General features: G+C 44.2%; 8 protein-coding genes across 22 annotated transcripts in view; 4 read left to right on the top strand and 4 right to left on the bottom strand.

The window, feature by feature from the left end:
* RSRC2 (arginine and serine rich coiled-coil 2) overlaps positions 1–16,548 on the bottom strand; it is an 18,300-nt gene extending 1,752 nt beyond the window's left edge. Inside the window, exons 1-9 of one of the 5 annotated variants that reach the window (XM_043557471.1) lie at positions 16,394–16,548; positions 12,212–12,368; positions 10,820–10,863; positions 8,157–8,347; positions 6,913–7,116; positions 4,615–4,737; positions 2,270–2,349; positions 819–1,051; positions 278–367 (exon numbers count right to left, since the gene is read on the bottom strand). In XM_043557471.1, coding sequence (XP_043413406.1) covers positions 278–367; positions 819–1,051; positions 2,270–2,349; positions 4,615–4,737; positions 6,913–7,116; positions 8,157–8,347; positions 10,820–10,863; positions 12,212–12,368; positions 16,394–16,399 — 1,128 coding nt within the window. In that variant the 5' untranslated portion in view covers positions 16,400–16,548. Of the gene's footprint in view, positions 1–277; positions 368–818; positions 1,052–2,269; positions 2,350–4,614; positions 4,738–6,912; positions 7,117–8,156; positions 8,370–9,922; positions 10,001–10,819; positions 10,864–12,211; positions 12,369–16,393 lie in introns of those variants that run through there. The other 4 variants (XM_043557474.1, XM_043557475.1, XM_043557472.1 and 1 more) reach the window with 4 other exon arrangements.
* Positions 16,549–16,782: 234 nt separating this feature from the next.
* KNTC1 (kinetochore associated 1) lies at positions 16,783–91,769 on the top strand. The gene is made up of 64 exons (XM_043557470.1): positions 16,783–16,906; positions 18,382–18,552; positions 22,743–22,863; positions 24,610–24,725; positions 25,088–25,166; positions 25,761–25,838; positions 27,374–27,408; positions 28,437–28,547; positions 29,318–29,411; positions 30,039–30,091; positions 30,298–30,413; positions 30,740–30,791; positions 31,749–31,847; positions 33,351–33,394; positions 33,497–33,562; positions 33,661–33,736; positions 36,710–36,835; positions 36,926–37,015; positions 37,615–37,668; positions 38,243–38,304; positions 41,369–41,480; positions 42,281–42,424; positions 42,611–42,667; positions 42,760–42,861; positions 44,623–44,742; positions 44,838–44,981; positions 45,494–45,592; positions 46,707–46,810; positions 46,963–47,062; positions 47,604–47,738; positions 48,529–48,648; positions 50,557–50,629; positions 51,348–51,415; positions 55,000–55,280; positions 56,121–56,293; positions 56,736–56,833; positions 57,746–57,884; positions 58,407–58,463; positions 58,959–59,122; positions 60,186–60,290; positions 60,693–60,821; positions 61,442–61,558; positions 63,492–63,601; positions 67,783–67,990; positions 69,339–69,428; positions 71,541–71,712; positions 71,800–71,858; positions 72,212–72,428; positions 73,453–73,526; positions 73,799–74,009; positions 74,130–74,239; positions 76,793–76,839; positions 78,227–78,305; positions 79,664–79,782; positions 80,156–80,291; positions 80,978–81,073; positions 81,439–81,495; positions 85,024–85,078; positions 85,184–85,247; positions 85,795–85,924; positions 86,975–87,064; positions 87,529–87,674; positions 88,689–88,779; positions 90,810–91,769. The coding sequence occupies exons 2-64, from the start codon at positions 18,424–18,426 to the stop codon at positions 90,828–90,830; spliced, it is 6,624 nt and encodes a 2,207-aa protein (XP_043413405.1). The 5' UTR covers positions 16,783–16,906; positions 18,382–18,423; the 3' UTR covers positions 90,831–91,769.
* A 22,037-nt stretch (positions 91,770–113,806) lies between these two features.
* HCAR2 (hydroxycarboxylic acid receptor 2) lies at positions 113,807–115,986 on the bottom strand. The gene is given in 3 exon segments (XM_043557468.1): positions 113,807–114,708; positions 114,711–115,195; positions 115,198–115,986. Coding segments are annotated over 3 exon segments (1,224 nt in total). The 5' UTR covers positions 115,796–115,986; the 3' UTR covers positions 113,807–114,567.
* Positions 115,987–125,724: 9,738 nt separating this feature from the next.
* Positions 125,725–131,430, bottom strand: HCAR1 (hydroxycarboxylic acid receptor 1). The gene is made up of 2 exons (XM_043557469.1): positions 128,089–131,430; positions 125,725–126,014 (listed from the first exon to the last, which is right to left on the bottom strand). Exon 1 carries the CDS (start codon positions 129,870–129,872, stop codon positions 128,841–128,843), a length of 1,032 nt encoding a protein of 343 aa, XP_043413404.1. The 5' UTR covers positions 129,873–131,430; the 3' UTR covers positions 125,725–126,014; positions 128,089–128,840.
* Positions 131,431–151,069: 19,639 nt separating this feature from the next.
* DENR (density regulated re-initiation and release factor) lies at positions 151,070–163,369 on the top strand. 3 transcript variants are annotated; one of them, XM_043557466.1, is made up of 8 exons: positions 151,070–151,179; positions 152,009–152,123; positions 156,890–156,909; positions 157,612–157,696; positions 159,437–159,520; positions 161,809–161,925; positions 162,830–162,969; positions 163,077–163,369. In XM_043557466.1, the coding sequence occupies exons 2-8, from the start codon at positions 152,018–152,020 to the stop codon at positions 163,119–163,121; spliced, it is 597 nt and encodes a 198-aa protein (XP_043413401.1). In that variant the 5' UTR covers positions 151,070–151,179; positions 152,009–152,017; the 3' UTR covers positions 163,122–163,369. The 3 variants fall into 3 exon arrangements, with proteins under 3 accessions (XP_043413401.1, XP_043413400.1, XP_043413402.1); XM_043557465.1 differs by having other exon boundaries at positions 151,090–151,223; XM_043557467.1 differs by lacking the exon at positions 151,070–151,179 and adding an exon at positions 155,749–155,810 and having other exon boundaries at positions 152,016–152,123.
* Positions 163,370–166,928: 3,559 nt separating this feature from the next.
* CCDC62 (coiled-coil domain containing 62) lies at positions 166,929–211,301 on the top strand. Of its 6 annotated transcripts, none has more exons than XM_043557459.1 (13): positions 166,929–167,151; positions 168,985–169,177; positions 172,822–172,988; positions 175,227–175,328; positions 177,022–177,193; positions 180,268–180,369; positions 184,785–184,873; positions 185,182–185,297; positions 187,410–188,138; positions 191,490–191,646; positions 195,185–195,310; positions 209,393–209,486; positions 210,475–211,301. In XM_043557459.1, the coding sequence occupies exons 1-12, from the start codon at positions 167,116–167,118 to the stop codon at positions 209,444–209,446; spliced, it is 2,043 nt and encodes a 680-aa protein (XP_043413394.1). In that variant the 5' UTR covers positions 166,929–167,115; the 3' UTR covers positions 209,447–209,486; positions 210,475–211,301. The 6 variants fall into 6 exon arrangements, with proteins under 6 accessions (XP_043413394.1, XP_043413393.1, XP_043413395.1 ...); XM_043557458.1 differs by having other exon boundaries at positions 166,969–167,151; positions 168,985–169,243; XM_043557461.1 differs by lacking the exon at positions 166,929–167,151 and adding an exon at positions 167,196–167,732 and having other exon boundaries at positions 168,985–169,243.
* A 3,659-nt stretch (positions 211,302–214,960) lies between these two features.
* HIP1R (huntingtin interacting protein 1 related) lies at positions 214,961–243,917 on the top strand. Of its 3 annotated transcripts, none has more exons than XM_043557453.1 (32): positions 214,961–215,175; positions 229,555–229,618; positions 230,156–230,298; positions 230,538–230,594; positions 231,836–231,916; positions 232,318–232,394; positions 232,720–232,781; positions 234,527–234,667; positions 235,688–235,745; positions 235,843–235,918; positions 236,085–236,225; positions 236,326–236,387; positions 236,472–236,544; positions 236,639–236,822; positions 236,917–237,005; positions 237,093–237,209; positions 237,306–237,407; positions 237,681–237,875; positions 239,067–239,214; positions 239,331–239,417; positions 239,780–239,887; positions 240,039–240,175; positions 240,417–240,527; positions 240,740–240,798; positions 241,025–241,055; positions 241,139–241,201; positions 241,515–241,615; positions 241,737–241,842; positions 241,940–242,063; positions 242,139–242,200; positions 242,314–242,520; positions 242,729–243,917. In XM_043557453.1, the coding sequence occupies exons 1-32, from the start codon at positions 215,083–215,085 to the stop codon at positions 242,774–242,776; spliced, it is 3,207 nt and encodes a 1,068-aa protein (XP_043413388.1). In that variant the 5' UTR covers positions 214,961–215,082; the 3' UTR covers positions 242,777–243,917. The 3 variants fall into 3 exon arrangements, with proteins under 3 accessions (XP_043413388.1, XP_043413389.1, XP_043413390.1); XM_043557455.1 differs by lacking the exon at positions 214,961–215,175 and adding an exon at positions 221,638–222,742; XM_043557454.1 differs by lacking the exons at positions 242,139–242,200; positions 242,314–242,520; positions 242,729–243,917 and having other exon boundaries at positions 214,993–215,175; positions 241,515–241,629; positions 241,940–242,058.
* Positions 243,918–245,739: 1,822 nt separating this feature from the next.
* Positions 245,740–272,558, bottom strand: VPS37B (VPS37B subunit of ESCRT-I). Of its 2 annotated transcripts, none has more exons than XM_043557456.1 (4): positions 272,378–272,558; positions 250,695–250,866; positions 248,601–248,683; positions 245,740–247,779 (listed from the first exon to the last, which is right to left on the bottom strand). In XM_043557456.1, exons 1-4 carry the CDS (start codon positions 272,486–272,488, stop codon positions 247,282–247,284), a joined length of 864 nt encoding a protein of 287 aa, XP_043413391.1. In that variant the 5' UTR covers positions 272,489–272,558; the 3' UTR covers positions 245,740–247,281. The 2 variants fall into 2 exon arrangements, with proteins under 2 accessions (XP_043413391.1, XP_043413392.1); XM_043557457.1 differs by lacking the exon at positions 272,378–272,558 and adding an exon at positions 251,678–251,939.
* Between the last annotated feature and the right edge of the window lie 12,593 nt (positions 272,559–285,151).

The following is a 285,151-nucleotide window of genomic DNA, read 5'->3' as shown; positions in this document are numbered from 1 at the left end:
CCTGGAAACTTTATTTACTAAATAAAGCTTACAATCTTAAAAATGGTTCATCTAAGGTATAAGCAAGTTATAATCAACATGTTAATTTAAACTGAATAATTTGTATTGTCAACTAACTAGTGATAACATAATTCTGTGAAATTAATCTGAAGAACATTAACAAGAAAGCATCAGAAAGAACCCAAAGTTGACACATTACTGAAATAACTTTTAGATGGAGGAACAATGTTAACCTGAAAATGTTAGTATGTATTTTAATTCCAACCATGTAACTCACCTTAATACCCATTAGTTTCCTGAACTTGACATTTTGGTCCTTGTTTCCAAAATTCAATTTTTCCCATATTTCAGCAGACTGGGATTTGTCCTGTTAAGAAACACTCAACTTTTAGAATACATAAAATTTAGGTTCTCTTTTATCAGGTTACTAAATCTCTCTGTAAAAGAAACAACAGCATTTATGGCATTCTACCAATGGAGTTTATCATTATCATTATTTTAAGATTCCTGTTACAATGTAATGAAACAAAGAAATAGAAGTACTTCACAATATATCCTTCATGGAAAAAACTTAAGCTAAGAAGCAGCTTCTTCACCCATTATAAATTTACAGGAATACTGTGTTTTTTTGTTTTTGTTTTTTCCTAAAACTGGACTTAGATCATGCTTTTTCCAAAATTAAGTAACTGTGGTAAATTAAACTATTCCAATCAGGTTTGCAGGATAATAAACCCAAACCAATCCTTTCCAATCCACTGTTGCTCTAAACAACTACTTATTAGGTATAAATGACAATAAAGAGGAATTAAAGAACTTACCCCTTCTTTCTTGCCCTGCCAAAGCATTTTCCTTTTTTTCTCTTGTTCAGCAAATTTCATTGGATTCACAGCTGCTGGGTTGTAATAGCTAGGTACAGCTATTCCGGTCTCTGCCAAAGCTTTAGCCTGCAGGGCAGCCATCTGAGCTGCCATAGCTATCTGAGGGGTAACTTGCGTTCCTGATGCCAACAAGGCAGCAACATTGAGAACAGAACCTCCGGTGGCTGCAGCTGCTGAAGAGAAGGGAAGTACAGATTTCTAGACTAAGCAAAGCAAACCTCCTAATTTACAGCAGTGTGTTTACATGTAAGAACTAATCTACAAAAAGGCAGAATATTTTCACCAAAACAAGGAAATGCATGTTAGTTTATAAAGCAGTTAACAGTTTAGTAAAAATTTATTGGACGTACTTATAAGATTTCCTGGATCTGATCCTTTATACATACTTTACGTATCTGAAAATAGTAAGTATTCTACAAACAGTAAAAAGATTCATTATTTCAATGAAAATGAACTATGATGCTTGTAGCTAACTTGTAACACAATAAAAACAGCCCAACATGGGGCTCGAACTCAGGAACCGTGAGATGACCTGAGCTGAAGTCAGATGCTGAACTAAGCCACCCAGGCACCCCTAAAAACTTTCATTTTTACAGTCTTTAAGTTTACAAAAGGATTTAAGACATTTATTTGATCTTAAACGAGTATTTAAGATATTAAGGAAGACACACGTAAAACAAATACTAAGCCCAAGGCCTATAAAGGTTAAATGCCATGCCTGGTGTTTCCATTTTAAGTGGTTGAGTCAGGAACTGCATCAATTTTCTGTGAACAGACTGTTCTAAGTATTTTTCTGTCAGTCCAGGATATAAGCTTAAAAAGTTCTCTCCATTACTAATATTGTGGCAATCCAGTTATGAAAGTTTTGAGGAAAATAACAATTTGTACAATTTTAGATAATTTCAAGAAGCACCGATTAACTAGAAAGGTCAACAAAACAAAAAACACCTTCCAGATTACATTCCATACAATTCAACAAGCACTCTCTGATCATCTTCAATCAGGTAATGTTTGTGTTATGTCGAAAGTCTTGATTTCTTATCCAGGTTTAGCCATCATTTTATTAAACTGCATTTTCTCAAAAATCATGACTAAAAGACGTGTAGTACGGCTAAAGTTTAAACAAGAACAGTGACTATTCACTTGCCAAAATTACGTCCATCAACTAATTAAGAAACATATGCACGAAGAAATTATGAGGTATGAAAGTTAACATCAAAAAGTAAGTTGTCCACATTTCAGTAACATTAACCAAAACAAACAAAGAAAGGTTTACTGTGCACTGCTGGCTAGCAAAGATCACGGGTGATTTGCTTCCATTATTTTTCTGAATTTTTCAAATTTTCTATAGGGAAATGCCATACACTTCCATAATAAAGAAAATAAATTACCTGCAGCTATTTCTTGTTGTTTTTGTTTTTCAACCATTTCTTTTTCTCGCTGTTCTTGTAATTTCTTTGCCCTTTCCAACCTGTCAATAACAATTGCATTGAATTTAAAATAACGCTCAATATAAAAATATTATTTATCTTTGTACTTCTCCACATGTACAGACACGAGACAATACAGAATTTTAAATTAAATTTAACACATTGGTATCTGAATATGGGAAAAAAAAGCATTCGTTCTTAACATATCAGTCACAGTTAAAAGAACTATTTCAGTACTTGTTTTAAACATTTTTAAATTCACGAAATAACCAAAAACTGGAATACTTTTTTACACACAGTTCTCACGGAGAGTACTTTGAAAAAATAAAAATTATTCAGTCTTGAACTGGAAACATGAAACAAATTCATCTCCAAATGAAAGAAAAACAGGTTCTGGTTCACTCTAAATTCACTAATACATACACATACTAAACATGCTGTCAAGCCAATATCTACTTCTTATATAGTAAGTTGTAGTATCATCTTCGTGAGTTCCTGAAAGAGAAGCCTCTTTTCTTCAAAGGATTACTGATTTCCCAATCATAAGTTAAAAGCCACCCCTTCCTCCTTCAATTTGGTATAAAAGGACAAAAATTAGGGAAAAGATTTTGTTTTGGGGTACTACATGTAGTAAAATACAGTGATAGCAAACGGGCATTCACTTTAACAATTGCTAAAATTTACATTACATGAATATAACAATCTATAATTTTATTCCCATTTATTGATCACATATGCAACAAAGAAACAGTACAGACTTGATTTTGTCCTTGGGGATAAAAGTTTCTGATTAGGGATAACATTAAAATGTTGGTCCACATATGTGAAAAATATTTTCAAATGAGTTTAAAAATTTCGTCCTTATTTTTTAAAAAAGGCACAACGGGGGGCGCCTGGGTAGCGCAGTCGGTTAAGCGTCCGACTTCAGCCAGGTCACGATCTCAAGGTCCATGAGTTTGAGCCCCGCGTCAGGCTCTGGGCTGATGGCTCGGAGCCTGGAGCCTGTTTCCGATTCTGTGTCTCCTTCTCTCTCTGCCCCTCCCCTGTTCATGCTCTGTCTCTCTCTGTCCCAAAAATAAATAAACGTTGAAAAAAAAATTAAAAAAAAATTAAAAAAAAAATAAAAAAAAATAAAAAAGGCACAACGGTCTACATACTACAGTTTCTTATTAACCAAAGATTTCCCTTCAAACTCCAAATTAGCCAAAGCGCAATCTGGTATTCTGAAAAAAGTTATTTCATATAAATTTATCTGAAAATCACTAAGCAGATTATTTAAGTCAAAATAGTTTTAGATGCTAGAAACAGCTTCAAAAGTAATAAAAGCCCCAAATTAAAACACACCCAACTTAATAAGAATACAGGGCTTAAAAAAATACTGGCCAGGCTTAATCGGCTATTCTTTATAGATTAGTTCAATACTATTATAAATTACTTCTTAATTTCGTTGATTTTAGTTTCAGGAAGAAAATATAATGAACTATTATTGGTTGCATATTTAAAATGGCCATTGCAGGTTGGAATTAACACCATTCACTAAGGTGAATGGAATGAAGAAGGGGCGAGCTCACACCTTTGCTGCTGCTGCTGTTCAGCTGGAGTTTCTGCCAGGCTGGGTTCACAGGGCAGCAGCCCATCAGGTTACATTGTGATAACTGTATTTTTGTAATGAAAAAAAAAAATACAAACTCAATTTCATAAGGGAAAAAACCCCAAATCAAAAGTATAGTTTTCAGAATATGGGAAAACCTGCAAACAAGCACTTGGATTTTACTTTACTTCTTCCCTCTCTCTATAAGGCAGTTCTTTCAATGATTTTGCACGTTTTGGCCAGACAGCCCTACTGTGTGTCATCCCACAATTATCAGAACATCTTTGACATTATTTCAAAATTAAACCATACAACAATCTCATGCTATCAGCAGTAAAATTTACAAGATCAAATAAATCACCTTGCAACATTAAGCAATTTCAGAGGCGAAATTTAAGAGTTTTTAAGAGTTTCAATTGCAAACCAAAAGTATTTATAAGCCTAAATTTGAGAAAAATGAAACAGTTAATCATGAAGGGAAAAAAACAAACTGTTGCAGACACTGTAATCTCTCCAGTTGGACAAACTGGTAAATGTTTAAAATGAGAATTAACAAATTACTTACTTATTAGTTCTACATCACAGAGCTGGCACAATAGCATAGCTAGATTTAATCATTTAACTTATACTCTGAAACCATTCACTTTGTCCACACAATTGAGTATCTACTTCCAGTTGAAAAAATGAAAAACACATCAATAGAAAACATACGAACCTCCTAGCTAAAGCTTCTTGTGCATCCATTGCTGTGTTTCTGCCTCTGAAGGGAGGTGGACTGGGAGTTCGGCTTAAACTTCTGCTAAATCTTCTTGGTTTTTCAATTCTCTTCTTTCTATCTCTGTGATAAACCATATTTCACATGTTGCAATACAGCCAAGTAATAATAATTACCTCACTTAATCAAAACCAATTATATTTACATGGGTACCAAACAGTAGATAATATACTTCAAACCCTTTCCTCTCCACCTCTGCCCTACAGCTTCCACAAGGTATCAAGGTTCCTTGAACGTGCTGCTAGTTTTCTACAAGTTCATTTAACCATCCCAGTTACAGACATTTAGAATGTTTCCAGTCTTTTGCTCTTACAGTGTTACAAAGATAGACTTTATACTGTTATTTTATGCTGACATAGGTGAATATATAGGATAAATCCCTAGTAGCAAGATCCATAGTTTCAATGTTCCTAGTATTTTAATCTACAATGAATTAGTTCATAAATGTTAAAAATCCAAAGCACATTAAGAGAACAAAAGAATTAGGAAAATTAAAGATTAAAAATAAAACAAAAAACAGGCAGCGATCAGAGTGGAGTAACAGTGGCCAAAACTAGAACTGCCATAAAAAAAAAAAAAAAAAAAGCTAGAAATGCCATAAATAATGGCCTGTATTGTCCAAATGGAGAATAAAAATTATGGTAGTTAATGGTGAAATCCATTTACCCTAAATTCACTAAACCTCATAACTGGTAAAGTTCAAATTAGTAACCTATTACAAACTAAAACTACTGATATACTGGAATGCCTGGGTAGCTCAGTTGGTTAAGCATCCAACTTCAGCTCAGGTCTCACAGCTTGGGAATTTCAGCCCCATATCTGGCTCTGTGCTGACAGCTAGGAGCCTGGATCCTGCTTAGGGTTCTGTGTCTCCCTCTCTCTCCGCCCCTCCCTTGCTTGTGTTCTTTCTCTCTCTCTCAAAAATAAATAAACATTAAAAAAAAAAAAAGCTGATATAGTGATCAAAAGGGATAAACCAAGTTACTGTAATAAGCACAGTCTACTTTTACCTGTAGTTCAGTCTTTACAGACTAACTTGAGCACTAGGCTAACAAAAAAGCTTTTCTATTAAACATGAGGACCTCCGCATATACATACACTATTAATAACCGCCTTATGTAAATATAATTATAAATACATCCTCTGAATATTTACATTTTCTCTTGTGCTTCAAAAAAAATTTTTCTATTTTATTTTAGAGAAAATGGGGGGAGGGGCAGAGGGAGAGAATCCCAAGCAGGTTCTGTGCTCAGCATGGAGCTGATGCTGGGATCGATCCCAAGACCCTGGGATCATGACCTGAGCCAATATCAAGAGTCAGGATGCTCACGTGACTGAGCCACCCAGGTGGCCCTTCTCTTATTTCACTTCCTATCTCAACAAATTAAAGCCTCCCCTCAAACAAGTCAGGTTTGAATAAGCTCATCTTTCTGAATGTCTGAGATAGCATATAGAGTGTGGTGGGTTAAGCACTCGTATTCAGACACACTTGGGACTTGGTCCTGACAGTACTATTTAATAACTGTATCATTTGAGGCTTCCTAGACAAGTTACTTAAGGTTAAGTCCAATGGTCTGAATTCACAAAACGATTGTTTTGCTACTATGATTTTAATGGGACTATTCCTACCTACACTTCACAGACTATCTGATTAAATGAGTATACGTAAGAATGCTATGCAAATGTTCAGGTTTGTTCATTGGTCAGAATGTGATTAAAAAAATTTATTTTTTGGGGCGCCTGGGTGGCGCAGTCGGTTAAGCGTCCGACTTCAGCCAGGTCACGATCTCGCGGTCCGTGAGTTTGAGCCCCGCATCAGGCTCTGGGCTGATGGTTCAGAGCCTGGAGCCTGTTTCCGATTCTGTGTTTCCCTCTCTCTCTGCCCCTCCCCCGTTCATGCTCTGTCTCTCTCTCTCCCAAAAAATAAATAAACGTTGAAAAAAAAATTTTATTTTTTAAGTTTATTTATTTTCATAAAGAGAGATGGAGACAATCTCCCGCAGTAATGGTGGGGAGCCCAACATGGGGCTTGAACCCATGAACCACGAGATCATGACCTGAGCTGAAACCAAGACTCAGATGCTTAACCAAGTGAGCCATGCAGGCGCCCCATGATCAATATATTTTATAACTCTAAATAAAATTCTGATCCACAATTTTGATGTTTTCATAGTGAGAGAAGATGAACAGACCCTGTGAGGGACCTATCTAATTTTATTCATGATCATGACTACTTACCGACTTCTACTCCTTGTCCTACTCCTGCTTCTGCTTCTATGCCTGTGTCTTGATCTTGAACGGGATCGAGATCGGATCCGACGTTTTCTTTCCCGGCTTCTGGATCTTGATTTCTTCCTCTCTCTGCTTCTGGATCTTGACTTCTTCCGCTCCCTACTCCTGGATCGAGACTTCTTCCGCTCTCTGCTTCTACTACGATGACGCCTAAAAATAAAGCCCACAAATTTGTAGTTACTTAGAGATGTATCTTTTCAAACTACAGACATTATGAATTGTCTACCGTGTGTGCTGTCAAATCAGGCTATAAACTACTCTGTATTGTATATAGAAAGGATAATTGAAGCTTTTAATGAAGGAAGTTATAACAAATGGGCCTTTATTCTTGTTTGATGATGCCTCAGAGGGAACACAGTAAAGCTGTAACATGCCAAAAATGCAATGCATCCTACCCCAACTTAAGATTCTGTTTAATAGTTTAAAGTCTACTATTGCTTCATCGCAGTATTTATGCAACTTAAAGATGACAAGTTAATCTATTACTGAAAAATTTTGACCCAGTTTGATACCACCTATTTCCACAAACTCCAAACATGATGTTAAACACTGCTTCTTAAAGCAAAATTCCCACAAAATTCCAGCCATGACCCAGTCTCTAAAAAAAACCTTTTCACCTATACCACACAGTATCAGCAAATTCTACACCAACAATGTAAAAGGATCATTTTATTGGCTTAAACATAGTTCAGCTATGTAACTTTTTAACTACAAGAAACAGATAAATTACAAAGTTAAAAACAAACAAACAAAAAAAGCACTTCATTAACTGAATGTGTGAATCATCATCCTTTACCCCCCAGTCTTGGACACCATTTTTGCCTTTATCTGGTAACAATGTCCCAAAGATTTCGGCAACTAATGGACATCAGTAGGCAAGAGAATAGGTCAAGTTAGCACACACACGTATTTTCTTCTCCTTTCATATTTTGAGAAAGAGCACTCATACGTGTGAGAATCCCCAAGTAGCCTCTTCCCTGTCAGTGCAGAGCCTGACATGGGGTTCAAACTCACTAACCATGAGATCATGATCTGAGCTACAATCAAGAGTTGCTCAACTGACCAAGTCACCCAGATGCCCCACCAAATAGTATTTTCTAATTAAGACTGGGTATTGCTGGATTAATGAGAAGCTTTCCATAACATAGCTCTACGGATGGCAGTCACTTATAAATGCCCAAACTACTTACCTTTCACGAGACCTAGATCTTGAGTGACTTCTGCCTCTTGATGACTTTCTTTCTTTGCGTTTGTGTCTGTCCTCGCCATTTTCAGATGAATTTAGTCGTTCTCTTCCTTTATCAGAAGAATGTTCTTTGTCATTATGTTCCTCAGACTTGTGTTTCTTAGATGATTTATCTTTGGATTCATGTCTTCTTGCCTGTTTTAAGAAGAAGTTGGTTCTTTCAGGAAAATAGTGCAACAAAGAGAGTTAGTATGGGTATCAGTAGACAAAAATGTTGAGATGCAACATTAGTAACCTTAGGAGTGTGTGGCAAATAAAAAAAATGATCTAGTTTCACATCACCCAATGTTGCAGATGAATACTACTAATCTTTGTCTTTATAAATTCCCCAAATGCAGTTTCCTCCCCAAATTAACACAATTAAAACAATGATTTTCAATGTTGAAATAATACTGAAAAACCATCATTATCAGAAAAAAGGATTCCCTGATGTTTCTTTTTTTTTTATCTAAAAGAGTAAGGGAGATACACATCAAAGCTTTCAAAATTTTCCAATAAACCTTTTAGAGAAACAAACCACATACACATATATACATCAACTTCTAAAACCAGAGTACATATCATTTACGTTTAAAAACAGTAACAAAGATGATCAGGACACAAAGAAATGCACCAGAAAACGCATTTCAATTAGGTAGCTAAATAAGATTAATCTTACTAATTATTAGTATTTTCTGCAATTAAGTTACTTTACGCAGAGTTGAAGTGTCCTTTTTAAAGCTATACTGCCACATTCTCTCTAAAAGACGGCTCTTGATTTTTCTCCCAATGTCTAAACTGTGATGCAATCACTTTTCATCTTGCAATATCCCAACGGGCTTGGAGTTCTATTACATTTCATGTACCTAGGGTAGAAAATGGCAACCGTATCTGTTTTAATTTTTACAAAATCAAACTAGGCATAATATAATTAATCCCTACACCATTATACAATACCTACTTTCCCCATACTCTGAAAGATTTAAAACCAAGGCTTTTGCTTTCACAAAATACGCATTCAGAGACTGAGCTAAAATTAATTGCATGATCAAGTCTCCATCCTACACTCACACACCAAATTAGGAAGTGATAAACATTGGATCTCCTCACATTAAGTTGTCAAACCCATTTAGGAAGGCTTAAAATCCCAGACATCTCAGAATCACAATTTTAAAGGTGGAAGGAAATTCAGATGGTCTAAATTCCCCTTACTGTAAGTATGACTATACTAAGATCTAAAGTCACAAAGCTACAGGTAGCAGCTGAACCCAGACCCCATGTTCTTCTGATGCCCAGGACACTGCTTTTCTACCACAACAGGACACTTATCTCATGTTTCCCAAACAGGCCATAGCATGTTTCTTTCCACTCAAGATTAACTTTTCTTAAAAACAAAAAACTTGGCCAAACATTTTGGAACATGCATGATATATCTGAAAAGAATCATAGTAAGTTAATATTTTGCAGAAAAACAAGAGACCTGGAGACACACCTAAATTTTACTTTCATTGCCAGTTCTCTATAATATGAATTTATAAAAGTTATTTCCTTGATTTTGCCATATAGTGGCAAACTGGAAAAGCTTTAAATGGTTCAACTTCCAAAGGTTTTAGAGTTTATTTCAATCCAGGTTTCCAAACATAACATTACTATTAAAAAAAAAACATTAAAACCCTTAACTGATTTAAGATATACTTAAGGGAAATAGGAGTTTGAATGACTAATAGTTACCTTATCATGAAGTAGGCTTATTATTTTGCTATCTGAGTCTGCAGCGTCTTCAGTTCAGTCTCTTCGCGCATTAGCACGCTGAGTATGATTTATTATAGAAATGTTATCATGTGAGCTAAACAAAATAGTCATTTTCACAAAAACTCTCCTAAATTAAAAATTTAACAGAGCTTCCATTAGGGGAAGAGGTGAAGTCCCTGCCAACGTTTTTTTTTTTTTTTTAGGAGTCCCTTGCCCAGCCCCCGTAAGATTCTTCTCCTCCCTTTTTGGCTCCTACTTCTGTTCTTCCTTGTTGGCTCATCCCTTGTCTTCTCAGGTGGGCGAGCAAGTTAACTCCTCTGCAATACAGCTGCTGTCTTTTTTCCTCAAGTTTTGCTGTCACCGCCACCTTTCCAGCTGTCCCTCACATACCCTTTTACTTCAAAATTCAATACTACTCTTAGGGAAATTGAACTGGTTTGCTAATGAAAAGAGGACTCTTGTTACCTTCCATAAAGAAAAAGTAGCCCACGGATCTCTAGGATATTGCTACTTAAAGATGATTGCTATTTAAAAATCCTGAGCAGTCGTCAGGCATAAGGAGACTCGGGACCTCAGATTAATGGAAGCTCTGTGTGACAGGCCTAAAAAAACCAATTATAATCTTCATATGAAATTTTTATTGTGAATATTTTCACAACATAATAAAATTAATAATTTTTGAATGAACTTTTCATATAAACAACTATCTTCTTGAACAATGATGAATCCATATCATGCTTATTTTATAACCCAATTAACCTTTTAAATTTCAAGTTTTGGTACTTACCTTGATGAAATCATATATTCACACAAACATTTCTACCAGATATTTTACAAGAATTTTAAAGTGCCTATTCACTACAAAGTGTTAATTACCTCTTTGCTTCTGCTCCGGCTCCTGTGTTTTCTTCCTTCATTATCTGTAAACACATACAAAAGTTCACCATAAACAAAGATACAGAAATATCTCAAAAGCAAATTCTAATAGTTAGGTAAAAGACAATTTCCAGTCCTTCTTCCCCACCCTTTTTAAAGTAGGCTTAAACTCACCACCCTGAGATCAAGAGTCAGACCCTTAACAGACTCTAGCCCATTTTGCTTAATTAAAATTCTACTTACTAACTTTCAAAGACTATTTTTTTTTTTTGGCAAGGTGGGATTATTCTAGTTAAAACTGTATGTATTTGAAACAAATCAAGCCATCTGTACAAACCAGATATAACTGAGAGTAAGCAAAAAAAACCCAAAAAAAACCAAAAACAAAACAAAACAAAACAAAACAAAACAAAACCAACCCTCCATGACAAGTCAAAAACAGATACTGTCTTTCAGTTTGTCACAGACTCTTAATTTACAAAACATTCTGACTAGCCCATCTTGTTTTCCAGTCCACAGAAAATTTATAAAAGGGCTTAACAGAGGTACACAAGAAAAAACAAGAATGCAAAAAAAGAAACAGGTTGAACTATATTTGGCTTAAATGGTGAGAAGGGTGCTATAGTTTAGAATAATTTCCATTCAAAACTGATTTTAATACTGTACAGTTTCAAATATATATGTAAAAATATATATCTGAACTATCTTATAGGTAATTATCCGTGGGCACAAAGGATAAATAACTAGAGCTCAGGTCTTAAAATTCTCTTAACTCATTACCATTCTACTTTTCACTTAACCTCTTCATTATATAGCAGTACTAGTTAAAAAAAAATATATACAGCAAAACATCACGCTTCCTGTATCATATCAATTTATTCTTTTTCAGGTTAACGAGTAAGGAACATCTCAAAAAGCCAAAATCTCTTGCTTCAGAAATATTCTAACATTAAATTAATCAAAACACAAGGTTAAACACGTTCTCGTATTGTATATCAAAGCATGTTAAAGAACTCCAGAAAAACATACCACTGTCCAGACACAGCTTTCAAAAACATTTTCCCAATGTTGAAAAAATGAAATTTAAACATCTCAGGGTTGACAAATAATTACTGTGACACAAAAACACATTTTTGAAAAATATGTGTGTATATATATATATATACATATATATATTTGCCTTTGGAGAAGTTATAAGTTTCTCCATGAAGACATTTATGTTTTTCATAATTAAAAAATTCTCCAGAAAATCACCAATGTACTTTTATTCATTTCTCAATTGGGGGAAAAAAACATTAATTGTATCAAAAACTAAATGTATGTTTTACACACACATCTAAATGGATTATAACAAATGCGGATAGTGGTAGTTACAATTCCAACAACTCATACCTGACTTTCGTTTTCTTTCTCTTGACCTTGATCGTGATCTTGAGTAATGATGTTTTGAGGCTCTAGGAGAAATAGATACATCTGACTGCTCTTTTTTCTTATCTCTATCTGGGGATGTCTTTTCTGGGGCTAGTCCATCTCGCTCTGTGTCACTAGCCTAGAAGTTTAAAGAAAAATGATTATAAGTTCTTAATTACATTTAAAATGTTCCAATTTCTTAAAAGAAAGGGAGGGAAGAGAATGATCCTTGAGTTAAAAAAAAAAAAACTCAATAAATCAGAAGGCTAATTTCTAAGTACCTATTCGTTGTAGCTGATAAACCTAAATAAATTGAAATGACTAACCCAGTAACAAAAATATATATGATTAGACTGATGTCTTTAACTTAAAAAAATCCTTATTTTCATAACTTTAAAAACAACGGGGGACGAAGAGGGCTCCAAGTATTTTCAAAGAACATACATTCAAACAGAAAAAATACAGACCATTTCAGATTTGTGAAGTCATTTACCTGACTTTACCAATATGCTTATTTTAAAATAGCATACACTAAAAAAGCATTTAAAATAAGTTGGTAAAATTTAGCGACTCAAGTCTGTAAAATCTAAGAAAACAGCAGAGAGAATGCTTCTAGATTATAAAAGAATAAACAGAAAATTAACTTACCTATCTGAGAACCCAATCTTAATTTCATTAACCCTCTTTAATGAAAACAGCCCCCTGGCACAGTGCTGCTGCAAAATATGGTCTGCCTCTCCTCACATATGCTCTGGGCTATGGAAACATTAAGTTGTTTCTGCTTTAAAGCATTTTATAAATTTTCACAACGCAATTAAAAAAACATTAAATTGTACGTATACTTTCCACAGAGTCCTGACTTACTTAGATTTTTTCATCTAAATATCAGTTTTGTTTTCCAGTTTATAGAAGGCAGTTTCACCTGCCTTGCTCATCATAACAAACTACTCAGCACAGCAATCAAACAAATGAATTCTTGTTACTAATTTCCAGTTAAAAAAAAAAAAAGTACTTCTGTGGCTGTTTAACTGTGCAGTCCAAATTACAAACAGCAGCATCATACAAAAAAGACATTGATTTAAATGAGTCATAGAAAAAAGCTTCAAGAAGCTAAAACCTGAACTGTTCCCAAATCAGATTTTGATAAAAGGCAGGGGAAACCGTTTCAGTAGTATTCAGAAGGTGGACCACTTGGCCCTTGACCTAAGAATGGTTTTTACATTTTTATTTTATTTATTTATTTATTTATTTTTTTAAATGGTCTTTAATGTTTATTTATTTTTGAGACAGAGAGAGACAGAGCAAGAACAGGGGAGGGGCAGAGATAGAGGGAGACACAGAACCGGAAGCAGGCTCCAGGCTCTGAGCCATCAGCCCAGAGCCAGACGCGGGGCTCGAACTCACGGACCGTGAGATCGTGACCTGAGCGGAAGTCGGACGCCCAACCGACTGAGCCACCCAGGCGCCCCGGTTTTTACATTTTTAAAAAGATTAAGCAAGAAATGAGACAGAAAATGTATGTTGTCCACAATGTCTAGAATACTTACTACCATGGTCTTTACAGAAAAATCTGAATTGGATAAAAGGGAATCACTATAAATTTTCAGGAGGAGGAAAAAAAAAAAAATCACATGACAATGAATTTCTCCTTCCTTTAGGAAGATTAGTCCAGAAAACAAATGGCAAGTAAACTAAAAGGGGAGTAATTTAACAAATGAAGGGGGAGAAATTGCACTATTTCAACAACTATTTACTGAAGAGTCACAAATGTGCCAAACTCAACGCTAGACTCAAAGAATAAAATGCTAAAAGATTTACAAGCTTAGTTGGGATGAAAGACATAAATGTGTTAAGCCTCTGACAACGGTTTAAAAAAAAAAGCAAACAAAGGAAACAACTACTGGAGAGGTTCTTAGAATCATTCAAGGGTCTCGTCAGTTTTCTATGTATGGGTGATTTTTGGAATCATAAAATTTTTGTGGTGAAAGCTTTCATCGCATAGATTCGAGTTCAACTTTATCTTACAGCAAAGCTCCCCTAAGATGCTCTTTGTGCTCTACTTTCTAATAAATCAAGCTGTAACAATTAATCATGATTTTCACATTACCCATTTTCTTTTAATTCTCCTTCTCATCATTATCCTTATGGGCTACTTCAGAGATGTCTGTGATGTTAAGTGCTAGTAAAGCTTACACTTGGTAAAACTGCAAAAACTTAAGCACTGCTATCACTTCTCTTGGGGGCATGCTGCAGAACCACTGGCACGTCATTCACTTTTTCAGAGATCATGACTAGAACTATAAACGACCTTTCCACGGAAAAATCAGCATCTAGCCTAGGTAGTACAAGTTTTCAGTCAAGTTTATTTACGTGCATCACAGAAGCCTGGCAATAGGGAAGTCAAATGCCCATGGCATAAGGGAAGACATCCAGTAATAGAAGCTAATAACTTATACCAAAAAGCCATTTTCATCTGTAAAATATATAGAACAAAACCGTCCTAACACTAAACAGGTATGAATGATAGGTAGCCAGTTGGCCCTTATTTCCATGAGGCTATTTTATAGTAATAGCCTAATGAAAAGTATCCAAAAAAACCCCCAAAAAAACAAAAACAAAACCCAACTGAATAAAATTTCTCTGATAAGTTAACTTTATTTCGATTTAGCAGAGAGGTACATAAGAAATCTTAAATGCTAATTGCAAAGCCGTCTTCTACTCTAGCATTTGCTTTTTCAGAAGGCCACCAGTTACCCTAACATTTTTATCTTTTTTTAAACCCTAATAACGCTCAACACCAAGTACACAAATCTTTTTCCAGTGCAAAGAAGGTACACTGAATCTAATACTAGGCCACTTCTCCAGGGGACTGTGTCTTTTTATTGAACGAGGCACTGCAGGTCCAAATGTTTGAAATGGCTTCGTTTTTAAATTTGAGCCCAAGTAAAACAATGCTATTCTTTATTTAAAGTACCTTAAGGGGCCCAAAACACTAAACAAAGGAAAACATTACATCGATTAGTTGCACAAATATAAAAAAAGGCTTCCAATTGTTTGAAACCTTATCAAAAATCGGTTAATTCAATTAGGCATTGGAGGAGGGGAGTGCAGAAACCATCCTAATTCCAGAAACCCTAATTTTTATAAAAAAGCAAACAATAAATTTTTCGTTATTATAGCCCTACTTGTTTTCGAAAAGGAGTAAACAGAACTTTTCTTTCCAGTGGAAAGGAATACAAAATGCTTGCATTTTTTTTTTAACAGTTTCAGTAAAAATGAAGTAATCACAATAACGCGATCCACCAGAATTGGGCATCTTATACTCAAAAGCAGGCTTTTTTTTAAAGCACCATTGTTCTTATTTAAAATTAAACGGGTCAACGCAGGGTTCTTAAATTTAAAGAAACAACAGCAATGATAAGGCTTTATTATAATGCTTTTCAAAGACTTCAAAATGATTACATCACGAGCCTCTTCGGAAACAGAACAATCAAATCGTAGCTCCAAAGCCTTCCCGTAATTAAGCCGAATTTTTTTTTTTACTCCTTTTGAGCAGCATCTTCCTCAGGTCCTTACTAAAAACAAATTAAGGTTTTAACAGGAGAAACACTAATTGAAATTATGCAACTAGAATCTTACTGAGCGTAAGCAAAAAAACCCAAACTAAACCAAAATAAAACCCCAAAACCAAAAAAACCTGCTATGACTCTTTTCCCATTCTATCCACTACAGACAACGCCTTTTTGACCCAATACTTTTCCAAGACCCTCGCCCCCCCCCCCCGCATGCTTTTTCTCTCTTCCCCAGTCCTTCCCCAACACGGACATAAATTCCCAAGCCCTAATGGAACTCAATATAAACCACTAACAATGAGTAAGCTAAACTGGACGCCGGTCCGTGGGTCAGAAAGAATACAGGGCTGGAAAAAAGGTGAGGAAAGTTCTGGAAAAAAAAAAAGACACTCCCTGAGGCTCCCCACCCCCATCGACACCGCCTCATTTCCCCCTCCCTACAGCAGGCAGCCATGATGGCGGGCGCAGAAAAAGGCCGCGGCGCCATTTTGTCCACACACACGCGCGGACAACAGCTCTGGGAGCCGTTCACCCACTCTTTGGAGAGTAGCAGAAAAACATCCCCGGCTTTAAACCCAGAGTTGGCACCTACCGCCATAGTCCAGAGTCCTTGCCGCTAGTGCGGCGCCTCCACTTGCCGCTCTCAACAGTACCGGCCGACCCGACGCTTCGCCACAGACTAAATCGCTCGCGCGAGAGACCCGGATGGCACAAAGGGGGATGAGGCCCGGTGCCTCGCACAGCTTGCTGGGAAAAAAAAAAAAATGGGTGGTGATAAGAGTCTCTATAGCAACGTGTTTGGAAGAGGTGATTGGTTGTTCTTTTGAAGGGGGCGTGTAAGGCCAGGAGGAGGGCGGCGCCAAGAAGGTACCCTTAGAATGCGCTGCCTGGAAATCGAAACGGGTGGAATTTAGGGTGGGGCGACTTCCTATTTCGATTCTAAAGCAGTCTTGGCCTCCTCCGGCCGCCGTAAAAGGGGTTGGGTTTGTGTTCTCCCGCCAATTTAAACCTGTGGGCTAGAACCTGAAGAGATTAGGGACAGTTGTCGGGGGAAGGAAGCGGGGCGGTAAATTTGAGTGTTCTTCTTTAGTTTCTGCAGTTGCAGGTGAGGAGGGGGAAACGCGCTGCTGTAAAGACCCGGGGGTGGGTTCACGTCGAAGGAATAGCGGCCTCATCTCACCTCGGGGCGTTTTTCCCTCTAGACGCTGGCGGGAGAGAATTTGAAGCCGGTTCTTGCTGGTCTGTTGCCCAGCTGGGAGCACTTATGCATGGGGGCCTAATTGACACTTTCATTTCGTTTAATTTGCTAATCGGTTCTCCACCCGGAGTGACCTCAGATCGTTACTCGAATCAAGTCAGTCGTCTGCTTAGTATCTTTTACCCTGCGGCACTGAGCATAAAAATCCAATCTTGAAGTCGAGGATTCTTTAGCTCCCGCACTGTTTCATTTTTGCTGTGGCCTGGCACCTGCCCCAGACTCGTTCCAGGCTCTGAGCCTGTGCATTCGGCCTGCGTCACTTTTCCCTCCGAGCTTTGCATAATTGGCTTCTTGCTCTTGGCCTTACACTCTCGGTAAGAACTCTTTACCGTGTTTAGAAACGTCCTGTGACCGTAGCCTAAATCTTCCCTGTTTCCACCAATGAAAATAATAAGTCACCTAACACATAAGACTGAGTGCTTGCCGCGAACCAAGCCTTGTTCTGTGAATATTTAAAACTCCTCTAACAACCTTTGTGGGTAGGTACAACTATGTCTCTGTTAGAGAGAATTGAGGAACAAAATCCAGGACGAGTGTCGTAAACATGGAGGAGCACCAAGTCAAAAATCATTCCTTCCCTGTACTGTACATTCTGTAAATTTTAAAACATATTTCTGCTAGCACTTATCCAAACAGTTGTAATTATTTGGAGGTTGTTCCCCACCAGCGATCGATCCAGGGATTGTTTTCCATCTTTGTATTTGATCCCACACGCCATACATACAATGAGTTATATAGTCTTTGCTGATGAGATGTTCAAGCGACTGTCCCGGGGTTGTATGTATACTCTTTGGTGCAGTCAGAAACCCAATCCAATTTTTCCCTTATTTTCATTTACTGTAGTTACTGGAAACATTATAACAGACTTTTTTTTAAAGTTCAGCTGGAACCTTAACCATCCTTGGATATCCCAGATAGTCTGACTTCAGAGCTTCCACTGTTCATTGCTATCCTGCTTAAAGGTTTATTTCAAATGAACACTTGTTATAATTTCGAGCTAGGCACACAAAATACTAGAAGCTCTAGGATACATTGCTGAGATCAGATTTATGTTCCTAAACCAATACATTGTTCTCTAATGATAATCATAGGTGTAGTTCCATTTATCTTATTGGTCCAAAGTATCTAGTGACTGCAGAAATAACACAAAGAGGAGTTTTCATTGGATTTATATATATATGTATACGAATATATACGTATGCATCTATATTTATAGGGACATATATATCTCTATGTCCTTTTTGTTAAAACTTTTTGTTTCCCAAGGAACTGTGTTCTATGCAACAATATAATTTGTTCTCTTATTTTGCATATTGTCACAGGGAAAGTAGTGGCTCCTGACTCAGGAAGACAATCTCAGAAACATGTGGAATGATATTGAGTTGCTGACAAGTGATGATACAGGAAGCGGGTACCTAAGTGTTGGCTCAAGAAAAGAGCATGGAACCGCTTTATATCAGGTTGATTTGCTAGCGAAGATCTCCTCTGAAAAGGTAATGATTATGATGCTATTTTCACTCAAAACGTTTTTGCTAAATACTTAGTAAGCCTAGTAGCCACATGGTAAATGTTCTGTAAATGCTGACAGCACTTTCTCGAGGAATCAAGTTTCAGTCTCACGTTACTGGAAATTTCCATCTGAATTCTCCCACTATTGTCTTAAGTTCACTATTTCCAAAACTGAACATTTCCTAGCTCTTCTTGACGTTTGGACATACAGAATGTATATAAAGTGATAAAAAAGTACCCACCACCAGCTCAAGAAATAAAACATTACCAGTAGAGTTGAAGCCCCTGAGGTCTCTTCCTTTTCCCATGCTCTCCCATACTCCACCCATGAGTTAAGCACATTGCTGAGGTTACATTTATCCTTTTCATGCATTTCTTTCTACGTTTCATTTTCTTCATTTATTTATTTAAAGTTTTTTAAGTTTATTTTTATTTTTGAGACAGAACGAGTGTGCGCATGCAAGTGAGGGAGGGGGAAAGAGAGGGAGAGAGAATCGCAACCGGGCTGCGCACTGACACTGTATAACTTGATGGCAGGGTTCAAACCCACGAACCACGAGATCATGACCTGAGCCGAAGTCAGACGCGTAACCCACTGAACCACCCAGGCGCCCCTTTCCTCTTTTAATAATAATGCTACCATTCTCAGCCCAGGCTTGAAACCTTATTGTTTGAATCCTATAGAAAAACTTAGATTCTCCTTTTCAGTAATTTGCTTCTGATAAAGTATTTTTTTGTAAACAAAGGTTATTTTTTTGTAGAGAAAGTACATCTGATTTTTTTCTCAGAGTATTATAGCCCAAGTTCCCTCCACTTTCCTCAGTCAATGTAATATTTCATTCTCTAAGAAAGAAGGTTTAAATGAAATGAAGAAGAGACAAATTATTAGAAAGAAGAGTTGCATTTTTTAGGGCTTGAAAGGCAGGACCTCTTTCTGGGGACCTTACTCATAAACAGAGGAAATACTTCCTAACTCATTCTGTAAGTCCAGCATTACCCTAATATCCAAACTAGGCAAAGATATTATAAGAAAAGAAAACTGCAATATTTCTCTTGAATAGAAATGCAAAAATCCTCAACAAAATATTACCAAATTGAATTCAACAATATATAAAAAAAAGTTATATACTGTGACCAAATAGGATTTATCCCAGGTATGCAAGGTTGCTTAGACATTCAAAAATCAATTAATGTTTAGGTGATGGTTGTAGTAATTACCACCTTATTTTGGTAATCATTTCGTAATATGTATCTATATTAAATCATCACATTGTACACCTTAACCTTACACAGTGTTATAAATTGTATCTCAGTAAAGCTGGAAAAATCGGTGTAATGCTTCACATCAACAAACTATTCTTTGATAAAGAATATCTATAAAAAACTTACAGCTAACATCATACTTAGTGGTAAGAAACTAGAAACTTACCCAGTAAGATCAGACCAAGGCAAGGTATTCCTCTCACTACTTTCCAACATCATACTAGAAATGTCAGCTAATTCAATAAGACAAGAAAAAGAAAGAAGAGGCATACAGGAAGAAAGAAAGAAAGAAAGCTGTCTTGGTTTACACATGACTTGATTGTCTATGTAGAAAATCTGAAAAAACTCCTGAAACTAAAAAGCAATTATAGGGGTGCCTGGGTGGCTCAATCGGTTAGTTAAGCATCCGACTTCGGCTCAGGTGATGATATCACGGTTCGTGGGTTTGTGGGTTCCAGCCGTGTGTCAGGCTCTGTGCTGACAGCTCAGAGCCTGGAGCCTGCTTCAGATTCTGTGTCTCCCTCTCTCTCTGCCCCTTCCCTGTGCGTGCACGCTCTCTCTCTCTCTCTCTCAAAAATAAACATTAAAAAATAAATGAACAAAATAAAAATCAGTTATAGCAAGCTTGCAGGATATAAGGTTAATATCAAAAGTCAGCTGCTTTCCTATATACCAGCAATAAACAAGAAGAATTTGAAATTAAAAACAATCCAAAATAATCTTTGTGACCTCGGATCAGGCAAAGCTTTGTTAGATATGATGTCATAGGGCGCCTGGGTGGCTCAGTTGGTTGAACATCCGACTTCAGCTCAGGTCATGATCTCACAGTTTGTGAGTTCCGGCCCCATGTCAGGCTCTGCGCTAACAGCTCAGAGCCTGGAGCCTGCTTCAGATTCTGTGTTTCCCTCTCACTGTGCCCCTTCCCCACTCATGGCACAAGCTCTCTCTCTTTCACTCTCTCAAAAAATACATAAACCTTAAAAAAACAAAGCAATCATGGGATATCACTGCACACCTATCAGAATGGCCAGTATCAACAACACTGACAACACCCAATGCTGACAAGGATGTGGAACACCAGGAACTCTCATTCCATGCTGGTGGAAATGCAAAATGGTACAGCGCACTTTGGAAAACTTTGGGGCAGTTTCTTACAAAACAAAATTATTCTCATACCATACAATCCAGCAGTTGGACCCCATGGTATTTACCCAAAGGAGTTGAAACTAGTATCTATACAAAACCTGCACATGGGTGTTTATAGCAGCATTATTTAAAATTGGCAAAACTTGGAATCAACCAAGATATCCTTCAGTAGGTGAATAGATAAACTGGTACATCCAGACAATGAATTCTTATTCAGCACTAAAAGAAATGAGCTATAAAGCCACAGAAAGGAGGAAACTTAAGTATCTATTACTAAGTGAAAGAAGTCAACCAAAGTGACATACTGTGTGATTCCAGTGATATGACATTTTGGAAAAGGTAAAAGTATGGACATAGTGATAAGATCAGTAGTTATCAGGGGTTAGAGGTTGAGGGGAGGAGGGATGAACAGGCACAGCACAGGATATTTAGGGCACTGAAAATGTATAGTATAATAATGGTGGATATATGTCATTACACGTTTGTTTTGACCCACAGAATGTACAATAGGAAGAGTGGATTATAATATAAACTATGGACTCTGGGTGATGATGTGTCAGTATAGGTTTTTCAGTTGTAACTAATGTACCAAATGGTGGGAGATGCTGATAATGGAGGAAGCTGTGCATATGTGGAGGCTGGGGATTTTTGGGAATTCTCTGTACCTTCCCTCAATTGCCCTGTGAACCTAAAACTACTCTGAAAAAATAAAGTCCTAAAAAAAAGAAGAGGAGGAAGAAGAGCTATCCAAGCAGAGAGAATTGTATGGGTACGTCCCAGGAAGGTATTGCACGGTTCCTCCTTTGCAGTGCTTTGGGGTAACTTCTTGCTATCAGAAGAAGCAAGTTAACAGTATTAAGAAGCATCAGAATGTGGTGGCATTTTCAAGAATTTCACCTGGAAAAGGTGACTGTTGAAACAGGCCCAAAATGAACTGATTGGATGAAAACCCAGCCAGGGGAGATTAAGAACAGTTAACACTGATTGAGTGGATATTATATGCAGGGCTATCTTCTGAGCCTTTACGCAAATGCAGTCATTTAATGCTCATACAGGCCAGTGTTGTAGGTACAGGAGAGTACAGAGGGGTCAGTTGAGGCATTTGCCCAAGATTACTCAGCAAGTGATTGAGCACTGTCAACCACTGAGCTGTCCAACTGCTTCCAGAAACGTTTGTGTGCAGAGCTCCAAGTACCAGAAGCTGAAGACCAGAGACTCCTATTTGGCTTGCATAGTAATTTTTAAAATGTTGACTTGGCTGTCAATATTTAAAACTCAGAACATTTTGCACAAGGATCCAGTTTTCTGGCGTGGCCATACCAGAGTTGCATTTCCTCGGGGCTTTAATCTGACTGGTTCTGCTCTCTTTATTGTTGTCTGTGGGGGTGTGAGCCCTCCTGTTTGCATCCTTGGAGCCGTCATATCCCAGACACTGAGACCTTGCGCCTGTCATGGCTTGTTTGTTTATTTTCATGCCTGCTGACTCCTTCAGGCATAAGATCCATCCTTAGGAAACAAAGACTTGCTCATGAGAATCCCTTGCCCTTTCTTAGCAGTCTTGGACTGTTTCCCTATCTTGGACTCTGAATGGATTGATATACCATAGAAAGAAAAGCTTGACTAGTTAGATATATGGACTAAAAAAAAGAAAAAAAGTCTTTTCAAATTTTAAATGTAGGTGCTTGGGACTATGATGATACTCTTGGTAAGCATTGTTTAACTGTATAAAAACATTTTATTTTAGTCATGCTTTTCCCTCCCACAGGCCTCGTTAAATCCAAAGATACAAGCATGTAGCCTAAGTAACGGATTTATTATTGTAGTGGATCAATCAGTGATCCTGCTTGACAGTGTTTGTAGATTGCTTCAACTGCATCTTATATTTGGTAAGTCTAATGTAATGAAATAAAATAAATTGGAAGTCAGATATAGCTTTCTGCCAATTTCTATTGCATTGCCTTTTCTGTACTTCATTATTTCTAAGACTTGAAATTGGACTATTTCAAGAAATTAATCTTGAATGCCTTTTTGTACAAAGAGTACTAGATGCAAGGGATCCTGAGATTAGCCCCTTCCTCAGTAAATCTAAAGGGTACATGTGAAACAAAATTGACTTTACTTGCCTGGTTTTTAAAATTAGAATTACTGTAGAAACCAGTTGAGCTCATTTGTGTTCACATTCCTGAATCTTGTACATAATTTCAATATCAAAACAGGTATTTGAATAGTTTTAGAATATATATAGCTGTGTAAAAAGTTTTTAAATTACTTATAAATTATTCGTTGAGTTGAAGGACTTAAAGTATATGCAAATGTGGACGTAAGAATAAGGGACAAGTCAGTGAGTGTGCTGAAATATAGGTGAAAACACTGTGAATGCTTTTTCTGAAATTTTGAGTGGTGGTTGTTGAAGTGTTTGTTTAAGAACTTAGACAACAGAAAAAGTCAGGAGGTATGCACGTGAGAAGCCAATCCTGATCGCAGTATGGAGGCAAGGAACTCCTATTTTGTGGAATCTTAATGTATCTACCCTGAATGATCCACAAGATTGACAGTTTCATCATGGAGTAGTGGGCTGTGTTAACATGTAATACACGTGTAGAAAGTGTTTATGTCTCATCTTATCCACAAGGGCTATCCTGAGGGCTCCAGTCAGTGCTGCAACATGCATGGCTCTTCCAAACTATCTTTTCCTGCTCTACTTTTTCTTTTTTCCAGAAAATTTACCACCTTCTTACATATCATGTAATTTATTATGCTCTAATTGTTTACCATGTATTTCTGCCTTGGGATTTGAGCTCCATGAAGGTGGGACTCTTTTGTTACTATTCTTAGATATATGCAAAAGACCTAGGCCATTGCTTAGCATGCAGTAAGTGCTCAGTAAATCTTTGTTCACTGAATACAAGAGTAACATTCTTTTTAAAAATTTTTTTTAGTTTATTTATCTGAGAAAGTGAGAATGTACAAGCAGGGGAGGGGCAGAGGAAGAGAGAGGAGACAGAATCCCAAGCAAGCTCTGCACTGCCAGTGCGGAGCCCAATGCAGGGCTCAGACTCACAAACTGTGAGATCATGACCTGAGCCGAAGTCAAACACTTAACCAACTGAGCCACCCAGGTGCCTCACATTATTTTATTTTATTTTATTTTATTTTATTTTATTTTATTTTATTTTATTTTATTTTATTTTATTTTGTTTTATTTTATTTTATTTTATTCTTTTTTAAATAATTTATTCTCAAGTTAGCTTACATACAGATACAGTGTATACAGTGTAGTCTTGTCTTCAGTAATAGATTCCTGTGATTCATCTCTTACATAGAATACCCAGTGCTCATCCCAGCAAGTGCCCTCCTCAATGCCCATGCCCCATTTTCACTGCCTCCTCACCCTCAACCCCTCCCCTCCACATTCTTTTTTAATCACCACCTTTTGGAAGTATTTAAGAGAAACTTGAATAGTTGGCTTTTAATGACAAATTTCTTGCATTGGTTGAAAATAAACGTTTTTGAAGGAAGCTTACAACTTTTTGTTTTTTAGTGCAAAAAGATGGTTTTATTAAAGCAAGAGGACAGGACCTGTGGGCAGAAAGAGTTGTGGGAAGCTTGTAACTTTGATTTGAAATTTTCAGATACCGAAGTGGACGTAGTTGGCCTATGTCAAGAAGGAAAGTTTCTTTTGGTTGGGGAGAGAAGCGGCAACTTACATCTTATTCACGTAACATCGAAGCAAACATTACTCACTAATGTAAGACCCTGTTAATGTTTTTCTTTTTGTTACCTAAATTTGAAATTATCTCTTAGACAACGAAAACTAATAAACCGTTGCTTAATTTGTGCTTTAAATGGAAAAAATAATGTTCTTTACATGAAATTTTAAGAATCATACCTCAGAAACATGAAGTAAATGCAAAATTTAAAAATTAAGATTTGAAGATAGTATGCTTGTCCAAAATAGTTTTACACTTCAAAATTAAAATGTTTGGAACATAGGCAGAATTATTGCTAATAATAATTGATAACCCTGGGCTTTAGAGAATATAACCCTTATAACCCTATAATTGTGTTTTCTGAGTTTAATCTTATCATTTGAAATGAATTTGCAATTAGGCTTTTATTCAGAAAGCTAATGATGAAAATCAGCGTACTTACCGGAATCTTGTTATTGAGAAAGACGGTTCAAGTGAAGGTAAGTTTTTTGAATATTTTTTAATGCTCTCTGACTAATATCCAATCAAAAAATCAACTTTATAGTTAATAAATTACATGACTCTATTTTTATGCTTTTTATACAATGTTAAATTTTCTAGTGATTCAAGTAATATTATTGTAAGAAATAAGTTTTTTATTTTAGTCCTTTTCAGAGGTTTAAATGTTCTTCTCCTAAATATAATATTCTAAACTCATTTTTACCATTTTGAGAATTCTATAGATTACCAAGGAGAATTATATTCTTTTAAAATGCTTTTGTAGGTTTTAGCATATTTATCATATTTTTATTTCAACAAATGTTAACTATACTTAATTTATTTCAACATATCTAAGATTCTTTTTTCTTTTTTTTGGCAAATGAACTTTGATTTATAAAGTTTCAAGGAAGTTAACATTGTTTTTGCAAATAACAGTTCTTTGTAAATAAGCTTTATTTGTATCATTAGTATATTATTTGATGATTAGAATTTAAATGAGCAAATTGACATATTTTTAAGCTAGGTCCAAACACTGGCTTAAATTTCATATCCACACACCTTTTAGAGAAACTGGTTTGATTTTCCTTCAATAGGTACCTATTATATGCTGCTGCTTACAAACAATGGATTTTTTTGTATTACAAACCTTCAGCTTGCAAAAATTCAACAAGGTAAGTAATGGATTTTTCTTATTGATTTGCAGCAATATTTCTTATTAGTTTTGGGGTAAAATTTTATTTTTTTATTTTATTTTTTTTATTATTAAAAAAAATTTTTTTTTTTAACGTTTATTTATTTTTGAGACAGAGAGAGACAGAGCATGAACGGGGGAGGGGCAGAGAGAGAGGGAGACACAGAATTGGAAGCAGGCTCCAGGCTCTGAGCCATCAGCCCAGAGCCCGACGCGGGGCTCGAACTCACGGACCACAAGATCGTGACCTGAGCTGAAGTCGGATGCCCAACCGACTGAGCCACCCAGGCGCCCCTTGGGGTAAAATTTTAAATATTTTCTTTAAGAATATTATTTTAGGGGGCACCTGGATGGCTCCATCGGTTAAGTGTCCAACTCTTGATTTCAGTTCAGGTCATGATCTTACAGTTCATGAGTTCAAGGCCTGTATCAGGCTCTGTGCTAAGGATTCTCTCTCTGCCTCTCTCCCCTGTCTCTCTCTCACAAAATAAATAAATATTTTTTTTAAAAAAGAGAGAGGGTGCCTGGGTGGCTCAGTCGGTTAAGTGTCTGACTTCAGCACAGGTCCTGATCTCACAGTTTGTGAGTTTGAGCCCCAGGTTGGGCTCTCTGCTGTCAGTGTGGAGCCTGCTTTGGATCTTCTGTCTTCCTCTCTCTGCCCCTCCCCTGCTCTCTCTCTCAAAAATAAATAAACATTAAAAAAAAGAGAGAATATTATTTTAGTTTCATTAGATTCTATGATACTGCATATACTTTTTTTTTAAGTATTCATATTATGTTTCTCCATTATGAGGACTGCAACAGAATCTGAGGAAATGTACTTTGTTTATAGCCTTTAAGGGGTTTATAGCTTAGCTGGGGAGACAAGACACACACTAGCATAATAATAAATGCTCTTTGATGGAAAGAATGAACCTGGAAACTGAAGTGACGTAATATAAACATGTTAACAATAACAGACAATAATTCATAGTATGTGCTAAGTGAATGGACGGACCATACATTCCTGTGAGCTGGGAAAGGTTAAGGAATTAGTTCAGAGCATGTGTTCAGCAAGTTCCTTAAATAATCTGTGTTCCAAGAACATACAAGGTCCTGGGGATACTACAAGACATAGTTCTTCATAGTGTAATGAAGAAGCCAGACAAGTAAAAGAGCTCTACCAAAATGGTGTGCAAAGTGATGAAGACTTTACAGGTAGGACTTCAGAGCTTGGATAGAAGAGTTGGAGCAGGAAGAAGACCCTCTTAGGAGGGAGAAACATGATAAGGGAAGGTATGGAGAAGCATTCCAGGGACAAAAAGGCAGCCTGGCTGGTGTCCTGACTATGACATATTGTCACAGTTTATATCAGTGGTCAAGGGCAAAACTGAAAAGTCAACATTTCATTATTAGTTTCTGACCTGTGTTCTTCTCACTAGATTGTATGTAATTTTGACTTAACACACAAGGGTGACTTGTGTGTATTTCATAGGTTAATACTATAAATTTAGTCTGCTTTCTCCTTTCATACAGCAATTGAGAATGTAGACTTCAACACAGCAAAAAAGGTAAGAAAACAAAACCACATTGTCTTGTTGATTCTTATATTTAATATAAGTTTGGGGAGATTGTTTCTGGATATTGTCTAGTGGCTAATGTTTTAGGAATTAGTGTGATATAACATTTTAATAACATTTCCATTTTAAAATGCATTTATAGGAGCACCTGGCTGGCTCCTTTGATGGAATATGCAACTCTTGGTCTCCAGGGTTGTGAGTTCAAGCCCCATGTTGAGTATAGAAATTACTTAATAAAATCTTAGGGGTGCCAGAGTGGCTCAGTTGGTTAAGTGTCCGACTTCAGCTCAGGTCATGATCTTGCGGTTTGTGGGTTCAAGCCCCATATCAGGCTCTGTGCTGACAGCTCAGAGCCTGGAGTCTGCTTTGGATTCTGTGTCTCCTTCTCTTTCTGCTCCTCTTCCACTCGCTCTCTGTCTCTCAAAAATATAAATGTTAAAAAAAATTTTTTTTAATAAAATCTTAAAAAAATATCTTGGGCCCACTGGGTAGCTCAGTCAGTTGAGCATCCAGCTCTTGATTTCGGCTCAGGTATTCCCAAGGTCATAAGATCCCTGTGTTGGGCTCCATGCTAAGCATGGAGCCTGCTTAAGAATCTCCCTCTCCCTCTCTCTATGCACCCCCAACTTGTGTGCTCTCTCTCTCTCTCTCTCAAAATAAAAAAATAAAAATAAAGCCTTTCAAAAAAAAAAAAAAAGATATCTATTTAAAAAAAACAGGAGCTCCTGGGTGGCTCAGTTGGTTGGATATCTGGCTCTTGATTTCAGCTGGGTTCGAGCCCTGTGTCATGCTCTACGCTGACAGTGCAGAGCTTGATTGAGATTCTCTTTGTCTCTCTCTGCCCCTTCCCTGCTTGCACTGTCTCTCATTCCATCTTTCAAAATAAATAAACTTAGAAAATAAAACAAAAAAAGTAAAAATGCATTTATAACAGATGGATTGAATTCATTTTTATCTTTCCAAGGAATTTCGACGGTGGAGCATATATATAACGTTCTTATTTTTGTTTAATTTTGCAGTTACAAGGACAAATCAAGTCCAGTTTTATTTCTACTGAAAATTACCATACTCTTGGTTGTCTCAATCTTGTGGCTGGAGATTTAGCCAGTGAAATTCCTGTGATAATTGGGGTAATTCTTTCTATAAAATTTTAGTTTTTTGCTTCAGAAGTGTTTCTTCATTAACATAGTTTTGGTTAAATTACAAATTAATTTGTAATATATTAACAGAAGCAGGGAAATTATAAAATTAAGGTCATAAAATTAACTCAGTAAGTATACCTAAGTTTCTCTGTTGGAAAATATTGCATCTTTATTTTTACTAGTTTCTTCCTGAAATTTAGCATTTCTTTCAATTATGAGTCTAGATAAAAACAACAAAAATCTAATTATATTCAAGAAGTAGGCAAAAATTCAACATAATTATAGCATTTACAACGTTTTTACCTACCAAATTTGTATTTCATATTAAGAAGCAGGCACATTTGTCTATTCTGTGTATCTGGTTCAATATTTCATTAGGGTTTCAAATGATTTAATATTTATAAATATTAAAAAAAAAGTTGTGGTTACTTTAATGAAAATACTTAATCAGAAACTATATCTCATACTACTGGAGGTCTTAAAGTTTACCCCATGTCTTTGGAGTGAGTTGCCTGAATATGCCCACTCCTTATTAAATATTCACGTGATAACAGTGAACAGCAAACTTTGCTGTTCTTGCCATCCTCTTCTGTTGAAGGCAATCTAAAAGGGGAACTGGAAGATAAAAAGCTAGTTGGGCTTGAGCACATAAGTATATTCTGAAATATGTAATGTGTACAACTTGGGTGTTTCTGCTTTGAGGAGAATTCAGATCTAAGAACAAAATTTGCAATTGATGTGCTATTTTACCTCTGTAGGGAACTGGTAATTGTGCATTCTCAAAATGGGAACCAGACTCTTCCAAGAAAGGAATGACAGTTAAGAATGTTCTTGATGCAGAGATTATTAAAGGTAAAATAAGTTCATGAAACTACTGGGGTCAACACTAGCAAGTTTTAATTTTCAGGTCAGTATCATCCTGAGTCTGGCAAACAGGCCATTTTACCTTACTGCTCTTTGAATCATGCCAGGTTAGTTAGATAATTGTCCATGTATGCTTGACATGTTGTAGTTTTTACTCTTCATTTTAGGAGATTTTACATTTTAGTGGTCATCTAAAAATACATAGAGGCAGGAGCACCTGGGTGGCTCAGTCAGTTAAGCATCTCACTCCTGGTTTCAGCTCAGGTCACGATCCCGTGGTTTCATGACTTCAAGCCTGGCGTCAGGTTCTGGGCTGGAAGCCCAGAGCCTGCTTGGGATTCTTACTCTCCCTCTTTCTCTGCCCCTCCCCCACTCATGCTAGTTCCATCTCTCTCAAAATAAAGTTAAAATATATATACGTATACATGTAGACATATATGTATGTATATATATATATATATATATATATATATATATATAAAGAGGCGAATGTGAGAATGCAAACTTTAGTTGTAGTAGGTCTGCCTTTCCATAAACATGATAGTTTATTATTTAAATGTGGCTATCTGTAATACAGAAATGTAGTTCTTACACACCTTGCTTTCTCTTTTGTAGGTGCAAAGAAGTTCCAGTTGATAGACAATCTACTTTTTGTTCTTGATACTGATGTATGTTTCTGATATTTCTCCTTCAATGTTTTCACTTGGTATTATGTGATATTTGTCATACTTAACAAAGATGAGGACTTTAAGTGGGGTGGATTACTATCTGGTGTGCTATGCTTTATTTCAGTACATAAATCAAAAAGATCCTACAATGTAAGATCCTGAAATATCATTAAGAAGATGTATCCGTGAAATGTCTCCTTTTGCAGAATGTGCTGAGCTTGTGGGATATTTACACTCTGACTCCCATATGGAACTGGCCCTCTCTTCACATTGAAGAGTTTCTTCTTACCACAGAAGCAGAGTCTCCTTCATCAGTCACGTGGTACATTATGACGCTAGTAGTGTTTCCTTTTAGAATCAGGCTTCTTGATTGTTGATTATGTATTACATTCTAACTAACTCTGGACAGACTGACAGGGTAAGGATCATTCCATTGCTGGCCACATTCATTGAGAACAAATAGGTAGTTCAAACCTCCAAGTGGTTGTGTTAGAAAGAGTGTTAATCTGGGCTATAAATGTGAAGAAACCAGGTTCAGTGTCTTTGTGGCAATCAATTTTAACCTTTAAGAATACCCCTTTGACTTAGCTTCTATGTAGCGATTGGCAAAGCTTATTTTATTCACTTAAACCTTCTTTTCTCTCTTAGGCAAGGGATTACAAATCTCAAATTAGTAGCTCTGACAATTACTGCTGATAAGGTATTGGAAGATTTTATTTCACATTTGTCCATATTATGTGTTAGAAATAGCATTAACTAATATGAAAGTAGTTAAGTAGTGCCCACTTGACAAATCAGAAATAATCCTGCAGAGTTCTTTTTTCCTCATAAAAAAATGGATATGTCTCAGATCCCCAGTAAAAAAAATATTTTTTAATCTTTATTTATTTTTGAGAGAGAGAGAGAGAGAGAGACAGTGTGAGCAGGGGAGGAACAGAGAGAGACACACAGAATCCGAAGCAGGCTCCAGGCTCCAGGCTCCAGGCTCTAGGCTCTGAGCATGAGCACAAAGCCCAACACGGGGCTCGAACTCAGGAACCCTGAGATCATGACCTGAGCCGAAGTTGGATGCTGAACTGACTGAGCCATCCGGGCACCCCTCAGCTCCCTATTTTAAATGGAGCATTGCAGGATTAAAAATATCTACAAGGGGATGCTTTGGTGGCTCAGTCAGTTAAGTGTCCAACTCTTGATTTCGGCTCAGGGCATCATCTCACAGTTCGTGAGTTTGAGCCCCATGTTGGGCTCTGCACTGATGGTGTGGAGCCTGCTTGGGATTCTCTCTCTCCCTCTCTCTCCCACTCCCCTGCTCACTCTTCCTCAAAAATAAATAAACTTTAAAAATATATATCCACAAGAAAATGTTCATTAGAGGGACTCATACAGTTCTGGTACTGAGGAATTACATGCATCCTAAATACAAATTGTAGAATGAACACCAGATGTACAGTTTTTTATTCAACAGATTTGAAAGGTGGAATAGAGCATAATTTTATATGTAACATTTAAATAATACAGCAGTGGTCTTCATTATAAAATTGTTTTTGCATTTAGTTTTGTACTAAGTGTTTTAATCTAGCCACTTGATATAAAGTGCTATCTTATCCTTGTAGGTTTATATGAGCTACTAAATTAATTGCTCTTCTCTTTTTCTTAGATGAAAAATCTCGTGGTTTATTCATTACCTATGATGGAAATACTGTATTCTTTGGAAGTATCTAGCGTTTCATATCTGGTCCAGTCAGGAATTAGCACAGTAAGTTGATGTGTATTTTGTACTTTATAATAAAAAAAATTAAAAATAAGCTAAGGGGTGCCTGGCTGACTGAGAAGAGCATTCGACCCTTGATCTTCGGGTCGTAAGTTTGAGTTCCACACTGGGTGTAGAGATACTTAAATAAATAAAAACTTAAAACAAACTAAGCATGAGTGGAACTGGTGTAATACCTGAATAGAGCTCAGGTTTATAACTATATTTGTTGTTACCAGAGGTTCTCAAATATACTTGCCCAAACCAAGTCTTCATGTAAGAAAAAGAAAAGCATATTAATCAAATGAAACCTGAACCATCTGCTTATTCAGTTTTCTTGTGTCTCCACAGGAAATATGAATGATAAGCAATTTGGGCGGAGGGTCATTGCTTTTACTGATTTATCTTTTAATTTTAATCTTTCAAAAAACATTTTACTACATTTGTTTCGTGTCCACACACAGATGCACACATATGCACACACACAGACACACTATATTTTTCCAAACTATTTGGAATTTACTTGCAGACATCATGGCCTGTTACCCCTAAATGCGTCAGCAGGTCTCTCCTGAGAATAAGGGCATTTTTCTATAATACCGGTATTAAATTTAACATTAATACAATACTGTTCCGAAATACACCATCCAGATCCAAATTTTACCAATTGTGCCTATTACTTTAAAGCTGTTTTTTTGTTTTGTTTTATTTTTGTTTTTTCCTTAATCCAGGATCTAATCAAGCATCTTATATGGAATTTTGTTGTCATGGTCACATGGTCTACTATAATGTGCAATAGTTCCTTAGTCTTTTTTTTCAAGACATTGACATTTCCAAATCCTAGCCTGTTGTGTTGTACAGTGTCCCTCTATTTGGATTTGTCTGGTTATTGCATCATAATTAGACACATGCTGAGCTTTCTTGACAAGGATACCACATAGGTTATACTGTATTCAGCTGTGTCATGTTAAGGGGCTTATGTCCATTTGTCCTATTACTGATGATGATAAATGTGATTACTTGGTTAAGGCAGTTGTGCCAGATTTCTCCACTGTAGAGGTGCTTTATCTCCTTTGTAATTGCTAAGTAAATTCTCTGGTATTTTTTTGAAACTATGGAATATCCTTTTTTCCCAACAGTTTTTCACAGTGAGTTTAGAATCCATTGATGAATAATTCTCACCTAAACCAGTTGTTACCTTAGTAACCAAATGAATTATTTTTAAAAATTTTTTTTCAAAGTTTATTTATTTAGAGAGATACAGGGACAGCGTGAGTGGGAGAGAGGGGGAGAGAGAGAGAGAGAGAGAGAGAGAGAGAGAGAGAATCCCAATTAGGACCTGCGCTGTCATCACAGAGCCCCCTGTGGGGCCTGAACCCATGAAACCCTGAGATCATAACCTGAGCTGATACCAAGAGTCAGACGCTTAACTGACTGAGCCACCCAGGTGCCCCTAAAATGAATTATTTCTATGTTTCAGTTTTAAACTTTTTTTTTTTATTGTTGTAGGATACCATATACCTTTTGGAAGGAATTTGCAAAAATGATTCAAAGTAGGTCATATTTTGTTTTATTAAATAAGTCGTTAAATAGCAGCTAAGTTGCAATTTACTTATTAATACTATTAATTCATTCACCCTGAAAACTTTTTTCAGACTATCTGAAGATTCAGTCTCTGTTGTAGTACTCAGGTGTCTTACAGAAGCTTTACCAGAAAACAGGTAACTTCTCATATTCTTTTAAGCCTTACCCCTTAATGATAACCTTAAATTCCCTGATTAATAAAGATTTCACTGAAATTTGTTTTTCACTTCATCAGATTGAGTCGGTTACTTCACAAACACAGATTTGCTGAAGCCGAGAGCTTTGCTATTCAGTTTGGACTAGATGTTGAGGTAATCATGAATTCATTTGTTCATCAAACAAGCATTTCTTCATGTAGTAGAGACTGGGGAGACAGACATGTAAGGCGTAATTGCAATTTAGTATGATCAGTCCTATGATTAAGATATGACCGAAGTAGACTAGGAATTCAAAGGAGAGATGGAAATATACTGGGGCAGAAAGACTTCACAGAGATCATTTTATGTCAGATCTTGACGATGTTCCTGATAGTCCAGGGGAAGGTAGGGAATTCTAGGTGTAAGGACAGCATAAGTAAAGTGAGGGAGGCGTACAGGGCTTCCAGGAACTCCCAGTAATTAGGTAAGAGTAGAATGTAGGTTATACGCACCATGCAGTAAAAGGAACTGATAATGGAGAACTAGGTGATCAGAGCATGGGGAGCCTTGTGTGTGTTGCAGAGGATTTAGGTTGTGTTCCGCAGGTGATAGGGAGCTAATACAAGTGTCCTGATTAGATTGTCACTTTGTAAAGCTGGAGAATTGTTTGGAAAGGGGCAGACTAGGGGTGTGAAGACCAGTTGGGAGACTGAACAGCTTTCTGTGGGAGACCGAACTAGTGCAGTGAGGTGGAGATGTACAAGAGGGAGGTCTGACATGAGAGGTACAGGGAAGGTGGAATCAGTGGGACTAGTGATCAAACATAGGGAGGGACAGATGTAGGGATTGGACTGGTGGGACTCTGGCTCAGCATACTTGTGGGATGGGGACAGCACTCCCTAAAATGAGAAATATGTGTGGAAGAGCAGGTAGTGGTAAAAGATGAAGGATCTGCTTTGTAAAAACTGGAAACGAGCCTTTCTGGTAGGAGGTTGTGGAGTGATCTTAGCTGAATTTAGAGGTAGGTAACAACAGGGGATGCCTCAGACCACTTGGGAAGAATGTGTAGGGTAGAGAGATCTCATGTCAGGATGAGATCCAGGGGTACCAGCATGTGGGAAGTTGAGGAAGAAGGGCTGTATACATATTTGGGAAGAAATAAAGGAGGAAAACCACAAGAATGTATGATTATAGATAGAAGTCAAGGAAAGAGAAACTTTAGAGTCTAGTGCAAAGTGATCAACAGTTTCAAATACTGCAGATAAGTTCAAGTATTAAGGGGCGGGCTCCTGGGTGGTTCAGTCGATTAAGTGTCCAACTTCGGCTCAGGTTGTTGAACTACTACTGACTCTTGATTTCAGGTCAGGTCATGATCTTAGGGTCGTGGGATCAAACCTGTGTTGGGCTCCATGCTTACAATTCTCTCTTTCTCTCTCTGTCTCTGTCTTTCTCCCTCTACTCCTCTCCCCTGCTTGCACTCTCTCTCTCAAAAAATAATAAGTAAATATAAAAATAAAAGATGACCACACAATTATGTTGCATGTCTAGTTTTCTAAGTTTGTCAAAGGTTCTTTAGCAGCTAGAAATAGCATGAGTTAGAAATACCCAAAACTTCAGGTTCCTTTTTTATAAACCAAATACCAACTTTGATTCTCTAATTCCGAAAGCTAAAAATGATAATAAAGCATAGTTTCTCTACTTCTGTTTCTCCACTCCCTGAAAAACCTTCACTGATTTTTTATTCTGTTCACTTTTTAATTTTACTGTTATTTTTATTTATTTTTTTAATGTTTTATTTATTTTTGAGAGAGAGAAAGAGGCAGAATATGAGCAGGGGTGGGACAGAGAGAGAGGGAGACACAGAATCTGAAGAAGGCTCCAGGCTGTGAGCTGTCAGCACAGAGCCCGATGCGTGGCTCGAACTCGTGAACCGCGAGATCATGACCTGAACTGAAGTTGGACACTCAACTGACTGAGCCACCCAGATGCCCCAGATTTTTTTGTTATTTTTAAAGTAATCTCTGTGTCCAATGTGGGTCTCGAACTCACGACCCCAAGACTGAGTCACAGGCTCTACTGACTGAGCCAGCCAGGCACCCCCATTCGCTTTTTTAAAAAATAGTTATTGTAAAATTTTCAGATGTTCAAAAAGGTAATATAACACTCACATACTCATCACCCTACTTAAAAAAAAAAAAAAAGATATTACCAATATAGCTTAAGACCCCTTTCTTTTCTTCCCAAATACATCATTCTCCTTACCCCAACCAGAAGTATCCATTATTCTGATTTTGGTGCTTAATACTCCATTAATTTCTCTATCTCTTTGGTCATATAACTTTCTAAACAACTCACAAAATCGTTTTGCATGCTTTAAAATGTTACATTTTTAAAACAGAGGGGCGCCCTCCACCCTCTTAGGAAATATTAAGTCTTTACTACAATCAGGTTTTTCCTACATTACTCCCCGAGACTTTTCAAGACATGTCAATGACCTACCTAATCAACATATCCAACAGACATCTTCTAGTTTTTCTTGTTTTTTTGGGTTTTTTTGTTTTGTTTTGTTTTTTTGGGAGAGAGAGAGGAGAGGGATAGAGGGAGAGAGAATCCCAGGCAGGCTCCATGCTCAGTGCAGAGGCTGATACTCAGGGCTTGATCCCACAGCCCTGGGATCATGACTTGAATGGAAATCTAGAGTCAGTTGCTCAACCGACTGAGCCACCCAGACGCCCCTGTATCGTCCTCTTTTAAAAACCAGCTCCATCCCTTTGGAACTGCGTAACTTCAGGTGCATTCCTTACCCTTCCTGGAGTGTCAGTTTTCTTGACTGTATAATGGGAATATTAATATTCACCCTATAGAGTTAGGGTGAGGTATAAATGGTTGCTCAGGTTTTTATGAGAATTAAATGAGATAATTCACATAAGGCTACTAGTACCCTTAGTTAAGGACTCTGTGGTCTCCATAACTCTTAGTAATCTGGATTACCTTTTGGTCATCTAAGTGTTAGCTTCTTTACTGTTTACTCCTGGGCCAAATGAGACTTAACCCTTTTCAATAACAGTCTATTGCCTGCAGTCTAGAAAGTCATCCACAGGCATTATTTTGCTTCAAGTTGCTTAATGTAGCATTTCTAAATTACAGCTTGTTTACAAGGTGAAATCCAATGATATATTAGAGAGACTAGCCTTGAGTTCGGCGGACACCAGCGAGCAGACTAAATGGCAAAAACTCGTAGATGAAGCTAAGGAAAATCTACATAAAATCCAGGTGTGTTTTCCCTGTCATGTATGAGAGTATTCGGGTTGATGGATTGAATAACATTTGGTTGCCTCATTATGTCTGGTATTTCTGAACCAGGACGATGAATTTGTGGTGAATTACTGCTTGGAGGCTCAGTGGATAACCTATGAAACCACCCAGGAAATGCTAAATTATGCAAAAACAAGGGTAAGTTTTTATAACATTTGTACCTGATAGTTTGTCTCGTGCAAGATAAACCGTCTCAAAAAAAAAGAATTGTGTCTCTATCATAGACCTGTTTTTTTTTTTTTTTTTTTTTTTTTTGTTTATTTAATGTTTATTTGTTTTTGAGAGAGAGAGCCTGAGCGGGGGCAGAGAGAGAGAGACACACAGAATCCCAAGGAGGCTCCATGTTGTCAGCACAGAGCCCGATGTGGGGCTCGAACTCACAGACCTTGAGATCATGACCTGAGTCGAAGTCAGACACTCAACCAACTGAGCTACCCAGGCGCCCCATCATAGACCTGTTTTTAAAGTGCATTTTTATGCTGTAGCTTCCCCTCTGAACTTTGATCACCATTGCTAGTTTTATTCCTTAAAATTAAGGTGTAACACATGGGCAAAATGTTATGAGTTGTTTTCATAAAATGCATTATTTTTTAAAGTATGTCATTTCTTTATTGTTCACGGTTCATCTCAGAGTTCAGTGCAATTTGATAATTTGTTTCCTTTCACAGAAAATCCATCTTTCATGAAAAAACTAATATAGCAGATACTCTAACTGTGTTTCTTATTGTTCATCTTAGCTTTTGAAAAAAGAAGATAAAACTGTTCCTGTCTATTCTGATGGCTTAAAAGAGGTAATTACATTGGACTTAATTTGAGGGCAAATATGTACCTTTACAATATGTTTTTCAGTTCAAGATAGACCTATATTTTTTCAAGAGTGTTATTTTAACTCTTGTTTTCTTACTGAAAAATGGGAATAATAGTACTTATAGGGTTACTTTGGAATCAGATGAATTAATTTATATAAATCATTTTGTGTAGTGCCTGGCACCTGTTAAGCACACAAATAAATGTAAACTGTGATGGTGATTATCAGAGTAAAAAAGTATAATCCAGCTGGATTTTACCATAAGGCATTTATAAACCACTGGGAAAACTAATTAATTTTGAAGGGCACCTATAGTCAGTGTGCAAGTGCCTTCTCTTTTGCAGTTTTATTGCATTTAATGTGATTGGAAGTGTTTCCATTAGTCCACATTGTTTTTGTTTTGTGTTACATAAATGCAGTCCTATTTATGGGAATTGACCAACAATATGGGATGAAATGGGCATGTGTGTAAGACTTCTGAAACAGAATGCCTAATTTTTGGTGTTTTTAATTGTTATTGCTTGCAACTTTCAGATTATCAGATTATTTCTGTTTAGGTACTAAGGGCTCATGCAAAATTGACTACTTTTTATGGAGCATTTGGACCAGAAAAATTCAGGTGAAAAATTCCTCATTTTTCATTTTTAGATTATGAATTAGGTTTTAGTTTAGAGTGTCGTAAAAGATACAGTATTGCTTTGACTGAATGTGTTTCTGGGAATTGAGTGATGGAAAATACTATTTTCCTGATGAGTTTTAGATACTCTTCTGCACCATCTTTGGAAAACTGATAAATTTGAAAGGTGGGGCACCTGGGTGGCTCAGTTGGCTACGTATCTGACTTCGGCTCAGGTCATAATCTCACAGTTCATGAGTTCAAGCCCTGCGTTGGGCTCTGTGCTGACAGCTCAGAGCCTGGAGCCTGCTTCGGATTCTGTGCCTCCCTCTCTCTCTGCCCCACCCCTACTTGCACTCTGTCTCTCAAAAATGAATAAACGTTAAAAATTTTTTTAAAATTTGGAAGGCAAATTTAAATGCATATACCTTTGCCCTAGCAATTTCACTTCTGGCAATTGATTCTGTTAGATATACTAACACGTACACCAAGAGTAGCATTATTTACATGTATGAGGTGTACCTTAAAGATAAAACAAGTTACGGGGCGCCTGGGTGGCTCAGTTGGTTAAATGTAACTCAGTTTCGGCTCAGGTCATGATCTCACAGTTCGTGAGTTCAAGCCCTGCATTGGGCTCCCTTCTAACAATGCAGAGCCTGCTTGGGATTCTTTCTCTCCCCCTCTCTCAACCCTCCCCAGCTCAAGCTTGAGCTCTCTCTTAAAATAAATAAACTTTAAAAAATTTTTAAAAAAAGGTAAGACAACAACAAAGAAGTTTTATTGTTTTCCTTATGGCTAGTCAATCTACCTTTCCCTGCTAATTGCAATGTTATGCTAACAATCTGGCATGTATTTGTCTGTCTCTGGACTTTGTATTTGGTTGATTTTATATTCTTTATTCACCAGTATGAAATAGTCTTGATTAATGTAACTTTAGAATGTCCTATTATCTGGTAGACTAACCCTACTGTACTTTCCTTTTCAGAATTTGGAGGGGGGGCATTTTCTCATGTTTGTTTTTCTGTATGATGTTTGGAATGAGAATCAGCTTACCCAGTTTAAAGAAATCTTATTTTTGGGGCGCCTGCGTGGCGCAGTCGGTTAAGCGTCCGACTTCAGGCAGGTCACGATCTCGCGGTCCGTGAGTTCGAGCCCCGCATCGGGCTCTGGGCTGATGGCTCGGAGCCTGGAGCCTGTTTCTGATTCTGTGTCTCCCTCTCTCTCTGCCCCTCCCCCGTTCATGCTCTGTCTCTCTCTGTCCCAAAAATAAATAAATGTTGAAAAAAAAAAAATTTAAAAAAAAAAAGAAATCTTATTTTTATTGGGATTTTAAGTTTTTATTTATTTTTATCTTTTATTGGGAATGTGCTGAATCTAAGATCAATTTGGGGAGAACTAGCATCTTTACAGTATTGAATCTTCCTATTTAAGGACAGTATGTGTCTTCCTACTCATTCTGTTCTTTTTTTATGTCCACAGCAGTATCTATTCAGTTGCTTTCGTACAGATTTTATACACTTTTTGTTAATTTTATTTTAAATTGTTTTCTACTGTTATAAATGGGATGTTTCATCATATTTTTGAAAGACATGAAAAGCTGTTGATTTTTAAAATTGCTTTTTAACCAGATACTTTATCAAATTCCTTTATTATTCATAATGTTTCAGTTGATCTAATTTTTTCCAAGTATATAATTATATATTCAAATAATGATAATTTTGCCTCACTTTTTCTCTTTACCTAATCTCATCAGTGCATATAGAGCAGTATTAAATATAGTGGTAATAGGTATCCTTCTCTTGTAACTGGCATTTATGGGAATCCTTATTTTGCTTTACAATTAAGCATGATAAAGGCTTTTAGTGTGTTTCTCTTTTTATCATTTTAAGAATTTTAAGGAGGGGCGCATGGGTGGCTCAGTCGGTTAAGCGTCCGACTTTGGCTCAGGTCATGAGCTCGCGGTTCGTGTGTTCAAACCCCGCGTCATGCTCTGTGCTGATGGCTCAGAGCCTGGAGCCTATTACGGATTCTGTGTCTCCCTCTCTCTCTGACCCTCCCCGTTCATGCTCTGTCTCTCTCTGTCTCAAAAATAAATAAACGTTAAAAAAAAAAAAAAAGAATTTTAAGGAAACATTCATCATCTATTTCTGAGCCTTTTGAGAGATAGAATGCACATGAACAGGGAGGGGCAGAGACAGAGGGAGACCCAGAATCCCAAGCAGGCTCCATGTTGTCAGCACAGAGCCTGATGTGGGGCTTGAACTCATGAACCGTGAAATCATGACCTGAACCAAAATCAAGAGTCAGATACTCAACCAACTGAGCCACCCAGGCACCCATTTCTGAGCTTTAATCAGGACTGAGTTGGTCATACATTACTGGTTATAGCCAAAGACTAGAAATAACCTAAATGTTCAACTATGGGGGACTAGTTAAATAAAGAATAGTAAATCCATGTCATGGAATAATACATAGTCCTTAAAAAGAATAACATTTATGTGTGCTAATTTGGTATAAGCACCAACTTAATGTAAAATGAATTTTTCAAAGAACAGATAATATATAGAAAATTCTGATTTATTTTAAAATGTAAAATGGGGCACCTGGGTGGCTCAGTCGGTTAACCATTCAACTTTGGCTCAGGTCATGATCTCATGGCTTGTAGATTAGAGCCCTGCATCGGGCTCTGTGCTGACAGCTTGGAGCCTGGAGCCTACTTAGGATTCTGTGTTTCCCTCTCTCTCTGCCCCTCCCCTGCTCACTCTCCGTCCTTCTCTCTCAAAAACAAATAAACATTAAAAAAAATTTTTTTTAATACTTAAAATAATTGCTTGTTATGTAGTGATTATCTCAGGAAGGACCTAGAAGAAGACATATGGCTTTTGGAGAAGATAACAGGAGCTCTACAGGTCTGAGATAAGAAGAAAACATGCTTTTCACTGTATAATCTTTGGAACTTTTTTTAACTTTGAGGAAAAAACTAAAATGTCTAATGGTTTCTCCTTGCAATATATAACTTTAATTTTTTTTTTTAAACCACTAATTTTTTTCCTCTCTGACTTTGCAGTGGTAGTTCTTGGATTGAATTTCTGAATAATGAAGATGACCTTAAGGATATCTTTTTACAGCTAAGAGAAGGAAACCTTGTTTGTGCACAGTACCTTTGGCTTCGACATCGGGTAATATGTTTTGCGTTTTGTCCTTAGTGGCTTTATGGCTCCTGGGAGAGGTGATTGAATCCGTTGTCTTCACATGGATGAGAAGGGTCACAGGTGTGAGTGGGTAATGGAATGTTTGATGAAAGTATCCTGATGATATTAAATTAGAGGTAAAGATACCTTAGAAACATATTTTATCTCATCATTCAAATCTAATTAACTCCTAAACTTAGTTCAAAAGGCAACATTTTGGGGCATCTGGCTGGCTGTGTGGGTAGAGCATGTGACTCTTGATCCTTGGGTTTGTGAGTTCGAGCCCCATGTTGAGTATAGAGGTTACTTAACAAGATCTTTAAAAAAAAAAAAGGTAACGTTTTATTACATGATTTATTGATGGGCTTTCTTAAGTAGTGTTGGTGGAGAGGGTGTTCCTGTTGCAGCTCAGATTGTGGGAAAGGATTGCCCATTAATACTGCTGCTCTGAATCCCTTCAATGTTGACAGATATACTTAGGTGCCAAAAGTGGTATCTTGGTGTGACGTCAATAATGGACACGTTGCTTGTTAGGATTTGCACTTTGACCTGCTGCTAAATTTTCCTTTCCCTGCCAGTTTCTCTCCACTTAATTTGTTAGTTGGTACTTGTTGCCATGAAAGCTCGTGGAGTTTGTGGCTGCCGGTGACTCACTGGTATAGAGCAAATCACCCTTAGTGCTTATAATTAAGTCAGTACATTATTTCATAACAAGTCTTTTCCATTTTGGGAGGCTGTCACTTTAAATCTGTCTGAGAGGTCTTAATTTCTCACCCTGTATAATTTAGGCAAACTTTGAAAACAGATTTGATGTGAAAATGCTTGAGAACTTGCTCAACTCAATTTCTACACCAGTCTCTTTGCAAAAGCTTTGTCCATGGCTTAAAAATGATGTGATCCCATTTGTGAGAAGGGCTGTACCTGAAGGGCAGGTGAGTTACCTTTAGTATTTCCATTCTGGATCGTCCAAGTCCAGTCTTTGCCTTATGTCATAGTAAATTACACTAACACCAGTTAGTTCTTTACTGTCTCTGTTGAAAGATTACCAAGGGGGGTTTTAAATTATTCCAGTGATTGTCTGCCGAGTATTTTATTTTTAAGTAATGTGTCTGTTTCAGAAAATTCTGGCAAAATGGTTGGAACAAGCAGCCAGAAACCTTGAATTAACTGATAAGGTAATACCAGTATAATTTACACTGAACAGACATTTCAAACACTCCCAGTGGCTTACAACATCACGTTGCATGGCTTCTGTTACTCTTCACAGGCAAACTGGCCAGAAAATGGACTTCAACTGGCAGAAGTCTTTTTTACAGCAGAAAAACCAAATGAGTTGGTGTTGGTGTCCTGTTGGCAATGGATTTCCTTGGTATGATCTGGATAATGAATTTTTAGTAGTAAAGCACTCAATTTATATTAAAGAGTTTGTCTACGTGTACTTAGAAATACATCCATTTCTTAAATTTTCTGTTTATGAGTTTTTCTTTCATGTAGTTTTAAAATAAAAAAAGAAAATTTTTCTTTTTTTTCTTTCTGATTCTCCTGTCACAGCTTCAGCCTATTTTAATGCTCTGTTTTTCTCTGTTGATCAAACCAAATGGGAAAGAGTAGATAAACATACTCCTAAGTAGTATAATTGGGATTTTCTGCATTGGCAGCATTTCATAGTCCTTTAAAAGAATGAAATTTATTAATGCATTAGGATTAGTTTTCAAAGACTTACTTAAACCAACAAACCACTCCCTGTTCGGATTGCATTTCTTAGATTTCTAATAGCCATTATGGCTTAAGTACCAGTGAATTTTTTTAAAGATGAAACTGAAAAAAATTCTGGGTCTTTTTTGACTGAAAAAAATAGCAGTGCTAGAAAGGGAACTAAGCTCAGAAATGCTGATGTTATGTTTGATGTTAATTTGAGGTTCATGAACTGAATAATTTGGCTTCTGAATTTTTAATTTCTTTTTCCCCTTAAGTTTCTAAAAACTAGAAAGCATTCATAAGTTTGTTGGGGTACCATAAATTCATTTATAAACTAATATGTGAGACATCCCCTTACAATTTCAACTTGGAAGTATTAAGGACTTAAGTACCAGAAGGTATGACTTTATATAAGGTCATAATATGCATTATGAAATTGCATTGATTCCTTAAATTTCTAAATTTATCAAAATACATACTGAACTTCCTCCTTTCTGACACAGCAGATTCTTGCCAGTAATTGTACTTACTGATTATATACTGTTAAAAATTAAGTGGGAATTTTTTCTATGCATTTCAAGTATATTGATATATGTACATTTAATATATGATGTATATTGATCATTATAACAGATTTTTCCGTAGAAGAGATTTTTCTCTTGCTTATACTACTTTTGTCTTTTCTCTGTTGTCTTTTATCAATAGTGAAAATTGTGTTCTTGTATATAAGTTTAGGAAATGTTACAATTTTATATCTGATCTTGATCTGTATAGAGGGGATATTGAGGGCCATCTAAATGATGTTTTTATACTTAAGTATAAAAATATAACACTAACATTCAGGGGTGGCTCAGTCGGTGGAGCGTGTGCTCTTGATCTCTGGGTTGTAGGTTCAACCCCATGTTGAGTGTAGAGATTGCTTAAAAACTAAAATCTTAAAATAAAAATAAAACATTTTAAAAAATTACACTAACATTGAAGTTTTTCTGTGTATTTTTTTGAGAGGGAAAATTGCTTTTAGATTTCTGTTGGATTCTGATCTGTCAATTTGTACTAGTGTATGAGTTAAAATTCTACAAAATTTAAAGGTATTAGGTGCAGATTTCCTCTTAAGACCATAATCATGGCCAATTCTTATTTTATATGAAATAATTCTTTTTTTTTTAAGTTTATTTATTTATTTTGAGAGAGACAGAGACACCACAAGTGGGGAGGGGCAGAGAGAGAGAGAGAGAGAGAGGGAGAGAGAATCCCAAGCAGGCTCCACATGGCCAGTGCAGAGCCCAGTGTGGGGCTCAAACCACGAAGCCATAAGATTATGACCTGAGCCAAAACCAAGAGTCAGACACTTAACCGACTGAGGTACCCAGGCACTCCTTATCTGAAATAATTCTGACTTTTTGTATATTTCCTTCTCACACTTCTGTTTTAGAAGGATTATCAAAACACAGAGGAAGTATGTCAGTTAAGGACTTTGGTAAATAACTTGCAGGAGTTGATCACATTGCATAGGAAATACAACTGCAAACTGGCCCTCTCTGATTTTGAGAAGGTAAAAGTCTAGACTTATCAGAAGTATTATTAGTTTTTAATCACAGCCACTATGGCTAGAGCTTGCATCTATACCATCTTTCTTTTGGCATCCAGGAGAATGCAACCACCATTGTGTTCCGGATGTTTGATAAAGTGTTAGCCCCAGAGCTGATTCCTTCCATCTTAGAGAAGTTTATAAGAGTTTACATGAGGGAACATGGCTTGCAAGAGGAGGAACTTCTCCTGCTCTACATAGAGGTAACTTCTTTAGATCTAGTCTTTTTTCCTTGCCTCTGTGCAATGTGTCATTATATTAAACATTTAACCTTTAAGAAATGTCATACTTTACCATTAGGATTTATGCAGCATGTTGTATTGGCAAGGTTATGTGGGATAACTGCCACTGATTGATGGTAACCTTGGGCAAATGGGATAATTAATTATTCTTCCAAATTGTTATTGTGAAATAATAGGAGCATAAGCTCAACAAATGTTAGCAATTATTTTCACACATTAATAAGCTGCAATAATCTTATTTGTAAATTCTTCAAGAATGTTTCCTTCTTAAGTTTTCTGTACCATATAAAACTAAAGGCCAAGGCTTTGGCAATTTTGTCTTTCTCGAGTATTGTTTAACATTCATGGCTAAGTAGTTTTTGTTTTTGTTTTTGTTTTTTTTTTCATGTCCATAAAAGCTATTTATCTGTGTTTTACTTTTTGTGTATGTGAGAGTTTTAAATAAAAAAATATATATGTTTATCCCCTTTTAGGATTTATTGAAGAGATGTAGCTCAAAGTCCACCTCACTCTTTGAAACTGCATGGGAAGCAAAAGCCATGGCAGTAATAGGATGTTTATCTGACACAGATGTAAGTATGTCGTGACCGTGCAGATTTTCCTTTTGAGCGTTGCATCTTGTCTTAAAACTTTTACTCTAATCACAAAAGCAACACATATTTGTTTAAAAAATTTTTTTCAGGGCGCCTGGGTGTCTCAGTCGGTTAAGCGGCCAACTTTGGCTCAGGTCGTGATCTCGCGGTCCGTGAGTTCGAGCCCCGCGTTGGGCTCTGTGCTGACAGCTCAGAGCCTGGAGCCTGTTTCAGATTCTGTGTCTCCCTCTCCCTGACCCTCCCCCGTTCATGCCCTGTCTCTCTCTTGTCTCAAAAATAAATCAACGTTAAAAAAAAAAAATTTAAAAATAAATAAATAAATAAAAATAAAAAATTTTTTTCTTTAATGTGTATTTATTTTTGAGAGACAAAGACAGAGCATGAGTGGGGGAGGGGCAGAGAGAGGAAGACACAGAATCCGAAGCAGGTTCCAGGCTCTGAGCTGCCAGCATAGAGCCCAATGCAGGGCTCAAACTCACAAACCATGAGATCATGACCTGAGCCGAAGTTGGACGCTTAACCAACTGAGCCACCCAGGTGCCCTGCAACACAATATTTGCTAAGGAGAATTTGTGAGGTTTGGAAAAAGAATTTAAAAAAAAGAAAAAAAACCCCAAAATTCCATTTTCTTTAATTATAAAAAGTAAAAACTTTCTCATCCCGTTCTTAGAAGAACTATCGTGGATGATGGGATGCATATATTTCTAGGCTTTTCTATGATAATACAAACATGGAAACATTTTTTTTTTTGAAACATTTTTTATTTTGACTTCTCACTGTTACTGGACACCATCATAAAAATATGAATAAAATCCTGAAAAATATTTTTAAACAGAGACTAGAGTCTGTAGGAATAGAGGTATATGATTTAACTTTCAGCAGAGAAAATATTTTTCTGAGTTTTTCTAAATAATAAAATTGTACTTTATGTGTGAAAACTGAAAGAAATATGTATTTTTGCAATCAGAGGGCATATTCTCAGAGTACCGCACAGTGGATATAAGACATCTACTGTAGATTAGACAGTGTCATTAATTTGCATGAGACATAAATCTGAGGCCTCTTCATGATTGGTGTGTGTGTATCTTTGTAGCTCATATTTGATGCTGTGCTTAAGATCATGTACGCTGCGGTGGTTCCCTGGAGCGTGGCTGTGGAGCAGCTGGTGAGACAGCATTTAGAGATGGACCATCCCAAGTAAGATGACAGTCTCCCAAATAGTTGTTTTGGTGTTGGATAAACCTCATGTTTTCACTTGACATCTATTTATGATTTTCTTTCCTTTACTGTGTCCCTTATTATTAATTAAAAAAATACAATCCATGTTAATATCAACAATTTCCTTTTAGGGTCAAGTTATTGCAGGAAAGTTATAAACTAATGGAGATGAAAAAACTTTTACGAGGTTATGGAATAAGGGAGGTGAATCTCTTAAACAAGGAAATCATGGTAAGTACAATAGTTGAAGAGTCTTTTAACTCCTCTGTTCCATGTTGAAAGCAACTTGGAAAATGTAACGAGGACTTTATATTCTTAATAGCTCATAGGGCTAGGTTCCTCACTACTTTCCTTTTGTTAGACAGAATGTGAGTAGGATCTTCAGGGGTATCTGGCTGGCTCAGTCAGTGGAGCATGCGACTCTTGACCTAAGGGTTGTAAGTTTGAACCTCATGTTATGTGTAGAAATTACTTAAAAAAATAAAAGAAGACCTTTTCAAAAGGAGTGTATCAGATCATCAAGTTGTACACCTGAAGTATACGCAACGTTTATTTGTCACATATACCCCAATAAAGCTGGGCGATGGGGAAGAAGGTAGACAGGACTGTCATAAAATTCAGAATATAAATCATGTTTTAATTTTTCACACAGCTTTGTTTTTTGCTGCTTGATTTTAATTTGATGAGTACTTTGCCCTTACGAACAAAGGATTTCTGGGTTCTCTGAGATTTCATGATGAAGAAAGTATATATTATATATTGTCTGTTTCAGAGGGTGGTCAGATATATTCTCAAACAAGATGTTCCATCTTCTTTAGAAGATGCTTTGAAGGTGGCCCAAGCATATATGTTACCTGATGATGAAATTTATAGTCTAAAGATTATTGACCTGATGGATAGAGAACAGGTATGAGTTTTATATTATCCTTTCTTAGATTTCTTTGTCAACTAAATCTGTAAAAGCTCATATCAATCAAATTATCTGACTAGATTAGCACAAAAGAAAGTTACACCAAGATGAAAATACTGGATGTTAGATTGGCCGCATTTTTCATAACTGTAGGTTCTTTTTTTTTTTTTTTTTTTTCCAACGTTTTTTATTTTTATTTTTGGGACAGAGAGAGACAGAGCATGAACGGGGGAGGGGCAGAGAGAGAGGGATACACAGAATCAGAAACAGGCTCCAGGCTCTGAGCCATCAGCCTGACGCGGGGCTCGAACTCACGGACCGCGAGATCGTGACCTGGCTGAAGTCGGACGCTTAACCGACTGCGCCACCCAGGCGCCCCTTTAACTGTAGGTTCTTTAAAAAGTATTTAGTGACTGGCTCTTGGGCTTTCATACTATTTGGTTGTTATGAAACATAGACTCATGTTTTATATATGCTGTAGGACCCTTTGATTCCAGAGTAGGATGTTCTTTTTTTTTTTTTTTTTTTGTATTCTAAGTGTCTTTATTTTTATATAATTCGATAACCATGAGCATACTTAAGAGTCACAACATACAAAGGTTTGTATTTTAATTTTATCTTTTTGTTTGCTGTTGTCAAAACCAGAATTAGCAAATTTTTTAAAACATCAGACTATATTCTATTTTTGTAAATGACGTTGTTTCACCTTTAAGTAGAAAAGGAAGAGGTAAGTCCAAACTTTCCAAACTGTCCTTTACACTTTTCTTCCTTTCAAACACTGTTAAAGGGTGAAGACTGTGTGCTTCTGTTGAGGTCTTTGCCTCCTGCTCAAGCAGAGAAAACTGCAGAACGGGTAATCATATGGGCACGACTGGCATTACAAGAAGAACCGGATGATTCTAAAGAGGTGAGATTTTCGGGGGCGCCTGGGTGGCGCAGTCGGTTAAGCGTCCGACTTCAGCCAGGTCACGATCTCGCGGTCCGGGAGTTCGAGCCCCGCGTCGGGCTCTGGGCTGATGGCTCAGAGCCTGGAGCCTGTTTCCGATTCTGTGTCTCCCTCTCTCTCTGCCCCTCCCCCGTTCATGCTCTGTCTCTCTCTGTCCCAAAAATAAATAAAGGTTAAAGAGGTGAGATTTTCACTAAATAAAATATAGATAAATCCAATATTTATGGATATTAATCAACAGGATAGAAAAGATGGATAAGCAAAATATGAATATCTGCTCTTCTCATTGCTACAATGTTCTAATGTAAAAATCCCTGTGTAAATTCACTACATAGAAAAGAACCACATATGGCTGCCTCGGAGCAGTGGCTTGAGCCCACACTGAATAATCAAGGATCTACAAACCAGGATTAATTGAACTAGTTGTTGTACACAAAGGGTTTTCCATAAAGCCATGCAATATAAAGTATTTTGTGTTGTATAGGACGTAGTCATGACTATCAAATAATGTCAGCCACAGAACCCATGTAAATCTCAATAATCTTAGAATGTTGAATTTAGGAACAATTTTAAAAGAGCCACTTCACTTCTTGAGAGAGATGAGGAACCAAATACCTAATTTTTTCAGGACAGTTGAGGGTTTTTTTTACCGTTTATCCCCCATCCTGTGTCAGCAGTCCACTTTAGTAATTTTTTACCTTTAGGGAAATAAGTTTGGTTATTTTGGTATCTAATATTTGTTATACTGTTATAATGCTGGGGGCTTAGGTTAAATAGGTTAAATGAATTGTCCACTTTCCTCTTCACAACAACATTCTGAGATGAGTCCTGTTGTCAGCTCCTTATAGATTAAGTTCAGAAACTAACATTTTAAGATGAGTGACTTTCCCGGCGTTATTAGAGAGTGGCAGAACCTCACCTCAAACCATCTGATACCAAAGTCTGTGTTCTTACCCACCAGCTCGGACTGCGCCCCAGAGTGGAAATACTTGAGTACTTTTTGTGGATCTTGCACTTGCTAAGCATTTCACATACATCATGTCTTCAATTAAAGCTTTTCCTCCTTTGATTTTTCTTGTCTTTTTGTTTGTTTGCATCTTTTTCAGTCCTTTTTTTTTTTTTTAATGTTTATTTTCTTGAGAGAGAGAGTGCTAGTTGGGGAGGGGCAGAGAGAGAGGGAGACACAGAATCTGAAGCTGGCTCCAGGCTCCGGGCTGTCAGCACAGAACCCGACCAATGCGGGGCTCGAACTCACGAACTGTGAGATCATAGCCTGAGCCGAAGTCAGATGTTCAACCAACTGAGCCACCCAGGTGCCTCAAATCTTTTTCAGTCTTGAAGATAATGATTATTTCTTAGACTTCCATTCTCTGGGCTTAAACAAGTTCATTTCTTTTTAACTTTTCCAGAGAGCTTTTCCAAATGTTTTGTCAAATAAAAACTATTTAAAAAACAAAACCCAAGTGACGATTAATTACAGTGTAGCTGAGGGGTGCCTGAGTGGCTGTCTCTCTCTCTCTCTCTCAAAAATAAAAAAAACACATTACATATGTAAAAAAAAATAGTGTAGCTGAAAGGTGTGATTTGGGGATTTGCCTGCTCTATGGTATTTCTAAATCATATATCCAAGTGTTCATACCGGTGTTTTTCATGTTTACATTCTATGCGATTCAATTATCCATTTCTCAGCGGCTTGACTCCCTGTGATGACTGACTTCTCATTTTTTTTCAGCCATTTTACTGTTTTTTTTTTCCTGATTTCATGGCTTTTGTGTATTTGTTTGTATGTGTACTTCACTAGTAGTGAATAAAAGTGAATAAAAAGTACGAATAAAAGAAATATGTTTTGTTTTCTATTTTCCTTTTAAGGACAAGGCCTGGAGAATGTCTGTAGCGAAGACATCCGTAGACATTCTTAAAATACTATGTGACATCCAGAAAGGTACATTCTACGTTTGTGCCTTCATCTTTGTTTTGTGCCTAAGCTTGCCCTTTCCAGAAAGGAGCATCAGTGACAGCCCCCGTCCTTATCCTTGTTTTTTCTTGCTTTGTCTTCATAGACCCCACCCATTTTTCCTCATGAAAAGTCTTCCTTCCTTTATTCTTTTGATTAGTAGTGTAAAAACAGAAACCTCTAAAATCACCCGACCATTTGTTTATATGCTTCAGTAAGCTCTTTGAGGCTAGATTGGATTTCTTTGGTGCCTTGCACTTACTGCTCAGATTTCTCACTTATCGTTTGGTCATGGTCAGGCAAAAACCTGTTTAAACTTGAACTTAAGTAAAACATTAACAAAGTAACTCTTGGGGGGAAAAAGCTAAAATTTATTTCGGAATAACTGCCATTTCTCTTGTAACCCATAAGCTTCTCTTTTCTATCTTCAGAAAGAATAGATTTTTTGTACTTAGATTTTCTTACCTCAGCTTCTGAAAAGAACTACTGAAGACTTGAGATAAAAGACCCATAGCCAATTAAAACATTAGCTTTAAAAAAACCCTGATAAGGGGCACCTGGCTATCTCAGTTGGTGGAGCATGTGACTTTTGATCTCAGGGTCTTGAGTTCAAGCCCCACATTGGGCATGGAGCCTACTTAAAAAAAAAAAAAATCTAATAGGGGAATTTGGATGTCTACTATAACTTAAAAAAATTTAATTACAGACAATCTGCAGAAGAAGGATGAATGTGAAGAAATCCTGAAACTATTTAAAGCTGTTGCTAGCTTACAGGTAAAGATGTTAAGTTATGTTGAACATTATTACTTTACTGATTATGTTACTTATCACTGCATTTGACATGGATGATCAGTCCATCCTTCAAACTTTCTGTACTGGTCTTCAATAATTTTATTTTGTTATTTTTTTTTAATGTTCATTTATTTTTGAGAGAGAAAGTGCAAGTGAGGGAGAGGCAGAAAGAGAAGGGGACGGGGATCTGAAGCTGGCTCTGCACTGATAGCAGGGAGCCCGATGTGGGGCTCAAACCCACAAACCATGAGATTATGACCTGATCCCAAGTTGGATGCTCAACCAACTGAGCCACCCAGGTGCCCCAAGCCTTCGGGAATTTTAATTACAGCGTACTGGTTTTCCTTTTTTTCTCTCATTTGTGAAACAACCTGGGGTGCCTGGGTGGCTCAGTCGGTTAAGCATCGGACTCTTGATTTTGGCTCAGGTCATGGTCTCACCGTCACAGCTTGTGACATTGGTCACACAGTTTGAGATCTCGTGAGATTGAGCCCCAGGCTCTTCACTGACAGCAGGGAGCCTGCTTAGGACTCTCTCCCTCCCTCTCTACTCTACCCTTACAAACATATGCGTTTTCTCTGTCAAAAATAAATAAATAAAAATTTAAAAATAAAAGGAAAAAACAATTTTATGGAGATGTAATTCACATACCATACTGTTCATCTATTTAAAGTGTATAATTCAGTGCTTTTGGTATATTAATAATTTTTCATAATTGTGGTAACAATGTAAAATTTGCCATTTTACCCATTTTTCAATATATAGTTCAATGGCATTAATTACACTTACAACGTTGTGACCTTCACCACCATCTACTTTTCGTCACCTCAAGCAGAAACTTTTTATCCATTTTACCCATTTTTACCCATTAAGCAGTAACCCCCCGTTCCCCTCTCCCTCCAACCCCTGGAAACCTTTGATCTACTTTCTCTGAATTTGCCTTTCTATAGATTTCTTATAAGTGGAATCCTACAATATTTATCTCATTGTGTCTGGCTTCTCTCAGTCAGCATGTTTTCAAAGTTCCTCCATGTATCAGGTGTCAGTGCTTCATTCCTTTAACACCTGACTCAAGTTCCATTGTAGGAGTGGACCACATTTTGTTTATTCCTCTGTTGATAGACACTTAAGTTGTTTTTTCTTTTTGGCTATTGTGAGTAATGCTGCAGTGAACATGGTGAGCTCATCACCTGAACCCACTACTCGGACCCTATCTGTCTGACCTCAGTACCCTTGCTTATTCTACTTAGCACTGCCTCAGCAGCAATAAATAGTTAAAATAAGATTACTGAAAATAAAAAATATATATCCTTGGGGGCACCTGGGTGACTCAGTTGATTAAATGTTCGATTTTGGCTCAGGTCATGATGTCACAGTTTGTGAGTTCAAGCCCCACCTTGGGTTCTCTGCCCCTCCCCAGCTTGTGTTTTTTCAAAAATAAAACGTTAAAAACATATATATATCTTCTTGAAAAATCATGAGCTATATTGACTACACACAGAAGCTACATTCCTTGGGAAAAAGATGCACATTAAAAAGAGAAACTTCTTGGTTTAATCACTTGTATATTTATCTTTGACTAGATTATACATGGATGCTACATAATTCAAAAGGCTTTAAAAATGGTTAAAATGGTGAATTTTATGTATATTTTACCACAATAAAAAACTTACTAAAATTCTGTACTGCATGTTGTAAACAATAAGGAATTAACTCTTTGACAAAAAAAAAAAAAGTTTGAAAGAATATATAGTGAAAAACAAGTCTTCCTCCTATCCTGATATTCCAGCTATCCAGTTTCCCACATTAGATGCAACTGCTGTTGCCAGTTTCTTGCGTATTTTTCTAGAGATAGTCTGTGGTTATATAAGCATAAACATTTCTGTGGTTCCTAATAAAGAGGGAATTGTGACATATAATGAATAAAGTCTTCCACAACTCATCTGTAGTAAACATTCTATTTATTTATTTTTTTTTTAACGTTTTTATTTATTTTTGGGACAGAGAGAGACAGAGCAGGAACGGGGGAGGGGCAGAGAGAGAGGGAGACACAGAATCGGAAACAGGCTCCAGGCTCCGAGCCATCAGCCCAGAGCCTGACACGGGGCTCGAACTCACGGACCGCGAGATCATGACCTGGCTGAAGTCGGACGCTTAACTGACTGCGCCACCCAGGCGCCCCTCTACTTATTTTTACAAATAAGTATTTCTACATGATGCACCGCCTTTGGGAAAGATAACTAATATTTTTTGGGGAAAAGCCTCAGTTTCAAAATTTTACATTTTATAAATAACTGCACCATAGATTAAGTTATGCAGGCATCCAAAATAATATTTGTGAAGTCTGTAATGACAGGAGAAAGGAGAAATGCCATAGTGTTAACTGGAGAAGGTAACATGTGAAATTACCCATGTAGCCACAAAATGCTGGTGAAGAAAACTGAAAAGAAATACCAAGGAAATGGTCACTGCTTATTAGGATAACCAGTTCTCAGCTCACGTGTGTTTGCTCCCAGGGAGTACTTGGCACTGTGAAGGGAGTTTTGATAGTTTTTGATTGTCACAAGTGGTAGAAGGAGGGTGCTAGTGGCATCTAGCAGGTAGAGGCCAGGGATGCTGCTACAGTGCACAGGACAGCCCTCACAACAAAGGGTCTGGCAAGATTGAGAAGCCTTGCTGTAGAGCACTGCATCAAAACAGAAGGTCTAGGGGGCACCTGACTGGTTCAGTTAGAAGAGCACGTGACTTGATCTTGGGATCGTGAGTTTGAGCCCTATGTTAAGTGTAGAGATTACTTAAAAAAAAAATAGAAGAAGGGGAAAGAAAAGGAGAAGAGGAGGAGGGGAGGGAGGAGAGCCAGAAGAAGAGGGGGAGAAGAAGGTGATCTCACTGCCTCTTGGTATCCTTCCCTGGGCCTCAGTGGGATTTTTTTTAATCGGGTAAGAAAAATAAATTCTAAGTCTGGAGTTAGCAGCCAAAAGGAATTATTACAAAAAAGAGCAAAGCTGGTTTCTTCAGTCACCCAAACCTAATACTTAATTCTGTCACTTTTGCTATTCAAGGATTCCCCCACAATAAAGAATGATCTGACACCAAGAAATGGTGTCAATAGTGCTGACATTTAGAAAATCCTGGGTTAAGGGGCGTCTTGGTGACTCAGTTGGCTAAAGCGTCTGACTTCGGCTCAGGTCGTGATCTCGCGGTTTATGAGTTCAAGCCCCGCATCAGGCTGTCGGCTGTCAACGTGCAGCCCGCTTTGGATTATCTGTCTCCCTCTCTGCCCCTCCCTTGCTCTTGCTCACTCTCTCTCGCTCTCTCTCTCTCTCTCTTAAAAATAAACATTGAAAAAAAAAGGAAAAGAAAAAATCCTTGGGTTAAAATGTTTTTTCCTATTTTTCAAACTTATTATAGTATTTTTTCATAACTTGAAATATAAAGTCTTAAATTCTTAATTAACACGGGAGTTGTCTTTGAGGGAGAACAAGGAGAGATTTGAGACTCGCCAGTGGTTTTTAACAACAGATGAAGTGAGCAGATGTGGCACGCTGTCCTGTTTGCCTTCCTAGGAGAACTTCGAGGTCTTCCTGTCCTTTGGAGATTACAGCAACAGCGCCCTGGTCTCAGAGCTCCGTGAACAGTACATCAGAGCTCACGAAGTCACACAGACCAAACACAAATCCCAGAGCTCTGCAGAGCCTCCAGCTGCTGAGGACAAGAGCCCGAGCACCACGTCCAAGCTGCACAGACAGGCGCTGGCCCTGCACGTGTCCACACAAGAGCGGGAGGCCGAGCTGACCTTGAGAGCCTTAAACCATGGGAACCTGGAAGCAGCGCTGAGAAGATGCAGGTGAGCCCCGGCCCCGTGCACACGTAGCTTGTCTGAAAGGAACACATGCTTCCTTGACTTCTTTGGTAATAGGGTTAGGCCAGTGACCTTTTCATTTGCATGGATATCATTCTTGGTTTCTCGCCCTCAGAGCCTAGTTTAGGTCACAAAATGGTAGCATAGCAGGCAGGTAACTCACATGATGTGAGTCGTTAGGTAACCTAACCATGGAATTTAGGTTGCCTTGCCCTCTGACAGTTAATAATATCCCAAATAAGTTAAAAGACAAAGCACATTAGATGGCATAAAAACATTTTTAAAGAGATTTTATTTTTTATTTAAATTTTAGTGTTTATTTTCATTCTTTTTTAAGTTTATTTATTTACTTTGAGAGCAAGAGAGAGCACTAACAGCGGAGGGGCAGAGAAAGAGAGGGAAAGAGAGAATCCTAAGCAGGCTCCACACTGTCAACACAGAGTCCGATGCAGGGCTTGAACCCACCAACCGTGAGATCATGACCTAAGCTGAAACCAAGAGTCAGACCCTTAACCGACTGAGCCATCCAGCCACCCCAATGTATGTTTATTTTTGATAAAGAGAGACAGAGAGTGAGTCGGGGGCAGAGAGAGAGACACACACAATCTGAAGCAGGCTCAAGGCTCTGAGCTGTTATCACACAGCCCAATGCGGGGCTCAAACTCATGAGCCACAAGACCATGACTTGAGCCACAGTCAGACATGTAACTGAGCCAGCTAGGCGCCCCTTTTTAAAGAGGTAGTGTTCATATATTAATCCAAGAAAGGCAAATGCATTTGCTTTTGCTCCGAGTATTCTCACTTTTGACACTTCCTTTTTTCCAGAGACTTGTTTAAGTATCACCGCAATGCCGACACTGGGAAGTTGCTGTTTTTGACGTGTCAGAAGCTTTGTCACATGTTGGCTAATGACATTCCAATGGCAACACCCATGGGCCTCAATCTTCCTTCTGAAATACACGCTCTAGCTTGCCAAGCTGCCACCATCTGCAGCCCAGGTGACAGGGTGTATAATACAGTTTTGTGTTCTGTGTCTCATTTCACACGGATCTCCCACGTGTGCTGTCTCTTCACAATTGGACATTGCCATAAAGACAAAAGATCGTTCTCTCCATTTTACAAAGAGCCAGTCATAATTGATTCTCCATGGGGAATATTGTTTCAAAATATTTACAGATATTAACAATGTCATTTCCAACTGTTGATAGTAATCACTTTGATGGGATTGTGAAGTTCCTTGCCTCTCCACATACGAGGTTACATCTCAGCCAAGCTTATGTAAAAATTTAAACTGCATTATTTAGGGTAGTCAAAGCTATGTGGAAACCGTTCTATCTTGTGGCCTTCTTTAGAATTTGAATGATAATTATTAAAAGATTGTTTTCATTATTCCAAACACGTGGAATATTAGTGTAATGATTTTTCTCCATTTTCTTTCAGATTTTTTGCTAGATGCTTTAGAACTATGTAAATATACATTAACAGCAGTAGAGCTTTCCAGACAGTGCCAAATGGATGACTGTGGAATTCTAATGAAAGTAAATTGCCTTTAAATTTCTCTTTCTTAAACCAAATCCCTGCCCGCCCATTATGAACCACTTTTAAATCACTTGTATAGTTTATAAAAATATCAAATCTACCTCTTGTGGGTTTTTTTAATTTATTTTTTTTATTTTTTTAATGTTTATTTTTGAGAGAGAGAGAGCAGGATAGGGGCAGAGAGTGGGGCGCCTGGGTGGCGCAGTCGGTTAAGCGTCCGACTTCAGCCAGGTCACGATCTCGCGGTCTGTGAGTTCGAGCCCCGCGTCAGGCTCTGGGCTGATGGCTCAGAGCCTGGAGCCTGTTTCTGATTCTGTGTCTCCCTCTCTCTCTGCCCCTCCCCCGTTCATGCTCTGTCTCTCTCTGTCCCAAAAATAAAAAAAAAAAAAAAAAAAAAAAAAAAAAAAAAAAAAAGGATAGGGGCAGAGAGAGGGGGAAGACATAGAATCCGAAGCAGGCTCCAGGCTCTGAGCTGTCAGCATAGAGCAAGACGCAAGGCTCAAACTCATGGACCATGAGATCGTGACCTGAGCTGAAGTTAGACACTTAACTGTCTGAGCCACCCAGGTGCCCCTACCTCTTGTGTTTTCTTATTCTAGACCGGAAAACTCAAGGGCATGAAACCTCTTTTTCAGTGACATTTATTGGCTTTAAGTTGCCCTATCTTTTGAAATGTTGGGCCTCAAAAAAGGCATCTCTGGACATTGTCCTTATCTTAGAGTAACGGTTTAATTTAAAATGGCATTATCATAAGCCACAGACTACCCAGAGGAAGCAGACTACACAGTTGTATTTGACCATCCAAACTGCATTTGGCTCTAGTACATCTGATTCTGGGTTCTGCTTAGTGAAGATGGTATTTGTGTTTTGGAGTGTATTTACTTGGGTTTTTTCTGTGATTTGGTATTTAGACTTCCTTTGGAACTCAAAAAGATCCATATGAAGAGTGGTCTTACAGTGACTTCTTCAGTGAAGATGGGATAGTTCTGGAGTCACAGATGGTGCTGCCTGTTATTTATGAATTGATTGCATCACTTCTGCCTCTGGCTGGTAAATGTCACTTGTGTTGTTATTTTCTATGTATTTCTGCTTTATGCAAGTTTTAAAGTGTGGAGGTTTGGAACTAGGACCGCACATGGGAATATGGTGAATCTCGCAGGCACAATGCTGACCAAAAGAAGCCAAATACAAAAGAACACGTCATACTATATGATTTCATTCACGTAAAGTGCAAGGACAGGCTATAAAGAAGCCGTGCTGTCCGAAGTCAGGGGAATGGTTACTCCTGAGGGTGGATAATGACTGGAAAGGGGGAAGAGAGAGTTTTGGGTACTGGTAAGGTTCTATTTCTTGGTTTGGGTTCTGGGATGTGAATGTATTCACTTCATCAAGTTGTACATTTAACGTATGTATTTTTCTGTATATACTTAAGTGCTCTTTTTTTTTTTTTAAGTAGCAGATTATTTTAGAACATTATTTGTTAATAGCATAATATTTAAATATTTCTTGGAATATGTGGTCTACAAGCAAGTTGTTTTATTTACTGTTAACATATTTCACTCTTTTTTGTAGAAAGCAAGAGACATCCCTTGGATTCTACAAGTTTACCATACCGTTCTATTAGTGAAGGTACTTGACATTAGAAATATATATTATTGTATTACAATTTTTTAAATAACAGAAAAACAGAAATTCCTTGAAATCTTGAATATAAGTCTGACTTAATGTTCTTGATGTACTTAATTATGACTATTACAGTGTTACTCTTCCAGAAGGTCAAGAGACTGTCATTGGCTTGTAACATTAACTTATGAATCTGTTCATAAATTTTGGTTTTCCCCACGGAGAAGTGGTTTTTTGTTTTTTGTTTTTTTTCCAGCTAATGACTTAAGCATCTCAAAATAGATCAGTTATCATCAAACTTAGTTATTTTCTGGTTTAAATAAAGTCCGTGTTAATTCTCTCATTTACTAGCTTTAAGAACCAATTTTATGATAGTTATCTACATTGAAAACATTGGCTGTCCCTGAAAACAGTTTTTCAATAATTATGATCTTTATTTTTTTGAAAAATCTAAATATTAAAATACTTTTACTGAAATGAAGTACTTTTATCATTTCACAGGAGACAACCTCATTTTACCTATTATAAATTCCATCTCGGCATTGCTCCAGAACCTGCAAGAATCTAGCCAGTGGGAACTGGCCCTAAGATTTGTCATTGGTTCATTTGGTACCTGTCTTCAGCACTCTGTATCAAGCTTCATGGATGCCAGTCTGAGTGGAAAGGTATAGTTCTGAGAACAAATGCTTTCACTTTGGAGGAATATAGATACAAATACACCACCAAACAAAGGGATTTGGAGTCCACATTTTCTCATTTGGCTCTGGAACAAGGAAATTGATAATTTGTCAGATTTAGGAAACATGTGTTGAGCATCTGAGATTCAGGTGTGGTTCAAGGTACTTGCATACTTTTCATATTCGGTCTTGACAACAGCCCTGAGAGTCTCCATTTTGCAAATGAGGAGGCAGACTGAGGGAGGCGAAATCATTCAGTTGAGGTTTTAAGTTGCAGTGACATGTCTTTTTACTCCCAACCCAGTGAACACATTAGGTCAAAACTCTATCTGTTGTTTGTATTACTGTAGCCTAAATTATTATAATTATTACCTGACAGCATCATTGAAAAGATTCTAGAAGACAAAGTACCTGTTGATAACTTGCATATGAAGCTAATCACAGAGAGAATTGCATCACTTCTACTATTCTGTTTATATTTGTTAAATAACAATTTTTCACAAAATTAAATTTATCTTTATCTTTATATATATATATATATATATATATATATATATATATATATATATACATTTTTTTTTGAAAGAGAGGGAGTGTGCAAGTGTGGAGGGAGGGACAGAGAGAGGGAGAGAGAAAGAATCTTAAGCAGGCTCCGCATTCAGCACGGAACCTGATGTGGAGCTCAATCCCATGACCCTGATCTGAGCCGAATTTAAGAGTTAGATGCTTAACCAACCAAGCCACCCAGGTGCCCCCAAATTAACTTTAAGTAAAGTATTGCTTTCAAAATTGCACATTTTAAGTCTGTCAACAGTGTATTCACCATGTCACCAACAGCACAATCAAGGTATAGAATATTTGAAAAGGTTCCTTTTTGTGCCTTCCCAGTCAGTTCCCCCCTTAGCTGCAGCATTCTGTCATCATAGGTTAAATGCCAGCACATTTTGCATATAATGATGAATTTTCAAAGTTCCTTAATATTTAAGAAGAGTTTTCAAAATGACACATAGATAGAAGTAGACCTAACAATTCTTTTGTTCTTTTCTAAAAGTTGTTTGGAGAGGCCACATTAGTTAAATCAAGGCATGTTGTTATGGAACTGAAAGAGAAAGCTGTTACATTTATCAGGGGAAATGCTACAACACTGTTGCACAAAGTGAGTATCCGTTCTTGGTAAACTACTTTCTCTCCCTCTCTCTCTCTCTCTCTTTTTTTTTTCCCTTTTCTCTCTTCTAGTTGCTTCTGATATCTCAGGATAAGAATGAGGATGGGGAGGGCATATTGGGGCTTAAAGAGAAGTGATGGGATTGTCAGGGAGAAGAAGGTAAGGGTTCTGTGCTATATACAACCTGTCCAAGTTGTTTCCTTAAGTTTATGATAATGATAAAGGATGTTAAAACTAAGCAGACAAGTTGGAACCAAGTTACTCTAAATCACTTTTCACGAAACACTTATTCTTTCTTAGGGGTTATAATTAAATTTGGTAACAAATAAGCATTCAGAGACCAAATTCTATTTTGATTGCAAAGAATGTTCTCTTGATGCTTTCTTCCAATAGGTATTTAATTGTCGCCTGGTGGATCTTGACTTGGCATTGGGTTACTGCACTCTGTTACCCCAAAAAGAAGTGTTTGAAAATCTCTGGAAGCTCATAGATAAAGCGTGGCAGAATTACGACAAAATTTTGGTATGGCCTGAGCAAGCACAGCTTCATTTCTTAAAGTATGAAGAGATTTAGGGGAAAAAAATGAAGTTGGCTTTGCCACTTAATGATTTAGCAGAAGAAATGTGGAGCCAACTCTCTTGTTTTCTAACAGCTTTTCCTTGACTACTGACACACCAGTGAATGTATATGCGGGTCATAAGCACTGCTCAACCCAAAGAATTAGGGTATTTTTTATTTCTTAAATCTGTATGTGGACATAGACCTTCACTTCTTACATTTACTATCTGAAGTGTATTTGAAACCTTAGACCCACGAGCCAGGTCTTTTTTGTTGGACAAGGTTAGCAGATGCAGAATTTCTCTTTGATGTTTGTTTTAAAATTTGCCTTTTGTGGGGATTTTATTTTCAGGATAACCAAAATTTGGCCTTTTCTTTGAAGGAAAGCCAGACTACATTTATGGCATCATAATAAAAGCTGAATGACCTATTATATCAATAATGACTGTGTGTATGAAGCAATATGTAATATTCCACACTGTTATCACAAAGAAAGGTTATGATTTTTATTGTTGGGTTTCATCCAAAAGGTGTTAGAACATATTCTATTGTGATTGAATTTTAATTCTATTTTAATTTTTTAGGCAATATCTCTGGTGGGCTCTCAGCTGGCCAGCCTCTATCAGGAAATAGAAACAGAGCTTAAGTTCCGTGAACTCAGTACTGATGCTCAGTGGGGTATTCGTCTTGGCAAACTTGGTGTGAGTATTCTTGGTGTGAGTACCATCAAATTTGATCCATTCTGATGATTTCCCCAGGAAATCTTAAAGTCTTCTTCTTTGGGGAGAGGATATATGTTGTAGACTCATAAATTTTAGTTATATTAAATATACACATTAGTGTTTTCAAACAAATAAGGACCATTTGCTTCATTTCCTCTTTTCTGTATTTTTTTTTAAGAGACTTTTTTTTTTTCCAACGTTTTTTCAACGTTTATTTATTTTTGGGACAGAGAGAGACAGAGCATGAACGGGGGAGGGGCAGAGAGAGAGGGAGACACAGAATCGGAAACAGGCTCCAGGCTCTGAACCATCAGCCCAGAGCCCGACGCAGGGCTCGAACTCCCGGACTGCGAGATCGTGACCTGGCTGAAGTCGGACACTTAACCGACTGCGCCACCCAGGCGCCCCCTCTTTTCTGTATTTTTAAGAAAATTTAGAAGAGGCTTGACTTTTTTTTAACGTCTGTTTATTTTTGAGAGAGAGAGACAGAATGTGAGTGGGGGAGGGGATGAGAGAGAGGGAGACAGAATCCAAAGCAGGCTCCAGGATCTGAGCTGTCAGCACAGAGCCCGATGCAGGGCTCAGACTCACGAACTGTGAAATTATGATCTGAGCCAAACTCGGACACTTAACCGACTGAGCCACCCAGGTGCCCTTGACTTTTTTTTAATGTTTATTTTTGAGAGAGAACGCACACGAGAGAGCAGAGCAGGGACAGAGAGAGAAGGAGAGAGAATCCCAAACAGAGAGAGGGAGAGAGAATGCCAAGCAGGTTCTGCACTGAAAGGTGTGGGACTTGAACCATGAACCGTGAGATCATGACCGGAGCCGAAATCAAGAGTTGGACACTTAACTGACTGAGCTACCCAGATGCACCCCTGAGGCTTGACATTTTTTTCTACTTAGCTTTCCCACTGATAGAACTATATCTAGGATTAACATATAAGCTGTTTCAGACCTAGCCTTTAGCCTCATACTTTTCGTTGCTGTTTGGTGGAAGATAAGTCAACGTGAAGGTGCCTGGGTGGCTCAGTCGGTTAAGCATCTGACTTTGACTCAGGTCATGATCTCATGGTTTGTTAGTTCGAGCCCTTCATCAGGCTTTGCACTGACAGTGCAGAGCATGCTTGAGATTCTCTCCCTCCCTTTCTGCTCCCTCCCTGCTTGTGTGCTCTCTCTCTCGCTCACTCTCTCTCAAAATAAGTAAACTTAAATTTAAAAATTAAAAACATAACATCAGTGTGTACACAGGTATACTGAAGTTTATGAACTCCTAGGGAAAAGTCATTTTTCACTTTGTAAATACAAACAAAACTGTGTTCTTGACGCTATGTCTTTAAAACATTTTGGAGCGCCTGGGTGGCTCAGTCGGTTAAGCGTCCGACTTCGGCTCAGGTCGTGATCTCGCGGTCCGTGAGTTCGAGCCCAGCGTCGGGCTCTGTGCTGACAGCTCAGAGCCTGGAGCCTATTTCAGATTCTGTGTCTCCCTCGCTCTGACCCTCCCCCATTCATGCTCTGTCTCTCTCTGTCTCAAAAATAATAAATAAAAATTAAAAAAAAAACACAACATTTTATGTTACTCGCAAATAGGCTTATCAGGAATGTGATCACTACAGAAAGGATATGTGTTTTGAAGCCTAGTTCAAATGTAGAAATGGGACTGGTTATTGCTAACAACTAATTGATGAAGAACCAAAGGGTAACCTGACTAAGAGATTTGGGGCCCATAGCCAAATATACCTGAAATCTCAGAATGATGGTCAAGTTGGGTAGGGGGATAAAAAAGGGTTAGAGGAGTCTAGAAAAATGTTTCTCTATAAAAAAGGATAGTAAAAAGGCAAATCACCATGGTGTCCTTATTCTAATACCTTTCACTTTATTGGGGTTTTTGTTTTGCTCTTTTTATTTCTAGATTTCTTTCCAGCCGGTTTTCAGGCAACATTTTCTCACCAAGAAAGACCTCATTAAAGCTCTTGTGGAGAATATAGATATGGACACAAGCCTCATTCTGGAATACTGCTGGTAACTCTTTAAACTTTAGTGGTATTTTTACTATTAGGTTAACAAACTGGTACTCCTTACTGCAAGAACACAGTAATAAAGATGATTAGTCCATGCAGTCTATGGACTGTGGATGTTTTTTTTAATCTCCAAACTAAGTGAATCCAAAACCAGATTACATTCTCTTAGGTTATCACCTTTTAAATTCATGGTTAAGTGTTTCCCAGACTTGCCTCATGTTGAACATCACCTGGGGCTCCTGATGAAAAATAAAGATTCTTGGGCCCCTTCCTGGTGGTGCTGACTCAGCAGATCTGGGCCAAGCCCCAAACTCTGATCCGTAATAGGAGTTCCAGATGATTCCCATGATAGGAAAGTTTGGGAGTATTGTTATGAGCAATTGAACTTCTAAATCAGCTCAACATAGGGGCAAAGTAATCTTAAATGAAGATATAATGGAGAGAAAAAAAAAATGTAATGAAAAGTATGATTTAGAGGCACCTGGGTGGCTCAGTCAGTGAAGCATCCAAGTTCAGCTCAGGTCATGATCTTGCAATTCTTGAGTTCAAGCCTCACACTGGTGGTGCAGAGCCTGCTTGGGATTCTCTCTCTCTCTCTCTCTCTCTCTCTCTCTCTCTCTCCCCCTTCTCCACTTTTCTCTCTTCCTCTCTGAAAATAAATAAACTTAAAAACAGTTTATTTATTTTGAGACAGAGAGAGTGAGTAAGGTGGGGGCAGAGAGAGAAGGAGAGAGAATCAAGCAGGCTTAACACTGTCAGTGCAGAGCCCAATGTGGGGCTTGAACTCACAAACCGTGAGATCATGACCTGAGCCGAAATCGAGAGTCAGATGCTTAACCGACTGAGCCACCCAGGCGCCCTTATAAATAAACTCTTAAGTTAAAAAAGAAAAAAAAAAAAAAAGGATAATGATGTTTCTTATTGAAAGAAAAGTGTGGGGGGCACACCTGGGTGGCTCAGTCAGTTAAGCATCTGACTTATGCTCAGGTCATGATTTAACGGTTCATAGGTTTCAGCCCTGCATTGGGCTCTGGCTGACAGCTAGAGCTTGGAGCCTGCTTTGGATTCTGTCTCTCTCTCTCTCTCTCTCTCTCTCTGCTCCTCCCCTTCTTGTGCTCTGTCTCTCTCAAAAATAAATAAACATTAAAAAAAATTTTTTTTTAATATGATTTAGGGAGAATTTTTTAAAATAACAAGTAATTAAAATAAAACTAAAACTAAATGTTTATAAATAACAGTTATTGTGATAAGTAGGAGTAAATAATATCTCAGATGTTTATCTAATAAATAGGATGACCAGTTTGTTGTCACTTTATTAGTTTCAAAGTGCTTTCATGCACCATCATTTAATTTTTACATTTTTATTGCATATTAGCACCAATTTATATATGAGAAAACAAACCCATATTCAGTGACCCACTTAAGGTCAAATAATAAGTGACTGGTTTTATTTTTTTATTTTTTTTAAATTTTTTTAATGTTTGTTTATTTTTGAGACAGAGAGAGACAGAGCATGAATGGGGGAGGGTCAGAGAGAGGGAGACACAGAATCCGAAACAGGCTCCAGGCGCTGAGCTGTCAGCACAGAGCCCGACTCCGGGCTCAAACTCACGGACCATGAGATCATGACCTGAGCCGAAGTCGGCCGCTTAACCGACTGAGCCACCCAGGTGCCCCTAAGTGACTGGTTTTAAAATACTGTCTCTACCCCACTCATGCTCTCTCTCAAAAACAAATAAACAAAAACATTTTTTTAATGGTCCTACTTAAAGCTTTTCTTGATATTTGTTATTCTGTGTAGCAAATTAAGCTATCATCTTGTTAATAGGGCTTAAGGCATTTCAATTGTCTATAATTTCATTCTTCATTTTTTTCAAATTTTTATTTAAATTCAAGTTAACATACAGTGCACTATTGGTTTCAGAAGTAGAATTCAGTGATTCATCACTTACATACAACGCACAGTGCTCATCATAACAAGTGCCCTCCTTTATATTTGTTTTAATTTTTTTTTAATGTTTATTTATTTTTGAGAGAGACAGAGACAGAGCATGAGCAGGTGAGGGGCAGAGAGAGAGGGAATCACAGAATCTGAAGCAGACTCCAGGCTCTGAGCTGTCAGCACAGAGCCCGATGCGGGACTCCAACTCAAGAACCTTGAGATCATGACCTGAGCCGAAGTTGGACGCTTAAGTGACTGAGCCACCCAGGTGCCCTGTTTTAATATTTTTTAACGTTTATTTGAGACAGAGAGACAGAGTGCAAGTAGGGAGGGGCAGAGAGAGGGAGACAGAATCCGAAGCAGGCTCCAGGCTTTGAGCTGTCAGCACAGAGCCCGATGCGGGGCTCAAACTCTAACCATGAGATCGTGACCTGAGCCAAAGTCAGACGCTTAACCGACTGAGCCACCCAGGCACCCCAGCAAGTGCCCTCCTTAATATCCATCACCCATCTAGCCCATCTCCCACTCACATCTCTCCATCAACCATTTGTTCTCTATCTTTAAGAGTCTCTCATGGTTTGTTTCCCTCTCTCTTTTCTCCTCTTCCCATATGTTCATCTGTTTTGTTTCTTTTTTTTTTTTTTTAATTTTTTTTTTTTTCCAACGTTTATTTATTTTTGGGACAGAGAGAGACAGAGCATGAACGGGGGAGGGGCAGAGAGAGAGGGAGACACAGAATCGGAAACAGGCTCCAGGCTCTGAGCCATCAGCCCAGAGCCCGACGCGGGGCTCGAACTCCCGGACCGCGAGATCGTGACCTGGCTGAAGTCGGACGCTTAACCGACTGCGCCACCCAGGCGCCCCTGTTTTGTTTCTTAAATTCCACATGAGTTAAATCATATGGTATTTGTCTTTCTCTGAATTATTTCACTTAGCACAATACACATAATAGCTCCATTTCATTCTTATTTTTTAAATCTTTATTATTTTTCTAATAAGATAGAACATATTAAAATCAAAGTTCCATATAATCTTACCATTCAGGAATAATCATCGTTTAAAGAATTTCGCCTATATTGTTCCTTTATTTCCCCTATGCATATAAAAACGTGCATTCTTTAAGTTTATCACAAACAGAATCATATTTTACAAACTATTTTATAGCATGCATCATTCACTTAACAGTATATTTATAAGATTGGTACATATAGCTTTTCTTTGTATCTCTTGAACTCTGGTATTCCTTTGTATGAATAACTTATTTAGCCCCTTTTCAATGGATAATTGAATTGCTCTCAGTTTTTAAATATTACAAACAGTTGTTGCAGCAGACATCCTTGTATGTGTATCTTGGCTATTTTTTGTGAAGGGTGTGAAAGTGGAATTGCCCTATTAAATACTTTCAATTTTATTACAAATTTATCCCCAGTGTTATGCCATTACATGGCCATGATTTTTTTTTAAGTTTATTTTATTTTTATTTTGAGAGAGTGCAAGCAGAGAGGGACAGAGAGAGAGAGGAGAGAGAGAATCCCAGGCAGGCCCCATGGTGTCAGTGCAGAATCCAACGTGGGGCTCTAACTGGTGAGCTGTGAGATCATGACCTGAGCTGAGATCAAGAGTCAGATACTTAACTGACTGAGCCACCCCAGTCACCCCAAGATCTGATGATTTATTTATTCATTTATTTATTTAAATTTTTTAGTGTTTATTTTTGAGAGCGTGTGTGAGTGGGGAAGGGGCAGACAGAGAGGGAGACAGAGGAACTGAAGCAGGCTCTGCACTAACAGCACAGAACCCAACATGGGACTTGTACCCACCAACAATGAGATCATGACCTGAGCTAAAGTCAGGTGCTTAACCAACTGAGCTACCCAAAGGGCCCCAAGATGTGGGTGTTTTTTTTAAGTGTATTTAGTTTTTGAGAGAGGGAGAGAGTGAGAATCCCAAGCAGGCTCTGTCCACACTGCCAGCATGGAGCCTGATGCAGGACTGGAACCCATGAACTGCAAGATCATGACCTGAACTGAAACCAGGAGTCCTACGCTTTAACCGACTAAGCCACCCAGGTGCCCCCAAGATCTGATTTTTTAAAGACAGCAGTTAACTCTTGATGATGTGTATGTGAGCTGATAATGAGGCTGGACAATGAGAGGGTTCGATGGGAGTGTGTCAGTGAGAAATTGTATGGAAACACATGCATGGAGAGAAGTTAGCCTGTATTTGAATACTTCTTTTAGCACATTTCAGTTGGACTGTGATGCAGCTCTCCAGCTATTCATCGAAACACTGCTACACAACACCAATGCCAGCCAAGGCCAGGGAGACATGAGCACACAGTCTGCAAAGCAGCAGCACCCCAAGCTCCTGGCCAAAGCCCTGGAAATGGTTCCTCTACTGACGAGCACAAAAGATCTGGTCATCAGTCTTAGTGGAATACTGCATAAGGTAGATGAATGGGGAACTGAATGTATCGGGTCACTTCAAACATCCCTCCTACCCTTAGTTAATTTAGGTACATAGAGTAACAAGCTGGAAAAGTAAGTCCTGTATTTTTTATAAACTTATAATTTTGGTAATTTTAGATTTCTACCTTTTTAATATAGTTTAATGTAGCAGTTTTCCTCCCTTTTTCCCTGAAAATAGAAATAGCATTGTTTTTCAGGTTTTTGAAAATAGCACACATTCTTTGAAAAAGATCAAACTAGAGAGAAGTATTAATCAAAAAGCAAAATCTCTATAACCCCATTCCCATAGATAAAAACGTTAGTAGTTTGGTGACTGATTTAGACTAAATATTCTATTCTGTTATTCTCCTTTTTTCACTGAACATATTGTCATTATGTGTCAATAACATACATCTATCTCATTTTTGACAGGTACATATTACTCCACTGTGTGGATAAACATACTGTAACCAAGCCTTTAGGGATGGACACTTAAATTATTTGTATATTTTACTATTAAATATTGCTGCAATGAATATCTCCATACATACATATACCTATTTGGCCTCTAGTTACTGATTATTTTCTTAGGACATCTTCCTGAGAATTGAAACTTTTAAGTCAAGGAGAAGTTTGTTGGGGGAGCAAAGGTGGGTTGAAGGGCAAGGAAGATTGTAAGACTACAAGAAATACTTCAGTATTTCCTGAAATTCAGCCAAAATTAATAAAGACTTTCACAAAAGTTCTAGGTACTACGGAAATCATCTTCCCACTTAGTTCAGTGTTGTTATTCATGTGACTTGAGTTGGCATTTAAGAAATGAAAAAAAAGTAATGGTGTGTGGGCAGAAACAAAGAACAAAGAGAATACTTCCTTTCTTTTCATGAACATATATAGATGCCACCCAATTAATTTTTGCATTTTAGTATGTGGTTAGAGCCAGAATGGAATACTTGGAGAAACTTTTGCTTGGAGGCCCACACTTTTAGTTACATAATTTTCAAGAAAATGTCCATTTCCTCCTATTGTACTTTTCCCATCCTAAATGGAAGACATAGAATTTTCATTTAAAGATCTTACAAAATTATGAAGTCTTGATATATTTATTCTTTCTAGATTTTTAGTATCCTAGGAACAGCTTTCTTTTTAAAATCACTTCTGAGACATTTTAAGGTTTATTTATCCTGATACAACTAATTTTGGAGATAAGAGCATTTCAGTTCATTTGTAGAAGAATTATCTAACACTATGGCACACTGACATTTTACATTTTTGATCTGTACTGATGACCATAATAAAACCTGGCCTGGCACCATCTTAAGTTTTGACATATTTTTACTTTTATACAGTTGGATCCCTACAGCTACGAAATGATTGAAGTGGTCCTGAAGGTTATAGAAAGAGCTGATGAAAAGATAACCAACATTAATATCAATCAGGTATAACTAATGTATCGTAGATTTTAGAATTATGCTTCTTTTGGGATCATTTAACAAAATTGTGGTCCTATAGGACCTTTCTGGACTGTCCTTTGAGCTTCATTTTTCGTTTGGTTCCTCTTTATTTTTTTTATTCTTTTTTTTTTTTTTTTTAAGATTTTAAAAAATATTTTGTTTTGAGAGAGAGTGTGTGTGCGCAAGCGCGTGTGAGTGGGGGAGGGACAGAGGGAGAGACAATTCCAAGCAGGCTCTGCACTGTCAGCAGAGAGCCCTCCTCGGGGCTTAATCTCACAAACTGTGAGATCATGACCTAAGCCAGAATCAAGAGTCGGACACTTAACTGACTGAGCCACTCAGGTGCCCCTGGTTCTTTAAAAGGGATACAGAAGTAAAAAGACTTGTCACGCTCAGGGTGCCTGGGTGGCTCAGCCAGTTAAGTGTTTGACTTTGGCCCAGGTTATGATCTCACAGTTTGTGGGTTCGAGGCCCAGCATGGGGTTTGGCACTGACTGCTCAGAGCCTGCTTTGGATTCTCTGTCTCCCTCTCTCTCTGCCCCTCTGCCACTCATGCTTTCTGTAAATAAATACTTCTCATGCTCTTCATATTTTATTGTTTATCTTAATCCTATTTTGGCTTTACTGAGGCAGTTTAAATTTGTCTAAGATCATGAAGTCACTAAAGGACTAATTTAGAAGAATTTAAGCAAAATTTTTGTGATTCGACAACAACAACAACAAAAAAAAAAAAAGAAGAAGAAGAAGAAGAAGAAGTAGTATGTGGGACCCAGAGTTAGATTCCACTTTCTTTTTTTTTTTTTTTTTTTTTTGTTTTGTTTTTTTTTTTTCTGAAATTTATTGTCAAATTGGTTTCCATACAACACCCAGTGCTCATCCCAAAAGGTGCCCTCCTCAATACCCATCACCCACCCTCTCCTCCCTCCCACCCCCCATCAACCCTCAGTTTGTTCTCAGTTTTTAAGTCTCTTATGCTTTGGCTCTCTCCCATTCTAACCTCTTTTTTTTTTTTTTCCTTCCCCTCCCCCATGGGTTCCTGTTAAGTTTCTCAGGATCCACATAAGAGTGAGACCATATGGTATCTGTCTTTCTCTGTATGGCTTATTTCACTTAGCATCACACTCTCCAGTTCCATCCACGTTGCTACAAAAGGCCATATTTCATTTTTTCTCATTGCCATGTAATATTCCATTGTGTATATAAACCACAATTTCTTTATCCATTCATCAGTTGATGGACATTTAGGTTCTTTCCATAATTTGGCTATTGTTGAGAGTGCTGCTATGAACATTGGTGTACAAGTGGCCCTATGCATCAGTGCTCCTGTATCCCTTGGATAAATTCCTAGCAGTGCTATTGCTGGGTCATAGGGTAGGTCTATTTTTAATTTTCTGAGGAACCTCCACACGGCTTTCCAGAGCGGCTGCACCAATTTGCATTCCCACCAACAGTGCAAGAGGGTTCCCGTTTCTCCACATCCTCTCCAGCATCTATAGTCTCCTGATTTGTTCATTTTGGCCACTCTGACTGGAGTGAGGTGATACCTGAGTGTTCCACTTTCTATATTAGTAGGTAGGACTGACTCAGTTCTATTACTTGCAGTAACTTCTTAGTGTTTTATGAATTTTGGTCATAGTAGCTTTTGTATCTTTTTAAAATGGATTTAAACATTAAAAGAAAATGGGTTGATTCAAAAAATTATACAAGCACCCAAAATATCAGATATAAGCCTAAAGAGATGTAAGGGTATAGAGGATAAATTTTAGACCTACTGCCTACCTTTTTAAAATGAAATCCAGTATTTTTTGAGGTCTCCCTCAGACTGTTTGAAGAAGTTATGAGGAACTTTCAGACTCACTTACAAAAATCCCACCAATAACAGGGTTCCATTAGCTTCTCTGAGTATAATTTCTTTAATCATCATATAAATTGTGGTTTAGAAGGATAATCTTAGAGGTAAAACTACAAAAGGTTTTGGTTCTCTTAATGAAAACAAGACCATCTCAGGAATGGAATTCTATGACACGATCAAGTTAGAGAGTTAAGAAACAGGATTGGTTTAAGCTCACAAGAAAATACATTTATATTTTAATATAGGCATTGAGTCTTCTGAAACATTTGAAATCATACAGAAGAATATCTCCTCCGGTGGACCTAGAATATCAGTATATGTTGGAGCATGTGATAAGTTTGCCATCAGCTGCCCAAACTAGACTGCCTTTTCACCTAATATTCTTTGGCACAGCACAGAACTTCTGGAAAATTCTCTGTATGTTCCTTAACTTCTTACGAATTTTACTGAATAGCCCAAATTTGTTTTCTTAAGCAAATCATAATCTTCTTGTTTGTTTTTTAGCTACAGAACTCAGTGAAGAATCTTTCCCAACACTGCTCCTAATTTGTAAATTAATGAAGGTAATGGGTTGAGACTTGGTCAAACATACCTTTATACCCTCTAGTTAACTCAGACCCTTTGTAGAAGGATTTTGTACTACTTTCATGTAAAACCCTTGAAGGCGAGCATGTAAATCAACCTCAAGTTTTTTTCTTTTAAGTATATTTTTTTTAATGTTTATTTATTTGGGGGCAGGGGAGGGGTAGAGAGGGAGAGAATCCCAAGCAGGCTCTGCACTCCTAGCAAAGAGCCCTTTGCAGGACTTGATCTCACGACCATGAGATCATGATCTGAACCAAAATCAGTCCGATGTTTAACCGACTGAGCCACCCAGGTGCCCCCAGCCTTAACTTTTCTTTTCCTCTCTTTGAAGTTCTCTTTGGACACTCTGTATGTGTCTACAGCCAAACATGTTTTTGAAAAAAAACTGAAGCCAAAGCTTCTGAAGTCAACACAAGCTAAATCCTCAACACTGATTAACAAGGAAATAACTAAGATCACTCAAACCATCGAGTCCTACTTATTGTCTATAGTTAACCCAGAGTGGGCTGTAGCTATTGGCATCAGTCTTGCCCAGGATATCCCAGAAGGTATGGATTCTTCCTCTAAGTGGGCTTGAAATTGTCGGCTTATTTTGAACTTGCAATAAAAAAATTTACTCCTTACCTATCTTTGAGAAGAGGCATTTAAAACTATTGATGGTAGTTAAAAATGTTATGTGCCCTTTCTCTTCACTTGGTGCATTGCTGAAATGATTAAAATTTGCTAAATGTTGAAAGGCTCCAGTGAAGTCAGCAAGGCTCCTTGTAGCTTATCAGGGTGCAGGGATGTGGGTGTTCTCTACCTTGTCTGTAGGAATAGAAATTGCTTCCTAACAGGTACTCCTGCTTCTAGTAATGAATCCTTACATGTTCTTGCATAATCAAATAAGCACACAAACACAGGCACTTACTGCCATGTTTTCAGTTGTAACAGAAGTCAAAAATAACTACTTTTTAGTTATTTTTTAAATATTTATTTATTTTTGACACAGGGCACAAGCAGGGGAGGGGCAGAGAGAGAGAGAGGGAGACACAGAATCTGAAGCAGGCTCCAGGCTCTAGGCTCTGAGCTGTCAACACAAAGCCCAATGTAGGGCTTGAAACCACGAACCGTGAGATCATGACCTGAGCTGAGGTTGGATGCTTAACCAACTGAGCCACGCAGTCACCCCTAAAAAATAACTGTTTTTTTTAAATGCTCATTTGTCAGGAATTTGTTTTTAAAATAGAGCATATGCATAGAATAGAATACTATATAGTTGATTTGGAAAGATACCCAAGGTGTATATGAAGTCAGAACAGTGGACAATACCACATGTATGATCTTAGCCTGTTGGGGTTAAAATGTGTGCGTGTACACACAGACACACACAGGGGAAACTTCTGAAGGAATAGAAGCTGAAGAGGAGACTTTGGACTTTTACTTTTTACTTTGTATCCTTCTGTTTAAATTCTGTTTTTTCTCTGAGTATGCATTCTTGTATTAAAAAAAAAAACCTTGATAATTTGATTAAAATACATTTATCTTAAAAGGATTATGATTTACTTATAAATCTCTTTTTTATCTGTTCAGGTTCCTTCAAGATGTCCAGCTTGAAATTCTGCCTGTATTTAGCTGAGAGATGGCTACAGAATATCCCGTGTCAGGTGAGTCTGAACTGTACAATGGAAGGCTCCTCTCTTTTCATTTACATAGTGTGCTCCCTGGCCCACCTTCTCATCCCGCCCTGCCGATGGCGTCTTTAAGGGTTGGATGCCTAAAATGGATAAAGAAGATGAGAATTTGTGTAGCTATGTAAGGATGTAACTAAGGCAGGGAGGGACCTTGATTGATAAAGATGGCTTCTTCGCCTCACCTGAGGTTTTAGAATGTGACCTTTTCTTGGAATCCCTGCTTGGGATTTTTTTTTTTTTTTAAGGATGAAACGCGTGAAAAAGCAGAGGCTTTGTTGAAGAAGCTTCATATTCAGTACCGGCGATCAGGCACTGAAGCCGTGCTCATAGCCCACAAGCTAAACACCGCGGAATATCTAAGAGTGATAGGAAAGCCTGCACATCTCATCGTCAGTCTGTACGAGCATCCTAGCATAAGTCAAAGAATTCAGAATTCCTCCAGCAAAGAATATCCCGGTGAGGACAAAGCACCATTTATCTTTCTGCTCAGGGAGAACTGTCATTTTGATTCCCAGTTATCTTGCACTGAAAACTTGGGTTTCTCTTTTTTTAAACTCTTTATTTTGAATATCTTAGATATTCATGCAGCTGCCAAAGAAATTGCCGAAGTTAACGAAATTAATTTGGAGAAAGTCTGGGACATGTTGTTGGAGAAGTGGCTGTGCCCGTCCACAAAGCCTGGTGAGGTCAGTCCATCCTCTGAGAGGTTCTCTTGTCCTTTCTGCTGGCTCTGGATTGATAGAACCTTAGGATTAGGAGCTCAGACTTAACACAAGGAATGTTTGCTGCTTTTAATACCTTCTGTTATCAGATGAGTCTTCATGAGGTTATTTCCTTTTTCTTTCTATTTAAATATTGTTTTGCCACTATTTTACCTTTTAATTGGTGATTTCAGATGAACTCTTGTATAAAAGAAGTGGTCTGTGCTTAGATTCATGTGATTAACTTTTTATTTTTCTTAGATTCATGTGATAATTTTATTTTGAAATAATTTTAAACATACAGAAAAGTTGCAGTAGTGTGAATGAATTCCTGTACACCCTTCACCCAACTCTGCTGATGTTTAACATTTTGCCATATTTGCTTTGCCCTATAATATATATATTTATGGTATTTTTCTGGACCGTCTGAGAATTAATGGTATGTGGCATCCCCTTTCACCCCTTAACAAGTCTGTATATCCTAAGAACAAGGCTTTTCTCTTACTTCACCACAGTATAATTGTCAAAATTAGATAATTTTAAATTGGTACACTATTGATATAGTACAAACATAGGCTTGAATCTGTGGTCCACATTATAATTTAATGAATTGGCCCAATAGTGCTCTTTTAAGGAACTTTCTCCCCCTGGACCAGGGTCTAGTCTAAGACTATACATTGCATGTATTTGTCATATCTTTAATCTCTTTTATTTATTTATTTAAAAAATTTTTTTGATGTTTATGTATTTTTGACAGAGTGAGACAGAGCATGAGTGGGGGACGGGCAGAGAGAGGGAGACACAGAATCTGAAGCAGGCTCCAGGCTCTGAGCTGTCAGCACAGAGCCCGACACGGGGCTGGAACTCACAAACCATGAGATCATGACCTGAGCCAAAGTCAGACGCTCAAACAACTGAGCCACCCAGATGCCCCATCTTTAATCTCTTTTAATCTAGAATAGTTCCATAGCTTTTCCTTGTCTTTCATGACACCTGACTTTAAAAAAAAAATTTTTTTTTTTGATGTTTATTTACTTTTGAGAGAGAGACACAGAGAGCTGGGGAGAGGCAGAGAGGAGGGGAGACACAGAATCTGAAGCAGGCTCCAGGCTCTGAGCTGTCAGCACAGAGCCCGATGCAGGACTCAAACCCACAAACTGAGATCATGACCTGAGCTGAAGTCAGACGGTTAACCCAGTGAGCCACCCAGGCACCCCTGATATTCTTGGAGCGTACAGACCATTTGTTTTAGAAGCTATCCTTCAATTTGTGTTTGTCTGATATTTCCTCATGATAAGATTCTAATGATGCATTTTGGGCCAGAATCCTACTTAAGTGATATCGTGTGCTTCTCAGGGTATGACATTTGGAGGCACGTGATGTCCGTTTGCCAGAATAGGTGATGTGAGTTTAAATAACCTGGTTAAGATGTTGTCAGTGTCCATATTACATAGTTACTGTATTTCCTTTTGTAACTATTAGGGGAGGTGTTTTGAGACAGTTTAATAACTTGTTCCTCCTCAAAGTCCTTTCCCTACGACACATAATCCAATTTAGCATCTATTGATGATTCTTACTCTAGTCTATTTTACTGTGGTGGGATATTGATGTTTTTAAAGGGGGCCAGCCAGTTGGTTTGCAAAATGTCTCCTTGTGATGTTTCTCATGGTTAGATTCAGGTTATGTGTTTTGGGCAAGGATACCATATAGGTAATGTGTTTTTTTTTTCACTGTATCACATCAGGAGGCATATAGTGTTAGAAGTAGTATCACTGACATTTATGCTGGGATTCAGCAATCCCAACACAGAATTTTCTGCAGTACTTCTGCGTTTTCAGGCAGAACTCAATTAGGGAGCCTTCCTCTATCCACATAGGCAGATATGCTTGAAAAAAAATGTATGTGTCAACAAATACTATAACTGAAATGACATTAGGTTTTTAATTATTTTTTATATCCCTTAGCATCCAATTTAGCAAGTATTTATTAAATGTTTGCAAAGAACAAGGACTGTGCTTCAATGGAAACGGAAGCATATCTAGGCCTCATAGAATCTGTGGTTGACTCAGAAACCGATGTGTTTTAACTTATACATAAATTCGAGGAACTGAACAAAAGCACCCTGAAGCCAGGAACTGGGACTGTCCATAGCACCTTGCACATTGCTTTGTAAGTCCCAGTAAATCTGTACTGAATTACTCAAGGACTCATTTAAAATCCATGGAGTCCTTTGCTTTTAAAAATTATCCAGTGACTGTAAACGCCAGGAGGACAGGAACATCTGTTTCATTCACTCAGGCAACCCACGAGCCTGGGATTGTGCCTGGCACATAGTAAGTGCTCAGTAAATATTTGTTGACTGAATAATGTGAGGAAACTAATTTTGAAAGGAAAAGTTTTTTCATAAAGTAATGGGTTACACTCTAATGTCTTCTATGTAAACAATTCTGTGTATTGGGTTTTTCACCTAATAGGTTGTGTTAGCTTCTATAGTCCACAAAATTTTAGTTTTTTGACTTTGTTTTTCACTTTTTCAAGAAACCGTCAGAATTATTTGAACTTCAAGAAGATGAAGCACTCCGAAGGTACTCTTTCTTTACTTAGATGTGTCTGTATCTTGTTGCCCAGTAGGAGTCTTAAAACAAATCTGTCAGAGGTTGGTTTTGAAAAGACTTTTCTTCCTATAATTTGGGTCAGAGTCTCTGAGAAGAATCACTTCATTGATATATGGCCATGAATATGTACAACTATCTCCAGTGGAATAAACAACCAAGATCCAGAATTTCTGAACCTTCAGTGAGTCCCTACTGACGTTGAGGGTTCTTTAGCAGAGAATGCACCTCAAACAAAGGAGTATTCTTATTTGCTAGGCTAGGACTCTGGCCCCAGACCCCTATGTATTCTGTCCCCCACGTGAGCTGGGCTGGTTCAGGTATGGGCCACCAGCATTCCTTTCCCCTTCTAACCTAAGACTGAGACCAAGCAAGGCACGTTGGTTTCATTTAACATGCTAAATCTGATTGGTCATGGCTTGCTGACCATATCTGGGCCCAAATCTAAAAGGATATGGTAATCCATTAATGATGCTTGGCACAGGCACAGGAGAGGGAGTGGTGACATGCGTGCCAGCTTTTTGCCATTCCTGGTCTAGACCAAAAGTAGGTCAAGTCACTTGTGAAGCCTTACACCCTGCGTCCGCCCTGGATCTGATAGAGAGGATGTGAAAAGGCAAACCCAAGAGAAGAATTTCTCCTGGTTTGGGCAGAGGTGGCTTACCACCCCTTCTATGTCCTCTTTTCCTGTGGACCCCACCTTGTCCTTGCTTAGTCTTTGAAACACAGGGGTACCTTTGTCTAAGCAACAGGTAGATTCATCCTGCCGTGTCTAACTGAACCAGCCACGATGGAAAGCCTTACAGAGAAACGATTCAAAGAGAGAAAAAAAATCCCTAGGAGATCCCAAAGGGATACTTCATACTAATTTTGTAGCTTCCTGCCATTTCCCACTGAAAGCTCCACCCTCTCCTTTGCCTGGTACCCTGCCCACCCCATCCATCTTGCCCTTCTCTGGAGGGGGGCCAGTCAGGCCTGAGTCTAGAGGTTGAATTGTGCCACTTAACAAGGTCCTGTGAACTAAAATAGAATTTTCCATGTGTAGGATCCAATGTACTTTGCAGCTATAGTTTGTATTAATTTCTTAAATAGAATTTAAATTATCAGAGATTGGCTGTTTTATAGATGAGAAGACTGGGGCCTGGCATTTATTGTATTTATTTTCTTTAGCTATGCCTGCAACTCAAGAAAAGCACACCATCCATTCAGGGGAAAAGCAAAAATGTTCTTGACCCATAATCCTTCAGGCCCATGTTTGGGATGTCTGGTAACTTTTTCCATGGACAGCAAAAGGTCTGTTGTTTGGGTAACCGATCACTAAATTAAAATCCAAATGTAATTTAAAATATTTTTTCCCCAGAGTCCTGTATCTCCTTCTGTCTCGCCCGATTGATTACAGTTCAAGAATGCTGTTCGTGTTTGCAACATCAGCGACAACTGTAAGCCCTGGACACAGAGTCTCAGCTTACCCTTTTCTTCCTGCGTATTTACTGTGCTTGATACCATTAGGGGATGGTTACGATAATGCTCACTTACACATTAAGTACTCAAAGTACTGCGTATTTTACTTGGTAATCAGGACTATAGTATCTGCAGGCTCTATTAGGTGCTAGCTTCCGTAACATCCTGTTTGGCAAACTGAACCAATTGACAGTTCCCACAGTTATCTGCATTTAAAGTTATTAACTCCTTGGTTGGACAACATTCCTAATACCAGGGGCCAAACCAACTGGTCTCAACGCCCTGCAGGACCTACTTCACCCTCTGCTTGTGCCTCCCTCCCTCCCTCCCCACTAAATGTTAGCTGCACTAAACTTTCCCTTTTCCCTAAAGGCAACACTACTTCTTTGGCCTTCAGGCTTTTGCCCGTGGAAATGTTCTGAGACAGAAACGGAGAGAAAGAGCCAGGAGGCAAATAGGTCTTGGATAGAAGGAAGAAAAGAGGGAAATCTAAGATGCTTGATTATATGCTCTCAACAGCAAGGGGAGGGTTTCTTTCTTTCTTTCTTTCTTTCTTTCTTTCTTTCTTTCTTTCTTTCTTTCTTTCTTTCTTTCTTTCTTTCTTTCTTTCTTTCTTTCTTTCTTTCTTTCTTTCTTTCTTTCTTTCTTTCTTTCTTTCTTTCTTTCTTTCTTTCCTTCCTTCCTTCCTTCCTTCCTTCCTTTCTTTCTTTCTTTCTTCCTCATGTTAGTTTATCTGATAGTCATTGTTTCAAGTAAAAATGACGTTCCATTTAAAGTGGCTGTTTCAGCTCACAACTATTCATAAATCGTAAGACTGCAGTGTGCTTTACGTGTACTTCCCATTCGGTCACACACATTGATGAATACATTTTAATTAATTAATACGTATTCAAGTGTGAACTCAACGTATTCAAGAGGTAAGGTTTCGTAAAACTAATTTTTACCGCTCTGTCGAGAACCTTGTTAAGTGGAAGTCACCTTTGGTTTTCAATACTGTGCATGCATGGCTGTGATGCACACCACAGCTGCCCCAGCAACCGCGTGTTCCTGTGATTAGTGCCAACACTTTCACCCACCAGTGCAGGTATGAACACAGCCTAAAGGCAAATAATATCTTTGTGATGCTGTGAAAGTAACTTTGACCCTTTCCCACCTATAAGAGTTTGAGTAATGTCCGCCAAGGGTCTGTGGACCACGCTTTGAGAACCACTGGCTCCCTAAGGGCAGAGATTGACTTTAATTTTTGTTTTTCACGATGCTTATGCTACCTAAGTTGAAACTCATGTACCCAGCTACAACATGCATGTGTCTCTGCAAACTTGCATTGGTTTTACAGACGCTGGGTGTGCGCCAGTTAACTTTTGCCCACAGAGCTCGAGCTCTTCAGTGTCTCCTATATTTGGCCGACAAGGAAACTATAGAATCTCTCTTCAAAAAACCCATGCAAGAAGTGAAGTAAGTAGAAATTTTTAAATTGTATTAATAGGAAACAGATGGGTTCTTTGGAAATGTAACATTTAAACCCCTTAGTTTGTGAGAGTTCATTAGAATGCTATGCCTTGAGTGCCCTTGACCTTTTGGCAAAGGGGATGTAGGCCTCTGAGAACATCTTGTTTCCCTAGTTTTTTGAGGCATTTAGGAACTGAATGTTTTCTTGATCTTGCTCATATTGATTTATTTCTAATATTATATTCAGTGAATATATTTAGAAACCTAAAAAATAGACATTTAAAAACAAACAGGCTTAATAATTGCCCTCTGGTGGCTTTTATCTTAAATGTAAATGTGGCCTGTAAGAATGATTCCCATAAATGCCTCTGTTTTCCAGATCTTATTTGAAATGTATAACTTTTCTGGCATCGTTTGAGACTTTGAATATCCCCATCACATATGAATTATTTTGCAACAGTCCTAAAGAAGGAATGATTAAGGGTCTATGGAAAAACCACAGCCATGAATCCATGGTATGTACATAGAGTTGTCTGAGGGTGGGGTCCCCATCTTCTCAGATACCCTTGTTTTCACTCAAATGCCTAAAACCAGAGAAATTCTTCATTCTTGAACAAATTTGCTGCTCTGAGACTGTTTCTACTTTCCTATCCTGACAGGTGACAGGCAACTTGTAGGATCCCCTTACCTCTGCCCCTTAAAGCCTAGGGCCTAATATCCACCCACAAAGGGACACTTTTGTAATCCCTTCCCAAGGCCTGTGTGTCCTCATCCAGATGGGTAGGGACAGAGAGTGTCCCTATGTCAGGAGGGACGTCACTTCTCTTCTTCCTCATTGCCTGTGGGAATTTAGTCTCCGAGGCAGTTGGAGCCTAGGGCGTGAGGGTTATGAGGCCAACAGGCAAACTGATCTTGGATAGAAAAAAGACAGGGAAGCCCCAAGATGCTCTTTGAATCCATGACAGCAAGAAAGAAAGAGAATAATCTTAATCTTTTTTACTTTCATTAGAGAGATAGGAGGGGAGGGCTTCACTGAAATTAGGCAATAGACACATCTAGATTATAAACATTTTGTGTGTGGCCACCCTACCTTTTCCAAAGGTGCTTTGATTTCCTGGTATCTTGAAGCAGTATGGGTTTTTGTTGTTTGTTTGTTTTTGAAGCAGTATGATTTTTTTTTTTAATGTCTCTTCTGCTTTAGGCAGTAAGGTTGGTGACTGAACTTTGTTTGGAGTACAAAATCTATGACCTGCAGCTTTGGAATGGACTCTTGCAGAAGCTTCTTGGCTTCAATATGGTGAGACTCAGTGCCCTAGACTGCAGTGTGTTAAAGCTTTCTCATAGCATCTCTTAAGCATTCTGCACTGATGCTTGTATCGAACAGATGTACGCTGCAAACATGGACTTGTTGGGTTCGTGCCAAACTTAACTTGGTGTTAGGCCAGAGGAAGTGCTAACTCAAAACTGACATAAATTTCGCTGGAAAGAAATGGAAGCTTCCCTGCCCTTTTTTGATATTTGTGATTTAGGAAGTGAATTTCTTTGGTTCTCATGGTGGATACATTTTACTGATACCTCTTTTGAAAATTTAAGAATCTGATATTTCATGTTGAAGCTTTCCATTTTAGTGATACTCAGAACTGTATTTTGTTGTTTTCACAGATCCCTTATCTAAGGAAAGTTTTAACCGCCGTTTCTAGTGTCCATTCATTATGGCAGGTATGTAGTTTTCTAAAATAAATTTTATAGAACTTAATCTTTATACTTGACGGCCTGTGGCTGCTGAGTGCACTGGGTGAAGTCACCGGCTCAAGTGAAGAATGGACCTGATGTCTGGGCTGTGCAGTCACAGTGCAGAGCCTGCTTGGGATATTCTCTCTCTCTCTCTCTCTCACTCTCACTCTCACTCTCACTCTCTCATTGTCTCTCCCTCCCTCCCTCCCTCCCTCCCTCCCCTGCTCACATGCTCTCTCTGCATGTGTCTCTCTCTCAAAATAAATAAAGTTAAAAAAAAAATGTTTAAAAGAATGGACCTGGGGCACCTGGGTGGCTCAATCAGTTAAGCCTCTCACTTCGGCTCATGATCTGCACTCTGTGAGTTCGAGCCCCACGTTGGGCTCTTTGCTGACAGCTCAGAGCCTGGAGCCTGCTTCAGATTCTGTGTCTCCTTCTCTCTCTGCCCCTCCGCCTCTCATGCTCTCTCTCTCTCTCTCTCGCTCTTTCTCTCTCTCTTTCTTTCTCCCTCTCTCTCTCAAAACTAAATAAACGTTAAAAAAATTAAAAAAAAGAACAGACCTGATGTCCTGTTAAAATGGTGCCAGGGGGCGCTGTGTGGCTCAGTTACTTAAACATCTGACTCTTGATTTCAGCTCAGGTCATGATCATGTGGTTCGTGAGTCCGAGCCCCTCATCAGGCTCTGCACTAACAGAGCCTGCTTGGGATTCTCTCTCTCTCTCTCTCTCTCTCTCTCTCTCTCTCTCTCTTTGCCCCTCTGCTGCCTCCCCCTCCCCCACAAATACATAGACATTTAAAAAATAAAATGGTGCTGGGACCCAGAATATTTAGTTCAGAGGTCACTTGAGGACATCACTTGCCCGTGTTCTCCAGGCCTCCTGAGCTGCATCTTCATTTATGCTCTCAAAACACTGGTTCTGCTGTAACACCTGCCATGGTATAATTTGTTTTAAGCATATATTCCTGCCCCTCTTGAACTTAGAAGATCTTTAAATCAGACACAATGACTTATTCATCTTTTCTAAATTTCACAAGTTGTATACCACATAATTGTTATAATATGTAATGTAGAAATATATCATCTATTCGTAGCTTAATAAATTAGAACAACATTGAAACATGCTGAGTAAAACTTGAAAATTCTCCTTTACCATTTCCCTTCAAAATTATCTCCCCAGAAGTAACTACTGTTTATAGTTTCTTATGTTTTCTTCTAGAACTTTCCTAGTAGCATATAAGTGTGGGGGGAGGGATATATACATTTTTGTACATGTACATGCAATCACATGCTAGATAAAGAGTTTTTTTCCACATAACATTGGTGTTTTGGAGATAGTTCCATAGAGCTCAGAGACCCACCTTTTTTTTTTTTTTTTTAATTTTTTAAAATTATTATTTATTTATTTTGGGGAGAGCACAAGGTGGGGAGGGGCAGAGAGAAAGGGAGAGAGGATCTGAAGCAGCCTGTGCACTGACAGGCTGAGAGCAGTGAGCCCGATGGGGGATCGAACTCATGAACCGTGAGATCATGACCTGAGCTGAAGTCAGAAGCTCAACCAACTGGCCACCCAGGTGCCCCCCTACCTTTATTTTCTCAATTGAGATGTAATTCCCATGTAAAACTTACCCTTTTATTTGTTTTTTAATATTTATTTATTTTGAGAGAGAGCAAGTGTGTGAGCATAAGCAGGGTAAGGGCAGAGAGAGGGGGAAAGAGAGAATCTCAAGAGTTTCCATGCTGTCAGCACAGAGCCTGATATGGGGCTTGATCCCACGAACTGAGGTCATGACCTGAACAGAAATCAAGAGTCAAATGCTTAATCAACTGAGCCACCCAGGGGCCCCTAAAATGTACCCTTTTAAAGTGTACAGCTAAGGGGCCCCTGGCTGGCTCAGTCAGAAGACCATGTGACTCTTGATCTCAGGGTTGTGAGTTCGAGCCTCACGTTGGGGGTAGAGATTACTTAAAAAAAAAAACAAAAAAACCTTTCCCAAAAAAGTAAATAAAGTGTATAATTAAGTGGTTTTTAGTATATTCACGATGTTATGCAACCATCACCACTATCTAATTCTAGAACACTTTCTTCACCCCGGAAGTATGCCCCATATCCATTAACAGTCACTCACTATTCCTCCCTCTCCCACCCCTGGAAGTGTCTGTGCTGGACATGTCATATCAACAGAATCCTGCACCACGTGGCCTTCTGTTCTTTTATTCGGTGTCATGTTTTCAGGGTTCATCTGCATGGGAGTGGGTGTCAGGGCCTCATTCCTTTTTACTGCTGACTCATGTGCACTGTGTGGACACACCTGCATCTTATTTGTCTATTCATCAGTTGAAGGGTATTTGGGTTATTATGAATAATGGTGCCCCGTGAACATTTGTGTACAAGTTTTTATGTGGATGTGTGTTTTTCTCTCGAACATATGCGTAGGAGTGGAATTGTTGAATCTTATGAAACCTCTACATTTAGTCTTTTTGGTATCTCATGACTTTAAACTCTTTTTTTGTATGTGTTTGTTTATTTTTGAGAGAGAGAGAGAGACAGAGTGCGAGCAGAGGAGTGGCAGAGAGGGAGGGAGACACAGAATACAAAGTAGGCTCCAGGCTCTGAGCTGTCAACACAGAGCCTGAGACAGGGCCCATGAACTTCAAGATCATGACCTGAGCCAAAGTTGGACGCTTAACCAACTGAGCCACTCAGGTGCCCCATGACTTTGAACTCTTAATTATTCTCCATAATAATTAGGAGCAAAATATATCCTGAGTCATTTAACCCCTCTCCTGTGAGTGGAAACGTATGTTGTTGCCTTCTTCCTTTTTGAAATCCTTTCTCTTGTCTGGTTGCCCCTTTCCTGTGACTCACACAGCTTGTGGCACACAAGAGTGTGAGTTTTGTTTTCTGACACTTTTTTCCCCCACACAAAACCATAACAAATCAGCCAAGATTGTGTAATAAGATCCTGAACTATACACTTATGAAGAGAATTATCCAAGGACCCCTGGCTGGCTTAATCAGTAGAGCATGTGACTCTTGATCTCAGGATCATGAGATCAAGTTTGAGCCCCACATTGGGTACAGAGTTTACTTTAAAAAAGAGAGAGAAGGAGGGGCGCCTGGGTGGCGCAGTCGGTTAAGCGACCGACTTCAGCCAGGTCACGATCTCGCGCTCCGTGAGTTCGAGCCCCGCGTCGGGCTCTGGGCTGATGGCTCAGAGCCTGGAGCCTGTTTCCGATTCTGTGTCTCCCTCTCTCCCTGCCCCTCCCCCGTTCATGCTCTGTCTCTCTCTGTCCCAAAAATAAATAAACGTTGAAAAAAAAAAATTTTTAAAAAAAAAAAAAAAAGAGAGAGAAGGAAAGAATATTATCCGAAAATCTAACCATCTTGAATAAGGAGATACCAATTTACATTTTTGGTCTTAGGATCCAGAACATATGCTCTAAGTATATAATTTTGTGACCGCAAAACCGAGACTGTGGTGCAAATCCTATAACATGCTTGTTTCCCTAGGTTCCCTACTTCAGCAAAGCTTGGCAGCGTGTGGTTCAGATACCCCTACTTTCAGGTATTTTTCTCTCCCCTGAAACATTGACAGTGGCGTTTTATAGCTCTGTGTGTGTGTGTGTGTGTGTGTGTGTGTGTGTGTGTACACATTATTGTTTCTTTTCAGCATCTTGTCCTCTGAGCCCCAGTCAGTTATCAGATTGTCGAGAGAGTCTCATCGCTGTTCTAGAGTAAGTAAAATAATTGTTTTCCTACCCCCTCAAAATCATATGTGTTGTTTATGAAATTTCTTTTTAATAAACCTCTTTAAATGAGTAACTCATTTTTCTTGAGAAGTTAAACATACCACTTGTTTTTAAAATATCTCTCTTATTTTCACAATGTCTGCTTTCCACATGCAGTGCAACTCGTAAACTGATACTCGATAAGCATTCCCTAAAATTAGTTTTAATGTACATCAGGAGTATTTTTATCACTACGTGAAATCATGAAGTGTTGTCTCACAGATTTTGAGTCTTCTGAGAATGTGTCTTTAAGCATGTGTGGGCCTCAGACATGATCATAGCGGCAGTCAGTGCTCTGTGTTCCAGTGGGTGGGATATTTTGTTCCACGAAGAAGACTCAAGTTACTCATTAATAAGTGTATGTGATGCACCGGCACTGTAATGTTTAAAATCATTGAAAGCACAATCAGGTAACAGTTGTGGAAAGCTGGAAGACTCAACATAATATCGTGAATCTGACAAATTACTAATAAATTCATGTGCTCTCTTGAAGATGCCCAGTTTCAGATGATCTCGACATGATTGCGGTTGCCAGGCAGTATGTCCAGTTAGAGCTTCCGGCTTTTGCACTAGCCTGTCTGATGCTCATGCCTCACTCGGAAAAAAGACATCAGCAAATTAAGGTATCTCGCAAATTATTCCTCTGGGCCTGCCAGAGGAACAGAAAATCTCCCACTGCTTGTGCCCCCACAAAAGGGGTGGTGTTTTCTTTTTACCAGACTTGCAAAGCAGGAGTTCATCAGCCTGAGGGATGTGGGAGGTTTGTATGCAGGTTTAGCAGGAGGTGAGCCTAAAAGATAGATCAAGGTCCATCCAAGGGATGCCTTAAGAGGGGTTTGGACCTTGTTCTTTATCAGTGAGGAACTGTCAGGTTTCCTGGAAAAGTAAAGTAAAATGTTCAGGCACCGTTTTGGAGGGAACAATCCTTGGGCTTGGTGGGGAAGAGAGGAGGCAGGAGCGGAAGTGTGGGAAGCTGTTGCACTTGCCTGGACCAGCCTGTGAATGGGCAGGGAAGGCTCGAGGGGATATGTGCTGTAAGTGGGGTGGTGGCAGTGAGAATGAGCCAAATAGAGCAGCTTCACTTAGTGATTGGATGTGGGAGATAAGAGAGGGAATTGTCAGGTTTGTGTGTGGGTGTCTGACAAAGGGACGGACCCATGAACATTCTGAGGACAGAACTTTTAAAACGAACTCATTCCCTTTACAATACAGAACAAATAGAACAAAGCACTTGGGAATGTTTTGCAGTATTTCCCCATAGTTTAGCCAGTAGATAAAGATCTATATAAATGAACATGCATATTTTTTATCTGTCATTTGGTCTGTTCACTCCATTTTCTCACAGCCACCTGTGCTTGCCTTGGACTTTGGGGGTTTTTTGACTATTCATAAACTCATCCATTAATGCTTTTCAAAATTTTAGTATTTAAATAGAGTCCTTTCAGCACTTAGAATGACAAAATGCTTGTTAAACAGCCCTTGTTGTCACAATAGGTATTTATAAAATGTCTTTTTCCTTATTTCCTTAATTTTTTGTTATATGATAGAGTTGTTTTTTTCCTATAATAGAAATGGTTAAAGATATTCCAAATTTAAAAATGAAAACCTTTTAGATTTGACAGAAATTAGTAGTAATAATACTTTTCCACTGTGTTTGATTTTTTTTCCTGTAGAATTTTCTGGGCTCGTGCAATCCTCAGATCATTTTACAGCAATTAGAAGAGCATATGAATACTGGCCAATTGGCAGGATTTTCACATCAAGTAAGAGGCAATTTCATCTCCTTTTGCCATGAAAACTTTTATATTAGAAGGTAATAATTTTCCCTAAATCAAAAGTAGGCTGAATACTACTATCTCTGCCTATTTGGTAATATATAAAATTATTTTGCCTTTATTAAAACCTTAATAAATTTTTAAAAGGTAGAGACCTCATCTGTTTTATTTGCTGCTGTGCTCAGTGAAAAATCTGTAGCCTTAAATGCTTGTTGTTGTAAGCAGATCTTCCTCCTAAAAAGTCCCAAAGTGCTTCAGAGCAATTACCTCTTATTGATTTAATCTGTTACTGAAATGGGCCAAAACAGATCCCCTTCCCCACCCCCTTAAAAAAAGAGACTTAGTCACAACACAGTGCTAATTTAACTTCTGATAGTAAGGAATTTGGGGGTATTGAGTAAGAACTTGGAATTGCACACATTTTTAATTTAATGATACCTATCATTCTATAGATTAGAAACCTGATTCTGAATAATATCATAAGTAAGAAGGAGTTTGGGATTTTGGCAAAGACAAAATACTTTCAAGTGTTGAAATTGCATATGATGAATTCCAACAACATCACTGAGCTGGTAAACTATTTGGCAAATGAGTTAAGGTAAGTTAATTAACAAACAAACAAAAACAACTTACTGTAGAGTTTCCTTAAAATTTATCTTTATTTTGGAGGAAAATATCAAATAATTGTACAACTATTTGCTTGTAATGAAAGGCTCTGAATATTAAGCTATAGCATTACCACATATGCCCAGAGGTTAGTTGTCTTGTAACTGAGTCCCTTAGAACATGAACTTGGGGGGCGCCTGGGTGGCGCAGTCGGATAAGCGTCCGACTTCAGCCAGGTCACGATCTCGCAGTCCGTGAGTTCGAGCCCCGCGTCGGGCTCTGGGCTGATGGCTCAGAGCCTGGAGCCTGTTTCCGATTCTGTGTCTCCCTCTCTCTCTGCCCCTCCCCCGTTCATGCTCTGTCTCTCCCTGTCCCAAAAATAAATAAACGTTGAAAAAAAAAATTTTTTTTTTAAAAAATAAAAAATAAAAAAAAAAGAAAGAACATGAACTTGGAATCAGACAATCAAGAAACTTTCCAAACCCCCAAAATAGGTATCTCACAGTCCTGCTCTAAAACTTGAGTTACAACTTTATTCCTTAGACATTTGCTCAGAGAATTACTGGCTTTTATGTGACCTAATTTTTGCTAAGCTTGATTGTCTAATTTTCTGGCAGCCACAAGTTTGGAAATAAGCTTTCTGGGATAGGATTGGGAATGGATTTGGAACGCGAAAAGGAGAAGAGAGAAATGGCTGACACTAAGGAAGGGAAACCCTGTCAGGATAGAAGTCTTTCCTGGTCCCTACATTTAGTCTAACGGTGCTGGCCACTTGGGACATATCTCTCTCTCATTACCAAGCCATGGATTTCTTTCTCTTTGCTTACCACTTGTGATCCAACCATAGCTACACACACATATATAGGCTACACGTAATTCAAGTATGCAATATGATAAATTTGGACATACATGTACCCGTGAAGCCATCACCACAGTCAAGATAGCAAACATATTTATCATGCCCGAGGATTTCCTCCTGATGCTCTTTTTCTTTCTGATTCCATAGTTTAGATGAAGCTTCAGTGTTTATAACTGAATATTCAAAACATCGTGGGAAGCCTGTACCACCAGACGCCGCTCCCTGTGAAATTCTGAAGGTAAAGCTGGCCCACCGTTACTCAGGTTCTGACGTGACACCATTTATATCACTAGGGTGTTGACATTGACCCAACTTGTTCTTGTGTCCTGGAGATAAATGTATTTTTGTGTGTTAACTATGTATATTTTTATATTTTACTTTTTGTTTGAGGGGCTCTTAGCCTAGAAATCAAGAGGCCCTGGTTCTACTCTGCAGCAGTGTGGTCTCCAGCCATTCACTGACCCTGTGCAGTGCAGGCTTTAGTTTTCGCATCTGGACTGCGTGGTCTCCTGGGTGCTTTCCAGCATTATGATTCCTCATAAAGTCTTATTTTTCATATCAAAGCAAGTGAAAAACTAAATTTCAAAAAGTACTGATTGATTTTATCCTTGGGCATTAATTTCTTTTAATTCTCCTTTTTAATTACCAAAGACATATGTATTTTCACCATAGAAAAAACAAATTTGCAAGAGCCAAAAAACAAAAACAAAAAACCTTAATCTCTTGAAATCTCACTACACCGAAATAGGTTTACTGTTTAACATTTTAGTATACGTCCTTCCAAATGTTTTCATATATAAAATATGCATGTAAATCACTCTTACTCCTATTCTGAATTTAAATATAAGATAAGGGGCTCCTGGGGGTGCCTGGGTGGCTTAGTTGGTTAAGCGGCCGACTTTGGCTCAGGTCACAATCTCACGGTCCGTGAGTTCGAGCCCCGCGTCGGGCTCTGTGCTGACAGCTCGGAGCCTGGAGCCTGCTTCCGATTCTGTGTCTCCCTCTCTCTGACCCTCCCCCCTTTATGCTCTGTCTCTCTGTGTCTCCAAAATAAATAAACGTTAAAAAAAAATTTTTTTAAAAAAAAGGGGGGGCTCCTGGGTGGCTCAGTCGGTTGAGCGTCTGACTTTGGCTCAGGTCATGATCTCACGGGTTCGTGGGTTAGAGCCCTGCATTGGGCTCTGTGCTGACAGCTCAGAGCCTGGAGCCTGGTTTGGATTCTGTGTCTCCCTCCCTCTCTCTCTCTCTGCCCCTCCCCTGCTCGAGCTCTGTCTCTCTTTCAAAAATAAATAAACATTAAAAAAAATAATTATATATATATATGATACAATTTTTTACCTTTTTTTTTTTTTTTTTTTTTTTTTTTTTTTTTTTTTTTTGAGAAAGAGAGAGAGCACGAGTAGGGGCAAAGGAGAGAGAGAGAATCCCAAGCAGACTCCATGCTCAGCACAGAGCCAGATGTGGGGCTTGATCCTACAACCCTGGAATCATGACCTGAGTTGGACGCTCAACTGACTGAGCCACCCAGGTGCCCCTAAAGATTTTTTGAGTAATCTCTATACCCAGAGTAGGGCTTGAACTCACAACCCTGAGACCAAGAGTCACAAGCTCCACCGACTGAACCAGCCAGGTGCCCCTAAAATTTTTTAATCATGTTTAAGTAATTGTGGGTTTTTTCCCCTCCTTTGGTCCAGATCAGGCATGTTAAAATAAGCCTGCGTTTTGTTAACTTTCATTAATAACTTCCTTTGGCCACTTCCAATCTGTTGTGATCAATGGCATAGGTTACCTTTTTAAATTTTTTTTCTTTTTTTCAAAAAAAAGTTTTTTAATGTTTATTTGTGGGGGGAGGGGCAGAGAGAGAGAGGGAGACACAGAATCTGAAGCAGGCTCCAGACTGTGAGCTCTCAGCCCAGAGTCCAACTCTGTTTAAGCAGGGCTTAAACTCTGTTTAAGCAGTTTAAGCAGGGCTTAAACTCACAAACTGTAAGATCGTGACCTGAGCCAAAGTCAGACGCTTAACCAACTCAGTCACCCGGGTGCCCCTAGGTTACCTTTTTTTAAAAGGGAGATTATTGATTTAGGAGGCAAATCTTTGGCCCTTAAAATATATCTGTTTTTTTCTAGTACAGCTGTCTAAATGCCAAATAACTTTATGTGTAGATGTTTAGCAATACAGTTAAGTCATAAATTTTATAGTTTATCTGTTTTCTATTGAAAAAACTAAATGGCATTAATAAAAATGCTTCTGTGTTTCTTCCCATTTAGATGTTTCTTGGTGGATCATAGCCGATCAACCTCTTTTAAGAAGAACAAAGGGGACTTTGGAGTCTACTATTAACTAATCATATTTATTAGGGTTTTAAAGTTGTGCCGTCAATGTGTTATAACTTGTCAAATGTTGACCAACAAGTAACAACTGAGGCGCTTCGTAGTAGTTTGATTATTATCTTGTAAAGAACTCATGTCTTGAGTTAATCAATCTTCTTTACCAGTTACTTGTATAACTTATAGAGACCATCAGTCTTCTGCACCCCACAGGAAGGAAACTAAATGCACAAGTATTTTGCTCCGGCCACAAGAAAAACAACTACTTATATCCTATTTCTTCATATACAAATAAGAATAAGAATAATGTCACTCTTTCTAATGAATTCTAGTTAAATATGTATCTAAGTTTTGCCGCAGAGCGTATCAGGCCAGCCAGAAAAACAGAAACCACTCTAGGTATTTCAGGCAGAGAAGGAATGGACAGCAGGAATTGGTTACAAAGGTGTTAGAAGGACTGAAAAGCAAAGGGGAGAGTGAGGGGCCGCTGGAGAGGCGGAAGGGGAAAGGGCTGTTAGCTGACGCAAGGAGGTGGCTGCTGCGCCTTCCACTTCACCGCCGCGGCCTCCAGTGGCCCTCGGTCACCCTCAGCGATTGCTGCCGCTTCCAGGCCACCACCGAAAGAGAAAAGAAACAACTCCTTTTTCTTTGTCCAACCTTCTAATTCTCCTGCCGGTGCCAAGAATGACAGAACCAAACCGGAACCCATCTGGCCAGGTGTCTGGGAAAGCCGGCTGTAGGCTGTCAGCGCCAGCAGTACAGAGGCTGGCCTGCGGGGGCAGTGTGGAGCTGAAAGCCAGCAGCCGCCACCCAGCGTGCAGAAAAGGTCATCACAACTCTTATTCTGCCTCTGTAGTCTTTTTCTATTTGTGTGTATAAATTGAATTTCATAAATCAGAATGAGTTTGCCTTTGTTTTTCCAGTTGAGAACAACCTTATTTCTGGGGTGCCTGGGTTGCTCAGTCGGTTAAGCATCCGACTTCGGCTCAGGTATGAAATCATGACCAGTCGTGGGTTTGAGCCCCATGTTGGGCTCTGTGCTGACACCTCTGAGACTGTTTTGGATTCTGTCTCCCTCTCTCTCTGTCCCTCCCCTGCTTGCTCACTCTCTCTGTCTCTCTTTCTCTCTCAAAAATAAACATTAAAAAATTTTTAATGAGAAGAAAAAAAATTTTTCTATACATTATAGTCAAGGTATCATAGATTAAAAACTTGGGTTTGGGGGTAAAAATAGCCTAGATTTGAATCCTGGCTCTGTCACATACTAGCTGTGTGATACTGGACAAGTTATAGAACTTCTCAAAGCCTTAGTTCCCTTATTTGTAAAACCTCCTAAGGAGGTGTAAATGGGCCTCTACTTACTCTATTCTGGACATTTAGACCGCACCAGTATTTTTCATAAAACTTCTTCCATATTTGGAGTTATTTCCTTAAGATACATTCCCAGGAACAGATTGACCACATCAAAAGGAATGAAGAAGATCTTAAAAGCTCTAAATGTACGTTGCCAACCTGCATGCGTTTCAAAAGTTTTTGTTTTCTTTCCAAGATTTTATTTAAATTCAAGTTAGTTAACATATGGTGTAGTATTGGTTTCAGGAGTAGAATTTAGTGATTCATCACTTACGTATAACACCCAGTGCTCATCCCAACAAGTGCCCTCCTTAATACCCTTCACCTGTTTAGCCCACCCCCCACCCACCTCCCCTCAAAAGATCTTTTTCACAAACTCCTGTCCCTACCAGCAAGAGGCATGTCTGCTTTACTTCTTCCCAACATGGACCAATCTGACTTTTAAAAACTTTTGGCTAGGGGCGCCTGGGTGGCGCAGTCGGTTAAGCGTCCAACTTCAGCCAGGTCACGATCTCGCGGTCCGTGAGTTCGAGCCCCACGTCGGGCTCTGGGCTGATGGCTCTGGGCTGATGGCTCGGAGCCTGGAGCCTGTTTCCGATTCTGTGTCTCCCTCTCTCTCTGCCCCTCCCCCGTTCATGCTCTGTCTCTCTCTGTCCCAAAAATAAAAATAAACGTTGAAAAAAAAAATAATAAAAACTTTTGGCTAATATGATAGGTGAAAATAATATCTCACTACTTACATCTGTATTTCTTTGATATTTATGTAATTGAACCTTAAGAAAACCCTCTGGCTGCATCTGAAAGCGGAACCTGGAATGGTCTTGAGCATAAATGTGCAAGGAATGGAAGGGGTCAAGTGGTGGCACCAGAAGGTAACAAATGGGAAACGATTCTGCATGCCTGATGGAGTCACACTGAGCTGAAGGATTCTTTCCCAATCTCAACACTGGTTTCATTGTTCAGAATAAAGTCCTGACATGCAAAGGGTTAGCTTTAGGTATACCAGAGAAGTAATTTTTTAAAACATAAAATATATTTGAATTTACTTTTTTAAGTTTATTTGAAGTTCAAATATACAGTTAGCCAGGATCCTTGTTACATTTATTATATTTTTATTAGCCTTGATTGTTTTCCACTCTTGTCTCCATACAGCCATTCTCCATACTGTTTATCCCTAAAACAAGCCAGATCTTGACTTTGCCCTGCCTCACACTTTTCACTGGCTTCCAGTTTCACTTTAGCACAAGACCCAAGTTGCCAACTGAGGCACACAGGCATCTTTGTTCAAATTAGAAACAGAATCCATTCTGGGAGAACGGATTATAAAGGGCTCTCCTTTTGGTAGATCGACTGCAAAAAGGCAGTCCCTGGAGACAGTCACATTTGTAGGAAGCACTGGATTTAAAGCTGGATTTCAGTTACAACTCCACGCTACCTGCCCATCCATATAGTGGCTTACAAGGTCCTACATGATTTAGTCCCCATCCACCTTTCCAGCCTCCGTACCTACCACTTTCTCTTTTCACCAGCCTTCCCTGACAGCCCAACTCAAGTTGCCTCCCCGCTGACCTCCACCTCAGTCACTAGCTATTGCAAGCGCCTTCTCAATACAATCCAAAGCTGTCACGGCGTGTTTATTGATTGTCTCACTACTCCTGTTGTCCCCAAACCCTAGAACAGCATCTCATGTAATAGGCTCTTAAAAATTTATATATATATAGGGGGGCACCTGGGTGACTCAGTTGGTTAAGCATCCAACTCTTGATTTCAGCTCAGGTCGTGATCTCATGGTTCATGAGTTTGAGCCCCACATTGGGCTCTGTGCTGACAGTGCAGAGCCTACTTGGGATTCTCGCCCCCTCTTTCTCTCTGTCCCTCCCCTGCTCGCACTCTGTCAAAATAAACAAAAAATTTTTTTAAATACGTGTGAAATAAATTAGCCTTAGCTACCCATTTTCAGGGTAAAATTCCTTCTTTGAATGTGTCATGATCATGTGAACACATGACAGCACCTCATTACAATGGGGGAAGTTAGCAACAACTGAGTAAAGGCCCTACTGTATTTAATTCTCATGACTCATGCCCATTCTTTCACCATCTCCTGCCTTGAATGAGGTGGCTTAATTTTCATTACTTTGACAACTTGGAGTAGAGAATTTTATTAGTGGATTGCTTTCCTTCCACTGCCTTCTTTTTTTTTTTTTTAATTTTTTTTCAACGTTTTTACTTATTTTTGGGACAGAGAGAGACAGAGCATGAACAGGGGAGGGGCAGGGAGAGAGGGAGACACAGAATCGGAAACAGGCTCCAGGTTCCGAGCCATCAGCCCAGAGCCCGACGCGGGGCTCGAACTCACGGACCGCGAGATCGTGACCTGGCTGAAGTCGGACGCTTAACCAACTGCGCCACCCAGGCGCCCCTAGTTGATTTTAAAGTAAGGACATTTGTTGTTCTCTGATTGGGCATCCTTTGTCTGTCCTTTGGCGGGAAGGCTTTGTCCGTTACTTGTGGCGGGAGAAAAAGGGGGAAGGGGGAAGGGGAGGAATGTGTTAAGCAAGCAAGATTACAGAAGCGAGAAAATGCTGGTTAGTAAGTATTTTTATAATCTTAGGGTATAGCAAACTAAGTCTAGAAAAATTTAACGGTGCTCACATCGAACAATAGGCAAGACATACAAAATTTTAAATTCATTCTCTACATGCTGACAGCCCAGAGTCTGGAGTCTGCTTCAGATTCCGCGTCTCCCTCTCTCTGCCCTTATGCTGCTCACACGCTGTCTCTCAAAAATAAATAAACATTAAACAACAACAACAACCAGGAATTTATTCTCTCACAGTTCTGGAGGCCAAAAGTCTAAAATCAAGGCATCAGCAGGGCTGTGCTCCCTCCAAAGGCTCTAAGAGAAAATCTTTCCTTGTCTCTTCTGGCTTCTGGTGGCTCCAGATGTCCTTGGTTGGTGGCCATCTCACTCCAGCCTCTGCCTCCATCATCACATGGCTTTCTCCATGTGTCTCTATGTCCTTTTCTGTCTCTTATAAGGACACTTGTCATTGGATTCAGGACCCACCCTAACCCTGTGTGATCTCATCTTAATCTTTACCCTAATTATATATGCAGAGACACTATTCCAGATGGTCATGAATCTTGGAGTGGACACTGTTCAACCCACTACAAGCTTGTTCCTCAAAGTCTGCTTCTGCCTTTGGGTGAAGTATATTCTCCTTTAAATGACAGTGAGCTCTCTACCTAGCTATTGATCAGAAACAATCATCTTATAATAGTAAATTAACATACAGAAAAGTACAGAAATCATAATGGGATCTGCACAAAGTCTACATACCCATGTATGAAGCACCCAAATCAAGACACAGAACATTCCCCCTATAGATTAGGAGCCATATCCTCTCCTTTTTTCCATAAAATTTAAGGAGAATTTTTAATTGTGGTAAATGCACATAACAAAATTTACCATCTTAACCATTTGTAAGTAAACAGTTTAGTGGCATTAAGTACATTAACATTGTAGAGTAACCACTGATGTGGAGAACAATGGCAAAAGAAATGTGCATAAAATTAAATCTAACAACCTGTAGCCCATTGACAAATACTTTTGGCAGGTAGAGTGTGACATTCCTCAAAGAACTCACAACTGCCTTAAAGTTAATGCTTTGCTAGAGGCAAAAAGTATCCTTAGCCTGATGTTAGCTGGACATCCAGGATCTTGTAAGTCTTCTTTAACTATAAAAATCCCTTTGGAAACTTCCTTTATCTCTACCCCCCAAGATGTATGTTAGCAATCACCCATCAAACATATGGCCCACTGATATACATCTGAAGAGTCTCATTGATGTGGGGAACCGAGGGAGAGAGAAGGAAATGTTGATAAAATTAAATTTCCTTCTAACCTGCAGCCCATTGACAAATATTTGAGGCAGGCTGAGTGTCTTAATGTTAATGCTTTGCTAGAGGGAAAAACAACCTTAGTTTGACAATAGCTAGGCTTCTGGGATCTTGTGAGCCGCCTTCTTTAGCATGTGAAAGTCCTTCTGGAAACTTCCCTTTGTCTTTACCTCCCCCCAACTCCAAAGTATGTAAAGGTCACTCCTCACAATACTGGGGCAGCTCTTCCTGTCTATGGGCCCGGTCCCCAAGCTTTAATAAAATCTCCTTTTTGCACCAAAGACAGCTCAAGAATTCTTTCTTGGCCGTCGGCTCTGAACCGCACCACTTCAAACCACATCGTGATGACTAAGGTTTTACTAGACAGTAGTAAATGACATTATCTTAACAGCAGCTAGCCCCTCAAGGTCCTGGAAAACTTGCTTCCAAATTCCTTAGAGACTTACACTCTCCCTAACCCCCACTAACTAAAAAGTATATGATCAGTCATCCCTCACAACCCTAGTGCAGCTTTGTCTGCCCTTGGTTCCTGTTCCCGTGCTTTAATAAAACGATCATTTTTGCACCAAAGATGTCTCGAGAATTCTTTCTTGACTGTTTGCTCCTAGACTCCAACATTTCACATCAGGAGCCACCACTTTACTTTTTCTGTTTCAGTCAATTTGACTACACGAGGGACTTCATATAAGTGCAGTCATACTCTACGTGTCCTTTTGTGACTGGCTTCTTTGACTCAGCACAATGTCCTCCAGGCTCATCCATGTTGGGGCAGGTGTCAGAATCTCCTTCCTTTTTAGGGCTGAACAATACAGGAACCATATTCTTTTGAAAGGTGGTCACAACCTCCTTTGGATTTCTATGACTAAATCTTTCCTTATTTTCACCCCTGATTCTAATTAATCAACAATGCATGTTTCTTTAGTCTTTTCCTCCTTGATTACAGATTTTGGGTTTTCATTTTATCCCACCAGGTCTACAGGAAAGCTAAGGAATCAACAGGTTTCAAAAGTGGGTAAGAGTAGCCAGAAGGGCAATTCTCAAAGAACAATTTATTTCTCTATCCTCTTTTCTCTGAAGCTGGCTCCCAGGCTAATCCCCCAGGACGTCAGCAATAGTTTAGATTTAACTCAAAGTCCTCAGGCTGGCAGCCCACTGGAAGTCAGCAAGATTTTGTGTTTTGTTTCCTTTTATTTTAGCATACTTACCCATTGTTTTGTAAATACCTTGCATTCCAGGCAATTCAAGACTTCTTGAATAAATAACTCACCTCTTTATAGACCAGACCCATTGACTATCTGAATTCCTAGCTGAATAAACAAAACAAAACACCACAATGTGGAAACAGGGAGGAATGTAATTCCGTATCTGTATCAACTATTCTCAGAGGGATAACAATTCATTTTCATCGTGGCTAATTCCCTGCCACCTTTATATACAAATGTAGCACCATCATCGACACAGGCAAAGGACCTGTTTCCTTTAATCCATCAGCTGTGAAACAGGTTTTTATGGTCGGCAACTTAAGTCATTTATTTTCATAGTTTACACATTACACAATGACTTGGGACCGGGTGCCAAGAAATAGAGAAGAGCCGGATCAAATCCAACAACACTTCAAATATTAATCCCTAATATCAGCCCTTAAATGCCTTTAGAAGAACTTCCCCAACTACATTATCCTTTTTCTGAAATCTTCCTATGTGTGGAATACAGCAGGAAGCATCTAAGGTAGCAATGCCAGGACTTTCCAAAACCATGGGAAAGTGGGGGAAAGGAGGTGGAGAAAAGACTACTTATCTCCCTCTCTGTGCTTTCCCATCACAGCCTAGTGATGCAGAAAAGTCAACTTGCCTTTGAAAAGGGATGCGCTCACCTTCACCGCATAGATTTGACGGAGAAAGCCTGAGTTTTCTGTGTTTGGTCACATTTCAGTGTTGGATGCTGAGCTCTCAAATCCCAAGAGAAGCCACACAAACTCTGTGGCTAGAGATTCCACCTCGCCTGTAGGACTCAGAGCTGACAACTCCATAATTATTTCACGATCGCACCTGAAGCTAGTCTGCCCTGTTTTTGTAATACTAAAACAGGGAGGATGAGACCTGCGTTCATCTTGAGGAGTGCACACACACACACACACACACACACACACACACACTCAGTCTAACCCTGAGAATTAACTGTTCTCCAAAACTTGTCATCACTTTCTATTTACCTACAAGCTGAAGAGGTGTGTTTCTTTCACCTCAGGGAGCAATGCATTATGTAGTCTCCGGTCTCCCATGCGACACACCTAAAGTGGGTGAAGGTGGCTACTGTTGGCTTTGTGATTCTTGCTCCCATTTGGATAAAATTAATGGCTTGGCCTTGTTTTTTCAGAACCTTGACGTCTATACTGACTTTGGCTGCAAGTCATAGAAAACCCAGCTAGGGGTGGCTTTAAGCAAAGAGGGCATTTATATCTTGCATAATCAGAAGTCTAGAGACCGAGTTCCCCCAACTTGCCGATGACATAATCAAGGACCCAGATTCTTTCCATCTTTCCACTTGGCCACCCTTTACTGTGCTGGCTTGTCCTTAGTTTGTCTCCTTACAATGCAAAAGGGCTCAGCAGCTCCAAGCATTACATCCCTAGATAAGAATTTCCAAAAGTCCTTATTTTTATTTTTTACTTATTTACTTTTTAATTTTAGAGAGAGAGCACAAGCCAGGGAGAGGGGCAGAGAGGGAAAGAGAGAGAATCTTAAATTAAGCAGGCTCCATGTTCAGCACACAGTCCAAGGCAGGGCTCAGTCCCACGACCCTGGGATCATGACCTGAGCTAAAATCGAGAGTCGGCCGCTCAACTGACTGAGCCACCCAGGCGCCCCATCCTTTTTATGATATTCTATTGTATGGATTCAGCACACATAGTTTATCGATGCAACAATCGATGGATGTTTGGGTTGTTTCTGCTTTTTGGCTCTTAGGAATAATGTTGTCACGAACATGCTTGTGCTTGTATTTGTTTGAGTAACTGGTTTTCAATTCTTTAGGGGCACATACCTAGCAATGCCATTGCTGGGAAATTTTCTGAAAAGCGTCCCTAGAAGACTGCACCTCACATCGTACTAGTCAGAACTGTGTCCTAGCCCTGCTCCCACAGCAAGGTCTTGGCAAGGAGAGTAAGACCACCCACCACGATCGGCTTAAACTCACAAGATTCACACCCTGTGGCTGGTTTGAACCCCATCACCTCTGAAGGACACAGACACTCAGAGGAGAGCCATTTGCAGAAGGCAGTGACCGTGAGCACAAACACAGTGACGCAGGTAGGCAAATTCTCTGTCAACCAGCCCTCTCAATATTATTAGAGCAATATGTAACCTGTTCAAGGGTGTGAGCTGCTCAGTTCCAGCTACCAACCAACCTTCCCTTTAGGGATTGTCTATTCTATAAACATGTGTCTTAATGAAGAAGTGTGTGTGTGGGTACCAGAGTCACAACAAACAGCATGCCAGAGGAGGAAGGCCATATGAAGTAGAAGTCCTTAAAAAATAGAAGCCCTTAAAAAATAGTCCCTAAAAAATAGTCCTTAAAAAATAGAAGTCCTTAAAAAATAGTCCCTAAAAAATAGTGCTTAAAAAATAGAAGTCCTTAAAAAATAGTCCCTAAAAAATAGTCCTTAAAAAATAAAATCCACCTTGGTGGATCCTGGGGGTGCTCTCCCTCCAGCACTCTTACAGAGACCCTGGGAACGTGCTTCATTTATTTATTTGTCTTCCAGATTTTGGTTTGCAGACCCAGATTTCCCTTTGTCTCCACCACCAAGTGACATGCAAGTCATTCTTTCATTTTTTCTACAAACATTTGTTTTTTAATGTTTATTTATTTATTTATTTATTTTGAGAGAGAGAGAGAGAGAGAGAGCAGGGGAGGGGCAGAGAGAGAGGGAGACACAGAATCTGAAGCAGGCTCCAGGCTCTGAGCTGTCAGCACAGAGACCGACACGGGGCTTGATCCCATGAACCATGAGATCATGACCTGAGCCAAAGTTGGATGCTTAACTGACTGAGCCACGCAGGTGCCCCAGAAGTAATGAATTATTTAAAACCATTATTTATAGTAATTTTCTTTGGATGTGTGGGATTATAACTGTTTTGTTTTCTTTGTTTTGCTTGTTTTAATTTTATGGAATGAATATTTATTATTCTTTTTTTTTTAATGTTTATTTATTTTTGAGACAGAGACAGAGCATGAACAGGGGAGGGGCAGAGAGAGAGGGAGACACAGAATCAGAAGCAGGCTCCAGGCTCTGAGCTGTCAGCACAGAACCCGACACGGGGCTTGATCCCATGAACCATGAGATCATGACCTGAGCAGAGATCAGGAGTTTTACCCTTAACCCACTGAGCCACCCAGAGGCCCCTCCACAAGTACTTATTGTGAACCTGCTATGTATCAGCTATTGCGCCTGGGTGGCTCAGCCGGTTGAGCGTCCAACTTCGGCTCAGGTCATGATCTCACGGTCCGTGAGTTCGAGCCCTGTGTCAGGCTCTGTGCTGACAGCTCAGAGCCTGGAGCCTGCTTCGGATTCTATGTCTCCCTCTCTCTCTGACCCTCCCCTGTTCATGCTCTGTCTGTCTCTGTCTCAAAAATAAATAAACATTAAAAACAATTAAAAAAACAAAAAAACATATGTAATTGTGTCGATAATTATTTAATTCACATTGTGATAAATGCTGTGAAGAAGAAGCAGCCCAGTGAACTCTGAAAATGTAGAAGACGGGAAGGATTCTGATCAGACCCTCCCTGACAACAGCCGGGTTAGAGAGGTTACAAGTGATCCTCTAATGTGCAGGTTCTGGGAAAGTGGTTACAGCAAGGAAATGTCAAGGAACTCCCTCAATACGCCAGCAAGGCCAAGGGCAGACTCCAAGGATGCTACCTGGAGCATAACGGAGATCTATTTGTTTTCAACTTAATGTTCAAGAGAAAAATCAAACTAAGTTTGAAGACAAATTATTGTTTTATAAAGGCCAGAGCAGGGAAGTTTTTAAAAACTGAATTGTAGGGCACCTGGGTGACTCAGTTGGTTAAGCATCTGACTTCGGCTCAGGTCATGATCTCACATTTCGTGGGTTCGAGCCCCTCGTGGAGCTCTGTGCTGACAGCTCGGAGCCTGGAGCCTGCTTCGGCTTCTGTCTCCCTGTCTCTCTGCCCCTCCCCCACTAGCACTCTGTCTCTCTCTTCCTCAAAATAAATAAACATTAAAAAAAACAAACAAAATAAACAAAAAAACCCCCCCCAAAACCTGAATTGCCGTCCCTCATATCACTCTCCCTGTGCTATCCTGGAAGAGAAGTCTATGGCTCAAACGCCATGTGATGCCACATTCTGGCTTCAACTGACTAAAACAGGTATTGGTGCTCATGGCCCAGGGATCACCCATAGGCTGACCAGCTGCTGGTATGTAAGTTTTGCTCAAAAAAGGACTCTATTCTGGCATATTCCTTTCCTAGGGCTACTGTAAAAAATTATTATGCACTTGGTGGCTTAAAACAACACAATTCATTCTCTCACAGTTCTAGAAGTCAGAAATCTGAAATCCAGGTGTTGGCGGGTCATACTCCTTCCAAAGACTTGAAGGAAAATTCCTCCCCTGCCTCTTCCAGCTTCTGGTGGCTTCCAGCGTTCCTTGGCTTCCGGCCGACTCACTCTAGTCTCCGCCTCTGTCTTCACATGACCCTTTCTCTGTCTCTCCTCTCTGTGTGTTTCCTAGAAGGACCCTGTGATTAGATTGAGGACCCATCCAGAGAATCCAGCACGATTTCGTGTTGGTATCCTAAATTTAGTTACATCTGCAAAGACCCTCTTTCCAAATAGGTCACACTCATCAATAAAGTGCCTGGGGTTAGGCTGGGAACATATCTTTTTGGGGGTCACCATTCAACCCACTGCAATTGGATAGTGACTGTTAAACCCAACCATATCCTCTGCCCATTAGGGATGGTGCTGGACAGTGACAACAATCCAGTCAAGTCTTCCCTTTGTGGAAGTTTGAACACAAGACCAGCAAGATGTTGACACCTTCACAGGCGTCATGCAGAAGCAAAGAGATCCAGAAGGAGACAGTTGGCAGAGCTGACATGAGGTAGAAAGAAGAGCAACCAGAAGTCAGAGCCACAACTACGTGAAGCAGCCTCATGAGAATGGTGACATTCTAGAGCTTCTCTTTCCTGGCATACCATTGTCATCAAAGTAAGTGAAAATATATGTATTTCCCCCTGCCCCCACATTTTAATATCTTGGAGTATGTCTAACAATAGATGAGCTATTGCTTCTAGTGAAGTAGCGGTGTTGAAGTGATTGACATTGCCGACAATTGGGTGACCAGTTGAAACCAAGAGACACAGATTGGGTGTCAATGGTTGGAGAAGCCAGTGGTGTACTCATTTCACTCTTGAGAACCCAAAGGCTGGAGAGGCAGGGCAAGAATCGGACATGTTTAGCAACCTTCCCATAGAAGGAGTCAAAAGGAGGCTCCCTCACTGAGTTGGCATAAGAATTCAGTGCTTGTGGCTCTTAAGTCTTTCAAGAAAAGAGCACATGGGGCGTCTGGGTGGCTCAGTGGGTTGAGTGCCCGACTTCGGCTCAGGTTGTGATCTTGCGGTTCGTGGGTTTGAGCCCTGCATCGGGCTCTATGCTGACAGCATAGAGCGTGGAGCCTGCTTCGAATTCTGTGTCTCCCTCTCTCTCTGCTCCTCCCCAGCTCATGCTCTGTCTCTCTCTCCTTCAAAAATAAATTAAAAAACATTTAAAAAAATTAAAAAAAAAAAGGGCACAGAGGATGACAGTGGGTGAAAAACACAGATCGCGAGGTGAGTGTGTTGAAAAGTAATGAAAAGAGTCAGATTCGAAACACAAAGGCATCGTAGGATACCTTAATCAACTCATTTCAACTTACCTACTTTTTATACATGCACAAGAATGATACAGGAAATAAAAAATTAACACCTGAGACTAAAAGTATCAAATGAAGCGATAAGAAAGAAGGATGGCGTAATTTAACTGCACATCATTTCCCTTTGATCCTGGTCCATAAAATAAGCATACGCCTTCTAACAGATGGCATTTTGGACTGAAGACAGTATGTTCTAGTTCTCCGTGAGGCTTGACAGCTTCCAGAGCGTTCTCACTTTGCTCAGATTGCTTACATGCATTTTGTTACCTTAGGTAACCTGAGTGTGCACTTGATTTCTTACAGCCTAGAAGATCCCAAGAAGCACAGAGTCAGACACAAGTTGGACAGGAAACAGTGATTATACTCAAAGCTTTATGAGCTGTGAAAAAACACACCCCAAATCTTGGATTAGAAGAGAAAGGGGGGGGGTGGCCTATTTCAAGAACCACCATGAACCCTCACTGTTTAAAAAGATTATTTAGGGATGTGAGGGTGACCTGGCTCTGACCTGTCACCCCATCCATCACTAGGGCTGATCTGACCGATCTGGCTGGCTAGGCCGGTGTCCCCTTCCTCCCTTACCGCTCAGTGTGCATCCCTCCCTAGGCTGTGTCCTCAGTTCAAGAGGACTACCTTCCCTGTAAGAGAAGGACCATTCTTGGGTCAAGAGTACGGGAGTAGCTGCTCTCCAGTGCTAGAATGTCTCATCGTCCTTCTGCAGGAAGCTTAGGGTAGTCGTTTCCAAGACTCCAGACACATCCAAATGAGGCACTGCATGTATGTGGTAGTCTGCCTTTCTTTAAAGAAAACAAAATTAAATAAAAATAATTTATAAAAATAAAATAAAATAAGGGGCACCTGGGTGGTTCAGTCGGTTGAGCATCGGACTTCGGCTCAAGTCATGACCTCATGGTTCGTGAGTTTGAGCCCCGCATCGGGCTCTATGCTGACAGCTCAGAGCCTGGAGCCTGCTTCGGATTCTGTGTCTCCCTCTCTCTCTGCCCCTTCCCCGCTGTGTGCGCCCTCTCTCTCTCTCTCAAAAATAAACATTAAAAATTGTAAAAATAATAAAAATTAAAAAACAAAATAAAACAAAAATAACTTAGGTATTTGCTTTAAGGGTGACAATTTGTAACACGCTGAGATGCAGGGGCACCTGCGTGGCTCAGTCAGTTAAGCTTCTGACTCTTGATCTCAGCTCAGGTCATGATCTCACGGTTCAGAAGTTCAAGCCCCACCTCAGGCTACATGTTGGCAGTGTGGAGCGTGCTTGGGATTCTCTCTCTCTCTCTCTCTCTCTCTCTCTCTCTCTCTCTCTCCTGTCTCTCTGCCTCTGCCCTGCTCTCTCTCTCTCTCTCTCTCCCAAAATAAATAAACTTAAAAAAAAAGTCAAGATGCAGATTAGTCTTTATTCTGTTGTGTCTCAACCCTTTTTTCCCATTATCCCTCCTTCCCAAGTTGCCTTTTAGGCATTTTCTTTCCTAATTGTCCCCCTCCATGAATTTTTCTTATTGTAATAAAATACACGTAACATAAAATCCACCACGTTAGCCATTTTTAAGTGGTATCAAGCACATTCACCATGGTGTGCAGCATTGCACCCTCTCCGGTTCCAGAACGTTTTCGTCATCCCCACAGAAACTCTCTACCCACTGAGCAGTCACTCCCCTCGTGCCCTCCCCAAGCCTCTAGCGACCCCTAATTGGCTTTCTGTCTATATGGCTTTCCCTGTTCCAAACATTTCCTATAAATGGACCCATACGAAATGTATCCTTTTGTGTCTGGGCTCTTTCATCCAGCGTTGTGTTTTCCAGGTGCATCCACATTGTGGCAGGGGTCAGTGCCTCACTCCTTTTTATGGCTGAATTGTATCCCGTTGTGTGGATGCATCTCGGACATCTGTTTACCCATTCATCGTTTGATGGGAATTGGAGTTGTTTTCACCTTTTGGCTCTTGTGAATAGTAGTGGTGTGGATATTGTGTTCAAGTTTTTGTTTGAAAACCTGTTTTCAATTCTTTTGGATGTGTTCATAGAAGTGGCACTGCTGGGTCGTATGGTTCCTCTATGTTGAGCCCATTGAGGAATTCCCAAACCGTTTTCCACAGCGGCTGCACCATCGTTCATCCCGCTAGCAACACAGGAGAGCTCCAGTCTCTCCACATCCTTGCCAGCACTCCCCCACCATGAAATGCTAATACCACACGTACACCGTGTATTTGTTTATGTACCGTGGCCTCACGCAGGGCAGGCTCTGTGTCTAATGGAAATATTTGCAGGGGGTCACAGACTCAGAAGCCTGCAGGAATTTATGAAAACACTGCTGTCCCACGGAGAACACATCTGCCAGTCCTTTGGGCCAGCAGGGTGCCACGTGGAAGACCCTGATTGATTTTATTAAAATCTGTATAGAATCAAAGTAGAGTAATTCTTGCAATAGATCCCCTTTTCCTTTAAAAGAAAAAAAAATTTTAATGTTTATGTATTTTTGAAACAGAGAGAGATCATGAACAGGGGTGGGCAGAGAGAGAGAGAGAGAGAGAGGGAGACACAGAATCTGAAACAGGCTCCAGGCTCCTCGCCGTCAGCACAGAGCCTGACGCAGGGATTGAACTCACAAACCATGTGACCTGAGCTGAAGTCAGACGCTTAACCGACTGAGCCACTCAGGCACCCTGATCCCCTTTTCCTTTTGAATTTTTTTTTTTAACTATTATTCATTTTTGAGAGACAGAGAGAGACAGAGTGTGAATGGGGGAGGGGCAGAGAGAGAGGGAGACACAGAATCTGAAACAGGCTCCAGGCTCTGAGCTGTCAGCACAGAGCCCAATGTAGGGCTCGAACTCACAAACCATGAGATCATGACCTGAGCCGAAGTCGGTCACTCAACTGACTGAGCCTCCCAGGCGCCCCCCCCTTTTCCTTTTAATGGGGACTCACTTGGTGACAGGTTTTCTGCCACAAAAAATAATGCTCCAATAAACATCCTTGTCCTTAAGTATTAGTGGTTTTATTTCTTTGGGCCAGATTCCCAGGAGTGGAATTAATGGGTGAAAGGGTATGTTTAGTTTTAATTTTAACAGATGTTGCCAGAGAGCTTTCCCAAATGGCTGTAAGCTTCACATGTAGGACAGTGCCCTTTCCTCCACACTCCTGCCAGCGTTTGACAAGATCTTGCTTCTCGCTCTGCGTCATTCCGATGTCTTGTTGCCTCTTGAATTTTTATTTTTCTGACCACTGGTGAAGTTGAGCGTGTTTTTATACGTTCCCTGGCCATTTGGTTTTGCTCTTCTGTAAAGTCTATTTATAATCTAAGTCTGTTTCTGTAATGGTTGCTTGTCATATTCAAGTCAGTTTGTAAAGCTCTTTATATAACATCCATTTGGCCATTGTTCTCGGGGAGGGCTGCCAAGGGTCACATGTGAACTGGCCACGTGACCTCGGCAAGTTGTTCAACCTTGTTTTGCCTCAGTTTACTCATCAATAAAGTAGTGACCATCATTATCCTCATCATCCCTGCCTCATAGCATTGTTCTAGACACAGATGAGTCCACGCACGTAGAGTCAACAGAATGGTGCCAAGCACAAAATAAGTCAACACCAGTTTGGTGACAGTTATTTATAGTACAAATATTTTTCCAGCTCCATTTCTTGAACTGGCTGTATTTATGGTATCCTTTGTCATACAAAACATTTTAATGTTTGCAGAGTCAAATACATCCATCTTTTCTTTCCTCGCTTCTGTGTTCCCAGGCTGGGTTAAGATCTCCCTCTTTGTCTCGTGACGAATTTCCCTGCTCTGACAGTCAGAGGCACATAACTAACCACTTCCTTGATCTATTTCCTCCCTTTCTCCCTCACCAGGGGGATGAGACCTTTAGAACACTTTCATTTCTTCATCTTTCCTCCCCCTCGTTCCCTGCTGAGACCCATGAAAATTTTATTCCCCACCCGGCTCTCTGAGGTCTGGCTGAGAGCATCTAGTATTTGTTACAAGTCCCTTAGGGGATGTCTGGTTCCAAGAGTCCTTCCCTCTTCTACAAGTCCCAGTCTGTGCTGTGCCATTTAGATGTAAAATGTCACAGGCCTACCTTCTTAATGCTGTTTTCTCTCTCTCTCTTATTTCTCCCCCCTCAGTTTTCTTTGCAAGTTTCCTCGGGGTTTGTCTAGGCTTTCCTCAGCTGGTTTCCCCAGACGGAGCACTGGCGATTATATTCTCTGAATTCTTGCTTATCCTTGACTGTCTTCGTTTGCCTCAGTAGATGCAGATATTTGGGCAGCTGGAGAGAGTCTTGGGTTGCGATGTCAGCTGTCCTCTCTATAATACTACTCCACTGTCATTCACCACCGTCCGTGAACAACCAGGTGCACTTTGGATATTCCATTTCTTTGTGGGTGTTTTCTGCTTTCCACTTGACACTTGTTAAGATTGTTACAGAATATGCTAACATAGAATCTTCTCTCGTGGGGCCTGCCTAGAATTTAGCCAGCCCTTGGAGCTGCAATCTTCGGTGTTTATTACTTTCAGGGAACTCTGCTTCTATTATTTGTTTCATTATCTGGTGCATCCTCTCATTTTGGAACTCCTCCTATGTGAGTGTTTATTCTCCAGGAGCTCTCCTCCACCTTTCTAGCTTTCCCCACAGATTTCCATTTCTGCATCATTTTGCTCTGGGCTTTGAGACGTTTCTTGCTTTTGATCTCCCGGACTACTAACTTGGATCCGGGGAGAGACCCTGCTCACTTTTAAATCATACCACGAGTTTCTTAATTGCAAAAATCATGTATTTCAGGGGTGCCTGGGTGGCTCAGTCGGTTAAGGATCTGACTCTTGATTTGAGCTCAGGTCGTGATCTCACCATTTGTGAGATCTAGCCCCGCATCAGGATTGCTTGGGATTCTCTCTCTCTCCTTCCCCCATGCTCTCTGTCTCTCAAAATAGGTAAACTTAAAAAAAAAATGGTTCTCACCCGAAACAAACATCCTCATGCTCTATACTATGCCTGTCCCCCCTTCCCTAACTCCTTGCAACCACTGATCTACATTCTTCTTTATAATATTATCATTGCAAGAAGGTCGCAGAAATGAGTTGTACAATACGCAACTTTTTAAGATTGGCCCTTTTTTTTCCTCCTCAGTATAATGTCCTTGAGAGCCATCCAAATTGATGCACCAATAGTCTGTTCTTTTTATTGCTAAGTAACATTCCACGGCATGGATGTACCACACTTTGTTTAACCATTTACTCACTGAGGGACATTTGCAGATCCTTTTTTTTTTTTTTTTTTTTAGTTTATTTATTTATTTTGAGAGAGAGAGAGAGAGCACAAGCAGGGGAGGGGCAGAGAGAAGGAGAGACAGAATCCCAAGCAGGTTCTGCTCCATCAGCACAGAGCCCGATGCAGGGGTCCAACCAAGAACCTCAAGATCATGACCTGAGCTGAGATCAAGAGTTAGATGCTTAACAAACAGAACCACCCAGGCGCCTCAGATCCTGTTGAGAGAGAGAAGGAGAGAGAGAGAAGAGTGCATACAAGTGGGGGAGGGGCAGAGAGAGAGGGGGAGACAGAGAATCCTAAGCAGGCTCCATGCTGTCAGCACAGAGCTTGACCCAGGGCTCAATCTCATGACCTGCGAGATCATGACCTGAGCCGAAGTTGGATGCTTAACTGACTCAGTCACCCAGGCGCCCCTCCGGATCTTTCTTTTAAAATGAAGTAAAAGCAGGGCAACTGGGTGGCACCAGTCTGTTAGGTGTCTGACTCTTGATCTCAGCTCAGGTCTTGGTCTCAGGGTCATGAGTTCAAGTCCCGCATTGGGCATAAAGTCTACTTTAAAAAAGAAAATGAAATAAAGCATTACAGATATAGTTGAGGACTCCCTTCTATGCCATCTCCCTCCCTCCGCAAAGCGATCTCTATCCTGTAGTTACTGTGCTTCCTTCTCAGCTGCAATTTTTATTATATAGTGATGCTTCCGAAAGCCATGTTATATTGTTTAGCATGTTTTAAACATTTACATAAATGTTATCATATGGAATATATCTTTTGACAACTTGCTTTTTGCTCTAGATATCATGCTCAAGATTTGGTCCTATTGACACAATTAGCTTTGGTTCCTATAGTGTTCCATTGGGAGCCTGTGTCACTATGTATCCATTCTGTTACTAGTGGACACGGTTGTCTCCTGTTTTTCACTCTTAGAAAGAAAGACGAAAGGGGTCCATCACCAGTTAGCTTCAGAGGTGCCTGGGGGCCTAAATTGTTGGGCAGTCTGGAAAGTGCGGAGAACGTTGAGCCCACATGGATCAAAGTATTCGCCTACCTTTTTCATTGAGGTCGCTCATCTCTCACTTTGCATTTTTTCAGAACTTTAAAGGCAAAGTCTCTGGAGTCAGATTGCTTGCCTTTGATCCCCTGGTCCCTCCCTTTTTCATAAGTTTTTGGCCTCAGGAAAACTAATTACTCAAACTCTCTGGGCCTCATTTCTCTTATCTGTGAAATGGAAATAGCCCCTCCCCTATGAAGTTATTGAGAGGATAAGGTGAGATTGCCTGTATAAAACACTTAGCTCAGTGTCTGACAGGTAGCAGAGAGCAAATCTTAGCTATGATACTTGGTAGACGTTAAATGATGATGATGAAGAAAGTAGTGTCTCTGACTGTGAGTCTGTCTCTGTCTCATGTTGCATATTTATGAAAACCAAAAAGCAGGGGTGCCTGGCTGGCTCAGTCAGCAGACCATGAGACTCTTGATCTCAGGGTTGTGAGTTCGAGCCTCATGTTAGATGTAGAGGTTATATATTTTTTAAGACTCTTCTCTTTTTAATGTTTTAATTTATTTTTGAGAGACAGAGAGTGCCTGCGAGTGGGGGAGGTGGAGAGAGAGGGAGAGAGAGTATCTGAAGCAGGCTCTGTGCTGACAGCAAAGAGCCTGATGTGGGGCTCAAACTCACAAACGGGGAGATCATGACCTGAGCTGAAATCAAGAGTCAGATGCTTAACCTACTGAGCCACCCAGGTTCCCTGGGTGTGGAGATTACTTTTAACATTAAAAAAAAAAAAAGAAGAAGAAGCAGCAGCAGCAGATCATTAATACCATTTTCCTACTGAACTATCATAATCAAGAGAAAGGATATTTTGTAAGCATGCTGGAGAGAAACCCAGTTTTTCAACCTGATGACATCAGTGGATCGATTCATTTTCTCTCATTGTCGAAAGTCATGTACCCCGATTCCTGTTGATGGCCGTAAATCCCTCTGTGGGTGCGGCCCGAACACTGAGTTTATCAATATTTGCCAAGAGCCTAGAAGTGCTTGCTTTTCATTTGCCCGGGCCGTGGGATTGTGGACGATAGGTCAGCCCTGACGTTTGTGATGCCACACGCAAACCCCTTCTCTCTGAAGAGTCAAGGTGGCCAAATCTTAAATTTGAGCTCCAGGAGGATGACAACATTGCCACAGAAGACACAGAACCTCGTGAACACAGCGTCATGGCCAGGTGTTCCCTGGCCAAAGAGTATTTCTAAGCCCCGAGTTTATGAAGCAATACATAAAATAATGAAGAATTTAATTCTCCAGGAAGGTCTTCTGAGGGGCTCTAGAACTCACATCTGGAGGTCCCCATCTGAATGGAGATGGGTGTGTGAATTGTGTTGCTTCCAAAGGTTGACTGATTGCTTCTCCATTCTCTGGGACCACCATCTTAAAACATGGCAGACATTTGGGCAGCAAGAGAATTGAGATCTACCTAAAGTCCAAATGTGCTATGTATGAGTGACATGGAAGGTGATCTGGAATGTTATATGAGGAACACCTGGCAGAGAGCATGTCTTTACCCAAACAGTAATTTTAAAATACCCTTTGTGGGAGCGCCTGGGTGGCTCAGTAGGTTAAGCGACCAACTCCTGATTTCAACTCAAGTCATGATCTCAAGGTTTGTGAGTTCAAGCCCCACATCAGGCTCTGCACTGACAGAGCCTGCTTGGGATTCTCTCTCTCTGCCCCTCCTCGCTCATGCTCACTCTTGCTCTCTCGCTCTCTCTCAAAATAAATAAATAAACTTTAAAAAATAGATAAAATAAAATACCCTTTGCACAGCTGCTCTGTGACTTATTTTCATGACTCTTTTATAGAGAATGGTTTGGGACCAGTCAAATTCTCTCATGTGAGAATCTAACTGGAGAGACAGGGGTATGGAGGGGTTGAGTCAAGTTCATGGCTAAGAGTTGGGGCGAAGGGCTGTGAGCTGGTCTCCTGGAGCTGCCCAACCCTGGTTTAACTCTCTCTCTCTCAGTTTCTGTGAGATATGCTAGTACCTTTCCTCTCTTCTTATTTTTCATTTTTTACTTAAGCTAATTTGAAGTGTGATTCAGTTACTTGCATTTATGAGGTCCCTGAGTTACACAATTATAATAAGGCATCATCCCACTACAATGAGGAAAAAAAAAGGAATTTCCTTCTCAGGAGCTTAGCCGGTAATACAAACAGCCCAGCCTCAACCATCAAAGAATTTCATCAAAAGTTCAGTTCTAGGGATGGCTTGGTGGCTCAGTAGGTTAAGCATCTGACTATTTTTTTTTTTTTAATGTTTATTTCTTTTTTGAGAGAGAGAGAGAGAGAGAGAGAGAGAGAGCACATGTGTGAGCAGGGGAGGGGCAGAGAGAGAAGGGGACAGAGGATGCAAAGTGGGCTCTGCACTGACAGCAGAGATCCTGACACAGGGCTCGAACTCATGAACCTTGAGATCATGACCTGAGCCAAAACCAAGAGTTGGACACTTAACCAGCTGAGCCACCCAGGCGCCCCATATTTTTGTTGTTTTAAACTCCCAGATTGGTACTTTGCTATGGTGGCCCCAGGACACAAGTACATTCACACACACCAACTGAGTCTCACCTCGGGGCCTTTGTGGTTACCTTCACCGCTGGCTAGAATGTCCTTCCCCCAGAGTTTTGCACATTTTGCTGGTTTCTGCTCTGCCTTGTCATTTATGGCTCAGGTCAAGGTCGCTTCTTCATAGAGACCTTCCTGGTCATCCCAGACCCCTCCCTTTTAAGCCCGTCACCCTGCTTTGCTGTCTTCATAATACTCCCAACTGTCCCCAATTTCTTTTCCAGTCACTGTTTTACTTTTCTGTTGTCTCCTCATCCCGAAGGTGAGTTCTGTAAGAACAAGGTCTTGGGGGGGCGCCTGGGTGGCGCAGTCGGTTAGGCGTCCGACTTCAGCCAGGTCACGATCTCGCGGTCCATGAGTTCGAGCCCCGCGTCAGGCTCTGGGCTGATGGCTCAGAGCCTGGAGCCTGTTTCCGATTCTGTGTCTCCCTCTCTCTCTGCCCCTCCCCCGTTCATGCTCTGTCTCTCTCTGTCCCCCCCCCCAAAAAAAATAAATAAACGTTGAAAAAAAAAATTAAAAAAAAAGAACAAGGTCTTGGGTACCTTGTCCCTTGTACTATTTCCACCAACCACCCAGCACAGCATTGGGCACATAGTTGGTGCTGATACCTGAGAGCTGATGGAGGGGTGCCTGGCTGGCTCAGGCAGTAAAGCAGGCAGTCCTTAATCTCAGGGTCGTGAGTTCAAGCCCCACACTGGGCGTGGAGCCTATTTAAAAAAAAAAAAAAAAAAAAGCTGATGGAACTCATGAACAAATGAAACGAATGTGAATTAATTCTAAACAGGTCAGAGTTTCACAGCCGGGCTCCCTGCTGACTCATGCGGTTGAGGCCGGGGAACTACTCCTTCCCTCTGAGCTCATGTCTGCCAACACTTCTTCTTTATAAGAAGGTGATTTCTGCTTTAACTTTCTACTTCTAGGAATGGACTGGAGAACCGGGCAAGCAAAGTGCTCTCAAAACACTTCACCATGAGAACGTCTATGTCTATTCATTTACTGCCATCCAACTATGGCTAGGAGTCTGAGGATCTACCTTTCTTATCTGTTTCTGAGTCAGGATGTCAAAGCAAGCCTCGTCTTGCTAAAGAATCAAGGAGTGACAAGCTGGGAATGAAAGCGTAACAGAAACTTGGACGGATCACAGACTCAACCCTGTACGTCTCCTTTCCATCCAGAACTGGTAACTACAATAATTCCATAGGAAATTCTTTCTTCCCCCTCCTGTGCAAGCACCCCAGTCTGTCCCCATTCCTTTTTTTTTTTTCCAACACATCATTTTGTTTAACCACCATGCTTTATGATTTATTTATTTTAAAGTTTATTTATTTATTTATCTTGAGAGAGAGAGAAAGAGTACGTGAGAGCAGGGGAGGGGCAGAGACAGAGGGAGAGACAGAAAATCCCAAGCAGGCTCTGAGTCAGCACAGAGCCGACTGCGGGGCTCTATCTCGAACTGTGAAATGGTGACCGGAGCAGAAACCAAGTCAGACGCTTAACCAGCTGAGCCACCCAGGAGTCCCCGATTCCTTTTTTTTAACACACAGATAGTAACATCAATATTCACCAAACTCTAAGTAAAATGTGCAGTGCTCTTGCAACCCTGTCTGCACCTCCCTTCCCAATTAAATGGTTTTTTATTTATTCCCAGCCCTTTCTCGTCCTTGTCCTAATGCAGGTGTAATTTTCACTTAACTGTCTCTTGGTGCAGTTCAGCGTCCACATCCTTTTCTTACTTTACAGTAATCAGTATTTTTCTACTAGGACACAGTTGACAGCCCATAAAAGTCTCTGCTTAAGTAAGAAGTCCGTTTCTGTGAACCATCATCCAGACACATGCAACACCAGACAGTGTGTCTCACATCCAAGTTTATTGACATGGTAGATTTCCCATAAGGATAGAAACACGAGCAAACGAACCAGGAGGCACCTTCTCCCTCGGATTGCTGCACAGCATCTCCCTTTTAATGACAAAAGCAAACAGAGGTGGGAAGCGGTTATCTTCTCCAAAGTCTCTAACTGCTCAGCCTTCAAATTAGTGTCAACAAGAAAGGAACGGATTAGCCGAAGGTCGAAGGTCGTAGCATACACGCCTTTCCTTTTTCTTAGTAAGACTGTTTTGCTCCGTCCCTCCCTGGCTAATCCCTCTCTTCCCACTACTGGAAACTCAGATATTAACCAAAGCTGTGAGTCTCTTTGCCTAGTGCTTTTCTGCTAAAGCTTGGCTGAGAGATGAATCCATGGAACGTAAGTGACCTACTGGCTCGGCTAATGACGCCTGGCCTCCCTTCCGGGGCAATAACTTCCCTCCAGTCACTTAGCTCTGCTTGTCTCAGCTGGAGTCCACCAACAGGCTGGATACCCACTCCCTCCCCAGGAGCTGAGAACCATCCACATCTCAGGCAAGGGAGGGAAAGAGGTCAGTGAATCACAGGTGCTGATGGGCGTCTCTGTGGCTCCAACTCTACTCAGCAGAAGGTGAGGACAGTTTTGTCGTCTTCGGTCCTGTGAGTGTCAGAGATTGAGCAGAAGTTTCAGAGGCTTTACTCTCTGTTCCCCCCAAGATTCCTCTGCTGACGTTCTGCAACCAGGCAGCCCACTCTGCCACACCACTTCTCTAAGTCTGATTCTCTGAATCTGGAAGTTCCAGGAAACCACAGGCCGGGGCTAACGATGGTACTCTGTGCACCCAGCCAAACCGTTTCTCCAGAGACCTTGGTTCTCGGTAACAATCTCTCTTCTTGGCTCGATTATTTAGCGAGAAGCTGGGGCTGGATAAGGTGGGTTCCACGGCTCACTGGGGTTGGCCATTAAAGTGTCTGGAACACTCCTGGTTGTACTCAGATCCCCCGTGAGCTCCATGCTTGTGCTCTGGTTGTTATCTGGCCCTTGTGGTGTCTTCTTCCGCAGGCAGCGGTTGATCAGGGTGGAGAAGAAGTTGGGAAAAGATGGGCTGGAGAAGTAGTACACCAAAGGGTCCAGCATGCTGTTCATGTAGGTGAAGCTGAGGGTGATGAAAAACGCCAGGTCAACCGAGCGATAGACATCACAGTTCATCGTACCCGTGGTGTGCAAGAGCCAGAAAATGCGTATGCGCACAGCCACGCTGGGCAGGAAGCAGATGATGAAGACAATGGCCACCACCATGATGAAGTTGATGGCCCTCTTGATCTTGGCGTGTCTGTCCATTTGCCGCTGGCGCAGGCTGCAGATGATTCTGGCCGAGCAGAACAGGATGATGCCCAGGGCAGGATGAACTCCAGGAGGAACATGGCATCGTGCCACCTGAAGGTATGGCAGATGCTAAAGCTGCTGCACAAATTCGCATCTCGATTCCTGATCAACATCTTTTTGTGCAGGAGGTGACCCGTCAGGCCGATGGTGACACCCCACAAGAGGCAGGAGATGATGGCCGCCGTCCGATTGGAGATCTTGTTCAGTGCGTGGTGGGGATGGACCACCCGGAAATACCTGTCCACGGCCACCACGGTGAGGAAGATGATGCTGCCCTGGCGGTTCATGGCCAGCATAAAGAGCATCAGCCTGCAAGGGATGTCCCCAAACTTCCAGTCCCACTTCCTCACGTAGTTGTCCGTCAAGAATGGCAGGCAGATGATCAGGAGAAAGTCGGCCACGGCCAAGTTGAACAGGAAAATCCGGCTGGATTTCCAGGACTTGAGGTGGAAGCAGAAAATCCACAGGGCAAGGCCATTGCCCAGGAGGCCGAACACAAACTCCAGCCCCAGCACTGGTGGCAGCACATTGGCAATGAAGTCATCCCGGAACACACAGCAGTTCTTCTTGTCTATTTCCAGAAAATGATTCTGCTGCTGGTGCAGGTTCATGAGTGGAGCGAGTCAGTCCTAGGGAGCGCCTCACCTAGCGAATGCCCAAGGAAAGAGGTGTGTGTCTGAGTGGCGAATGTGAGGTTCAGCTCCCGCCTTTATGTCATGTCAGGGTGTTGAAATAGATGACTGAATGGTTACCAGGAAGCTACGAAATCGTTTAAAAAAAAAAAAAAAAAAAGCCAGCAAGGCTCTTATGCAATCTGCTGTTTGCATAAACAAGTAATAAAAATCCCCTGGGCAGACAGGAACCCACAGCTTCCTAAATGTAAAGGATAAGTTTAGGCAAGCCAACTGCCATTTGTGAATTACTGAAACGTGGAAGGCATCCCTTTGGAAGGCTGTGTGCCTACATACTGAGTGCTTAACATTAGAGGATTAACTCACTGGCAGCTTGTTGGCTTACATAATGAACAAAACAACAATGGCAATAATAATTTCCTGTGCTAAGCAGCATGGTTTTCCAGAAACATTAAGAATGAGTATGGGGGCGCCTGGGTGGCTCAGTCGGTTGGGCGTCCAACTTTGGCTCAGGTGATGATCTCTCAGTTTATGAGTTCGAGCCCCGTTTCAGGCTCTGTGCTGATAGCTCAGAGCCTGGAGCCTGCTTCAGATTCTGTGTCTCCCTCTCTCTCTGATTTGTGCTCTGTCTCTCTCTCTCAAAAATGAACATAAAAAAAAGAATGAGTATGAAGCTTTAGCATGTATATGATTTAAGAAACAGTATCATGCTGGGGTGCCTGGGTGGCTCAGTCGGTTAAGGGTCCAACTCTTGATTTTGGTTCAGGTGATGATCTCATGACTCGTGGGTTCAAGCCCCACATCAGGCTCTGTGCTCAGAGCCTGCTTGGGATGCTCTCTCTGCCCCTCCCCTGCTCCCCTGCTCCGTGTGTGTCTCTCTGTCTCTCAAAATAAATAGAGTAAAAAAGAAGAGAAAAGAAAAGAAAGGAAAGAGAAGAAAAGAAAAAAGAAAAGAAAGAAAAGAAAAAGGAAAGGAAAGAGAAGAAAAAAGAAAAGAAAGGAAAGAAAAGAAAAGAAAAGAGAAAAGAAAAGAAAAGAGAAAAGAAAAAGAAAAAGAAAAAGAAAAAGAAAAAAGAAAACAGTAGCATGCATATAATTTCTTTGGAAATACCAAGAAGACAGTAATTATCTATTTTACAAAGACAGATGTGTTGCTTTTCATGTTTCCCTGCCACCTTCTCTGCAGAAACACGGATTGCTTTTCCACACCAGAACTTTGCAATTAATCTCTAGTTGGGAAGTGAAGGGGGGGGGGGGAGGGGAAAGATACTTGAGAACAGCATACAATTTCATAAGATGTTTGAAAACTTGAACCTAGTTTGGATTGCCAGCGATATGTTACAATAAAGCTGGGGTTTTTGTTTGTGTTGGATTTTGATAGGCTTCTGTGCTCGAATAAGTGATTTATTTTTAAGTACATGATTTTTAAAAATCAGTAAGCTATCTTTTAGAGTTTTAGATTCACAGCAAAATTGAGCGGAAGGTACAGAGAGTTCCTGTGTCTCTCCGTCCCTACGCACTCACAGCCTCCCCCTACTAAGTGCATGATATTTGAAAAGCCTCCATTTTTGGACAATTAAGTGTAGAGCAATGGGACCTACGAGGACTTTGAACCCTGCCTCATAGCGGGTCACTATTTCACACATCATTTCTTTGCTTTTTAGTCTAATTGAGTGAAGCCCCGCAGAACATTTCTACCCTTTTTAAAAAAAAATGTCTACCCTTTAATATTTTAGTTATGATTCTTGCTGTGCAAGAGGTTCCAAACTGTGCTGCTTCTACTTTGAGTTAAAAATAGGAAATACACGGGGCGCCTGGGTGGCTCAGTCAGTTGAGTGTCCGACTTCAGCTCAAGTCATGATCTCGAGGTTCATGGGTTTGAACCTCGTGTCGGGCTCTGTGCTGACAGCTCAGAGCCTGGAGCCTGCTTCAGATTCTGCGTCTCCTTCTCTCTCCGCCCCTCTCCTGCTCATGATCTTTCTTTCTTTCTCTCTCTCAAAAATAAATAATCATTAAAAAATAGGAAATTTGCTTCTTTAGATGCATACCTAGTTTTAATAAAAGGGATCTGTGGACTCTTCACAGTAAATTGGAGTCAGGATGCTCTAATATTAGATTCCCATAGGAACCAGAGGACTTGATGATGATGATAATGATGAAGATGATGTTGGCTACACTAATAACGAACTATCCGAAAGAGAAGTTAAGAAAACAATCCTATTTACAATCATACTCAAAAAGAATAAAATACCCTAGGATAAATTTAACCAAGAAGGTGAAATACCTATACACCAAAAACTAAGACGTTGATGAAAGACATCGACAAAGACTCAAATAAATGGAAAGATATGTTGCATGTTCATGGACTGCAAGAATTAATATTGTTAAAATGTCTATACCCCCCAAGGAGATCTACCGATTTAATGCCATCCCTATCAAAATGCCAATAGCATTTTTTTGCAAAAATAGAACAGATAATTCCAAAATGTGTATCGAACCACAAAAGGCCCCAAATAGCCAAAACGATGTTTTTTAAAAAGTTTTTATTTATTTATTTTGAGAGAGACAAAGACAGTGCAAGTTCGGGGAGGGGCAGAGACAAAGAGAATCCCAAGTGGACTCTGCACTGCCAGCACGGACAGAGCCTGATGCGAGGCTCAAACCCACGAAACCATAAGATCGTGACCTAAGGCGAAACCAAGAGTCGGATGCTTAACTGACTGAGCCATCCAGGCTCCTCAGCAATCTTTTTTTTTTTTTTTTAAGTTTGTTTATTTATTTTGAGAGAGAGAGAGTGAGGAAGGGGCACAGAGGGAGAAAGAGAGAATCCGAAGCAGGTTCCACGCTGTCAGCACCGAGCCCAGTTCAGGGCTTGAACCCACAAACTGAAATAATGACTTGAGCTGAGATCAAAAGTCAGATGCTTGACTGACTAAGCCACCCAGGAGGCCCAAAACAATCTTGAGAAAAAGAACAAAGCTAGAGTGTTTTCACTCCTGATTTCAAACTATATAACAAAGCTAGAGTAATCAAAACTGTATGGTATTGGCATAAAAACAGACACATAAATCAGTGGAATAGAATAGAGAGCCCAGAAATAAACCCATGAAAATACGGTCAGTTTATTTATGACAAAGGAGCCAAGAATATATAATGCGGAAAGGACAACCTCTTCAATAAATGGTGTTGAGAAGACTGGACAGCCACATCAAAAGAATGAAACACACAAAAATTAACTTAAAATGGATTAAAGACTTGAATGTATGACCTGAAACTATAAAACTCCTGGGCACCTGGGTGCCTCAGTCAGTTGAGTGTTTGACTCTTGATTTTGGCTCAGATTGTGATCTCACAGTTGTGGGATTGAGCCCCGAGTCCAGTTCTGCACTGAGCATGAAGCCTACCTGAGATTCTCTCTCTCTCTGTCTCTCTCTCTCTCTGCCCCTCCCCACTTACTCTCTAAATGAATAAATGCATGAATGAATGAATAAATAGACGATAGAGCCTCTGAATAGACATTTTCCTAAAGAAGAACTACGAATGACAAACAGGTACATGAAAAGATGTTCAACATTACTAATTAGCAGGGAAACATAAATCCATACCATGATGAGATATCACCTCACACCTGTTAGAATGGCTATTATCAAGAGAAGAAGACAAGAAATGCAGAGAAAAGGGACCCCTTGTGCACTGTTGGTGGGATGTAGGTTGGTGCAGCCACCATGGAAAACAGTATGGAAGTTTCGTAAAAATTAGGAAAAAAAATACTATACAATCCAGCACTTCCACTTCTGGGTATTTATCCAAAGAAAATGAAAACACTAACTTGAAAAGATATCTGCATGCCCATATTCATTGTGGCGTTATTCACAATAGCCAACATATGGGAAAAAAACCCTGAGTGTTCATAGACGGATGAATGGATAAAAAAAAAAGCATGTGTGTAAAAATGGAATATTATTCACCCATAAAAGAGAAGGAAATCTTGGCGTTTGAGGCAACATAGATGGACGTGACAGTATTATGCTAAGGGAAATAAGACGGAAAAAGGCAAATACTGTATGATCTCTCTTGATGAGGAGTCATAAAAAAAAAAAAGCTCATAGATACAGAGAACAGATTGGTGTTTGCCGGAGGCGGGGCAAAATGGGTGAAGGGAACCAAAAAGTACAACCTCCTGTTATAAAATAAATAAGTCCTGGGATTATAATGTACATTATGGCAACTGTAGCTGATAATACTGTATTGCGTAGTTGAGAGTTGCTTAGAGAGTAAATCTTTTTTTTTAATTAAAAAAATTTTTAATGTTTATTTATTCTTGAGAGAGAAAGAGACAGAATGAGAGCAGGGAGGGGCAGAGAGATAGAGACAGAGGGAGACAGAATCCAAAGCAGGCTCCAGGCTCCAAGCTGTTAGCACAGAGCCCGACATGGAGTTTGAACTCACAAACCATGATATCATGACCTGAGTTGAAGTTGGACGCTTAACTGATTGGGCCACCCAAGCACCCCAGTAAATCTTCAAAAATATATATATATTTTTAAGTTTATTTACTTTGAGAGAGAGAGAGAGAAAGAGCAAGTAAGAGTGAGTGGGGGAGGGGCAGAGAGAGAGGAAGAGAAAATTCCAAGCAGGCTCCGTGCTGACACAGCACAGAGCCCGACGCAGGGCTCAAACTTGTGAAGTATGAGATCACGACCTGAGCCAAAGTCAAGAGATGGGCGCTCAACCAACTGAGCCACTCAGCCACCCCTAGATAGTAAATCTTAAAAGTCCTCATCACAAGAAAAAAATTCCATAACTACGTATGATGACAGGTTACTGGATTCCTCGTGGTGATCATTTTGCAATATACACAAGTATTGAATGATTATGTTGCATGCCTGAAGCCAATATAGGGTTTTATGTTATTTATTCCTCAATTTAAAAAGCAAGAACAAAAAAGGAAAGGTGATGATGTTGGTGTCTACATTACAGAGAGCTTCCAATATATACCGGATCCCACGTGCAATGCTTCAAATACATGATGGTGTTTTCCCATGACTGCAGTCCACAGAGTAGGGACCATTGCTGATCCTGATTTCCAAATGAGGACAGTGAAACTCACAGAGGTTGGAAATGTTTAAGGCTACCCCAGCTAATAAGAGCAGAGCTTTGGGTTTGAATCTGGCACTGGCTTCAAAGCCTGTGTCCCCAGCCATGAAACTACACTGCCTCTTATTATATGATTGCCTCGTTTGTAAGGCTGCATTGGATTGAGGTCATATTACGTGGGTGTGTTAAGGCTCCAGTGAAATGGCTGATACTTACTTCCTGTCCTTGCCGCCTGTGAGTCTCCTGCTTCCTTCTGGGATGAACGTAGATTTGTCGGTGATATTCATAAAGAACCTTGATTAACTTTCTTCACTAAAAGCCAGAAACACCAACTATTAACAATAGTTGTCTATTTCTGGGAGCTGAAATTTACTAGGTACCTTCTCTTCCTAAGTTTTACAATTGTACAATATTTGTGGTTTTGGGGACGACTGGGTGGTTCAGTCAGTTGAGCTTCTGGTTCTTGGTTTTGGCTCAGGGCATTGATCTCACTGTCGTGGGATCTGGCCCTATGGCAGGCTTTATGCTGACAGTGTGCAGCCTGCTTGGAATTCTCTCTCTCTCTCTCTCTCTCTCTCTCTCTCTTTCTGCCCCTCCTCCCTCTTTCTCTCTCAAAAATAAATAAACATTAAAAAAATAATAGTTATGTTTAAAAAAACCAATAGTCGGGACGCCTGGGTGGCTCGTCGGTTGAGCGTCCGACTTGGGCTCAGGTCATGATCTCACGGTCCGTGAGTTCGAGCCCCGCGTCGGGCTCTGTGCTGACCGCTCAGAGCCTGGAGCTTGTTTCAGATTCTGTGTCTCCCTCTCTCTCTGCCCCTCCCCTGTTCATGCTCTGTCTCTCTCTGTCTCAAAAATAAATAAACGTTAAAAAAAATTAAAAAAACAACAACAACCAATAGTCATGGATAAAATTATGAAAGAGCAATAAATATTGTTAAGTTTGAAAGAAGAGAAAAGCTGGAGGCCTGGATGCTTGGTCTGGCGTTATCATCAACTACCATGAACCCTCTTACCCTCTGAGTTTCTTCATGTATAAATTGAGGGATCAGACAATCTTCCAGCTCATTCTCTGATTGTAACACAAAGTTCACAACGACTCAGACTGAACATGAATTCCGGCCTCCCTGGATTCGGGTGGAATTTCCGGTCTTTCTGCTGTGCCGTGGGCATGTGTCGTCGTGTTTGTGTTCTTTTATGTATTTATGTTTTTTCTTACTGGCACATGAGTTGTACAGAAACTTGCTATAATGAATCACTTCACCAGCTAAGGCAGTGATTCCACTGAGTTTTGTGGAAACTCCACTTAAAATCTATGGCTTTCAGAATTGAATCTTTATTCCTAGTTGTCTTATCACAGCTTGGATGAGTGCCGTTGAGCTGGACTGAACTTTTTTTTTTTTAAGTGAAAATGATAATAGCGAGGGGCATCTTGATCTTGGGCTTGTAAATTCAAGCCCCATGTTGGGTGTAGAGATCGCTTAAAAATAAAATCTTTAAAAAAAATTGCTATCATTTATCAACTGCCTCCTCTGTGCCAGGCATAGTGCTAAGAGATTTGTGATCTCACTTAATCCTCATGAAAACCCTGTGAATGATGTGTTGTGATTGTCACCATCAGCTCCATATTACGGATTAGGAAACCAAGGCTTAGATTAAGTACCCCACTGTTTGTCTTCAGATTTAGCTGGCATTTCTGTTTTAGTTATCTACTGCTGTGTAGCAAACGACCACAAAATTCAGGGGCTTAAAGCAACCACTGTTGTATTATCTCTCTGGGTCCTGAGTTGACTGGACTCAGCTGGCTAGTTCTTGCGTGGGGGGCAGCTAGGCTCAAGCAGAGCCCTGGGACCCCTGGCCTTCCCTCCCTCTCCATCGAGTCTTGTATCTCCCTACTTGGCATCTCCACATGGCCTCTTCGCGTGTTCTTTCCACGGGGTAGGCTGGACTTCTTACGACGCTACTCAAGGCTTCCAAAGAGCAGACGTGCAGACCTTTCTATTGCCTGGCTCGGAAATCTCAGAACATCACCAACCCCACATTTTGGGGGTTAAAGCGTGTCACGGGGCCGGTCTATATTCCACTGAGAGGGGTCACATGCGGGTGGGACTACAGGAAGCATAGCTCATCGGGGACATTGTGGGAGATTTCCCCCCTCAGATGGTAAATAGCGCTGAGCTGGGACACTTGGCTGGTGGGAAACGAGAGATGCCTGGACCACTAAGGAAGATGAAGGCGAAATTGAGAAGTAGCAAAGAGATAGAGAGGAAGCTGGCCATACTGGCTGACAGAGACATATAAAAAGAAAAAAGAAGAATATTGCAGGGTTTTCAAACATGGTGTTCAAGTTCATGTAAAAAAAAAAAAAACCCTAAGGGCAAATCAGAATAATCAAATAATCTTGAAAAAGAAGACAAAAGTTGAACTCACACTTCCAATTCAAATACTTTACTGTCATCAAGACAATGGGCGCTTCTGGCGTAAGAATAGACATGTAGATCAGTGGGGCATGATTGAGGGTCCAGAGATAAGCTTTTGCAATTATGGTCAGCTGATTTTCAACAAGGGTTCTACGATAAATCAGCGGGGAAATGAATAGTCTTTTCAAGAGGTTCTGCTGGGACAACTGAAGAGCCACATGCAAAAGAATGAAGTCGGATCCCTTCTTTGCCCGGGACGCAAAAATTAACTCAAAATGGATGACAGACCGAAATGTAAGACAAAAATTCTTAGAAGAAAACTTAAGAGTGAGTCTTCATGATCTTGTCTTAGGCAAAGCCTTCCTCAGTGCAACACCAAACATACCAGCACCAACAACAACATTGATGATTAGACTTCATGGCTTTAAAAGAGCAAGCCTTGGGGCACCTGGGTGGCTCAGTTGGGTGCCTGGGAGACTTGGGGCTCAGGTCACGATCTCACGGTTCATGAGCCCCACATCCGGTTCTCTGAGCAGAGCCTGCTTCAGAGCCTCTGTCCCCCCACCTCTGCCCCTGCCACACTCACACAATCTCTCTCTCTTAAAAACAAATAAATAAACTTAAAAAAAAACAACAACAAAAATCAAAGAATGACTGGCATGCTCAACATTTGAAAAAAAATAATAAATAAAAGAGTAAGCCTTGGGATACCTGGGTGGGTTAATCACTACAGCTTGTGAGTCTTGATCTCTAGGTTGTGAGTTCAAGCTCCACACTGGGTATAGAGATTACTTAAAAATAATAACAGATAAAAATGAAAATAGTAAAAGATCGCTTGGGTGGCTCAGCCGGTTGAACATCTGACTTCGGCTCAGGTCATGATCCCAGGGCTCATGGGTTCGAGCCCCCCTGTTGGGCTCTATGCTGACAGCTGGGAGCCTGGAGCCTGTTTCAGATTCTGGGTCTCTCCCTCTCTCTCTGCCCCTCCCTCACTAGTGCTTTGTCTGTCTCTCAAAAATAAATAAACATTAAAAAAAATTTTTTTTAATAATAAAAGATCTTTAAAAAAAAAAGGCTTGGGGTACCCGGGTGGCTCAGTTGGTTAAGCGTCCGGCTTCGGCTCAGGTCATGATCTCATGGTTCATGGGTCCCAGCCCCGTGTTGGGCTCTGTGCTGACAGCTCAGAGCGTGGAGCCTGCTTCACATTCTGTGTCTCCCTCCCCTCCCCTGCTTGCGCTCTGTCTCTCTCTCTCAAAAATAAATAAACATTAAAACATTTTTAAATAAATAAATAAATTTTTAAAACGCTTACTCTTTCATCTTTTTCTTAAGATATTTTAATTTTTACTTTTAAGTAATCTCTGCACCCAACATGGGGCTGGAACTCACAACCCTGAGAAGAAGAGTCACATGCTAGGCGCCCCTGTTTGTGTTCCTTAGGAAACAAAAGGCTCTTTTTTTTTTTTTTAACAAGCAAAGATAAAAATGTTTATTAAACAAACAAAGGCCTGTTGGCAAGAATGTGGAGGAAGGCTTTGTCGGTGGGAATGCAATCTGGTTCAACTTTGTGTTGGGCAATCTGGTGATATCTATCAAGATTATAATGAAAACTCATATAAAAAGAGCTAATGCCAGATAATAGCCAAGAGCTAACGGACAGAGTGTTTGCTCTTCTGTCAGGCACTATTCTGCATGCATTATACATCAAACTCAGTATTCAAAACAACCCTACAGGGCAGGTACAACTCTTATCCCTATCTAATGGGCAAGGAAAGTAAAGCATTGAGACGTTAAGTAACTTGTCCGAGGCCACACAGCTAGTAAGTGAAGGAGTTAAGATCTGAACCCAGGTCGTCCAGCTCTAGGGTCTATGCTGTGAGCCACGATGTGCATTGTCTCACCCAGTATGCCTGTCCTCTGATCCAATACTTCCCCTGTCTCAGAATCTTCTTCCGAAAACTCTAGCACATGTGCCCAAAGATACATCATTCAGAATATTTACCATAGCATGGTGGCAATAGGGGAAAATTGGAAAGCACTTAAATGTCCATTAAGAGGCCATTGGTTAAATAATCCTTATGTGGTTTGTTTATACAATGAAATGGAGTTAAAAGTGAGATTGATCTCTGTTCTGATGTAGGAAGCTATTCATGACAAAAATAACTTGCAGATCTATTTGTGTATCATGCTTCAGCAAAACAAAACAAGATTTGTTATTTGTGGGCAAGTGTGTTTTTACCCCAAATATTAGTCATCACCTCTAGGAAACGAGATTAAGGGGAACAACAGAAGGAAGACTTTTATTTCTCACTTGATATATTTGTTTTGAATTTTGAACAAAAACATACGTACTTTCAATAATTGCAGAGATTTTAATTTTTTTTTTTTTTAAAAGAAAAGACTCTGAGAGGCTATTCAAGAATATGCCATCAGGAAAAGTTGTGAATGGGGGCTCCTGGGTGACTCCGTTGGTTAAGCGTCCGACTCTTGGTTTCCACTCAGGTCATGATCTCTCGGTTCGTGTTAATGAATTCGAACTCCATGTGGGGCTTTTTGCTGTCATTGTGGAGTCTGCTTGGGATTCTCTCTCTCTCTCCCTCTCTCTCTCTCTGCCCTTCCCCGGCTCGTGCTCTCCCGTTCTCTCTCTCTCTCTCTCTCTCTCTCTCAGATGAATAAATAAACTTAAGAAAAAAAAAAGAAGAAGAGTTATGAACAGACCTTCTTTCTCTCTCTCCGCAGTGGATCTCATGGCTTGATCTCTCCCAAGGGGCTGCAGTCCCGCCCCCCAACCCCCAGGACCTTTCATTCTGGTCCTGTGGACCTTTCCGAAGCTCCCTAACAAGCTGCTTCCTCACCATGCCCCTCTCGCTGGGATACCTTTTCCCACTGAGTCACCTGCCTGCCTCCTTTGCATCCTTCAGGGGTAAGTTCAGAGTCATTTTCTCTGAGACGCCCTCTCCAGCCCCCACGGCCAGGATGAAGGCCCCTGGGCTCTGCCGCAGGGCCCTGTGCTTACCACTTTCACACGGTTACCCCAAATGGTTGTTTGATTCTTTCCCCTGGATTCTACAATAGAACCCACAGGGGCAGGGGCTGTGTTTTCCATTCGTGTTTCTACTGTGCCTCGTCCGGAGCCAGTGCCTAAAAAATGTTCCTTGAAAGGGAATGAATGAGTGAGTGAGTGAATGAATGAGTGAATCTTTACAAGGGACAAAATATTAACTCCTTCCCACTCCTACCGTATCATCACTGGAAGGTGAGTATAGTTAGGTCCATGCGTGAGCCCATCTGTCTGTTCTACTCCATGTCAACCTGTGTATATGTTTATAAATGCATCTATAAAATTTAGGGCCCCAGCTTCATGGATGAGCTCAAAAGGGTCCTGTGTTTACTCAAACAAAGCTATACTCCTCTTCCTCACAATTGCTGAAGAACACCTGATAAGATTTCTTTTTCATCACATTCTGTGAATTTAAAAAGGGCAGTAAAATCCGAGTCTAGACTGTGTTTGGGTTTTTTCATTTTCCTTTCTTTTTGTTTGTTATTGCTGTTTTTTAGTGAGAACCTCTGCCTACCGTGAACTGGATTTTTTAGGCTTTTTTCCTGGGAAGGTAAAGTCTTACGAGTCTTTTAACTAATATAGGCTCACACCCAGGATGCGGACTTTCTTTTGGAACCGTTTTTATGGAGAGGAAGCAACAAAGGGGCAGTCCAGGAAAGAATTCTAAGTAGGGATAGAATTGAAAGCAGAAGTGTGGGCATTCCCAGATTTCTTTCAGGAGGATGTATGGTTCTCTGAAGATGGTAAGAATCCTGTTTTCACTCCCCCCACCCACCCACCCTCTGCCAGGCAGCTGGGGAGGGCGGGGGCGGGAATTCAGGTAGTGACAATACAGCAACTTAGGAGTTCTGAACCCCGTGGGAAATTGCTTTTGCGCCTCAATATCTTGGTGCGTAAAACGTGTTAATGTCGTAAGTCACAATATTGAGTACTCCCTGCCAGACACTGTTTAATGCTTCACAGGCACTTATTCATTCAAATATTTATTAAGCACCTACTATCTGCAGACACTCTCCTGAGCACTGGGGATATAACAGCGAATAAAATCTAGTGAGTGGTTGAGCTAGGATTCCAATTTAAGGTTCATCTGACTTTCCAGAGCCCTTACTTTTCGGCACTGAGCTGTGTAGTGTCTCTGCAGAAGGAAATAATAAAGACAGCCCATAGGAGTGTTTCGAGGCCAGAGAATGAAAAGCTGGAAAGGTCATCTAGTGCAGAGAGCACCCTGAACATTTGAGAAAGTGTAAATAAAAGAGGCAAGAATGACTTTCACCACTTTGTAGCTTGAGAACAGAGTTAAGGTTGGCTTTGAATCTTTCCCCCTAAGCCAGAGCAAGGACAGTCAGTCATTCCATAGAACCATCTAGTTTTGAGGGCTCCAGGTACATATGTGGGAAATTCATGTACATAAGGGACATCACCCTTTCCACCCTTCAGTGTTTGTTCAGAATCCCGCAATAGGAGGAATACATTGATGTTTGCACAGAACAGGTCTAGAAACTATATTCAGTGAGAGGGTGAGGGTATTAACCTCTCTGTTTGCTCCCCACCCCCAACCCCACCAAAATACTTTGCTGTCACACAGGAATCGACTAATGACCCTCCAGGTAAAAGAGATAGTAGCACAGTGCCTCGCACAAAATATGAATTCAGTAAGTACTTGCAGAAGGAATGAATAAATGATTTCAACTCACAGTCACATAACAAGCAGTCAAAAGCGATCACAATGCACGCAGCCCATCCCAAAGGCCAACCGAGTTTTTTCACGCACTCAGCTCCCACTGGAAAGATCAGGGGAGGCAAACCTATCCCTCAGCATCTTCTTTGAAATGCAACGACTTGCGGAAACATGTGGAGCTTCAAGAAGGTCAGAGCAGACTGTTTTGCTGTCCTTCTTCTTGGGCTACTGAGAAATCAGAAACATACCCAGGCACCCTGTGGAGATGAAAATCCTCAGGATCCGGACGTCCCCATAAAGATGTCACTCAGCCCGAAATAAAGGTATTGACTCACTCAGGTTTCTAGTTTCTAAAACGATGACTTAAGAGAGGATAGGAAATACTGCCAAGTCATGAAGTTCACGACCTCCCCCAGACAGGGAACGTGACTCCTTCAAACATCGGTGCCTGTTCACCCAGCCGATTAAAACTACGCAGGGGTCGAGCTCTTCTTAATTAACGTCCCTCCTTTTTAACACACACGTGCCCTTCTCCACGCACATATTGTCCCGTCATTGCAATCGGGGCGTAGAAAGGCAAGTGACTCACTTGTCAACCACAACCTTCCAAAAAGGCATAATAACGTGAATTTCGTTTCCAACAGAGTGAGGATCCAGTTAAGAAAGGGTGGCCTTTTCAATAGACTCTCACCCCTTAGCATGAACCATCCTAAGTCGCCAGTCTGTCTGTCCTCCTTGGCGTTGTCTGTCTGTCTGTTTCACTGCCATTCAACACATTTGGAGATCCCACTGCACGTCGGATTGGCTCTGGAAGCTGTTTGCCACACTGGCACAACTCTTGCGACACAGGTTGGAAACTGGCATCTCTTCTGACCTCTGGGTCTTGGAGCGTCCCGGATTCTTAGGTCTCAAACTGCGCATTTTGAGCTTGGTGTAGAATTTGGGGAACGAGGGACTCGAAAAATAATACACCAGCGGGTCCAGCATGCTGTTCATGTAGGTGAAGCTGAGGGTCACGTGCAGGGCTACGTGGACGGAGGGGTCACAGGCACTCGAGGGCACCGTCCAGAGGAAATACAGCCTGGCCGACACGCTGGGCAGATAGCACGTGACGAACACAACCGCCACCACCGTGATGAACCGGATGGCCTTCTTCATCCGAGTCTGCCTGGCCAGCTGCTGCCTCTGCTTCAGGCTCCAGATAATCTTGCAGGAGCAAAACAGGATGACACCGAGGGGCAGGAAGAACTCCAGCTGGAACATGATGTCGTGCCAGCCGTTGGCCGACTCCATGATGAAGCTCTCGCAAGATACGGTGTCTTCGTGCACACACAGATGGTTCTCCATCAAAAGGTAGAGGGTCCCCAGGATGACCACGGTCCAAAGGGCGGACACGATGCCGGCGGCAGCCCGGTTGGAGATGGCGTTCACCAGGTGGTGGGGGTGGACCACCTTGAAGTACCTGTCCACCGCCACCACCGTGAGGAAGACGATGCTCCCGGCCCTGTTCATGGCCAGCATGAAGAGGGCCACCCGACAGGGAATGTCCTCAAAGGCCCACTGCCTCTGTCTCCAGTAGTAGTCCGTCCGGAAGGGCAGGCAGATCATGAGAAGGAAGTCGGCCACGGCCAGGTTGAAAAGGTAAATGGTGCTCGGCTTCCAGGTCTTCATGCAGAAGCAGAAACCGCACAGGGCGACGCCGTTGCCCAGGGCGCCAAGCACGAAGGCCACGATCAGCAGCGGGGGCATCACCTGAGAGATGGGGTCCCCCTCGATGAGGCAGCACGACCCGTTGTCCATGGTGGACGGAGGACGGGGGTTCTGCGTGCTGGGCGGCCCCGGGAGTCCCCACAAAGACAGGTGCCGATGGGAACGCTACCACTCACCGGGCTGCTGGTTTTCTACCTTCTTCACCCCGGGATGCGGGCGGACGCGGCCGCCGCCAGGAGGCCAGGAATGTCAGCCTGGAAAGGAGAGGCTCGGGGAGGTCCGTTCTTCTCCGGCTGTCCCAGGCCGGGAGAAGCGGGTGGCACCGCGAGGCTTTGAGGCGCAGGCGGTCACTTCTGGGAAGCGGTGGGCAGGTCCAGAAGGATTCATGCTGCGGCGCCGGGCCCGACCCCGGCCCCGGCCCCGCGGTGATTTTTCTCTGCAGCCTCACTCTGCTCTTCAGACTCCTGTGCTGGAGAGCGTGCAGGGCCGCCCAGAAGGCACGAGAAAAGCTTGTTTGTCCTCCCTCCCGGTGGAGAAATACAAACATTTCCTGGAGCCGTTCTGGGCCTCTGCCTTTGCTTTCCTCCCCTAACCTTTGCCTGACTGCCCCGTCCGCCCCCCATCCCATGGGGCGCTCCCAGGCGGTGCCAGAGGGGGAGGCCTTGCTCCGCAGCTCCTCAGAGCCATTTCCTGTGCCCACACCCAAAAATAAGGCATGCAGAAGTCAGAAGCATCAGGGGAGGAAAAAAGCTCTAAAACCAGCACTCGCCGGCTGTCATTAGAAAAGCTCCCTGAAGCGTGACATCTTTCCTTCCCTCCGTCCGTACCTCCTGCCCTTTGCATCCTTCCCTGGACCCAAGTGACCTGTTGCACAATGAGCAGGACCACGCAATGGACGTGAAGCCACCTCTCATGTGCCTGTCCCCACGCAGCAGCCTCTCGGGGAGTCAGTTCCTCCCTCAGCCGTTTGCAAAAGAGGATTTGGCTCGGAGTTTCCCCGCTGGCCGAAAACCATGATAGATATGCTTTTAATTTTAACTGTCGGCTGCGCCCGTTGGTGGGGGGAGTGAGGGCCGGGCAGTTGGTCAGAGAGCCTATCTCTAAAATAATCACGGGTAAAATTAGACTGCACCCAAGACTGGAGTCTTTGCTAAAATTTCCTACCCTTTGGTCTTCTAGATGATCCACCTGCCCCTGTGCCTTTCAGCTCCCAGCTTAGGAAAGGGGTGCAGGGGAGGGAAATGCATTGAAAGGAGGCATATACGCCTTCTTCCAGATGCTGATTAAAGCGAAGCTCTTCCCACTGAACCCTGGATCCAGGTCAGTCCCACGACATCCCCCCCCAACCCCACCATGATCGCTGTCACCTCCCACCTGGGGGAAATATTGAGAGACTTTCCTGAGTGGTTTCCTTTCCTCTAACCTATTCCCTGTAATCCCCCGCCCCCCCCCACCACAGTGTGATTTTTCTAAAGCACAGATGTGATCACATCCTTTTTTTTTTTTCTTTTTAACTTAACCTTCATTTGCTCACTTCAAGCTGCCAAGGTGATCGCTATATGACTCGTGAGCTATATCTGGTTCTAAAGCCAGTTGGATTTGGGCCACATGTTTGTTTCTTTGTTTTTTTAGATTTTTTTTTTTTTAATTTGAAAGCGAGAGAGCAAGCAGGGGAGAGGGACAGAGGAGAGAGAGAGAGAGAGAGAGAGAGAGAATCTTAAGCAGGCTTAATGCTCAGCTCCGACGGGCCATATGTTTTATTTATTTTTTTTTTTTAATTTTTTTTTTCAACGTTTATTTTATTTTTTGGGACAGAGAGAGACAGAGCATGAACGGGGGAGGGGCAGAGAGAGAGGGAGACACAGAATCGGAAACAGGCTCCAGGCTCTGAGCCATCAGCCCAGAGCCCGACGCGGGGCTCGAACTCACGGACCGTGAGATCGTGACCTGGCTGAAGTCGGACGCTTAACCGACTGCGCCACCCAGGCGCCCCGGGCCATATGTTTTAAAGAGCTAGGACTGGGGCACCTGGGTGGCGCAGTCTGTTAAGCCTCTGACTTTGGCTCAGGTCACGATCTCGCAGTTTGGGAGTTCGAGCCCTGTACTGGGCTCTGTGCTGATAGCTCAGAGCCTGGAGCCTTGTTAGGATTTTGTGTCTCCCTCTATCTCTATCTCTCTGCCCCTCCCCTGCTCTCTCTCTCTCTCAAAAGTAAAATAAAAACATTTTTAAAAATTAAAAAAAAAAAATTTTTTTTTTAAATTTTTTTTAAAAAGCTAGGACTGTCCTATAAAAACCTGGATTTCCAGAGCGTCTCGGAAAACTGGAAGACCTGGCTGCTCTGGGCCAATAGTCCCACATCGTCACAATCAGCTGGAGCCAAGAGTAGCTGCTCCCCTGAGACAGAGTAAGACTTTCCCACTTTGCCCCAGTCCTCACCACTCCCTATTGCCTGGGCAGCTTCACTCATTCACATGCCTGGTATCTGTGGGATTTTAAGTTTGCACCTCTGCTCTGGGCTCAAGGTCACATTCCTCAGATTGGTACACAAGGCCCTTCACGGATGGTTCTCCGACTACCTTTCCAATGTTCTTCTCCTACTTTTTCTCCTCATACCTCACTTGTCCCATAACTTCTAATAAATAAGTGTCCATCAAACATGCCAATTTAGCTGCCCCACTCATCCAAGAGGCCCTTGGAGACAAAATCCATGTTCTTGGTGAATACCTTAATGTGGTCGGGCTGGAATTTTCAACAAATGGAAAATGGTCCTCATCTGTGTAAGCAGGTGCTGTCAAGGTTCTTGTAAACACGAGTGCTTCCCTTTTCTCAAATGACAAACACCTACCTTTCTTTTTCACATTGTTTGTCTTGCCAAATCACCTTCTCTTTCTCTTTGACTGCAGAATTCACTGGAAGGGAGAGAGGATTAGGAAGATATAGGTTTCCATTTCTCTGAAAGTCTGCTGTTGATAACAAGGGAGGCTGGGCCTATGTGGGGCTTGGGGTATATGGGAAGTCTCTGTATCTTCCCCTCAATTTTGCTGTGAATGTAAAACTGCTCTTGAAAAAAGAGTCTTTAAGGAAACACATAACAAATTAATTGCTTTGAGAAGAAACAAACAGGGCAAAGAAAAAAATTTAAAAAATAAAAAATAAATTTAAATAAATTTTAAAAAGAGCCTTAAAAAGTTTAAACCAAATTTTATTGCTGACCGTATTTTCGCTCCTAGCTACTAATCACAGTGCCTGGTGCAAAGCAGAGGCTTTATTGATGTCAGAATGCTTATTCAATGAACCTCTGAGGTGTTTTTGCTAGATGCTTCCCCCAGGTGAGAAAGGTATTATTCGCTGTCTGGAGCTGAATGTTTAGTAGGGGAAATGAGACGAGTCCATAAATGACAATTTAACAAAGCACATTGAATAAGCCTATTTTTCAAGTTGTAGTGGACACAGCACAGACGATATGTGAGATTATTGTGGATGATACAGAGTCATATTCATTTGTATTTTGACTTTGTAGCTACGACTTTAATATGTGTTTGAAAAAAAATACAACTGGTCCGTCGGAGTTTTGAGAATGAGGGGAGGGAAGGAGAGCTGTTAAAATTTCTCGGGGACAGAAATGGAAGGAACAGACATTCCAGACCAAACGAAGAGTGTGGAAGAAGTAAGGCTGGAGAGGCGTTTGAGGGCCTTGGAATCTGGAGTCTACGTCACAGAACCATGAGGGTAAAACAGGCCACGCTGAGTGGGGCTGTCTTCCGTGGGCGTTTGGACTCAGTAGGGGCGGGGAGCCACTTTGGAGTAGGCAGCATGGCGAGGGATGGGGGGAATAGTTGAAAGAGAGAAAAGGGAAGCAACGGGCTTTTGTTGCCCACCCCCTTCTCTTGTCTGCTCTGGAGTCACAGAGCTTCCTGTTTTTTGCCCCCAGGTATCCTGCAGACTCCAACCCACATGTCCTTTCTAGTGTGTTCTGTGGTAAGCCACAGAGCAGGTATTATTGAGGAACGAGGGCCTCCAGATAACTGAAGCCCCTTCCCTTAAGTACTAACGCTGAAAAAAAAAAAGTTTCTGGGGCGCCTGGGTGGCGCAGTCGGTTGAGCGTCCAACTTCAGCCAGGTCACGATCTCACGGTCCGTGAGTTCGAGCCCCGCGTCAGGCTCTGGGCTGATGGCTCGGAGCCTGGAGCCTGTTTCCGATTCTGTGTCTCCCTCTCTCTCTGCCCCTCCCCCGTTCATGCTCTGTCTCTCTCTGTCCCAAAAATAAATAAACGTTGAAAAAAAAAAAAAAGTTTCTTATCCTCTTCCTCAGATTCCACCTCAGACAAGGGGAACAGTTTGCACCATCCATTTAGCCACAAGCCATCAGCTTGGTTCCCTCTTCTCCACTCACCACAATCCCCAATCTGTCAACCACATGCCCCAAATGTCTCTCCACCCTATTGCTATCACTTTGACTAATCCAAGGTTCTGGAGGAACACGACCATCTCATCTCCTCCTGTCTTGTTCCTCCTTCAATCCATTTCCAAAACTCAAATCTGTTGACACGACTCATCTGGATGAATGTTCCAGCAGCTTCCCTGTTGTCCTTAGCAGGGAGTTCAAGATGGCTGACAAGGCACCGTAGGAACTGACCTGGGCACCTCCCATACTCTGTCTAGTATCCAAAAGCTGTCTTTTTTTTTCAAATGTTTATTTATTTTGAGAGGGGGCGGGGGGAGGGACAGAGAGAGAGAGAGAATCCCAAGCAGGTTCCACATCCAGCACAGAGCCTGATCTCAGGACCCTGAGATCACTACCTGAGCTGAAAGCAAGAGTCAGATGCTTAACTGACTGAGCCCCCCAGGCACCCCCCAAAGGCTGTCTTCTAGGAACTGCTGGGGACATACTTCCTTCCCTCTTAGTCTTGGATAACTCCTCCTTTGTCAGCCTCAGCCTAGACTAGCATCTTCCAACAGAAGATACCACAACGATGGACACGCTCCGTGAGGGTCACGTAACTATGAAGGAATTGAAACGGGGCTAGTAGAACCTGAATTTTCAATATTATTTAATTAATTTGCCGTTGAAAAGCCGCATGTGGTTTGTGGCGATCACACTTCCTACAACTGCCAGGCCGTCTGTGAATCTCGCTCTCCGGTCTGGATTAGGCTGTCTTCCTCGTGCTGCTTCTGGCCACACATTCTTGTAATGGTTTACTCGTGTGTCTCCCGCAGCCTCTGTCCCGAGGAGGACGAACACTGGATCTGATTCAGCTTTGCAAGCCCAGAACATAACCCCGTGCCTGACCCCCCAGGGACATTCGGTAAGTCAGTCCTGAATAAATGAACTAATGAACACATGATCCCAGACTTCTGGAGTTTACTTCTTTTTTTTTTTTTTTTTAAGTTTATTTATTCATTTGAGAGAGAGAGACAGCAGGGGAGAGGCAGAGAGAGAGAGAGAGAGAGAGAGAGAGAGAGAGGAAGAGAGAGAATCCCAAGCAGGCTCCACGCTGTCAGCACAGAGTCCAACACGGGGCTCGAACTCACAAACCATGATATCGTGACCTGAGCCAAAATCGAGAGTCAGATGCTTAACCGACCTAGCCACCCCCCCAGCCAGCCGCCAGCCCCCCCCCCCCCAGGTGCCTCTCTGCAGTTTATTCCCCTCCTCGCTGGGAGGAGACACCACCGAACAGGAAACGTGGGTTAAAAAACTTGAGAATACACCTGCCGGACTGATTTGGAGCTCTTGGGCCCTGCGTGCCCCCCTCCTCCAGTGTTTTCCAAGATGACATTTCACTTTATGGACATTCCTGTGGGTCTGCCTAGCAAGTGTCAGGAGGAGGAACTGGGTGGTAGTGTATTCGAAAGACATAGGCCCCGCCGTGCGTTCCTCCCTTACTCCCATACTCCTGCCACCTTCACTCTGCCAGACGTGTGCCATTTTGTTTCCACATCTAGCAAGGTTCTGTGTCACCAGCCGGGTGTCCTACGATTCAACTCAAGTGCAGACCCCACTGGTTAGAGGCTCACTGCCCCCCAGGGAGATGCCAATCACCAGTTGTAGGTTCCCAGGTTCCCCACAATTTTTGTCTGACTTGGGGACAACTTGAGGTTGCCATGACCCTCTCTCCGGATTCTGTCGTATACTGAAACAGCCACTGGAGCTCAGGAAACACACGTATGTGTGTTTACCAGTTTATTATGTAAGAAAGCACTTGGTAAACGATATAGATGAGCAGCCAGATGAAGAGGTATATAGGGTGAGGTCTGGAAGGGTCCCAAGTGCAGGAAGTTCTGTCCTCATGGAGTTGGGCTGTGTCACCCTCCTGGTTCATGGAAGCTCGCCAGCCCAGAAGCCCCCAAATCCCATTCAACTGGGATTTAAAAAAAAAATTTTTTTTTCAACGTTTTTATTTATTTTTGGGACAGAGAGAGACAGAGCATGAACGGGGGAGGGGCAGAGAGAGAGGGAGACACAGAATCGGAAACAGGCTCCAGGCTCCGAGCCATCAGCCCAGAGCCCGACGCGGGGCTCGAACTCACGGACCGCGAGATCGTGACCTGGCTGAAGTCGGACGCTCAACCGACTGCACCACCCAGGCGCCCCTCAACTGGGATTTTTATGGAGGCTTCATCATATGGACAGGATAGATTATTAACTCCATTTCCAATCTCTCTCCCCTCTCTAGAGGAATCAGGGCGGGTAGGGTTGAAAATTCCAAGCTTTTAATTGTGGCTTGATCTTTTTGGTGACCAGCCTTCAACGAGGAGCTCAGGCGCTCCCCAAGAATCACCTCATTAGAGCAAAAGACACTCCAGGAAATGCCAAGCGACATAGGAGCTCAGTGTCAGATGTTCCTACCACTCGGGAAATCCCAAGAGATTGAGGAGCTTTGTGTCAGGAATGAGGGGCAGAGAAGCCATATATATATTTCTTATTATTTCACAGGTAGAAATCCAGGGCCCCCGCTTCCCCCACAAGCCCAGAGTATGTGGCTGTATTAGCTTCCTGGGACGGCTGCAACAAATTATCCTAAGCTGGGAGGCTTCAAACAACAGAAATGTATTCCCCTACAGTTCTGGAGACTAGAAGGTATCAGCAGGCTGTGCTCCTACCAAAGGCTCTAGGGGGTAGCTGGCTCCTTGCCTCTTCCAGATGATGGTGGCTGTCTGTCTGCCCTCCTTGGCCTGTGGCCCCATGGCTCCACTCTCTGGCTCCAGGGTCATGTGGTCTTCTCTGTGTGCCTTTTTTTTTTTTTTTTTTTTAAATATAAAATTTAGTGTCGGGGCGCCTGGGTGGCGCAGTCGGTTAAGCGTCCGACTTCAGCCAGGTCATGATCTCGCGGTCCGGGAGTTCGAGCCCCGCGTCAGGCTCTGGGCTGATGGCTCGGAGCCTGGAGCCTGTTTCCGATTCTGTGTCTCCCTCTCTCTCTGCCCCTCCCCCGTTCATGCTCTGTCTCTCTCTGTCCCAAAAATAAATAAACGTTGAAAAAAAAAATTTAAAAAAAAAATTTAGTGTCAAATTGGTTTCCATACAACACCCAGTGTTCGTCCCAACAGGTGCCCTCCTCAGTGCCCATCACCCACTTTCCCCTCCCTCCCACCCCGCATCAGCCCTCAGTTTATTCTCAGTTTTTAAGTGTCTCTTATGGTTTGCCTCCTCCCTCTCTAACCTTTTTTTTCCCTTCCCCTCCCCCACGGTCTGCTGTTAAGTTTCTCAGGATCCACATAAGAGTGAAAACACATGGTATCTGTCTTTTTCTGTATGACTTATTTCACTTAGCATCACACTCTCCAGTTCCGTCCACGTTGCTACAAAGGGCCATATTTCGTTCTTTCTCATTGCCCTGTAGTACTCCATTGTGTATATAAACCACGATTTTTTAATCCATTCATCAGTTGATGGACATTTAGGCTCTTTCCATAATTTGGCTATTGTTGAGAGTGCTGCTATAAACACTGGGGTACAAGTGCCCCTATGCATCAGTACTCCTGTATCCCTTGGGTAAATTCCTAGCAGTGCTCCTGCTGGGTCATAGGGTAGGTCTATTTTTAATTTTTTGAGGAACCTCCACACTGTTTTCCAGAGCAGCTGCACCAGTTTGCATTCCCACCAACAGTGCAAGAGGGTTCCCGTTTCTCCACATCCTCGCCAGCATCTATAGCCTCCTGATTTGTTCAGTTTAGCTACTCTGACTGGCGTGAGGTGATATCTCAGTGTGCTTTTGATTTGTATTTCCCTGATAAGGAGTGACGTTGAGCATCTTTTCATGTGCCTTTTGGCCATCTGGGTGCCTCTTATAAGGACACTTGTCATTGGATTTAGGGCCCAGATAATCCAGAATGATCTCATCTCAGGGTCATTTGCTTAATTACATCTGCAAAACTCCTTTTCCAAATAAAGTCATGTTCACAGTTTTCAGGGGTGAGGATGCAGACATATCTTTCGTGGGGGTGGAAACCATTCAACCCACAGCTACAACCCACTGCCCAACCCACCACAACCCATTGACCTTTCCAGTGTAAATGTGTGCGTCCTTGAATTCCTGTCTCTACCCAACTATTTCAAAATGCCCTCTCTGGAAGGGAGAAGAAATTACTGACAGAATTTAAGGACCGAATGATTTACCATATGTTTTGTTTGTTGTGCTCTGCAGCCCTGCAGCCCAGGGGAAAACTGGGGGCCCAACAGTTAGGCAGAGGGGCAGTGTAATGGGTTGGTGAGGGGTTTACCCTGACCTGACACAAGGTCTAACAGGAACTTCCTTGCCGTTTCAAAATGAGTCTTAAAAATTGTGAGCAATGAGTTTTTTTCCAACATACAAAGTGTAAGAGAAATTAAAGAGAGAAGGAGAGGGGCGCCTGGGTGGCTCAGTCGGTTAAGCATCCAACTTCGTCTCAGGTCATGATCTCGCGGTTTGTGGGTTCGAGCCCCGCGTCAGGCTCTGTGCTGACAGCTCAGAGCCTGGAGCCTGCTTCGGATTCTGTGTCTCCCTCTCTCTTTGCCCTTCCTCTGCCTGTGCTCTGTGTTACTCTCTCTGTCTCTCAAAAATAAATAAACATTTAAAAATTTAAAAAGAGAGAGAGAAGGAGAAACTATAGATTCAAAGAGGTTTAAGAGATATATTAACCAAGTTTTTGGACTCTGGCTCAATTCCAAGGGTCAAAAAGTATGAGACGTTTGGGGAAATCTGAACACTGATTGGCTAATTCAAGAATGATTGCTTATTGTTGTCAGTATGATAATGGTATTTCAGTTGTGTTTAAAGAAATATTTCCTTATCTTTTAGAAATAATATGTGTAGATGAACTGATACGATATTTAGGATGTGCAGGAGAGGTGCAGAAATATAAAAAGAGAGGTTATGAGTTTTTCTATTGTTGTAGCTGGATTGAGGAGGCATGGACATTTGTTATCTATTCCCCCTGCTTGTATATATTTTCCATAACAAAAGGTAAAAAAAGTTGAAAGCAACTTAAATCTTTATCAATATGGAATGGGATAAATTATAGTGACTTCACTCAATATAGCACTGTGTACTTATTTAAAAAAAAAAAAAAGGTAGCATTCATTTGTATAACAATCCCTTGGGCCAGGCCCTGTTCTAAGCATCTCTGCTATCCATACAGAATGAGACTGAATTATAAGTACTGACCCAGAAAGATGCCCAAGATAGATTGTTAAGTGTAAAACAAAAACAAAACACACACAAAAATGCACCTGAATTTATGTAGCATACTCCCATTTTTGGATGTTAAAAACATAATAGACCAGCCCTTAGATGCTCCTGAAGGGCATGGAAAATGGTTCAGCGGCTGTGAAAAACAATTTAGCGATTCCTCAAAAAATTAACCATGGAGTTGGCGTATGACCCAGCAATTCCACTCCTAGGTATATACTCCAAAGAACTGAAAACAGGACTCAAAAACTACTTGTGCGTGGATGCTCATGGCAGCACCAATCACAATAGCCAAAAGGTGGTGTGATAGTTTCTTTTATATGCCAACTTGGGTGTACCCGAATATTTGGTCAAATATTTTAGATGTTCCTGTGAAGGTGTCTTTTGGATGAGATTAATACTTTATTTTATTTATAATAAAGTAAATAATAAAGTAAAATAATAAATATAATAAAGTAAATAAATAATTATAAATAAATATAATAAAGTAAAATAAAATAAATAAAATTTATAAATAAATTTTATTTATAATAAAATAAAATTTATTCCTTTATTTTAAATTTTTTTAAGTTTTTATTTATTTTAAGAGAAAGAGAGAGAGAGAGAGAACACATCTGGAAGACCAGAGACAGAGGGAAAGAAAGAGAATCCCAAGTTGGCTCTGCATTGTCAGTGCAGAGCCCAATATGGGGCTTGAACTCACAAACTATGAGCTCATGACCTGAGTCAGAGACAACCGACTGGGCCACCCACATGCCTGGATGAGGTTAACATTTGAATTGGTGAACTTAAAAAATATTTTTTTTAAATCTTGATTTATTTATTTTGAGGGGGAGGTGGGGCAGAGAGAGGGGGAGAGAGAATCCTAAGCCGTCTCCACACAGTCAGGGCAGAGCCCAATGTGGGGCTTGATGTGGGGCTCACTCCCACGAACTGTGAGAACATGACGTGAGCTAAAATCAAGAGTCAGATGCTCAACCGACTAAGCCATCCAGATGCCCCTAACCTGGTGAACTTCTTAAAAAAGCAGACTGCTGTCTATAATGTGGGTGAGCCTCATCCAATCAGTTGAAGGGCTTACTAGAACAAAGACTGACCTTCCCAAGCAAAAAGGAATTCTGCCAGCAGATGGCCTTCTTTGCAGAGTTGACTGCAATGTCAGCTCTTCCCTGGGTATCCAAACTGCCAGCCTATCCTGCAGATTTTGAACTTGCCAGTCTCCATAGCTCGCATAAGCCAATTCCTTAAAATAAACCTCTCCGAATATATACACATCCCATTTGTTCGGTTTCTCTGAAGAACAATGACTAATACAGGTGGAAACAATCCAAATGTTCATTAGCAGATGGGCAGATAAACAAATCGTGGTATATGCTTACAAAGGAATACATTCCACCATAAAAAGGAATAGAGTACTGATTCATGCTACAAAGTATGTGAACCTGGAAAACATTCTAAATGGAACAAGCCAGACACCAAAAGTAACATATGGGATGATTCCATTTATTTTATTATTATTTTTTTTAATGTTTATTTATTTTTGAAGGAGAGAGAGACAGAGTGTGAGTGGGGGAGGGGCAGAGAGAGAGGGAGACACAGAATCGGAAGCAGGCTCCGGGCTCTGAGCTGTCAGCACAGAGCCTGATGCGGGGCTCGAACCCACGAACCGCGAGATCATGACCTGAGCTGAAGTCGGACGCTCAACCAACTGAGCCACCCAGGTGCCCCGGATGATTCCATTTAAACAGAACATTCAGATTGGGTAAATCCTAGAGTCAAAAAGTAGATTAGTGTTTACTGGGGGCTGGGTATGGGGGAGAACGGGAAGTGACTGCTTCACGGGTGCAGAGATTTTTTTTGGTGGGGGTGTGGGGGGGTGATGAAAATGCTTTGGGACTAGATAGAGGTGATGTTTGCACAACGTACTAAATGCTACTGAATTGTACACTTTAAATGGTTAATTTTATTTGAACTGCAACTCAAAAAAATGTATCTACATTTTTAAAATCTGGAATAATACGTACTCTGATGTTAGACTGGCTGGGTTTAAAGTTGATTCTCTCACTATTTGGCTGTGACATCTTTAGGCAAGCTATTTCACTTTCTTTAAAGCTCAATTTCCTCCTTGTGTAAGATGGAAACAATGTTACCCACATCCTTCCCTCTCTCTCTCTTTTTTTTTTTTTTTTGCTCTTATTTATTTATTTTATTTAAAAAAATTTTTTAAATGTTTCTTTATTTTTGAGAGAGAAAGAGGGAGATACAGAATCAGAAGTGGGTTCCAGGCTCTGAGATGTCAGCACAGAGCCTGACACGGGGCTCGAACCCACGAACTGTGAGGTCATGTCCTGAGCCAAAGTCGGATGCTTAACCAGCTGAGCCCAACCAGGCGCCCGTCTTCCTTTCTTTCTTTCTTTCTTTCTTTCTTTCTTTCTTTCTTTCTTTCTTCTTTTTTTCTTTCAAGAGAGAGCATGCAAGCGGGGAGGGGGACAGAGGGAGGTAGAAAATCTTTTTTTAATGTTTATTTTTATTTTTGAGGGGGGGAGGGTTAGAGAGAGAGAGAGAGAGGGACAGAGGATCCTCTGTGCTGACAGCACAGAGCCGGGTGTGGAGCTTGAACCCAGGAGCCATGAGATCATGACATGAACAAAAGTGTGACTTGCAACCAACTGAGCCACTCAGGTGCCCTGAGAGATAGAAAATCTTAAGCTGGCTCCATGCTTCGTGTGGAGCTGATGCCACCACCATCATGGGATTATGACCTGGGATGAAATCAAGAGTCAGACCCTCGGGGCGCCTGGGTGGCTCAGTCGGTTAAGAGTCTGAGTTCAGCTCAGGTCATGATCTCACAGTTTGTGAGTTCAAGCCCTGCGGAGGGCTCTGAGTTGACAGCTCGAATCCTGGAACTTGCTCGGGATTCTGTGTCTCCCTTTCTCTCTGCCTCTCCCCTACTCGTGCTCTGTCTGTCTGTCTCTAAATAAATAAATAAATAAATAAATAAATGTCAGACACTCAACCAACTGAGCCACCTAGACCCCCCCATTGTTCTAATATGAAGGCAAAATGAGTTAATTTATGTAAAGCGCTTAAAACAGTGAACAACACAGTGTGTATGCTATTTATAGTTTAGCTAATATTCCTGGTATTTTTGTTAACTTAAAAAAATTTTGTTAATTAATTCATTTCTTTTGAGAGAGACAGATACAGAGTGAGTAGGGGAGGGGCAAGAGAGAGAGAGGGAGAGAGAGAGAATCCCGAGCAGGCTCCACATTGCCAGAGCAGAGCCCAATGCGGGGCTTGAACTCACGAAACCGTGATATCATGACCTGAGCTGAAACTGAGAGTCAGATGCTTAATTGACTGAATCACCCAGGCACCCCTTGTTATTATTATTATTATTATTATTATTATATGCACCAAACTGTTAATAGCACCCCGGAGAGGGGGAAACTTTCATTTTCCACTGTACGTACTTCTGTATTATTCAAATATTCTGTAGTATTTTTATAATCAAAGAGAGATATGTGTACATGTATTGTAACACAACTCTCAGCAAGTCAGGGAGATTTGGGCCCCTTACACGAGGGAGGGGGCGTCTCTGGTTAGACTAAGCAAAGACGGGTTTCACCACAAGTTGAAAGTGCCGCCCGTGGTGATAAAAGTGTATCATCTTTGTAAACTAGCCTTCCTCTCCGTTGAATATTTATGGATCTCTTGTGGCAGAACTGGTCGTGTTCCTTATCAGCCCTGCTTTGCAAGAAGAACAAATGAGCTTATGAAACGTCTGCTTTTTGGAGAAGCAGGACAGGTTGGTCTTCTTAACCTCTGTCATGCCTCCTCCTTGCCTATTACCCCAGTCCCCTGTCCCTCCTCCCTTTGAGCAGGGCTTCTGGGATCAAGAATTCATATGACGGGGTTCCTGTATGCTGCTTTTGTCTTCCCAGTATCTGCTCTCTTTTGGCATTATTATCCTCGTTTCCTTTGGTGACCCATCCATCCCTGAGATTTGACCATTTCTGGTGAGGTTCTGGAGGATTTGGTTCCATCCTTTGGCTCAAGGAATGGGCATGTGCCCTGGCCTGGCGAATCAGATCATTTCATCCCGGTGGGCACAGGACTTGAAAGGCTAATGTTTCACTGTCTTAGTCCTTTCGGGTTGTTGTAGCAAAATACCATAGACTGTGGTTTATGAACAACAGAAATTTATTTCTCACAGCTCTGGAGGCTGGGAAGTCCAAGATCAGTGTGCCAGGAGAGTCACTTTCGGGGGTGGGTCTGCTTCCTGGTTCACTGATGGCTGTCTTCCCTCTCTGTCCTCACAGGGAGAAGGAAGAAGGGAAACTCTCTGGGGTCTCTTTTATAAAAGCACTAATCTCATCATAAAGGCTCCCAGCCCTCATGACCTAGTCACCTCCCCAAAGGTCCTGCCTCCTGTTACCATCACACTGGGGCTAGGATTTCAACATACGAATTTGAATTTTCGGAGGACACAAACATTCAGTCTCTGGCGGATACTAACTTGAGTTATTTACTAGAACTATTGGAAAAGATGATCTCTCTTCGGGGATTGATAAACGAGTAGAAACGAACCTAAGTATTTAGGGAGCATGAAGAAAGTATAGGGAAGGAGCCAAGAGACGAAAAGAGACAGTTTCATTTTTAAAAACTTTTAAATTTGAAATAATTTCAAAGTTACAGAAAAGCTGCAAGCCTAGTACAAAGTAACTCCCGCACACATTTACCCAGAACTACCAAGCATAGGCACTTTACACATTTGCTTTTATTGTTCTCTGAGAGAAGAGGGATTCGTGAATATGTTCTTTTATCTCTAGGATCCAGCCATGCCTGAAATTGGACTCCATTCCTGGATTCTGAACCAGTTTGTGCCTCAAAGATCCAAGAGAAAGGCATCATCTTGCTCTTAAGAGAATAGTTCTTTTTTTTCTTTTTTCTTTTCAATTTTTAAAAGTTTGTTTATTTTAAGAGAGGGAGAGAGTGAGCAGGGCCAGAGTAGAGACAGATAGTTTCAAGCGGGCTCCGCATTGTCAATGCAGAGTGCTACATGGGGCTTGAACTCCTGAACTGTGAGATCATGACCTGAGCTGAACCCAAGAGCTGGACAGTTAACCGACTGAGCCACCCAGGAGCCCCGAGAGAGAACAATTCTTCTTTTTCTTTTTTTCGCTCTTTTTTTAAAAAAAAATTTTAATATTTATTTTTGAGAGAGAGATAGAGAGAGGGAGAAAGAGACACAGCACGAGCAGGGGAGGGGGAGAGAGACACACAGAATCTGAAGCAGGCGCCAGGCTCTGAGCTGTCAGTCAGCACAGAGCCTGACACAGGGCTCAAACTCACAAGTCTCAAGATCATGACCTGAGCCAAAGTCAGATGCTTAACTGACTGAGCCACCCAGGCACCCCTATTTTTTCTGAGAGAACAATTCTGGAAAGATATCCAACCTTTAGGGTGAGAAAGATGACAAAAACTCTCTTTTCCATATGACTTCAGTCATAGGAGGACTTTAAGACGCAGAACAGATGAACACAAGCGAAGAGAAGCAAAAATAATACAAAAACAGGGAGGGGAACAAAACAGAAGAGACTCTTAAATATGGAGAACAGAGGGTTACTGGAGGGGGTGTGGGAGGGGGGATGGGCTAAATGGGTAAGGGACACTAAGGAATCTACTCCTGAAATCATTGTTGTACTATATGCTAACTAATTTGGATGTAAATTAAAAAAATAAAATTAAAATTAAAAACAGGGGCACCTGGGTGGCTCAGTCGGTTGAGCGTCCGACTTTGGCTCAGGTCATGATCTCACGGTTCATGAGTTCAAGCCCCGTGTCGGGCTCTGTGCTGACAGCTCGGAACCTGGAGCCTGCTTTGGATTCTGTGTCTCCCTCTCTCTCTGCCCCTCCCCTGCTCATGCTCTGTCTCTCTCTGTCTCAAAAATAAATAAAAACATTAAAAACAAAATTAAAAAAAATTAAAATTAAAAACAAAACAAAAACAAACAAAAAACCCCAAAAACTCTCTTTTCAGGAAAAAAATGAATTTTTTTCAATTTAGATAGGGGCTAGCAGGTGAAGAATTTATTAGTTTTGAAGGTAGCTCATATGGCTTGAGAATAAACTAAGCCCGATTCACTAAGCAGCTCTCATCCATGGTCATCTCTATCTACTGAGATGTTGGATTCAGATGTATGTATGGCATGTGTCTGCTAATTTATTGCTAACAGGTGTGAAAGTATTAGAGTTTGAAACTTTATTTATCTAAATGAATGAGCCAGATTGAAGGTTAAGTCTACAGTGTTTCTCTGTGGGCCAGCCCTTGCTCTAAGAACTCTAAAATACCTTCTTGAGTAGAAGAGAAAAAAATCAAGTGACAGCTCATTGAATCTACCGTAGTTCATAGCATGTATCGTAAGTGATTGTGAAAGTTATAAATTATTTTATTTATTATTATTATTATAATGTTTATTTATTTATTTTGAGAGAGAGAGAGTGCACATGCATGTGAGCGGGAGCTGGGAAGGGCAGAAAGAGAGGGAGAGAGAGAATCTTAAGCAGGCTCCGTGCTGTCAGCGCACAGAAATCAAGAGTCAGAGACTCAGGGTCACCTGGGTGGCTCAGTCGGTGAAGCATCCAACTTCAGCTCAGGTCATGATCTCATGGTTCGTGGGTTGGAGCCCCACATTGGGCCCTGTGCTGACGGCTCAGAGCCTGGAACCTGCTTCGGATTCTGTGTCTCCCTCTCTCTCTGACCTTCCCCCGAGCATGAGCTCTATCTCTCTCTTTCTCTCTCTCTCTAAAAAATAAATAAACTTAGAAAAAAAAGAGTCAGATACTCAACCAACTGAGCCACCCAGGCGACCCAGTTATAAATTATTTTAATGCTTTACATCTTTGCAGTTATTTAGGGCTTTCATCAAAACGTAGATTTTTTTTTTTTTAACAAGATTATGCTCTGCAAGGGAATAAAATCTATTGTGTGTGTCAGAGCGGGAAAAAATGTTGGGAAACATTAAGCTAGAACAAGTCTTAATAAACCCTGTAAGGGCTGCCCTAGCCCCAAACCTATGTGTTCATCAGAACTAATTTGAAAGTGACACTCCAATTCGAACTGGCCCAAGCAGAAATGGGAATTTGTTAGCTTTTACAACTGGCAGGTCCAGGTTTAGAGCTGACCTCAAATGTGACCGGAATCAGGGGCCAAACATTTTCCATCTCTCAGCTCTGCTCTCCTTCATATGGACTTCAATTCTCAGGCCACATAGTGGCAAGATGGCTGCCAGTAACTCTACTGTGCATCTTCTGAGACTCAGGTCCAGTGGGAAGGAGAGAGATTCTTTTCTAGAAGCTTCCTCAAAAAGGTGCTGGAATTCACTCCAATCAGTCCACCTTTGAATTATTTAATCATCGTTTCTAACAGGATACCACGTGCTGATTGCCTTAGACCTGGGTCACATGCTCCATCTCTGGATGGGGGTTGTGAAGGTCTAGTTGGACCACATGGGTATAGTATGCAGGAGAGACAAACCCTTCCAAACTAAGGTGGGTCTATTACAGAGAGTGGATGCTAGAAAGACAATCAACAAATATCCACTCCACCCGAGGTGGAAAATGCCCAGAAGGAACCAAGTGGTAGTGAATGTCTGGCTAAGGGCCAAGCTAGCCCCAAGAAGGGAAAAATAGAACCCATGACTTCTTGAGAAAATTGGTGATCTCCTAAAAAGGTGTCACATATGGTAAGAAATCCCTCCTTCTTCAAGAAGCCCAGGGCAAACTCTTTCCTTTTCTTTGCTAGAGGAGTTCTCAGAAAGTTGAGTGTCAGAATGCCCCTCTGTCCATGGTTCCTCTGAATGACTGGTCTTGCAACAATATTATTTCCCCATCACCTTCAGTCAGGGCTCAGCTTTGTTCTTTTTTTCAGTCATGCTTTGCTTGACCACAGGTTTCCCTCTTGTGCTAAAGGAAGTATCTGGTCTGTCTTTCTTTCTTTCTTTCTTTCTTTCTTTCTTTCTTTCTTTCTTTCTTTCTTTCTTTCTTTCTTTCTTTCTTTCTTTCTCTTTCTTTCTTTCTTTCTTTCTTTCTTTCTTTCTTTCTTTCTTTCTTTCTTTCTTTCTTTCTTTCTTCATTCCTTCCCTTCTTTCCCTTCTTTATTTCCTGGGTTTCTGATAGTATAATTTAGGAATGCATTCTGCAATATAATAGAAAACCCTACTGCGTTGGTTTAAACACATGGGGGGGGTGGGGAGCAGGGAGTTTTCACAATAGAAAGCCCCAGAAGGGAGGCAGTCAAGGACTGATACCATGACTCAACAATGCTATCCGGAACATAGGCTTCTTATCTATTTCCAGTCCCAAATTCTTGATAGAGTACCTTCGTTCTCAAGCTAGACCCTCATGGTTGCAAGATGGCTCATGTTTCATGTTCTCATGGTCTGAATGAAGAGAGAAAGGTCAAGGCTTTGTTTTCTTTCTTTAAACATGAGGCCTTGCTTTTTTACTTGAGAAGCATTAAATGATGAATTTCTAAACGAATAAAAGCATGACTCTCATTTAATCATAAAATAAACATGTGCCAAATATTTTATTTCACTTGTTAACTAAGAAGGAAATCAGTATAAGATGTTAAAACCAATTCAAAGGAGAATTCTTGAAAATATTCCCACGTTGGCAATCAGGAATGAAGCAGTGACTTTACAAATAGATGGAAAACTAGCCAACAGAGAAATAATCCACTGCAGCTCCACCAGACACGACTCATTTGCATTTCTATGGACAAGAGCCAACTGTATTTTTATCAGTTTTCTACAACTTACAAAATTGTAAAATAGCTCAAAGATTGTGAAAGATGGTGATGACACCAAAGAGAATGCGATATTTCGGTCCATTTAGAAATCTTTCACAGAGTTTCCTGACAGAAGGGATGCCCCCCCTTACCAGCTGCTGTATCTCATTGACCGGAGCTGTGTCAGTGATAGATGGCCTCTTGGTTTTGGCTGAGGTCATGATATCAGGGTTTGAGGGATTGAGCCCAGTGTTGGGCTCTGTGCTGGCAGTGCAGAGTCTCCTTGGGATTTCTCTCTCTCTCTCTCTCTCTCTCTCTCTCTGCCCCTACCCCCCACTATAAACAAACAAACAAACAAACAAACAAACATTAACAAAAAAAGATTGCTGGGGCGCCTGGGTGGCTCAGTGGGTTAAACGTCCAAGTTCACTTCAGGTTGCGAACTCACAGTTTGCGAGTTCGAGCCCCGCGTTGGGCTCTGTGCTGACAGCTCAGAGCCTGGAACCTGCTTCGGATTGTCTCTTTCTCTCTCTGCCCCTCCCCCACTTGTGCGCGCTCTCAATCTCTCTCTCTCTCTCTCTCTCTCTCAAAAATAAATGTAAAACATTTTTTAAAAAGATTGCCTTTTCCTGTAATTTACTAAGACATTTGTAAACTGATGGAGACTCCCGTCCTGCATGACTGTGATCTCTATCAGTTATTTGTTTTTCCCTTTCCTTTGTTCTTGGGCAGCCAGGAGTGCCTGAGGAATGTCACACATGTCCCACCTGGGGTTGGGGGTAGTGTTAGCTTGTGCTTTGTCCTCAGCTTGCTTTTGGCTCCCTCATCAATACGAGATATTAAAATGTGAAAAAATGCGCATCTTAGGATCAATGAAAGATTGCATTAGCTGTGTGATCTTATCTTTTTTTTAATTTTTTTTAACGTTTATTTATTTTTGAGACAGGGAGAGACAGAGCATGAACAGGGGAGGGTCAGAGGGAGACACAGAATCGGAAGCAGGCTCCAGGCTCTGAGCTGTCAGCACAGAGCCCGACGCGGGGCTCAAACTCCCGGACCGCGAGATCGTGACCTGAGCCGAAGTCGGACGCTTAACCGACTGAGCCACCCAGGCGCCCCAGCTGTGTGATCTTAAACACATGTGAACTGAATTTATTTCCACGCTTGAGCTTTGATTTTACCATCTGGAAATTAAAGGTAATACTTACCTCACAGGATTTTTGTAAGGATTAAGTCAGCTAACACTGTTAAGACTGCTAAATTTAGCAAGAGTAGGGACTTTGTCCCTTGTTCACTGTACCCCCACTTCCTAGCACAGTACTTGGTGCATAACAGAGAGGTGGTTTGAAATGGTGGGGTTCAGAGCCCACGGCTGAGAATTCTTGTGACATCTTTGGTGCAAAAGAGTGGTTTTATTAAAGCACAGGGACAGCACCGTGGGCAGAAAGAGCTGCACTGGGGCTGTGAGGCGTGACTGATGACATACTTTGAAGTTGGGGGGTGGGGGGGGGGGATAAAGACAAAGGGAAGTTTCCAAAGGGACTTTCATATGCTAAAGAAAACTCCCAGGATCCTGGAGGCCATCTATTGTCAAGCTAAGGTGGTTTTAGCCTCTAGCAAAGTATTAACATTAAGACAGTAGGGAGTTCAATTGCTCGTCCTTATTATACTTGTCGATACTTATACAATTATTCTTGTCAAATATTATATTTGCCAATGGGCTGCAGGTTATAAGGAAATTTAATTTTATCTGTATTTCCTTTCGCATTTGTTCTCCACATCAAGAAAATTTTGTGAAATGAATCCACCTGGACTCTGTATCCCCAAATGAGCAGGTTGTTGGCACACAGTAGAAGGTGGGTGTCAGTAAATGGAAGTTATCATGGGAATCGAATGCTATTGGGGCCTCTCCTTTTATTTAGAAAATGATGTCAGAGTGGAGACCACAGCCTGGTGGGAAAGATTATGCCAGATGGCCTTGTGCACAAAGTAAATTGTAAGCAGAAAATTTAAGGGTGGTGGTGGCAAATGAAGTTGGCCGGGAAGGAGGGGAATGAGGCACAGGGCAGAACAAAATACAAAAGAGCAACCTCCACCAGCTACAAAGCACTTTTTGGTCATCGTTTTCCTAACCCTCATGACTCTACAAGCACCGTAGTATTATGACTCCCATTTCACAAACGGGATTCAGGTGGAGTACGGTTAGGGATTTTCCCAAATGAGACAACTGTATGGAAGCAAAGCAAACACGCCCCATGTGTGGTTATGTCTACCAGGTTTCCGGCTGCTTGGGTGAGAGCCTGAGAGGCGAGAGATTAATTCCAACTTGCAACACATATAAGGATAGGTAAACACGAGGAAGGTGATGAAAGTCGTTGTTAGGATGGTGAGATTATGGGCGATGAGAACGATCTAAATAATGTTGATAACTATCTTTTCAAGAATAATTCAGCCAATGTAGGGAAAGGTGTTGAAACGAAATGCCTTTTCCAGCTGCCATTTCCCCGCGGAGGAGTGACTTATCCAACAGGCTGGGGTGGGGGGGTTAGTCAGGACTCCAGGATGCACCCCAGACGGGGGATAACATTCCCCAGCTCATTAACAAGGAGTCACTGATGACTTAGGCGCACGTCCCCGCTCTCCCATCAGCGTTCGCTTCCGCTCGCGGACCGCCCACCTCCAGTTCTCTCCCGCGGGTAGCGAGCACCGCCTACTGGCTGTCAGCCGCTTGGAGGCCTGGCCCCGCCCCCGAGCAAAACGCGCATGCTCTCCAATTCCTCTCCGCCTCCGCCTCCAGGCGTCTCGCGACAGCCGCCCAGCGGCGGCCTGAATCTCGCGATAAAGGCTTATTGTCTCGCGGGACCGCGGCTGGCAGACGGGCTTTCAGGCGGCCCTGGCCGGGGAAGAGGAGTTGCATGTGTCGCTTCAGCTGGCGGTAGTGGCGGGAGCGGAGGCGGCGGGGGTTGTGCGACCGCCTGGGTAACGATCCCTCGTGCCTCTCCCTCTTCCGAGAAGCTCGTAGAGAGCGTGGGGGAAGCCGAGGTGCTGCCCGGCGGAAGGGGGCCGGGCCGAGCGTCTCCACACCCCCGCCCACATGGGCCCCTCTGGTGTCCCCGGGATTGCCCCTTCGCCTCACGTCTTCCCCTAACACCTGGCCGTCCTTGTCGCCTCAGTGCTCTTACATTCTGCCTCTTCCTGATTCTTCTGCCCCCATTTTCTCTCTTCAGATTCTGGTCTCCCCGCCCCCTCCCACTTCCAACCCCTTTCCCGATTCCTGTGTCCCTCCCTTGGCGTTTAGCTGCCCCCACACCCTGTATGGGGGGGCACCTCCAGTCACCCGCCCCTTCTTCGTAGGCTCTTCCAGCCTCTTTTCGTCCAGCTGCTTTGTGGCCTTTATTGCTGCAGTTTGCATCCCTTCCAGAGCACCCCCAGACCTTTTGCCCCGTCACTACGGATCCTTCTCCCCATCCTGTTATCCCACTGCTTCCTCTTTCGCTCGTGTCCCTTTCCCCCATCCTTCACGGTCCTCTAGCTCCGGTCACTTGCTTCCCTGTAGACCTGTGGAGCTGGTAATGGTGCACCCAGAATTGCTCATATTTTATGAATCCTAATGGAGCTTGTATCCTTCATTTGGGAACAGAACGGAAACAGATGTAGGGTTGAGGTATTTCTCGTGGGAGGAGGAGGTGAGACTACGTTTGAACACTGCTTCTCTGGGGTCTTGGTCCAAAAGAGTGAAAATGTGTTATTTTCCTTGCTTACAGGTTTGTGAGATGGCTGCTGATATTTCCGAATCCGGTGGGCATGATTGCAAAGGAGAGCCGAGGGGCAATACCAAGTTAGATGCAGACTACCCACTTCGAGTCCTCTACTGTGGAGGCAAGTGTTACAAAGCAGAAAGTGGCTTTTACTCTTTTGATTTTTATGCATTGTCATAGTAGTTTCTCATTGGATTCTAGTAATCCTTTTCTCATCTTTGCTATTTGGTAAATTCTTACCTGGGGGTGGGGAGGGTGGGTAGTGGTGAAGAGGGGGGCATGGTTTAATAGATTTTCCCAACCTGTGCGACTTGTGTCTTGCTGCTTGGCCTGGAGAAGCTTACGGTCCAGTAGGACTAGAGACGTGCAAATAAATTATTTCAGCCTAATGTTACTTGCTCATCTGGCTGTGAAAGGAGGACGTCTTGGAAGACATGGAGTCTTAAGAGATGACAAGGGCTGGATGAGGACTCGGGGAAGGGCGTCCCAGATGAAGTGAACAGCTGTGCAAGAAAAGGCTTGATGCATGTCTCTGGAGAAATGAGCGGCTTTGTATTAGCACAGGGTGTAGTATAGGGCGGGTGTCAGTAGGGAATGGAAGATGATGAGGTTGGGGTGATGGGTAGTAGGACAGTCTAAGGAGAGTGTTCTTGGTTTGACTTATAATCTGCATGTTAGCTCAAACCAGGATTCTCCGAGTGCTTTTCCTCATTTTCAATATAGAACATCCATGAGTTCGAAATGCCCTAATTTTATTAGCGTTTTGGAAGGTTTCAGAAAAATTTGAAGGTACAAGATAGCAAAAGGGCAGGTAAATATTAATTTTTTCAGGAAATATATTTTTTTAATGTCTGTTTTTGAGAGGGAGAGAGCGTATGTGTGCATGAGTGGGGGAGGGACAGAGAGAGAGAGAGAGAGAGAGCGCGAGCGCGCGAGACAGAGGATCCCAAGCAGGCTCTGTGCTGACAGTGCAGAGCCAGATGTGGGGCTCGAACCTGAGATGAAATCGGACACTTACTGAGCCACCCAGGCGCCCCAGGAAATGTTTTTGGCCATTTACTGTGTGCCTAGCAATGTTTTAGGTGCTGGGGACTGAGTAGTGAATAAGTAGCGAAAAGGTCCATGGTTTTGGAGTATAATAGAGTGATGTCACTCAAAAAGAGGTGATGTCACTGAGTTAAAATTTCATCAATTTGTCATTTAGTGTCAATGACATTTGACAATGACATTTAGTGTCAATAAATTGATAGAATTATTATTATTACTTTGATAGTAAAAATTATTGTAGAATACCTTAGTAAGAATATAGGAAATCAGTAAGTGTAAGTTCTGAACTTTTTGTAGGGTTGATTGAGTTTTGTTATGATACTGATCCTATTTGGTGATAACTGTTTGCCTTTGGAGTCACGGACCAAAGTTTGCATCCTGACTCCAGCATTACCAGCTATGTGACCTTGGGCAAGTTACCTAATTCAGTAAAGGATTGGGGGTCTGTTTCTTAAGGTCTGTACAATGAAAATGATGATTATATCCTAAGTCAAGTGATTTGTATAAAGGTCCTGGTATAGCAACTAACATGAGAATGTAGTACAATAAATGTTATTATTAGAGGAGTGTACTAGTTTAGTATGTTTTATTTATCTCGGTCAGATGTAGTTAAGAGCTGTTGTTCTTTGTACTATTTCATCTAAGGCTCCATATTTTATAAGCTTCACCATTATTTTATGTTCCACCAGAAAGAAAAAAAAGCTGTCAGACTGACCTGTCATAATTATAAGTTGCATCCCTATAAAAATGAAAAAAAATTTAGAACTGATGAAATACAGTATACGAACACCATCCTGTTAAATTGTTTATGTCACTGCTAAGGTGACTTTTGAACAATTCCATTAAATATGCCAGCACCCAAGTAATCATTTGTGTTGACCAGAAGTTCCTAATGTTTTTAAGAGAGGTTTATTTTCATTTTCCTCCTTAGTTTGTATTGATATTCCTGGCACTAGGCTGGGGACAGGGTTAGTTCTTCAATGAGTTTATGGTCCGCTTGTAGGAGAAGCACTTAAGAAATACTAAGTTCTAAATTAGAGGATACTGATAATAACTGTGAGTTAGGAGTTCAGGAAAAGGCGGGATCTTTGGACAGAGGGAAATAGGGAACTTTCCAAGGAAATGGGAGGCCTTAGAGAATGGTTAGAATTCTAAGGAAATGCGAAGGAATTCATAAGAACAATATGGTGGTAAGATTTAATATGATTTCCTCAGGGGAGAGGAAAAGAGAAGGCTAATTGGAGAGGTGCTTGGGTGGCTTTGTCTGTTAAGCGCCTGACTCTTGATTTCAGCTCAGGTCATGACCTCATGGTTCTGTGGGATTGTCCTTGAGATCAAGCCCTGTGTTGGGCTCTGTGATGACCATGCAGAGCCTGCTTGGGATTCTTTTTCTCCCTCTCTCTCTGTGCCTCTCCCCCACGCATGCAGGCATGCTCTCTCTCTCTCTCAAAATAAATAAACATGATAAAAAGTTTAAAAAAAAAAAGAAAAGAAAGGGCTGATTGGAGTAGAGTGCTGGTTGGTGTAGAGTGAGGAACAAGGCTAGGTAGGATGAGGTCATTTCTCGGGAGGCATTGTGTCTTCAGGGTTGTGACTTCAGTATCTGAAGTCCATCAGAGTTTGAATCCCAGCTCAGCCATTTACTCACTTGGTCAGTTCCCTTATCCATTAAAAAGCCTACTTCAGAGGGCTGTTGAGAAGAATGAATAATACTCCACAAGGCTCCACTTCCTAATACCATCACGTTGGATTTCAACATACTGATTCTGAGGGGACACAAACATTCAGACCATACAGAAGGTCTCATGGATGATGATGCTTTGTTCTTCGTGTTTTTCCAGTATTAGTGATGTGAAGTTTGATGGTAACTGCTAGCGCTTTGTGTTGAAAAGCTACAGTTTGCAAAAAAAGATATTGACTTTATTATTATTTTTTTGATGTTTACTTATTTTTGAGAGAGAGAGAGAGAGAGAGCCAGAGCATGAGTTGGGGAGGGGCTGAGAGGGAGATGGAGACACAGAATCCAAAACAGGCTCTAGGCTCTGAGCTATCAGCACAGAGCCCGACACGGGGCCTGAACCCACAAGCTGTAAGATCGTGACCTGAGCCGAAGTCAGACGTTTAACCGACTGAGCTACCCAGGCGCCCCAAAATTGACTTTGAAAGCAAGTAACAGTGAACCCGGAAGAATTGTCCAAATTTTTACATTGTATTAGAATTTTGTTGAACTGAATAGTCTTTGAAATGGCGTACAAAGTTATTTAGCTTTCATGTTTGCTGTAATGGCATTTAACCTATAATTATATCCTGAACTGTGGCTGGATGTCTGTACCTACTGGTATTTGAACTTTCAGATCTCTAGCTAACCAGGGAGTGCTTTGGTGGAAGGAACTCTACACTTGAAATAAAGAGGTGCTAGATTGCTAGTTTTCTTCTGCCACATACCACCTTTGTCATTGGCTGAGCTATTTAACCTGTTTTGAGAGCTTCATCTATAAAATGGTGATGGTGAGGTGAGGAGAAGGCATACCTCTGCCACGAGTCTGGCACACAGCTGCACTACCTGTGTGTGTCATGTAATCCGATTCAGTGCTTAAGAGCGTGAGCTTCAGAAACAGACCAGGGTTCAAATCCTGTTTTACTAACCAGATGCAGTGGGTTACTTACTCGAAGTCTCCTCTTTCTCTTCGGTAATACAGGTGTGATTACTCCAGGGTTGTGATGATGACACATAATAATGGACATAAAGATAATTGCTGTTGTGAGTAATGGCGCACCACCCCTCTTCTCCCTCACCAATCTCAAGATCTTGGACACACTGAACTACTCCATTCGTCACCTTAGAAATAAAAACAAAATAAGCAATTGACCCAGTAACAGAATTATATTTAAAATTGGGAAACCTTTTGAGTTCTTCTAGTGCGTTAGCCTGTACGACAATGATGAGCTTGAACCAGCATTCCCTGTAGCTTTACAGTTGCATAATCTTGTGTAGCATAATATGAAAAAGAAAAAGAAATACTAACTGCAAAGAGGTGGTAGCCAAAGTGCTATTGAAGTCTATAAATGTGTTAGTATGAATGAAAACTAGTGGCCATTGTGGTAAAGCTATCAAAAGAAATAACAATTGTCAGGGGTGCCTGGGTGGTTCCGTTGGTTGACTCTTGATTTTGGCTCAGGTTGTGATCCCAGGATCATGGGATCAAGCCCAATGTGGCTTTGTGCTGTGAGTAAAGCCTGTTTAAGATTCTCTGTCAAAAAATTAAAAAAAAATAAATAACCAGTTTCATTCAAGCTTTACTTGTTCTCAGCTTAGCTTCAGACCCATTGAAGTGTTTCTGGAAAACCTTAAGGTATACAGGATAGTATAGTTTGATGCTCCATCAGCTGAGGGATAGAATCTTGTTTAGATAAAAAATAAAATTTGGTGCACCTGGGTAGCTCAGTTGGTTAAGCGTTCAACTCTTGATTTCAGCTCAGGTCATGATCTCACAGTTAGTGACTTTGAGCCCCGCCTTGGGCTCTGTGCTGACAGTGCTGAGCCTGCTTGGAATTCTGTCTCCCTCTCTCTCTGCCCCTCCCCTGCTCATGCCTGTGGGAGTGCCCTCTTTCTTTCAAATTTAAAAAAAAAAAAAAATCAAGATAATACTTTTATTAATCATGTGCCTTTTACCTCAAAAAAAAAAAAAAAGCATGGGTGGTATTCGAAAAGTGGTTCAGAATTACAGGAAAAAGTAGAAATGAAGCATTTTGTCAAATTTAAAATAAAAGTTACGATGCACCCTGTGTGTTCATATATATTTAAATTTTCTAATCTTTCTTTTCTCTGCATTTCCCCAGTCTGCTCATTACCAACAGAGGTAAGTTCTTTTAAAATTCTTTTGTTTCTTTAACTTCTGCATTTGAGGTTATTGACTTTAGAGCTAGCCTGAGAGCTTTTTTTAATTTTTCATTTTCTATCATTTAATTGTAGAGTTTCAGCTTTTTGTAGAGAACTGAATGATTTTATGGTCTTACAAATTGTTTTCTTTAGACTTTGAATCATATGTGTACATCACTTGCACTTGACTAGACAGTTTGGACTTTTGCATGGAACTCATGAATCGTTAGCGAATAAAGCAAGAGTAGCCTTAAAGCCAGAATCTAATGTCTAAGTGGAGGAGAGCATAAATTAAATTATGTATAAGATTTTCTGTAAGTTTCTGAGTCAGGCTCTGTGGGCAAGTCACAGAAATAGTGAGACACCTGTGTGCCCAAAGCAAAAATAAGCATGCTTGTTTTTGTCTGTTTGCTCCTTTTTCTAATGGCCCTTCTGTTTGATGGAGAGAAAATAAAGTACCGCAGTGAGGAGGTGCCTAATCCTTTTTAAATTCTAATTTCTTACGGGGCATTTCCTGGTGGAACACCGAATTCCTGTGGATAAGATGTCAGGTGGGAGTAGTTAGTTTCATCCTTCTTAATATAGCAACTTTAGGAAATGACTTTTAATTAAAATGTACTGGTTGACTGAAAATGTTCTGTTGTGACTCAGTTTGTTCTCCTCCCCTCCCTGCCTCCCTCAGTACTGTGAATATATGCCTGATGTCGCTAAATGTCGACAGTGGTTAGAGAAGAATTTTCCAAATGAGTTTGCAAAACTTACTGTAGGTATGAACATTTTTTTCTTTCATCAAAACTTCTGTACCTGAAACAAATGTACATAAGGCATTATTATAAAGATATGAATGAGTTCCTTTAGTAGGATATTACAAAATTGTATTTATAGCTATTGACTTTAAAACCACTTTACATTCTTGGGTTAAAATTTCTTATATAGAATCACACACTGCTTCATGTGTCTTATCTCTCACAGATAGCTTAGAACAACTTTCTTATAACAAGAGTAATAGTTTAGGGGCATATGTATTTTCACTCCTTCATTTAACAAATTATTTCTTGTGAGCATACTATATACTACACATTGTCTAGATGCTGAGGATAAAGCAGTAAACAAAAGCTTTACTCTTTGGAAATGATATTCTAGAAGGGTAAAACAAGACAAAATAAGTATGTTAAATAGTGATAAGTAGGGAATGGGGAGATAAGAATTGTTGGGAAGGGAATCTGAAATTTTAGGTGGGGGCAGGGAAGATTTTGCTGAAAAGACGGCATTTGAACAAAGACCTAAAGGAAGGGAGGGAGTGAGTCATTTGGATATCCGGGAGAACATTCCAGGTGCAGTGCAAGTGCAAAGTCCCTAAGGCAAGAGCTTACCTGTCATATTCAGGAAACATCAAGGAGCTTATGTCTTGTCTGGAGCTTATGGAAGGAGGGGGAGGAGGGTCAGAGATGAAGTCAGAGAAGTAATGGAGGACCACACCTTCGATGCCAAGTCTTGGCTTTCATTCAGAATCAGATGAGCTATTGGAGAGATCTGAACGGAAGAGCAGTAAGGTCTAACTTTTGTTCAGCGTCATCTCTTAGGCTGCTGTGCTAAAGAATAGACTGAAGAGGGGCACAGGCAGGTAAGAGGCCGTGGCAATGATCAGGTCGGGAGACCATGACGACCTGACCAGAATGGTAGTGGTGGAGGTGGTGAAAAGTGGTCAGATTCTCGATATGTTTTGGAGGTAGAGCCGACAGGGTTTTTTTGATGTGTTACATGTGGGATGTGAGAAAAGGAGGCATCCAGGGTTTTGGCAACTAGAAAAATGGGAGTTGCTGTTGCCAGAGGAAAGGAAGCCTGCAGAGGAACAGATTTCTTCATTTTGTTCAAATGTTGGCTTCTGTTACAAGATTGCTGGAAATGAAGGCAGTGGCAGGAAGAAGGGAAAGCCTGGGCTGGGAACAGGCCTATCAGATGTACTGACGTTATTCCATTGTTTGCTGTTTTGATTTTCCGATTGTTTCCAAGATGCACAATCCCTAAGGCCCTTTTGGATAGTAGCTACATAGTCATTGTCCGTGGTTGGAGAAGAACCCTAAAGTTGGTTGTTACAGTCAGTCTGCATGGTCATGGTCAGCCCTGGACATGAGCTGTGTAGGTCATGATATGACCTGAGGAGGGAGTCGTCTTACTCAGGATCAGACTTCCTGTTACCTAGATAGTATGTTTAGATGCTAAACACTCCTACAGGGTCTGAGTGTTTTATGCTGCTTTCATGTGGCTAAAAGGATCCTAATCCTCTCACGTCCAAGACTTTATTTTGTCTTCTATCACCATACACTTTACCATAATGACCAGAATTAGACTCGATAAGAAGTTAGCAGTATAATCATTTGCTTTATAAATGACATGCTTGGTTGTTGGCAAGATGCCTTAATTGTATAAGAAGTTGCTCAGAGTTGATGTTTTAAGGTTATTTTAAAGTGATTGTTAATGCTTTTGGATTTAATTGTTAAATCTAGAAAATTCGCCCAAACAAGACTCTGGAATTAGTGAGGGTCAAGGCACAGCAGGGGAAGAAGAAGAGAAGAAAAAGCAGAAGAGAGGTAAGGCCTAAATCTGTGGCGTGATTTGTATAAACACACCTTCCCTCTACCAGAGGAAATACGAAATGAAGACAGTCCCAAAGGCAGCGATACCTACCTGCTATTTTAGTTCCATATGTATACCCTACAGAATGAGACAGAATCATATTCTCAAGATGACTGGATGTCATATGATTTGGGCTTTATCAGTAAATTGGACCTACGAAAACATGCTTTATTTGCTGCGTACATATGTAAAAAGCAATCAACCACCTTGTTTATGACTTGAGAACTTTGTTACCTGTGTATTCTATTTAGTTGGAGTGAGGATGTTTATAAAAGGTTTTATTCTCTCATGTTGTCAGCTCAGTTGAATTAAAAAAATTTTTTTTAATGTTTATTTATCTTGAGAAAGAGAGACTGTGTGTGAGTGGGGGAGGGGCAGAGAGGGAGACACAGAATCTGAAGGAGGGTCCAGGCTCCTAGCTGTCAGCACAGAGCCCTACACAGGGCTTGAACTCACAAACTGTGAGCTCATGACCTGAGCCGAAGTCTGACGCTTAACTGACTGAACCACCTAGGCGCCCCTGAATTTTTTTTAAAACAACTGTTGCATATACTTATTTCTCCTCCTTGTAAAATGAATTCCTGTACTCTGGATCTTGTCCCTGCCTGTTTCTTCTTCCTTAATTATTCTCCCCTGTGACTAAAATTAGCTTATTAATAAGGACTTTGCATCTTTCAAGAAAAATTCCCTCAAAAGTCCATGTCTTTACCTTATTCCTTGCCCTGCCCTTCTTAGCCAGACTTCTTTAGTAAGACTGGACTCACATCCTTGCTCTTCTGTCCCTCATTGTTCATGCCTCATTCCATCCTAAGCTGACTGTCAGGCTGCTGAAATTCCTCTAATAGGGGTCATCAGTGGCTCAGTAATTCCTAACCAAAAAGAGTGTTCGAGCACACACTTCTTGAAATGCTGTATGTACTGCCTTGGTTTTTGTGATAGACTTCTTTCTTCATTCTCCCTGTCACTCCTCTTTGGTCTTCTATACAGACTTCTCTTCTTATCTGCCCCTAAAGAGCTGTATTTCCCGGGATCCTGTCCTCGGCCCTTATACCTTCTCATTCTGCAGCTTTCTCCCTGAGTGATTCTTTCACATCCCTCACTGCTGACACCACTCCACATTTGAAATTCCTGTACCTCTAGTACGCTTGAAATTCCTGGCCTCTGTCTCTAGACTGGCAATGTGCATGGTCCCACAGGCATCTCAAAAGCAGTATGCCAAAAAACCTTATTAAGTCCCAAATCTATGTGTTTTGGTTAATGACAGCATACTTTATCCAGTCATCCAAGCCAGAAACCTGAGACTCCCCTTGGGTCCTCTTTCTTTCCTCCTTTTAGTCAGTTCTAAATTCTGTTGTGTTTCTTCTCCTTACTCTCTTTATCCTGTGCCTAGTCACCATTGCTGTTATCACTGCTTTGTTAGATTTTGATTAATTTTCATCTGAACTAATGCAGGAGCCTCTAGTGGCCTCCCTGTCAGCCTTACTCTTCAAATGCTCACGCTCCACACTGTAGAGTGATCTCATAAAACCTAAATCTGGTAATTTGACTCCTCTATAGTTTTTCAGTGGCTTTTCTTCTGCTTCGATATAAAGTCTAGTAACAGCTTCTTGCACTAGTCCTTTAATGACCGGTAGGTTATCTTTTGCTTTTCTGGCTTTATCTGCAACACGTTCGTAAGCATCCTTCATCAGGACAATTGTAGTTCTCAAATATAATGCCTTCTCTTATCTTTGTACTTGCTCCTTTCTTCTGGGGTTCCTTTTTTACTGTGTCTCTCCAGCCCTTCTGCTTTCATCTGGACAGTTCTTATTCTATAAGAACTTAAATGCCATTTCTTCTCAGAAACCATTTCTGTCCTCTGGAAGCATAGTAAGCCATTCCTCTGCAAAGCTATGGTAGTGCAGTATTCATGGATCCTATTATAGTATATATCAGGTTGCAGTACTTATTAAGCTTTTTTTGTCTCCCTTCACTAGACTGAGAGTCCCTGGAGGGCAGGGACTGTGTTTTCTTCTGTTCATCTTTGTGTTCTCAGCCCTTAATACAGTGCTTGGCTGGCACATATTAATTAGTTAGTATTTATTGGATGAATACTCGTGCATGTATTTATTAGTTTTGTATTAGAAGAAGAAACTTTAGAAATTAATATTTGGTATCTTTTGAAAATTAACAAACTTAGAGACAGTATTCTGTATGTTAAACACGAAACAATTAATGCTGAGCTCTTTTTTAATAAATAAAGGTGGAAGGGGTCAAATAAAGCAAAAAAAGAAGACTGTACCACAAAAGGTTACGATAGCCAAAATTCCCAGAGCAAAGAAGAAATATGTAACAAGAGTATGTGGCCTTGCAACTTTTGGTGAGTTAAGTATGTTTAAGATGTGTGAACTATCTTCTCTCTTGCTCTCTGCCTCCTTCCCTCCCTCTCCCCGTCTTTATCTTGCTCTTTCCGTCTCTTTCTCTGTTACCATCCGACATCATGAAAATTTCACAGATCTATTTTTTGCTAAGAAGATACAAAATGAGATTTTGCATTTCTAACTATAGCTCCAAAATCAAATTTTGAAGAAATTTAAAAATCTTTTGCAGAGGGACTAGTTTAACTTTTTCCTTCCCAGAATTCCTGCTTGGGCACATTTTATGTGGAATGAGAAGGGCTAGGTAGGATATCTTTTGAAGCCTATCAGTATTGCGCCTCTGTCCCTGCAGGCTTGGATGGCAAAGAGTAGCAAAATGGCTCGTGCCCTCTGGGAATGACAGTAGAGGGTGAGGGAAGGTGGATATTGGCCCAGTGTCCTGCTTCAGAGCTTCTCGTGGAGGCCTTGAATGAACAGCAAAATTGTAAACCAGAGTCCCTTCTTGGCGACAGCGCAGGTTAAAAAACAATCATGAGATAGTAGGTTTGTTTCCCTGCTGTAAATTTTTGTCTTGTAAAGAGGGATAAACAAAGGAACTTTGTTGTACTTGGAAATGTACGTATAATGCTTGGAATCAATGTGTTCCTGGATTTATTTGGGTCTTACTATATGAGTCACGAAAAATGCTGTTTTTATGTACTGAAGCTTTATTTGACCTTGAAAATAATGAGTTGAGTTGTTAGGACCACTGCCTATGGTAGTTTGTAATTATTCTGAAAGGAATACAAAACCCATCAAGGTGATCTGTTTTATGAATTTAAGATGAAGATTAAATTTAAAAATGGAAAAATGTCTTTGATACGATTCCAATTATAGTCTTGCTATTTCTTTTTTTATAAATAACAGAAATTGATCTAAAAGAAGCACAAAGATTTTTTGCTCAAAAATTCTCCTGTGGTGCCTCAGTGACAGGAGAGGATGAAATCATCATTCAGGGAGACTTTACAGATGACATAATTGATGTCATTCAGGAAAAATGGCCAGAGGTGAGTAGGTAGAATGTGTGCATCTGTGGAAATAAGTTTTTAAAGCAAGATTCTTCTGTGTTATTTGATACCACAATTCACGAGATGTAATTATTTGTGTTTTATAGGTGGATGATGATAGCATCGAAGATCTTGGAGAAGTAAAGAAGTGATTTTGAAAATTTGTCTCTATTTAATGATTTGAACTGAGAGTTGATATGGCCAAAGGGAGAGAGGCCTTTTAAAAATATATATATTTATCCTACAGTAAAACTGTAGACTACCCTCACCCTTGGCATTTTCACTGTTCTGTATAAGGCTGCTTGTTTTTTTTATTGCCAAAGTCTAATAAACAGGGGAGACTGTCATGCTTATGCATGAAATAGAATTTAGTCAAATAAAAATTTTTGGTCATTTGGTACTGACTTTTCTCTTTCTCTTTTTAACTTTTTATTTTTGGAAAAACACTAGATTTTTTGTGCAAAGCTTTTCTGTTTCTTATCTTAAAATAATCATGATTTAATGAGTTAATTTTCTTAAAAATAGTCGTGATTTAATTAAATCATGATTTAAAGCTGCGTAATGTTTTAAAGAATTTGAATTTTGGCTTCATCACCATTAATGATTGTCTCCTTGCTTCTTTGGTGTGATAGTTTTGAGATGCTTGGGCATCAAATAGATTTGTGGTTGAATTTGCTTCATTGTTACCAACCAAGTCCACTCTGTGGTCACATTAACTTAATGTTGGTAGGAGTTGTTCAGTTCTGGAGATTATTTGGTAAAGTATACTAAAGCCTTAAAACCATCTGCAGTCTGACCCAGTAAGCCACTTAGTTGACATTATCCTAAAGATAGAATCATTCTTGCTTAGAACTGTGGGTGAGGGTGTTCATCACAATGTTACTCATAGAAAAATTGCAACTGATATAAATGAACAATTGGGAAATGGTTAGAGAATGAAGGTGCACCATATGGTAGAATTTTCATATATTTTTAAATATTTTCCAAGAATACTTCGGAAACATGTTTGGTGATGTTAAGTAGGGGGTCAGATCCCAAATCCATTTTATACATGATCACCATTGTTTGGAGTGAAAGACCATTCAGAGATGCTGCAAGTTCTTGTTCTAGCTATAAATTCTGAGAATAAAATTCTACCCAACTAAAAAGAATATACACCCATGCTCTCTCTCTCTCTATAGGTAGTCTGGGAAATAACAATTGAAATGAGTCTTTCTCAAGAGAAACAGTGACAACGAATTTTAATGAATGCACTAAATGAATTTAAACTTTGTTTTTATAAAGGTCTTAAGTCAGGTGCTACAAATTGAAAAGAAGACTCCTGGTATTTTAAATTGCTATGGACACCTTTAAGAAATTTAGAACCCATTGTTTATTGTCCTGCAAATTACAACTTTGAATGAATGAGTGGTTTTTTTTAAATAATTAAAATCTTAGAAAAAATGTGTAATAAAGATGCAAATTAAGAAAATGAAATTCTGCATTAACTGTGAATTTTACTAAATATGAGTATCTGATGAAGCAAATTTATCCATCAAGACCATTTGGTATGTGCTGTGTACGCTGTTGGTGCTGGAAGACGTCTATGTGCCTGTATCAACCATGTGACTTCATGTAAAGATTCTCAATGTTCGCAGTTCTTGGCAAATGCAGTTTTAATCCATATAAAGCCAGCAGTGGATGTTACTGCAGGATAATGGAGGATTAAAATTGTCCTTGTGTATAACATGTGTGAATCTTTTCCTTCAACCAGAAATTTAAAATGCAGCATTAGTTTACTCTCTGGTTAAAATATACTGAGTTCAAGGATTGACTTTGATTCATTCTCTTTATGTATTATGTAAATGTTTTCACTGTCTAGTATTTTTAGCAAAAAGAATACTAACCTTTAAACAGCCTTCTGTTATAAGTGTAAAAGACTTACCACAATTAAGCTGGCAGTTTAAATGCAAACCCAGCTTTGATATATAGTATTTTATTCATTAAAAAAAGCATAGATGCTGGCAATAAGTGATTTTTACATTGTTTTAGTTATCACATAGAAGCCTCAGTAAATCAGCTGTTGCTTAAGATAAAATACATGGTAGCTTTCTCACTGATAGTTAAAAAGTTGATAAATTACTGTTTTAAAGATGAATTCTAGTTTTTAGATCCGGCTTTTTCTAAATTACTTAGGATATCTGGTAGGGAGACTGGAATGAGTCTGTTTAGTTCATCAAAATTAGACTGAGTATAAAATGAGATGCAGTGTAATTCTTGGAGCTTTCATAAAACGTCATTTTTTAAAAATTCTATCCTCAAAGGTCTTTTTCGTTTTAAAGAAAACCTATGGGAGTAAACTTAAAATATTGAGACTTTTGATGTGCAACTAGTCACCACACTCCTCTCACCACACTGAATTTATTTACTGATCTCAAGGTGAGCCTCATTTTTTCTCCTTTATGTACATAACCTTTTTTTTTTTTTTTTTAAAGATTTTATTTCTTTAGAGCACGTGAGTGGGGAAGAGGGAGAGAATCTTGAGCAGGCTCTATGCTCAGTGGAACCCGATGCGGGGCTCAATCCCACAACCCTGGGATCGTGACCTGAGCCAAAATCAAAGTTAGACACTTAACTAATTGAGCCAACCAGGTGTCCCTTAAGATTTTATTTTTAAGTAATCTCTGCACCCAATGTGGGGCCCAAACTCAACCCCAAGATCAAGAGTTGCATGCTCTTGTCGACTTAGTCACCCAGGTGCCCCTGTACGCCTACTTTTACAGTGACGGTTAGGCATGGGGTTGCCTGGTAGAAAAACACATTTTAATAATAGTAAAATTTGGGAACCATGAGTTGAAATCCTCAACTGGAAAGTTGACATTCAACCGCATTCCTTTTTGTCTTTCCTCATTCCACCAAGATTTAACTGTACACTCATCTATTGATAGTATGTTTTTAACTAGTCAGAATTTGTTTTCTGACTTTATTTTTAGTGTTTTGTTTATATTTGAGAGACAGAGTGAACAGGGGAGGGACAGAGAGAGAGGGAGACACAATCTGAAGCAGGCTCCAGGCTCTTGAGCTGTCAGCATAGAACCCAACGCAGGGCTTGAACCCACAAACAGATCACGACCTGAGCCAAAGTCAGTCACTCAACCGACTGAGCCATCCGGGTGCCCCTGGTTTTCCCGACTTTAAATCTTAGACCTTGTCTTGCTGGTTCTCCTAAATGATCCTATGTATCCTAGGGAGGCAGGTGCCACCTAAATCTTCAAAGCAAGGATTTTAAATTTTTCCCATTTTCAGGTTGTCTTTTATGACAAGAACATGCTTTGCTCATTCATAGTCAATCAAAAAGTAAAGTTGAAATAGCGTAATACTGTATTTGGTAATTTTGCCACTCATGCCATGTTATGGGTTAAACAATAGGGGATGAGCGACCAGGGGTTTAATATAATCCGGTTCCTGTGTAAAAAGAGTAAAAGGGAGAAGGATGGCTGAGATAACACGTGAAAAAACTTAAAAGTCGCCCCAGGATGGCAGATTTTGGCATGACCGACTGCCAAAGTTCTCATTGTTACTCAAGAGCTTCATCAAGAGTCAAAAAAACGTGTTTTGCTTTATTGTGTTTTCCTCTCAATCTGTAATTCTTAGTTTCCAACAGCCTACTAGGCTGGCCAGCAGCTGCTAACCACCAAGGCTGGCGTCCGCCTCCATCCAGGCATTGGCGCCAACGGGCAGGGACCCTCCGCGGCGCCCCGTGTACACAACAGCTTTCAAAAACGGGTGACGGGGGCACAAGCAGCCTTTAATTTGCTTCCCCGTTCGCTGGGTAATCGTAAACAACCGGTTGTCTGCGAACCGTGGGGAGTGGACCTGACGTTCGCGGATAAACCTCCCGGGTTCGCGGATAAGCCCCCGGGAGGCTCGAGAGCGGGAGCACAGCCGCCGAAGTCTCGCGAGAGCCGGGGTGGCCCTTAGGCGACGCCGTAGGCGGGGTCGGTGGGCGCGTTCCCCTGGGCGGGCGGTTTGGGTGCTCGCTTGAGCCGGCCGAGGGCGCGGGGCTCCGGGGTTCGGGGCTCGCCCCCGCTCCGGGCAGGCGTGCCTATGGCCTTTCTCAGGTGACGCTGCGCTCCCCGACTTTCTCCGGGGGCGGAGGAAACACCCATGAACCCTTCGGCGACCTTATTCGCCGGGCGTCAGGTGAGCGGCCGCCGCGGGCTCACCGTTTCCGCCGCTGCGTCCTGCTGCGAGTGGACAGCGAACCTCAGGGGACGGGGAGCACTCCGACCCAGCTTGGGTGGTTTTTAAGGAACGGTTTCTGCTTAAAATGTGAAACGATACACAGTACGAAGAGAAACGGAGTGTCGCATCTGTTTCCTTTCCTTCGTAAAAGCGATCTTGAGCCCAGGCGCGGAGCAGTAGGTGCTCACTTTTTAACGACAGCTGGGCGTTTGGAGAGCTGCCCTAGGCCACCTCGCTTCCTGTCCTTAATTTCCTTAGAAGTGATGAAAGCGAGCTTTGCATTTATGAGTGTACGATTGAAAAGTGAGCTTTGCATTCATAGGTACGATGAAATGACATCAAGCTTTGCATGCTTGGCGTATTGCCTACTTTCCTACACCAGAATTTGTGCGCCTTGCCGGCGCGCTCAGCCACGTGACGTTCAGTAAATATTTGTTGAACGGATTAATGAATTAATGAATGGTTACCGACGACCCGAATTCAGATCTTGTGATTTGGAATCGCTTGATCCAAATTCCGTTTTCTGTGTTTAGTTACTAGTAAGTAACTAGAACTCGTTCGTCTTTATTTGTTTATGAATCTTATTTTTCAGAAAGCAGTGATGGTACACGTGGGCCTCTGGTGATCTTTTAAAGTAACACTTTTAGTTCATAGGTAGGGGGCAGTACCATAGTCCAAAAGTGTGGTTTACCGTCTTAATAATAGCTAATGTTTGGAAAAGCTACCCTTCCCTTTCACATGTTGAAGTTGGTATCTAACATTTTTCCTTGGGAAAAAAAATAAGAAAGCTAATGTTTGCTGAATGCCTGCCCTGTGCCAAGTAATGTGGAGTGCTTTGCAGTTTATCTTCCTTAATACACACAACTCTAAGAAGTTTAACTTGTTATTACCATTTTACATGTTCCTCAGGAAACCAAGGCTTAGGGAGGTTAAGTAACTTGTGCAAGGTTATAGAGCCACTAAAACGGTTAATTCTGGTTTCACACTTACGTCAGACCAACTTCATGCACCAGACTTAAAAATGACGTATGCTTAAAGGGTATTGTAGATAATTTTGTTAGGTATGAAGTGGCATCATGGTTACATAAAAAAAAAAGTTTCATTTTTAGAGATGCATACCAAAATACGTAGGAATGAAATATATACATATATTTTATCAACAACAAAAAGAGAAAGGAAAATTGAAACTTGATGATGGTAGGACGTAGGCACTGAGCATGAGTTTATCGTACAGTTCCCTTGTTACCATATGCGTTTGAAATTTTTCCCTTACAAAATGTGTTTATAAACAGGCGTGTTGATTTTGGACCAATCACAACATTAAATTGTTCTTGGTAGATGGAGTATATGTGCTAGATGTTACGAGAATTATTTTCATTTAAACACTAATATTTCACGGTTTCCTTTACTTGATTGGCCCCGAATTGTTGGGCCAAAGTGTGGGATAATACTGTTAATTGATACAAGGAATAGGTTGACAGCAAAGACACAAAAATACCGAAATGAGTTTATTTGAGATTAGCTAATGAAGGTGGGACAAATGGTCCCACTTTTTAAGAGCAGTGTGTGGTGGTATGACAAAATTATAGAGTTCATGCACAGTAGCATGAACTTATTTAAATATATGTAATGTTGATGCCATATAATAACCAGTGCATAAAAAATAATTTAACTGCCTTGAATTGGCAGCAAAAGAAGATACAGTTATTTGGAAAATATGCTTTGGCTGATTTATTTATTGATTAGTTTTTTGTTTTGTTTTTTTTATATAAAACTACTTTCTGTGTTTAGAACATCGGGTCGGAAGTTGAGATTTCCACTATCGAGAAACAGCGGAAGGAGCTGCAGCTGCTCATTGGAGAATTAAAAGATCGAGATAAAGAGCTCAATGATATGGTTGCAGTACATCAGAGACAACTTCTTTCATGGGAAGAGGATCGGCAGAAAGTGTTGACTTTGGAAGAACGTTGCAGCAAATTAGAGGGTCAGAAATACATTAGCAGTATCTCTTCCACACTTCTGTATGCCAGCATATTAAAAGGACTCACGGGTTAGACACAACCGCTATTTAAATGTTAAATACATTTCAAAAAAGGAGTGGAGGGGGGCGCCTGGGTGGCTCGGTTGGGCAGCCGACTTCGGCTCAGGTCATGCTCTCACAGTTGGTGAGTTTGAGCCCCGCGTGGGGCTCTGTGCTGACAGCTCGGAGCCTAGAGCCTGCTTCGGATTCTGTGTCTCCCTCTCTCTCTGCCCCTCCCCTGCTCACGCTCTGTGTCTCTCAATGATAAATAAACATTAAAAAAAAAAATGAAAAAAAAAAAAACAAAAAAAAGGAGTGGAGGGTGGGTTCATGGGAAAGATAAGAGAAGGAATATCTCAACACAATACCTGCTGTCCTGGAGTTCAGTTTACTTGAAGATAGGAGGCCTTTATGAACACTCACAATCGAACAAACACAATGTGAATTAAAGTAGGACAGACAACTTAAATGTAGAAAGGATGATGGATAGAGCTCCAATTTTTTTTTTAAGGTTTATTTTGAGAGAGAGAGCATGAGCAGGGGAGGGGCACAGGGAGGGAGGGAGAGAGGGTGAGAGAATCCCAAGCAGGCCCTGTACTGTCAGTGCCTGATACGGGGCTCGAACTCACAAACGGTGAGATCATGACCTGAGCCGAAATCAGGAGTCAGATGCTTAACCAACTCAGCCACTCAGGTGCCCCTGGATAGAGCTCCAATTAAAAAAAAAAATTTTTTTTAATGTTTATTTTTGAGGGAGAGAGAGAGAGAGAGACAGAAGGTGAGCAGGGGAGGGGCAGAGAGAGAGGGAGACACAGAATCCGAAGCAGGTTAGAGTTCCAATTTTTTAAAAAAAATTTTAATGTTTATTTATATTTGAGAGATACACAGAGAGCACGAGCAGGGGACGGGCAGAGAGACAGAGACAGAATCCAAAGCAGACTCCAGGGTTCTGAGCTGTGAGCTGTCAGCACAGAGCCTGATGTGGGGCTCCAACTCACAAGGAATGAGATCATGAACTGAGCCAAGGTCAGACGCTCAACTGACTGAGCCACCCAGGTACCCCAGAATTCCAATTTTTAGGCTGCAGTGTTGAGAGTGAATCTGAGGGAAATTAGTTTTGAGCTAGAATATGAATAAAGATTCTATCAGACTGGCCATTTCTGTTGAACTGAAAGATTTTATAAACTTTTGGTATTGAACTTAATCTGAAGTACCTAAAACAATCATCTTTTTAAATTTATTTTTATTTTTTTAGACTTTATTTTATTTTTTTAATGTTTATTTTTAAGAGAGAGAGACAGAGCATGAGTGGAGGAGGGGCAGAGAGAGAGGGAGATGCAGAATCTGAAGCAGGCTCCAGGCTCCGGGCTGTCAGCACAGAGCCTGATGCGGGGCTGAACCCACGAACTCAGATCATGACCTGAGCCAAAGTCAGACGCTGAACTGAATGAGCCACCCAGGCGCCCCCAGTCATCTTTTTAAAAATATAGCAGTCTCAAAAATGGCTTGGAAAAAACGTTCTTTTGTACCATATTTTAATTCTGTCATCCTTTCGTGCTGCCCTAAAGTCTGAATGTTCTAGTGACACTACGTTAATGTTAGACGGTATTAGAAAGGAAAACACTAGATCTCCTTAATAGAAAGATAACCATATAACACCTCCTTTTTTACTTCCCTTACACAAAGGATTCTGTAGACATGACCATCTAAATATGAGTAATTTTCCATTTCTTTGATGACCATTTGATTTTACTCTGACTATACCCGTCCACACATGTATACACATAAACAGTGTTTCATTAGATGTAATATATCTTAAACAAATATGTTAAAGAATGAAGATAACAAGTAGCCATCAGTATCTGATTTTAAAATAAGAAATGTTAATTGGCATTTCATGGAAAACTGGCCAGTAAATATGTAAAAAAGACAATCATTCTCATTACTAATTAGGGAAATGCAAATTAAAACTGTAATGAGATAGACACCCTTTACGTTTCTCAGACTGGTAGTAGTTAATCAGGTGTTGGTAGAGGTGTGGAGCCAAGGGAAGGCTCCTTCACTGCAGGTGGGAGCGTCGGTGCAACTACTTTGGAAAATCATTTAACAGTATCTAGTAAAGTTGAAGATAAACATGGCTCATGGCCCCAGCATTTCCACTTCTAGGAATATACCCACAGTTCGGAGGACACATGAATTACCTAAAGATCTTGTTAAAATGTAGATTCTGATACAATAGGTCTGGCACCTAAGAGTCTACATTTCTAACAAATTCCCAGGTGATGTCAGTGCTGGTGGCTCAGGGACCCCATTTGAGTACTAGGATGGCTCCAGAGAAATTCGTGCAAAAATGCACCAAGATACACGTATAAGAATATTCAGAACAACCTTGCTCATAGTCCGCTACAAAGTGGAAGCAACCCAAGTGACCACCAATAGAATGGGTAAATAAATTTTGGCATAATCATATAATGGGATATTATGTAGCAACAACAGTGCCCAAATACCAGTTAACCACAACAATGTGGATAGATCTTAGGATCATAATCTTAAGTGAAAAAAAACAAACAAGAACTCGGAGTATAATTCTAATTATATATGGTTCAAATCAAACCGTATTTTTAGGGATGTGGTCATAGGTGGTAAAACTATAATTAAAAAGCAAAGAAATGATTAAGTTAAGGATAATGTTTGGGAAAGTGGAAACTGGAGAGATTGTGCTTAGGAAGTGATATCCAGGGGGCTTCTGGGTTGCCGACAGTGTTCTATTTCTTGAATATGGTATCGTGTGTTTCATAATAAACTTTTTATTTAAAAAAAATTTTTTTAATGTTTATTTTTTAGGAGAGAGAGAGACAGTGCAGGCAGGGGAGGTGCAGAGAGAGAGGGAGACACGAAATCCAAAGCAGGCTCCAGGCTCTGAGCTGTTAGCACAGGGCCCGACATGGGGCTCAAACCCACAGACTATGATGTCACGACCTGAGCCGAAGTTGGACACTTAACTGACTGAGCCACCCAGGCGCCCCATAATAAACTCTTTAAAAAGAGTTATCCTTTAAAACATTCTTTAGCATGCTTACCTTTTATTTTTATTTAAAAATTTTTTAAGTTTATTTATTTTTGAGAGAGAGAGAGAGACAGAGTACGAACAGGGGAGGGGCAGAGAGAGAGAGGGAGACACAGAATCTGAAACAGGCTCCAGGCTCTGAGCTGTCAGCACAGAGCCCGACGGGCTTGAACCCACAAACCGTAAGATGATGACCTGGGCCGAAGTTGGACACAACTGACTGAGCCATCCAGGCACGCCTATTTTTTTTTTTAAGTTTATTTATTTTGAGAGAGAGAGTGTGCAAGCGGGGGGCGGGGGGGGGGGCAGAGAGAGAGAATCCCAAGTAGGCTCTGCACTGTCAGCACAGAGCCCAGTGTGGGGCTCGATCTCACCCACCAAAAGATTATGACCTGCGCCAAGACCAAGAATCTGATGCTTAACCAACTGAGCCACTTACGCACCCCATAGCACACTTACCTTTTTAATTTTGTGTTTGAGTATGATGCATTTTAAGCTTCAGTTCTGGTCACAAGTTAGTTATTGATGAAATTTCCCTCAGGTGAACTACACAAAAGAACTGAAATAATCCGGTCACTCACGAAGAAGGTAAAAACCCTTGAATCTAATCAAACTGAATACCAGGTGGCTCTTCAGAAGACTCAACTACAGCTTCAGGAAATGGCTCAAAAGGCAACCCATTCCTCTCTCCTTTCTGAAGACCTTGAGGTTGGTTTTATTTTGTGATGAGTTTCACTTGCCCAAATTCTGTTTGTGTTTCAGTTACTGAGAAATTGGATTTAAATGCTTCCATGAAAATGCATGCCTGTGTATGAAATCTGTCCTTCCCTCCACTGCCATGGTTTTGTGTCCACTGTGTGGCTTTGGTTGGCTGCACAGAGCTGTGCCGTCTTGGAGATGAACTTCATTACCACTTTTGCTCTCAGGCCATTGGGTCTAGGAGCATCTGTCATTTCATCAGTAACGGGTTATTTAAAAAAAATTTTTTTTTTCAACGTTTATTTTTTGGGACAGAGAGAGACAGAACATGAACGGGGGAGGGGCAGAGAGAGAGGGAGACACAGAATCGGAAACAGGCTCCAGGCTCTGAGCCGTCAGCCCAGAGCCTGACGCGGGGCTCGAACTCACGGAGTGCGAGATCATGACCTGGCTGAAGTCGGACGCCCAGCCGACTGCGCCACCCAGGCGCCCCAGTAGCGGGTTATTTTAGAAGCCTTTCTCAGAGTCTGACATGAGTAAGTTTTGGTTGGAAGTTTTGGTAGCTTCCAACTAGGCTTTCTCATGCCTTATATGATAATGATAAACAATGATAAACATAAAAATGATATGGTAAACAATGATAAACATAAACAATATCTATGTCATGTTAGTGGCCCATTGGGAATAAAATCGGTAAGACTGATTTTCCAGTTTTCAGCTCTGGTCATCAAGATATTTTTTGAACTCCTGTTTTATGAGAGGCATGGAGAGAGCACCATATTTTTGTTTCATAATAATCATGCCTTTTTTATTTTTTCAGATTATTCTGTAGTTTCTAGGTAGAAGATAAGTAAAAACTATTCTGGAATCCAGTGATATGTTGCATGAAAAAATGGAAATGTAGGGGTGCCTGACTGGCTCAGTTAGTGAAGCATGCAAATCTTGATCTCAGGGTCATGAGTTCAAGCCCCACATTGGGCATAGAGCTTACTTAAAAAAAAAAAAAAAAAAGGAAATACATGAGAGAGGGAATGAGCAAGATCTCTGGTGTCTTTTCTTATAAGGATACTAATCCCATTGTGAGGGCCCCACTCTCGTGACCTCTTTTATACCTGATTATCTCTCAAAGGAGCATCTCCAGATAACATCATATTGGAGGTTAGGACTTCAACATGCATGTTTTGGGAGGGATGCAATGTAGTTTGTGGCATCAAGACTTTTTTTTTAATTAATAAGCTTTATTTTTTAGAGCAATTTCATGTTAAAATCAAAATCACGTGGAAGGTACAAAAATTTCTCCCATGCCCCCTGTTTCCACCACCAAACGCAGTCTCCCCAGCTGTGGACATTCTGCACCCACAGTAGTACCTTGGTTATACTCAGTGAGTCTACACTGACACATCATTATCCCCCAAAGTCCACAGTTTACATTAGGGTTCACTCGTGGTGGTGTGTATGCTGTGGGTTTTGACAAATGTGTAATGACATGTACCTGCCACCGTAGTATTGTACAGAATAGTTTCACTGCCCTAAAAAGCCTGTGCTCCATTCCTGTGTCCGCTAACCCCTGGCAACTGCTGACCTTTTTTACTCTCTCTGTAGTTGTGTCTTTTCCAGAATGTCGTATAGTTGGAATATAATAAGTAGCTTTTTCAGATTGGCTTCTTTCACTTAGTAACATGCATTTAAGTTTCCTTCACGAAGATACTGTTTAAAAAGCCTCATTATTCTTTTTTTCCCCAACCAAATACATCATGTAGTTTGTATTTCCAAATATATCGTGTAGTTCTGTGGTTCAGTTCTGTGGTTAAGGGGGAAAAAAACCCCTGATAATTGGGAATACCCCAATATGAAGTGAAGTTCTTTCAACATAGAGTAAGAAATACAAATGCACGGAAGTTCACTAATGCTACTTGACTTCAGCGAAGGGAATCTCTTTACCAATCCGGTTTTCATTTGTTTATTTTCTTTTCTGCCAACCTAGAATTATACATGGAAGAGGTTGGGAAATAGACATTTATAAGCATAACCAGTATGATTCAGTAGGGCAAACATAAGTATGGGGAGGACGCTAGAGGTAATGGACAGAGATATTTTTATTCCTTTTTGATTGACTTGGCCTACTTTGTTACTAAATAAAAGGTACAGAAAAAACAAAACGGAACACTGAGCACAGATTGCGGCTAATGATAGTAATGAAAGCTTTTAAATGATTCAATTAGTATTTTATGTCTTGTTTTCTTGTAGGCTAGAAATGAAAATCTCAGCAACACATTAGTGGAACTTTCTGCTCAGGTAGGACAATTACAAGCTCGAGAACAGGCTCTCACTACAATGATAAAGCTAAAGGTAATTCAAATAATAATACCTCCATCTGCCAGAGCACTTTGAACTTGATAAAGTGTTGTCACGTACATTATCTTACTTAAGTCCCATTGCAAATCGGATGGTAGAGCTACCTACCAATGTTGCTCTGTCTTTTAAAATTCTCATTTTAGGGGCATCTGGCTGGCTTAGTCAGTGGAGCATACAACTCTTGATCTCCAGGTTGTAGGTTCAAGCCTCAGGTTGTGTGTAGAGATTACTTATACATAAAAAAATATTAAAAAAAAATAAAATTCTCAGAAAAGAGGGAAACAAGTTTAAAATGGTGTCTCTAAGGAGGCACCTGGGTGGCTCAGTCGGTTGAGTGTCCGATTTTGGCTCAGGTCTGACGGTTTGTGAGTTCGAGCCCCACGTTGGCTCGCTGCACTCAGCCTCAAGCACAGAGCCTGCTTCTGATCCTCTGTCCCCCTCTCTCTGCCCTTCCCCCGTTTGCACTCTCTCATAAATAAAAACAACAACAACAAAAATGATGCCCCTAAGGCCTTGAGAGAGGAGGCAGGACTCCACTTTTGGTCTCTGTCTCCAAGGCTTGTTCCATGGTTTAGCATGTCTGGATTAACTTGTTTTCTTTTGAGGTATCCAATATTATGTCTCATAAAGTCATTGCCAGTTAGATTGCTTGTTAAGTTTTTTTTTAATGGAGAGAAAAACTATTAGCAATCAAGTAGTTGATAGAGCCACTAACATGCCATGATCAGTGATTGGCAGTCTCTTCTGCTGTCACATATGTTTGGCAGCTGGAGAATAAGAGAGTGATTTAGGTATAATGGGACGCTCCTGGTAATTCATGTGTGATTTTCCCCAGCAGTTTGCTGTTTTAAAGTGGTCATGGGCAAGCTTTCTTAACACGGCCGCCTGGGTGGCTCAGTTGGTTAAGTGTCTGACTTCGGCTTAGGTGACAGTCTCAGAGTTCACGAGTTCAAGCCCCACATTGGGCTCTGTGCTGACAGTGCTGAGCCTGCTTGGGATTCTCTCTGCCCCTCCCCTGATCATGCTCTGTCTCTCTCAAATTTTTTTCTAAATTTTTCTAAATTTTTAAAAAATGTTTATTCATTTTTTAGAGAGAGAGAAAGAGAGTGCAAGCAGGGAAGGGGCAGAGAGAGAGAGGGAGACACAGAATCTGAAGCAGGCGCCAGGCTCCAAGCTGTCAGCACAGAGCCTGACACGGGGCTCGAACTCACAATCATGACCTGAGCTGAAGTCGGACGCATAACCAACTGAGCCGCCCAGGCGCCCCTGGAGTCTGCCATTTTAACAAGCTGAAAAGAAGGGAAGAGAGAGGCCCATGGGATTTATCTGTAGTGCAGAGAGTAAGGCCCATTCCAGTGGCCAACAGCTCTCCTATTGCACGATCACACTGTGGTTATAAACTTTCTGAGACCACAGGCCGTGGTGGTTCATGCATGGTTGCCGGGGCAGCTAACTAGGTGCAAATTGGAGCTCCATCTCTGACTAGTTGCGTAACCTTGGACTTTTTACCGTTTGACTCGTCTGTCACCTGCCAATAAAGGTAGTACCTACCTCAGAGAGCCCCTGTGGAGATTACGTGAGTTAGCAGCGAAGTGCCTAGAATGGAACCTGGCTCATAGCGAGATCTTATCCTGATTAGTTGGAACTTAAAAAATCTTACAGAACAGTCTTCACATTTGGTTTTTAGGACAAAGATATTATCGAGGCCGTCAATCACATTGCAGACTGCTCAGGAAAATTTAAATTGTTAGAGCATGCCTTGCGTGACGCTAAGATGGTGGAGACTTGTATTGTGAAGGAAAAACAAGATTACAAGCAGAAATTGAAGGCACTTAAAATTGAAGTCAGTAAACTAAAAGGTAAGGAAGAGATATCAACTCAAGCATTTTACCTCGGGCACATATTTCTTCATGTGGGTTCACTTCATCTTGTGATTGAGGGTAGGTCTGGCCTTAGGTCCTACCATGAAATGTTCATTGCACTTGTATACAATTATGCTACAGGGTTTTTTTTTGTATTTTTTTTTTTTTTTAAACATTTATTTATTATTAAGAGACAGAGAGAGACAGAGCATGAGCAGGGGAGGGGCAGAGAGAGGAGGAGACACAGAATCCGAAACAGGCTCCAGGCTCTGAGCCATCAGCACAGAGCCCGACGTGGGGCTTGAACTCACAAACCGAGAGATCATGACCTGAGCCGAAGTCGGACGCTTAACCGACTGAGCCATCCAGGCGCCCCTATGCTACGGTTTTTGTGTTACAAAATAAATAACAGACTTGGGGGAAAGTGCATGATGCATTATATTTTCAAAATACTTTTGCCTTTGCTGGACCAGTTAGCTCTTGTTAATTTATGCTTTGTAACAACCAGTGACTATATCTCAGTGGCGTGCAACCGTAAGCATGTGATAAGTTCATGTATCAGCCTGATGGGAATTGGCTTATGTTGCTTGGGCCCAGCCGAGCTGCTCCTCTGGGGGCTTTATGAGTCTCACTTCTCCTTGCTGGTAGGCTGGCCTGGGCACTTTTCCCCACCCAGGGACGACTGGCTGGCTCGGTCAGGAGAGCATGTGGCTCTTGATCTCAGGGTCATGAGTTCAAGCCCCACGTTGGGCATAGAGCTTACTTTATAAGTAAGGAAAGAAAGAAAGAAAGAGAGAGAGAGAGAGAGGGAGGGAGGGAGGGAGGGAGGAAGGAAGGAAAGAAGGAAGGAAGGAAGGAAGGAAGGAAGGAAGGAAGGAAGGAAGAAAGAAAGAAGAAGCAGAGACACATGAGGACCCGACATACCCTCACTCTGTTGGCCAAAGCATCATGTGGCTAAACCCAAAGTCCAGCAGTGGAGAAAGATCTGTCCCTCCCCGGGAGGAGCGCAGGGAAGGGCTGAGGAATTGCCACAACAACACACCTGCCAGAGCGGCTTTTTGGCGCATGTTTTATTTTTGAAAATTCCTGTTGCATTCTCATTTTCTATTTTTGTTCTCGGAGTAACTCATTCATTTCCTTCTGAGTAATATTACTTGAAACTTTATAGCGAAATGGAGGCTAGGTGTACCAAATAGGTTAGTCCTATTTACGTGAGTGTGGATGTAGGTGATGGAGTAAAAGCTTACCTTTTCCTACAGAGAGCATGGAGGTAGGCCCGCTTTTCTTTCTCTTTCTTTCTTTCTTTCTTTCTTTCTTTCTTTCTCTTTCTTTCTTTCTTTCTTTTTCTTTCTTTCTTTCTTTCTTTCTTTCTTTCTTTCTTTCTTTCTTTCTTTTCTTTTCTTTCCTTTTTAATGTTTCATTTATTTTTGAGAGAGTGCAAGTGGGGGAGGGGTGGAGAGGGGGACAGAGGATCTGAAGCAGGTTCTGTGCTGACAGCAGCCAGCCCCATATGGGGCTTGAACTCACCAACTGTGAGATCATGACCTGAGCTGAAGTCAGATGCTCAACCGACCGAGCCACCCAGGCGCCCCGGTAGGCCCACTTTTCTCTGGCCATTCCCCACCCTGGGGCAGAGTAAATGGTCATCGAGCTCCACATGAGCATAGGCTCTCACCATGGAACAAGCAACCTTAGAATAACAAAGCTGTATTTTGGTGGAAGTTACTCTGACCTCTGTCCTTAGTGGAGTGCCTCGTTGTCAGAAGGTAGAGGAAAGTAAAGTATCTTCCAGACTGAGAAGGCACTTTGAGACTGAAAAATGAAGCAAGCCATTCCATACCATTCACATGGAGTTTTATTCAGGGTCACTTAGTGACAGGGGGATCGGGTGGCCCATGATCCTGGTGCTACATAAGCTACTCTCCACGAAGTCCAGACTTTAATCCATAGCTTTTATGGAGCGAGGGGCATTGTGATGAGGTCAAGGGTAGTTATCTAAAGTGGTGCCATCTGTGCACCAGAGGGAAGATCAGAATAAGCCTTTCTGAATTCCATTTAGGGCATGCAGTAACCTCCAAGGGGCCTGGAGCACACAGGCCCGAGGGAGGTCATTGTGCAGACATGAACCAGACGCAGTCAGTATTTTCAGTTCTCCTGCACCCCTGAGCCAGTGAGTCGCTGTTGAAATTGTGAAAGTTTATTGTGGTCGATTTAATTTAAAAGACTCAGCCTTCTAAAATCTTGTTCTTATGATGCCTTGACTTGTGCCAAATCGTAGGCTTTGTCTCCATTTGTAGCTTCAGCTAAAACCATAATCACACTGTAAGCCCGTTGACAGCAGGGACAGACTTTGTCATCTCTTTAAAGGATGACAGGGTAATGGACAGTGGACTAGAGAGTGAGGGCAACGAACTCAGCCCGGGTGGACTGGGAAGGCGGCTTTGAGGAGAACATTTGAGCAGAAGCTTGGATGGCGAGAAAAGTAGCCATGTGAGGATCTGGGCCCAGAGCCTTCCAGGTAGAAGGAACAGCAAATACAAAAGCCCTAGGCTGGGTTTTGAGGTTGGGACACGTTCAAGGAACAGAACAAAGAATGGGGAGAGTGACAGTCAGGGCCATGCAAGGCTTGGGGTAGTGAGTTTAGATTTCATCCTAAGTGTGGTAGAGCTTTTAGCGGAGAAGTGACATGAAGAGTTTTACTTTTAAAAGATTACCCTGCGGGTCCTGGTTGGCTGAGTCAGGAGAGCATGTGATTCTTGATCTTGGGGTCGTGAGTTTGAGCCCCACATTGGGGGTAGAGTTTACTTAAAAAAAAAAAAAAGAATAAGACTACCCTGATTGTTCTTTGGACTCTAGGCTGTAAAAGAGAGGCCAGTCAGGGATACGGAAGCCTGACAAGGGTCACTGCCAGGGATGCAGTGAGATTCAAATATGGGGCCTATTTTGGTTGTAGCTCCAACAGGATTTCACATTGATTGGAAAGGGTACTGAGGGCATGAGGTATTCAGTGTATATAGTCTTCTAGGAACTAGTATTTATTTGAGGACTTTTGTTTTCTTCTATTTGTGAAGAGGATCTAAATGAAAAGACAACAGAAAATAATGAACAACGAGAAGAGATCATTCGCCTCAAGCAAGAGAAAAGTTGCCTGCATGATGAATTGGTTTTTACTGGTAAAAATAGAAATTAATTTAAGCGATTGAATAGTTGTATATTTGTAACCTAAACTTCCTATGGTACGACCACAACAGACTGAAGGAATTACACCTCTCTCAAAATAGTAGTTTTTTGGTTTTTGGTTTTTTTAACAGCCTTTAAGGGACAGGGAGGGACCAGTCAGGGAATATTAAAGTTGTTTAAAAAAAAAAAAAAAAAGGGCGGGTGCCTGCGTGACTCCGTTAAGCGTCAGAGTTGGTTTTGGCTCAAGTCATGATCTCACGGTTCATGAGCTCGAGTCTCAGGTCGGGCTCTGGGCTGGCAGTGTGGAGCCTGCTTGGGATTCTTTCTCTCTCCTTCTCTGCCCCTCCCCTGCTCTCTTTCGCGCTCTCTCTCTCCCCAAAATAAATAAATTTTATTTTATTTTTTCGAAATGTTTATTTTTGAGTGGGGGGAAGGGCACAGAGAGAGAGAGAATCTCAGACGAGCTCCTTGCTGCCAGCACAGAGCCCAGTGTACAGGCTCAAACCCATGAACCATGAGATCATGACCTGAGCTGAAATCAGGAGTCAGACACCCAGCCGACTGAACCACCCAGACGCCCCCTAAATAAGGAAACTTAAAAAAAAAAAAAAAAAAAAGCAAATTTATCACTAGTTGAACTTAGGCCCCCTCAAGATAGATATAAATATTGCATTCCACCCACCCTCCACCACATTCTCCCACACTGCCCACTGTATATACCCCACTAGTTTCCACTAGTTCAGACCTCTCCCTCTCCGCTTCCGGTCGAGAACCACTGATGTACAGATCTTCTCCCTGACCTTGCCGGCCAAATTTTATTGGGCTTTCATTCTGGTAGTTTGTATGAGGAAAATCATAGACTTGGAGGTGAAGTTTCAAATAGAATTAATTAAATTGACATATTTGGGGTTTATTTATACACACCCTTAATGCCCTTCCTTCTAGGAGCATAAATTTCTTAAAGGGCAAAATGCATTATTAACATTTTTTCACATAAAATGAAATTCTTAATTTTAAGGTCATGTGATTAAAGATTGGGGAAAATGCAGTTTTCCACCAGTAGAGGTCACTGTTTTCATTATTTCTAGGGTTGCTGTCTCAAAGTAATCTATTAAAAATGTATGTGTAAATGAGATATACATGTATCCTAAAGTCATATATGTATATATATAGCTCTACAGTTGAATTCAAACAATCTTTGGGTCAGCTTTTGTGTGCCAGGCACTCTGCTAGTTGCTATGAAGCTCATAGGCCCACAGAAAATCTAGTACTATACAGATGTGAACACAATGCTGTGGGAGGTCAGAGGAAGGAAGATATTTACAGTATATTTCAACCGTCTCCCTTTGTTTTGATTTGGCAATTTTTACTCCTACATCCTATTGTGTATTACTAGGATGTATTACGGATTATGGAATTTGTTAGATAATACTATAATAAATCCATTTTGTGAATAATTTTATTATTTTTTATGTTGATTTTTTTTAAATGTTTATTTTGTGCGAGGCGGGGGAGGGAGGACATGAGTGGGGGAGAGGCAGAGAGAGGAGGAGAGAGAGAATCCCAAGCAGGCTCCATGCTGTCAGTGCAAAGCCTGATATGGGGCTTGATCTCATGAACCATGAGATCATGATCTGAGCCCAAATCAAGAGTCAGACACTTAACCAACAGAGCCACCCAGGCACCCTTCCTAAGCTTATCTCTTAAATACCTTTTCTTTCTTTCCTTTTTATTTTTTTATGTTTATTTATTTATTTTTGAGAGAGAGAGGGAGAATGAGAGAGAACACAAGCAGGGGAGGGGCAGAGAGAGAGGGAGACAGAGAATCCCAAGCGGGCTCCATGTCACTGGCGCAGAGCCTGATGCGGGGCTGGAACTCACGAACTGTGAGATCATGACCTGAGCCAAAATCAAGAGTCAGACGCTCAACTGACTGAGCCACCCAGTTTCCCCTCTTAAACACCTTTTCTAGTCATACCACTGTCTCAAACAATTTTTGTGTGTTTAAATTATAAAAGTGAAGGAAGCCTAAAATAATTTTAAAAGGCTTAATATGATAATATCCTGTCAGATGCTATAACTGAAAATGAACACATTTTATTTGAAGCTGGAAGATGTCTTAAGACATCTTAAGATGTCTGTTAAGTTCAAAACTTTTTTTCTCTCGTTGAAGATGAAGTGCTTCACATAGATGATGTGTTTCTTTGTTTTATACATAACTGCTTATAAGAAGTTTGCAAATAAAGTGATGATACTAGTTCATATTTCTGGGGTCCTGACTGTCTTGTAAACGAAGCCCCGTGGCATTGAGTGATTGATTGCCTAAGGTCTCCTGGTCAGTAAAAGGCAGAGCCTTGACCAGATGTGGTGGGTGCAGACTACCAGGGCCCTTTCCCCTCTGGTGTCTTTCTTAGGCTGCTCGCTCAGGCAGCTACCAGCAGAGTCCGACATCTCTTTGTTTTCTGTGACCACAGAAAGAGTGGTCCCACCGCTTTGATCTCTCAGCTAAACCCAGCCATGTAGAAAAGTATCTGACCGAGCGAAACACCGATATTTACAGTAGAGTTGCCTCTAATGCACTAGTAGATATTCTAAAGTCCGAGATTAAGGCAAAGTTCACATATATTTAAAATTACCCGTGAACTCCAAATATGGCTTTTGGTCAGGGGCCGTACTGTATCCAAAGTATCTCGAGTATCTCAAAATACTAGGAATTACACCCACCGTGTCACAGTGCTGCTAATAATGAGAGGCAAGCGGAACTGAGCCCAGCAGAGAGAGTCACAGATCCACTGTGGGCATTACTTCCAGTTAAACTAGCTGCCATTCCTTTTTTAGTTTTTTCTTTGTGCTTATAATTGAATTCACATAAACTGAATGCAACTCTGCATAAATAGTGCAGGCGCACTGCATTTATATGCTCTCATGATGGTGTTGACGCCTATAATGCAAAGAAATAAATTCAGAACGGAGTAGAAAAGACGTGATAGTTTCAAGCTGAAAACGTGGCTTTCACTGAACTTCTCTTCACGTTTTCCATCTTGTGCACACGGATTACCTTTCAAAAGTGAGATGATGCTGCAGACCCATGTTGGAAGGGCTGAGCATGAGCCACGCTGGGGAGACTGGGCGGCGTACACAGACCTGTCTGGCTCCTTCCTGCAGCTGGTGCCCTGACCCCCAGAGCAGCTGTCCAGTGGAGTTACAGTCTGCAGCAAAGCACGGGCCTGTGTCCTCACGTGGTCTTTGCGATGTCCAGATGAAAAGTGACGATAAAAACTTTTGTCCTTTTTCATGTAAAATGAAAATGTAGAAAAATGACATGTAGAAGGTGTTTTATGAAAGAACCATAGATAGAAGTTATAAATTTTTATTGAGATTGTCTTCGATTTACTTCGAATTCAATTCATGTAGTTACAGGGTCATTTTATACATTTAGTTTGAACTTCTTATAAAGTTACTGATTTTTTCTGAAGTGAAGCATTTATTGTTGATTTCTGATTTCTGTGTGAGTCACTTTATTTCTCCTTTAGTGTAATATTAATGTGTTTTTTTTTTTCTGGTACTAGTCTTTGTATAGTACTTCAGATTCTTTTCTTCCTATGGGTTCTCAATTTACCAAGTTCTGAAACCGTTTTATTTCATTCATTCATTCATTCATTCATTCTGTTGATAAAGGTAATATGTTGTTTGGGTTTTTGCAATGAAAATGCATTCATGTTAGTCATGTAATGTGAACAAATTTTTATTTTTATTTTATTTATTTATTTTTTAATTTTTTTTTAACGTTTTTATTTATTTTTGAGACAGGGAGAGACAGAGCATGAACGGGGAGGGTCAGAGAGAGGGAGACGCAGAATCTGAAACAGGCTCCAGGCTCTGAGCTGTCAGCACAGAGCCCGACGCGGGGCTCGAACTCACGGACCGTGAGATCATGACCTGAGCCGAAGTCGGCCGCTTAACCAACTGAGCCACCCAGGCGCACCTGTGAACAAATTTTTAAAAATTAAAGTAATACATATTTTATCATGCCCCCTCCCCCAAAAAAGAGAGAAAAATAATTGTTATTAATCCTCCCATCCAAAAAAGCTTATTTTAATATTTAATGTTCTCAGACTTTTTATTTTTGTGTCCGTGTATATAAACGCACAGTGTGATTTGATCATACAGTTGATACAATTCTGGGTCTTTTCTTTGACTCAGCATTAATTACACTGTGAAAATTTTCAAATTTGGTGAAAGATCTAGTCAGAATCACAGAAAAAGCTCTTCCCAGCCATGCATTTTGCAAATTTTAAGTTCAGGAACAGGAGGAAAATGTCACTGGAACATTAAATTTTTGGAAATGAAGAGGTTTGTGTTGACACGGCTGATGAAAAATATTTGAATAACATTTGTTGTTAAATAGCACAGAGAGAAAAAAGGAAAGATGAGTTACTTGATATTGCCAAGTCAAAGCAAGAACGTACAGACGCAGAACTACGTAATCTGAGACAGGTACGTCCCCGGTTCCCCTGCCCTTACTGTTAGGTGGGACACGTTTATAAACAAACATCAAATTAGGAAAAGCGTGTGTCTGCCGATTTTTGCTTATGGTCACCTTTAGCATAATCAGTAGGGTTTGGCTTATGGTAACGAAAGGTTAGGAAACCAGTTATACTAACAAATCTCAGTGCTAACAAAGGAAAAATTAAAGCAAACATATTTAGCATATGTCTCTAGTCACCATCTGATGTGTTGTAGCATTTGAATGTTGACTCAATACAGTTTTATTGTCACAACTTATTTATCAATATTTATGGCAGATTTATGTAAAACAACAGAGTGATCTGCAGTTTCTTAATTTTAATGTGGAAAATTCTCAGGAATTATTACAGATATATGACTCAAAGATGGAGGAATCAAAGGTTCTGGAATCCAGGTAACCTTAGTAAGATGCTGTTAGTATGATCTTGTATATTATTTTATCGTTCAGTCTGCTTATTAAGTACTTACTGTAGGCCGGTATTGACCGTCATTCCCTAAGGGATAGGGAATAAATATATATGAGCTAGTAATTACCATTATAATCCTGTGTTGTAATGAGACCTGATCTGAGAATTTTAGGTACGATCCCGATTTAGCCACTTGATGAAATTCATTAGCATTACTTGTGTGTCTGTTGTGTACAGGGCTTTGAGCTCAAGTGGAAACCGCAGAGGTGAATCATGTCCTCTTTCAGGCGCACTTAGTGTGTAGTGTTTAGCACTCACGGGGCTGGGGGTGGGCAAAATAAAGACACCTAGGACATAGCACTTGCCTAAAAGAAATAACGCCAGCGAATGGCATACGTAACTGGAGTAGGAGTTCAGCTAGCTGAGGGTGATCTCTGATTTTAGCTGGATTTTCCTGTTTTCCTTGTTAACAGAAGGAGACACCTTTTCATACCTCTAACAAGCAGTGTAGTGTATGAATTAAATCGGTCTCTGTAAAGTTAAAATACAAATATATGAGGTGTGGTTTAATTTAACAGGCATACAGCTGCCCCCACAGTTACATTTAGTCTACTTTTCCAAGCACCAGTGTTACGTGGGAGTCATGACCGGGCACAGGAATGAGGGCAGGTCCCCACCGCGGGGGGGGGGGGCGGGGGGGGTGTAACCGCGCAGGTGTGGAGGCCGCCCTGTGCTCCCAGCAGCCCCTTTGCTGGTAGTTAGTAGTTGCAGCGGTGGACGTGGGGAGCGACTGTCCCTCCGGACAGTGTGACTGCTGTGCTTTACTTTTCTTTTGAGGCCTTCTGCTGGGGGGGAAGGGGGGTAGTTACATTTGGCTTTGTGTCCCAGCTGTTGCTGCTGCTGCTGCTGATACTTACCACACCAGCCCAGAGTTGTCTTGCAGGCAAGAGCCCCCATCACACTGGCTTTTTCCTTGTTTGGACCTCATTGCCCCTGGGAGGCACTTGGGCGAGATGCGTGAAGTTATTCTCTAAGAGCGTGAAATGGCCTGTGCCATTCTAGAAACATGGGGGTTGAGTTGTCTGAGGGGCCAGAATTCTACAGATCAGAATACCTGAATACATGTGACATGAAGACAGTTTAGTTAACGGTGTATCCTGTTGTATAGTGTTCTTAATCTTCATTTTATGCACACATGCCTTTCTTACTTTAGACCAGCTTTCAGTATATCGCTGTGTAAATATCTAGCAGATAAATGGGTCGGTCATGAATGCAGTATGGTAAACACATTTGGCACTTTCCACTGTATCTCTGTCCCTTGAATCTCTGTCCCCTTTCAGTCCTGGCTTTACTTCTGTTTACTGTGACACTAATAGGAAGGGGAATAACAGACCAATGAACAGGTATTTACGGAATACCTAATGTATGTTAAAGGCTGTCCTGAAGTGCTAGGAGGACTAAAAAGGCCTACACATTAAGAAATTTACAAGTCGGGGCTCCTGGGTGGCTTAGTCCGTTAAGCGTCCGACTCCGGCTCGGGTCATGGTCTCACAGTTCGTGGATTTAAGCCCTACATCCGGCTCTGTGCTGACAGCTCAGAGCCTGGAGCCTGCTTTGGATTCTGTGTCTCCCTCTCTCTCTGCCCCTCCCCACCCCTGCTCTGCTTGTGCTCTGTCTCTCAAAAATACATAAACATTAAAAAAAGAAAAAAAAGAAAAAAAAGAAAAAAACTTATGAGTCTACTGAAAAGACAAGATATATACATGAAAGTTGGTGAACAATATAGTTATAATAGGAAGTTTGCTGCATGATTAGAGAATACATACAGTAAAGCAGTAACCGCAGTATAGGCAGTAAGCACGGGGGAGTGGAAGGCAGGAAGGGAAAGTAAGCGTGTGGGCTTGCTGGTCAGAAAGACTTCCTTGAAGTCAGCTGGAAATCGGGCTCTGAAGAAAGAATACATATTCTACCTTACCTTTTCATTTCATACAAATGGGTCTTAATAGGATTTAGCTCAACTAATGGGGTTTGAGTGAAATATTTAGAATGATGGTATTAAGTGTATCTTATAACTTACGTTTTTTGTAATGCCACCATAGCAGAGACATGTGTTTGTCAGACCTTGAGAATAACCGCCCAAAAGTCGATATTAAGAGAGAGAAAAATCAGAAGTCACTGGTTAAAGACCCAAAATTTGAGACCACGTTGGTTCAGCAAAATAGGTCAGACAAGAGCCCTTGTGATGTATGCAAAGAGAAGAGACTACAGGTTAATACTTCATTTGGGGGGAAAAGTGTAATTGCTGTCTCATCTCTATTTACAAAAGACTTGCTGGAGAAGCAAAAGTCTTGGTCTCTGGGAGGAAAAATGCCGATGGAAGCCGAAAACAAAAGTACATTTTGCAAGATCCATGCAAAGTCACCAAAAGGGAACGGGATAGAGATTCAGAATGAAGAGAAACAACTCTTGGAAACATCAGTGTCCTTATCTGATGAGAAACAGTGGCATGATGTTAACGTGTACCTGGGCCTGGCCAGCTGTTCTGGGGCAAAACAACCGGAAAAGCTGAATGTTGAATGTCAAGATGACATGGAAAGGCCTGGAGTCTCCTGTTGCCATAAAAATGAAGCCTGTTTGGGGGAAAGTGACATATGGGAATCCAAGTGTTGCCACCCGAGTAACTTCATAATCGAGGCACCAGGCCACATGTCTGACGTGGAATGGATGAGTATTTTCAAGCCTTCCAAAGTGCAAAGAATCGTTCGCCACAAATCCGTGTGTACTTGTGCAGAAAGTGCCAGCGGACGGAAATACAACTCCTCCAAGAGGTTAGTGATATTGGCATTGTTAACCCCTGGGGACCCAACATGCTGTGCTTGGAAATGGAAAGGGCATTAGCCACGCGACACTCACTGGGAAGCAGAGAGCAGTGTTTGCGAACAGAAATCACGTCTGGGGCCAAACGGTTACTGTCTTCATCACCACATAGACAGTCGAGTTTCTGACTGTGCAAAGAGACCCTATTAGATTCCAGTGAAAAGTTTGTACCTAGGACTGCTTCTGAGGCAAAGGTTTTGTTTGAAAACAAAGCCAGTTGTCATGAGTTGGGCAAATATTTTTTTTTTTTTTTTTTTTTTTTTTTAAAGCTAACAGTAGGTCACTTGACGGAGCAGAATGCCGCTCTGGAGCATTCCTCACCCCTGGATCCCGTGTGAATCGATAAGCTGTTTTTCTGCAGAGATTACGTTCCCTAGACCACAGATAAGAATTTCGCCTCCACCTGCCCCCCCAACCCCCCAGTGGCATATTTCCGTGTCCAACTGCTTCTGCCCTCGTGTTCATTTTACGTTTCCCAAACCTTCTCACTTTTTGAAATCATGCAAGAAAAATAAGATTTGTACATAACAAGCTGAGAAAGGTTAATGTTTTTTTTAAGAGAAGAAAATGGATTAGTCATTAGCATATGCTGCATTATTCAGGCTCATCTTATCGTTAGCTTTGCTGAATCTTGGGGCGCCTGGGTGGCTCAGTTGGTTAAGCATCCAACTTCGGCTCAGGTCATGATCTTGCAGTTCCTGGGTACAAGCCCTGCATCAGGCTCTGTGCTGGCAGCTAAGAGCCTGCTTTGGATTCTCTGTGCCACCCTCTATCTCTCTCTGTGCCCCTCCCCAGCTTGTGCTCTCTCCCTCAAAAATAGAGAAACATAAAAAAAAACTTGCAGAATCTTGTGGTTGAGGGGCGCTATAATAATGTCTGAAATTTAAAAAAACTTTTTTGGGGGGAGGGGTAGGAGGGAGAGAGGGGGGAGAGAGAGAGAGAGAGAGAGAGGAGAGAGAGAGAGAGAATCCCAAGTAGACTCCATGCTCAGTATGGAGCCTGATGCAGGGCTTGATCCCATGACCCTGAGATATGACCTGTGCTGAAGTTGAGAGGTGGACCCTCCATTGACTGAGCCACTCAGGTGCCCCAATGTGTGCAATTAAAAAAAATTTTCAGTGTTTATTTTTGGGAGAGAGAGAGACAGAGCATGAGCAGGTGAAGGGCAGAGAGAGAGGGAGACACACAATCTGAAGCAGGCTCCAGGCTCCGAACTGTCAGCACAGAGCCCAAAGTGGGGCTTGAACCCATGAACCATGAGATCATGACCTGAGCTGAAGTCAGACACTCAACCAACTGAGCCACCCAGGCACCCCTGCAATTTTTAAATAAAACCTAGCTCTTTGTTCTTAAATTACAGAAAGAATGAAGTTTCTATATTGAGAGCCTTATTTCAGTCGTCACGCTGACTTTCATAGGACTTTATGATTAAAATTTTTTTCTGGTAATTTCATTATTTGGATTTTTCTTTGGCCCTTTTAGAAGCCTAAGTCATTTAAAAATCACACATGAGGTTCTGGGTGGCTCAGTTGGTTAAGCATATGGCTCTTGACTTCAGCTCAGGTCGTGATCTTATGGTTCATGGGTTCAAGCCCCATGTCGGGCTCTGCCCTGGCAGTGTGGAGCCTGCTTGGGATTCTCTCTCTCCCTCCCTCTCTTTATCCCTCTGTCTGTCCCTCTCCCTCTTGCGTGCTCTGTCTCTCTCTCTCTCTCTCTCTCTCAAAATAAATAAACTTAAAAAAAATCATACAGATAGTTATTGCCTGTTGTGAAATTTTAAAGTAAAACGGTGGTGCCACTCAAAGTTATCTATTTGTATTTGTTTTTTACAGATTTTCTTTAAATAATTGCAAGTTATCAGTAGAGCACAACTGCGCATTTTCACTGCTGAGCGAAGAATACACATAGATTACGGGGAAAGTTTATGGTAGTTTTTTTTTTAATGTTTGTTGAGTGCATGGTTTAACAACATTATTTTAAAAAAAATTTTTTAAGTTTATTTATTTATTTTGGGTGGAGGGAGAGAGAGCATGTGCGTGCACACAAAAGGGGAGGGGCAGAGAGAGGGAGAGCCAGAATCCCAAGCAGGCTCCGCACTGTCAGCATAGAGCCTAGTGTGAGGCTCGAACCCACAAACTGTGGGATCATGACCTGAGCCAAATCAAGTGTCAGACACTTACCCAATCAAGCCACCCAGGTGCCCCTTCTTTTTTTTTTTTTTTTTTTGAGAGAGCGTGAGCAGGGGAGAGTGGCAGAGGGAGAGAGAATCCTATTTAGGCTCTGTGCTCAGCCCCTATGTTAGGTTTAAGAGCGCAGTGGACATATATGAAATTTAACATAGGAAAGAAATTCAGATTTACATTCGGAGTTTTCTTTCAAGACCCTTTTGACCTCCCTGGTTTGAAATACTTGACAGGACTCGTGCTGCCAGCAGAGGGGCGGTGCCCACACGTCACCTGACAAATGCGTGGCTAAACACAGAAGATAATTATGTTCTCCCTTAGAGTATAAGCACTTACTGTGTACCTACTTTATTATCGGGCTGAATGCTCCCGTTTGTTCCACCATCCCATGCCAGCCAGACCACGGGGGGGTTACCTGTGGAGGGAGAAGCCACGGGCAGCCTGCTCCCCTTCAGTTACAGGGCACGTGGGAGGAAGGGGTGCCAGCTTTTGCCATTCATTCTGCTTTGAGCCCAAATATCCTACCCCGAAGCTTGGCTACACGGCTCTGTCCTCCAATACCGATGGCCTGCAGAAGAATGAAGAGCCACACAGTGCTGTCCGACTCTCACAAAAGGGTTGGACTTTTAAAAACCATTAACAAAAATCAACTTCACAAACCAAAAACCCAAAATTTTCACAAGTTTAACCTGTGTTAATTTTTCCCTTCCCTTTTGGATGATTTTCCTTCATTTTCTTTTCTTTTCTTTTCTTTTCTTTTCTTTTCTTTTCTTTTCTTTTCTTTTCTTTTCTTTTTCCCTTCCCTCCCCTCCCCACCCCTCCCCTCCCCTCCCCTTCCCTTCCCTCTTTCTTTTTGGAAGGGGGATGGAAATTCCCTATTCTGTTGTTACCCTCAAAGAATTCTGTTTTAATTCTGACTGCAAAGGGTATGCATTAATTGATAATATTCTACTCAATTATTCTCTTCAAATCTCTAATGTTCTACTCAAACTTGAGCTTCTTCATTAAAAACAAAAACAACTTTTTTCCTGTTGAGATAGTTTGAAGTGTAAGAGTATCGGTGACGCATGTTTGCTACCGCTTTAAGATGTCTGTCCCGTTTGGTTTTATCGTTTGTAGTGAGCAGTTTGCCATCCAGCATTCCCACTGTTTGGGTGCTTCAAAATCTGCGGCACGAGAGGATGAGAGATTGATAGAGACAGGGCCCTCTCCTGATACAAAGAACTCACCTAAGATTTTGTTATTCAACAAAGAGGCACCATTGTCCAATGAGAAGGTTTGTATTTTGCTTAGAGATACCCAGCTCATTCAAGCGAGACTCCTCCCCAGCATGCTTTTAATTCTCCTGTAGTACTGTGGTTCGTGTGCTTAATTTTGGTCATTCTTCAGGGTTGTTGTTTGTTTTGTTTTGTTTTTTTTCTAAACTATGGGACTTTAATTATATCATTTAACTGAAGTCACAGTTACTCACCTTCTATTTCCTTTAAATATTATTCTATAGGGGTGCCTCGGTGGCTCAGTTGGTTAAGTGTATGACTCTTGGTTTCGGCTCAGGTCATGATCTCACCGTTTGTGAGTTCAAGCCCCACAACAGACTCATGCTGACAGTGTGGAGCCTGCTTGGGATTTTTTCTCTCTCTCTGTCTCTCTGTCTCTCTGTCTCGTCTCTCTCTGCTCCTCCCACGCTCACACATGTGCTCTCTCTCTCTCTCTCTCAAAATAAATTTTAAAAAACATAAAAAATAAATGTTATTCTATAGAGTTAACTCCAGGCCAGATGTCCCTCAGGCCCTCCTGGTGACTGATAGATACATACATATTACATATATATGTGCATACACATATTTTAAATATAACAAAAAAGACTGTAACAAGCAATTGTGCACCTACATTCAGATTTAACATGTTTACCTTTGTCACATTTGTTTTATTTTTCTTGTTCAAGAAATGAAATACTACAGATAAAGTGTGGGTCCCACGTGCCTTCTCCCCTCGCCCACTCCCCCCACCAGTTAATCACTATCCTGAAGTTGCATTCATGCTTTTTCTTATGCTTTTACTACTTAAAAACATATATTTAAACATTACATAATGTTTTGTGTGTATTTAAAATGTGTGTAAGTGGTAAAAGACTGTCTCTATCCTTTTGTGATGATTTTTCCAACTGTGTGAGTATTTTGTGACATTTATCCATGCTGATACTTGAAGACTTAGTCCCTTCATTTTGACTGCTGATCAATATGTAGTCTATTGATTGAATAAATCAGTTTGTTCATGCCCCTCCTGATGGTCAGTGAGGTTGTTACTGCACTGTCACTGTCACACGTGAGCCGGTGCCTTCCCCATAAATGGGATCCGCATTACAGCTCTGTCAGAGTGAAAATAAGTTGAAGTGAACTTAATTACTTCTGGCTTTACTTGGGGAAGATACCAGGCTATGAAACTGATCTGGGTTCACGTCCTTGTTTTGCTTTGTCTTAGCTCAATGACCTCAGTAAAGTTATTTACTTCCTTTGAGCCTCAGTTTCTTCATTTGCAAATATGCAATAATAACATTACACTTGCTTGGTCTAAATGAGATATTTTAGGGCCTGGCCCCTAATGGGTATTTGATGGGTGTTCTCTTTGTTAAAACTTGACCATACTAAGTGTTGACTAGAATCTGGAGCAACTGGGACTTTCATTCACTGGTGGTGGGAAAAGAAAATTCACTTTGAAGAGCACTTGGGTAGTTTCTTAAAAAATTAAATATACATGTACCATATGACCCAGCTATTCCACTAGAGCAATGGAAACACGTCCATACAAAGACTTGCACGTGAATACTCAAGCAGCTTTATTTGTATTAACTGAAAAACTGGAAACAACCCAAATATACATCAGTAGGTGAATAGACAAAATGATGCCCGCATGCAGTGAGGTACTTCTCAGGAGTACAAAGGCATAAACTACTTACGATACACAGCACAGGTGAATCTCAAGATGATTATGCTGAATGAAAGATGCCACATAGACAAAAATATGAATGTGTTTATATAAAATTCCAGAAAAGGCAAACTAGTCTCTGGTGACAGAAGACAGGTCAGTGTTGGCTGGGAATGGGTGGACCGACTCCAGCAGGAATTCCCAGGGGGCATAGGTTTGCTTCCCTGTCCGTTGTGGGTGTGGTGTCAGGGCTGTGTACATAGGTAAAACTCAGCATATTATGTAGCTTAATTGTAGTTTTTTAAAACATTTATTTTTGAGACAGAGACAGAACGCAAGTGGGGGAGGGGCAGGGAGAAAGGGAGACCGAATCCGAAGCAGGCTTCAGGCTCTGAGCTGTCAGCACAGAGCCCAATGCAGGGCTTGAACTCACAAGCCACCAGATTATGACCTGCGCTGAAGTCGGACACCCAACCGACTGAACCACCTAGATACCCCAACTTAATTGTGTAGTTAATTATATGTTGATTATACCTCAAAGCTGTTAATTTTTAAACATTTGTTTAAATGTTTATTTTTGAGATAGAAACAGCACAAGTAGGGGAGAGGCAGAGAGAGACAGAGACACAGAGTCCGAAGCAGGCTCCAGGCTCTGAGCTGTCAGCACAGAGCCCAACGCAGGGCTTCAACTCATGAGATCATGACCTGAGCTGAAGTCAGACACTTAACCGACTGAGGCCCCAGGTGCCCCTCAGAGATGTTAATTTTTTCAAAGCTGTTAGTATGAGAGGAAATGTTAGTTACTACGTTTTCAGTTCTTGTGAGACCTTTTTTTCAGGGTTGGTACCTATTTTTTGAGGCAGTATATGTATTGCATGCTTATGTTGTCCATATATATGTATATATTTGTGTGTGTGTGTGTGTGTATGTGTGTGCACGAGCATGTGCTCACACACACAGATGTATTCACTCAGCTGGTATTTATTAAATGTCTTCTAAATCCAGGTCAGTAGTGATCATCTTTGTTCCTGGAACATTAGACTTCACTTTTCTTAGCAAAAAATAGTCTAGGTACTTTCAAGAGTGGTTGTCATGCTAAAACTTTAGATGCCAAAGTTGAAAATTAAACAAGAACAAATTAAGGCACATATCCACATATTTTTATATTATTTGTTTAAAAATTTTTAATGTTTATTTATTTGAGAGAGAGAGAGAGAGACTGAGCACCAGCAGGGGAGGGGCAGACAGAGAGGGAGACACAGAATCTGAAGCAGCCTCCAGGCTCTGAGCTGTAAGCACAGATCCCGACTTGGGGCTCAAACTCACAAACAGTGAGATCATGACCTGAGCTCGTACGCTTAACTGACTGAGCCACCCAGGTGCCCCTTAAAAGCTTACAAGCGTTTAATGTTAAAATTACATTTTGCAAGTATTTTGAAATACTAATCAGCATGATAATTATGACTTTGGAAAGTTAATTTAGGAGAGTTAAACAATGCCTAGGATTTTTGTTTTTTTAAAGATTTTATCTTTAAGTAATCTCTACACCCAGTGTGGGGCTCCAACTTACAACCCCAAGATCAAGAGTTGCACGCTCTACCTACTGACACAGCCAGGGGCCCCAGCCTAGGATTCTTTTTATCGCATGGATGTTACTTAATTAGTTGTAAGGTCTGTTGAAGTCAAATTATTTAGCAAGGTAGGTTCTAAGAAATAAATGGAATTTGGTTCTTCTAGTATTTCATGTCCAGCTTTGATATGTAATGCCTAAAGTCAAATGAACATTAGTGGGTGGTTAACATTTGTGTTTATCACACTGTGCTTGTAAACATAAACATTTCAAAACGCTTCTTGATTTCTTGAATGCTTACGTTGTGTTGTCTTCCTAGGACGACTTTTCGCCCACAAGCAAGCTCCAGCGTTTGCTGGCAGAGTCTCGGCAGATGGTTACGGACCTGGAGTTGAGTACCCTGCTCCCCATCAGCTCTGAGAGTTTCAGCAGCAGTGCCAATAATGTATGTGGTTACTTTTCCTTTGACCCCCCTCTGTGTATCCGAATACTCCACTGAGTACTCCCGCGCAGATGTCACTGGTCTGGCACCCCTTTCTGCTAGAAGGAAAGTTCCTGTATGTCTCTGAGACAGAGAGATAGCACACTGGCTTCGAGGACAAGGGAAAAATCACACAAAAAAGTCACCGTGCCCCAACTTCCTCTTTCTAATTACCTGGGCGTATGAATATAAATTCTTGGGATATAAGATTATATATTTTACTATAGAAAACTTCAAATACAGAAGTAGGAAGAATATTAAAATCACAGACCTTCAATGTTCTGCCATTTTTATCTTCCCCTATCCGTACATGTTTTCTTAGCATTTTGAAGCAAATCCTAGACATCATATCATTTCACTCATAAAAACTTCATTATGTGGGGTACCTGGGTGGCTCAGTCAGTTAAGCGTCTGACTTCGGCTCAGGTCACGATCACGGTTCATGAGTTCGAGCCCCGCATTGGGCTCTCTGCCGTCAGCGCAGAGCCTGCTTCGGATCCTTTGTCTACCTCTCTCTCTGCCCCTACCCCACTCGCACTCTCCCTCTATCTCAAAAGTAAATGAACATTAAAAACAACAACAACAAGAGAAAACAAACACAAATAATAACCCAGGGACACCTGGGTGGCTCAGTAGGTTAGGCATCCAACTTCGGCTCAGGTCATGATCTCACAGTTTGTGGGTTCAAGTCCTGCATCAGGCTCTGTCCTGACAGCTCAGAGCCTGGAGCCTTCTTTGGATTCTGTGTCTCCCTCTTTCTCTGGCCCTCTCCCGCTGTATCTTTCTCTCTCTTTCAAAAATAAACATTAAAAAAATTTTTTTTTAAGTTTATTATGTATCTTTCACAGATAAGCATTAAAAAAAAATAGTTTTAACACTGTCATACCCAGCCAAGTTAACAATAACTTGTTAATATCAACCTAATGACTAGACCATAAGTTTTCCCCATTAATCTGAAAAATGCCTTTTTACTCTTTATTTAAATCAACCAAGGTCCATACTTGGCATTTGGATATGTCCTTTAAAGTCTGTCTTGGGCGCCTGGGTGGCTCAGTTGGTTAGGAGTCCGACTTCAGCCCAGGTCACGATCTCGCAGTCCGTGAGTTCGAGCCCCGCGTCAGGCTCTGGGCTGATGGCTCAGAGCCTGGAGCCTGCTTCCGATTCTGTGTCTCCCTCTCTCTCTGCCCCTCCCCCGTTCATGCTCTGTCTCAAAAATAAATAAACGTTAAAAAAAAAAAAAGATTAAAAAAAAAAAAAGTCTGTCCTAAGGGGCATCTGGCTGGTTCAGTCAAAAGAGCACACTACTCCTGATCTCAGGCTCATGAGTTCGAGCCCCACATTGGGTGTAGAGTTTACTAAATAAATAAATAAATAAATAAATAAATAAATAAATAGAAATAAAGTCTCAATCACTGGCAGGTCCTTCACCATCTTCCTTCCTCCTTTTTCTTCTTCCTCTTTCTTCTTCTTCTCCCTTTGTTTTGTTTTGTTTTTTTTTTTTTTTCTTCTTGCCATTTAGTTGTGGAAGAAACACTGGGTGATTTGTCCTGTAGAATTTCCCACATTCTGGATCTTGCTAATTGTCCTCATTGTTATTTAACACATTCCTGTGTCCTCCATGATTCCTAAGAACTGGTATTTAGATCTAGTGACTTGGTTAGACTTGGGATCAATTTGGTGTTTTCCTTTTGGCATCACTGCCTCACTGGCGACGCTGTCTCTGCCTATCCATCACATCAGGAGGACCCGGATCTCTGGTTGTGCCACCTGTGGATGTAAAGGTTCATTGGAAGTTCAAGAGTTGGTCAGCCCGAGCTTTTATATTTATAAAGTTCACTTAATGATTTTAGCATTCTTTGATTACTGTTACTTAGAGCTATTATTTCATTAGCAATTACAACATACTCATTCTAAATCTGTCATTCTTTTGGGGGAGTGTTTTACATGTTAATTTTAACTGCTTTTTCTGAGCCCAGTAACATTTCAGTAGCAATGATGTAAGTTGCTTTGTGGATTTTATAGCCTTAATATAAATAGTGAAAAGAGCATTGAACTTGAAATCGGGATACTGGGGTTCCAGTTTCCTAATCTCTAAAATAAGAGCTTAGAACTGAGGCTTTAAATTTAAGATTCCAGGTACATTACTTGGGTGTGCTGTGTGCATAAAGATATATGAAAGCCACAGAGTTAAACTTCTTTGTGTCCCTGACCAAAAAACTAAAATAAAAAAAGGTCTGTACGAACACTGAAATTCTTTTAAAATCGGCTTTGTACGAGGTAAAAGATCTATACGCTGAAAACCATAGAAAGATTATGAAAGAAACTGAAGAAGACACAAAGAAATGGAAAAACATTCCATGCTTATGGATTGGAAGAACAAATATTGTTAAAATGTTGATACTACCCTAAGCATCTACACATCCAATGCAATCCCTATCAAAATGATACCAGCATTCTTCACAGAGTTAGAACAAACAATCCTAAAATTTGTATGGCATCACAAATGACCCTGAATAGCTAAAGTAATGTTGGAAAAGAAAACCAAAGCTGGAGGCATCACAATTCTGGACTTCAAGATGTATTACAAAGCTGTACTCATCAAGACACTATGGTACTGGTGTAAAAACAGACACTCAGATCAATGGAAAAGAATAGAGAACCCAGAAATGGACCCATAAATATATGGCCAACTAGTCTTCGACAAAGCAGGAAAGAGTGTCTAATGGAAGAAAGACAGTCTCTTTAGCAAATGGTGCTGGGAGAACTGGACAGCAACATGCAAAAGAATGAAACTGGCACCAAGAACCATAAAATATGTAGGAATAAACCTAACCAAAGAGGCGAAAAATCTACACGCTGAAAACCTTATGAAAGAAAGCTTATGAAAGAAAGAAGACACACAAAAAATGGAAACCTTATGAAAGAAAGCTTATGAAAGAAAGAAGACACACAAAAAATGGAAAAATATTCCATGCTCATGGATTGGAAGAACTTATATCGTTAAAATGTCAATACTGCCCAAAGCAATCTACATATTCAATGCAATCCTTATCAAAATAACATCGGCACTCTTCACAGAGCTAGAACAAACAATCCTAAAACTTGTATGGAACCAGAAAAGACTCCGAATAACCAAAGCAATCTTGAAAAAGGTAACTGAAGCTGGAGGCATCACAATCCTGGACTTCAAGCTATACTACAAAGCTGTCATCATCAAGACAGTATGGTACTGGTGCAAAAACAGACACTCAGACCAATGGAACAGAATAGAGAACCCAGAAATGGACCTACAAATGTATGGCCAACTAATCTTTGACAAAGCAGGAAAGACTATCCAACGGAAGAAAGACAGTCTCTTTAGCAAGTGGTGCTGGGAAAACTGGGCAGCGACATGCAGAAGAATGAACCTGAACCACTTTCTTACACCATACACAAAAATAAACTCAAAATGGATGAAATACCTAAGTGTAGACAGGAAACCATCAAAATCTTATAGGAGAAAATAGGCAGCAACCTCTTTGATTTAGGCCACAGCAACTTCTTACTTGACATGTCTCCAGAGGCAAGAGAAGTAAAAGCAAAAATGGCCTCACTTCTGCACAGCAAAGGAAACCATCAACAAAACTAAAAGGCAACCGACAGAGGGGCGCCTGGGTGGCTCGGTTGGTTAAGTTTCTGACTTCTGCTCAGGTCATGATCTTGTGGTTTGTGAGTTTGACCCCTGCATCCGGCTCTTTGCTGTAAGCACAGAGCCTGCTTTGGATCCCTCCCCTGCCCTGTCCTTCTTTTTCTCTTTCAAAAATAAACATTAAAAAAAAAAAAAAGGCAACCAATGGAATGGGAGAAGATATTTGCAAATGACATAATGGATAAGGGTTAGTATCCAAAATCTATAAAGAACCCACCAAACTCAATACCCCAAAAACAAATAATCCAGTGAAGAAATGGGCAGAAGACATGAATAGACACTTTTCCAAAGAAGACATCCGGATGGCTAACAGACACCTGAAAAGATGCTCAACATCACTCATCATCAAGGAAATACAAATCAAAACTACAATGACATACATCCTCACACCTGTCAGAGTGGCTAAAATTAACAATTCGGGAAACAACAGATGTTGGTGAGGAACCTTTTGCACTGTTGGTGGGAATGCAAACTGGTGCAGCCACTCTGGAAAACAGTATGAAGGTTCCTCAGAAAATTAAAATAGAACTACCATACAACTCAGCAACTGAACTACTAGGATTTTATCCAAAGTATACAAAAGTATATAAAAATGCTGATTTGAAGGGGCACATGCACCCCAATGTTTATAGCAGCGCTATCAACAATAGCCAAATTATTTATGGAAAGAGCCCAAATATCCATTGACTGATGAATGGATAAAGAAGATGTGGTATGTATACATACACACGCACGCGCGCACAAACGCATGAGGGAACATTACTTGGCAATGAAAAAGAATGAAATCCTGCCATTTACAACAATGTGGATGGAAATGGAGGGTATCATGCCAAGTGAAATAAGTCAGAAAAAGACATATCATATGATTTTGCTCATATGTAGAATTTGAGAAACTCAACAGATGAACATAGCAGAAGGGAACATAGCAGAAGGAAAGGAAAAATAAGATAAAACAGAGAGGGAGGCAAACCATAAGAGACTCCTAAATACAGAGAACAAACTGAGGGTTGCTGGAAGTTGTGGGGGGATGGGTTAAATGGGTGAGGGGCATGAAGGAGGGCACTTTTCGGGATGAGCACTGGGTGTTACATGTAAGAAATGAATCACTGGATTCTACTCCTTAGCCAACTGAGCCACCCAGGCGCCCCTCACTGGATTCTACTCCTGAAGCCAAGACTACCCTGTATGTTAACTAACTTGAATTAAAAAAATGAAATAAAATAAGGTCAACTTTGTAGACTTTAATGCCTAAGTACTTATTCCTTAATGAAAACCAACACAGATCGTTAGTTCAGTAAGTTTAGATAAATGTATATACACTCATTTAACCAATATCCCAGTCAAGATATAGAACATTTCCATCACCCCAGAAAGTTCCCTCATGTTCTTTGGCATGGACTCCCCCTTTCCCCTACTCCAGGGAGCTACTGCTCTGATTTTGATCATGGAAGAATAGTTGGCCTATTCTAGAACTTCGTATAAATGTAGTCATGATATGTACTCTTTGTCTAGCTTCTTTCAATAGAACTATTTTGAGATTTGTCCATGTTGTTGTGTATACTGGTACTTCACTCCTTTTTATTGCCGATCAGTATTCCATTGTATGACGAGACCACAGTTTGTTTATTCACCTGTTGATGGGACACGTGGGTTGTTTGCAGTTTGGGGCTATAATGAATAAAGCTGCTATGAACATTTTTTTTTTTAAATTTTTTTTAACGTTTATTTATTTTTGAGGCAGAGAGAGACAGAGCATGAACGGGGGAGGGGCAGAGAGAGAGGGAGACACAGAATCGGAAGCAGGCTCCAGGCTCTGAGCCATCAGCCCAGAGCCCGACGCGGGGCTCGAACCCACGGACCGCGAGATCGTGACCTGAGCTGAAGTCGGTCACTTAACCAACTGAGCCACCCAGGCGCCCTGAACATTTTTTATATAACCCTTTTGTAAAATGGAAATTTGTTTTTATTTCTCTAAGGAAAATACCTAGAAATAGAATCACTAGTTATAGGACAGGTGCATGCTTAACTTTTTAATAAACTGCCAAAGTGTTTTTCAGGGTGGTATGTACCATTTGCATCCCTGCCAGCAGTGTATGAACATTCCAGGTGCTCCACATCCTCACCAGTGCTTGGTTTTGTCAGTTTGATTTGATTTGATTTTTTTTTTTAACGTTTATCTATTTTTGAGACAGAGAGAGACAGAGTGTGAATGGGGAGGGGCAGAGAGAGAGGGAGACACAGAATCGGAAGCAGGCTCCAGGCTCTGAGCCATCAGCCCAGAGCCCGACGCGGGGCTCGAACTCACGGACCGCGAGATCGTGACCTGAGCCAAAGTCGGACGCCCAACCGACTGAGCCACCCAGGCACCCCTTGTCAGTTTGATTTTAGCCATCCTGATAAATGTGAAGTGGCATCTGGTTGCCATTTATTATTTTGTTGTTGTTTTTTGACAGAGCGTGAGTGGGGGAGGGGCAGGCAGAGGATCTGAAGCGGGCTCCCCGATGACAGCAGAGAGCCCAGTATGGGGCAGGGGCCCCGGAACTCACAATGGACTGAGCCACCCAGGTGCCCTCATGTGGTTGCCATTTAATTTCCATTTTCCTGATAACCTAATGATGTGCATCTTTTTGTGTGCTTATTGGCTCTTTATATACTTTTGTGAAGTGTCTGTTCAAGTCTTTTGCCCATTTTAAGTTTGAGTTGTTTCCTTTATTATATTCAGTTGTAAGGGTTCTTAATATACTCTGCACACAAGGCCTCTGTCTTTTGTCAGATATGTTGCAAATATTTTCTCCCACTTTGTGGTTTGCCTTTTTATTTTAAGTGTCTTTTGAAGAGCAGAAATATAAAATGTTGATGAAGTCCAGTTTATCAAATTTTTTTTAAGTGGCAGTTTTTGTGTCCTGAGAAATCTGCCCCAAGGTTGTAAATATGGTCTCCTCCTGAAAGTTCTAAGGTTCTGTTTAGGTCTATGGTTAATCTCAATTTAATTTTTGCAGATGGTATGAAGTGAGGATTTTTCTTCACATAGGTATCCAGTTCCAGCACCATTTGGTGAAAAGACTGCCCTTCCCAGTTGAATTACTTTTGGCAACTCTGTTGAAACTCAGTTGACCGTATATGCAAGGGTCTGTTTTTGGAGTCTCCAATCAGTTCTGTTGATCTGGTAGCTCTCCTTATGCCACGCTGTGTTGATTATATAACTGTGGAGGGTCTTGAAATCAGGTAGTATACATGCTCTACTTCGTTTTTTTTTTTTTTGCAAAACTGCTTTGTCTACTCTAGATCTCTTGCAGGTCCATGGGAGTTGTAGAGTCAACTTGTCAATTTTTACAAAGATACAGTTGGATATTGTGATTTCATTGAATTTATAGATCACTTGGGGAAGAATTGACATTTGTGAACAGAGTATATCTCCATATAGTTTGTTTGTTTGTTTGTTTGTTTGTTTGTTTGTTTATAGACCTAAATAAAAGGCCTTCCTCCATTTCTCTTATTTTGTAGTTTTCGTAGGCGTCTTGCTTTTGTTAAATGTATTGCTAATATTTTGTTTATTGCTGCTATTATACATGGCACTTTAAATTTCACTAATTGCTGATGGTATAAAGAACTGCAGTTGACTCTTTTTTTGTAAATTGCCCCTATCTAAATTCACCTATGCTGGTAGGTTTTCTATAGGTGGTTAGGGATTTCTACATGGACAATCATGTCATTTGTGAACAAAGAATATCTTTTTCTGATCTGTATGCCCTATGTCTTTTTCTTACCTTATCGCTCTGGCTAAGACCTCCAGATCAGTGTTGGACAGAAAAGTGAATGCAGACGTCCTTGCCTTGTTCCATGAAATACTCTCTGGGGGCACCGCTTGCTTGGTTCCTCATCACATTGGTGTTTTGGTAGATTCAGAGTTCCAAGGAGTGGTTTCCATGTGACACAGATGATCTGAAACTCAAACATTATCCATTTTATTTTATTGCTTTTTTTTTAAGGATTTTATTTTTAAGTAATCTCTACACCCAATATGGGGCTCGAACTCACAACCCCGAAACCAAGTCTCACACTTCACTGACTGAGGCTACCAGGCACCCCAAGACCATTAACCATTTTAGAATCAACATGCTCATTGCCATGAGCTTCAACAGGTAGTCACAAAGATTGCCTGAAAGAATAATGGGCTCCAGGGCACCTGGGGGGCTCAGTCGGTTAAACGTCCAACTCTTGATTTCAGCTCAGGTTATGATCTCATAACCTTGAGTTCAAGCCCTGCCTCGGCTCTGTGCTCACAGCGCAGAGCCTGCTTGGGATATTCTCTCTCTCTCCTCTCTCTCTGTCCCTCTCCCGCTCATGCACGCTCTCTCTCTCAAAATAGATAAACAAACATTAAAAAAAAGAAGAATGGGCTCCAAAAAAAGTGATTTTTAAAAGAATATCTACCATGTATCCCACATAAGCTTTTCAAAGTAGAAACCTTAATGGACTTTGTGGTGTTTTCTGGGAAGAAAGACTTTTTTTCTTGACAGATTCTTTGAAGCATTAGTGAAGCAATTTATTTTACAAGGGGGCAGAAAGTATTTTTAAGTATTCGTAAGGGTTTTTTTTAACAGCTTTACTGAGATATAATGTATATACCATCACGTTCTTCTATGTGAAGTGTACAATCCAGTGGTTTTAGTGTATTTTACAAAGTATGCGACTGTCACCATAATCTAACTTCGAACATTTTCGTCATCCCCAAAGAAAGCCCGTACCCATTAGCAGTCCCTCCCCCTTCCCTCTCCCCTACCCCCTGGCGGCTAATTATCCATCTCCTTTTTTTCCTCTTTGGATTTGTTAGGCAGAGATTTTTAACCAGAGTTTGTTGAATAGAATTCAGGGGATCCACAACCTTTGATGTGAATAACAAACACACATAAGCTTATTTTAATTAACCTCTGATTGAAATTTAGCACTTCCTTCAATTCTGGATATAGGAAACAAGTCATAGGAGTACACAATACCTATGACTTTGTTCCTAGTAGAGATCACAGATGGTTTCAGATCACATTACAGTCATTACAGGTATCTTGAGATACCCTTTATACTTAGCACTGGCTCAGAATTACAAAATATTAGGCCTGCTACTAGATCGTATCATTTAATCCTTTACTATAGAAAAGGGGCGCCTGGATTCCTGATCTTGGGGTTGTGAGTTCAAGCCCCATATTGGGCCTAGAGCTTACTTTAAAAAAAAAAAAAAAGAGTCTTCCAAATGGCTGGCTCATTTGGAAGAACCTGAGACTCTTGATCTTGGGTTGTGAGTTCGAGCCCTTCGTTGGGTATAGACATTATTTAAATGAAACTTAAAAAATAAAGAGTACATATATTTTAATTTTTTTTTCAACGTTTATTTATTTTTGGGACAAAGAGAGACAGAGCATGAATGGGGGAGGGGCAGAGAGAGAGGGAGACACAGAATCGGAAACAGGCTCCAGGCTCCGAGCTGTCAGCACAGAGCCTGATGTAGGGCTTGAACCCACAAACCACGAAATCATGACCTGAGCTGAAGTCAGACACTTAACTGACTGAGCCACCCAGGCACCCCGGTAGGACAGTTTTTATACATGTTTAGTCGTTAAGAAATAGATAAGTCCTGTAAGCAATATGGCACTTTATCTTGAGAAAGACCTGAAGTTTGCATGTGGAATTGGGTGTTGGGGAGGTGGCAGCTTATGATTCACTGGGATGAGGGAAGAAGGTACTTGGCTGGGAAGTTATAGCAGCAGATGTGGATGGGGTGGATTTTAACACACACGGGGAAACTGGGGGAGGGCAGTGGATGTTTGAGGGGTGCAGGTGTGTGTCTGTATTCTGGCATGCCATGGCTCAGGCAACTGGGCACAATTTACCTAGCATTTCTCGTGGACAAAATTGCAGGTAAATAAATGCAAACTTCACATTAGGCCCAAATTGCTCCCTAATATATTGGCTGTGTTGGAACAAATTCATATTTTCAAAACAAGTGTTCGAGCAGAACTGTCTTTCAGTATAATCTACCCGGCCGACTCCTAGTCATTCTCATGGCCTCAGGCTCCTAACCTCTTCTGTAGGGTTGTTGTTTTTTTTTTTAAGTTTATTTATTTTGAGACAGAGAGAGAGTGTGAGTGAGCAGGCAAAGAGAGAAGGGGAGAGAGAGAGAGAGAGAGAGAGAGAGAGAGAGAGAATCCCAAGTAGGCTCCACACTGCCAGCATGGAGCCTGACGTGGGACTCGAACCCATGAACTGTGAGATCATGACCTGAGCCAAAACCAAGAGTCAGACACTTAAGCAACTGAGCCACGCAGGTGCCCCTCTTCTGGAGGGTTTTATGTCAAATTCCTATCTAAGATATAACCGATAGCTCCCTCGCTTTTGTCCTCATAGCAGGGCTTTGTATGTATGTGTCCATATACGTATCTCCATGAGAGCACAGGTCACAGTGCAGGATAGCAGATTACATACATGTCCTCCCCTCCTCTGTGAGCACCTTCGGGAGCCCCTCATACTCATTTGGGCATTCCTAGTTGTAGCACACACAGTACCTGCTAGAGGACGCTCAGTAAATACCTGGAATGGACATGATCAGAAAAAAGACAAAACGGGTGCGTGGCTGGCTGGCTCAGTCGGTCAAGCGTCTGACTTCGGCTCAGGTCATGATCTCACAGCTCATGAGTTCGAGCCCTGTGTCGACAGCTCAGAGCTTGGAGCCTGCTTCAGATTCTGTGTCCCCCTCTCTCTCTTCTCCTTCCCCACTTGTGCTGTCTCTCTCTCTCTCAAAAATAATAAATGTTAAAAAATTCAAAAAAAAGAAAAAGACAAAACAGTAACCTCAGCTAGAGAATGAAAAAAATGCTAAAGCCGCTTGAGGTTGGTGAAAACTTGGTTTAAGAGAATTTTGGAGCTAGAAAGACCTAGAAGAGGGTGTAATCTCAACCTTTCATCTTACAGGTGAGGAAAAGTGATTAATTATCTCACTTAACGTTCCATAGCTAGAATCAGATAATCGTTTGGAATTAGTTGGAAAAAGTATTGCCTTCAGATGTAAAAAATTTTCTGGAAGATTATTAACTAATTCTGGAAACACTGAAAAAACAATGTAATTCACAGAATTATACTTGGCAAAATGCTTTACAAATTCCATCCCTCTGGTCCTTGGAACTGGATAGTTATAGAAAAAAGCAAATGATTTGTAAAAATCCTTTTTTTTAAAATTAATTTTAGAGAATGTGTGAGCGGGGGAGAGGGCAGAGGGACAGAGAAAGAGAGAATCTTTTAAGTTTATTGATTTTGAGAGAGAGAGAGAGAGAGAGGCAGAGAGAATCCCAAGTGGGCCTTGAGCTGGCAGCTTGGAGCCCGACTCAGAGCTCAACCCCATGACCTGAGTGGAAATCAAGAGTCGGATGCCCAACTGATTGAGCCACCCAGGCTCCCCAATTTGTAAAAAGTCTTAATTTTTGCAACAAGGAAGCAGGGTGAAATTCTGAGCAGCCTGTCTGCATCACCATTTTTGGGCATCTGTTGCAGAGAACAAGGGTCTTATTTCAAAGCCTTTTTCTCAAACACATTCTTAGACATTGCTGGGGGAGCACAAAGTGATTCAAACCTTCTGTCAGGGAACTTGGCACCATTTACTCAAACTTGCAGAACTGAGCCTTTGACACAGTAGTGTTGCTTTGGGAATCTCTCCTACCAGTACATCCACGTGTGTATAAAGTGGCCTATGTACAAGTTTTACATTACAGCACTGCTTTTTTTTTTTTTAAGTTCATTTATCTTGGGGCGCCTGGGTGGCTCAGTCGGTTGAGCATCCAACCTCGGCTCAGGTCACGATCTCACGGTCTGTGAGTTCGAGCCCCGCGTCGGGCTCTGTGCCGACAGCTCGGAGCCTGGAGCCTGCTTCGGATTCTGTGTCTCCCTCTCTCTCTGACCCTCCCCCGCTCATGCTCTGTCTCTCTCTGTCTCAAGAATAAATAAACATTAAAATAAAAAAAATTTAAAGTTCATTTATTTTGACAGAGAGAGTGCACACAAGCGGGAGAGGGGCAAGGAAAGAGGGAGAGAGAGAGAATTCCAAGAAGGCTGTGCACTGTCAGCACAGAGCCTGGCACGGAGCCCCCCTCGGGGCTTGAACCCGTGCAGGGTGAGATCACGACCTGAGCCGAAATCGAGAGTTGGACACTTAACCGACTGAGCCACCCAGACACCCCTGCAGCATTGCTTTGTAATAGCAAAAGTTTGGAAACAATCCCGAGTGTCCAGCAAAAAGGAACTCAGGGAGTAGCGATGGTGTGTCCACACTGGAATATTGCTTAGCTATAAAACAGAGTGAGGAAGAGCTCAGATGTGGAAATACTTATGGGATATATTATTAAGTGAAAAGAAGCAAGATACTGAAAGGCTCATATGTTATTCTTCACATGTACCCAAAGGGATGGGGATAAGAATATATATTATTTTGGGGGCGCCTGGGTGGCTCAGTTGAGCATCCGACTCTTGGTTCGGCATAGGTCACGATCTCATGGTTCATGAGTTCGAGCCCTGGGGCAGGCTCTGGGCTGGCAGTATGGAACCTACTTGGGATTCTCTCTCTGCCCCTCCCTTGCCCACGTGTGCGCTCTGTCTCTCCCTCTCTCAAAAATAAACATTAAAAAAAAAGAATATATATTCTTTTTATCATATTTGAATGTGTATTAACTATTTTTTATTTTTATTTATTTATTTATTTATTTATTTATTTATTTATTTATTTATATTTTTGAGACAGAGACAGAGCATGAACAGGGGAGGAGCAGAGAGAGAGAGGGAAACACAGAATCCAAAGCAGGCTCCAGGCTCTGAGCTGTCAGCACAGAGCCTGACGCGGGGCTCGATCTCACGGACCGTGAGATCGTGGCCTGAGCCGAAGTCGGATGCTCAACCGACTGAGCCACCCAGGGGCCCCTATTAACTATTTTTTAAAAGCCCCAATGATTTAAAGAGAGAGAAAAGAAAGAGTAAAACACAGCATAGCTGACCACATCACCTTGCCCCACAGCCGGCTTCCTACTTAGTTGAGGGGTGGAAACAGGGAGGGACTCAGCCTGAAACTGAATTTGGACTTTTGACGAGCACAGGGGACCCGACATCCTCATTGCTAGCTCGAGACTGTCGGTCCTGTCGGGGTTCTTGACCTGTTTTTGTGGCAGGCTGGGAAAGCCTACAGCTCCCTTTCAGAAGAATGTTTTTAAAGGAATGAAATAAAATACATCAGATGGTAGAATACATAGGAAGGCTGTTTGAGCAGAGAGGAAGTGGGATGATTAAAGCCCGGAGGTCTGGGAGCGCTGAGAAGAGCCTCAGCCTGGCTCAAATGCAGGCCCCCTGGGGAGGAGGAAGAGGCTGAGGAGGCAGGCTTTCCCTGCACCCTGAAGTCCACCAGCTGTGTCTACCGCTGTCTTTCCAGGTATCATCCTTCTCTTTCCTTCTTTTTCGCCTTTTTAAAAATAGATCTCCCAGGGGCGCCTGGGTGGCTCAGTCGATCAAGCATCCAACTCGATTTCGGTTCTGGTTCAGGAGATAGAGCCCCGCATCGGGCTCTGCACTGACGTGAAGCCTGCTTGGGATTCTCTTTCTCTTCTGTCTCTGCCCCTCTCCCACTCGTGTACACATGCTGTCTTTCTCTCTGTCAAATAAACAAGGGGCACCTGGATGGCTCAGTCGGTTAAGCGTCTGACTTCGGCTCAGGTCAGGATCTCACAGTCCGTGAGTTCGAGCTCCGTGTCGGGCTCTGTGCTGACAGCTCAGAGCCTGGAGTCTGCTTCGGATCCTGTGTCTCCCTCTCTCTCTGCCCCTCCCCTGCTCATGCTCTGTCTCTGTCTCTCAGAAATGAATACACATTAAAAATAAATACATAAATAATAAACATTAAAAAAAAATCTCCAAAACACCTAACAATGCTAACTAACCAAGCCCTCAGTAAGTACTTATAATTAACAGTGGCACTTACAATTGTCGATTCTTATTGATGACCCTTGTCATCATTAGGGGCTCATGACATAGTCCATATTAAGGCTGACAAAGAGACAGTTATATCTGGGTATTAGCTGATTGCCAGAGTTTAAGGCATAACATACATGGTAAAGCAAACAGAGCCTTCCAACTAGGCAATTAGAGACGAAAGGGCCCCACACATGAATAGGAAATCAGTACCTCTTTGCTGGATGGATGCTTGTTGTTTGAAATTACTTCATTGTATTTCATTAATTCCTTAGGTCTTTTAAAGGCATTTCTGCTATATTTGTGTATTGTCTTAAGTACTGTCCAGTTTTTCTCTCCTGGGTACTAATTTAGAAGTTGTTTTATAGAACTTAGAAGTCTCAGAAGAGTCAGCTCAAAAAAATACCCTCCTTACTAACTGAAGAAAACAAAAGTCAACTTCAGTATTCACTGTGGTCAGAGGTAAGTCACTTTTGTTTATCTCCCTTTATATCTCAATTGATATTTAATAAGTAACTTGGGAACGTTGATAATGTAGAGTCAAGGCCATGCATTTGTTTGACCTGTAATCCTTTCTCTTGTTTGACCTATTTGTACATACCTTCTAAATTTAATCAGTAAAATGTCAGTTATTTGTATGAGAAATGCAGATCAAAAAGTTCTTGTTCTCAATACCTAGAATTTTAAATATAAGGAAATGAATACAGATAGCTTTCAAAATCAGAATCTAAATTAACATTTCAGCCTTTCATCTGGATATCTGTCCGGAAAGAAATCTTTTCATAGGGTTTCAATTTTATAAAAACGTTCATTGACTGGAGCACCTAGCTGGCTCAGGCCATGGAGTGTACATTTGTGATCTCGGGGTTGTGAGTTCGAGCCGCATGTTGGGTGTAGAGACGACTTAAAATCTTCAGGGGTGCCTGGGTGGCTCAGTCAGTTAAGTGTCCAACTCTTGGTTTCACGCAGGTCATGATCTCATGGTTCATGAGTCCCAGCGCCTCATCAGGGTGCAGAGTCTGCTTGGGATTGTCTGTCTCTCAAAATAAATAAATAAACAAAAAAATAAATGAAAAGAAAAATCTTGGGAAAAAGGCTAATTGGTGTAGTTTGCACTTTCTTGATTTGTTTCCTTCTGTTAAACCTACATTTCATATGCAAAGTTTCTTCAGAATCCAGTCTGAGAAGTTAAAAGACATAATCATTTCAGATGCTTTCAGTGTAAGCAAGAACTCTGTGAAAGCAGTCAACGCAGGTAGCTATTCCCTGACTCCTGTTCTCTTTCTCTCTCTTTGCTGAGAAGCTGTAAGACTTATGGTATTTTGCACGACCTTAGGTAGACAAAAATCAGGATGTATATAGTTAATTTTTCAGAGACTGTGAATTAGAACACACTGCCCACCGCTCTCCTGGACTTGATTTTATTCACTCTGTTGTTTCCTTCCTGCAGAAGCCGATTTTCCAACTTTGGAAGGCAGGAAGCAGACATCAATACCTAATGCTTAACCTTGAAAACAAAAAGAGGATTGTAATCCTTTGTAAGCAACACTTAATACCAAAGGGAAGCAGAAACTGAAAGTTAGTTTTTCAACATCTGTATTTTATTGCTTTTCAAGTTGACCGTTTTCATGTTGAAGAAATATTGTTTTATGTGTAAGCAATTAGACCTTATTGTGTATTGTCTGTATACACAATTATGTATATTATGCTCACAGAGAAAAAGACTTCTCTGTAAAGATGCAGACTAGAATTAAGTACTAGAGAAGCTCTTTAAAAGTGTGAACATCAAATCGAGAACCCCTGCATGTAAAGTGCTATTTTCACTCTCTGATTTTTAAAAAACCTGTGCATGCATTTAAACTACAACCAACAGCTTATCAGAGACAGCTGTAAATATATGAGAAATAGTCTCTTCCTCTTTCGTGGCTTTTGCTCTGGACTTCGCTGTGTAAAATAGACATAAAATGATATGATAGAACATATTTTTAACTGGAAAGTATCTCATCAGTTACTGACAACCGAGGCCCGTCTGTCCCCGAGCTGAACAGAGCCCCATCGTGTCTGGGTCTGTAGTAAGTCCCATCTACTCATACAAACAAAGGCTCGCTGGAAGATCAAGTTTTATATGCGTTTTTTTTTTCTTTATCATTAAAGACTAAAAACACTTCCCTTTTAACTTGTAATTTAATTTTTTAAAGAATATACTTATGTGCATTTCTATCCCTTCTAAAGAAGAGAATCGATCAGCTTCAGCCAATAAAAAATATTTTTAATAAGCAAAATAACTCTCTTGGGTTTCTTTGTATTATACAGGAGTGAAATAAGGAAGGGTAGTCGCTTAAAACCCAGCCTGGCAAGTGAATTTCCTCGGGAGTGGGAATGTAGTTTTCTTAAGCATTGCAGTTATCAAGGTTCCGTTGTGCTGTATAAATGCCCCTTTGTTGAAAGGTTTCAGTGCTACTTCAGAGATGATTTTCGTGAGAGTGGAGGAGCCACCCCATGTAGCCTTTTTAATTAGGGTGCTGAAAAGAGAAATTGGGTGAGGTTCTGCCGAAGTTCTTTATAAATGCTTGCTTTCTCCTGCGGGCATGGCCGGCCGGTCTGTGCAGAGCGAGTCTGAGAAAGGTACAGTTGATTCTGAGCTGTTGGAAACCTAAAATGTCCCCGGGGAGGCTGATTTCCAGCCTGAGACACAAAATATGAAAATTTCTCCTCCTCTTAGCGCTAGGTTCATGGCTACACGTCACTTGCCCAGTGAAAAGAGAAAGAACGCTGGCGAGATGCTAGTAAGTAGGAAGATTTCAGGGAACTATAGAATTTGAAGAAAAAAAAAAAGTCAAAACTTATTCTGTGGCTAAATGTACTTGAGCTCCTAGGGTTATAATATCTACAGTTCCTATCTTACCCCACCACGTTATTGTGAATGACAGCACGTATAACCCCAAAATGGGAAATCTTAATATTATCATCTACTTCTCTGTCTCAACCTAAGTTATTTAGATATGTGAGCAGTTTCTGTGAGGGAGACTCAGCCTCAGTATGTTTGAAAGAGTTGTGAGATCAAACCAGATTTGAGCATCCTGATTTTGTCATCAACATTCTATCATCTTAAGAGGAGGCAAATAAATGGTAATACAGTTTGCCTGCCAGAAGTTATCTCAGCCTTCTATCAGAAGAGACTGGTGTGGGGGCCCCTGGGTGGCTAGTGGGTTAAGCATCCAGCTCTTGAATTTAAGTCATGATCTCACAGCTTGTGAGTTCGAGCCACACATTGGGGGGGGGGGGGGGTGGGTCTGTGCTGACGGCGTGGAGCCTGCTTGGGATTCTCTTTCTCCCTCCCTCTCTGCCCCTCTGCCACTCGTGCTTGCTCTGGCTCCCTCTCAAAAATAAATAAAAATCTGAAAAAAGAAAAAGGGACTGGTGTAAGGGTACTTTTAGAATTTGTGGGCAGATCTAAACAAAAATAGAAATACCCCAAAAGAAAGTCTGATTCAAGATAATATGTAAACACTAATAACAGTTTTACCTAAAAAGTTGTAGTAGAAAAGCATGGAATTGAGAGGCTCTGTGGGGTAAGGTTGGTCCAGACTAAGAAACCAGACACATTAATCACAGCAGGCAAGGTAGGTTAAAAACCAGAGTGGTCTTTGAGCGGAGTTTATCAAATGAGGAGGGCACATTAATCAGTCCTGTAAAGGATGATTTCTGGGTTCTCAGCCAAATGCACACTTAGGACATCTAACAAAACAAAATAATTTGAGCACACAGTAAACACTGCTTTGCTGGCCGCTGGGGAGACAACAGTGAGCAAAGCAGACTGAATCCTTGTTTACAGTGGAGGAGACAGACCTTAATTAATCACAAATATGTCATAAAAACTGGTAAGTGCTATAAAATAAAGCTTTGAGCTACTGTGACAGCATATATCAGGGACACAGGTTAAGGGCCAAGGCTTCAGTTCTTACCTGAACTAAGAGCTGAAAGGTAAGTAGATGCTAACCAGCAAACAGGAAGAGGAAGAACATTCCTGACCATGGTAACAGCATGTGCAAAGGCCCTGAGGTGGAAAGGAGCGTGATGCATTTTCAGACCTGATGAACTAGGATGGTGCAAGACGAAGCTGGACCAAGAGGCTGGGGCCAGATCATACACACGTGTCATTGAAGCAGTGTGGGGATTACAGCCTCGTCATTTCAGTAAGCCCAATGATGTAATCTCTACTGTTCATCTTCCTGGGGCTTCCTTGAAATGAGGTCTCATACATATCCCAAATCCTTTGCCTTTGTAACAGCCTCCAGAAAGCATTACACAGCCCTGGAGACACAGCAAAATGGCACCCTCATGCCGATGACAAGGAGAATTTCAGCCAACCAGTGACAGGGGCCAGTACTAGAACCAGATCTGCTGCCTGAAGTTGTTACCCGAGATGCACTTCAACAAATTCAGAGTGGGGAAGCTTCTATCCTTGTGTCCCAGGCTGCTCGTTTTAGAAAATTAAGCCATATGTTGAAGCGTACCAAATTATGGGGGGTTATTCAACTCACCTTTTCAGCCCTTGATTTCACACACACTTATTGGACATCGCTAATGTGCCAGGCACTCTGCTGAGGTTATCAAGTGGAGTCAGATGGGTGGTCCTTGACCTCCAGGAGCTCAAAAGCTTCCGTACAGGCAGACAAATTATAATTCATTAGAGATATTTTAGGAAAGTGCTCTTGGATCCCAGTAACAAACCATTCTTAAAAAGAGAGGTAGCTGGTTGCTGATGTTACGCAACTGTGGCAGATGTTTCCAGACCCAGGGGGGTTGCTGTCTGTTTGAAAGAAGATGCTGTGTTAAGTAGGAAGTTCACAGGATAACTTGATCTCGTTCAATGTGGAAAACGGAGTGTGAGAAACAGCTGGTCTGGAGCCAGCACGCCCCTTTGCTGTGGTCTTTATCAGACCACAGCTGTTGACTAGAGTGCTGGGGGTTGAAAACGAAATAGTGCGTGTAAAGGATTTAGCTCAATGCCTGGCAAATAATAAGCATTCGATAAATATTAGCCGTTGTTATTTTGGTGAAGACGCTGCTCAGGGATTGGAATTGGGTAAAAGCACGGTTAATTCCTGTCTGGTGGAGTCAGAGGAGAGAGCCTTGTCACACACAGTTTTAAGTGCCCCGTATCAGCTGTGGGGCAGGCAGAGAGCCATCGGTGAAGTTACAGAAAGGGAGACCACCTTCGGGGTTCTGTAGGCATCACTCTCCGGCTTCAAGGGGAGTCCTGTATCGGGTGACTTCACACCTACATTCTGAGAGCAAAACTGAGGACAGCAGAAACAAAATGACCATCTGATAAGCATACACTTGGGAGAACTGTGGGGTTTATGTTTTTTTTTTTTTTTACTTCAGTCTTGTGACCGATCATTTAAAAAGCAAACAAATAACAACAGGGTTTTTTTAAAGTCTCACACGACCTCCGGTGGCATGTCGTTTGATGGCCCCGCGCTGTGCTGTGTTCAGATCCGTCCGCAGGCTGTCCCAGCCCTGCCTGTCCTCTTCCCCTTGCAGTTCCTCGGCTCTGGCAAGGTGTCCGATGCGGAGCCTGCAATCTCCGAAGATTCATCCCACAGCCCCGCGTTGAGATGCACAGAGAGGGGAGAGCTTACTTGTGTGCATTCTGACACATAAATTAATATAAGACTAAAAAGGGGGAAAAATGCCTCGTTGTGCTTCCGTTGGTCAGATTCGTTGAGGCCAAGTTTTCTCCAGTGAGCCAGATCCTGCTCCGGTGTAGACGGGACTTACTAAGTGCGGAGCGGAGGTTGCGGGGAAGGGACTCGACCCAGGGGGGTAGGCTGAGGTGTGGAGGGGCTGGGGGGAGGTGGGGGGGCCTTGGCCTGGGCTCCGCCCGGCGAGGGGGCGGGGCCGGGGGCGGGGCCGGGGCGGGGCGCAGGGGCGGGGCGGCCGGGCGCCGTGCGGCGGCCTCGCGGTGCCTAGGCTGGGGCGGGCGGCGGTGACGCGCTCAGTCGCGCGGAGCGGGAGCCGGGCCGGGAGCGCGGGCGGTGACGGCGGCAGGATGAACAGCATCAAGAGCGTGCCCGCGCGGGTGCTGAGCCGCAGGCCGGGCCACAGCCTGGAGGCCGAGCGCGAGCAGTTCGACAAGACCCAGGCGAGCGTCGGGGCCGCGGGCGGGGGGGGTGTGGGTGCCCTTTTCCCCGTCCCCTCGCGTGCGCCCCTCAGGGCCTGGCCGGGCTCGGGCTGCCCCCGCCACCTTGCGCCCCAGCCTCCGCCCCCTCCCCCCCCCCCCCAGCCGCCCTGCGCGCAGGTGAACCGGAAGCGCGCGCCGGCGCCGGGGCCGAGGGGACCGGAGCGCAAGAGGCCGCCTGGGGACTGAGGGTGGTTCGGGGGGGGGGGGGGTGGGGGGTGGGAGCGCCGGGAGGCCCGGGAAGCGAGGTGGCGGGCGACCCGGGCGGAGGGGGGCCGGCGGACCCGGGGAGCAAGGTGGCGGGCGACCCAGGTGCGGGGCGGGGGAGGATGCGGCGGTGAGCCAGGTGGGGTCAGGTGTGCCCGGGCCTTGGTGCGCCTCCCGGCGGGGCCTGCCTGGATTTTGCGCCCTGGTCGTGCCGCCCCTGCCCAGCGGGCTCCTGCCACCCTCTTCCAGGCCGCGGGGAAAAAGCCCCCAGCTCGGGGAGGCAGAGCATTTCCTTGAAGGAAACTCCCAGTTTCCTCCTCGCCCGAGCTGTTTTCCAGGGCCGCACAATATCTTATTATATGTCGGGCGAAAAGTTTCACGTATGTAGCCAGACTTGTTTGCCTGAGCGCTGGCCCACATATAAATAGGTTCACACCCCCTTATTAAATACCGGCGCCTGACAGACAGAAACTTCCTAGGGCTCCCTTCCTGCACTTCCCACGCGCCTATCCTGGGAAGGTTATTTTCAAAATTCAGCAATGGCGCGGGTGTGTGTTTGTACATGTGTTCCCGCTGCGAACACAAAACGCAGTCGCTGCTGTGCTTCTGGCTTTCTGTTCCTTTTTATTTTACAAATACTGAGGTGGTGTTCTGCCTGGGGGAGGGGAGAGCACACTTATTTGCCAGAATAAGTCAACCAAGGCTGAAATAGCAGAGAAATTTTACTTTAGAAATAAAGGAAGCCGAAGGGACCCCTCCTGACCCTGTCTGAAGCGGTGTGGTGACATTTGTGGCTGCTGTAGCAAGTTCCTTCCCACCTGTCCCTGCCCATAGCAGTGACTTCCGCAGTTGCTTTCAAATCAAGTTTATCTACATGCAGTCTACAACAGCTTTCATTTTGAAATAAGGAAAACTCAGGGGGACCGTCCAACCTTTGTGCTTATGATTAACAATGAAAATGATAATAAAATTTGGGGACACCAAGGCTTTATGAAAGCCGTTCCATTAGCTGGAACCCACCTGCCCCCAAGTTACTAATTTATCCTTGTGATCATCATCATCATCTGGCCTCTTTTCATCGGGGGCAGCCCATCATAAAAACAGATGTGGCATTTCATTTAAAGTCATTAATACATAATTAATTGTGTCAGGAGCATGTGCAAGGACGGAGAGGAAAATTTAATTGGCAGATAGAATCTGGGGTTTGTCAGAAGCTTTATTTACGCACTGATTTTTAGATTTTTCTCCCCATGCTTTTGAGGAGGTATAGGGAGGTCTGACTGCTTCATAGAGGAGATGGAATTTAAAGGGCCAGTTTCACTAATCTTACCCTTTAAGTTATAAATCAAGGGCAACTTAAAAAAAATTTTTTTTTAATGTTTATTTATTTTTGAGAGAGAGCATGAATGGGGGAGGGGGAGAGAGAGAGAGGGAGGCACAGAATCCGAAGCAGGCTCCAGGCTCCGAGTTGTCAGCACAGAGCCCAATGCGGGGCTCGAGTCCACAAACTGTGAGATCATGACCTGAGCCAAAGTCAGCCGCTTAACCGACTGAGCCACCCAGGCGTCCCAAGGGCAACCTTCTTTAATGTCAAAGAGAAAGAATCTCTGATACCGGGCCATACATTTTAGTGGTTGGTTCAATAAACAAGAAAGTGTTTTGTTTTGTTTTCGCTAGTTGGGTTTTTCTTAGCAGCTGAGAGGGTTACTTAATAATAAATAAGTTTGTAATGGCCGAATCTGATAGGATTTACCCTTTCCTGATCTTTTTTTTCCTGGAAAGATCGAGTTTGGGTTCCGCGTCTAGGTTTGCTGGTCTTCAGAGTGACTTATTGAGGGATGTAGGATAAAGGTTTTTTGCATGGTTAATATTTAATTAGCTCGGTCCCAGAAATATCTCGTGAGCTGCCAGCCGGCCCCATTGGCGGAAAGGACCCAGAAAGCTGAGGTTGCTGCTTACATGTCTCCTTGTGGACAGAAAATAGCACATGCAGTTCACGGACTCACCTTCCCTTTGGAATACACTGCCTCTGTCTTCCTGTTGACCACAGGGCCCTGTGTTCCGGGGGAGCACTTTAGCTTGCTTGGAATTTGTCGTTACCATCTGCCAGCCTCACCTTTGTTGTTGGACTCCTGGATCAGGAGTAGGAAAAATGCTTCCATATTAGTTTTCCTGACAGGCCACACCCTGTTTTGCAAAACAGGGTCCCTTCCCTGCCCCAGTCAGGAGTGTTAGAGCAGTCGTGCTTCCTTTGTGTGGCTGGTGCTTGTGATCGTTGCCTGGTGTGTGTGTGTGAGTGTGTGTGTGTGTGTGTGTGTGTGTGTGTGTGTGTGTGTATGTATGAATGATCCCAGGGGAGCATCCAGAAAGCTGGTCGATTCTTCCCCACGACTTTAGCCCTCTTGGTGATAAAACCCCTTTTCAAAATGGAGACGACGCTGTAGTAATGGCTTTTCGTTGTTGTAACATTCTCAATACAGAGTACTGTATGCCTGCACTCCGAACCTGAAAATAGCCTGTGGCGTTACAAAGGTGGCATGTCATGGAAAGCACTGACAGACGGTATCCCTGGGCAAGCTGCTTAACTCTTGAATCTGTCTCCTCATCTGTATGGAGATAATTCCACCTGTCTCCTATGGCTGTGTTAAGGTATAGAGAAACCCTGTGGCAGGCCGCCCCTCGAAGGTGGCCACATCCTAATTCCTGGAAGCCGTGAATCTGTTACAGTACTTGGTGAGAAAATGCTCATCGGCTGACCTTAAAATAGGCTCACTGGCCTGGGTTTAGCCAGGTGGGCCCAGAGCCTTTAAATGTGGGAGAGGGAGGCAGGAGAGGAGGTGACAGGGAGGGTCTGCAGAGAGGAGTACTGGCTGGCTTTGAGATGGAAGAAGGGGCCCCTAGCCGAGGACGGTGGGTGTCCTGGAGAAGCTGGAGAAGGCGAGGAGTGGAGTCGCGTACAGAGCCTCCAGAAAGAAATACAGCACTGCTGGCACCTTGATCTTAGCTCCAGAAGACCTGTTTTGGGCTTCTGGCCTTCGGAACTGTAGGGTGATAAACATTTGTGTTGTTTGAAGGCACTGAGTTTGTGGCGATTTGTTACAGCGGTTAACAGGCTGCTAATACACCCAGAATGCAAAACGCATGGTGCAGCGCTCTGCAAATAGCCAGCTGTCTTCCTCCCTTCCCCCCCCCCCCCAAAAAGCTTTAACATTTGAGAACTAGTTCAGAACTTCCACGAGAGAGGAAACCTGTCTTTGAGGCGTATCATGGATGAGGACTCAGCAGATAGGAAATGCTAAACTTCAGATTTGCTTATTCCTTGTCTGTGAGTCCCTGTGCTGCTCTGTGGCTAAAGCCTCTGCAAGATCGCTGAGGTCAGGACAGCGAGGGGCCACCCTGCTCAGTGAGCCAAGCCTGGTGGGAGAGTGTTAAGTGGGGGGCTAAGACTGTCCCGGTGCTGGGGGTTTTCTAGTTGTGAGGGCAGTGTGTGGGGGGGACGGGAGTGGGGGGAAAGCAGGCAGAAAACAGTTCTTAGGGCCTGTCTTCCAGGTCAGTGACCCATCCCCTCAGCAGCCCCCAGGGGAATCGAAATATTGTGAAGAGTAACGTTTTTGACCTTCAGGACTCGTCGGCCCTGGATCATGTTAGAGCAGCGGCGCCCAGTAGCAACAGAACACGAATCTCACATGTCATGTTAGATTTCCTTTAGCCACGTTGGAAAGTAAACAGAAACAGGTGAAATTCATCTTAATCGTATATTTTATTTAACCTGATGTATCCAAAATGGAACCATTTCACAGTGTAATCACTGTAAGACTTATGAATGGGATATTTTACATTTTTTTCCTCTTTTTTTTTTTTTTTTTTTTTTTTTAAATGTTTTACTATTTTTGAGACTTCGAGAGACAGCACAAGCAGGGGAGGGGCAGAGAGAGAGGGAGACACAGAGTCTGGAGCAGGTTCCAGGCTCTCAGCTGTCAGTACAGAGCCCGACGTGGGGCTGGAACTCACGAACTGCGAGATCATGACCTGAGCCGAAGTTGGATGCTTAACCGACTGAGCCACCCAGGCGCCCACCCCTCTTCTAAATCTTCCTTCTAAGTCTTCAAAATCTGTTGTGTGTTGGACACAGCACATCCGTTTGGGCTCACAACTTCAGGTGCTCAGTTAACCACACATGGCCAGAGACTACCTGTTAGGGCTGCCCAGTGTTAGAGTCACTTGGGGGTGTCTTTAAAATGTCAGTATGAAAGTGCTGGCTAAGCCCCAGGCATTGGCCTTTTTCTTTTTCTTTTTTTAAAGTCCCCTAACCAGGAATTCTTTAGAGTCTCCTTTTTTTTTAATTAAAAAAAATTTTTTTTAATGTTTATCCATTTTTGAGAGTGAGACAGAGCGTGAGTGGGGGAGGGGCAGAGAGGGACCAACAGACAGACACAGAATCTGAAGCAGGCTCCAGGCTCTGAGCTGTCAGCACAGAGCCCGATGTGGGGCTGGAACCCACGAACCATGAAATCATGACCTGAGCCGAAGTCGGATGCTTAACCCACTGAGCCACCCAGGCTCCCAGAATCTTCTTCTTTAGAATCTCCACTTGAGTTGGAGTTTGAGGGCCGTTCCCAAATATGCAATATTGTTTCCGACTCCCATACTGCACAAGTTGGTCTCTCTGCCCTGACTTCCTGTCCTACGTGTGCCCATCACCCCCTCTGTGGAGTTTCCTCTGACCGGCAGGCACTTAAGCACATACACTTTCGTGTCTTTTTTTTATTCCTTATGAACGCTGTGGTATTTAAAAATTTTTTTTAATGTTTATTTATTTTTGAGAGAAAGAGTGCAAGTGGGGGAAGGGCAGAGAGGGTGGGAGACAGAATCCGAAGCAGGCTCCAGGCTCTGAGCTATCAGCACAGAGCCTGATGTGGGGCTTGAACCCACAAGCTGGGAGATCATGACCTGAGCCTAAGTTGGGCACTTAACCGACCAAGCCACCCAGGTGCCCCTCTTTTTTTTTTTTTTTTAAAGTTTATTTATTTATTTTTAGAGAGAGAGAGGGAGGGGCAGAGAGAGAGAATCCCAAGCAGGCTCCATACTGTCAGCACAGAGCCTGTAGCGGGGCTTGAACTCACGAGCCAGGAGACCATGACCTGAGCCAAAACCAAGAGGCAGACACTTAACCGACTGAGCCACCCAGGCGCCCCTAAACACTGTGGTATTCTAACACTCTCTAAGTCACTAACCCCTTTTTGGGCCTCATTTAAATGTTTACCAAAAAAATGTCCCCTGGCCTCTGAATTTGGGAAGGAGTCTAAACCATGTGGGGGACAGCCAGGACTCTCCCATTTCGGTCCCCCCACCGTCGTGGGGGGCATGAGGTGCCCACATGTGGGCACAGGGCCTGGCATCTGATGCAGACAGATTGAATGGCTGAAGAACGGAGGTGAGCCAAGGCATTCTGAAAAGGAGGGAAAGAGACAGGCACACAGCCCACCTAGGGTGCTGCCCCCTCGCCGGAGTCCCGAGTCAGCTGGGGTGGGTCATGGGTGGTGAGCCATGCCCTTCCTGCCACGTGCACAGCTGTCTCACACCAACATGCCCTCCCCTTGGTGATGCTCAGGTAGGCAGCTGACTTCCTGACTCCCGGGGCTGCCAGAATCCTCCAGAATCTCCCTGTGCTCTCGGGGTGTCATGTGACCTGTTGGTCCAAGTTGAGGTGGGGATGGGGCTGCTGGTCCTTCCCTTTCCCCTTCCTCTTGTTGATGGCCATTTGTCCCCGTGGCACGTTGGTGAGGACCATTGACTGTGTGGCTTATGCCTGGTGCCCTGAGGTGTGCCACAGGGAGGCAGAGACCACCCGTGTCCTCTCCTGGAGCTTTTGTCTCCGTGCAGGAGGCGGGAGAAGTGTGAGGAGGACAGGTGTGCTTTGGCAGAGCGGTTCAGAGCAGGACTTCCCTGCAGAATGGAGATAGAATCCTGCACACGTCCCAGGGCGGCTGGGGGCACTTGGGACTTCACAGTGCAGGACCGCCTGGTGCAGAGGAAATGCCGTGTGGTAGCGGTTTTGCTGTAGAGAAAAGCAGAAATAAAATCCAGTGTCCCTGTAGGGTTCTGTCCCTGGGCCCCTAGTGTAGCCGTCTGTAAAGGGGGAGCGAGGGCTGTTGGGAAGAGAGGCCGATCTGCTGCGGGGGTGGGCGGACACGGGAAGGTGGGGAACGGCCTCTTCCTGGGAGAATGAGCCTGCAAGTGCCCACACTCCAGAAGCACTTCCCCTTCTCCGGGAGGAGGCCCCGAGGTTGGGGGGAGCCAGCACCTTGCCCCCAGGCCAGCATCCCAGCCTGCCCCAGGCCGGACCCATTTGTGAATGAAACCCAACTGGGCACTGGTTTGCTCAGTCCCACGGCTGCGGTGGAAACTCGGGAGTCGGAGCCGGTTTGGCCGAGGGTCAGGGAAACCCAGTCTGTTAACCTGAGACACTTGGCGCAAAGAGTGGAGATGCCTTTGCCAGCCGGGCTGCGCTGCTGGCCTTCCTCCTCCCTTGATCTCAGGGCGGACTCAAATATGCCCTCGTTGGTGAAGCCGTCAGCCGCTTAACCCCCCTGCACAAGCCTTGCTATGCTCCCCCGGTTCTCCTGACCTAAACGCCGTCTCCCTGTCTCCCTGTCTCCCTGTCTCCCTGTCTCCCTGTCCCCCTGTCCCCCTGTCCCCCTGTCTCCCTGTCCATGGCTGCTGTGAGGGTGGGCGTGCGTTCCGGTCCACGGGAGCAGGGATCGCATTGCTTTCCCCTCTGAGCCCCTGAGTACTACCTGCTGAACCCCGAGATCCTCAGGCAGGACCTGTTGGCTCCTCCTCCGTCCTAGCGCTGAGGAGACACGCTTGCTGTGTGTGGCTGAACCGAGGCCACGGGGCCAGCAGGTCTCCCTTCTTTGATGCTGTCACTTGGTGAGACCTAAGCCACCCAAGGCACCCACCACAGGGAAGGACTGAGCCCGTGGAGAAAAGTTGAGTCCAGGCAGGATTGTGTTTCCTCTGGTTGAAATACACACACTCCTCAAACTGTAGTGGGTTCGCCTGCCAGGGGGTGGTGACTCAGCCCCCTGGCTTGTGGGACAGACAGGTCTGTGGAGTGATATCACCAGGGCCCGAGGAAGGAAGCCGCCCAGGCTGGCTCCCTGTCCATTCAGCAGCAGCCTGCGGAGGCGGGACTCGAGGCTACGTCATCCTCCTCTTTGCCTGTCACCTGCAGGGCCCTGGGGAGAAGTGGCGTTGGTCCAGCTGCCACTTGTTAGCTGCGTCCCAGTGACAGGGAAGCTCCCGCCGGCCGTCAGGAGGGGTAGGTGTCAACAGGGCCCTGCAGTTTCATAAACTGGGTGATCGCAGGGCCAGGACCGAGCGGGGACTGGGGCATGTGAATGACGAGAGATGCCAGTTGAGCGGTTGAAGGAATCGGGGTAGGACAGTGTTGCGTCACTGACTTCCCATCTGCCAGAATTAGCAAGCTGCCGGGCGCCTCCCTGCTCTGCATGTGACCACATCCCAGCGCCGCCCCAGCTGCAGAAATCCTGTGTTTGTGTGTGGCAGTGGCCATTGAGATGGCCTTTGAGAAGGCAAACGCTTTTGAATGAGGTCTCGAGGTCTTGCTGTCCTTCAAACAACTCTTCGGAGAGCAACCCACCTCTCTGCCTGTCCCCGTGCTTGGCTCTTTGAAGGACGTTTTTGTGCCCCACTGAGTGCCTCTGTGAAGTGTCGTGATAACGGCACAAGGAGGCTTGAGTCTGATTCATTTCAGGACCGATTTTAAGAATAGAAATTGTTTTATAGTTGCTTTTACTACTTAACTAGAGGTTAAATTATTAGCTGGAGAAAGACACTCACTCGCTGCCTTGAATTTAACCAGAAAGTACATGTGAAAGAGCTTTTGTTCATTCAAGTGTTCACTCTGACTCATCCAATAAAGATTTATTGACCGCCAGGCACGGGTTTGGGGACTGGAGATACAGCAGGGAGCGGGACTCACAGAGTCCCTTGTGCCGTGGACATCTGTTTGGGGGTCAGAGGTAAAAGCTGAGACTAAGTGGTAAACAAGACGGTTTCGGGTAATAAATGTCCTCGGGGAAGTAAATGGGAGGCTGCTGTCCGGAGAGGATGGTTGGGGAAGATCCTCCGGGAAGAAGCATTTTAGTGGAGAGCTGGGTGAGGGGAGATGCGCCTGGAGGCTGGGAGCTGGTTGGCCCTGTGAGGAAGAAAAGGGGGAAGTGTGTGGCTGTGACAAAGCAAGGTGTTCCGACAGGCTTTGTGCATGTTTGCATCCTAGAAGACCCAGGGGTTTTCATTCCCGCTTCCCAGATGGGGAAGCCTCCGTCTGGAAAGGGAAAGTTTCCGAAGTGAAGGCTCCCCCGTGAGATGGGATGATGTGAGTGTGTGTGTGGGCCGGGGTGCAGCAGCATCACCGGTGGGGCCGGTGAGAAGACCTGTCTTTGTCCCCAGGCGCGGGGTCTCCTGGCGAAGGGGCCTTTAGGATGTCTGACCTCACAGAGGACAGCCAGGGCTGCGTCCTCTGCAGCTACTTAGCCCCTTGCTGAGCGAGGGCTGGGGGTTTGCAGAACAGGGTAACTGGGGGCGCCTGGGTGGCTCAGTCGGTTGAGTGTCCGACTTCGGCTCAGGTCACGATCTCACTGAGTTCCAGCCCTGCATCCGGCTCTGTGCTGACAGCTCGGAGCCTGGAGCCTGGAGCCTACTTCGGGTTCTGCGTCTCCCTCCCTTTCTGCCCCTCCTCTGCTCATGCTGTCTCTCTCTCTCAAAAAATAAATAATAAAAAAAAAATTTTTAAACAATCATAGCGTAACTGACGTTGGTGAATGTCGGGCTGAGGAGCTGTGGCTCTGTGAGCTGCCCACACTCTTGCTCTGTCCTCAGTGATTCTCCTCCCCACTACCCTCCTTGGCTGTGTGGCTCTCCCCAAACTTCCTGGGGTCCCCTTTGCTCTTTGTGAAGCCCCACAGCTGATGGGGCAGGGACTGGGTTGCTGTGAGCAGCTACTGAGTGGGGTTTCAGGTTTGGTCCTCTGGCTTCACTGACCATATCTACGCCTCAAGGCCCTGCTTCCGTCTGGAGTCCACGCCAGGTACCGAGCCTCTCAGGTACCACCTGCTGTGGCTCCGGTCCTGGCCTGGCCACCTCGAGGGTTTCCTCTTTCCCGAACCAGCACCTGCTGGGATGTTTCCTGGTGCGTGTCCCTGCCAGTTGCTCATCCAGGGATGGCCGCCATTGGCCGCTCTCTCCGGCCTGGTCCTTGGATTGCGTCCCCAGGCTTCGCTTGTCCTGGCTGCAGGACAGAAGTTGCCCTGGGAGGGAGCCAGAGTAAGCGGAGATGAAGGTCAGAGCCCAGAGTCAGATGCCCTTGCTCACAGGAGTAGGGGAGCCATGGGGGCCTGTGAGCTTCTCGGTGCCGCTCCGATGCTTGAACGAATCCCTGATCCAGAGTGTGTGTTCTGACTTGGAGTCGGGCCAGGTCCTCCCTGAGCGGTAGTGGCCAGGGGGTGCAGGGTTCCTGTGGCGGGACAAAGAAGGACGTCTGTTGACGCACTGCTTCCTTGGCTCAGCCTCCCTCCTCCAGGACCCAATGGTGGAGTGGTGGCCGAGAGGACAGTTTCCAGAGCCGGGCAGCCTGGGTCTAGTCCTGCAGATTCTCTCTCCGTGTGAATGGGGGAGGGAGGGTTGTGTGAGGGTCAAGTCAGTATGCAAAGCACTTAGAACAGTGCCTGGCAGGGCAAAAGCACTTGGTCAACGTTTCATTATTGTGACCTTGGGCAAGTGATTACCTTCTTTAAGCCTCGATTTTCCTCATCTGCCTCCTCCTAGGTTACTTAGGAGATTAAATGAGGTAATACTGGTAAAGTGCTCAGCACGCAGCTTGGCCCGTGGCCGAACTTGATAAAAATCATTTTATTATTAAGTTAGCCTAGTTTGCTGTCGTTGTGGCAGGAAATACACCTTTTACCAGCTTCCCGGTGAAAGCAATTTTGCTTCTGTCTCCAGAGCATGTCGGAGCCTTCCCCTCCCTTAGCCTGTACCCGCCTTGTACCCGCCTCTGCCCCTCGGAAGGTCCAGCCGCTCACCATCCAAACACTGGGTGGAGCAAGTAGAGGGTTGCAGGCGAGGTGGCTGCCCAGGGCCTCGAGTGTGGACTGGTTGGCTTTTTCCAGCACAGAAGGGGCAGCAGTGGCCTGAATGCCCGTAAAACCGTTCTCTGTCTCCTGCTCCCCGGTCTAAGAAACCTGTCTCTGCAGACCGTCCAGCTCCCACCAAAGTCCCCCTGAGCATTTCTGGGGTCTCACGGCTGCCCCGGAACTCCCCACTGTTGTTCTTGTCCTGATTTCCTGCAGTGGGAGAACCACTCCCTGGCCCCCCCCATCCCAACCACTGAAAGGTCAAGGGAACTGTTCCCTCTTTTCCCCGGGAGTCAGATAAGCAGACAGATCCCCAGACAGTCACCACCTGTCCTCCCTCCCACCCCAGGACCCTTCTCTCCAGCTCTGGGTTTTCCACCCAGGCATCGGGGCCTCTGATCAATCCATTCCACTCCAAGCTGTTTCTCTCCATGGCAATCGATCCCGCCAGCCGTGAGGGATTAAATTTGCTGTTGTCAGAGCTGCCGGGGTAGTTCTGGCCTAGGTGGCTGTACCAGGGCCAGAAGAAGCCTATTTTTCAGGCCGGCAGGCTGGAGAGAACCCACATGGCAGTGCTGGGTTCCCCTCTGAATTTCCCCCCAGCCACCTGGCAGGCTATTGTGAGGATACCCCGCTGTGTGGAGCCGCCTTGAGACTGTAAACCCTAGAAGCTGAGCTGTGTCGCAGTCGCCCCGCATAGGTTCCGACGCTACGGAGAAGAACCCTGAAGCTCTTCCCACCCCTGCAGCCCACTCAGGACCGGCCAGGGAGGCAGACGGGGTCCCCGGAGCCTGACATCCCCTCCCGGGACGAGGCTTGGCTGCTGTGCCTGGTAGGAAAAGCGAGGCCCTGTGAAGTGTGCACAGACTCCCTCTGTGTGAACACTGTGCCTCCTTGTGAGGCTTCCCGACCCACACATCTGCTGCCCTGCACACAACGGGGCCGTGTTCCCACCCCAGGAGGGACCCTGCTCCTGCCGCCAGCACTGGGAGGGCGGGTGGGGGGAGAGGAGGAGCCTGATGGCCAGATCCTGCCGTGTACCCAAGACACCACATCTCACCGGGGCTCCCGCTTTGGGAGATCTTCCATGTGCCAGCCACCGTCTAGGGGCTGGGGGTAGCCGGAGAGGCAGAAACACTTCCCTCATGGCGTTCACCTTCAGATAATAGACAAATAAGGAAGACATCCTTGTCAGGGGGTGCTGAGTAGCTGAGTACATGGAAAAGCGTTAATCAGGGGAGACACATAGGGTGGCAGCAGGAATGGGACTGGTGAGCAGAGACCCAAAAGGGGTGGTGGTGGGGGTGGTCTTTCGAGGGGTCCAGTGTCCAGCAGTGAGCGGGTGCTCAGTATACATTTGGCCCATCGGTGAAGTACAGGCTGTGTTGAGTGACCCGGGGGACGACTGGGAGGCGGCACTGCCTCACCCTGGCGCCCCACCTTGGCTCAGCCACGCACTGCTGGCTCCTGCTGCGTACGGCTTCCTCCCTGCCTCCTCCCTGCTCGGAGGAAAGGGCTGCCCGCCCCACCACTCCCCTCCCTTGCTGGGCCCTAGCCAGCCTGTCCCTTTAGGGCGCGTCTCTGCCTCTGCTCTCCAGCTGCAGCCCCCAGGAGGAGAAAGCACTGGCCTTCAGGAGGGAGAGCAGTTACTGTGGGCACCCCTTCAGCTTGCTCTGACTTGGGGTTGCGTCTCTGCATCCACAGCCTCCTCCTGGGCCTGTTCAGCATGTGTCGCTTCGGCTCTGCTTTTGCCCCGAATCTTCCGGATCAGGCTAGACCAGGTGGCAGTCGTCAGAAGAGCCAGCTCAGGTGTCAGGGCAGCTGGGGGATGGAGTTACACACCCCCAGAGACCGGACACTCCCGGCTTATGAGCTGGCAGCTGCGTGCTGCTGGGGGAGGTGTGGCCCCACGCCCTTGCCCTGTGCACGGCCACCCCTGCCTGCCCCTTCCCAGCTCTGTGCCCGTATGGGAGGGAGGAGCCTGGGACGCTGTATGGCAGAGTCGCTAAGGACACAACAGGCAGCCGGACCTGGCTTTGTCCTTAGTAGCTGTACAGAGAGGACACCTAACCTCTCTATACTTCAGTTTTCTCATCAGGAAGATGGGCTCATGCCCACTTCCTAAGGCTGTTGCTGGAGGTGTCGCCTGTTCCCCGAACAGTGTAATCACCTAGGAGACGGCAGTTGGTGATCATCAGTGTCGCCACCACCGTGGTGGACAGAGTTCTGCCTGGGTGGGGTGTGGTGGTTATGTGGGGCCGGGAGAAGTAGGGGCTGGGCTCGACTTCTCTCCCGGCGGCTGCTCAGTGATGCTTGTTGAACAAAGCCAGGCGCTGAGGCCTCAGGGAGGCTGTGCTGGCGGAGGTTGGGCACACAGATGGCCAAGGGAGCCTTCCAGGTCTGGCTCGCCGCAGCTTTGGGAATAAGAGAAGCCAGAGCCTGTCTGGGTTTCCGTTGGGACCCTGGGACGGGACACCAGGAGAGTGGCCCCTGAGGGGCCTGGTGTGGGGTTGGCACTCCTGCGTCCCGTGAGTGGGGTCACAGTGGGCTCGGGGGGGGGAGCAGGGGGGGGGCGGGGGCTGGGCCGGTTTCAGCAGCTGCGTGCCTGATGGGAGAGGCCTGCCTCTGCTCCTGTGGGGTTGCTTTTCTTACCGACAGAGGAAATCTCACAGCCTTGCCAAGTAGGCCCAAAGTCGGTTCGTGGTGGACGTGTGCAGGGGTGAACCGCCTCCTGGCCAGGCTGGGCAGTTATGCTGTGAGGATGCTGGAGGTGGATGGCGTGGCGGCCTCTGGGCTAAGAGGAAAGCAAGTGTCGGGGCTGCCCTGTGGGGCTCCCTCTGCCCCGTCCCCTCCCCACTCCTGTCTGAGTCAGGCCACCACACAAATGTGTCCTATTGACAAGGCCTTGACCTGCCGGCATGGGTCCCGGGCTGCAGGGTGAGGGCACATGGCAGCCCCAACCCTTGCTCAGCCATTGCAGATCCTGCATGGCCTGGGGGGCAGGCTGCCGTGAGCCCTGGGGAAGGACCAGTGGTGGACGGAAGGATCGCGTCTGTAGGTTTGCCGGGCACCTGCCTGTCGCTCCCACCAGGGGACATAGGCGGCTCTTCTCCAGCCACAAACATTGATGTCCCCAGCTCAGTGCTGGGCATCTGGACAGAGGCCTGTAGAACCTGCCTGCAGGTAGAGGAGTAAAACATCCCCTCGAGGAAAGCTGGGACCGGTGTTAAGTGCTGGGGCCCTTTGCTGAGCGAGCAGTCCCATCCAGGAGGCCTCGGGCTGTGGAGGCTCTGACCTAAGGGGGAGGAGACAGGACCCCAGCAGGTGGACATGGGTGAGGACCTCTGCCCACAAGTGACATGGCTGCTTGCTCAGTGCCCGAGTGGCAGCAGCAGGTATGCTGAGCGGATCCCCCCACTTCCCACCGCCCCCAGTAGGGGGCACGGTCACCATCTGCTTCAGTGAGGGTAGGCACCGAGTCAGGACTTGTCCCCATCCAGGAGGGAGGCGGCCCGCGTGGCAGACGGGCCACAGGACCTGGGTTTGTCCCGTGTTTCCGTGTAGTAGCCGTGTGGCCTTGCCCCACAGTAATGTGGGTGGGGGGTGACACACGTGTCTTCACGAGGGCTCAGGAGGGATAGGGCGGAGGATGCCACGTTGTTGCAAGTGGCCGCTCCCGCTGGGGCCCAGGGGGCCTCCCCTTCTGGGGTGAGCTACGCACACACAGGTGTCTGCCCAGAGGTGGGGTCCTGCAGCTACCAGCCAGCCTCTGTCCTTATATCCTAGCCCCTAGAAGGCTCCCAGGGGCTTTTTGGCATCGGGTATTAACTCATTTTGAGCTGTACGAGTGAAGTAAAAGAAAAGTCTTCAGAGCTCTCTACACCTTCCTTTGGCTGACAGGAAGAATCCATCCTGTGTCTTCTGGAGAAGTCTGCCTGGTGAGTTTCTGAACTCTGCCTCCTCTGTTCCCTCCCAGGCCATCAGCATCAGCAAAGCCATCAACACCCAGGAGGCCCCCGTGAAGGAGAAGCATGCCCGGCGTATCCTTCCCTTCCCTGCTTCGGGCAGGCCGGCCGCTGTCCCTCTTGGTCTCTGGGGGGAGGCAGGGAGAGTGAGAGGAGGGTGTGGGCCTGCCCTGCGTTATCGCTGACTGTGGACTTGGTGGGAAGTGAATTGGGGGGCGGGGAACAGTGCAGGTGGCCGGCCACCAGAGCTTTGTCAAGCGTGCCCTCGACGAGACAGAGGCCCGAGAAGGCGCATGCTCATGTGGCCCCGGGCCAGCCGGGTCTCCTGCCTTGCTCTGCTGCTTTTACATTCTCAGTCCCATCTGGGCAACACCATCTATAGTCCTGGGCTGTCGGTCCCGGTTAAATCTGTGAGGATTGACCTTGGCAGAAACCGTTGCTTTCGGCGAACTCCTGCAGACGTGGTGGGAGAGGGGTGTCGGGAGAAGGTGCCGGGTGGCTGTGGGTGAGGGGCCAGCCTTCTCCCTGCGTCACTCAGCTGCACTCGCCGAGCACCCCAGCCTTCCCTACACTTGAGTCTCTGCCTCTTGCACTTGGCCTTGACCCTGGTAGGCATCATTCTGGGCACTCACCATGAGAAGGGGGCCTTCACCTTCTGGTCCTACGCCATTGGTCTGCCCCTTCCCAGCAGCTCTATCCTCAGCTGGAAGTTCTGCCACGTGCTCCACAAGGTCCTCCGAGACGGGCACCCGAATGTGAGTCGCCACTCTCCACTGGTGCTGACAGGGGCGGGGCTCTCGGGCCCTCCACCTGCTGCTGCCTGAGCAGGCCAGTACCCCAGGGAGGCAGAGCAGTGTCCCTGTCCCCACCCCTCTCTGCCCTCGGCGTGCCAGCCAGTATGGGCGGTGCATACGCTGGGACCCCGCCCGCGTGAGTCCGGGTTCTTCATACCTCCCCTCCTCCTCCCCCCCCCCCCGCCCCGCTGCCACTGCAGGTGCTACATGACTGCCAACGCCATCGGAGCAACATTCGGGAGATCGGAGATCTGTGGGTAAGTGCAGGGAGCAAGCATGGTGGCCTTCGCACCTGGTGGAGGGAATCGTCCAGAAAGCCCAGCCACGGTCCCGCTTGGCGTCCTGACCCCCAGCTCGTGGGGCCGAGTGAATGGGAGCTCCCTGCAGATGGGTGTCTTTTCCCTCCTTTCCCTCAGAGTAGAAGTCACAGTGTTATCTGGGGAGACATTGGGGGCAGACGGACGTCAGTAAATGAAACCTCAGCCTTGCTTTTAAGGTCTTGTCTGGGAAGCTCCAAACGCATAACTAACGGGCCCCCTAGCTCCAGAAACTCAGCAGCCCTGTGGTCCCTGTGAGCTGGGAAATGTGGCGACACCTCAGTCTGAGTGTCTGACTGGCGGTTACAGCCACTGTGAGGGGTACAGACTCCTCGCCCGCCACCCCCCCCCCACTCCCCCCCCGACTGGGGCTGCTTTAGAATCTCAGGATTGGAAACTGGGTTCAAAAAACTTCCAGAAGATTCTTATCCATAATAAAGTTTGGAAGCCCCAAAAGCTTGTATTCTAGATCTACTCTAAGCCCTCAGGGAATATGGGGGTGGGGACAGGACCTCTGGCCTTATTTGTCACCTGGGAGTACTGCTGGGACCTCATGGGGTAGGCCGAGGTCAGGGCAGGCCTCGGAGCTGGGCTGTAGAGGGAGGCCCTGCTGGCGTAGACACGAGCTGCTGTGTCTCACAGATGTCCCTTGAAGTCAAGAAAATAGTGCCCGTGGTGGTGTTTGCGGACACAGGCCCAGTTGGCGTGCTCGCAGGGGCCACGGTGTTTGGAGGTGACCGGGGAGGCAGCTGGGAGGATGTGTACACGGACCCGGCAGAATGTGCCTCCTCGGCTGCCACCAGCATTTTAATGAAGCGTCCCAACTCTGAGCTGGCCTGTTGCCCTGGACAAAGAGCCTTCTTCACGCAAGAGTTTCTTTGGCAAGAAGGACTAGGAGTAAAATTAAAAAAAAAACCAAACAAACAACAAAGAGCCGTAGACAAAGCGTAGGGCTGGCGGAGGCCCTTAGGAGGGATGCGTTGGCGGCCTCTGGAGGGCTGAGCGGCATTTGTGCGTGAACGTCTGTCCGTGTGGCACGTGGGGGAGGGACACTCAGCTGGCGTCCTGCGCCTTCCCACCTCTGCTGTCTTGTTGGCCCCGAAGCGTGAACAGGTCCTGTAGGATTTGTGGGCATGTTCCTGGGGCAGGAGACCCTCCTCCCAGCGCTCCTTTCTCCACAGGGACATTTGCATGACCGCTACGGACAGCTGGTGAATGTTTATACCAAACTCCTGCTGACCAAAATCTCCTTCCACCTCAAGGTAGTTTCCTCGGGCGTCATGGGGCTGGGGGTGGAGGACCCTGGGCTTTTCTCTCTGTGATATCCTGGGAAGCCGGGTGGTGGCATCTACTGTGTCCCAACCTTGACCTGAGGGGAAAGCAGAGGTGCCCAGGGTGCCTTGAGAGTCAGGGCAACTTGAGACGTTTTCCTCTAATGCCGGGGGGAGTGTCTGCTTTGCCCTTGGCTCCAGGCAGCCTCTTGCCCAGGTTGGACGTCCCCTCCTCCCTGTCCCCCATCTGTCCCGTCACCTGCAGCCCCCTCAGCCAGTGCCCGGGGCAGATAGAGGCATCCCCAGCATCTCCTCCTTTCCTCAGAAGCTAGAACCCGTTCTGGGCCGGGGCCAGCCTGGGCCTCGGCTGAGTGGGGGTGTCCTCTCCACAGCACCCCCAGTTTCCTGCGGGCCTGGAAGTGACGGACGAAGTGTTGGAGAAAACTGCTGGGACGGACGTCAACAACATGTGAGTCCCTCAGGACAGTGTGGCTGCCTGGCGCCACCTCCTTTCTCCCTCGGTTTCCCCGGTGGCTCCCTCAGCGTTCCACACTCTGGGTCCATGAGGCCAGGTGCTCATCAGCGGCTGGCTGGGGCAGAGGGTCCCGTTCCCAGGAAATGAGGCTGAAGTTCAAGGGCTGGGGTTTATTTGGAATCTGGCCTCTTTGGCTGAAAGACGGCTGTCCGGCACAGAGGCTCTTGGATGAGCCGTGTTCCCTCTTCCCGCCTGGGGGGCGCGTCTCGTGCGGTGAGTCCCCTGCCCCTCCGCTCAGCCCTCCGCCTTCCCCTTGTAGCTTCCAGCTCACCGTGGAGATGTTTGATTACATGGACTGTGAGCTGAGGCTTTCTGAATCAGGTAAGCCAAGCAAGGAGGAGGCCCGGCCCCCCTGGGTCCTGCGTGGTTCCTCAGGGCCCAGAGCCGGATGAGAAGTTAGCCCCACCAGCTTATTCCGCCCCCGGTGTCCATGCCCCTGCTAGGAGGGGGTGAGGGGGCCTCCAGGTGCCCCCAGGACATGGGGAGAGGTGTCCACTGCTCCTGCAGGGCGCCAGGCCTCAGAGGTGTCCGGGCAGCGGCGCCCCCTCCTGACTCGGTTCCCCCTGCGTCGGGCATCTGCAGAGCCCTCCCAGGAGAGAGTTGGTTTGGGTCATCTTGCGTGTTTCCTGCTGTAAAAGGCCTGTGAGTCATGGACTTCACAGCCCAGGGACCCAGCAGCTGCTGGACAGGAAATCTCCGAGGGCTCGCTCTCTCGGGGCCGCGGAGGGGATTGTTCTGGGCGGCAGCTTCAGGATGTCTTGTTGGGTGACTCAGTGCTCTTTGTAGGAGAACGAATAGCAAATGCCTTTTTAAGGGAAAATCGGGATTTGAGAGAGGTGGGTCTAGGCAGCCTCCTGGCACTCCTGGATCTGGACTCTGAGCTGTACCCAGAGGAGCCCGGACCCCACTGGGGAGCGTGGCCGCCGGCCTGTGACTGGCAGGGACGAGACGTGCTTCTCACAGCGGCCCCCACGAGGGAAGATAGAGAAAACCCACAGTTGGGCGCCCCGCCCCTTGCAACACTCACCTCTTGATGAAGCACAAAGAAGGGGCAGCCTAGCGGTCCACAGGCCGGCGTCTCCCTGGAGAACCATCCTGAATGCCCCTCAGTGGAGAAATGGTTTTGCCTCGTATCAAACCCCAAGTAGTATTTTATGTGTGTTTCAGTTTTTATAGGAAGATGTACTTGATGTGACACGTAATTGAATGTTAAGATTTAGAGGGTGAAGGACCATGCTTAGCTGCGTCTTGCTCCTCCTGGGCTTGGAGGTTTGCAAACGGTCCCACCCTAGGCCAGGTGAGGACAGGGCCCCAGGGCTTGTCCTGGCATCTGTGTCGTGCATGGGCCACCCTGGCGTGCGGTCTGCCCGTTGTCATTTCTCTCTGTGCCCTAGATAAGAGGCCGGCTGTGGTGGGGGCAGCCTCGTGTTTGTCCCTGGCCCTCCTACTTGGCTGATCTCACGAAAGGCTTGATGGTCAGGGACAGGGGAGATTGACCCTGGGTGCAAGTGAGGTTTTGGGGTCACTTGGGGCTTTCAGAACCAGGTCCCGATCTGGCTGCCTTGTGGCTCTCATCACAGTTGTAAGATGAGGCACTTGGCTACACTGCTTTGAGCCTCCTTCTTCCCTCGAAGACTGAGGATGAGCTCGAGGCCCACGGGTACAGGACCTTCGAAGTCACCCTATCCCTCCAGCCCCTCATTCCGGGTGCACTGCGTGGTGGCTCTTGGAAACCCTTGCTGAGCCGACCTGTATTCTCTTTGCCCCGACCCTGCTGTTGCCCTAGTTTATGAGGGCTCTCGGGTCCATCTGGGGCAGCCAAAGCACAGGGGCTCCTGTCCTAGCAGTTTGGAGCATGTTAGTGTCCGAGGACCTGGGACAGAGTTGTCCTGGCCTGGCTAGAACCAGCAAGGCAGGTCCCCAGGCCGCTGCCTCCCAGGGTTGCTCTGCCGATGCCCCGAGATGAGAGCGTGGGGCCCACCCTCTGCACTGTTCTCACGAGCCTGTCACCGAGGCCACATTCCAGCTTCCCATGCGCATGCTGCTCCCTCCACCTCTGTTTGCAGTTTTCCGGCAGCTCAACACAGCCATCGCTGTGTCCCAGATGTCCTCGGGCCAGTGCCGCCTGGCTCCCCTCATCCAGGTCATCCAGGACTGCAGCCACCTCTACCATTACACAGTCAAGCTCATGTTCAAGCTGCACGCCTGTAAGTCCCCCCGGCCCCCTGTCGCCCTGCCTCGGGCCCCCTGAGGTTCAGCCGGAGCCACAGAGGGCTGTGTTTAGGTGGCTTACGTTGACAGATATTGGCGGTATCAGAAATGAAGATCAAGACGTTTAAAAAAGTTATTTTTTAAAAAATGTTTATTTTTGAGAGGTGGGGGGAGGGGGAGAGACAGAGAGAAAATCCCAAGCAGGCTCTGTCCACGCTGTCTGCACAGAGCCCGATGTGGGGCTCAAACCCATGAACCGCAAGATCATGACCTGAGCTGAAGACGGACGCTGAACCGACTGCGCCACCCGGGCGCCCCGAAAAAATACTTCTCAGTTAAATGTGACGTAGTACACTAGCCTTAACATAACCACCACAGTTGTGGTGGAAAAGCACTGTTCTCCAACACAGGGGTCTAGTGAGAAGAGGGGTGTGGTTTTGCACGTTTGCAGGTCTCTGAAATCCCTGGTCTTGAAGGAGGGATTGCCCTCTGAGGGCAGCCCACTGGGGCGCCTCGCATCCCGCAGGCTGGCGTGACACATCCAAAGAGGCGCACGTCACTTGCTCCCCGTTCACAGAGGGTTTGGCCTCGGTCGACCCTCTGAAGAGGTCTTGGTCCCCACGCCCCACCCTGAGAACCAGGGGCCTGGGGTGAATGAGCTGTTGCAGTGCTATCAGCCCAAGCTGGAGTCCAGAAGCGATTTCACAGCGCCCCCTACAGGCATGCGCCGATCAGGCTTGCTGTGGTCAAGATGCTGACTTTGGAGCGCCCACCCCCCCACCCCTTCTCAGAGTCGAGAGCCACACCCCTGTAGGGGTCTCCCCTCACCTCACAACCCCTCACCTCACTCTCCCAGTTGGTGGGGGGCCTGGCCAGGCAGCAGGTGCTCTCCCCTCTACGATGGTTTCTAGAATGTGGTGGAGCAGAGTGGGAACGGGAGGGAGGGAAGGTTAAGTCTTTGCAAGTCACAGAGCAGGGGGCAGAGGGGAAGTCCTGTCCAACATCCCTGCCCTCAGGTCTCCCAGCTGACACCCTGCAAGGCCACAGGGACCGGTTCCACGAGCAGTTTCACAGGTATGGCCCGGGCAGGGAGGAGGCTCTGCGGCCTGGTGAGCTGGGCTTCCTGTCCAGGTCCGGCCCTTCTGTGACCTCCCCTCATCTGCCTCTGCAGCCTCAGAAATTTCTTCCGGAGAGCCTCTGACATGCTCTACTTTAAGCGGCTCATCCAGATCCCCCGGCTGCCTGAGGTACCTGTCATATTCCCCAGGCTGCCCCTGGGCTGCAGCCTTGTTCCTACTCTGGGCGCGTGGGGGACCCTGGGTGCCTGCTGGGGCCCCACTTGGGCGCTGGGGACGACTGAGAGGGTCTTCCCCCGGGGCCGTGAGCAGCTCCCACTCATTGCCCCTCCCCCAGGGACCTCCCAACTTCCTGCGGGCCTCAGCGCTGGCCGAGCACATCAAGCCTGTGGTGGTGATCCCCGAGGAGGCCCCTGAGGATGAGGAGCCCGAGAACCTCATTGAGATCAGCACGGGGCCCCCGGCTGGGGAACCAGCGGTGAGGTTCCCCCTTTTGGTCGGGTGTCCTTCTGCCCGCGCCCTCCCCTGGCCTGCAGGGCCCTGGGGCGTGGCCCTGGGTCACGGTGCTTGTGTGGCAGGTGGTGGCCGACCTCTTTGAGCAGACGTTCGGACCCCCCAATGGCTCCTTGAAGGATGACAGGTGAGGCGAGGTGAGGGCCGGGGGCCGCCTGTGGCGGGGACTGCGCGGTGGTCAGGACTGACCTGGAAGGCCATCTGTCCCCAGGGACGTGCAGATCGAGACCCTGAAGAGAGAGGTGGAGACGCTCCGCGCAGAGCTGGAGAAGATCAGGCTGGAGGTGAGGGCGGGGTCGTGGGGCCGGGCTGTGTGGCGCACCCCCACCGACGCACACGCGCGCGGGGTCCCCACACCACCGTCCTCGGGCCGCACAGGCCCAGCGCTACGTCTCGCAGCTGAAGGGCCAGGTGAACGCGCTGGAGGCCGAGCTGGAGGAGCAGCGGAAGCAGAAGCAGAAGGCGCTGGTGGACAACGAGCAGCTGCGCCACGAGCTGACCCAGCTGCAGGCCGCCCAGCGGGAAGGCGAGCGGAACCAGGGCCTGCGCGAGGAGGCCGAGAGTGCGTGAGCGGCGCGGGGCCGGGGCGGGGGGCGGCCGGCGGGCGGGCGGGCGGGCGGGCAGCTGGGGACCACCGCCTCCCCTGCCCCCTGCAGAGAGGGCCAGCGCCACCGAGGCGCGCTACCAGAAGCTCAAGGAGAAGCACAGCGAGCTCATCAGCACACACGCCGAGCTGCTCAGGAAGGTAGGTGGAGGCACGGGCGTGACGGGCGGACGCTGAGTGGGGCCCCCTGGCGGTGGCGGAGCGTGAGCCTGTGCCTCACCTGCGCAGAACGCGGACACGGCCAAGCAGCTGACGGTGACCCAGCAGAGCCAGGAGGAGGTGGCGCGGGTGAAGGAGCAGCTGGCCTTCCAGATGGAGCAAGAGAGACGGGAGTCCGAGCTGAAGGTGCGTCCCGGGCGTGCGTGGGCCCCCGTGGCCCCGACTCTGGTGTCGCCTCCCCCACCTCCACCCTGCCCGCCGTGACACGCTGTCCTGTCCCAGCTGGAGGAGCAGACTGACCTGCTGGAGAAGCTCAAGAGGGAGCTGGAGGCCAAGGCGGGAGAGCTGGTGCGCACGCGGGAGGCCCTGAGCCGCACGGAGCAGGTATGGCCGCTGCATGTGGGGTGGCCTCCGGGAGCCGGCCGGGCAGGAGTTAGGGTCCTCTTTCCCGTGAGCGGGGCCATGCCCGGATGCCAGTAGCTTGGTTCAGTCCTGGGGTGCAGCTCTGACCCAGGGGACACGGGAAGGGGGCCCTGGCCTTCGGGAAGTTCTCTAAGGGGAGATTAAGGAGAACGTGGCTCTCGGGGGTGGTCCGTGAACCTGGGTGGGGACAGGGTGCGGGCAAGGCCACCCTGCTCACGTGCCGGGTGTTTGCAGAGCGGCTCCGAGCTGAGCTCCAGGCTGGACGCACTGAGCGCAGAGAAGGCCGAGCTGAGCAGTGCGGTGCAGCGACAGGAGGCGGACCTGCTGGCGGCCCAGGGCCTGGTGCGGGAGAAGGAGGCGGCGTTGAGCCAGGAGCAGCAGCGCGGCTCTCGGGAGACGGCTGAGCTGCAGAGGCAGCTGGCGGACAAGGTGACGCCCCGGCTCCCCCCTCCCCCACCACAGCAACAGCTGCGTCGAGACCCGGCCTGCTTCCCGATCGACCGAAGGGTTGCGCGTCCGCCCTGTACTTCCAGAATATTTTTACCACTCCAAAAAGAAACTCTTCACCCACGAAGGAGTTAATCCCCACGCCCCTCTGACAGCCCCAGCCCCTGGCAACCTCTCCCCTCTGGATCGACCTATTGCAGACATTGCAGGTGGACGGGACCTCACAATAGGACTGGTTTCTCTCACCGAGCAGTGTTGGCCGGGTTCATCCAAGTGTCGTGGCCCAGGAGTGTCCCACGGCCAGAATCCATTGTGTGTACTTGGTCATCAGTTGGTGGGTGTTTTCACTTTGGCAGTTGGGGGTAACGCCATGAACCAGAGGGGCTGTGCTGTTTCTGTTCCCGCCAGGAACGTATGCAGTTGTCCATTTCTGGGGAACCTTTTTTTTTTTTTTTAAGTTTATTTTGAGAAAAAGCGAACCGGCCGGGGTGGAGGGGCAGAGAAACAGAGGACAGAGGTCTGAGGCAGGCTCTGTGGGCTCGAACTCACGAACTGTGAGATCACGACCTGAGCCAAAGTCGGACAAACACTTAACCGCTGCCCCAATTTTCCTACAACCTTAACAGCACTTGGTACCGTCTGTGGTCGTTTTAGCCACCCTAGTGGGTGTGAGATGGTATCTCATTGTGGTTTTTTTGTCTCGCATTTCGCTAAGGGTTTATGGTGTTGAATGTCTTTTGTGTGTGTTCATTGCCTTTTGTGTATTTGGGGAGACATGTTTGTTCAGATCTTTTGTCTGCTTTTTAACTTGGTTGTCTTTTGTTTTTTGGAGATAGGGTGGGGGAGGGGCAGAGGAGGGTGGACAGAGGATCCAAGCAGGCTCTTTGCTGACAGCACAGAGCCCAACGCGGAGCTCGAATTCACGAACTATTGAGATCGTGACCTGAGCCAAAGTTGGACGCTCAACTGACTGAGCTGCCCAGGCGCCCCATTGGTTGTCGGTATTGCCAAGCTGCCCGCGGGCTCGTGATGGAGCAGTCCAAGCAGGGGGTCGGTGCGGGGCCTCTCCTCAGACCTCCCTCCCCAGCGAGGGTCCCAGCTGACCGCCTGCCTGGCTGCCATAGCGCTGACCCCCGGTTGGGATGTCCAAGCCGCCTCTCCCCTTCCCCCCAGGAGTCTCAGGAGCAAGAACTGCGGCGTAGGCTTGTGGATGAGCAGTTTGCAGTGCTCCGGGCCACTGCCACCGAGGCCCAGCGCATCCTGCAGGACGCCGTGGCCAAGCTGGATGACCCCCTGCACCTGCGCTGCACCAGCTCGCCGGGTAGGGCCTTTCCTTCCCTGCCCGGTGGGGTGCTCAGCCCGCCCTGAGAAGAGGGGCGGAAGGCGATGAGGCCTCAGGCAGGCTCCGCCCCTGACCGCCTCTCCCTGTGCCCACAGACTACTTGGTGAGCAGGGCCCAGGCAGCCCTGGACGCCGTGAGCGCCCTGGAGAAGGGCCATGCCCAGTACCTGGTGTCCGGGTCAGGTGAGCACGGCGGTGGGGTGCCCATTCCGCCGGCCATGGCTGCCTCCTGCCACTGGGGAGCTTCCCAGAGCCGTGCCCCCTGCACACGCCCACCGGGAGCCCATTCCTGCCTGCCGGGGAGCCTGGGATCACCCAGACCTAGCTTTGTTCCCGGCTTGGCTGCTGTCTAGCCACTTGACGTGGTGTAGGCTCTTCTTCCCCGTGACCTTCCTCTTCTCCCCCCTCCCCACCTCCCATCCCCCGAGCCTGTTTCTTCTCCGGGCCCTGGTGCCTGTTAGGCTTGTGGGCAGAGGACGTGAGCAGCCTGCCTGGCCTCGCCCTGTGGCAGTGGCGTGAGGGTTCCGTTTCTCCTTCCCCCACAGACGCCTCTGTGCTGGTGGCAGCCCTGACCCACTTCTCCCACGTGGCCGCAGACACCATCGTCAACGGTGGTGCCACCTCCCACCTGGCACCCACCGACCCTGCCGACCGTAAGTGGGCCCTGGGCTTGACTCCCACCTGGGGCCCGTGTGGACCCAGGGAAGGCAGGGGCCTACACACCGGTCCTGGCGTCGGACCCGGTGCGGGGGCATCTTCCGGGGCTCCCGGGTGCTCTTCCCTGACGGACCTCTCCCCGCCCAGGCCTGATCGACACGTGCCGGGAGTGCGGGGCCCGGGCTCTGGAGCTCGTGGGGCAGCTGCAGCAGCAGCAGACCCTGCAGCAGGCCCAGCCCGGCCTGGTGCGGACCCCGCTGCGGGGCATCCTTCAGCTGGGCCAGGTGAGGTGTGCGGCCGCGGCGCCGGGTGGGGGTCCACAGGGGTGAGGACGCTGGGGTGAGGCTCCGGGCCCCAACTTCCCCGCAGCCGCCTTTACTTCGGGCCGAACCGGTGCTCATTTGTGGCGCTGGCAGCTGGAGGACACGGGGCAGGGACAGAGCGCCACTCCAGCCTCTCCCAGGCTCCCCGGGGTTGCTGGGACTCCAGTCCGCCCCGCCTGACTCCTAGATGCCTCTTCCCCAGGAGCTGAAGCCCAAGAGCCTGGACGTGCGTCAGGAGGAGCTCGGGGCCGTGGTGGACAAGGAGATGGCGGCCACGTCCGCGGCCATCGAAGACGCCGTGCGGAGGATCGAGGTGAGGCCCGGGTTGCGGGGGCTCCTCCGGTTTCTGCAGGAGCCCCGGGGGCTGCGCTGGGCTGAGTGCAGGCTCTGCCCGCCTCTGCGCTCCCGTCCACGGGGCGGACGGCCCCGTGGCCGTTTGGGGGGCGGGGGGAGCTGGTCCGGCACCGCATCCCCCTTCCTCTCACACCACCCTCTCAGCCCGCTGACCTCTGTCACTGGCTGTAGGACATGATGAACCAGGCCCGCCATGCCAGCTCCGGGGTGAAGCTAGAGGTGAATGAGAGGTGAGCCCCACTTCACCACTCCCGAGCCCCCCAGACCCCGGGGTGCTCTGTCCTGCCTGCCTAGCTCTCCACAAGGGACCGGGAACAAGTGCAGCCCGGCCTGCTGAACAGCCGTGTCGGGCCCCGTGGTGGTCCACGCGGAGGGCAGGCTCTCCAGGGTCACGCTGTAGATTCCTCTCTCTCTTTCTCTCTCTCTCCCGTCCCTGCACCTCCCTGCTTGCCTCAGGATCCTCAATTCGTGCACAGACCTGATGAAGGTGAGTGGCTGACTGCGACCCCAGGGTGGGCTGCGTGCCTGGGAAGACCACCCCAAGAGTGACATGTGTTTTGGTCTTGGCAGGCCATCCGGCTCTTGGTGACGACGTCCACCAGCCTGCAGAAGGAAATCGTGGAGGGCGGCAGGGTGAGCGGGCCCGATTCCCGAAGGGGGCGTGAGCTCAGAGCCCTCCGGATCACTCCACCCTGGGCTTCAGCTGACCTCAGGGCTTCTTCAGGCACGAGCTTCCCGGAGCGTGCAGTGATCCGACACCCTCCCCCCACCCAGTGATGCGCACGGTGCGCCCGGGGTTCCCGCCTGAATCCCGCCGCGGCCCAGGGACGTACCCTCGTGGCTGAGGTGAAGGCAGAGGGGCCCCATGTGGGGCTCCGTTCCCACCTGCACCGTCACTGACTGGTCCCCCCCGCCCTGCCCTGCCCTGCCCTCCTGTTGTCGCTAGGGGGCAGCCACGCAGCAGGAATTTTATGCCAAGAACTCCAGGTGGACCGAAGGCCTCATCTCCGCCTCCAAGGCCGTGGGCTGGGGAGCCACGCAGCTGGTGTATGTCGCCCCAGGTGGGGGGCGGCAGGGTGTTCGGTGCTCAGGGTCTGGGGAGGGAGCGTGGAGGCGGCCCGGGGTCCCCAGGGTCGGAGACCCAGGCCCCACCCGGCTCTGCCCGCAGGGAGTCGGCCGACAGGGTGGTGCTCCACACGGGCAAGTACGAAGAGCTCATCGTCTGTTCGCACGAGATCGCAGCCAGCACGGCCCAGCTGGTGGCGGCCTCCAAGGTGAGGCTTCACGCGCAGCGGCCTCTCAGGTCTGGGCTGTGGCAGACGGGCCCCACGTGCTAGGGGTGAGGCTGACCTGCCCCCGCGCCCCCCCCAGGTGAAGGCAGACAAACACAGCCCGCACCTGAGCCGCCTGCAGGAGTGCTCCCGCACCGTCAACGAGATGGCCGCCAACGTGGTGGCCTCCACCAGATCAGGCCAGGAGCAGATCGAAGAAAGAGGTGAGCCCGGGCCCTGGCCGCAGCCGGGGTGGGGGCGGGCGCAGAGGCACTAACCCTGTCCCGTTCTGGCCACAGACACCATGGACTTCTCCGGCCTGTCCCTCATCAAGCTGAAGAAGCAGGAGATGGAGACCCAGGTGGGTGCCTGCGGCTGGCCTCCGTGCCTCCCGCTCCTCCTCGAGGGCCCAGCTCTGGGAGGGCGGGCAGGGTGGGCCACACGGCCGTGCTGAGCGGGCACGCGGGGCTGCAGGTTCGTGTCCTGGAGCTGGAGAAGACGCTGGAGGCGGAGCGTATGCGGCTGGGGGAGCTGCGGAAGCAGCACTACGTGCTGGCTGGCGGCGTGGGGACACTGAGCGAGGAGGAGCCCAGCCGACCCAGTGCTGCCCCCCGTGGTGGGACCTCCAGGAAGCCACCCCTAGCCCAGAAGCCCAGTGTGGCAGCCCGGCAGGACCAGCAGGTGCTGAGCGTCGGCACTGGGGCAGGGAGGGGCCCCGGGGGTGCCGTCCCTGTCTCTGCTCCCCAGTCTGCGGGACTCAGGGCAGAAATGCTGCTTCAGCAACACGGGGAGGATGGTGGGGGTGGGAAGGCTGCAGGGGGCCGAGGGGAGGTAGGGTGTGTGGGGACCCAGCCACGTTCACTGAGCCCCTCAACTCTGACTCCTGCAGCTGGACAAGAAGGATGGCATCTACCCGGCTCAGCTCGTGAACTACTAGGCTCCCGAGGGGGCCAGCAGGCAGGCCTGGGCCTGGGGTGGCCGCCCCATCTCGGCTGCGGAGCCTCCACGGGGTGTGGTCCCCCACCCCACGGACCGGATCAGTGTCCCCGAGGTCCCCAGCCCTCGCTGAACCCAAAGGATCAGGGGCCGGTTCTCCATCTGCAACAGGCACTCGTGAGCGCAGCCAGGATCTAGCAGGCCTGAGCCACGACGTCTTCAGGAAACACATGGAACATCTGTAATATTCTGAGTTCAAGCTTTCCTTCGTGAGTTTGTATTCACCCTGAGAAGCAGGGCCCCAGGAGAGGGACTTTGGGTAGGACCTCCCCTGCCTTTTGAACTCAAGGTCTGAGGTTAGCGATGAACGGTCAGTCCATGCTGGCTGTTGGGGACATAGGCAAGATGTGGTAGCTACTTGTAGCTTTCACCTACTTGTAGCTTTCGGGCACTGAGTCCATGGCGATGGGGCTGGGGTGGCCTCAAGCAAAGCAGACTGCTCCAGAGCGGCCTAGCATTGCCCTTTCTCCTTGGGCCTCGCTCCAAGGCATCGGGGACGGGAGTGTGGAGGACAGGACCTTTGGGGAGATGAGGGCCCGGCGGGCACAGGTGCTGTGCGGTCACTCTGGGAGTTTGTTCCGCCGGAATCTATGGTGACCCTCCTGTGTCCTGTCCTTCATGACCCTGATCTGGCTGCTCCTGCCCTGGAGGCCCCGTTCTGCCTGTTCCCCTTTGCCGCCCCCACCTCCCCCCTGCCTCCTTCCCTCCCCTCCTCATGAGGTGACGGCCAGACCTCTCGAAGGCCTCCCCAGCTCAGCCACAAAAAGCCCAAGAACTAGGACGCCTGCCTGCCGTCCTCCAGATCAAGGGCACCTTTGTGCCCGGCAGCCTGGCCGCAGCCCCGCTCCACCGTGGGCCTGCCCTGCCCCCACTGGGAGGAGGATTTGCAAGAACGTGTGTTCCTTGGGCCCCCGCCCCGGGAGAGCTTGGGAGGAAAGGACCGGCAGCTCCCCCCGCCCGCAGGGTGCTCCGGTACCAGCCACGGTCTGGACATGAGCACAAGGAACCAGCTCTTCTGCTTTGCCTTTAGTCTTTCCTTGTGTTGAAGAGTCAGACTGGCAATAAAATGCACTTGGACTGTCGTCACTGCCCTACCATGAGGGGCTGCGCCTGGGCTGTCATTTCTCCAGGGCCGGGACGTGCACCGCAGGGCAGGGACCCACTTAGTTGCTGCAGGTAACAGGGCACTTGGAACTACGGAAGAGCTTGTACGGCTGCTTCCGGTTCCGCCTGGCTCGTTTCCTGGGAAGTCTGTGACTTGCGGCCGTAGGACAGACACCTCCGTGGTGAGTCGCGGCTTGGGTCTTTCCTCCCTGGCCTCTACTGCCACCCCAAGTCCCCTGGGTTCTTGTCCACACACACCCCCTCCCCCTCCCCCAGCCCTGTCAGAAGCCACGCTTCTTTGGGAAGGGGGAGGAGTGACCACTGAGTCCCCGCAGTTAAGAACGGCCCACACCGGGGCTTGGCGGTGAGCACGCGGACTCCTGTCTGGTCTGGACTGAACCGGCGTGGCCACACACAGCCTTGTATTAAGAGCCTAACAGGCCTCTGGGTTCCCAAGAGCACAGCTGGCTGTGCAGACACCCGCTTTCTGCGGGGGCGCCCCCGCCAAGGGCTCCCGGCCAGGCGGCCTTGCCTTGGCATGCTGCCCACAGCGCGCCCCCTTCCCCCACAGGCCACCGGCATTTGTGGAACAAAGACCATGCAGGTCAGGGCAGAGAAAGATCAACTTGGGTGGCTCCCACCGCATGTGGCCTCAGAGGAGAGTCTCACTCCCTGTGCCCGGGGTTTCCCAGAGCATGAAGTGGGGCCCTGTCCCCCTCCGGACCAGTATGCGGTGTGGGTGGGGTGAAGTGCTTTGAAAACTTCATAAACAGGGCGATGGAACCGGGGCCTGGTTCTCGTTTCTAAGGGAAACCAGCTTCAGGAAAGACTTTCAAGCAGACGACTGGCTCCACCACATGCAACCAGTGAAAACTGGCACGAGTCCGCTTAGTCGAGACACAGAAAGGTTAGCTGGTTCTGAAAGCATGTCCTCAGTGAGCAAATCTTTTAACTGGAGACCCCAAACAAGAAGCCCCGCATCTGATCTCATCACGCCCCCTACCACCGGGCCTGCCTGACGACCTCACAAGCACGGGGGGCCCGGAGAAGGGAGCCAGTGTCCTCACCAAGTGTGGCTGTAAGCTCCCTATCTGCCACAAATTCTCAAACGAGCACACGGATTTCTCCAGAAAGGCTTTCTTCCTTGTCCCGGGAAAGCCCCAGCGGTGCCTCGGGCGCATCCTCCCCGTGCAGTGATGTGCAGGGAATGGCATCCCGTAGGAGGGCTTCACGGGGCTGTTCTCCGTGCTCGCCTTCCGACCAGTGCAACGAGGAAGGTCTTTCCCAGATGCCCAAGCCCTGGTACACGGTCCAACCCAGAGGGTACAGAGGGGACCGGCAGGGTCTCTCCAGCCTCGAGAGGGGAGCAGCAAGTCTGGGGTGGTGGGAAGGGTCCTCTTCTCCAGGACGAAATGTCACCCACTCAGTTCTATCACTTATTTGCAACAAGCCAAGAATGTCCGTCACTTCCCCCGGCGATGCAGCCTGTGCCGGTGACCGTGCGGTCAGGGCCAGGGCGAGACCAAGGCCAGAGGGCAACCACGGCCGCAGTGTAGCCACACTGTGACACAGGAGCAGTGTACTACCTTTTCGTGAACACGAGTGAAGGGCAGGAGGTGGGAAACAAGAGAGCCTTTTATCCTGTCCGTGCCAGGGATCTTGGTCAAGGCAGACGCTTCAAGGATGGTGGGTGGCTTTTTAACTTCGACGCACAAGGCAGCTTCGCGGTCGGAATTCTGATCAGTGATACTCTAGAACCACACATATCATGAACATCCCCAGAAAAATAAAGGACAGAACTTGTTGTTAATCCTGTTTATTAAAAAGGGTCCTACAGCTTTACAACCCCAGCTCAGGCCTGGCCCTGGAGTGAGGCCAGCCCTTCACCACATCGACACCGAGCTCACGCCCTTGGCTCCACCCCGTGTGGGCTTGTGGGTGTCCCCCCACCGACCTCGGGGTAGGCAGCAGAGGTACTGGGGAGGGGCAGGGCGGGCCCTGATCTCCAGATTCGTAAACATGGCAGGCACGCCCATCCCATTTGGCTGTGACAGTCCAGGAGAACCATATGCTAACTGAAGACAGGGGTTGGTGGCCTCGCCTCTGGCCTGCTGCGACAGACCCCGTTTGAGCACGGCCTCCAGTCTGTCACCAGGGCAGGCGAGAGCCCAGAGGGCCAGGAGGAGCCAGGGGTGTTCCCAGGGCATCTGCCGATCCTGGTGCTGGCTTTCTCCAAAGCATGACGCCATGCTGCGGGACTCCCTCTGTCCCCCTCCCACCCTGAGGCCCAATCAGAGGCAGAGAATATTGGCTACGAGTATCCTGGTTCAAGACGGGACAGAATTCTTCCACCTGCACCACGACGACCTTGGACAAGCCCCTCTGGGAACACAGAGCCAGTAGTGAGAGCTACCCCTCAGCCTGCCCAGCCTGTGGGCCTGCGGGGGAGCCATGGACAGCCCCTCATTGGCACCAGGGGAAACTAAGGCACAGCACAGGCACCCACAGGTGTGACCATACACTGCTCGTAAGAAAGGAAATTGCATTCGCTTCTGCACCTCAACCTGTTCAAAACAAGATGTGCATTTTTATAAAGTTTCCCTGAATGGTCTTGTGTCAAAAAAGTTTTCTTTCCCAATATAAAACAGGAAAATTACAGACATAGTAAAAATACTGGGGGGAATATTTCTTCGTAGAAACCGTCAGGGGCTGGCCCGAGGCAGGGGAGAGAGGAGGAGCCGAGGACGTGGTCTGCTGTGCAAAGTCCGGCTCGGACCAATCGTCCCCGGCCCGGCTGCAACGTGCCCAGCCTCCGGACCTGGCGGGGGGCCGAGTGCAAACCCTGCATGTGGCTTTGAAGCATCTAGGTTCGGGGGGAGGGACGATTGGCCACCCCAGCCCACCGATTCAGTAAGCACCTTCCAGGCAAGCCCACCTGACAGACCCTCACCAGGGACAGCGGCGGGCAGGGCCACACAGCACTGTCTTTTGTGCACAAAGCAGGAACGATGACGCAGCTTATTAAATAAAGCTGCAACGGGAGGAACACGATTTTAAGTGGGAAGGGAGGGAGGCTTTCCCCCCCAGACTTGAGTCCATCAACACTACGAGACTTAGAAATCATACCGAGAACACAAACCGGTGCGGCCGCGGGGATGCCAGGCTGAGGCCCTGCACGCACAACCACCTGGGTGCAAAACCGGGGTCTACGTCTACTTACCACTGACCTACAGTTCTACAAACGGGGGCGCTGGCGCAGGGCCACAGCCCCCCCGGTCCTCGCAGCCTGTGTGTGCCGAGCCCTGGCCAGCAGGTGCAGGCTCCCCGGAGGGACGGGGCCGCTCACTGGAGGATGAAGCCCGGCTGGTGTGGAGGCAGCCGGGGCGGGGGTCTCTGGGGGAGAGCGGGCGGGTACGGAGACACGAACTGTGCGGAGAATCCTTGCTGGCTGGGGAGGCCCACGCGGGGGGGCAGGGGAGGACACTGCGATCCAGGGTACGGAAAGGCCTGTCCTGAGCCCATGGCAGCGGTGAACGGTGTGGCCAAGCGTCCTGCAGGCACCGGGGGAGGCGGCGGGGGGATGCGCCGAGGTAGCACAGAGGGGGGCCCGCTGGCTTCTGAGGTAGGGTAGGGCAGGGGGGCAGCGGGCACTGGCTCGGGCACCCTGGGTGGCAGCGGGGCGGGCACCGAGGCCTGTGGCAGTCTCTGTCCCTTCAGCACCAGCTCCTGGAGCTTCTCGATTTTCACTCTTCGTGTGTGGGCCAGTTTCCGCTTGCTCTGATAGACATCAATGAAGGAGTCCAGAGGAAGCTCTCCATCGAGAAACTTCTCTGCCATGTTCTGAAAGAAGGAGGAGAAACTCGTTAAAGGATGGTTCAGCCCTTGGGGAAGGAACTCCCTTCACCACCACCCCACCCAGCTTCCATCACCTGTACCCCTCCCCCTCAATCCCATCTGCCACGTGCTCCACGGGGCAGACCCTGGCTGACCTCCGAGGAGCCCCCCAAGCTCCCACAGAGAGAAGGGGACAGAGGTGGGCTGGCCCTGACCACCCGCCCCACCCCACAAGCTGGACGGCCTTAGGGAGAGCCAGCCTCAGATCAAGGGGGCCTCTCAGCAGCCCTGAGCTGTGGGTTCACCCGGCGCAGAGGAAGCCACCATACCCACTTGCCCCCTTCCCACTAAGCCGGCCGGAGTCCCTTCCTTCCACTGGTTGCGCCCTGACAGACACACCCCCTACAGGGGCAGCAGGACAGAGACGTGCTCACGCCCACCCGGGCCCCCACCCAAGAAACCCAGGGGTTACTCCCCCCCCCCCCCCACCCGGTGGCCTAACTTGGCAACCTGCCACCCGCCCCAGCTTGCTACACGGCACGACTTCTGACCCTGACTCATCACCTTATCATTTAGGGAGGCCCAGGCCTCCGGTGCTCGAGTGGCCGCATCTCCCAGGCTCTGCCCTGCCCCCCGATTCAGAGCCACTGGCGGCCGTGGCACCGACTCCCCACAGGGTGTGCACCCCTGGCCTGAGAACCAGACTCTCCTGGCCACGGAGGTGTGGCACTCGCCCCCCCAACCGGAAGAACTGGCCCCCCGTCACCACACCCCGGGGCACTGCCACCCCCCCCCCCCCCCCCCCCCCGGCACCAGCTGGCTCTTACCTCAGTGTCTTCCTCAATCTTGGCTCCTTCTGCCTGAAGAAGCGCCAACAGGGTCTCCAAGGAAGCGCTGCTCGACTGTTTATCTGCAGGAAGCAAGAGGTGTGAGAGCAGGGACAGCCAGCCACTCACACCCCCCCCCCCCCCCCCGCCCCAGACTCCTTGCCACCCGCCTGCCAAAGAGCGAGCACTTTAACTGGAAAGGCACTGGGAGAGTCACATGCCGAGAACTGGCTTTCCAGGAAGCTCAAAGTCAAAGCCTTAAAATCCAAGAGGAGGAGCACACAGGACAAAAGCAGGGGGAAACTGGGGGCCACGCCATTCATCCTCCTCTGCACCCCCCCCCCCGTGTCCCCATCCCGACCACAGGGGGCCCTGACCCAGCAACATGACGCACCACTCGTCACCCCAAGCAGATTTCCTTTGCGTGTTTGAGTGAGAACTTACACGGTACACGTAACTGAAGCGTGTGACCTGCGCTTTTACAAACGCATAAACCCCACCGACCACCCAGATCAGGACGTAGAACATCCACAAAGGCTCCGGGGGCCCAGTCCCAGAGTCTGCCCCGAGGCGGCCCCGCTGCGGAAGCTCGGCCTGGCTGGGAGCCTCACGTACGCAGGTCACACGCGTGCCGGTCCCTCCCACTCGGCACCGTGTCTCTGACATCCACCGCCCGCCCCTTTCGGCATCCACCGTGTGGACCTAACTTACTCTCCCTTCATTCTGGACCCGGGAATTCAGACGGCTCCCAAATTCAGCTACTACAAATAAAGCCACACACGGACACTCTCGTCCCCGTGGACAGACACGTGGACAGACAAGAAGGTCCGCCACTGCCGGGGCGGCCCCAGGGGCAGACAGGCTGTGTCCCAGAGTGAGCACGCATTGCGTTCAGGCAGGTTTTGCCCAACAACTCTCCCCCCAAGGTGGTTTTAACCCATCTACATTCCTCCCGGCAAGGGAAGGGCTCCCGGGCAGCGCCGGATGTCACCAGGACTGGCTCTGGAGGGTGAGCAGACTGTTGCTGCACTTGCGCAGACAGTGCAAGTCTCACCACCTCACCGAAGGGCTGCGTTTTTAACCTTTTCTTCATCTCCGCCCCCTCGAAAGCCACCTCAAGCCCTAGGACTTGACACTGAGTTCCTACCACTCTTCGTAATGACTGTCGGTGTAAGCGCGACATTAAAATGAAATGTTCCAGGGCGTCTGGGCGGCTCAGTCGGTTGAGCGTCCGACTTCGGCTCAGGTCGTGATCGCGCGGTCCGTGAGTTTGAGCCCCGCATTGGGCTCTGGGCTGACAGCTCAGAGCCTGGAGCCTGCTTCAGATTCTGTGTCTCGCTCTCTCTCTGACCCTCCCCTGCTCATGCTCTGTCTCGCTCTCAAAAATGAACATTAACAAAAAAAAAATTTTTTAATGAAATGTTCCTGGGGTGCCTGGGTGGCTCAGTCAGTTAAGTGTCTGACTTTGGCTCAGGTCATGATCTCACGGTTTCGTGGGTTCAAGCCCCACTCTCTGCCCCTCCCCCGGTCACCTTTTGATTCTCTCTTAAAAATAAACGTTAAAAAAAAAAAAGTTCCCATGATGGATATTTGTCAACACTATCTTTGAGGACCTAACTCCACAGGATAAAACGTTTGTTGAATAAGAAAGTTACCCTTTTCTGCACTGTTTGGAGAAGGTGAAATTTTGTTTAAAAAGTGGTTACGTCTCGGGGCACCTGGTGGCTCAGTTAAGCCTCCAAATTCAGCTCAGGTCATGATCTCACAGTGTGTGAGTTCAAGCCCTGTGTCGGGCTCTGTGCTGACAGGTCAGAGCTTCGAGCCTGCTTCAGATTCTTCGTCTTCCTCTCTCTGCCCCTCCTCTAATCATACTCTCTCAAAAATAAACATTAAAAAAATGAATTTTTAAGTGGTTAAGCCTCTTTTCTAAATAGGTGAAATGATTCCATACATAAACTTTTTCTTTGTGGCATTAACCATGGTCTTAATCTGAAACTTTTCCATAATAATACTTCTTTCCTGGTAATCTAACGGCTTGAAAATGTGTCCTTCCCTCAACTCTTTATTCTTGGAGGATCACCCTGAAAAAGTTACCTAATTTGGTCTTCTTTATCTGATAGGCTTCAAAGAGAACCTGGAGTTCCTGGTATTTCTGGGTCAAACGTGCTTTCAGGGCGTCCAGCTGAGGCTGGTACAGAAGGTTTCCTTCTGCCAGGCTCCGGTTGCTGGCGAGCGTCATTTCTTTGTTAAGCTGAACATTCTGCGTCTGCAAGGAACACAGGATGGTGAGAAGCAAGTATTAGTTCCCGGACCAGTCCCCCGAGGTTCCTGTGCCCCACCCTCAGCAGCCACCACATCTGCTTCCGTCTGGCTGGTCGCCAGGCTGGGACCACATGCGGGGCCGCTCCCAGCCCAGACTCCAGCCCCTCTGGGTTTCTAGTTTGGACACAGCTCCCTGTTCTTAAAGAGCAAAGCCACTTCCTTTCCAACGATTTGCAGACAGGCTTTGTCTTGTGACTTGTCAAGGCCTTTCGCTTCAATAGCCGTGCTGTGACTGGAACCCCTTACGGCCGCCATTGTGCTTCCAAGAATAAACAGCTGTAAAGATTTAGGGCTAGATTTGTTCAAAACCTGTTTCTGCTGCTCCAGCGGAAGTTAAAGAATCACTTTTAGCAGAGGAGGACCAGCTGGCATGGGGTCAATTCAGGCTCAGTCGTCAGGCTTAGGGATCAAACACGAAAGCCCGACACCCCCTGGGAAAGAATTCTGTTTGCCACGACCCTGTTCTCTCTCCCACGCCCACCTCCTGCTCCTCCTCCACTGAGGGGAAGGCCAGAGTCCTCCCAGCCCCCAGCTCCAGACCCAAAGCTGGGCCAAGGCGCCATTTGGGAGGTAGAGAAGCCCACGTGCCCAGACCCCAGGGCTGATGAGGAGATGGAAGGCCTGAGGATAAAGAGCTCCCAGGAAGACTTAGCAAAGCCACGTTATTTAAAGGAAACCCCCAAACCCACACCCATGGGGCACCCCTGGGACCGGCAAGTGACACGCCTCGGCCGCCGCCACCTGCCCACGGCAACCTGTCTGGAGCTGGAGTTCCCGCAGGGCAGAGTCCTTCCCCATCGAGCCGCGTTTTTGTTTTCTCGCAGCTCTGCTGAGACACGACTCCACTCATCTCGTTTTCCCCTTGATATTTGCTGCTACCCCACCCAGGCTATTTTCGCCGCACTTCTGCACTTCCTTCCTGTTGAGAGTCTGGGTGCAGGTTTCCCACTGGGCTGCCTCCGTCCTGGCCACGCCCAGCCAAGGCGCCAGTCCAGCTCCGCGAGGCACGTGCACCCCCCTCCGTGAAGGTGAAGGTGAAGGTGACGGGAGAGAACACAGCGGCAGCCCTGGACCCGGGCCGGGGGGCTCCCTACAGCAGACACAGAATCCGGATCTCCCGCACCCAGGAGCTGCGCCCAGGGGCCCTAAAGATTCCTCTCAGCTTAAAATGGAATTTAAGTTAAGATAGAAAATTGAGCCTCTAGCTCAACACTACAAAATCAGTGCAGCACCAATGCTCTCATCTCTTGCTGCCGGAGAGTTTGGGGCCCTGGTGTAAACGGGGTTCCGGAAGGGCCGCCACCTCCCGCCACGCAGCAGCTCCCTGCCCTGTGTGTGCAGTTGTATCCCGATCCTGTAGAAGAGTCTTTCCTTCGATTGTTAAGCCACTGGAAAGAACCAACACACACAAACCACTGTATGGCCACTCTGGAAAAGAGCTCAGCAATTTCTTTTAAAACTAAACATGCAACGACGACACGACCCAGAAACTGTACTCCTCGGCATTCGCCCCGGGGAAATGAAAACATGTTCACACAAAACCTGCACGTGAACGTTCAAAATGGCTTTATCTGGAACAGCCGAGGACCCAAGGCAACGCAGCTGTCGCTCCGCGGTGGGTGGCTGCACAAAGCGCACAGCGTCCAGGCCACAGAACATTCGGCCTTAACAAGGACAAAGCCTGACACGCGTGGCAACTTGGATGAGGCTCCAGGGAATCACGCTGAGCCCAAAGGGTCGGACACTCTAGGATTCGGGGTATACGTCACTTTCGAAACGCCAGAGTCACAGAGACGGAGACAGGTGAGTGGCTGGGGGACGGCCGTGGGAAGGGGGCTCATGGGGATGGGTGCTCCCGCTGGGGGGAGTGGGTGAGGGACACAGAGGATCCCTGTTCCTTCTGACAACCGCTTGTGAATCTACAGTTACCTCAAGATTCAATGTTTAGTTGTACGTCAACAAACTGCTGGGGAGTTTCTTTACACCCCACCCCCCAACCCATCTCATCTGCCAGCTGAGAACCGGCAGGTGTTCAAGGCCACGGTCAGGGACCTCTGGCTCCCTGCCCGCTGGCCATCATTCCGACTCAGTCTTAATTCTTTGTTCAATAAACATTTACTGAGCAACTATTATCTGCCGGGCCCAGAGTTAGGTCTGGAGAACGGAGACGAGAGGAGCACTTGTTCCGTCACATAAACCCAGGTGACGTAAATGGAACGGAACGGAGCGTGCCCTGACTACGGTGGGGGGCCTGGTCCCCCCCCCCGTCTTCCCGGGCAGTTCCAAGAGCACCCCCAGCCCTTCCTTCCACCACCTCTGGAGCTCAGGTCTGCTTTTCCCACCGGCTCCTCACGGGGAGGCCGGGTCGGCGCTACGTCCTCAGTCGCGGCACCCATCTCTTCCCTGCCACGAGCTGCAGTCGGCAAGCATCGTTTCCCTGTTCACAGCCTCCCCCACTGGAATACTAACACAGGAGGGACCCTGTCGTCTCCAGCGTGCCAAGCACCTAGCACACGTGGGCCACCAGTCCAAGGCTGCCGACGGCACCAGAGATCCTTCCCACCCCCCAAAAGCCAGTCTCTTGAGGCCAGGCCCAGCAAATAAGATGGGTAACAAAATATGGAGGGGATTACAAAAAAAAAAAAAAAAAAAAAAAAAAAGCTGTGTACATCAAGCAACAAATGCCCCAAATCCTTTATGGAGACAGGCTCCCTCGATGAAGTCCTTTGAGACAGCGTCTGTGGGGGTCTCACGCCGGATCGGAGGCTTATGCCGAAGCAGGATTTCCGTCCTCACCCAAGGCACCGCTGTGGGCACCGGTCTGCAAAGGGACCCCTGGAAAGGCACTGGCGTCCAATGAGGCACGTAATTCCAGCGTGCCGTTGAAAGATCATGACTTCGGCCGGACCTGACAGTCCCGAGGGAGGGGGTGTTGATGTGTACAGTGCCCAGGCCAATCCTGGACCAGCCGAACCCTCCAGGAGGGGCCCGGGCGTGTTTTCCCAAGCTCTCCGGGGGTTCCAGCATGCAGCTAAGTGCCACCGTTTCCGTCTCAGCGTAAAGCAGATCTAAAGAAATCTTACTCTCCTAGGGTCTAAATCAGGTAGAAATCACTTCTCCTGCATGTTAGAAAGTCCCAGAAGAGAGCAGCACAGGCTATAATCCAAAGGTGGCTTGCACGGGGTGCATACGGGCGAAGTTTAAGCTACCAGCCACCGAAAGGGCCAACTAAAGCTGCGACGGCGACTGACAGCCATCAAAAACGGCTTGTGATTTTGCATATCCTTTGGGGATTCAGCTGTTTTTACATCAGGAAGTACTGGTAAGTTCTAAGTGGCCACCCAGGGCACACCTACAGCACTCTCCAGTGGACAGTGGCGGTGGGGACAACGGCCTGGATTCCAACACTTCTGTGCCTCCCGGAACACACCTCTGATGCTGCATTAGATGCCGAAAAAGACGCTTTCCTCCTTAATGTTCCTTTCCACCGCGCCAACTGAAAACGGGAGGGGAAACGCCCAGTCCTGTTCCATCATTTGCAAAGCAGAGGAGAACAGGGAGAGCTGGCCGGAACAGGCCCGGGGGCCCTCCCCATGGGGACGTGCACACCACGCTTAGCAGGCCCAAGTGGCAGCCACTCTGGACGACACATGGCCCAGCTCTCCGGGTCCCGTAAGACCGACTCCAGCCTCAGCGCCTGTGGCTGAATCTGAACCGGAACTCGGAGAATGCTCGCAGGGGCCTAGACACCTGAAACTGAAAACACTACTGCTGACCTCTTGATGGTTCTCACGATCCTTTTTCTTTACCATAGAGAGATCTTTTCAGGAAATAATCAGTCTGCGGTAAGGGAACGTTTTTAAGTACGTACTCAGTGTTACTTCAGTTTCTTTTTCTGCTCATAATCCACGAGAGGTGAGATGCAGGATTGGAGCATTTAGAGCAGGACCCCGTTTATACAGCTCTTTCTGCCCATCTGTCTACCCAAGAGCCGCCTGAAAGGATGTTCACCCTAAACTGACAAGAGCAACCTGCGAATGTTTTTAACTTTCCTCTTCTACTTGGACATAGTGCTTGATTTACTACAAGCATATATAAGTTTACAAAAAAGGGTTAATTTAATACAGCCTGTTAGATATTAGAACTGGAAGAGCCAGAGGCTCTAGAAAATTAATCTGTTTCAAGACTAGGAGAAGGGGATTAGGAGATACAAACTTCCAGTTGTAAAATACGTCAGTCACGGAGATGAGAAATACAGCACAGGGAACAGAGTCAACAATATCGTAACAACGTGGTGTGGGGACAGACGGGGACTATGCTAATCGTATAGATTATTCACTGGCCATCACAAGTGTCAAATCACTACATGGCACACCGGAAACTAACACGACATGATGTGTCAGCTATACTTCAATAATAAAAAATTTTTAAAAAGGACCATCAACCCCACACACGCACGCGCACACACACAAAGAAAACAAGGTATTTTATACATGCTTTGTTCAAGAAGAAATGTCAAGACCCCTTTATCTCTTGCGATGCTCACATAATACATGAAGTTCTCTTGTAGCACGCACGTGCTACCTCAAATGCAGGCTATTATTTTGAGAAAGAGGGAGGGAGGGGGAGGGAGGGGGAGGGAGGGAGAGGATGAATCCCAAGCAGGCTCTGTGCTGAGCGCAGAGGTTCGATCCCACAAACCATGAGATCATGACCTGAGCTGAAATCAGGAGTCAGATACTTAACCGACTGAGCCACCCAGGTGCCCCTGACCATTATTTCTTAATTTGGGTTGGTAAGTGTGGTAGGAAATAAAGTCAGTTTAGAAGAAAACAGATATAAACTCCCCTCTGGGTGACGTACGCAATGGCCACGAACGCGAGGCACCGGAATGAGGACGGGAGACTGCCAGTGCCCTGCCAGCCAGCGTGAGGTCAAAGTTTTGAGTTTTCAGTGGATGTTTTCCAAAGCAGACACTTCTATAGGGTACAGTGGAAAGCCTCAGATTGCTCTGAAGCAAAACCACCCCTCACTGCAGAGAGATACGCCACACACATGGAGACATGTTAGAGACAGACAGGCTTCACACAACTCCTTCCTCTTCGGCTGGGATTCAGCCCTCTTCCTCTTGGACAACATGTCAGAATGTGAGGGGGGGGCCAGTGTCACGATAGGACAGCCCTGAAGCCACTAGAACTTACATGTCTATTTTTAAAAAACACTCAAACTTCAGTACCTCGAGTATAGCTCGTAACAGCCACAACGAAATGCTCCAACACGACGGCTGGTTGGTTGGTTGAGTGGTTCGTACGTTCATTCATTCATTTGTTCATTCATTCATTCATTCATTCATTCATTCAAGAAATACTTACGAAGCACCTCTATTGAGGGGTTCTGGGGAGACAGTAACCAGAACAGTCTGTCCCCATGACCCCAAGTGTAGGCAGGCCTTGTGAGTATCACACTGCCCAACTTCAGGGGGCGCCAGGCCCCTTGTACTGCAGCCCTGAACAGAGACCATAGCTGCTCTTCAAATAAGAAGGCTTAAGAGCGAAAAAGAAAAAAAAGAAAAAAGAAAAAGAAATCCCAATATAGGTGAACTTGAAGATACTGGTGATGTGAAACCACTCTGTCAGCCCCCTGCATGTTTCAACAGTACTTACTAACATTCATGGAGCACTTACTGCACGCTTGGCATCGTGCCACCTTCTCTCCATGCATTATCTCCATTTAATCCTCCAACTGGGGTGGGGGGGGTTTGCCCCCATTTTACTCGGGAAAGAAATACCATCTCGGGGAGGTTTAAGAGACCACCAGAGTCTTGAGAGGGTCAGTAACTGCAGAGCCATGAGGTTAAGGGTCAGGATATTCTGTCTCCCAAGTGTGTTTTCTACAGGATTATGCCCTCAATTATGCCGCAGCATCTGTCCGCTGCATAGAACTGGTCTATCATTTCTCCATTTTCAAGTACCAGGAGTCATCTAGATTTCTATTATTGTTTACCTTTTTACCGAGGATGTTTTCAAACACAAAGGAAAAGGAGAGAGAGAATAAAGAATCCATGCACATTCTCCAGGGTTCAACAATTAGTGACATTTGTCAATCCTGCTTCGAGATATTCCTCACTTTTTTTTCCTGAAGTTTCTTCTTCCCCTGAATATTTTAAAGTAAATTTCAGGCATCCTACCATTTCACCCTTAAAAGCTTTAATATGTATCTTTAATGGGGAAGAACTTTACAACTTAACTACAATGCCATCATCACCCTTACTAAAATTAACAATATTCTAATTTAAGCACCCTTACTAAAATTAACAATATTCTAATTTCAACTTCTGCATGTGTTGGCTTGAATTCCTCTTATAATGAGCTTCTGCCTTTCTGGCTGAGTATCTGAAAACGTTTATAACTGTTTCCACCATCCCCCACCCCTGCTTTAAGCCCAACTTTGACAAGACTGAATTAATGCCCAAGCAACCTCTGAAAATGACTAAAAAGCTTTTTTGGGGAGCATGATCATTATGTAACAGATTTTTTTTTTTTTAAGTTTGTTTATGGGGGGGGGGGGGCAGAGACAGAGAGAGAGAGAGCAGGGGAGGGGCAGAGAAGGAAGAGAGAATCCCAAGGAAGCGCCACAATGTCAGTGCAGAGCCCGACACACGGGGCTCAGATTCACGAACTGTGAGATCATGACCTAAGTTGAAATCAAGAGTCGGACGCCCACCCAAGATGCTCAACATCACTCATCATCAGGGAAATACATATCCAAACCACAAGGAGATACCACCTCACAACTACCAGAATGGCTAAAATCAACAACGCAGGAAACAACAAATATTGGCGAGGACCTTTTGGCACCGCTGGTGGGAATGCAAACTGGTGCAGCCACTCTGGAAAACAGTATGAAAGTTAAAAATAGAACTATCCTACAACCCAGCCATTTACACTAGAAATTTATCCAAATTCTTTTCCAAAAACTGCTAATCTGAAGGGGTACATGCACCCAGTGTTTATGGCAGCACTATCAACAATAGCGAAAGTATGGAAAGAGCTCAAATGTCCATTGACGGATGAATGGATTAAGAAGATGTGGTGTATGGGGCGCCTGGGTGGCTCAGTCGGTTAAGCGTCCGACTTTGGCTCAGGTCACGATCTCGCGGTCCGTGAGTTCGAGCCCCGCGTCGGGCTCTGTGCTGACAGCTCAGAGCCTGGAGCCTGTTTCAGATTCTGTGTCTCCCTGTCTCTGACCCTCCCCCGTTCATGCTGTGTCTCTCCCTGTCTCAAAAATAAATAAACGTTAAAAAAAAATTAGAAAAGAAGGAAAGGAAGGAAGAAAGGAAGGAAGAAAGGAAGAAGGAAAGAAAGGAAGAAGGAAAGAAAGGAAGGAAAGAAAGAAGGAAGGAAGGAAGGAAGGAAGGAAGGAAAGAAAGGAAGGAAAGAAAGATGTGGTGTATATACACAATGGATTACTACTTGGCGATGAAAAAAATGAAATCTTGTCATTTACAACACCCTGGATGGAACTGGAGGGTATTATGCTAAACGAAATAAGTCAAAGACATATCGTATGATTTCACCTGTATGTGGAATTTGAGAAATGCAACAGATGAACACGGGGAAAGGAAGGAAAAACAAGATAAAAACAGAGAGACAGACAAACCCTAAGGGACTCTTTTTGTTTGTTTTTATTTATTTTTGAGAGAGAAAAGGACAGACAGAGCCCAAGTGGGAGAGAGGCAGAGAGAGAGGGAGACGCAGAATCCCAAGCAGGCTCCAGGCTCCAAGCTGTCAGCACAGAGCCCAATGCAAGGCTTGAACCCACAAACTGTCAGACCATGACCTGAGCCAAAGTCAGACACGCAACCGACTGAGCCACCCAGGCACCCCAATAAGAGACTCTCAAGCACAGAGAACTAAGGGTTGTGGGGGGGGGGGTGGTAAATGGGTGACAGGCATTAAGGGATTAAGGCACTTTTCAGGATGAGCACTGGGTGTCATAGGTAAGAGATTAATCACTGGGTTCTACCCCTGAAACCAAGACTACACTGTATGTTAACTAGCTTGAATTTAAAAAAGAAAAGAAAGAATCAGACGCCCAACCCACTGAGCCACCCAGGCGCCCCCAGGATTTGTATTTTTTGTGTTTCAATCAATTGCAGTTTGTAATCTTCCTGATGATCAAAGTGTCCATGGCTGGTGGGAGACACTTCGGGCTGGGTCTCAAGCTGACATACCCCAGAGGACTGCCAGCCGCCCCCGCTCCCCCCGCCGCCCAGCCCTCCTGTAGAACAAGGGGTCCCAGACCCATCTGCACATTTGCTGCCCCTGATCTGGACCAGCCCTTCTTGAAGAAATGCTGGCTGCTTTTGGTGGGAAATTCGTTTCGATTTTTATATTTTCCTCTCCAGATAAAATTAAACTGAAAGCTGTCCATAATATAAAGACGAAGAACAAAATAAATCTCAGCTCCTGTACCTTCCTACCAGTAGAAAACATTAGACTGCCTTCAGACTCTAAATACACAAGCTTATGGATCAGACGACCAAAAGGTTGGCACGTATTCAGCCAGGTTAATCTCTCCTTTTATTGAGTACAATATCTTGATCTAGCTCACCGATTAATTTTAGGACAAGTATCACCAAGGTCACATGCAATTTAAGCCTAGGGTTTAATATCAACAGCTATTAGAAAGCCCAAATTCATCTTCCATTCAGTGAAGACCTTGCCAGTGACAAATTCCTCTTTCTGCAGTCTTCCCACTAAATGCAGGCTTTCAGGGAAGCCTGCAATCCAAGCCCACAATATCCCAGAGGTGTGCTGCAGAGGTGGCTTAATTCAACCCCAAAATGAAAAAATAAAAAAACTTAACAGCTGCAGAGTTGGACTGCTTAACATGTTCACAAAATTAAAGATCTTGAAAACTCAAAAATACAGTGAAAGAACTGTCGAGCATTATGAAACTGTTCTAAAATATAACCACCTCGTGGGTTGTGTGTCTCCAAGGCGACAGCCCACACGGGAAAAGAAATTTACCAGATGCTTATCAAATGTTCCCCCAAAACAACCCACTCAACAGAGACAGCATATTAGATTAATAAAGATTGCTATTTTTGATTGAAGATCTCAAAATCCTTGTTGAGATGAAACTTGCTGCACTCAAAGTAGCAGACAATGGGATATAGACGAACGATTCCTTCCCACATGGAGCTGGCTTGCACCTTAAAAATCGGTAGGACATTCACTTTAAGTGCAACTAACCACAGACATGCAAAGAGCTACTACGTTTGAAAATAAATGGACTAGTCCCAGAGAAGAATTAAATGGTCTCAAAGAAACACAATTTGATAATCTTCTAGTTCTCGAGGTACCAGGGTGCTTTGTTTCCCCCTACCCCTTGCAAGAGTACTTCCTAATATTTGCGGGGGTGGGGCGGGGGACCTCCCACTTTGTGGATAATGATGTCAATAATAAAGAAATATAATAGGTGTGATGGGTTGTGACAACTCTCACGTGTTAGAAAATGTTACTTTCCTAGTATATCACTGACCTTACAATTCCTGAGGACTCCAGGGAGAGGAGGGAGGAACAGAAGGCAGGACAGGACCCCCAAACTGATCACAACATTAACTGCTTTTGTCCCTAGTCTCCTCAAAGGGCTTGTTACACTTGATCCTACGGAATCAGAGTCTCAGCAGGTGAGTCAGGGAAGCTATTGAGAAGCCCTCACTCCACATTATCAGAACCAATTAGCTGGTCAGCTGAGCAGTTCAGTTAAAGCAATAAATCACTAAACACACAAAAGTTTAAAGATATACATCCGTCCATTTCTTCATGTGAGGCAAAGGTCTTTTCTTACACAAAGGGTCCACTAGCTCAAGTTCCAAAAGTTCTTCTTCATCCAGACCACATCCTGTGATGGGGAGGGTTTCAAGACACTGGACAAGTGAGCGGAGAGCAGAATCCTGGAATTCTTCTGTTTTCCCCCAGCCTGAAACACACCTCGCTGGCTAACAAGTCTGCTTCTAGCACACCACCTTCTGTTAACTCTTTCCAAAGCAAGCAGCTCAGTTTTCCCTCCAGGTAGTTTTCCCTCGCGGTGCTTTCGCTTACAGCTTTTGCCACCGTATTTTAATGAAACAAGTTAATTACTGTGACAAAGAAACCAGAATGGCCAGGTCCTGGGCTCCACCGCATTGGGAGCAGAAATGTCCAGAAACCTGATCACGAACATAGGGGTGGTGTCGTCAATCGCTGTATCCGATGGTGGGAATCGCCAATTACTGGAGCACTCTGGTGAAGTGGAGGGAGGTCGATTAATAGCTTCTGCTGTGATTTTTAAATCCAGATCACTCCTCCCTTCCTCAAAAAGAAAGAGCCTTATGGAAGAGAGAAAATTTATACACTTGGCTTTTCTTATTAGCAGTTCCTGGCCAGGACAAACCACCAAAGCAATCGTTTGTTTAGTAAGAGCACAGGGTTTTGTTTTGTTTTTTCTTCTTCCTCTTTTCTATTTCCTTTTACCCCCAATTTACAAGTGCATGTATGAGAATTTTCTAGGACAGTCTTTACACAGATGCAAAATAAGAAAACGCCTAACCAGGTGGATCCTGAATTATGTGAAGACTACATTTTTGACAATTTTGCTTTTACATTTGAAATACATCATGACATAAACTTTCCAACCCCTGACTCATGAATTCAGTTTAATGGATACAATTTACTGTCACATGATTTAAATTATTCATCTTCTTATGAGAAAATGCTATTCTAATAGTGGGATACTTTTAGTCTGTGGGTAGAGAAAGGGATTAGCCAAAGAATAATCAGTTACCCCTAAATTATTCTACTTATATTCGTAACAAAAAATACCTGCAACTTTATCTGGTGTAGGGAATTTGATGTTCTAACTAAAATCAGAACAAAACAAAAAACCTGCCTAGATACTTAAGACTTAATCATTTTAAAATTTTTTGGGGGGCGCCTGGGTGGCTCAGTCGGTTAAGTGGCCGACTTCGGCTCAGGTCATGATCTCGTGGTCCGTGAGTTCGAGCCCCGCGTCGGGCTCCGTGCTGACAGCTCAGAGCCTGGAGCCTGTTTCAGATTCTGTGTCTCCCTCTCCCTGACCCTCCCCCGTTCATGCTTTGTCTCTGTCTCAAAAATGAATAAACGTTAAAAAAAAAAAAAAATTAAAAAAATAAAAATAAAATTTTTTTGATGTTTTAATAGATTTAAATTTAAAGATGTTAATTTCAATACAATTTATGATAGCAATGAAATATCCAATGAGGGAATGGTCACAAAAATGATATTTATCACAAGTTATAAAAGATCATGCAGCCACTAAAAATACTGCCATATAAGAATATTCTTTTCTTTTTGTTTTATGTATGTATGGATGGATGTACTTATTTACTTATTTATTTAGACAGAACACACACCAGAGCAGGAGAGAGAGGATCCCAAGCAGACTCCATGCTGCCAGCACAGAGCCCGATGTAGGGCTCGAACTCATGAACGGTGAGATCATGACCTGAGCCGAAACCAAGAGTCAGAGGATTAACCAACTGAGCCACCCAGACGCCCCCATATAAGAATATTCTGATAGAAAATAAGAAAATCAGGGCACCTAGATGGCTCAGTTGGTAGAACATGAGACTCTCGATCTTAAAGTCATAAATTCAAGCCCCACACTGGGTGAAGAGATTACTTAAAAAGAAAAAATGACATAAAAATAAGAAAATGCCCAGAGCATAACTTTAGGTTCACACACACACACACACACACACACACACACACACACACACACACACACACACACCCTCTATATACAGAATGATCCCAGTGGGGGAAAAAAATGGAAAAAAAAAAAAAAAACCCATAAAATGTTAATAAGGGTTTATGTCCGGGTGCTGGTATCACATGTGATTATGTTTTTCTTCATTTCTGAATTTTTCTCTAATAAACATGTAAAGATATTTTTAAAGATTAGTTGGAATCCAAAACTGAAAAACCATATACTCAAAACAAATGAAATACTATATATTCCCCGTGTTCTTAAACGGAGTATGTGAATGCAGGGCAGCCTTTGATGACCAAGAACTGGCATCATGAATATCAAGTAACTACCATGCTGTCTGTGAAACACCAGTACCCGTGGGCTATGGAAGCAGATGGCACATTTATCCCCTGAATAAGCATTTGCCAAAGCATGCCCCAGGGAAGCTAGTCCCACGAGTTCTGGGACCAAGAACGGGACACGCTCGGTGTCCGCCCTCTGGAGCTTTACCACACGCCCTGCCCTAACAGTAAGAACCAAACAAGGCAAAACAACAAAAATCCCTTTTAACCACTGGTTTCCCAAACTTATTTACCATGGAGATCCTTTTAATAGTAATCACCGCTGACAGAAGCAGGGCCCCAGGACAACTAAGGGAAACGCAACCCTAAACCAAACAGCCCCGACCACTTTATTAAAACTTTATTAAAACTGCCGTTATGTCCATTACTGCCCCGGCGTCCTGTTCATCAGTTTACGATCATCACCTTGTTTAGCCTTCAGAACGACCTGTCAGGCCATTGTTATAATATGCCCATTTTAAAGATAAGGAAACTGAGATTTAGAAAGGGTAATGGTGCCCAGGGTTTCCCAGGAACCCAAACCCCATCTTTTTTTTTTTTTTTTTTTTTAAAGAAAGAGAGCGAGTGGGCTCGGATCCCAAGACCCGGGATTGTGACTTGGGTGAGCAGAAACCGAGAATCGGATGCTCAACTGACTGAGTCACCAGGTGTCCTCCAAATCCCACCTTTAACCACTATGCCTAAGAGCTGACCTTACATTTTTTGTGAAGCTTTTTATCACTTTTGCTTCCTCTTTCTCTATCATTTATTTCCGGACGGTGTTACTGGCTCTGTTCGTCTTTCCCTACACCCTTTGAAAATCTGCCACGGACACACAAACCATATGACCTGGCGTGTCTCCATCTGAACGGTGTACGAGACAAGACTCAACAAGCCCTGCGAGGAGCCTGGTGTGAGCTTCCAAGTCAGCGATTTCGGCTGCCCAAAGATCTTTTTTTAATCAAGCATCTTTTCCAGGCTTCCGACGGATCTCCCTGCTTTCTGGTCTCATCTCCTCAAATCCATCCCCCAAACCCTGGGGCTGGCTGAACCACCCATTTAAGTCACAACTGTGAACACAGCACTCCCAGGTGGCTCCCTCTGCCAAGAGGATCAGGCCATCTGGTCTCTGCCTGCCTCTCTGGCCTCTTCCCCCACCAAGCCCCGCCCTCATCCCTCCGGCAAGGCTAGAATATCCCTTTGCACCTCTCTCTCTAGGCTCTTCCTGTGTAGGTTCCTGCTGTCCACCCCCATGGCTGGAAGCCCTTCTCCCTCGTTACCTGGTTAACTCCTCCTCCGAATCACAGCACATTAGTCATCTCCTCAAGGAAACATTCTCCGTGGATCTCCCCCAGCCCCGCAGAGGCTTGCTGCGTCCCCTCCCGCTAGGGTGTCCCCACCACCGCTGTTTCACACCTCCGACATCTGTAACTGACTTTTGTGTACCTGCGCAATCCTAGAAGATGAAAACTACGTGGTTTCATATCCCCAAAGTGCTCCATAAAAGTTGAGTAATGAATAACCTTGCTCGACCTCAGCTGTGTTCACGCTAATGAAAGCTGCTGTCTGATGGCAAACACTAATTAGCACTTCCTCTGTCCCTCTGCCAACCGGGGCACCAGGCAACGGATATGGACATAACCTCCAGGTGCCACTCCTGGTGGCTCCATCTCTGGTGATAATGAAAGACCTAATTTGGAAGAAACATTAACTATGACACTGCCTGTAACAGAACGAGCTACTCAAGTATCTGCTTTTGACAAGAACTCTTTGGCACAGTAGTGGACAATATTCCTCCTAATTCCATGAGAAACGATTTCAAAAGCTTTCTTTCTCTTGACATACTGCAACATAACCCATGACAACAAAGCTACATCTTCCTCTCCGCTTGCATTCTTCCCTAGGAAGAAATTCTGCAAAGGACTTTCCTTTGCCTTTCTACCACTGGGTAAGATAAGTTTTTCTTGAATAAGGTAGTTTTTGTGGAATCCAAAAACCCCATAGAGCAGAGGGAGGAAGTAAGCCAACCAGAACTCCTGTCTCGGCACGTTCTGAGAGCCAGCCATTACATACATCAACAGTGGCTGACACACGAGTCGTCACAGAAAACCCTGAACTGCACACCTACGGGGCTCATCCCCACAGCAAACATTCCGCTACAAATACGGTGACAAAAGCCAAATACAGATCTTCATTTACAATGGGGTTACGTCCCAAAAAACCATCATAAAGAGGTGCCTGGTTAAGCATCCAACTTTGTGATCTCATAGTTGGGGGGTTCGAGCCCCGCATCGGGCTCCGGGCAGACAGCTCGGATTTGGAGGCTGCTTCGGATTCTGTGTCTCCCTCTCTCTCTGCCCCTCCCCCGCTCATGCTCGGTCTCTCTCAAAAACGAAAACATTAAAAAAAATTTTTTTTTAAATATCCCTAAGTCAAAAATGTATTTAGTACACCTAACCTAGCGAACATCATAGCTTAGCCTGGCCCACCTTAGATGCTCAGAACACGGACATAAGCCTCCAATTGGGCAAAATCCTCTACCACAGATTTTTTTTCATTGTAACTAGGCTCCATGCCCAACATGGGGCTTGAACTCACAACCCTGAGATTAAGAGTCCCATGCTCTACCGCCTAAGCCAACCAGATATGCCCCCACACCAAGCCCATTTTATAACGAGGTGTTGACTATCTCATGTCATTGACTACTGTACTGAAAGTGACAAATGGAGCGGACACTGGTGCAGGTGGCTGTCCGCGTTCAGCTCTGTCAACCCTCCTGACCGCATGGCTGACCGCGGCCACTACCCAGCATCATCACGAGAGGATGGGACCGCCGATTGCTAACCTGGGACAAGACAAATCCAAAATTCCAAGCGCAGTTTCTACTGAACGTGTATCATTTTTGCGCTTTGCACCATCACGAAGTCAAACGGTCATAATCCGAACCATCAGAAGTCAGGACCTTCTATAAACAACAAAGTTGGCTTAGCTCAAGAGCACATCAGTTGTGGACAGGACAACATGATGCTCCAACAGTTCAGTCTAAATCCAGGTTCCTCTTTCGACCAGTCTGATACAGTACAAGCACTGTAACAGGATGTCAACTTGTCTGGAAAATACCAGACTCGTCTCTCCCTGTGCTTCGATGGTACCTCTTTCTTCCTCCCAGCCCACGAATTACTCCTAGCGGCCTTTCAAACTTTTATTTTCTTCTTGAAGGAAGTTGGCCCCCAGACTTGTATCTCAGCTGACTGGTCCCCTGAGCTCCGGAACCGGCTTTCCACCTGCCCGCCTCCCCCCACCCGGTCCCTCACTCTTGGGCTGGCAGGCAGGGTCTGGGTGAGCCCTCTCCCCTCCCCCCCACTCTTACTCATCTCCAACTTGAAGCCAGTGAACTGCACTCAGCAGTACCTACGTGCCAAGGACACAAAGACAAAAGTGACAAAATGGGGCCACAAGGAAGTGAATGACTTACAAAATGTGTGACAAGTACCACAGAAGAGGTCCCCAAAGATACCGTGTGCCCGTGATGCAGGAGGCAGGGCGAGCATGTGGAAGGCAAAGCTGAGGAGGCTGGAGACCCCGCTCCCAGAAACCCAGCTGAAACCCCAGCTTCTCCTCACCTGGGTTTCCACTTCCACCCTGGCCGTTCCTGAACCTTCCCGCACCCACGCGGCCCCTACTCTGCGGCCGACTTCACCGTACTGAAGAGTACTTCTGATCATACTGTTCTTCCGCTCCAGAAAGTCACGGAAACTCACCGCTACCAAACTCACGGCCTTCCGCGCACACACGGCACGCCAGCCTCCCTCCCCATCACTGCCCGTCACTTCCCTGCTCATGCGCAGATCCGATCCGGCTCAAGTAGCTGGTAACCCGCCAGTCAGAAAGCCTGTCCCACGCTTTCCTGCTCTGGGACTGCACCCTCGCTGTCACTTCTTCCTGACTGCCCATGCTTAGCTCTCAAAATCCTACTCAGAATAAATATCTAACTCGAGGCAGTGGCTGGGGGTGGAGTGGGTGTCGGGCCCAGGATGGAGCACAAAGAGGGCTTTTCACTGGGTTGACAGTGTTTACTTCCGCAGCCGCGTGGCAGGTAGACACACGTTCCTTACGTTACTCTAAACCCTTTCAGAGGCATTATTGTATCTGATCCTTTACCTTCTTAACTCTTACCCACCTATCAAAGTCCCTCTCTTGCACTAGGACCTAACTAATCTCGCCAGAGAGCCTCTCTTCATCTGACCTTCGATGTCATTTACAATTCACATGCAGCCTCCTTATTCTCTATTTTAAAAAACTGTGATAAAATATGCATAAGAAGATGCCATTTTCAGGAGCCACGGTGAAGTACGTCCACACTGCTGCACAGCCAGCACCGCCACCCATCCTCCACACGTTGCTCGTCTTCCCGAACTCGAACTCTCTACCTCTCACTCGCTCTTGGGCTGTAAAGGAGCGTGTGCAGTGGTTTCTTCCCCAAATTATAATACGGGGTTTATGCCCTATTCGTGTTTCCGTCCTTAAAACGTCTTGCACAGTTAGTGCTCCATAGCTGTGCAACTGAAGTGGAATCTTCTTGAAACGGCAGCCAGGATATGATGCCTTTTAGTTTTAGCAATACTAGCCAATAATAACAATTTCCCGGGTGCTCACTGTGCTAGGTACCAGAGTAAGCATCCTATGTACTTATCACATTTAATCCACCCAAACCCGTTGTCACCCCTCTGTTTTCAAGGAGGAAACTGCAACTGGGAAGACAAGAGTACTTGCCAAAGGTCCGCGGGTTGTACCGAGAGGCGGTTCTGTACTATACCACACCCACCGCACTTTTAATCAATGCAAGTAGAGAGCAAGTGATCAGATTTCACCTAGGCCAGCCAGTCTAACAATTCCGAAAATCTCTTACGAGAGGGGGCTAGCCTCTGTTGAAGCCCCCTCTGTGCCAAAGTACTGCCTGCCTTCACCTGCTATTCCACGGAGCCTCACAAGAACCCTCAAAGGCAGGTGTGGTGACCACCCTCACTTTACAGTGGAGGAACCAAAGCACAGAGAGTTTAAGTAACTGAAATAAGGTCACACAAGTCTCGGCTATGCTCCTTACATTATCAAAAAAAAAAAAAATTATGTATGTACGTAAGCTCTATGCCCAACGTGGGACTTGAATTCATGACCCCGACATCAAGAGTCACATGCTCTACTGACTTGGGCCAGCCAGGCACCCCTTTTCATGAATCTTAATGCCTCCTTAAAAAATAAAATCAGGGGTGCCTGGGTGGCTCAGTCAGTTAAGCGTCCAACTCTTGGTTTTGGCTCAGGTCATGATCTCTCAGTTCGTGTTTCGAGCCTTATGTCAGGTTCGGCACTGACAGCATGGAGCCTGCTTGGGATTCTGTCTCCTTCTCTCTCTCTCTCTCTCTCTCTCTCTCTCTCTCTCTCTCAAAACAAATAAACTTAAAAAAAAATAAAATCAGATAAAACTGAATTTCAGGAAATATTCCCAGGCACAGTAAGTTTTTACTCAAGAGTTAAAACAGTAAGTCCATAGAAGAGAATACTGAAACCTAGAAGTTTGAAGCCTCTGCATACACAATGACTGCACAATGTGAGCAGAAACAAACTCCAGTTAGCAGACTCTCAAAGTGTTTAAACTTTAACTTCGAAAAACCAGTCCCACCAGCACTCAGCTGGTGTTGAGGAAACAGTCCCTGGGTTTAAAGCAAGGTCAGTACGTTTCAATGAGCCATTATGATTCACGCAGTAGCTCTGCAGCCCCAAACCAATCACACCAGAACACGCCTTAGGGAAACAGCGTCTCCCAGACCAGACTCTTTCCACAAAACAATCTGTTTTTCAGACCCTCGGTGTTTCTGCATGTGGGCACTCTCACTTGCCAAAGGCACAGAGATCCTGAATTTGAATCCTTAGTTGGGTGGAATTATCCGTTAGCAACAACCAACCAACCGACATTCCCTCCGGAAGCACACGGGGAGAGAGGACCCAAGACGTGCGGTTTAGCTGCCTAATCCCCTAAGCGACAGTTCCTTTTAAGGGAGTGCCCTGTAAGTCCACCGGGGTTAATGTGGACGGATAGAAGAAGGCGCATTCCATTGCCATGTAAAAATAACTTTAAATAAAAATAAAATGTGTGCATATGAAACGTTAGCCCACAGCGAAAGCAAAGAGCAAAGATCACCAGGGAGGGCACTGCATTTAGGGAACTGCACAGTGGACGGGACCAACAGGAAAAGAGAAACACGGGGGCACCGAAAAAAGAACAGCTCCAGCTCCAGCACAATTTCAATGTCTTGAGTTGCACTAAAGCTCACACACCACAATTAAAACAATGTAAGTGAAGCAGAATACACGGCTGTATTTAAACCTAACAGTGAATGCCTTCAAAACCTAGCCACGCTTTCCAGCCGCCACAAAATATCCCCTCAGGCTTGAAGAAGTCTTACTCTACAATTTAAAACACTTCCTTCTGCCAATTAAAAAAAAAAAAAAGCCTTTGGTTCAGATTAAGAGATTCTATGCTGGGAAAGGCCTGTTCCGTTTACAATCTCATCCTCGGACCTGCTGAGATACATAATCATTTGGACCACAGAAAGATAAGATGTTTCTTAAGCTAATGGTAAATAAAAATTTACTTAACATTCTTGAAATAAGACGCTATGAACTTGTCGGGATGGCCTGGTATTGATGACTGGCAGTAAACTTCCTAAAAAGAACTTTCTAAAAAGAACTAGGTGCAATTACTCTTTATTGAGCACTAATTACACGCCGTGTTAACCCGCGCTATCTCACATAATCCCCGTATCAACTCTATGAAATAAACATCATGTTAGCCTTCTCTAAGAGATGCTCAGAGAGGTGGATTAACTTCCTTGAAACCACACAGCTGCGAAATGGCCAAGTCCGGCCTGGAGTGTAGGAGTCCAAAGTCTGAAAGTTCCACCTGGTTGAGAGTGGACAGTTGACAGAATATTTTCTCCTGTGTCTCCCAACTACCCCGAAATAAACCAATGCCTAACATTAACAGCTGAGTCAAAGGACCATGGCCACAATTTTAATTGTTCATGTTATACCCATATCCTACAGAAACATGCCACATGTGACTGGGGGAACAGGATTTGCTAAGTGTGACTATTGCTCGTTGAGCTGCCTGGCTAGGGTATTTTGGTCTTCTCATTCGGTTTCCTTGTTTTAACAGCACTACGCCCTGAAGTACTGCTGAGTAATTTAACTTGAATTATGTGGCCTAATCAATACGTCAGTCGTCAGCATTTGTATAGGGGACTCTGGTATGACGGTCACCTTCGCTAAAAAAAAAAAAAAAAAAAAAAAAAAAAAAAAAAAAAAGTTCTGCTAGATTTATCTGCCTTTCCCTTCATGTAATAATCTCCAGTTTCTCAGGTAGAGGAAACAAGCTGTCCCTCATAGCCTCAGACTTGAGAGAATCACCTCTTTCCACAATCTTCCCTCCACTAAAAAGCAGCTTATTTCTATTACTGTAGAATATAATCGGTATAACTACGCCAATATAAATACAGTATCCTGTTCTAACAAACAGAACAGTCGTACAGCAAAGTAACGTGTAGGTGGGATCACACGTCAGGAAAAAATACCTGTCACTTTATCATTAAAGCACAAGGATGCCTGCCGACACACAACAAAAGGTCTCCCGGCAACTGAAAAGCAGAGAAACTAAGCAAAGATTTTATTTCTTTAGAGACAGGAGACTCTTTCAGTCAAGAAAGATGGATTTTGTCACTTATTATTCTCGGAGATGGAAAGTGCCACATGGAGACCATAAACGAGGGAAACTGCATCTCGGAGCAACGTGCTATGTGCCAAGTTACAAAGCCCGTGAATACAAGGGGTGTATTAATGGAAAGACTGATACCATCTCACTACAGTGGCCTCTCTGTAGCTCAGGACAATAATCTGTTGAGGGTTTTCCAGTGATTTTGAATGTGCAACCTCCACACAAGCCCCCTTTTAAGGAAGCTGGCTCAGGGCTGAACAATCCCTCTTCGGAAAGAGAGCCAAGAGCCCCCACTCAGGCTTCTGGGGCAGAGGCTCAGCCCTGTAGGCGTGGGAAGGCTCAGACTTTGGAGACAAAGAGGCAGGAGTGGTAAACGGGCTGGGAAGAGCTGGGATCAGCCTGGGTCCACCTGCCTGGAGGAGACCCCAGGCCCGGAGGACGTGCGGCTCAGAGAAAAGAGCCCAAAAGGGTTGGGAAAAGAAGAGACCATTCACAGCGCAAATGCAAGCGTGAAGTCAGTTACCGCAGAGAGCAAAGCAGGTCACAAGAGACGGAGTGACACAACCAGGAACACAGTGGGCATATGCCTCCCAGAGGCTGGGCAGGCCCTCAACTATGGAAGACGTGTGCGGACTGGCCACCAGTCCCCCCATCGCTGGCTTATCTTCTCCCCCAAAACAGCTCCAGGAATTCTCACTTTGCCCCACGGTGACGCAAAGCCACCGGATTCCCAGATTCCCTTCTGCCACAAAAAGGGGCAACTTTACGGGGAAAGGGATTCCTGCTCCCACCCCAAGACCAGGGAGAAGCCCCTAGGATGGCCCTACTAAGGCCTCTTCCAAATGAAGGCAGCCCCAACAGGGCCCCTCTAACCCTCGTGGGAATGCTCACATACACGGACCCCTCCAACCCTAACGTGGCCAAGTCCGGGGCCTCCTGCCCCTCAACCTCAGAGACCCTGCCCAAGGCTAAAGTCCATTTCAGTACGACCGCCCAGAGTCAGCTACAGACACCCAGGCCCCTACAAACTCACCCTGGAAATAGCAAACCCTAGGACTCTCGTCCAGCTCGTCCACCTAGCCCCTGAAAACCTATTCGAAGACTCCAGTTACTTCCTCAGACCGCCTGTACTGCTCGACCCTCTCCTCAAGCCCCCCCCACCCCCCCACCCCCCGCCCAACCCCTGGCTGACTCAGTCCGGTCTGTCACCCCCCAATCCTCCACTGCAATCCCCCCTACCTTCCCCAACCTAATCTCAACCCCCTATTCTCTCCTCGTCCCAACCGACCCAGCCCCAGCCACCGAGGTCCCCAAATGCCCGTTCCGGGCTCTCGATCCGGGCTTCATTCCCAGCCTCGGCGCCTCACAGCCTCGCCTCGAGCCCGCTCAGCCCCCGAGCCCGGTCTCAGGGGGCTTCCCCCCCCGCTCAGCCCCAGTCTCGGTCGCCCCAATCCCAGCTAGAGGCACCGCGATCGCCGGCGCCTCGGGCCACCGCCAGCCCGCCGAGGGCCCCCGGCCCCGCGCGCCCCTCTCGAGGCCCCGCCGCCACCGCGCGCTCCCGCTCGGCCCACCTCCTCCATCTTCTGCACCATTTCCGTCAGCTGCCCCTCGTCCTCCAGCAGCTCGTTGAGCTGCACCAGCGACAGCCCGGCGAACCGGGCTTCGCTCCCGGCGCCCGCCATCCCCGCGTTTCAGCCACCGCCGCCGCTCTGCCCGCCAGGCTCCGCCGACCGGAAGCGCCGCCCTCAAAGCCCGCCCCCCGGAGTGGGGGGGGGGCACGTGACGCCAGCCCTGGTGCATGACGTCATCGCCGCGCGGGCGGGCGGACGTGACGTAGCGGGCTGGGCCCCGGGGCCAGACGCGTGGAAGCGCTGCCTCCGGGAAAGGTAGGGGCTGGTAGGGAAAAGGAAAGGTGCTGCGGATGGACTTGTGACGCGACAAGCAGCAGCAATGAGGTCACTGCGGCACCGGAGCATGTGTTGTGAGGTCATAACAGCCTTCTTCCTCAAGGAAAAGAAATGTGGAGATCCAAAGGAAGCAGGCAGTGAAGTTACTGCAGCCTAAGCCCAGCCTGGCCCAGGGAATTCCAAAGAAGGGTATTTACGGGGAAACAACTTTAGATGCCTTGGGCGCCTCGGAATTGTAGAGCTGCCAAGGCATTCGTTTAACAAATATCGAGACCTGCTTTGTGGACCAAACATTGGGCGTACAGTCCTGAACAAAACCAAAAGGACCCCCTAGCTAGGGGAGCTAACGGACTGACAGGGGAAGCAAACAAGAAACAAGTAAAAGGGCTACAACCTGGGAGAGCACAAAGAAGGAAATGGGTGCTGAAATTAGAGACCACCGTTGGAAAGTGTAAAACACGGCCCCCTCAGAGAAGGGCAGAGCTAAAGAGATCCAAAGGACAAGAAAGGAGGAACCAACCACCATTCCTCTAGGAAGCCCAAGGCAGCCAAACAAGCATGTGCAGAGTCCCAGAGTCAGGACTAGCTTGGGACACTCATGAAAGGGGCAGAGCATTCTGCCAGGATGGCCAGAGCATCACGAGCAGAGACCATGCGTAGGACCCCTTTGCACCAACTCCGAGGAAGTTACCTAGGCCTCCAGGTGAGCCACACTGTGCTCTTTCAGAAACATGATTTGGGGTGCAGTTATTCAGTTGCCCCAGGTATCTAGAAGTCTCTCGAGATCCAGGAGCCTGTGAACTCATCCTGCTTTGGAATCTGCAACAGTTCTAGTTAGATTTCTTCCAAGGGCTGAGGTTAACTACCCCAGCCTAGTTTTACACATAAAGAAACTGAGGAGGAGACCTGGGAGGAGGAAATTTTGGTTTTTTTTCCCCCCGCCAAATCGAGTGATTGGCAGGTCTCCTGGCTCCCAGTCTGGCATTCGGGAGGCTGGCATCATACCACATTGACCTTGTACATAACTCAGTACCGAACACAGTCGAGGCATTCACTGAATGCTTATTGGCCGACTGACGAGCTTTGTGTATGAAGATGATGCTTCTGCTCCAACATCCGTGGAACAGAAGGTCTGAATTGTCCACCCACACATTAGGCTGGGTTCCACTGACCCTGTTCTCTCTCTCCTTCCAGCCCCTTGTGACTAAGGGCACACACCTGCAGAAAAGTTAAAAGTGTTTCATAATATCTGTAAGCAAAACGTTTTATGGAGTTTGAAAGGAGCTCACAATAGTTCTCTTCTTTTAAACTTATTATACTTGGTCCCAAAAGGTGGCCTTGAGGAGGAAAGTCCACAATAAAGAGGAAGGGGATGTCAAAAGTCAAGTTGATGATCAGAGTACTAGCTCAGTGTTTTTCTTTTCTCTCCAGGAAAAGAATAGACTATGCCAAATTAGGAATAGTCACTAGATTTCCAGGAAATTCTACTTACCCGTGAGGCTTAAGAGGTTATCCAGAAATTTCTCACAGTCCCCTTAATAAGGTTAGGGGTCAGAGCAGTCCAGAATATAGAGGGATGAAGTGACTCAGTCAAGAACACGCCTGGTTCTGAAGGTCGCTCTGTATACTCTGACCACTAAAATGCTCAGCTGCAACGTTGACCTCTCAGCGCCTTGCCTCACTCGTTATAGAGCTCTTCTCAACTCTGTTTTCTGTCACAGACCTGTTTGAGTCAAAAACCATTTCCTTTGCCAAAAGGGCAAACCATACAAATATCTCGTTTTCCGCGACTCTAAAAACTCCTTGCTGCTCTTAAAAGTGGTTGAAAGAAGACCAGGAACATCAGAAAATCCTTACATCGGGGTCAAACCTGTCAACTTAATGTGTGGGTGGACTTGCTCATTTTCCTCCTTTTGGTTGACTGACGTTTGGGTTTCTCGACCCACCGACGTCTGCCTGTGGGTTAACTAAGATTTTGCTCTGGCAGACCAAGGGCGATGTATGCGTGTGCCAGGGCCGCGCTCTCAACGGGCACATTGTTACCACCGGAGAAGTGAATCTCCTGCGACACAACATCAGGAATCATTTGGACAGCATACTTAGAAAACCGACAGCCTGCTTGAACCTCAACATCTGCTAGCCTTGAGTTTAGACCTCTTTCTCTTCAACACAAGTCAGTAGAATTCTTCATACATATTTTTGGTTTGAAGAGCTGGGAGAAAATGTGTCGACCTAATGACGAGGTACCCATAGCATAGGCTATGCAGCTATGTGTGGGCAGGGGCGGAATTATTCCCCAAGGCAACAGGTGAAGTGGTCATGTTCCTCTCAGGCTGCACTGCCTGACGTCACCATCGTCTACTAATAACTAAATGCCTAATGTGACCTAAGCACCAGTCATCGAGAAGGAAAAACTCTTAGACACAGCCTCTGCTATGGGGAGAGAAGATCTAAAGATATAGTGCAGTAGTGTTGAAATTACATTTAGGATGATGGTTTTTGTGTGTTATAAAGGTGGGGAGGAAAGGAAGGCTGGCCATTTTGATGGTTTGGCTCTTTTGGTATTCATTTTTAATTTTTGGCTCCCACGTGGAGTTGGGGCTTTTGTTGGTTTTTTGAGAAAGAGAGCACAAGCATGAATGGAGGAGGGGCAGAGAGAGAGAATACTAAGCAGGCTCCACACTGTCAGTGCAGAGCCCAATGTGGGGCTCAATCCCATGAACCCGGAAAGCACGACCTGAACGGAAATCACGAGTCACATGCTCAACTGACTGAGCCACCCAGGTGCCCCCTGCCCCCCTGAGTTTAATAAACATTTAAGGCACCAAAATGAACACAAAGAGAAAAAGGGAGAGAGAATAAAACAAACATTCATAATGACCAGGTTAAGGAATAGACATCATGGACACAATTGAAACCCCTGTGTATCATTTCTCCTCAATCCCATTTACTTCCCCCCACCCGCTCCAGAGGGTAGCTACTGTTTTATTATTTTACCTGATATATCCATGAACTTAATAAAAAATATGTTTACATACAGACATGCAGGTATCTTTCTACTTGTTTTTAAGTCAGCATTAAGTTTGAGATGTAGCCTTGCTAGATTACATACTTTGAAACATTTTTTCACAACTTTATGGTGTCCTATTACATACATTTATGACAATTTTTGAAATCCTTCTGCATTTTTGGAGGGGTCATAAGGTATTCACACCTTCAATTTTACTAAATGTTGCCAGATTGTTCTCCAAAGTGGTTTTTTAAAAAGGTTCTTGGGGCGCCCGGGTGGCTCAGTCGGTTAAGCCTCCGACTTCGGCTCAGGTCATGATCTCGCGGTCTGTGAGTTCAAGCCCCGCATCAGGCTCTGTGCTGACAGCTCAGAGCCTGGAGCCTGTTTCAGATTCTGTGTCTCCCTCTCTCTCTGCCCCTCCCCCGTTCATGCTCTGTCTCTGTCTCAAAAATAAATAAACGTTAAAAAAAATTTTTTTAAAAAAGGTTCTTAATTGTGATAAAATGCACATAATGTAAACCTTATCATTCTAACCATTTTTAACTGTGCAGTTCAGTGTCATTAGGTACGTTTGTGCAACCATCACCACCATCCATCCGCGGAATTGAAGACACGAACTCATTAAGCGCGAACTCTCATTTCCCTCCCTTTCCAGCCCCCGGCAACCACTGTTCTACTTTCTAGCTCTGTGGACTTGACCACTTTGGGTACCTCACGTAACTTGAATTGTACGATAGTGGTCCTTGTGTGGCTGGTTTATTTCACTCCGCTTAAGGTCTTCAAGGTTCATCCAGGTCCCAGCAGGTCTCAGAATCTTACTCCTTTTTAAGGCTGAATAATATTCCATTGTATGTACGTACCATATTTTGTTTATCTGCTCATCTGTTGATGGACTGGGCGGTTTCCACCTTCTGGCTCTTGTGAGTAATGCCGCCATGAACGTGGGTGTACAGGTATCTGAGTCACTGCTTTCAATTCTTCTGGGTATATGCTCAGAAGTGGAATTGCTGGATTGTATGGTATTTAACTTTTCAAGGAACTGCCAGGACGTTTTACAGTGATTGTGTCCTTTCACGTTCCTCCCATGAGACATGCGCAAGGGTTCCAGTTTTTTCATATCCACACCAAATTTGTTTTGTTTTTTTGATAATAGCCATCCTGGGTTTTTTTTGGTTGAGGTTTATTTTTGAGAGAGCATGAGTGGGGGGAGGGGGAGAGAGAGAGAGAGAGAGAGAGAGAGAGAGAGAGAGAGAGAGGCAGGCAGGCGGGGGCCAGAATCCAAAGAAGGCTCCAGATGCTATCAGCACAGAGCCTGGCCTGGGGCTTGAACCCACAAACCACAAGGCCAGGACCTGAGCTGAAGTTGGACCCTTAACTGACTGAGCCACCCAGGTGCCCATTTTTTGTTTTTTGTTTTTAATGTTTATTCATTTTAGAGACAGAGAGAGACAGAGCATGAACGGGGGAAGGTCAGAGAGAGAGGGAGACACAGAATCTGAAACAGGCTCCAGGCTCTGAGCTGTCAGCACAGAGCCCGATGTGGGGCTCGAACTCACAGACCGCGAGATCGTGACCCAAGCCAAAGTCGGTCACCCAACTGACTGAGCCATCCAGGCACCCCTATTTGTTTTTTAGTTAGGGTTTCTTATGGCAAGAGAATAAGCTTTAAAAGATACACATCACTTCATTTCTGACTCTGTACAGGTCAGATGCAGGTCTGAAAAGTTCCAGAAACCAATAATGACTAAGAGAACTTAGCTTTCTTTATACCTAGAATCCAGGAAGATAGAGTTTGGGATGCACAGAGAAACAGATGTTTCTGTACATAAGGGATGTGACTAATTGTTCCTACAACAAAGGTCTTCTTAGCTTAAGACCCCAGAACATGGGGGTGGCTCAGTTGGTTGAACATGCAGTGCTTGATTTGGACTCAGATCATAAGGTCATGGTTTTGAGATCAAGCCCCGCACGGATTGTGGAACCTGCTTAAGATTCTGTCTCTTCCTCTGCCCACCCCTCTGCACTCACACACGTGCTCACAGAATAAAAAATTTTAAGAAGACCCAGAATATGAAAGCAAAGGAAGAAAGGAATGGGAAGCAGATGGCCAGAAGGTCAGATAGGCACCTGTGGCAGCCAGGCTCCTGATACTCACATGCTCGAGTGGCCCTCTCTTAGATGGTCCTAGGGTTAGTCTGTGTGATCAACAGACTATGGCAGAAGGGAGGACATGTCACCTCTGAGAATAAGTTTCCAGTTTTCCCCTCACGCTCGCTCTAACGTGGCTAGCTCTGGGGAAGCTGGCTGTCCCACCATGCAGACGTTGAAGCAGCCTATGCAGAAGAGTGCATGAACTGGAGTACATCTCCGGTCGAGCCTAGCTGACCTCAGCCCTGGCCAACAGCTTGCCTGAAACCTCCCGAGAGGCCCCGAGCCAGAACCACCCAGCTAAGCTGCTCCCATATTCCTGACACCCAAAACTAGGGGAGATAACACAACTGCCAAGTTTGGGTGTAATTTGTTACACGGCAACAGGTAACTAATGCATCACCTATAGAGCGGTCATAGGAGGGAAGGATGAGTAAGTGACCATTATTAGGGTCATTTAAATGACTGACACCAAGGGAGCGGTTAAGTAAATTGTGGTAAACCCGACCCATGGTATATTTTCCAGTCGTTAAAAGAAAAGACTTTGAAGCGACATGGAAAATCCAGTATGAATTAATACTGAGGTGCCAAAGTAAAACATAGATGTGTGTATATGCTGTGATTACAACCGTGAACAAGTCAGGTTTGTCTAGGAACATAGAAACAAAGTCTTTAAGTTGTTGATGGACAGCAGAGAACAGAATTCAAAAAAGTTTGCAACAGAGAGGGGCCTCAATAGTTAAGATGTTCCATTTGCTTTTTGTAGCTCTCCTCAAAAATGGGTGTTTTGTACCATTATTTTAAGTAAGAGGCAAGAAGATGTGTGTGTGTTTTAACCTCCTTTTGTTCTTCCCTGTGGGTTTGGTGGTGCATCTTTAAGACTACTTAACTTCTGCTTTGCTGAAGAGCCCTTCACAGGCCACTGCTGGAGAGGACCCAAAGGGTTTCAAATCCTGGAAGTTTGTTTTCCTCACCAAAATGGCCTTTAGAAAATGATCCTTCAGTATCTTGGCCTGTCTTGCCCTGGTGTGGCATTCCAGCCACAGAGGCTGTTGTGTGCATACGTTGCAAGAAACTTGACTCCCTCGAGAATATAGGTTCATGCACCAAGAAATGCAGCTATAGATGTCACTTGCAGCCCTGACGAGGTTTGAAGAACTTAACACGTAGGAAGTGGTTAGGACCCTCGAGTTGTTTTACACTTTAGGTAGGACTAGAGAGACAGGATTTCCAGGCACTGGGCTTTCAAACTCTCTAGGGAGAAACTGAAACTCTCTTAAGGTGGTATTTAAATGGGAACCTTTACAGGGCTGGGGTTTTTTTTGTTTCGTTTTTAGTCAAAAAAGGTATTTGCATCTTTCATTTCTTGGCTGGATCTTATCCTTGATCCCTTTTGGCCCATCTAGAGTATTTCACAAGAATACATACAAATTAACATTCAAATACTTAAATATTTGTTTGTTGTTAAAACTGTCCAAACATTAAAGACGTAAAGTAAAATGTTAAAGACAGAACGGGTCCAAATGACTTCCCATCCGAGGTAACCACAACAAACAAGTATGAGTTTCTCTTCCTAAAATTTTTCTAAGCCTAGAAAAACACACACATACAGAACTTTTCATTTAGCAGAAGTGGGGCCTTGCTACTCTACAACTGCAAGTCCATTGTAGCCAAACCCCCGTCTCTAACTGCTGGGGGGGGGGGCGCCGGTATTCCAGAGTCCCCGTCTCGAGCATTTAGGGGCCTTCTTGTCACTCAGTACGATGCGATGAACACTTTTGTGGACACATCTTTGTGTACCTCTGTGAACATATACCTAGGAGAATTTCTTAGGAAGTGAATTGAACCACTTTTTAATCTTTTAGAATGGTTTTGGATTTACAGCAAAATCGAGTAGTTCGGAAAGGTGCATATGCCCCAATTAGCGAACCGATATTGAGACTTTAGTTGATAATCAAGTCCCAATTCTCAGGTTTCCTTGGTTTTTCCCTTAATGTCCTTTTTCAGTCCTGGGAACCCCCCGTCCAGGACACTGCATGTGCATTACATTTAGTTCTCATGTCTCCTTAGGCTCCTCCGGGACTGTGGCAATTACTCAGGCTTTCCTGGGTTTTGAGGACCTGGACCATTCTGGGGGGTACAGGCAGGTTGTGCTCTATTGGAATCTGAGGTTTTCCTCATGATTCGAATGTGGGTTTGGGGGAGGAAGATGCAGAGGCAACAACATGATTGCTCACCATTGATGTTAACCTTGATCACCTGTGGGGGACTGTTTATCAGGTTTCTCCCCGTGAAGAGACGCTTGTCCCCCCTCCCCCACCCCCTGCTTTTCCATGCTGTGTCCTCTGGAAAGAAGTCACCTGACACAGCCCATGCCTAAGGAGTGGGGAGATATGCTCCCCTCGGTTTACTTTCTAACTTTCACAAGTCACAAAATGGTATAAAATCAAATTCAAACGATAAAGGGGTAGAACACACACCATTGTTAACAGCTTTGCGTTTCCTTCCCCCAATTTTTTTCCATGCGTACTTAAGCCACTTTGTTCATCTCGACCCTGCCACCCATTCCCTTTAAGTGTTTTTAATGTTTATTTTTGAGAGAGAGAGAGAGAGAGAGAGAGAGAGAGAGAGAGAGAGAGAGAAAACGCGCCCAAGCAGAGGAGGGGCAGAGAGAGAGGGAGACAGAATCCCAGGCAGGCTCCGTGCTGTCAGCACAGAGCCTGATACGGGGCTCGAACCCACAAACCGTGAGATCATGACCTGAGCTGAAACCAAGAGTCAGACGCTTAACGACTGAGCCACCCAGGTGCCCCACCTGTTTTTTTTTTAAAGGGGAAGAACATTCAACTTCCATGGAATTGGCTATTAAATTTTTTTTTTAAATATTTCCGAGAGAGAGAGAGAGAGATCAAGCAAGCCAGGGAGGGGCAGAGAGGGAGAATCTTAAACTGACAGCACAGAGCCCCACGCGGGGATTGATCCCACAAACCGTAGGATTGTGACCTGAGCCGAAATCAAGATACAGACACTTAACCGATCGAGTCACCAGGCACCCCTGGAATCTGTCATTTTGAAGTTGTGTTGCTAAAAAAGGTGAACAAACGCGACCCCTGAATGTTATCGGACCCTCGGATAATTCCAAAAGCACATGAACTCCCTCAAGAGCTGCTGTTCAAGTTCCCATCGCCTCTGTTGGTACCGACACAGGCGGAGCGGTTTTATTCTTTTAATTCTGTGCATGTTTTAAGTGAGGATTCTTCTTAGCAGAAGGTGTTAATTCAGGCACTAAATCTGGACCTTTCTGAGCACTGTGAAATTTTGCAAGTCAGATCGTAGGCAGAAGAATGTGTGAAGATGCGAGTTTATTTCGAGAACACCTTTAGTTCCCCGGGCGGTTCTGACACGCTCATCCCATCGCCTGCCGACACCCCCCCACCTTCAGGCAGCTCTCAACGCCGCACCCCGCGTACCCGGCGGTTCCAGAAGCCCACCGAGTTCACAGTTCACTCCTCTTCAGAGGGGCTGCCTTTCCTACCTGATCCACCCCAAACCTGCTCTCTCCTCCTGGGTCTCTCGTCTTTTATCTGTAGGCTTCCCATCACGTTTAACTGCCCAAGGAACGTACCAACCCACCGGCATTAACAAACCACCACCAACTCAACACAAATTTATCCTCTTACAGTTCTGAAGCTCGGGAATCTGGAGTCAAGAAGTCCCGAAGCGAAGGTGTTGGCAGATAGGGTTTCTTCCGGAGGCGGAAGGGAGAGGAAGCTGTTTCCCGGCCTTTCTCCCAGCTTCTAGAGGCCGCCTGCACTCCTTGGCCGGTGGCCGTCTTCGTCCTTCAAAGCACATCTCTGCTGCGAACTCCGCTTCTGCTCTCGAATAAATCCCCTGACACTGACCCTTCTGCCTCCCCCGTATAAGCACCTGTGGCTCTGTCGGCCACCTGGATAACCCACCCCACCTTCTCTAGCTGAGCCACACCTGCCAAGCCCCTTTGCAACACTGACAGGTGCTGAGGATTAGGATGCGGATTTGCTGGGGGCGGAGGGGAGAGCGGTGCTCAGCCTGCCGAGCCATCCTCCTTTAAGAACAAATAAATTAAGACCTAAGAGCCCCTTTGACGCCTAGCTCTAGTCTCCAGCCTTTCCCGCGGGAGTGACCACTATTAACTCTACGGGGTGCATTTTTCCATTTTTATGCTCTAACGTGTGTACGTACAAATACATAGCATATTTATTTAGTATTGGTTTGGGTGGATTTTTTTTAAAGCTGATTTATTTATTTTGGGAGAGAGAGAGAGAGAGAGAAAACACATGGGGAAGGGGCAGAGAGAGAGACTCCCAAGCAGGCTCCACGCTACCAGCGTGGAGCCCGATGAGGGACTTTAAACTCACGAACCATGAGATCATGACCTGAGCCGAGTGGAGAGTCAGATGCTTAACCGACTGAACCACCCAGGTGCCGGTGGATTTTTTTTTGTGAACAAACAAACAAACAAACAAAACCGAAACCAAAATGGCGTCATATCATGTGGCATGCTTCTTTCTCTGATCTAGGAACCATCTCTAGTAACACAGAACAAATTCAGCTACCATTTTTTTTTAACATTTATTTATTTTTGAGACAGAGAGCATGAACAGGGGAGGGGCAGAGAAAGAGGGAGACACAGAATCCGAAACAGGCTCCAGGCTCTGAGCTGTGAGCACAGAGCCCGACGCGGGGCTCGAACCCACGGACCGCAAGATCATGACCTAAGCCGAAGTCGGACGCTCAACCGACTGAGCCACCCAGGCGCCCCTCAGCTACCACTTTTTAAAAATGTTTGTGTATTGTGCAAAACGTACATAAGATAAAATTTACCATCAACCGTTTTTCAAACCCACCGTTCGGTGCCATTAAGCACATTCACATTCCTGTACAACCATCACCACTCTCTCTCTCCAGAGCATTTTCGGACGGAGACTGTCCCCCCTCCTCCACTCTCTGGCAATTTCTATTCCACTTTGTGTCTCTGTGAATTTGCCTGTTGTAGGTATTTCACGTAAGTGGGCTCGTTCAGTATTTGTGCTCTCGTATCTAACTTCTTTAACTTCGCATAATTTTTCAGTTGCTCCACGCTGTGCCGTGTTATCAGGATTTCATTTGGCAACCTGCACGACTTCCATTTGCGCTCTATCGACCTGTACGTGTTTGCATTCTCTCTTGTAAACAGACAGCCTTTTCCACCTGCATTTGATCTGTCCTTGCCAATGAACTGATCCACTTTCCTAGGATCGGGGAAAGTGGACAGCTGTCCCCCACAGAGTCTGGCGGCCTGCCTTGGAATGACAAGAACTTGATTCATGGCGGTAGGTGACCATGTACAGTTTCAACGAGAAGAAACAGTCTGGTCTGGCCGACCAGAGACACTGGGTTCTGGCAGTTGGAAAGACGAGCAGATTACTTTGCTTCTTGGACCTCAGTTTCCCCTTCTGGAAAACAGGGCTAATTCCTGTCTCGGCTCCTTCAGCACAAAAACAAGGCGTTATATTTATAGAAAAGCAGGCAGGCATGGGGCCAATTATGCCGCTATGACAAATCGGCCCCCACCCCCGCAGCCCTGCCCAGGTGGCGGGCAATTCCCCGATGCCTGGTGGGGGCTCAACAGAGGGATCGAAAACTACCTGAACGTGTTCTCACCCTTCCCCCCCACCTTCCTCGTTCAGCTGGGAAGCTACTTCCACATATTTCCCTTTGTTCCAGGAGAAAAAGGCAGCTAAGCAGGTTTCAATGTTCCTCTTCCCCGAGGGGAAAGTTTAGAGAATCTCTGGGGTTGTCAGCTGGGCGACATTCCTCTCCCTGCCTGTCTGTCTTAACCCACACAGACAAGCAGGGAGGCGAGGCAAGACAACAAAGGCGGAACAGTGGGTGAAGGACATCTGGCACGAAAGGCTGGCAGGAGGCTGACCGACTTTCAATTACGTGGATCGGCTCCCACTGGGTGCAAAGTTTGGGTGCAAAGTGCCGGGGCTTCCCACGCACTGCAGCTCCCACTGGAAGGGGAAGGAGGGGGCAGGGCACGCTCACCAAGGGATCTTTCGTTCACTTATTCACTCACTCAACAAATATTTGGCCTTTTCAGATCTGTAAGTTGACATGTTTTCATCCGTTCTGGATAATTCCCAGTCATTATCTCTTAAAAAGATTCCTCGCCCATCCTCTCTCGCCTGTCTCTGAAACTCCAAATGGATAACAAAACCTCTCACAGAATCTGCACATCCTCTCGTTTTCTCTCTTTGGTATTTCTTTTTTTTTTGGGGGGGGGGGTGTCTCTGTTTTGCATGCTGGATCATTTCTTCTGATACCTCATTAATTCTGCTATGTCCTATCTTCTATCAAATACAACTGAATTTATTTTTTTTAATATTTCTACTTCTTTAAAAAAATTTCTTAATGTTTATTTACTTTTGAGAGAGAGAGACAGAGAGCGAGTGGGGGAGGGGCGAGAGAGAGGGAGACACAGAATCGGAAGCAGGCTCCAGGCTCTGAGCCGTCAGCACAGAGCCCGACGCGGGGCTCGAACCCACGAACCGCGAGATCATGACCTGAACCGAAGTCGGAAGCTTGGCCGACTGAGCCACCCAGGTGCCCCTCTAGTTCTGTTCTGTTTCTTACCATATCTGCTGTGCCCCTTTCTGTAGCCTTCTATTGCTTGTAAACATTCTCAGCTTGGTGATTGCTTCCTTCAACTGGGTAAGCAGCACTGTTTTTGAGTCTGTGTTGGAGAATTCCAGTATCTGAGGTCTACGTGAATCTTGTTTCTCCCGCCTCTTGTTTCTGTCGGTCTCGCTCGTGGTGATTTGTTTCCTTGTGGGCCACATTCCCTTCACCCGCGTGTTGGTCAGTGCCCTTGGAAAATTATTTGCAGGGATTCTGCGAGGCCCAGAATGAATGAGCCGTGCTCTGAATCTTGCTTGTTTCTGCCACCCGCCCAGGCCACCACCGGGCAGGGTCATTTCCGCTCGGGCGCCCAGCCTCAGTGCCCTGTGCACCCAGCTGAGACGTATCTGTGGGTGAGCCATGACAGCTTCTCAGGAATTATTTTCTCTCCCTGTTCTTTTTTGTTCTTCCGGTTTGCTCAGCATCCAGACAAACTTCTCTGGGGTTGGGGTCAGTGAAGTTTGTCAGTGGTGGTGTCTGGGTAAATGTGTAGCAATCGGGGAGAAAAAAAAGCCCTGATCTGTAGCACTGAATGCTTTCCATGATAAATACTCACACCATGGTCGATTTCAAGCAGC

The sequence above is a fragment of the Prionailurus bengalensis genome, chromosome D3 (assembly GCF_016509475.1).
Source record: "Prionailurus bengalensis isolate Pbe53 chromosome D3, Fcat_Pben_1.1_paternal_pri, whole genome shotgun sequence".
NCBI lineage: Eukaryota > Metazoa > Chordata > Mammalia > Carnivora > Felidae > Prionailurus > Prionailurus bengalensis.
Note: the sequence above shows the minus strand (reverse complement) of the source record. Positions and strands in the feature narration are given on the sequence as shown.

Excerpts from the sequence above, each read along its gene's own strand:
- KNTC1 (XM_043557470.1), top strand. The coding sequence starts at position 18,424 with ATGTGGAATGATATTGAGTTGCTGACAAGTGATGATACAGGAAGCGGG. Across the intron at positions 55,281-56,120 it reads GCAGCGCTGAGAAGATGCAG|AGACTTGTTTAAGTATCACC; the intron begins GTGAGCCCCGGC and ends CCTTTTTTCCAG. Across the intron at positions 59,123-60,185 it reads ATGCCAGTCTGAGTGGAAAG|TTGTTTGGAGAGGCCACATT; the intron begins GTATAGTTCTGA and ends CTTTTCTAAAAG.
- HCAR1 (XM_043557469.1), bottom strand. The coding sequence starts at position 129,872 with ATGGACAACGGGTCGTGCTGCCTCATCGAGGGGGACCCCATCTCTCAG.
- DENR (XM_043557466.1), top strand. The coding sequence starts at position 152,018 with ATGGCTGCTGATATTTCCGAATCCGGTGGGCATGATTGCAAAGGAGAG. Across the intron at positions 152,124-156,889 it reads TCGAGTCCTCTACTGTGGAG|TCTGCTCATTACCAACAGAG; the intron begins GCAAGTGTTACA and ends GCATTTCCCCAG. Across the intron at positions 157,697-159,436 it reads GTTTGCAAAACTTACTGTAG|AAAATTCGCCCAAACAAGAC; the intron begins GTATGAACATTT and ends TGTTAAATCTAG.
- CCDC62 (XM_043557458.1), top strand. The coding sequence starts at position 167,116 with ATGAACCCTTCGGCGACCTTATTCGCCGGGCGTCAG. Across the intron at positions 191,647-195,184 it reads CACCATTGTCCAATGAGAAG|GACGACTTTTCGCCCACAAG; the intron begins GTTTGTATTTTG and ends TTGTCTTCCTAG. Across the intron at positions 195,311-209,392 it reads TCAGCAGCAGTGCCAATAAT|AACTTAGAAGTCTCAGAAGA; the intron begins GTATGTGGTTAC and ends GTTGTTTTATAG.
- HIP1R (XM_043557453.1), top strand. The coding sequence starts at position 215,083 with ATGAACAGCATCAAGAGCGTGCCCGCGCGGGTGCTGAGCCGCAGGCCG. Across the intron at positions 235,746-235,842 it reads TTCCACGAGCAGTTTCACAG|CCTCAGAAATTTCTTCCGGA; the intron begins GTATGGCCCGGG and ends CTGCCTCTGCAG. Across the intron at positions 241,056-241,138 it reads CGTGCACAGACCTGATGAAG|GCCATCCGGCTCTTGGTGAC; the intron begins GTGAGTGGCTGA and ends TGGTCTTGGCAG.
- VPS37B (XM_043557456.1), bottom strand. The coding sequence starts at position 272,488 with ATGGCGGGCGCCGGGAGCGAAGCCCGGTTCGCCGGGCTGTCGCTGGTG. Across the intron at positions 248,684-250,694 it reads GATAAAGAAGACCAAATTAG|ATAAACAGTCGAGCAGCGCT; the intron begins GTAACTTTTTCA and ends TGCTTCCTGCAG. Across the intron at positions 247,780-248,600 it reads AGATTGAGGAAGACACTGAG|AACATGGCAGAGAAGTTTCT; the intron begins GTAAGAGCCAGC and ends TCCTTCTTTCAG.